Source organism: Rana temporaria, chromosome 10 (genome assembly GCF_905171775.1).
Source record: "Rana temporaria chromosome 10, aRanTem1.1, whole genome shotgun sequence".
Lineage (NCBI taxonomy): Eukaryota > Metazoa > Chordata > Amphibia > Anura > Ranidae > Rana > Rana temporaria.
In genome coordinates, this window is record NC_053498.1 from 138,104,812 (window position 1) to 138,393,169 (window position 288,358).

General features: G+C 44.6%; 4 protein-coding genes and 1 long non-coding RNA gene across 6 annotated transcripts; 4 read left to right on the forward strand and 1 right to left on the reverse strand.

Annotated features, from left to right (window-relative positions):
• The first annotated feature begins 2,176 nt into the window (after nt 1-2,176).
• Nucleotides 2,177-4,256, forward strand: LOC120915673. Its single transcript, XR_005743899.1, has 3 exons — nt 2,177-2,342; nt 3,612-3,789; nt 4,058-4,256. It is a non-coding gene; the product is annotated as an uncharacterized LOC120915673 (long non-coding RNA).
• A 12,035-nt stretch (nt 4,257-16,291) lies between these two features.
• LOC120915874 (signal peptide, CUB and EGF-like domain-containing protein 1) lies at nt 16,292-20,864 on the forward strand. Its single transcript, XM_040326685.1, has 3 exons — nt 16,292-16,540; nt 16,628-16,762; nt 20,659-20,864. The coding sequence occupies exons 1-3, from the start codon at nt 16,465-16,467 to the stop codon at nt 20,862-20,864; spliced, it is 417 nt and encodes a 138-aa protein (XP_040182619.1). The 5' UTR covers nt 16,292-16,464.
• A 24,301-nt stretch (nt 20,865-45,165) lies between these two features.
• On the forward strand, nt 45,166-143,072 carry LOC120915672. The gene is made up of 33 exons (XM_040326379.1): nt 45,166-45,498; nt 45,663-45,809; nt 52,220-52,384; nt 54,005-54,156; nt 59,232-59,400; nt 59,681-59,789; nt 59,863-60,008; nt 65,934-66,059; nt 66,137-66,316; nt 67,268-67,492; nt 72,297-72,423; nt 72,512-72,711; nt 77,421-77,633; nt 80,135-80,280; nt 93,111-93,238; nt 96,077-96,224; nt 103,816-103,945; nt 105,892-106,047; nt 108,993-109,119; nt 109,206-109,417; nt 112,255-112,417; nt 114,119-114,201; nt 114,280-114,440; nt 120,640-120,802; nt 123,482-123,645; nt 125,987-126,053; nt 126,131-126,262; nt 126,350-126,685; nt 129,627-129,739; nt 131,462-131,553; nt 132,667-132,784; nt 141,467-141,589; nt 142,629-143,072. Exons 1-33 carry the CDS (start codon nt 45,411-45,413, stop codon nt 142,809-142,811), a joined length of 4,992 nt encoding a protein of 1,663 aa, XP_040182313.1. The 5' UTR covers nt 45,166-45,410; the 3' UTR covers nt 142,812-143,072.
• Nucleotides 143,073-149,842: 6,770 nt separating this feature from the next.
• Nucleotides 149,843-169,932, forward strand: LOC120916121 (uncharacterized protein CXorf65-like). The gene is made up of 6 exons (XM_040326940.1): nt 149,843-150,022; nt 153,320-153,406; nt 155,694-155,810; nt 155,904-155,978; nt 169,448-169,549; nt 169,643-169,932. Exons 1-6 carry the CDS (start codon nt 149,998-150,000, stop codon nt 169,690-169,692), a joined length of 456 nt encoding a protein of 151 aa, XP_040182874.1. The 5' UTR covers nt 149,843-149,997; the 3' UTR covers nt 169,693-169,932.
• Nucleotides 169,933-210,110: 40,178 nt separating this feature from the next.
• ATP12A (ATPase H+/K+ transporting non-gastric alpha2 subunit) lies at nt 210,111-256,862 on the reverse strand. 2 transcript variants are annotated; one of them, XM_040326380.1, is made up of 23 exons: nt 256,812-256,862; nt 241,630-241,785; nt 236,962-237,021; nt 235,236-235,439; nt 234,981-235,094; nt 233,505-233,639; nt 231,823-231,940; nt 231,058-231,326; nt 229,786-229,984; nt 228,865-228,974; nt 227,507-227,641; nt 227,229-227,421; nt 226,525-226,700; nt 226,297-226,433; nt 225,626-225,776; nt 222,947-223,115; nt 221,075-221,229; nt 218,899-219,022; nt 218,453-218,598; nt 217,009-217,142; nt 216,125-216,226; nt 213,177-213,268; nt 210,111-210,387 (listed from the first exon to the last, which is right to left on the reverse strand). In XM_040326380.1, exons 1-23 carry the CDS (start codon nt 256,845-256,847, stop codon nt 210,359-210,361), a joined length of 3,144 nt encoding a protein of 1,047 aa, XP_040182314.1. In that variant the 5' UTR covers nt 256,848-256,862; the 3' UTR covers nt 210,111-210,358. The 2 variants fall into 2 exon arrangements, with proteins under 2 accessions (XP_040182314.1, XP_040182315.1); XM_040326381.1 differs by lacking the exon at nt 256,812-256,862 and adding an exon at nt 243,397-243,655.
• Nucleotides 256,863-288,358: the final 31,496 nt, after the last annotated feature.

Below are 288,358 nucleotides of genomic sequence, written 5' to 3' on the forward strand. Positions count from 1 at the left end.
TACAGTCCTATAGAAAGACAAGTTGTATGCAATCCTTGTATGGAAGGGTAAGGATCAGTTCCATGCCTCCCAACTGTCCCTGATTTTGAGGGACTGTCCCTAATTGGGAAGAAAGTCCCTCTGTCCCTCTGTCCTTCTTTCCTTCTCATTTGTCCCCCATTTTGGTCTGATCTATATAGTTGTATATAAAATGCACTTTTTATCTTTAAAAAAGTGTTTGCCAGTGCTAAACCTTTCATCCAAATTCTAAATTGCTGCATTTGTAAATCTCAAAAGCCAATATAAAGGAATAGTAGTGGTAAACAAAAGCACTTGTGGGTTTAACGAATATATTTTTTGGATAATTCTCCTTTAGGGGGGGGGGGCTAACAGGGGGTGTGTCCTATGCCTACATACTTTCGATAATAGGTGTCCCTCATTCCCATCTCAGAAAGTTGGGAGGTATGCAGTTCTACTACAGAGATCTGGCAAAGACCTAATGATGTTTCCTGAATGTCTGTTACCAGCCATGTGCATACATGTAATGACTGGTCAGCACTTTCTTTGGCTGCAGGTTCTTCTGTCCCGGAAACACCTCATCACTGGAAGGTAAAAGATGCCATCCTGGGTTCTACTGCCCTGCAGGGACACTCACTTCTGACCAGTTTCCCTGTCCCAGAGGCACATATAACCCACACGGGGGGAGTCATCGGTTGGAGGACTGCCTGCCATGCGATCCAGGTAACCTTTGGAGAGACATGAAGTAGTGTAACGATAGCGTTCTATTCTTTATGTAGGTGTGATTGACAGTGAGACAAATAACACGTTCCACACAAAGAAGATAAGTTAATTCTTACCTCTCCCACCAATTGCTCATGCTGTCAATCTGTTCAGTAGTGAAGAGAAAATTCAGTGGAGTGTCAGATCCTGTCCTTCACTACACTCAGTGATTTATTTATCTTGCCTCTTAGTCACAGCTGGGGTGAGGGTTACTAGGAAATAGATACTAATTTGGGTTGTATTCTGAAGATTATTAAACCAGTGGTTTCACTTTATTCCTCAATGTCACTGGAGAGGTGAGTAATACATGTCACAATTATTTTAGAAACAGAGTCACTTAAATATTTGTGGGTGGGTGCAGCACGGTGCGGCACCAGTAACTCGCATACAGTCCAGATGCAATAGAAATAACTTGTATTGTAGTCAAAATATAACAGTTCACAACAAGCCCCGACAGCAGGCAGCCCGACCGGGAACACTTACAGATGAACAGCAAATTGTAGCAGAGCAGGCCTCAGCCAAACTGACAGCGTTTGTCTTGAGGGGCGGAATGCAGCCTGGCCGGTCTGTGCCTAGGCAGGGAGGTTTCCAGGAGAAGTGGCGGTTCCCTAGACTTTCCCTACTGATCTTGAACCTTTTGACAAGCAGATGACCTGTCCCTACACTACCCACCCGCTAAATGCGCTCCAAGCTCAGGAGCCAGGGTCTTAAATAGACTTTGCCTCACCCAAGATGGCCAACAGAGTCACATGGACTGTCAGTGTCTAACCAGATCACTGCCCCAGGAAACCATAGAGGAACCATATTCCTCTTGGCTCCTTCTCCCTCTGCATTGCTGCTGTTAAGCGTCACCAGCAGTGCAGAAAATAGACTGCATCTTCCTACACTTTTATGATTGCTTTTTTGTTCCAGGACATTACTGTGACGCACCTGGACAGACACACGTGACGGGAACCTGCTCAGAAGCATATTACTGTACCCATTCTGCAAAGTCTCCGAACCCAATCCAAGAGATTCTGGGAGATGTGTGTCCCCTCGGATATTATTGCCCTTTTGGCTCTGCTGTTCCTCACGCTTGTCCTGCTGGTTCCTATAGCAACACTACAGGAAATGTTGGACCTGAAGCCTGCATTTTGTGTGAGCCAGGTAAAGTAATAAATAATTTTTATTTAATCCATTATTATTGACGGAGCCAGATCATCCACCAGGCAGTTTAGACAGGAGCCTAAGGCCTATTAAATTGTCAGGAGACTCATCTACAACCTTTATTGGTCCTGTTGAAACAACGGGGATGCACTATAGGTCAAAGATGTGCACCTGCCTAGCTCTGTGCCTGTTGCAGTACATATCAATGTCAATCAAAGGACTGTGGGGACCAAAGCTGCTATCTTGCCTAGAGCCCCAACCTATCTTGATATGTCTCTGTTAATGGCAATGCTTGCTTAAATCTTATTCTGTAATATCATGGGTTCTATTATTTTTTAGGACAATTTTGTGACAGACCTGGCCTGGCAACTCCAAATGGCCTCTGTGATGATGGATACTTCTGTACCCAAGGGTCCTTGTGGTCTCGCCCCTCTGAGGTAAATATTCAGGCTATGGATAGAAATGTATTACATGACTAATACACAAGAAAAAATGTGCCGATGTGAGATGGGAAAGGGAAGAAGCATGTGTCTCAGTCCCGATATAGTATATACACCACAACTACTTATAGCCCAAGGGACTTTGTGAGTCACATCACAAGAAATACATTTTCATAAAAACATATTTATTGTTTACAGAGATAATTCACACATATCAAAACATGAGTATCATAATATATCGAAAGTAAAAGTACACACGTCACATTACTATATACAAGTATGGAAAAACCTTGCATGAGCCAGATTTGTCCATGCTAATATCCATAGGTAAATATGAGGAATAGTGCTAAAATTCTCAACGCATTTCCTGAATGCGGGAGCTCCCTGCATTTCGTTGTGAGTAGGCTGGTGGTGAGCGGCTGCCATTTGGGGCTATAGGATCTTAGTGGGCATTCCACCTCCTGGCACAGCAGGGTTGTTTGATGGCTAGACTAATTTGTGTCTGGCCCCTCCCCCTATGCTCCCTCAACTTCCGGGGGGGGGGATGTTTGTGGACCTGTGAGGGCATCCATCCGAGGCCCTTTGCTGTACACATTATTGTTGGCAAAGCAGCATGATATGTCTGAGTGCTTCTCCTGAGAAAGATAATGTTTCTTTCTTGCGAAACGCGTCGAAAATTTCAGCACTATTCCTCATATTTGCCTATGGATATTAGCATGGACAAATCTGGCTCATGCAAGGTTTTTTCATATTTGTATACAGTAATGTGATGTGTGTACTTTTAGGCCCCTTTCACACATGCGGGACTGTATGTCCTCTTTTTCATCCATCTGTTTACGGATGAAAAAGGGACATCCATTGATCCTTATGAGATAGCGGGTGTCAGCAGATGAACATCCGCTGACACCTGATCTCATCAGTGTCCGCAATCCTCTGATTCTGCAGACGGAGGAAAATCCTATTTTTCCATCCATCTGCAGAGCGGATCGGGTGAACACGGACAGACGTGTATCCGCTGAGCAAGTGGATACACATGTACGGATCCTCACGGGATCTGTACATGTGAAAGGGGCCTTACTGTTGATATATTATGATACTCATGTTTTGATATGTGTGAATTATCTCTGTAAACAATAAATATGTTTTATTGAAAACACATTTCTTGTGATGTGACTCACAAAGTCCCTTGGGCTATAAGTAGTTGTGGTGTATATATTACATGACTAATGTGTTTCCTCTGTAATTCCTCTATAATCTTCTTTTTAGGTATCCAGCAATGGAGGGCCCTGCCCTGCAGGTCATTCCTGTCCCAAAGGGAGTCATGCTCCCCAGTCTTGTCCTCCAGGAACATTTTCACAGTCTGTAGCTCAACACCAATGTTCTGACTGTCCAGAGGGATTTTATTGTCCTGCACAGTCATCTAATATAACCATCTGCCCTGAAGGTACAAAATATGTATTCATCCTGTGCAATTATTATTCATTTCAGTCTGAGTAGTGTGTTGCATTTCACACATCTCTATGAAACGACATGTTATGGAGAAAACAGACATCTTTAAATGTACTAGGCAGATACAGAATACTTTATTAAAAGAAGTGAGAATTTGTGAAAGTAATGGGGGAGCTATAGTGTAGGACATCCCAAGAAAAAGGTTTGGGAAAATGAATAAGACATTTAAAGTCAAGGGCTAATTTGTGACTTTTCTTCTGTAGGACATTACTGCCCAAAGAAGACAGAATATGCAGCACAGTACCCATGTCCTCCAGGTACATTCAGCGGCATTCAGGGAGCCACTGACATTGGCACATGCCTGCCCTGCCCACCTGGAAAGTTTTGTTCCAGACCCGGACTAGAGAGACCAGAAGGTTATTGCGCCCCTGGCTGGTTCTGCTATGCAGGATCAGTTTCTGAGTCTCCAGGTAAAATGTACAAGTTTCATCTGATTAAACGACATAAAAAAATTTCTTTCATTTGTTTATTATTAATTATATTCTGTTGTCTTGCTTTTAGTTTCTGAAAGAGTGAATATAGATTAAAATGAACCTGTGCTCAAATTTAAAAATGGAAAGTCCTGTCATAAAGTGGAACTATGGACAAAATCATAAATGACAAATAAGATGCAGTTTGTAAATGGCATTACCACAGCAGTCTTTGTTTTTTTCGTGTGACACCCCCCTCCCCACCTACAGACAGTGGCAGAGGAAAGTTGTTTTGTTTTGCAATGATACCGACAGCTCCTCAGCAGTGGCGTAGTGTGGGTTGTCCGTGCCTGGGGCGAGGCAAGTAATTTGCGCCTCCCTGACCCATGGACTTACCTGTTTTCAGCTATCTGCAGTCTGGTCACATGATCCACTGTGTGAGACAGCGGTGGCTGTAGGGAAGAGGAGAGCGTGCTTGATAATGACTGGTAAAGCCTGGAGTGGTGACATTGTGCATATGTTCCTATGTTCCATCTGTTGTTGGTGCTCCCTCCTCTCCACACTTGTGACAGCGCCCCTCTAAATGTTGCGCCCGGGGCAGTTTCTCCCCTGGCACCCCCCACGCTATGCCAAGGCTCCTCAGCAAGGAGTGGGAATGCGGCCTGGCCGGTCCACACACTAATGGGAGGCTTCCTGAAAGGAGATTTCATAGTCTTTGCTCTTTCCCTACTCCTCTGGAACCTCTCACTGCTGCTTTGCACTGGCTATATCAGACATTAAATATGTCCCTACAGGGAAGAAATCAGAGAGCTAGTCTCTTAAAAAGGCTCTGCCCTCACCCAAGATGGCTGCATAATTTTCCTATTGAAGAATGTTTTTGAAGAGACTTCATATACAGTAAGGGCATTCTTTATTTGGCTGATATTTATTGCTTATTGTTTTAGTTTCTGTTTCTACAAATGGTGGCATGTGCCCAGCAGGAACATTTTGCCCGGCAGGCTCATCCAATCCCATTCCCTGCACTCCAGGTATGCCCTAGTGTTCATGGTTTCCCTTCTCATTCCTGATGTCTCCATCCCTTTCCTGTCCCCCAGTAAGGTACTTATCTCCACCACTGCATCCTTCTGCACCACAAATATGACTAATCTCCTTTCTTGTACTTCAGATGTCCCTTACTTTGAATGTCTTGATTCTGTTTGTGGCTTTTATGATTTCACAGGAAAACATGAAATGTTTGTGAGATTCTTCTGTATATCTTTATCCATGCAACTAATTCTGCTTTTGTATATGTTTTTTTTTTTTTTTTTTTGCAGGAAAATACTGTGCATTCCCTGAGATGTCTACTGAATCTGATCTATGTGATGCTGGGTTTTTCTGTTCAGGAGGTTCTTCTGTCCCTAACCCACAAAACGGGGAGATGGGAGGTTTGTGCCCTCCAGGTCACTTCTGTGCTGCTGGAACATCATCTCCTTCTCCGTGTCCACCAGGTCAAGAATTTGCATGTCTTAGTAATGTAAAAAAATCTATTGTGTATATTTTATAGACTAACCCACAACCTCTCTGATGATTCCTATCTACAGGCACGTATCTGCCTTCACCGGGTGCCCAGTCCCCTCACGATTGTCTACCATGTACAGCTGGATTCTTCTGCTCACAATGGGGGAATCAACTCCCTGATGCTAAATGCAGTGAGGGCTGGTACTGTCCTCTGGGGACTGTCTATCCACAGAGTCCAGGTAGCAATTTACCACTTTACCCTTAAATGTTATTTACAGCCCTCAGCTCATTAACATCCATGAGAAAGCAGAGTGAAATCTGGTCCCTTATCTGCCATTCATTAGGAAAAAGTTGTTAGTGGTGATTCTGCCATATATAGTATATTAAAAGACGCAACAGCAGAACCTTCTACATCATCTTTCTCAACACTGGTAATGTTAGACAAGGACTTATGCTTAATACACCCCTATGCTAAAAATGAACTAGCCAAGGGCTTTATATCAGAGCACCCCCCCCCCCCCCCCCCCATTATTGTCATGTGTAATGCTTCAGGACTCAGGAACAAGGATCTGGAAGCTCATTTGCTTGACCACAATGTTTTATCAAATCCCTAAACCATCTACAGCAGGGGTGTCAAACAAAATTTTATTGAGCAGTATGGTTGCACTCAAAGAGCCAGTTGTATTTAGGGTGCACTACATACATAGTGCAGGGTTCAGGATTATGCTATGTACAGAGTGCAGAGTTTAGGAGTGTGCTACATACAAACTGCAGGGTTCAGGATTACACTACGTACAGAGTGCAGGGTTTAGGAGTGCGTTGCCTACAGAGTGCACGGTTTAGGAGTGCGATACGTACAGAGTGTAGTAGCAGAGTTCAGGTGTGCGCTATGTACACAGTGCAAGTTTCAGGGGTGTGCTTTGTACAGAGTGCAGGGTTTAGGGGTGCGCTATGCACAGTCTGCAACTCCACCCCCCCTCCAAAGCTTTCTCGCATCTCTCTCTCTCCTACCTGGCCTGGCTCTAGTACCTCCCTGTGTAGGCGGCTTTGTCTCACCTTGCAGGGAATCTGCCTCAGATTCTCAAGCTCTGTCCCCGAGTGCATGCAGGGATCTGTTAGTTTTAGGAGCCGCTGAGAGCAAAGCTGTCCCCTGTAAGCACAGAAGGCTCTTCTGTGTACAAGTGACAGCGGGGAGAAGGGAGAAAAGGGTGAGAACCAGTGGTGGTGGAATGGAGTTGCTCCACGTTCTGGCTGCAAAACTGGATGCAATGGCCACATGACAGGGACCGGTGGGCCGGATTCGGCCGGTGGGCTTTGTTTTTGACATATGTGATCTACATAGGCGTGCGCAAAGGGTGTGCCTGGGCACATCCTAATCCTGGGATTGGCAACCTATCAATGGTGGGCAGGTGACAGGTAAACCGCAATCCTTCCTCAGAACCTGGACAGCAGAGGTGGCAGGGGGGGTGGGGGTGAAATTTAGTGGAACCGATCTGTATTTTCCAACTGCAGCAGCTGAAAGTAGGCTTCTCCTCCTCCCTTTTGTCAACATTCAGCTGCTACAGGAGGAAAATATAGGGGGTTGGTACTAATATATGCCACCCCCATCCCTGTTCATCTTCCTTCTGTTGCCCGAGTCCCCCATGTGCTCCCTTGTCCCCCCTTCATCCCATTGTTTCAGGATGGAGAGCGGTGAAGAGGCCGGTAAATATTTCTAATGCATATGTGTTTGCGCTTTGGGGTGCACACCCTAATGCAATAGGCTGCGCACACCTATGGTGATCTTACAGTATGTGACTGAACAGTCTGACATTGCCTTTAAAAAAAATCCTGTTTGTCTTCTATTCATGTTGCAGAATATCTTTGCCCCATTGGCCATTATTGTCCCCCTGGCAGCCCTGAACCCAAAATCTGCCCTGCAGGGCATTACCAAGATAAGATGGGGCAGAGCCAGTGCCAAATATGTCCTCCGGGGAAGTAAGTAACCATAACAAGCACAGTGTTTTTTAATTTTTTCAGGTTACCTGTTTGCTACTGCTCAGATCTCCTTTATTAAAGTTCCTACATCCACTCTGGGTTATATGATTATTACAAATGTCCATTGATAGCTGGTTCTCTTTAAACCAATGCAAGGGCAGGAGCTGGTGTGAATGGTTCCATGTACACTATATACTGTAATATATGTAATATGACAAATATAAATGGTGTTGGCCTTTGCTTATTTCTAAAAATATTTGTGCTCAATGTCACCCAGTGAGGTGTTATGTTAACCACTTAAGACCCGGACCATTTTGCAGGTAAAAGACCTGGCCCCTTTTTGCGATTCGGCACTGCGTCGCTTTAACTGACAATTGCGCGGTCGTGCGATGTGGCTCCCAAACTAAATTGGCCTTTTTTTTCCCCACAAATAGAGCTTTCTTTTGGTGGTATTTGATCACCTCTGCTGTTTTTATTTTTTGCGCTATAAACAAAAATAGAGCGACAATTTTTAAAAAAATTCTATATTTTTTTACTTTTTGCTATAATGAATATCCTCAAAAAAGATATAAAAAAAACTTTTTTTTCCCTCAGTTTAGGCCGATACGTATTCTTCTACCTATTTTTGGTAAAAAAAAATCGCAATAAGCGTTTATCGATTGGTTTACGCAAAATTTATAGCGTTTACAAAATAGGCGATAGTCCTATGTCATTTTTATTAATAATTTTTGTTTTACTACTAATGGCGACGATCATCGATTTTTTTCGAGACTGCGACATGGCGGACACATCTGACAATTTTGACACATTTTTGGGACCATTGTCATTTTCACAGCGAAAAGTGCTATAAAAATGCACTGATTACTGTGAAAATGACAATTGCAGTTTAGGCGTTAACCACTAGGGGGCGCTGAAGGGGTTAAGTGTGACCTCGTATGTGTTTCGTACAGGACATGACCGCGAGAGGAGCCGAGCCTGCCCGAGTATACCCGAGTGTACTGCGCTCGGTATATGTCGGCGCAGTTGTTCAAACACGGCGCGGGTATCGGCGTATATCGGGCACCCACGATTTTGCCCTGATTTTAAGGGCAAAAAAGTGCGCGGTATACGCCGATAAATACAGTAATTTTCCCCTTCAAATTATTTTGCTGCAATTGAAAATGTTTTGTACATTTTGACAAGCTGAACCCAATTGATAAAGATGTGGTTTATTTCACAGATTTTGTGGCTTGGTCTTGCTGGCAAGAGAAACTCTGGACAACATTTCAGCAAATGCCCACATGCCCAGGGAATGTCCACTTGGGTATTACTGTGTAGAAGGAACATTATATGGGCACCAAAATCCTTGCCCAACTGGCACATTCAGTAACAAAACTGGGCTAATAAGCATTGAAGGATGTTCACCATGCCCTGGAGGCTGGTTTTGTTCCCAGCCAGGTAGGTACAGTTACCACGTAATCTGCTTGTTTTACAGCAGCAGATTTTCTAAAGCCATCTCTTGTGCTAGGTAGTATAGTGAACTATCTTTTATTGAGAGAAGTAAATAATGCCTGATGGGGAGACTTGAGCAGTTTCAACAGCTTTTATTGATAAAAAGTATTATTTATCATCTAACAGTTTATACTGATGGTTACATCATAGTTAAAGAGACCCTGTCGCTTCGAAAAAGAACCCAAACAGTTGCCCCCTGAAATAGAAGCTGAATACCTATTGAAAAGGATTAAACCCCCGACTCAACTTCAGGGCAAAACCCATTCTGCCGTTGACCCAAATTATGAAAGTATGCAGAGAGCTGAGGAACAGATTGCTTCTTTCGGTGTTCCAGCGTCAGAGAGACCGAACCCATTTATTTCCATAGCTTTATAGACAAAATGACATCACACACATGAACACAATTGATTGGTCAGTCCATATAAGGGTGGTTTCTCCTTACAAGTCCATTTTTGGCACAAACAGTCCTCGTGTCACACAGGGCCCCCAACTGAAGTTCACAGGGGCTTTCTTCACTCAGAGCCATATTTGGTTCTTCGGTGGAAGAAGGGGAAGGATGACAGCTGTTTGTTATTAATAGTTCTCCTTGTCTTCACTTCAAGCTGAGACGTACTTGTAACCTTAAAACATAATCTGTCATAGCTTCTTTTAAGGATAATAACAGTATTGTAACATATACCCATACATACATATGTATTATATATAGATAGATAGAAAGATAGATAGATAGATAGACGGATAGATAGATAGATAGATAGATAGATAGATAGATAGATAGATAGATAGATAGATCAAGAAATAAAAGAATATAATGAAAGAAAGGCAACATTTGAGTAACTCAGGAGAAAAGTAATCATAACACAAAAATATTAATTTTAGTAACTTCCATCACACTATCACTTTAGTTCAATTACGTCTTTATTCAGATTTTCAGTTTTACAATTGTATTGATCAATATCTTAAAGAGTATTAAACAGTAACACGGTATAGGATGACAGGGAGGAGGAAGAGTGAGAGGAAAATGAAAAAAGTTTTCAAAACAAAACCAAAGCTTTACAATCACTTTGAGTAAATGACCCCCCTCTGAATACACTGAATTACAATGTAATTTCATCCCCCTAATGGTATCTGGATTCCTCCCATTGGTTGATATGGGTTTACTCATGTTTACATTTTCTTATATTTCCAATATATAATGTGAATAATAATCTAAGAAGAAATGAATGTCACTGTGATTTCTTTTCCCTCTCTTTCCACCATCCTTCTCCCTTTACCTTCTTTGTTCCTACAAAGAAGGTAAAGGGAGAAGGATGGTGGAAAGAGAGGGAAAAGAAATCACAGTGACATTCATTTCTTCTTAGATTATTATTCACATTATATATTGGAAATATAAGGAAATGTAAACATGAGTAAACCGAAATCAACCAATGGGAGGAATCCAGATACCATTAGGGGGATGAAATTACATTGTAATTCAGTGTATTCAGAGGGGGGTCATTTACTCAAAGTGATTGTAAAGCTTTGGTTTTGTTTTATAAATTATAATAATAAAAAGGTTTATACTTACCTGCTTGGTGCAATCGCATTGCACGGAGCGGCCTTAAACCTCCTCTTTGAGGGTTCCCCCGCTTTCTTCTGTGTCTGCCCCCAAAGAGTCCAAACGCAATATTCCGCATGCACACATTCATAAAAATGGCTGTAGTAATGTTAGGTGCTGTAATGACCACCGTCTAGGAACCGTAGACCAGGGGTGTCAAACTCTGTTTCATCGTAGGCTGCATCAGCATTATGATTGCCCTCAAAAGGGCCGGTAGTATCTGTAAGATTTGATGTCCAGCGCATCCCCTCCCCTTTACATTAAATGTCAAGAGCCACCCCACCATCAGAAGTTGAGTCCCCCACTCTCCAATACGTCACAGTGGACACCCCTTTCTTTATGCTGCTGCTGGGAAGAAGCTGGATGCATTGCTTGAAAGCAGAAAGTAGGGGTCTGGAGTTGGACCAGAGAAGGGCTGCAGGAAAAGTATGAGGGCCACATGAAATGTCCTGGAGGGCCAGATTCGGCCCGCGGGCCTTGTGTTTGACACCTGTGCCGTAGACCATCAGGGTGAAGAAATGTCATCAGTACACCAAGGATTCCCTCAAAGGGTCTGTGTGATCATGTGAATAAACCTTTGGAACCTTTGAGGAATCCTTGGTGTGCTGATGAAATTTCTCCACTCTGATTGCCCCCAAAACAAGCCAATAGCTATGGGGATGAACATGCTGACTCTTCCTGAACTGGGCTATGTGTGTTCATAGACACACACACAGTGTCTCAGTCCCACCCCACGCTCTCTGCTCTACCTTTAAAGGTAAAAAAAAGCCTTTGATGTTTACAATCACTTTAATGTAGAGCACAAAAATTATTGGAGTCCCTGTGAGCCTGCCAGCATGTCTATAGGAAACGTCTGTCATCACACAATTCCCGTTGGAAAATCTGTACGAGGCTCAACAGTGACAGAAAATGTCTATAGTACCTGCACAGCTAATAGACAGTGTCTCAAGATGCCTTTATTAATTTTGGAAATGGACCCAGAAATCATTGACAATAGAGCCACTTTGTGGGAAGCCAAAGCATGTGATATACACATGATATTGTATGTGGCATAGGTGTGCGCACAGGGTGTGCCAGGTGTGCCCAGGCACACCCTAGTCACCCTGTGTAGCACAGATTTCCCCTACTATCCTGGTTCCCTCCTCCCCCCCCACATCGCTACCAGCTTTCCTCCTCTCCCCTTCTGTCGTCTGTTGCTGCGGGGAGGCTTTAGGATGAGTGGGGGAAGGAGCCGGTAAATACCGTATTTATCGGCGTATAACACGCACCCCAATTTAAGAGGGAAGTTTCAGGATTTTTTTTTTTTTTTTTAATAAACAACTTTGAAGCAAAATGATGGTATCTGAGCATCAATGGAGCTTGATCTGTGCCCATCTGCAACCTCAATGCAGCCTGATCTGTGCCCATCTGCAGCCTCAATGCAGCCAGATCTGTGTCCATCTGCAGCTTTAGTGCAGCCTGATCTTGCCCATCTGCAACATTGCTCCTTACTGCAGCCTAATTAGTGCCCATCTGCAGCCTATACATTTACCAAAAGGCCCTGCCTGTTCAGTGCCCATCTGCAGTCTTACCTTTCATTGTCAGATCATCCCTGCTGTCTCCGAGGAAAGAGGGGGAGCGAGCGCCACTGAATTACATAGAGCCGTGATCTCCTTTCTGTGTACCCGGCGCTCCGTCACTCACAGCCACGCCTCCTGCCCCTGCTCATATGATAGACAGTACAGTGGTCCAATGCGGGGCCAGGAGGCGTGGCTGTGCACGACAGAGTGCCGGATACACAGGAAGGAGATCACGGCTCTATGTAATTCAGCGGCGCTCGCTCCTCTAAACTCAGACAGCATGGATCGGCGTATAACACGCACACACGATTTTCCCCTGATTTTAAGGGGGAAAAAGTGCGTGTTATACGGCGATAAATACGGTATGTCATTTACTGGCCCCTTCCCTTTCTGAATGAACATCGTAAGCGATCGGTAGTGTGTGTTTGAGCTTTGAAGTGCACACCCTAATGCAATAGGCTGCACACACCTGTGGTATGTGGTAAAGGTGGCCTTCCAAAAAGGGGTGATTGGCAGTCCCACCAAATTTGTAAGTAGGTACCTGTATCACATTCCTCTGTTCACCTCCAACATGAGCTCGGTGTTGGATTGATGTGGTTCAGATCAAGGGAGTCTGGTACCACAAGGAGATTAACTTGAAGTTCTTTTTCTGAAAAGTCCTAGGTATTTGGGTGAAACATTTTCTCCAGTCTCCTTCAGATAATGTTTTTCAGAGGTTGTAGCACACTGCTATCTGACATTTTTATATAAGGCAGTATGTCTCTCCCTCTGGGCACTGTGGTTCCTCCTGCTGGTTGCAGAGTTCTGTGGTGATGTATAGGCATGTGCAAAAGGGAAAAATTTGTTTTGTTTCGATTTAATTCGTTATTTAATTAATTTCATTAAGTTTGATTTGTTATATGTGTTAAATTTGTTTTCGGAATTCGTTGTTTTCGACCGAATTTCGAAAAATCCGGTCGAATTCGAAAATATTTAGATAGGATTCGAAAGCAAATTCTATTCGAATCGAATTCGAAAACAATTCGATTCGAAAACAAGTTCGAATGAAAATTGAAAGCAAATTTGAATCAAAATCTAAAAAATATATAATAAAATAGAATATAAAATAATAAAACAATAGAATGAAAATCAAAGAATAGTAAAGAACAGAATGGAATTTAATAGAATGTAATCAAATACAATAGAATATGACCTGGCTTCTTCTATCTATCTTCTATCTATCTTCCATTTTCTGAAATTCATATAGAATGAACTCAAATTCGAATAGAAAAATATTAGAAGAGTAGAATAATAAAATATATATATATAAATATATTTTATTCTACTCTATTCTAATATTTTCATTCTATTGTTTTATTATTTTATATTCTATTTTATTGTATTCTTTTTTAGAAATCGATTGAAATTTTTTAGATTTTGATTCAAATTTGCTTTTTAATTTTCATTCGAATTTGTTTTTTAAACGAATTGTTTTCGAATTCGATTCGAATAGAAGTTGTTTTCGATGTTCGATCGAATTTCGTCCGCGGGTTTTCGATTCGAAAACGTTCGTTATTCGTTAATATTACAATTCGGGAATTCATATGCATCCGAATGTCCGAATTAGGGTTGTCCCGATACCACTTTTTTAGGACCGAGTACAAGTACCGATACTTTTTTTCATGTAGTCGCCGATACCGAATACCGATACTTTTTTTAAATGTCATGTGACAGTTTTCAAACCACAATACAGACTAAGGATATTTTCTTTAGAATTATGAAGAACTCTAACTCAAGACATTATAAAAGAATAAAAATGAGTAAAAATGAATAAAAATGTTTTATTTGCTTGTCACGCAGTAGTAAAAAACTCAAAGAATTTTCATAGAACATGTTGATAAATACAAAAAAAGTATTCTATTTAGGTATCGGGAGCATTTGTGCGAGTACGAGTTCTCCCGCAAATACTCGGTATCGGTCCCGATACCGATACTAGTATCGGTATCTGGACAACCCTAGTCCGAATAATGAAAAATGTGTCCTAATTTCGATTCGGAACGAAACGAAATGCACATGCCTAGCGATGTAACAGTGAGAAGGAAGGAGCACGGCACCAACTGGGGGATATGCTATTATTATTCAAATGCTGGATGGCAGCAGTGCTCCCATCTACTAAAGAGAGCAAAGATTTTACTCACTGCCCACAGCTTCTATCACAGGGAGCAGCTGGCTGGATTCTTTTTATTAGGTGTCAGGGTAGCTTTCAGGATGATTGTTTTAAAAATGTTCATGGACTTCAAATAAACTGCGCACTTTATATATAGAGTGACGCATCGAACAAGGTACATTAGTGTGCGGGTCAGTAGTTCACACTGCAAGGGGAACTTTACGAGCCTATAAATGAAACAAGTATATCAAAAGAGGAAGTTTGTGGCATCCATGCTTACATTTGTGAACAATCGATCAGCACACAATGTAGCAGAATGACAGCCAAGTATTTAAGAAATACATTTCATTTACTGTATATAGCACACATGATTGCAGAGGTGCCATATATTCTAGATCAGTCACATTCCATCTGTAAGGTTTATTTGATTTTAGATACATTTATAAAATGATTATAGATTGTGGAGTAAACCCCAGGGTTTAATAAGAAATATAAATATAATTTTCATAAAGCTTAAAGAGGAACTGCAGTCTGCTCACATAATTTGTACTATCTTTGTACTTTCTTTTATTTGCACGAACATAGAATTTTCTAGTAAAAAACTTTCGGGATGAGGGTGTCCCCTTCAGTCCAAGCAGTACTGTTGCAAGTGCACTAATACAGCTACAATCACCTCCATCAAATAACGCACACTACTTTTTGGTACAGCAAAGATTACATAGTGAGGTCTGACCTCTGGTGGAAAAGATGGTACATTACACCCTGCCAAAAATTAAAGGGGTTGTAAAGGTACAATTTTTTTTCCCTAAATAGCTTCCTTTACCAGTGCAGTCTGCAATGTGCTGCGGGAGGGAACAGCCGAGCCGTGTCAGGCCAGGCCAGCACTGGGACAGGCACTGTAGAATGCCGGTGATCTGCCGAGCTGGTTCCGGCTAACGTGAAAGTTCCTGCGCAGGCGCAATCTGATCTGCCGATATGGTTCCGGCTAACGAGAAAGTTCCTTTAAGGACTACGCAGGCGCAAACTTGCCGACGGAAATCTCCGAACCTCGGCCGGCATCCAGGGCGACGTGGATTTCGAGGAAAGTGGCCAGTCGGCCTCACGTCCTCGCTTCGCTCGGATGGCTCGCTCTGCCTCCTGGCTCATTTTTTAACATCCTCCAATCCACGGGGATGTTAAATAATGAGCCTGGATGCCGGGCGAGGTTCGGAGATTTCCGTCTGCAAGTTTGCGCCTGCGCAGTCCTTGAAGGAACTTTCACGTTAGGGGAACCTTAAGGACAAGTCACTGGCGCTGAGACGAGGTCAGTGGAGGTGGAGGTGGAGGTCGGTGGAGGTCGGGCCCAGGGAATAGTTTGCTGCTCTCTCTCTGCTGCTGCTGCCGCGGCCGGAGGACGACTCAGAGGAGAGGAGGTGGGTGGAGTCGTGGACTCGGAGAGCGCAGTGCTGGGAGAGAGGGAGGCTGGCCGCCTCCCTCTGACATCACTGGTTGCTACACGCCAAGCGGGACGGCCCTAGCAACCAGTTGGCAATCTTTAATTACGGTGGCAGCCAGTCCGGCCGGCCCTGCTAGCACCCCTTTATGGAACTGTCTACAACTTCCCTTCCATCTTCCCTTCCATCTCCCGAAGGGCTCACCTACACATTCTGCCTTTGAAAAACAGCATACAATTATTTTTGTTCATACCAATTTATCAGATGTTTTGTATTAGAAATCTAAAGTACATCTTTTTGCCATATTGTGGTTTGCTTATACAGGTCTTTCAGCTCCTTCGGGAAAGTGTATCTCTGGATATTACTGCACCCAGAATGCCCGTGTTCCAAACCCTGTGGATGGTGAGAGTGGAGATTTGTGCCCGTCTGGGTATTTCTGCCCTGCTGGGAGCCGACATCCCTTTCCTTGCCCCACAGGCAGTTTCCAGCCATACCCAGGGATGTCCTCTCATGATTCATGCTTGGCCTGCCCTCCGGGGCAATTCTGCAAAGGAGAAGCTTTGTCCTTGATCTCAGGTCAGAGCCATAACTACACATTGTCCTGAATACTGTACACTTGTATGCCTGGACTCAGGATCAATAGACTGCTTTCTTTAATTACAGGAAATTGCTCTGCAGGGTTCTACTGTATACTTGGAGCTGCTGTGGAGTCACCTGCTAATGGCAGCACTGGGGCTCCATGCCCTAAAGGCCACTATTGTCCTACAGGGGCCGCTGCCCCCCTGCCCTGTGGGAATGGTATGTACTGTATATCTTCACAATTGCTAATTTTTGAATGCTGGAGCAAAGAAATACGAGGCTGATGTCTATAGCATCCAGATACATGCTAGTTGTCCTATGTCCAGTGATGTAAGATTGCATACTTGCCAGTGGCGGCCGGTGGGCGGCAAACAGTATCATTCCCCTCCCTGCAACCCCCCATCCCGTCAGTCGGCCGGTCCGGTCAGGAGCACTTACCCCAGGCCAGGACTGGTCATAGGGCATATGCCCGGTGGCCCTCGAACGTCCCTCGACGGGCCGCATGTCACACCTCCCCAGGGGTGTACCAAGGGGTTGCAGGCCGAGAGGGGACGCCCAGTTTACCTGATAGCAGAGATCCCCCGCCACCAACACAGCGCCAGATGGAGAGAGATGAGCAGGACGATTTCTCCCCTCCCCTTGCTGCCCACAGGACCAGTTAGAGGAGAGGAGCTGCTGCTTCTACTCCTCCCCCTTCTCTCGTCCTCTCCTCATGTGTCTGCCCTGCCCACTCTCCCCGACAGACACTGTTCTGCTGCCTAGGGGATGTGGGTGGGAATATTCAAGATAAAGCCAAACAGAAAGGAAAGATGGAGTCTGATATCCAGCCATCCAGTCAGACCCTCCTGCCTCTGTGTCAGTACTGTGAGTACTGTAAACTGATGTAAGAGTGCCCTTCATTCCCTTCTCTCTCCCACCTTTCTTTCTTTCTCTCTCCCTATTATCTATCTATCTTTATCTATCTTCCTTCCCTTCTTTCTTTCTATCTTTATCTATCTTCCTTACTTTCTATCTATTTATCTATCTTCCTTCCCTTCTTTCTTTCTATCTCTATCTATCTATCTTTATCTATCTATCTCCCTTCCCTTCTTTCTTTCTATCTATCTATCTATCTATCTCTATCTATCTATCTATCTTTATCTATCTATCTTCCGTCCCTTCTTTCTTTCTTTCTATCTGTATCTATCTATCTTTCTTTCTTTATCTATCTTCCTCTATCTATCTACCTTTATCTATCTTCCTTCCTTCCTATCTATCTTTCTATATCTATCTATCTATCTATCTATCTATCTATCTATCTATCTATCTATCTATCTCTTCCTTCCTCCTATCTCTTCATTCTTTCTTTCTATCTTTATCTATCTTTCTTTATATCTATCTATCTTTCTTCCCTTCTTTCTTTCTTTCTTTCTTTCTTTCTTTCTTTCTATCTGTATCTATCTTTCTTTATCTCTCTTCCTCTATCTATCTATCTATCTATCTATCTATCTATCTATCTATCTATCTATCTATCTATCTACCTTTATCTATCTATCTGTATCTTTCTTTCTTTATCTATCTATCTATCTATCTATCTATCTATCTATCTATCTATCTATCTATCTATCTATCTATCTTTCTCTATCTTCTTTCCTTCCCTTCTTTCTTTCTATCTTTATCTATCTATCTTTCTTTCTTTCTTTCTTTCTTGCTTTCTCTGTCTATCTATATTTCTTTATCTCACCCCACATCCCATCACTAACCCCTGCCACGCCCCCCCCCCCCCCCCCCCCCCCCCCCCCCCAGGCTGCTCAGTCTAAAATGCCTATTTTTTGTCCCAGTCCGGGCCTGACTTACCCTATCTATGGTGGGCAGCGCTTCTCCCGGGCTTCACCAGCAGCTTCCCTTGCTTGGCAGCGGTGGCTTCCCCTGCTCTCCACGGGCATCACGGTGGCTTTTGTTTCCTCCCTTGGTGGCTAATTGGGACTCTTCTCTTTTTGGCCAATCGGAAAACGGGTCTCAGAGCTGCTTCTGATTGTCCAGATTGAGGATCAGCGTTTCAATAGCAAATATTAATTCCCTGTTGTAAAACCTGACTGGGCTCATGGCGCAATGCTCTGCGCCATGAGCCCGCCTTATTTTGAAGCCTATTCGAGCCTATTGGCTCTAATCGGGTGCTTAAAAAAAAATACCCTGGCTGCTGTAATTCACGCGCCCGGCAACCTAAAAGGGGCCAGACGCATGAATAGGGGGTGGCAACAGCGGCTGTGGATAGATTCATTCATAGCATGAGCTCTATATATTCATATAGGGGGCGGCACATGGGCACCCCAAATGGACGGGCCGCCACTGATACTTACTGATGCTCATATGAAGATTTTAGTATGTACTTGGCATAGATTGCACAAAGTTTAAAATGTTTCTGTATGAGCCCCTTTTTACAACAATTTTTCAGTGGTCTTGCCTGACTACATTATATTACAAACCACATTCAATGTCCTGGTTATAAATGCTTTTAACCGTCGCCAATTACCTTTCCTGGGACTAATGCTGAGCATTTTATGCTTTAATATACATTTAATAAGCCACTTTAGCTTTCTTCCCAGCATTCCCCGGGAGCCATAACTTAGAAAAACATTTAAAATAAATAACTTTCTATTACTCTTAATCCTCCCACAAAAGGGGTACAAGGTGAAGGCACTCGTTTCATTTGTGTATTTATTGAGCCATTAGGGAACCGGAAAAGGTTTGTAAATACTCACAGAAAGTTAAAATGTTTTTTTAAAGACCAGGAAAATAACACAAGTGTCTGACAAGCATTGAATGGAACTTGAATGTGCCGATTGGGCAGGACCGTCTTTAAAGGAGATTGAATTAAGGTGAAAAAACATCCAATGCTGTCGCCCCCCCCCCGAGCCCCCGTTATACTTACCTGGCCCCTCGAAATCCTGCGCGGTCCCGAGATCCTCTTCGCCGCTCAGCCTGGCTGCTGATTGGCTAGAGCGGATGGGATTGAGAGCAGCGCAGCCATTGGCTGGCGCTGCTGTCAATCACATCCAGTGACGCGGCACGCCGAGGGGCGGGGCGGGGCCGAGTGATACAGTGAGCGGCTATGGCCGCTCGATGTATCACGGGAGCGCGCCCGCAATTACTGACCACCATGCGAGCTCTCGCATGACTGTGGTGAGTAATTGCGGGGAGGACCAGAGACAGCCGCCGAGGGACCCCAGAAGACGTGGATCGGGGGCACTCTGTGCAAAACTAACTGCACAGTGGAGGTAAGTATAGCACCTTTGTTATTTTAAATGTAAATATTTTTTCCCTTTACTAACCCTTTAATGTTGATTGGATCCTGGGGAAAAAAATTCCACCTGCTCTGAGACATACAATAAATATCAGCTAGACTTAAAGTCAGTTTACAGTATCAGATCAGACAGTGATTGTGATTGGTTGCCAGGGGTTACCACATATCATTACTGACTGGCTGCTAGAGGTTACAGCACACATTACGACTCGCTGATTAGTTGCTAGAGGTTACAGAACCTGATTTCTTGTTGATTGGTTGCTGTACAGCATCTCTTCACTGCAGAGTGGCATGATATTCTGCTCACTGATTGGTTGCTAGAGGGTACAGCACATCATCTCTTCACTGCAGAGGGGCATGATATACATACAAATGCTGCCTTTATTTACATATGAATGCCACTGACCTCCGCTATTTACATATGAATGCCGCCACTATTTCCAAATGAATGCTCCTGTTATTTACATATGAATTACGGTTATTTACATGGAAACACAGGGTCTGCAGGTGAGTCATCTGTACACAACAATAGGGCAGAGCTGGGCAGCATTAGTAGCAGCACTTCACACTAAGATATCAGGACACAGCACATGACTAAAACTTCAAGGGACAAGGGAATTTAAACTGGGATAGTTGGCAAGTATGAGGCAGCTGCTTAGGGCCCCAAAACAATGACAGGGCTCAGGGCAGCTGCCCCTTTTGCCCTGCCTTAACGATGCCCCTGTGATTGGGGAGTAATCAGTCTGGACCCTGATTATTTGCCACATCTAACACAAACCATGACCATTGTGACAATCTTTGTTTTATGTTTTTCCTATTTTAATGTGTTTAGGATTCTACCAAGACCTGGAGAGAGAATCCAGCTGTAAGATCTGCCCGGCTGGATTTTATTGTAACATCACAGAGTTGGGTGGAAGTGTCACCCCCCAGCCGTGTCCTGCTGGCCACTTCTGCCCCAAGGGTAGTGCCTCTGGAACGATGCGGAGATGTCCTTGTGGTACATACAGCCCAGACAGACAGCTGAGAGCAGAGGGTTAGTCATTCACAATGCTGCTACTTAAAGCTGTACATTATCACAGTATATTGTTTTTATTTTTTGCAAATATGCTAAGGAAAAATGCAAAATTATTAGTAATCACGGTAATTGGTATGCAACAGGATGTACTATGTACTGGTGTCTGCTTTCTGTTGTGGTGCGGCCCTATTGATCCCAGCATAGGGTGACCAGACATCCCCAGTTTCAGGGGACAGTCCCCTGATTGAGGACACTGTCCCCGGACCAAGTCTGTCCCTGGTTTTGTCCCCAGATTGGATTTAATAGGGGGCAGGGGCAATTTCAAAGACAATCGGTGCAGAATTAAAATAAAAAAAATAGAATTACACACCCCCGCTCCATCGTGCCTACTAGCATAGGGGGGTTGTATTTTTCCCATTATCTGTGCCCCTCTCTAATGATCATGTGCTGGTCGGAGCGGAGGGAATATTTCTAAAGTTCCGGGTGCATGCCCATTCATCGTCGCTCGCATGTTCTTCTGCCTTGGCTCAAATCCTGGCCAGCCACCTGCCGATCTCCTTGCCTTCCCTGGCGGAGTCATTTTCCTCCGCTCCCCATCCAGTAGTAGCCGGGGGCCCGAAGAGTAAGACTTGAGAGGTTGTGAGGCGGGCGGCGACGGGCAGAGAGTTAAAAATCTGGTCACCTTATCCCAGCAGGCAAGTTTGACTAGCAGTGTGGCCTGTCAGACTTTAAAGTCCAAGTTAAAATTGCAACAGCTGTGGCTTGTGTACTGCCCTGTCAGACAGTAATGTTAGAATTCCAGTGGGAGGTCGGAAGGCAGTAAAACTGCGGCTCAGCCACCTGCTTTAACCCCCCATGTACCCTACAACTTTGCAAGTTTTATATTTGGAAACTTTAAACACATAATAAAGAAAGTGAGACTGTCCAAATCTGCCTCTATCCTCTCTTATGAGAAATGTGGGTCCAATTTATGCCCCAATGTTTAGGCTCTTGCATTTACTTAAAATAAATACAAACAAGTACAGTGCCTTGAAAAAGTATTCATACCTCTTGAAATGTTCCACATTTTGTCACGTTACAATCAAAAATGTAAATGTATTTTATGTGATAGACCAACACAAAGTGAAAGGAAAATGATAAATGTTTTTTATTTGACAAAGTTAAAAGGGTTTTTAACCACTTCATATCCCGCCCATAGTAATATGACATCCGCAGGCGGGATCTCCCATCCTGGGTAGGGATCATATGACGTGCTCGGGAGCCCGTGCACGTGCCCGGCGGCCGCAATGTCCACCGGGCACCCGCGGTTTCCCGGTAACAGAGCAGGACCATGGATCTGTGTGTGTAAATCCACGTCCTCTCACCTGACAGGTGACCGATGGTGTGTTCCCAGTACAGGGTGTGACGGTATCGGTATGATATCCCCGTCAACGTTCCCTTCTTCCCATAACGACAATCACCCCAATATTCCACGAGGAGGGATATCCCTGGAGTCGCCCAGAAAGCCACACATGAGACAAGCTTACTGCTTGAACAAGACAGAGTTTTAATGGTAAGAAACCAGAGCTTATATGTGGTTACAACTGTTACAATGACAAATCTCCGCCCCCCCCTCACACAGTGGGGGGTCTTCAATACAGCTCCTTTGAAATAAAGATATTTCTTTGAACTACTCAGTAGCTAGCCGGGTCGGCACCGCATATAGAGAGATAATTATCACAATGAAGCAATCAGCATAATTTACACAAGCCACTTATCTAATCACAGTAACCAGTAAACACAGGGCTAAAACAATTAACATTTGAAACAGGGCTAGCTGCAGAAGAGTAACTACAATTAACAGCCTTAAACAAGCAGGGAGGATTAACCTGAAGCATATAGGTAAAAAGTCCATCACAATGGCCCCCCTTCTTCTCCCTGCTCCGGCAAACCCGGTTGGACCTTCCCTGGTCCAGTAGGGTTGACGGGTTCAGAGCTTTTAGTCCGAGGTTAACTCCGTTTGGCATGACTGACCTCCCTTGACAACTGCTCCCGACTCAGGTATGCCACCGGGTCGTCAGATCACACGCCGGTCAGTCCCCAAGTCTTTGTGCGATCTGCAGAGTCACCAGAAGTCAGTGTGAAGATGGCGAATGGGTCTGTGCGCCGCCATCTAGGTGTCCCGCTATGGGAGGGGCAGGTTATGGCTCTGAAGTGACAATCACAGGAGATTCATAAAAAGAAAAAGTTATATTTGTTGAAGTGCTGTAGCACTGGTGCTCAGAGTCCGGGGGGGGGGGAGAGAGGGCTCAGAGCCCCATAAGGTCAGCCACCCCCTGCTCCCTCCGCAGCCGCCGGTTCTCCTCTTTGAGCTTCTCCAGCTCCATCTCCAGTTCATGGAGCCTGGGGGGGTCAGCCCGCTGTGACCTCAGGTGGTTGTTCTCCTCCTCCATGCGGCTTATGCACTCCTCCAGCTCCATGTACTCACGGATCAGATCCTGCTTGCTCATGTCCTGCAGGCTCTCCACGTGGTCCTTCATCATCAGGAACTGGGTGGGGGTGTAAGGGGCCACCGGTGGGCCCTTGGCGAACATCTCGGCCCGCATCTGGGATGCCCGCTGTGACTCCCTCTCCTCCAGTCGCTTCTTCTCCTCCCAGGTCCGCTGGTTATATGACTTCCAGGACCTCTTCTTCTTGGAGGTTAGCTGGCGGTGCCTCTTTCTGCCCAGCTCCCTCCAAGGCCCCTCCGGCTCATGGCTGTCGCCCATGACCAGCTGACAATGGTGTTCCCTGTTGTCCGTAATAACAGATTGTACCATGAGGGCTTCGTAAGGGGTGCCCAATGGTTCTTCCTGACCCAGCTCCTGGGGATCCCAAGCCGAGTCTACACAATGGGCTGCTGCTGGTGGGCGGTACCCAGGTTGAGACCAATTTGACCTGGTGTTGTCATTCATGGGGCAATTCTGCTTGAAGTGACCCAACTGTTTGCACCGGAAGCAGCGTTGTTCGTTGTCCTCCTGGCGTGGGTAGCGAGGGCTATATGTCATCGGTCTGTTAGGCGGTTGGTATCTAGCGGCTGGTGGGTGTGAGGGCGCCGTTGGTTGTGGGGGTTGTACCCATGGTGTGACCTGGTTTGTCTTGCGAGTATCCGCATATTCATCCGCCAACTTCGCGGCCTCTGGTAGAGTCATGGGCCTGCGATCTCTCACCCAATCCTTGACGTCCGTCTGGATGTGATTGTAAAATTGCTCCAGGAGCATTAGTTGCAAAATGTCCTCTGCGGTGGTGGCCTGGCTGCTGTTAACCCAGTTAGAGGCCGACAGGGACAGCTGGCATGCCCATTCTGCGTAAGAGTCTTTCGTGGTTTTGCGTGAGTCCCTGAACTTCTGTCGGTGGGACTCTGGGGTTACTGCATAGCGAGCCAGGAGCACTTCTTTAACCCGGGCGTAGCTATGGATATCCTGATCTGGCACGGTCCGGAACGCATCAGAAGCTTTGCCTGACAGTTTGCCTGACAATATTGCAACCCAGTCTCCTCTAGCTATTCGGTGCAGGTTACATTGTCGCTCAAAATCCGCCAGGAAGTTATCAATCTCACAGTCCTTTTCATCAAAAGCTTTAAAAGCGCTAAACGGAATCTTCCTTGCGTCTGCTGTGCTGTACTCACTGTTCGTAGAAGGTGTGGCTGCTTGTTGGACTGCTGCCAGTTTTAACTGTAGCTCTGCGTCCCTTATTTGTTTATCCTTCTGTAGTTCTGCGTCTCTTATTTCTTTATCCTTCTGTAGTTCTGCGTCCCTTATTTGTTTAGCCTTCTGTAGCTCTGCGTCTCTTATTTGTTTATCCTCCTGTAGCTCTGCATCTCTTATTTCTTTAGCCTTCTGTAGCTCTGCGTTTACTAACATGTCCATCACTTTCAGTACCACATCTGGCGTTGGGTTCGGGCCGAACCACGCTAGCTTCTCTCTCATTAGCTTGTTGGCTGGCGATTCCTTCTCCTGAATCACTGGTGTCTCCATCTCTTGTACTGCTGGCGTTGCTGCAATCCCGTCCTCCTGGTCTAGCTCCATTGATTCTGCTATGATGACCCGCTTGGTTTTGTTGCTAGCAATCCTTCCACGAACTTCCAGTAGTTCTTCCAGTGTCTGCTTGGAATCCGGGTGTAAAGGGGAATAGAAGGGAAAAATCCCACTGCTACCAACCAATTGTGACGGTATCGGTATGATATCCCCGTCAACGTTCCCTTCTTCCCATAACGACAATCACCCCAATATTCCACGAGGAGGGATATCCCTGGAGTCGCCCAGAAAGCCACACATGAGACAAGCTTACTGCTTGAACAAGACAGAGTTTTAATGGTAAGAAACCAGAGCTTATATGTGGTTACAACTGTTACAATGACAAATCTCCGCCCCCCCTCACACAGTGGGGGGTCTTCAATACAGCTCCTTTGAAATAAAGATATTTCTTTGAACTACTCAGTAGCTAGCCGGGTCGGCACCGCATATAGAGAGATAATTATCACAATGAAGCAATCAGCATAATTAACACAAGCCACTTATCTAATCACAGTAACCAGTAAACACAGGGCTAAAACAATTAACATTTGAAACAGGGCTAGCTGCAGAAGAGTAACTACAATTAACAGCCTTAAACAAGCAGGGAGGATTAACCTGAAGCATATAGGTAAAAAGTCCATCACACAGGGGAACACCGATTGATCTCCTCCCCCTACAGTTAGATTCACTCACTAGGACACATTTAACCCTTTGATCGCTCCCCTAGTGTTAACCCCTTCCCTGCCAGTCACATTTATACAGTAATCAATACACTTTTATAGCACTGATTGCTGTATAAATATAAATGGTCCCAAAAATGTGTCAAAAGTGTCGGATATGTCTGCCGCAATGTCACAGTCACGATAAAAATCGTAAAACGCCACCATTAGTAGTAAAAAAATAAATAAAATGCTATAAATCTATCCCCTATTTTGTAGAAGCTATAACTTTTGCGCAAACCATTCAATATACGCTTATACCAAAAATATGTAGAAGAATACATTTCGGTCTAAACTGAGGAAGAAAATTGTTTTAAAAAAAAAAGGACAACAGACCGATGGGCCATACACACGGTCGGTTTGGACCGATGAAACTGGACTTCAGGCCGTTTTCATCAGGTTGGACTGACCGTGTGTACGCGGCCTTGAAGTAACGCAGTACCGTTTCGCAAAAAGTGCCCTGGTCATAAGGGTAAAGTTTTTGATGTTATCCCTTTATTGCAGCTGAATGTAGACCATGCCCTGATGGATATTACTGTGGCACTGAAGGTCTTCTGGAACCATCTGGATCCTGCCTGCCAGGATATTGGTGCATGGGGAGAGCGGAGATCTCCAACCCAACTGATGGTGTGACAGGAGTTGTGTGTCCAGCTGGGAAGTTTTGTGTCTCTGGCGACCTTTCAGGTAAAGCTCTCTGATTATTAGATCCATCAAAATTTGCATTTTGATGTAAGACGTCCTATGTCTGCCAGGGGTGCCTGCATCACAAGGCTGGCTGAACATGCTTAACAATCTTTTGGGAGGTCAAACAGGTCTCGTGGAGTAAATGCAGGGCTCAGGTCCTGCGGGAACGCGTGGGAACGGAGTCCCTGCACTTTTTTCACAGCAGGAACGCAGTTCCCTTTGCAGGACTAGAGCAGCCGAGCCGCCCGAGCCAATCCTTCACTAAGCGGCGATGCCCAGCTCGAGTCACTGTCAGGGGCAGGCGAACCTTATTAATCCTTTGTTACTGGCCGCTTCCTGTATATGGATTCATCGGGTAGTGTGCGGGTATTCCGTCACTTCCTCGATGCTGCAATGTCTCCTGGGAGTTTTTGTAATTGTTCCCAGGAGACATTGCAGAGGTCTGCCGCAAGTTATCGCGGGATTTAGAAAGAACTTGCTTAAAGCGGGGTTCCAACCACAATTAGCATTTTTTAAATGTATGTCCTTTCATCCTGCGTTTTTATAATATAAATCCGGTCACTTACTATTTTACAATCCGCCGCCGCTCCGCATAGTTATTCAAAAAAGATAGTTTATAAAACTATGTCCACACCGTTGTCATTTTGCTTGTGGGCATTGTGAAGCCCACAAGCACTTACTTCCTGGAAGTCTTGGATGGGGAGTGATAATTGGGTAGCGCACTGCATCCTGGGAAATGATGACACACATTTCCCAGGAGCATTAGAGGGAGATGATGTCAGGATCCAAGGTGATTCCAAAGGCAGATTTTGTGGGAGCGCATAGCAACAGGCATTTCCAGATGAGTAAAAAAAATGTTTTTCTTTTTTAGGTCTAGCACAATAATGAAAAAAAAAATTTGGGATGGAAACTCCACTTTAAGTGGATCTTGGGTGGGAGTTCCCACACTTTTTTCCCCAGGACTTGACACCTGAGTAAATGTATTTCAGTTTAGCTGTAAAGAAAACCAAATATTTGAAGGTATTCCGTAAAATGGTACAATGTAGATGTACAAAGTACAGTGCCCCATGGCAGCCAGTCCGATTTTAGTTGTTTGAGAGTAGATGGGTGGGAAGTAGATTGGCTACTGATAATTTCATTTCTTTTCTGGATTTTGTGTTTACAGGAGATTGCCTGGCTGGATACTTCTGTGATGTTCAGTCATACCGCCCCGACCAATCAGTTTGTCCTCCTGGATTTTACTGCCCGGAAGGAACTACGTCTCCTATTCCCTGTGACAGCGGGACCTTTGCCCCTCTCAGTGGCAACAAGGCTTCTGAAGATTGTCAGCCCTGTCCTTCCGGACATTTCTGCAATGGCAAGTCCTATTGTTGTAGCGCAATGTTTAGGGTAGTTAGGGCCTTTTTTAATTGCTTGTTTTCAAATAAAGTGCTAGATATATTTGCATATCTCTAAATTGTGTTGAATATTTTATCATGCAGGCAATGCATAATGTGTGGGGGAAAAAAATGGGATTTCTCTGTACAGACTGCTTTCCTCCTAATGCCGCGTACACACGATCGGAATTTCCGATGAATAAAGTCAGATAGACTTTTTTCATCAGAAATTCCGATCGTGTGTGGGCCCCATCGGACTTTTTATGTTAGTGTTTAGAAATAGAACATGTTTTATTTTTTTCCAATGAAAAAAAATACGATCGGAAATTCCTATCGTCTGTGTGCAACTCCGACGGAGAAAAAAAACCAGAATCAATTTGACGCATGCTCGGAAGCAGTGAACTTAATTTTTCTCGGCTCGTCGTAGTGTTTTACGTCACCGCGTTTTGGATGGTCAGAATTTGGTCTGACAGTGTGTATGCAAGACAGCTTGAATAGAATTCATAAGAAAAATTCCATCGGATTTTATCCCATTGGAAATTCCGATCGTGTGTACGGGGCATTAGGCTACTTTAAGCTGCTCTATGCATGATTTCAGGTATGACCAATTGTAGAAGTTACCTGCAGACATTTTTTTTGGTACACAACATTTGAATATAGCTCAAGTACAGACAAAAACAAAGTAAAAGGAATGAGAGTAGAGGTGTAACTAGAACCTCAAGGGCCCTGGTGCAAGAAATTATGAAGGGCTCCCCTGACCCATGCCCGGGACTCTTCCCTCTGGCCCCGGGGGCCCTTTACTTCCATTGCAGGGCCCTTTACTACAGTACTGCAGCAGGACCCTTTGACATGTTCTGCAGCAGGCAACACTTTCCTTCTTTCCCGGGGAATCCTACGGTGGTGGAACGCCAGGGCCCAGTTTCAAGTGTTAACGTTGTGACCCAGGTAGTTCCTCCACTGGTCTCAGTAGTTTTTTATATTTATATATATATATATATATATATATATATATATATATATATATATATATATATATATATTAAAACTTTATTAATTATTATTTTTTCAATTTTTTTTAGAAGCCCTGTTTGCGGGGCTTCAGTGAAATATTTTTTACTATTGAGAAAGAGAAAGCAGATTGAGCACTCGGTTCTAAATCCCCATCTCTACAGCCTCAGCTGCACAGAATGAATGGACAGGAATAGCTCTGTAAATAACACAGTTATTGATCACTCACTGCGGTAGATTTACTAAAGCCAAATATACTGTGCAGTTGCTTCAGAGCTTAGTAAATAAGGTAAAATGTCACTTTGCAAAGAATACTCAATCACATGCTAGGAAAATAAAAAACAGAAGAGCGTCCTCTCAGATCTAGAACAACTGCACTTGCAGTGCATAGTATATTTGCCTTTAGTAAGTCAACATTGCTGTGTCCATTCAGAAAAAGAAGGGGTCGGCAGCTGCAGTAGAAAGATGGAGGGCATTGGTTTCGATATATCCCGCCCGCGCTGACCCTCCTATCCAGGTTTACAGGGGAGCCGCACGGGCCCCCTGGAGCACGGGGGCCAGGTTGCAATTGCAACTGCTATACTCCCCTGAATGGGATTAGACCATACAATGTAAATGAGAACGTGAGCCCACCAGACAATTTGGTCTGCTATGCAGCAATACACATACCTGACAATAGACTGAAGATTGTGTTTTGACTATAATATGTTTCTTGTGAAGGAACTGGCAAGGTGACGTGGCAAGGACTATGTTCCCCTGGATTTTACTGTCCTTCTGGCCAAATATCTGCAAGGCCCTCTGCTCACCGCTGTCCAAGTGGATTCTTCTGTCCTGCAGGGTCTCCAGCACCAGTGCCATGTGAGAGTGGAACTTACCAATCTCTGGAGGGGAGAGAAATTTGTAACAATTGTCCTATAGGATTTTATTGTGGACCCACTAATGACAGTAAGTGGCACAGTTTTCCTAGTAGTCATAGTTATATTAACATATACATCTTCAATTATCTTGTTTATAATCAGTTCCTATTTAATTGTCCTATAAATTTTATTCGCAACCTGAAGGCCTCATGCACCCTGGGCGTTTAGCCCAGGCTCATGAGATCCCTTTGTTTAGGTGCAGGATGAAGGCACACCTTCCAGCCCCACTGCTGGCAGCCTGTAAAACTCTATGGTAGGCTGACAGCTGCTGTGGCTGGATGGTGCACCGAGTGGTACTAGCATTTAGGGCAGTATGCGCCCAGGGACAAATGGCAAGATCGCAAGCAGTCTGTGTTTCCTGCATGTGTGTCCTTGGGCATATATTGCCATAATTGTTAGTACCACTCGGTGCACGGTCCAGCTGCAACAGCTTTCAGAGTTTTACAAGCTGCAGCCAGCAGGACGGTGTTTGTGTGCCTTCTGCTTGTATAACATGCATGACCAGTGTGCATGAGGCCCAAAATTCTTTACTACTGGCTGGAGACTGAGTGGATTATTGTAACGCTGTAAGGATCTGTGTTATTGGGCTTTGGGCTTGTGTTGATAAACAAATGTGGCTTGCATTCAGGTAAAGGATTGAACCTGTTGTAACGGGACTTTAAATATACCACTGGTGACCACCAAATATAGTGAAAACTAACATACCATATTTATCGCGGTATAACGCGCTCCCGCGTATACCACGCACCCCTAAAGTGACCCCCAATCCTGTGGAAAAAAAGTTATTTTTGTACTTTTTTGGTGTCTTGCGCGGCGTCCATCGGCGGTCGGGTCCGGCGTCCTTCTGCGGCTTCGGGTGTCCTTCTGCGGCTTCAGGTGTCCTTCTGTGGCTTCGGGTGTCCTTCTGCGGCGGGTTCGGTGTCCTCTTTGGCGGGTCCGGTGTCCTTTTGCGGCGTCCTCGCATCCTCCCCGCTCGTTTCCCGCGCCGAGTTTTGAATACTGCGCCAGCATATACCGAGCGCAGTACATTCGGGCAGGCTCGGCAACTGTCGCGCTCACGTCCTGTACGTCCAGGACGTGACCGCGGAAGAAGCCGAGACTGGCCGACTATACCCGAGTGTACTGCGCTCGGTATATGTCGGCGCAGTATTCAAAACTCGGCGCGGGTATCGGCATATATCGCGCACCCACGATTTTGCCCTGATTTTCATATATACGCTGATAAATACGGTATGTAAAAAGTAACCTTTTTATTGTATATAGATTAAAATTCTAGTATAACATTGTAGAAAACATATACAAATACCGTTGCAGAAAAATGTATCACAATCTTGATGCATATCCTTAGAGGAGGTCTACGCGTTTCAAGGATTCACCGCTTGCTCAGGATTTATACATTCGAAGGAGTATATCCTAATCATAAAAAACACATCTTCTTCAAAAAAGGGGAGACAGATAACAAAAATTTGCCATATAAACAATGTATCTTTACAAATATAACCCCACCAGTGTGACATCAAATATATTATACAGTATACAATTCTGATAGATAATTATGAAAAGCTTACCCTCAGACAATCTGGGGCAAGGACCAACCAGGTAAAAGAGATGGCTGTTGTTGGTTAGATACGCCTACATCCAGCTTTCATTTGAGATCATTTTCATACACTTCTGAGATCAATTGGAGCTGATTGACAGGTGCTCTTGACCTCCCCCCGACCTGCATTTGGACTCCTTTTATGTGGCATCAACATGATTCCTGCTCCTTTTTGTCTTCCTAATGATTTGTATGTGGTAAGCAGCACCCTTGCGGTCACTTTTGGTAAGTTGTATAACCTTCTGTCCAAGCAATCTTAGGGGGAAAAATTGGGCCAAACCGAATATGTATAGTGTTCAGACGTTTCAATTTAATGTCTATGAAATCAGTATTTGTGGTGCGGTTGGTTGAGTGGTGTTTACTTTGCCCTAAGGCCCTGTTCACACTGGTATTAAAAGCAGGAGTTTGAGGCACGTTTTTAATGCTCACCAAATGCCTAGTAGACCAGTCTGCAATTGATAATAGTGCACAGAGCTGTTCACATTGCGTCGTATCACTGCGCATCAAAAATAAAACTGGACATGGAAATGAAGCATCTCAACTCCGTCCATCCAAGGCTATGGTACTGCACCATAAACAAGTCAGTACTCATTTGCAGCGCTTTAGGCCTCGTTCACAACAGAAACATGGGTGAAATATGTGTAGCACCCTCCTAAGTTGGGTGCTAGTGAGATAAGTAAGAGGTAAATTTAGTCATTGGGCTCTGCTGTAGCCAGTGGTGCTTGTGGATTGCTTTTTTTTTTTACTCTGGGTTCTGCCCGTCTCCCCTTGTCTTTCCATAAATCTCTGGGACATAGTGGGTGGAGAGGGTAGAGTCTGAGCTTGCCCTGGATACAGCCTCAGCCAATCCCTGGGTCGGAAGAGTGACCAGCAGGGGGCTGAGAGGCGTCTATAGGGTGTGGAGCAGAGAGTAGCAGGGTCCTTGGACTTCTGGAGAGGCACCCAGCCTGGAAGTGCTGTTAAACCTTCCAAGGCTCTAAGAAGATTTAAGAAGTCCTGGATGATTCTAGCCTACCAAGTAGCTGAAAGCTCACCCCAAAGTTGCAGGAACACCCGGGCATCATCCAAAGAGGATCTTTCCGGTGCCAGCTGAAGCTAAAAGAAGGCCTTCAGATTGCCTGAGACACAGTGAGTTTCCCTTGCACCCCATTTTGTTAGAGGGACTGTTCCAGACCTGCTGCCAGGTATACATAGTAAAAGCCCCCCTGTGCAAAATGATTGCTCCTTTCTGTACAAAAGACTGTGCTTTATTTCAGTTAGCCATTGCAAGAACCTAGGTTAACAGCGGGACCATCCAAAAGGATCTGTGCTACATATGCGTCTAGGGTGCATTTTTTAACACACCTTTAATGGGCATTAAACATGCATAGGGTGTTTGGGGGTTGTTTTTAATGTGCATTAAATGGTTGTCAAATGCGCCCAGCAATGTGCATGAACGCTATAGGCGTATTCAGCTTCAGTATTTTGAGCGAGTGTGAACAAGGCCTAACTGTAAGGCCTTGTACTCACGGCAGGACATGTCCGATGAAAACGGTCTGCAGACCGTTTCCATCGGACATGTCTGGCCGGGGACTGCCCGGGGACTTCTGTTCGATGGCTATACACACCATCGAACAGAAGCCCGCGCGTAAACATTACGCGGGGCGTGTCCGCGGTGTCGCCGCGTCGATGACGCGGTGTCGCCGCGACAATGACGCGGCGACGTGGGCGGGCCGCCTTAAATATGCTTCCACGCATGCGTCAAAGTCATTCGACGCATGCGAGGGATGCGGGCGGCAGGACATGTACGGTAGGTCTGTACAGACGACCGTACATGTCCGGGCGGACAGGTTTCCAGCGGACTGTTTTAAAACAAGTCCGGGAAACAGTTGTCCGCTGGAAACCTGTCCGATCCGTCCCAAAATGGTCCGCTCGGGCCAACACACGGCCAAACATGTCTGCTGAAACTGGTCTGCGGACCAGTTTCAGCAGACATGTTTGGTCGTGAGTACGGGGCCTAATGATTCTTCCAAGTTTTATCACAAAACCAATGCCCCTCGTTTGTGTGTTATCATTTAGCCTAGTCTCCATCTCTACTTCCTAACACAATTTTGTTGACATCCTCAAATATATTGATGACTCTCTTTCATATTTCATCCTATGTTTTATCTCCTAGGCTTGGGCATATCAATGCCATCTCTGTGCCCCACTGGACACTACTGCCCACCTGGGGCCAGCTTCACTACCGTGTACCCATGTCCAGCTGGAACGTATGGACCGAAGACAGGAGCCTCCAGTAAATCAGATTGTGAGGCCTGTCCAGCCGGTGAGAAAAGTGTGCTATGACAACCGACATTAAAATAAAAATAAATCCAAGATTTTTGTTTTGGTTTATATTAGAGAGACATCAATACCATTTTTTACAGCGAGTACCAATACTTTTTTCTTTTAGTACTTGCCAATACTAATTACCGATACTTGCCGGCAACAGTTTTTTTTTTTTACTTGACAGGTTCCTTTAATGGGTAAGTTCACCTTTATAGAAAATCAGTCCCATGATCCCTGCTTTGAGACACCGGGTCGCCGCTTCACTGGTCCAGAGATTTTAAGCCATGGGGATTTCAAATGATTGTAAAGGTCTTTTTAAATGACAAACCTGTCATACCCGCTTTGTGCAAGAGTTTTGCACAGAACGGCCCTGATCCTCCTTTTCTGGGGTCCCCCGTCAGCGCTCCTGGCTCCTCCTCATCAAATGCCCCCACGGAGAGCCACAATTCCATTCGGGGCACGCTCCTGAGTCCTGCTGCTGTGTTCATTGATACAGAAAGCAGGACTTGACTACACCCCCGGTTCCCTTGTCACTGGATTTGATTGACAGCAGCGGTAGCAAATGGTTTCTGCTGCTATCAATATATCCAATGAGGACCCAAGACAGCAGCTGGAGCTGCTGTGCTCATGCTCAACGCTGGAACAATCGGGTTCAGGTAAGAAAAGGGGGGGGGATCTGGAGGGCAGCCAGCTGCACCACAGAAGGTTTTTCACCTTAATGCATTAAGGTTAAAAACCTTGAGACTTTAATTTTTGTAAATGTGAACTTACCTTTAAACTGACTTCATCTGCAGATGGAAGTTCATCTCTTTGATCTGTAGATGAATAAATAGAAAGAAACAAAATGAAACAATGTTTCTTTTCATCGTTCTGTTTTCAACATTGTCGGGCTGCTTTTTTTTTCACAGCTCCAATTGCTGGGACTTTTACACTTCAGCTGTCAAAGGGGAACCCCATTGACAGCTGAATGAATTATAGGTTGTTAAAGCGGGATTCCACCCGCGATTTTTTTTTTTAAGTCAGCATGATGTCGGCCCCCCAATGGCGATCGCTCAGTCCTGGCGCCTCCATCCTCACTAAGGGAAACAGGCAGTGAAGCCTTCACTGCCATACTCGACTCGTGCGACGCTTTGTGAATGGGCGGCTGCCTCCTGGTATACACACAGTTCCCAGAAGGCAGCGCGTCCCATTCACCAGAAAACACAGCGACGGAGGACGAGGAAGAAGACCACCGCGGTGGAGGAAGAGGCAGAAGAGCTTTCTGGTGAGTATAAAAACCCCAAACATTTTCAAAATTTTCCTTTTTTTTTTATTTCTTTTTTTTGATTCTTGGGGGGAAAAATAAATCAGGGTGGGACTCCACTTTAAGGATGCGGAGGCCCCGCTCCTTAACAACCAGTAATTGCCGGATTTTTTTATTTGTTTACATTTTAGCTGTCCGTGGTGGAATCCTGCTGACAGCTGAAAGAACAGAGCCTGAAAGTATCAGTTTCAGGTATGGGAGCATTTGCCCGAGTACCAATACTCTTACAAATGCTTTGAATCGCCACTGATACGATACCAGTATTGGTGCAACCCTAGTTTATATTTATTGTGCATTTAAAAAGAATAACCACATTTTGCTAAATACATAATTTGTGTTTATCATCAAACAACATATTTATTTAGACGCAATTTATGTTTTGTTTCTGTGGCTGAACATTTCCCAGATGTCACTTGTTTAAAAAAAAAGGAGGAAAATCAAATCTATTCTGAAAATAACAACAACAAAGGAAAGAGCTTTACAATGACTGTGCAAGTTGTCCATACTTTACAGTGTGCGGTGCTCATCACCCGCCTGTGTATTTCAGTAAACCTGCCCCATTGCCATGTATCATTGTAAAATACTCTTTTTTTTGCTAGGCCAGTACTTTAGATTTCAGGCAGAAAATTAAAGTATTGGATTAGAACTGAAGTAAAACTATTTAAAGTTGAACTTCAGACAGATGTAAAAGACACAGAACAATGCAGCTGTGGATTCATTAATAAACTATTAAGAGCATTATTAACCTTCCTACGTGCACCCTGTGTTTTTACCTGGATAGGAGGTGCATTATATGATTATATAGTTTTATGGCGTCATTTGTTGCCCTATATACACAGCCTATAGTAGAGTAAAGCTTCACATTACTTCCAGTTTGTGTTCAAACATGAGGAATGTGGCATTGAACAGCACAGGTTAATACAGGAATTCTGTCTGTACTCTTAAGAACTGACACTTCCTGTGAAAAAACGATATATCCCACAATCCCTGGGTTTCTCAGTATAGTGTCCTGTCAGTGTTGCCAACCGTCCGTATTTTTTACGGACAGTCCGTAAAAAAGGAACACTTTTTTCCCCCGTTCGTAAATGTCCGTGGTTGCGGGAATGTGCCAGTAAAAAAAGCAGAGATCGGTTCGGCTTGGAACTACGCATAGATATTGGAGGCAGGGGGTGATGGTGGCTGCGGTGGCACCGCAGAGGGGGATGGAGGCAGGGGGTGTTGGTGGCACCACAGAGGGAGATGTTGGCACTGCAGAGGGTGGGGGGTGGAGACAGGGGTTGTTGGTGGCAACGCAGAGGGGGATGGAGGCAGGGGATGATGGAGGCAGGGGGTGATTGGAGGCAGGGGGACTGGGGGTGATTGGAGGTAGGGGTTGTTAATGGCAAGGGTTGTTGGTGGCAGGGGGTGATTGGAGGCAGGGGGTGTTGGTGGCACCAAAAAGGGGGATGGTGGCATCGCAGAGGGTGGGGATGGAGACGGGTTGTTGGTGGCACAGCAGAGGGGGATGGAGGCAGGGGAAGATTGTGGCACCGCAGGGAGGGGGGGTGAAGGCTGGGGGTGTTGGTGGCAGAGGGGGATGGAGGCAGGGGGTGATGTGACTAAATAATTTGCCATTATTATATCGAAAATAACAAAAATATGTTTTTTTTACCTTAATATATACCTTAAATCACATTGCTATTTGCCTAGCGTACTTGTTTGTAGTCTAAATACTGAAATTTGCACCTAAAAATGTAATTTAGTAACTTTTGTGAAATGCCAGTAAAAACGCAAATACATTTCGGGTGTCGTGCCAGTAAATTTCAATCTGGTAGGTTGGTAACACTGGGCCAGATCCTTAAAAAGGGATACGCCGGAATAACTGCCGTCACGCCGCCGTATCCCTGTTTCTAACTATGGAACTGATCCACAGAATCATTTTTCCATAGTTAGACAGAAGATCCGACATGTGTAAGGGACTTACACTGCCGGATCTTAGGATGCAGTACCGCATCCGCCGCTGGGGGCATTTCTCGTCGAAATGCCGCCTCGGGTATGCAAATTAGCACTTACGGAGATCCACGAAGCTTTTCAGCTTAGTTTTTTCTCCGTAAGTTTTAGTTTGCAAACGCAAAATTAGGGCTGCTTTTACAAAGTGTAAACTGTTTAAACCTTGTAAAAACAGACCCTTCTGTCCAGCGACGCGATTTTTTTTTTGTTTTGAATTTTTTTTTCGCGCCGTATCTTTTTTTTTTCCCGACGCAACTTTATTGATCCGTCGCAATCCACAAAGCTCGGCGTAACGTAATTTCGCGCTATGCACGTCGGGAAAATGACGTCACGAGCATGCGCAGTACGGCCGGCGCGGGAGCGCGCCTAATTTAAATGGGAATCGCCCCCATGAAAATAGGAACGCCTTGCGCCGGCGAAATTTAAGTTACACAGCCAAAAATTTCTAGGTAAGTGTTTTGTGGATCGGGCACTTAGGTAGAAATTTTAAGGCAGTGTAACTAAAATGGGAAAAATTAAGTTACGCCGGATCTTTGTGGATTACCCCCACTGTGTCCTGCAGGTGAGAGCAATTTAATCTCACTGGAACTGATATCCAGTGCTCTCATCCTGTGGACCAGACAAGTCCTGTCTGGAAATACTGAAAGGTTGGTAAAAGCCAACAAGCTGTATATGTAGAGGCTGACTACTGGTAGGCTTGCTCAGCCTGTTAGGTAGGGCCTGTATTTTTGTGTAGTTAGATATGGGATGCAGCTAGGCTTTTGTTTTGGTATTATATATCTGTTTATTTTCTGGAGCATCTTAATTTGACCCGATATCAGCCACTAGCAATCCCCTGTACAGCACAGCTGAGACTGAGTGAAGTAGTAGCACTAGTTGTGACGTGTTTTACCTCTCTAAGGATTTTAAATGCAGATTCACTCACCTCTGCTATAATGTATAGTCAGGTATAGTTATAGTCAGGAGAGCTCCTGTGTTGTCAGATTTAATGCTGAATTATTTGATATTTAAGAGATTATCTTTGCAACCATTCACCTGGTTAGTATACAAGACAAAGTATATTCTGTTTAACAATGTTAATGTTTTGTTTGTCTTTTGTCTCAGGAATGTATTGTTCTTCTGAAGGACTCCAAAGACCTACTGGATATTGTTATGCTGGCTATTACTGCTCCCAGGGGGCTGTAAATCCTACACCAATTACACCAAGGGTACGGAGACATTTTCTCATGGATATTGTAGAGGTTTCAGTTTACTGTTATTTGTTATGCCTCAGTCATGATCAGGGCTCTCATACCAATAAGGTTACACTAAGCTCTTGTATAAGTTAAACAAATGATGTTCAGTGTATATTCCTTACTCAAAAACATCTCTTCTATTTCTCTCAGCCTCCACCAAATCTTTTTTTTTTTCTGCTGTGATCTGACTTCCTGTTTTAGGGTGGCTACATTTGATCTCTATGGTAGGGTGACCAGATTTTTTAAATGAAATCCGGGGACATATTTTTTCTTTACTAGTAATGGCAACAATCAGCGACTCTCTGCCCGTCGCTGCCCGCCTCACAGCCACTCAAGTCTTACTCTTTGTGCCCCGGCTACTACTGGATAGGGAGCGGAGGAAGATCACTCCGCCAGGGAAGGCAAGGAGTTCGGCAGGTGGCTGGCCAGGATTTGAGCCAAGGCAGAAGAACATGCGAGCGAAGCTGAATGGGCATGCGCCTGAAACTGAAGAAATATTCCCTCCGCTCCGACTAGCACATGATCATCAGAAGGCGGCACAGATAATGGGAAAAATACAACCCCCCTATGCTAGTAGGCACGGCGGATCGGGGGGGTGTAATTCTAATTTTTTTATTTTAATTTTGCACTGACTGTCTTAGAAATTGCCCCCGCCCCCTATTAAATCCAATCTGGGGACAAAACCAGGGACAGACTTGGTCCGGGGACAGTGTCCTCAATCAGGGGACTGTCCCCTGAAACTGAGGATGTCTGGTCACCCTACTCTATGGTCCCAGTGTATGTAGGAGCGTAGCCACCCTCTCTTGCTGTCTCCTGAGATGGATTATGGGATGTGTAGTGTGCATACAGCAGTTCACATGCCTACAACTAACGTGTTCTGCTCATTTCAAACAAACAAAAGTGAGGGGTGAAAAGGAGAGGTTTGAGATAAAGGTCATCACCATTCCAAATAGATTTTTATATTCTTTGTGGTTACTGGCAAATGAAATGCCAAGCCATTTAAGTTCCCTACAGTTACTACAGCCATTACAAAGCCAACCAAGGCATTCTTTCCTGGTAGGTCCCTGCTGTTTAGAAGGATTTCTTCCATCTACATTCCTCGAATACCCCCAATGGGCGATGTTTTCAACATAGTTACATAGTCAGGTTGAAAAAAGACACAAGTCCATCCAGTTCAACAATAAAAAAATAAAAAAAATCATACAATCTCATATACCCAATTCCAGAGCTTTTTTTCTCAGAAAATAGGTGCAGGAACTCAACCACGACCCGTTCAGATTTCACAAACAGTAGAAGGGTCTTAAAGGGGCATTAAATACCAGAATTGCATTACATACAGAGTGCAGAGTTCAGGGGGATACACACAGAGTGCAGAGCTGTCACTTGTAAATACAAAAACCAGACTTCTGTGTTTACAAGTGATTGTGGTGAGCAGGGACCAAAGGGTCTGAGCCAGAGGTGGTGGAACTGAGTTCCACCAAGTTCCCCCTGAAAAAAAGCCCTGCCCAATTCTATACCCACAGTTGATCCAGAGGAAGGCAAAAAAAAAAGCAAAGCATGATCCAATTTGCTACAGCAGGGAAAAAAATTCCTTCCTGATCCCCCGAGAGGCAATCGGATTTTCCCCCGATCAACTTTACCTATAAATGTCAGTACCCAGTTATATTATGTACATTTAGGAAATAATCCAGGTCTTTCTTAAAGCACTTTCATTAGAGGGAAGAGCTGTGGCATGGAGTGCAAGAATCCAGAGAATATGGGAAATAAATGAGGATGTGATCCCTCCATTGTAGCCAGGCTGGAGTCGATGCTTGTCCTGTTTCAAGGAACTCTTGGCAATGAGGCCTTGGAGAGATGTTAGAAGTTTAGCAAAACAAACCACTAGTACCCACTCTAAATTGACATATCATGTTAGGTGAAATTGGCCTTTAATTAATTCCTATTTGTAGTACTTACCTTGTACAGGGAATACCTATACTGATCTCAGATGCCCTATCAAAACCCCCCAACCCTTGATTTCATCTGGTTGCATTGTCCAAGAGAAACCATGGCAGGTGAGGATCTTGGACCTGTATATGACCTTTCTAAAAATATAAATTTCCGGTATACAGTAGTTGCAATATTTATTAAATTCAGTAGGTCTTGGAATACAATACCATCAATAAAATGTTATACAAATCCCTTCTGCATCATAAGTATTAATGAAGTTAAAGTAGAATCACTAGGCACTTTGCGGAAAGGTAGAAATGCTCTGCTCAAGGATGAGAAAAAATCTACAATTGAAGTGGTTAATCTACCACAAGGTATTGTATAAAAGAAAGAGCGCTGTGCCGGGCCCCACAAGAAAATCTGTAAATGATTTCTCTGTTCTCTTGGTCATCAGATTCCCTTCGATATCAATTTTCCCCAGAACGACATCTGCCCAACTGGACACTATTGCCCTAATGGAACACGGGCACCAGTTCCCTGCCCTCCAGGCTCATTCTCTATGGCAGCAGGTCTGAGTACCCAGGACGAGTGCCACCCCTGCCCTGCAGGTCACTACTGTGCTCAAGCTGGAATGTCCGATCCATCCTTGGCACCTCCATGTTCTGCAGGGTAAGATAACCAGTTCATCTTGCAGTTGTCAGCGTGCGTCTAAAGATATGTGTGTTAGTATATAAATCTTATAAATGCATGTGATACTTTGGGTTCCATTTATTAAAGTTATCTCAGACAATCTAAATTCCAAAATTAAAACCGCAAGCTGTCACTCCTGCAGAAGAGATCCACTCCCAGATGGCAGCGGCTATCTTGACTGCATCAAAGCAGGAAAGCAGGTCCAGTACAAGCTGTAAAAGCTGAGCATATGTGAACGGTCACTTTTATTATATATACTAGATGCATAGGTGTGTGCAGCCTATTGCATTAGGGTGTGCACCCCAAAGCTCAAACATATTTGCATGTGTATATACAGTATACTGATGTGGTCAGCAGAGCGGTGGACGGTGTCAGTAGGGCAGAGATTGGTGTTAGTATTTTTTTTTTTTTTTTATATATTTATTTTATTTTAGGAGCCCCATTAGGGAGCTTTGGTGAAATATCAGGGGTCTATTTCTGTGTGTTACTGCACACTTAACGCAGTATATTTCTGTGCGTTACTGCAAGTTTAAAGCAGTATATTCCAGTGTGTTACTGCACACTTAATGCAGTATATTTCTGTGCATTACTGCATGTTTAAAGCAGTATATTCCAGTGTGTTACTGCACGTTTAATGCAGCATATTTCTGTGCATTAGTGCACGTTTAACGTTGTATATTTCGGTGTGTTATGTGCCATTTAATGCTGTATTTTTCTGTGCGTTACTGCATGTTTAACGCAGTATATTTTGATGCAATCTGCACCACACAGGGTGATTAGGGTGTGCCCAGGCACACCCTGTGCGCACGCCTATGACTAGATGTTAACATTTTTTGTTCACTTTTCTCAGATTTTTTTTATTTTTAGTAGATGAACATTCTCCATCTTAAGCAGCTGGATTGAGTATAATTTTATACCTGTGGATTTACCTGCTATCCTAATCTTTACCATTGCAGCTTGTTGAATAATTAATTGTCCCCCGGAGACACCGATTGCTAGGTACTGTGAGCTCTCTACTACATTTTTTTATATAAAAATCCCATTGGTTGCTATAGATCAAACCAGACAGTCTTAGAAAAGACTTCCTATAGATGCTTTTGCATATAAGGTCTGTAACACACCCAATTTTCTTATACCTGTCACACAAAACTGCCATCTTCCTATTCCAGACCCTCAGTTTGTTATTAATGCATTTACTGTATTACACGGGCACAATATTCTGGGATCATATGATAGTGTGATGGGGGCGCTGTACACCACGCAAACACTGGATGTCGCTGTAACACATGAAATGAGAGTTATGAGAATCGTTGCTTTAACACTAGGATTCACTGTAACACATATAATGACACTGGCAAATTACCATGAGGCTAGCAAGTGTTGACATTTTGGGCACAGCAGGGATCATGCTGATATTATCGATCTGGAACTTTTTTTAGGGAATAATAAGGACCTAAATCAATTAAAGCAATTTCTGGAAATAATTTGTGTGCATCATTTACAGTATAGCAGAAGGTAAAGCATGTCACTGAGATTTGAACTGTGCATGTCTAATGTCACATTGCAAAGGGTAATCTGTGTAGTTTAGTGGATCCAGCACAATTCTTCTCCTCATTGTCTTGCTTGTATTTATGAGGAACTGCATAATGTGGCTGCAGGGAATGCTTGGGACACAACATCTGAACTTTTCAGATGGTACCTTTGAATTACTTGCACAGAACCTTTGAAAGATTAACATGGAAACTTTGACCTCTTGGAATAGAACATTTGATCTCTTGGCAAAGAACCTTTGAAAGATTTTGATGGAACCTTTGATCTCTTGGGACAGTACCATTGAAATTTTGGGATGGAGTCTTAAATTAAGCTCCTGGAATAGAACCTTTGAACTCTTGGGATAGAGTTTTTGAACACCTGGATGGGAACCTTTGAACACTTGGGACCTTTGAAAGATTAAAGATGAAACTTTTGAACTCTTGGCATGGAACCTTTTGTCTTTTGGGATAAAGCCTTTGAACTCTTGTGGCAGAACCTTTTAAACAATTAAGATAAAGCTTTTGAGCTCTTCAGAGGGAACATTTGAACTCTTAGGCCCCGTACACACGGTCGGACAAAACCGATGAGAATGGACCGAGGTTCAGTTTCATCGGTCCAAACCCATCGTGTGTATAGCCCATCGGTCTGTTTTCCTTCGGTCCAAAATTTTAAGACATGCTTCAAAACCGAACCGATGGACCGATGCCCGATCGGTCCAAACCGATGGTTAGTACAGAAAAGCATCGGTTCAAAACCCGCCCATGCTCAGAATCAAGTCGACGCATGCTTTAAAGCATTGAACTTCGTTTTATTCAGCACGTCGTGTGTTTGACGTCACCGCGTTCTGACCCGATCAGTTTTTGGAACGATGGTGTGTACTCACATCAGACCATCAGGCCACTTCAGCGGTGAACCGATGAAAACGGCCGGTCGGACCATTCTCATCGGTTTGGAACGACCGTGTGTACAAGGCCTAAGGATGGCACCTTTGAACTCCTGGGACAGAACCCTTAAAAAGATTAAGATGAAGCTGCTGAGCTCTAAAAGGGATTTCTTACACTCTCTTGTGACAGAACTTTTGAACTCTTGGCATGGAACTCTTAAACGTTTGGGATAAAACCTTTGAACTCTTGAGACAGAACCTTTAAAAAGATTAAGATGCAGCTTTTGAACTCTTGGCATGGAACCTTTGAACTCTTGGGACAGAACCTTTGAAAGATCAAGATGGAGGTTTTGAGCTCTTCAGAGGAAACTTTTGAACACTTGGGATGGAGTTTTGAACTATTGGGGCCTTTGAACGATTAAGATAAACCTTGGATGGGACCTTTGACCTCTTGGGATGACATGTTTGCACTATGCCTGCCCACTACTGTATTGTAAATATCAAAGGTTCCATCACAGGTCTTCGCCTCCATCATATATAAGAGAACCATAAAGTTATGACATGGAGACTATAATCCTATATCAAAGTGTGGACAGAAGTGTTTTTCAGCTTAGGCCAACAGGAGAGCTGTGGCGCTGAATGTATTATTACACATTTTCATTTGATCCATAAGTGTTTTATATACAGGGGCTCTATGGAATGAGGAAAGGAAACAGACACTCTATTTCACAGGTGGCAAACACCAGGCCCGCGGGCCGAATCCAGCCTGCCAGGCCTTGTCATGTGGCCCGCACAGCAGCCTCCGGCCGCTACCTCTTTTTCTCTTTTCTCTTTTTCTCACCGCTTAGTTTTTCTCTGCCAGGTATCCCAGGCAACAAGGGAAAACATCCCCCTCCTCAGTCCCACCAGCGGAACGGCTTTGTATTAGCGCATGCGCGGCCGGTCTTCATGAGAACAAGAGTAAACATGTCCCTCTCCTCTCTGTTTACGTCTCCACCCCCGCATCCGCTCTGTCTCCACCTCCACTCTGTCTCCGCCTCCACCACCGCTCTGTCTCTGCTCTCTCGCCTCCTCAGTCCCTCTATGGGCACTATTTCGATAGCCGGGCACTTCTCGACAGAACACCAATCCTGACCCCTCCACTCTGTACGTAGCGCAATCCTGACCCCTCCACTCTGTACGTAGCGCAATCCTGACCCCTCCACTCTGTACGTAGCGCAGTCCTGACCCCTCCACTCTGTACGTAGCGCAGTCCTGACCCCTCCACTCTGTACGTAGCGCAGTCCTGACCCCTCCACTCTGTACGTAGTGCAGTCCTGACCCCTCCACTCTGTACGTAGTGCAGTGCTGACCCCTCCACTCTGTACGTAGTGCAGTCCTGACCCCTCCACTCTGTCCGTAGCGCAGTCCTGAACCCTCCACTCTGTACGTAGCGCAGTCCTGACCCCTCCACTCTGTAGGTAGCACAGTCCTGACCCCTCCACTCTGTACGTAGCGCAGTCCTGACCCCTCCACTCTGTACGTAGTGCAGTCCTGACACCTCCACTCTGTACGTAGTGCAGTGCTGACCCCTCCACTCTGTACGTAGTGCAGTCCTGACCCCTCCACTCTGTCCGTAGCGCAGTCCTGAACCCTCCACTCTGTACGTAGCGCAGTCCTGACCCCTCCACTCTGTAGGTAGCACAGTCCTGACCCCTCCACTCTGTACGTAGCGCAGTCCTGACCCCTCCACTCTGTACGTAGCGCAATCCTGACCCCTCCATGCTGTACGTAGCGCAATCTTGACCCTTCCACTCTGTACGTAGCGCAATGATCATAAAAAGCCATGGGTTTAATGATTGATTTATCCCAAAGTAGATTTTAAGACAAAAACTACAATTTCATGCAAGTTTTCATGTGCTTTCAAAATGTTTGCAAATTTTATTGAAACAATCTCTGCTGGTGATCCTGATATGAAGGTCCTTGTTCAGGCATAGGCTGATGACACTCTGTCCAGTGTCCATGTCCATAATATAAGCAGCTGGATGCAGATGGGTGCTAAAAAAAATGGAGTAACTGATTTAGCTTTTTGTAAATTAAAGCACAAGTACTATGCATACATACATATGCGTTCCAGCAAATACTAGGCCAAGCTCTGATGATACTCTGCAGTGTTTCTCCTTCTCTGCTATTTCTCATTTATTATTAGACATTAGTGATGATCTACTGATGAGGGGTTGTCTGTGTCTCCAGATATGTCTGTAAAGAGGGCAACTCCATTTCCTGTCCGTCAGATGACATTTATGGCTATCGTTGCCCAGCTGGATTTTATTGCCCCACTGGGAGCAGTTTGGAGATTCCATGTGACCCGGGGACATTCAGCCCTATGGCCGGAGCAAGTACATGCCTCCCCTGTCCTGCAGGGAGCAGCTGTATGCATGTGTCTACAGTGGAGCCCCTCAACTGCCCTCAAGGTAAGAGATATTTTTATCATTTTTTTCTGTTCTAAGTGAAAATTTGACATTGAGACAAAATCTTAACTAGGAAAAATGTATAAATACCCTGAGCATCAGAATATGACTGTATGTTTACTTTACATATGGATGTGAAACAATAATGCCACTATATTTGTGTTCAGGTAATTATTGTCCAGCCATGACTGCAGCACCAATCCCATGTCCGACTGGCACTTTCAACCCTATGGAGGGAGCCCTGTCATTGGCTTCATGTAAACGGTGCCCAGCTGGCAGATACTGCAGAGGAGAGGCCAACTGGGAGCCTGATGGTAAGAAGTTCAACCCAGTTACTTTTTTCCAACATGGTAAGCTGCTTTGTCACTTCTAGGAGGGGGGAGAAGAGATTTGCCACTGCCGGGAGGGGGAGAATGGGAGCATTGTCACTGCTGGTAGGGCAGAGCTTAGCCATTGCTGGGAGGGGAGGAGATAGGGCTCTTAATAACTGCTGGGAGGGAGGAGCGTGGGGGAGAATAGCCACTGCTGGGAAAGGAAGAGCTGAGCTGCTATATAGATTTGTGTCGGGGGGGGGGGGGGGGCTATGTTTCTGAGTCACTGTTTGGAGGAGAAGCAGGGGGCAGCTTAGCCGCTGCTCGGAAAGGTTAGCTGAGCTTCTAAATCCCTTTTAAAGGTGAGTGCTAAGCTTCTGTGTCCCTGCCAGGAAGGGAGAGTTGAGCTTTTGAATCATCGATGACTGGGGAGAGGTGAGCTTTGGAGTCACTGCTGGGAGGGGAGAACTGAGCTAATGAGCCATTACTTGTAGCCGGAGCTAAACTCCTGATTGACCCAACTTGATGGTCTTCAGAACTTTTTCTGTGCTCTTTGCAGATTATTGCTTCACAGTGCCTGCAGCTACAGAGGTCTTTAAAGCGGGAGTTCCCCCGAAAAAAAAATTTAACATTAGATTTAGGCTAATTAAGGGGAGCGGAAACGGGTATTTTTCTCTTTCGTTCATAGACGGACACAGCCTTCATTGACCTTAGGGTTATGCTTCTTCCTACCAGGAGATTTAGGCAGAATTCTACAGCACTTAAGGGGTAAAAACTTTCCTTCATGCCGCTCCTCCCAGGGGGCGTGGCTCCCCCAGGCATAACCCACACCCTGCTTTAGCAGCCTCAGTTTGTTTTCTGCCTAACGACAGGAGGTCAAGGCTCTCTCTGGAGTTCCTGGACTCTGGAGTTTTTTTCTTGCGATTTTTCTCGCTTTTATTATTTTGTTCCTGCATTTTTGAATCCTGCGATTCTTCTATCAACAGCCGACTGGGTGACAGGCTGGGTCCTCGACCCTTGTAGTCCCCCCATGTTCGGCCTTCGAACGTGTGCCGGCCCTCAGCTCAGCTTTGGGACGTCCACGACAGGCCCTGTTGCTCCAGGGGCGGCCGGGGAACTTCGGTTCTAGGGCACACATATGACCGGTCTCTATGGCTTTGTCACAGTGTGTCTGGCCGACAGCCATGCCGTTTACGGACGTTGGTTCTGTCTGGGATACCTCCAGCCGGGTAGTCGCAGGACAGGTAAGTAGTGGCCCCTTACTCAGGTAAGTGGTCTGGCTGATGTTTTCCCTGGGGAGGTCGACTGAGGGTCCGCCCTGCTTTCCTCTCTCCCCTTCCTCTCCCTCCTTCCCCTGACTGGGTAGTGGCTGTGAAGGGGGGCCTCCTGGGTTTTCTTTATTACCACCGGAGCCCGTGTGTTGTTGGGGGACTGTGTTGTTACTCTGGGGGGTGCTGCTGTGTTCTATGAGGTAATTTTTACCTCAGATGGTGGCCATCTTGGAAATCTCCTTGGTAACGCTGTGATTCTTTTCTGAGGTGACAGACAAAGCACTGCAAGTGCTGCTGTGTTCTATGAGGTAATTTTTACCTCAGATGGTGGCCATCTTGGAAATCTCCTTGGTAACGATGTGATTCTTCCCTGAGATGACTCATCACAGCCTCTGGTCTCTGCTACCAGTTTTAGTGCTGTTACAGTTTTAGGCTGTGAAACACTGTGAATCTTCCATGAGGTGAAGACACATCAAAGCCAGCACATCAAAGCACACCTCAGGTTTTTCAGCTCCCTCTGCAGCTGGGTGGGGTGGTGAATACCGGGGGCCCCCATGCTCTGCAATAGCAGCAAGGAGGTGACCAGTGGGTTTTTTGTCCTGCCTTGCAGGGTGGGTGACTCAGCGCTGACACTATGGAACTCAAGCTATGCCTGAGTTAACCCTTACCGCCCCTCCCCCTGCCACATCTGTTATGTTGGCTGTCCTGGGTTTCTTACCAGGTTTGAAGCAGCTAGTGCCCGGATGGGGGGTAAAAAAGCGCCCCCTCCCTGAAGCCTGCTTCTGGGGATGACACAGAATCGCTGTTTTTTTCTGGTTCTTTTATGTCAGAGGCTGCGGGTTTTAACCCTTATGGATAGTGAGGATGACTCTGCTGCAGTCAGTTGCTGGCAAGAATTTGTTGGAGCTCTTGTTTCTGCGTTGCGTGAGACTCTAAAAATTGTGGATGTGGCGGAGACACCTCCGTGTCAGTACCAGCAGACTACCACGCACCGCTGAAGGATTTCCTTGTGTTCCTTATTTGGAAAAGGGCGAAGTTCCTGCTGCAGGAGCTGGAAGAAGGACCTCTAAGGTGGCCTTGGGGATGGCCGTTAAGGGTGAATGGTCCTTTTGGGTCTTCCCTGACTGGCATCATTGAGGATGCCACGGGTGGTAAGCGCATGCTGTTCCCATAGTCTGGGAAGGGCTAGGGACCTCGCCCTGTGCAAGGACCCTCCTTGCCTAGCTCTGAGCGTTTTTTCGCTCGCCCTGTGCGGTGGGGGTAGGTCTACATGGTGCTTGAATCCCCGCTGCGGGGTAGCAGCGCACCGGATACCGCATGCCTAACAAGTCTGCGGACATACCTGCTTCCGCCTGAAGTTCTGCTCCCGCCCGTGTCTCGGGTGGGAGACTGGCTTCGCATTGCGAAGTGTTTTCCTTGGGGTACAAGATTGAGTTTCTCTCTTGTCTGCCAAACAGGTTTTTTCCCTCCGGCTTCTGGCCTCCTCCGGTTCGCCGGTTGACTCCGTCAGGGGCTGTCCAGGATCTTCTGGTCAGGGGAGTGATTGTGCCAGTTCCCTCGTTGGAACGGTCTCGGGGTTTTACTCCATTCTGTTTGTGTCCCCACGGAGGATGGGGCCCGGTCGATCCTGGGCCTCAAGTCCCTCGTTTGTTTTGTCAAGGTGCAAACTTTTAGGTGGTGTCGATTCGCTTGGTAATAGCGGCACTCCATCAGGGGGATTTTCTAGCATCCTTGGATGTCATGAACGTGTACCTGCATATCTTCAAACCACCGGAGATTCTGTGCTTTGCGGTCGGGGGGGACCATTTTCAATGGTGTCCTTCCCATTCGGCGGGTTTTCACCAAGGTGCTCGTACCGATACTGGCCCGGCTGTGACAGCGGGGGGTTTGTTATCATGGGATGTCTGGACGACATTCTCCTACGAGCTTCTTCGAGCTCTGCATTGGTGGAGCCGTGTCTATCACGTGTCAGGCTCTCCGAGTGTTCGGCTGGTTTCTGGATTGTCCTGAAATCAGGGTTGATTCCGTCTCAGGGATACCTGGGACTGGTCCTGGATTCCTCCGGGGCGGGAGTGTTTTTCTCCTAGCGAAAAAACTTCAGACTCTGCTATCTGCTGTGCAGCAGTTGCCGACCCAGAAGCGGTCATCTCTGCGATTCTGCAGGAAAGTTCTGGGTCAGTTGGTAGCCTCTTTCGAGGCGGTTCCGTATGCCCAATTCCACGCCAGGGTACTACGGAGGGAACTGCTGTCACGATGGGACTAGCTTCCGTCATCTCTGGATTACCAGATTCAGTTGAGTCATCTGATCATGTCTCCCCTGGGTGGTGGCTGGCGTTTCCGGTGCTTCGGGCCGGAAAGTCATTTTTCTGCAGGCCACTGGACAGTGGTCACGACGGCTGCCAGCCTCTCCGGTTGGGGAGGGGCGCTTGGGGCACCCAGTCAGCCCAGGGGCACTGGACTCAGGTGGAGTCCTGCCTACTGATCAACGTTCTGGAGCTCCGAGCAATCAAGCTTTGCCTTACCAGGTGGTTCCTGGATCTACAGGGCCGACCGGTCAGGATCCTGTCCGATAACACCACGTCCGTGGCGTAGGTTGATCATCAGGGAGGCACACGGAGTTCTGTTGCAGCGACGGGGGTCGCGCGCATCCTTTCGGTGGGCCGAAGGGTCCGTTCCGGCTCTATCGGCCAGGTACATTCCGGGAATACGGAATTGGCTAGCCGACTACCTAAGTCGCACTGCACTGGGCCAAGGAGAGTGGTCTCTCCACCCGCAGGTGTTTCGGGGTCTGTGCCGAAAGTGGGGCACTCCGGACGTGGACCTTCTAGCGTCCCGTCTCTATCGGTAGGTGCCACGGTTCGTGGCCAGGTTTAAGGACCCGTGGGCGGACGCGTCAGGCGCGTTGGTGGCTCCTTGGGGTCACTGTCGCCTACTTTACACCTTCCCTCCTCGGAAGCTTCTTCCTCGCCTGCTGCGCAGAGTAGAAGCTGTAGGGATTCCATCGGTCCTGATTGCCCCAGATTGGCCGCGTCGCTTCTGGTACGCGGACCAGGTGCGTCTGCTGGCAGACGCCCCCTAGCGTCTTCCCCTGGGAATTGATTTTCTGTTACAGGGTCCGATCTTCCACCCTGTTTCACAGCCACCGGCCTTAGCGGCGTGGCTGTTGAGAGCCAGGGGCTTAAGGACCGAGGCCTATTGGGCTCGGTGGTCTCTACCGTGCTGCCCGCACGGAAGTCTACCTCACGTTGGATTTACCATCATACATGGAAGGCCTACATCTCTGCGTGTTAGGAGATGAAATGGCACCCTCGTACATGCGTTGTGTACAGGATTCTGCTGTCTTTGCAGCAGGGAGTGGTTCAGGCTCTCGCCTTACGTACGGTTAGGAGCCAGATTTCTGCTCTGGCTGTTTTTACTGGCAGCGACCCTTGGCATCGCACTCCTGGGTGCGTGCGTTGGGTCAGGGGGTCTGGCAGGTGGCCCCTCCGGTGCGCCCTCCATTACCCCCATGGGACTTGAATTTAGTCCTTTCAGTGCTTCGGGATGCTCCCTTTGAGGACATTCGGGAGGTTTATTGTCACAAAAGGTGATTTTATTTCTGGTAGCAATTACCTCGATCAGACGGGTGTCTGTCTGTTCTGGCGGCCTTGTCTTGCAAGGCTCCCTGCTTGGTCATCCGTAAGGATGAGGTGGTGCTGCGGCCGCAGCCGTTTTTTCTCCCTAAGGTCGTTTCGGCTTTTCACTTGGATGTGGACATTGTTCTTCCATCCTTATGTCCTCAGCCGAAGAACCCGAAGGAGGCCACTTACATTCTTTGGATGTGGTTCGGGCCCTTCGAGTTTACTTGTCGGCGACAGCTCCGTTCCGGAAGTCGGACTCGCTGTTCGTGTCTGTGTCCGGTCCCAGTAAGGGCCTGGCAGTCTCGTCGGCCACCATTTCCAGGTGGATCCGACGGATTGTGCTTCAGGCCTATGCCCTGAAGGGCGGGCTCCCCCCTTTCGGGTCATGGCGCATTAGACCAGGGCGATCGGGGCCTCTTGGGCTTTCCGACACCAAGCCTCTGTGTTACAGGTGTGTAAGGCTGCGACCTGGTCGTCGGTCCACGTTTTTTCAAAGTTTTATATGGTGGATGTGAGTGCATCTTCTGATGCCTCCTTCGGCCGCAGGTGTTACAGGCGGCAGTTTAAGGTTGGAGTTCCTCCGTTGAGTAACTCCGGTTTTGTTTGGGGTGTAACCTGTTTTTGCTGTGTTATTTTTCCCACCCCTCGAATTTTTTTTACACTGCTTGGGGACGTCCCTAAGGTCAATGAAGGCTGTGTCCGTCTATGAACGAAAGAGAAAAGAGGATTTTTGTACTCACCGTAAAATCCATTTCTCTGAGTTCATAGACGGACACAGCACCCACCCCTCCTTTGTTTGTACTGCTTGTTACGAACTGAGGCTGCTAAAGCAGGGTGTGGGTTATGCCTGGGGGAGCCACGCCCCCTGGGAGGAGCGGCATGAAGGAAAGTTTTTACCCCTTAAGTGCTGTAGAATTCTGCCTAAATCTCCTGGTAGGAAGAAGCATAACCCTAAGGTCAATGAAGGCTGTGTCCGTCTATGAACTCAGAGAAATGGATTTTACGGTGAGTACAAAAATCCTCTTTTTTTATCCCGCAGCCCATACCCGGAAGTGGCGGGAGAACATCTATCTCTACAACGGTAAGTACGGCATTGATTTAAAAAAAAATACCCGTTTCTGCTCCCCTTAATTAGCCTCAATCTAATGTTAAAAATTTATATTTTGGGTGAACCTCCACTTTAAGAACTTGTTTTAAAGTTGATTTGCAGCCTGTTATGAATTTGTACCTAATTTACGGTCTATTGCCTTGTCACAGGTTCATGTTAATAGCCAAAATATCACCTAAGCTTTATGATGATTTTCACTTGCAGTTATGATGTATTTTTTAATTTAGTGTATAGACTCTTGATGACCCATATTAAGAAGGTTATTGGCCTGTATGAGCCTATGCCATGTAAAGCATGGTTCCCTTGTCCAACTTCAGAGTATAATTGTGTATTCAACAACTGGGCATTTAACGTTGTCTTCATGCAACAGCTCTGTATCATTCTGGTCACCATTACACCTCCATCTCTGTGCAGGCCTGTGCTCAGCTGGATATTACTGTGAAGGAGAGGCAACAGACATCATCCCTCAGAAAACTGTCCGCTTTCCGCTCAATGGCCCTTGTCCTCCTGGCCATTATTGTCCTGAAGGGACGCCGTCACCAAAACCTTGTCCTATTGGCACACTGAATAATAGCACAGGTACCTGGAGTCTTTTGCTTTAGTCGTGTTGCACATGTGTTTTCCTCTGTATCTCTTGTAGCAGAAAGTATTGTGTATATATTATTATATATTTACTAAGGTGTCTGTTTATGAAACTGTGAACAGCGGTGATCCCGAGGATCACCGCTGATCTTGGTTCATTAACGGTTTATGAAACAGAGATGATCGGGGGAGAACATGTTCTCCCCCGATCATCTCCACACACAGACAGTGTGTAGCCATGCCCCCGTAGGGGTTGCTGAATGTAGTGGGCCCCTTTAGTGTAGATATAGTTTAGGTGCTAACTGTCTTCTGCACAGCTACCAGTCCCAGATTGCTCTCTTTAGGCTTTGGAAGCCAGCCTGGCTGCAATAACCTCTCTCCACTCCTCTCTTCTGGTTCTGCACCCATCTCAAACTGCAATCTCACAGTTCTCAGGCATGCCTCCACAGTCCTCCTAACTGTGCTCCACTCAACGGCCCTCCTGGCTGGGATCAGTTGTCCTCCCTAGAGTCTCTTAGCAGTGTTCTCTCCTGATGTCCTCTTCTTTCTCTCTCATGTGCCTCTCCTTCCAGGATCTCTTCTCTCGTCCTGGATGCACCCGAGCCCCAGCCCAGGGTCACCCCCCCCCCCATAAGGCCCCGACAGCCTTCACACTCTCTCACTCCAGCTCTTCCTCCCCAACTCCTCCTTCCCAGCTGGGCTGACCCTGGGAATTTAAGGAGGCCTGCCCCCTGCCAATCCAAGTTGGGGATTGGTCAAGGCTCCCCAACACACCACACCACAAGTAGCTCCACCTCTTCTCCCCTCCTTTCTTTCTAGCACTTTCTAGAAAGAAGAGGGAGGTGACTGTGATGCTACATGTGAGTCACCCAGCCCTGCCCTGAGCCACTTCCAGCCCAGAATGAAAACAAACAGGCCTAGCCACCAGCTAGGCCTGTCCAAATTTTCCTACTCTGCTAGAAAAATCATCACTCTAGCACCTAGCTAACTAGAGGGTGCTACACATGTATATATGATGTGTGTGTGTATGTGTGTGTGTGTGTGTGTGTGTGTGTATATATATATATATATATATATATATATATATATATATATAATATTGTGTATATTTATTAACATGAGGAGAGCGGTCGCCTTTGAGAATGTCCATGTTCTGAGCAGTGATAATTTATCACTGCTTAATAATCTGACATCTCAGTGTTTCAGTGAATTTCTGGTACTGTAATCTATGTCTCATGAGATTCCAGTATCAGGGGGCGTTCTCCACCGTTTGTAGATCGCTTCATTTGACAAAAGGAGAAGCGATCTACACGGCTTCATAAGCTGACACTCACAGGAGAACAACCTCCTCTGTGAAGGCTGGAGAATTGAGCAGTGGATATTTTTCACTGCTTTTATAAACGGACACCTAAAGGAGGTAAAACCGCCTGCTAGCGGCCGAATAGCGCCGCAAAATTGGCAGTAAAGGTATTGCATTTTTATTGAGAATGTGTACAAAGGTGGAGTGGCTCTTTATACAGAGGAAAGACATACATGTGAGGCTCCTAGACAGCTATTCTGGTATTTCTATAACTGCCCTGTACATAAGCGTCTTTCTCTGTATATCCCTCTAAACAGGAGGCTCTTCCTTGGACAGCTGTGTTTCATGCTATGCAGGACATTTCTGTGCCAGTGCTGGGCTGAGTTCGCCGACGGGACTGTGCGCTGCCGGATTCTACTGCCCAGGAAACTTCACTTCCGCCAGTCCCACTCCGTTTCTGTGTCCTAAGGTAACAGAGACCACACTTTGTGGCTTTATTTTAGTAGCTTAGCTACAAGTCAATAAATAGGGTGACTAACACGCAATGGTTCTGACTCAGAGCTGCTAAATTACCTAGGGCATGCTAAAGTGGCCTATCAAGCAACAGCATCAAATGTGATCAATCATATTGGACTGACCACTTTGGCATGCATAAAGTTATTTTGTGACTTGGTGACTCAGGGCCAATCTACCAGTTTCTCTCCTAAATTAGATATACTTTGTGTAAACCTTTCAGTCATTCCTGGAACTGGAAAAGTCACCATAGCCTCCTGCTAGTGTGTTTCTGATGATTGCATGTCACTATTAAAATAATTAAACCGCTCCACTAGATTCCATTCACTATCGGCATGAAGTTTGCATGATTTGCTCCATTCTAAATTGATCCTAGTATGTGTATGGATACAAGTGAGATGGGGACCATAGATTTTATGCATCTTGAGGACAGGGACCAATGTGAATGTACAATGTAAAGTGCTGCATAAATTGCTGGCGCTATATAACTACCTGGAACAAATAATAATAATAATATTATTACAGTAAAACCTTGGTTTAAGAGTAACTTGGTTTGAGAGCGCTTTGCAAGACGAGTAAACATTTTTCATACATTTTGACTTGATATACAAGCAATGTCTTGATATACAAGTAAGCGTCATGTCACAACTGAGTATAAAAGAGAAGAGAGGAGCCTCTAAGGCCTCGTACACACCAGCGGACATGTCCGATGAAAACGGTCCGCGGACCGTTTTAATCGGACATGTCCGCTCGGAGATTTCGGTCTGATGGCTGTACACACCATCAAACCGAAATCCGCGCGGACAGAGAACGCGGTGACGTAGACGAAACCGACGTTCTCTCTCCGGGGAGTTCAATGCTTCCACGCATGCGTCGAATCAATTCGACGCATGCGCAGGATTTCGGTCCGCTGGTTAGACGTACTAAAAAGCTGGAAAGCTGTCCGGCGGACATGTTTCTTAGCATGCTAAGAAACATTTGTCCACTGGAAATCTGTCCCCTAGCCTGTACACACGATCAGATCTGTCCGCTGAAACTGGTCGGCGGACCAGTTTCAGCGGACATGTCCGGTCGTGTGTACGAGGCCTAAGTGTAGCAATATGGTTACATTTATTCAAAGTACGCCATTTGGCAACAAATTGCTACACTTAGAGGCGCCTCTCTTATCTTTTATACTCTGTAGCTCCTGCTGGATTTTGCGTCTAATCCCCTTGTGGTGGCTTCCATTTGTGGATGGACATTTTAACCTATCACATTGCTATAATTTTTTTATATGGACTATAAACTGAAGGACCTATATAAAAAAGGTTGTGGAACAAATCATTTGCGTTTCCATTATTTCTTATGGGGAAATTTGCTTTGATATACAAGTGCTTTGGATTACAAGCATGTTTCTGGAACGAATTATACTCGCAATCCAAGGTTTTACTGAATTATTATTCAGGTGTAGCACACTCCATGCAGGAGCCGCAGTTGAAATGGGATTGCAGAGCCAAGCACACCGAATTTCACAGGCACACCTGAGACAGAAAACAGTCCAGCAGCTTTGTTTTGTATTTTATTGGGGGTATTGAGCTTGAGCTTGGGTGGGGATGGGCTAATTATGGGATGCCCACTTGACTGAAACAACTCTTAAGGAACACTTTCCTATGTACAGTCTATTTACATACTCCTGCACAAGTCGCTTGCTTGCAGAAAACTCACAGTTCCAGCTGGCACACTGATAGTTATTCTGACAAAAGGCAACAGTCAGATGCAGCAAAAACCCCTTACAGGCAGGGACCGCGTGCCCATTTGGTTGTGTGGCAAGAGTCTGTGTCCAGCTTTCATCCCTGTGCATACTGATCCCAGCAGAAATTCGTATTCATTTACGTTCACTAACAGTCAAATTTAAAAGGAATTTCTAATACCTATAATTTAATAGTTGTTATTTTGAATTTTCGAAATGTCTTTCTTATTTTCAGATTTTAAAATTTACGAATGACCCCAAAAAAATTAAAAAAAAATTTCAGCAGTGCACATTTCTAGTAAAAAGATCCACCTACATCTGCCTCTTCATTGGAAAATCGCCCCCCCTAAAGCAGGAACTGATTCATAGTGTATCCAAAAATGCCAAACCTTGATTCCATTGGTCCAGCGCTGTTGCACACACATCAGATCCATTCACACTCAACAGCGTGGATAGAGGAATTTCCCACTGAGGCTATTGTATTCTGCCAGCTGGCACTCATGACTGTAAGAATACACTGGGCGCTGCCACACAGTGACTGCAGCTGTTTAGCTGAAGTCAGGGCCGTCTTAATAGCATTATGGGCCCCTGGGCAAAGTAATGCTCTGGGGCCCCTACAATGGAGGCAGTGTAGGTAAACAAAAATCACGTAGGTAGGAGGTAGGGGATATCTGGGGTGTAGAGGGGTCAGAGTTCTGGGGGGATATCTGGGATGTAGAGGGACAGCCCAATTTCCGGCAGCCCGGGCTCAAGGACCGACTGCTTAGAGCAAAGGGCTGGGGCCCCTGGGCAGTGCCCACGTGTGCCCTCTCATTAAGACAGCCCTGGCTGAAGTCTCTGACCAAGATTTATCCGCCTGGCTCCTTTTAATTTTTGTATTGAAGGATGTTGGTTAGTAGGGTGTCCACAGGGCCACTCACTGCTCAAATTTCAATGGGTTTCTAATAAATCAGACAAAATTCAAGCAGTCAGCACCCTACCTACCACCCAACATTCTTCAATCTGAAAATCAATGGAGGCAGGTGGATAATTCTCCACTGAGCAGAAACAGAGGGAAATGTGATCAGTGTATGGACAATTTTAATTACGTCTGGTTAAAATAGCTTGGTTCATATTTATCCAAGCACCGCCCTGAGATATAGAGAATGAAATCGGCAAGCTGCCCCAGGGAAGCCGAAATTGTGCATGCAAAGCACGTCCTCCCATAGAATAACATTGAATTACACAGCACAGCATTGCTCAATATTATTTACCATTCTGCACAATGTATCAATTGGACTGGGGCAGAATTATTTAATCTAATATCTAACCCTGTGTGGTGTGTATGCTCCCATATCTCAACAGCATTCTGTGGAGGTTATTATGCGCTTATAATTATAAATTCTAAATAATTGTTTTACCATTGAGTGTTCTTTAAACATTGATAATTCTAAGCTGAACAATTAAGTCTTTATTGCAATTGTTTCATAATCACTCAGTAATTCCTGTTCTGCATTGCCTGAACTGTGTGTACCTGTGACTGGAAGCTAGTGAGAATTAAAATATTAATAGGCGTAACATTTTCCATATACTAAAAGAACATGATGTCCCCTGAAAAAAACATACCTCTGATTTCCTGAGCATGGGGGCGGAGTAGTGGGCTGGGCTAATAAGGGGACGCATAGCGCGTCACAAAGAATGTGGGTGTGTCAACATTACACTGACAATGGGAGGGGCTTAACATTTGAGCCAACCTACAGATTATAGGATTCAGAAGTATGTAACGTACATCTTGTAAGGGTCTGGGTTGGGTATTGTATATAGTGTAGGGGTCAGGTGTGTAATGTATAGAGTATGGAGTTCAGTTCTGTGTAACAGACCTAGTTTAAGAGTCAGAATTTTATACAGCCCAGTTCACAGCACCCCATGATTCTTTTTACCCCCACCCTGGAATAGAAATTCCAGAGATGTGAGCAATCCGGTGATGACTTTGGCAACCAGAGCTCAATTCCGGTATTACCGGGTCGATTCCGGCAAACTTCCAGCTGTGTAGTAATTTAGTTGTTCAACAGGATAAATGTAAAATCATCACTCTGTAGCTGGCCATAGTTAGTTTTATTCAGCCTGAGGGCCTCCAGCCACGCTATAAAGAGCATATGGACAAATCCCCCTGCTGGGCTATTGTATTCTGACAGCCGGGGTTCTGCCAACAATTTTCTGCCCAGCTCCTGTAAATTTGTAATCAAAGGACATTGGATGGGAGGTGACTGAAAGGGCCATCTACTAAGTGAATTTCAGTTGGTTCATCTGGAGCATTTTGCAATTTGATCAGTGTATGGCCAGCTTTAAAGGGTTAGTTCACCCTCTGAAAAATGAAAAGATGAACGTACACCCTACTTCAGTGGTCTCCAAACTGCGGCTCGGGGGCCAGATGCGGCCCTTTGCTTGCTTTTATCCGGCTCTTGGGCCATTGTTCCCCTCACTGTCAGCAACAGTGGGGCACGATTCCTCCCACTGACACCACTGGTGGCGCACTATTCCCCCCACTGACACTAATGGTGGCGCAATAATCCTCCCACTGACACTAATGGAGGCACACTAATCCTCCCACTCACACCACTGGTGGCACAATATTCCTCCCACTGACACCACTGGTGGTGCACTATTCCTCCCACTGACACCACTGGTGGTGCACTATTCCTCCCACTGACACCACTGGTGGTGCACTATTCCTCCCACTGACACCAATGGTGGGGCACGATTCCTTCCACTGACACCAATGGTGGGGCACGATTCCTCCCACTGACACCAATGGTGGGGCACGATTCCTCCCACTGACACCAATGGTGGGGCACGATTCCTCCCACTGACACTAATGGTGGTGCACTATTCCTCCCATTGACACCAATGATAGGGAAATTTTCTCCCCCGTTGACACCAATGATGGGTCATTATTACTCTCCCTAATACCAATCACGGAGCATTGTTTATTCCCACGGACGCCAGGACATTTTTTACAGCCACAGTGCGCCCCCCCAAAGTTTGAAGGACAGTAAACTGGCCCTTTGTTTAGAAAGTTTGGAGACCCCTGCCATACACCTTTCCAACCCTTTGGACCCCGCTTACCTCCATGGGCAATGAGCTGCCAGTGCCTACGCAGCTAGTGCAGCAGTGTGGGGATTTGAAATCCCTGCTTTTCATCCTTTTCTTTTTGCAGGGCCTTCGGGACAGATGAGTGAGATTCTCTGTGTCGGCGCTGACCATCATTGAAATATCAGCCTTTGATTAGCTGTTAAACGTGGTGTATCTCTCTCTCTCTGCAGGGCCACTTCTGTCCTTCCGGGTCTTCCCATCCCAAACCCTGCCCAACTGGACAGTTTCAACCAAACACTGGATCTCATTCCTGCACCCTATGCCAACCAGGATTCTACTGCCAGGAAGCTGTGGCTGGCCACCCACAGCACTGCCCTCCACACTCCTATTGTCCTGCTGGTAAGTATGTCCATTCTCTAGAACAGGGGTCTCCAAACGATATGGCCGTCCAGTTGTTCAGGAAATGCAATTCCTATTATGTCTCGTCATTTTTGTGAATGTAAGAGTTTTACAATGTCTCGAGGGATGTTTAGTTCCGCAACAGCTTGAGGGCCGTAGTTTGGAGATCCCTGCTCTAAAAACTGGAGGTCTGCCGTTTCTAAAGGATAATTATAATACCACAGCAGCCAGAATGAATTGAAATGGAATAATTTATATTAACAAGCACTGTCTCCATCAGGGACACTCTATCCTTTACAATGCCCAAATGGGACCTACACACCTGTGGAAATGAGTGGCCTTAGAGATAAGGTGGAGTGTCTGCCCTGCCCACCTGGGCAATACTGCAGGTAAGAGCTCATTATAAGGCCAGAGCATATAATGGGTCTCAGTTTTTATAACATCTTTTATTCTAACACACAGGGGAGGAAAACTACAAGGGCCATGTGCAGCTGGACATTTCTGTCTGTCTGGCAGTTCAGAATACTCACCCTACCTGCAGAACTTCAGCCGCAGCACCCTGACTGAGTGCAACTGGGGACAGATGTGTGCTGGGATCTGCCCGCCAGGTAATATGCTTATGGTAATTTTCACATTTGTCATAAAAAGTTACAAAGGATGGATGGCAAAGTCTGTAAGTCAGAAGTGGTAAATATTATTATTATACAGGATTTATATAGCACCAACAGTTTGCTCAGTGCTTTACAAAATGAAGGCAGACATTACAGTTACAATACAATTTGGTACAAGAGGAGCATACAATCTAAGAGGGAGGGTCAAGTGGTACAAAAAGTAATATAACGGTGGGGGGGATAAGCTGGTAAAGTCAAAAACACAGTGTATTAGTTAGAAGCTGGATAGTCTTCTTTAAAGAGAAAGGTTTTTAGGGATTGTTTAAAAATAGATAGATTAGGAGATAGTCAGACCGATTGGGGTAGGGAGCTCCAAAGAATGGGAGAAGCTTGGGAGAAGTCCTAGAGGCGAGTATGGGAGGAAATAACAAGGGAGGTATAGGGCACGAGGTCTTGGGAGGACCATAGAGAGTGGTTTAGAATGATGATCATTTGAGACAGGGTTAGTGATGTAGCCAGGGTTGTGGATGGCTTTGTAAGTTGTTGTTAGTACTTTGTTATTTTACATGTTATTCTTTGGTTGAGCAGGAGCCCCCCTAATATTTATACTGCATTGTGCGACCTAAGACTGGACTGCTCCTTTAAAGCGGAGTTCCAACCACAATTAGCATTTTTTAAATGTATGTCCTTTCATCATGCGTTTTTATAATATAAATCCAGTCACTTACTATTTTACAATCCGCCGCCGCCGCTCCGCATAGTTATTAAAAAAAGATAGTTTATAAAACTATGTCTACACCGTTGTCATTTTGCTTGTGGGCATTGTGAAGCCCACAAGCACTTACTTCCTGGAAGTCTTGGATGGGGAGTGATAATTGGACAGCGCACTGCATCCTGGGAAATGATGACACACATTTCCCAGGAGCATTAGAGGGAGATGATGTCAGAATCCTAGGTGGTTTCAAAGGCAGATTTCGTGGGACCGCATAGCAACAGGCTTTCCAGATAAGTAAAAAAAAAAAAAATTTGTTTTTACTTTTTTAGGTCTAATGAGCACAATAATGAAAAAAAAATTTGGGATGGAAACTCCACTTTAAGTGTTTTATTTTGCTTAGCAATGAGGTTTAAATATGTTGTTGGTTGAAGCGGAGTTCCACCCTAAAGTAGAACTTCCGCTCACCTGATTCCTCCCCCCCTCCGGTGTCACAATTGGCACCTTTCTGTGGGGGGGGGGACAGGTATCCTTTCCCACTTTTTGACGTCACCGCGGGGCTCCCTTCTCCTCTCCCCTGGCCGCTGGGCCAGTAGGAGAGAGGAGCGGGGCCTTGTGCATGCGCAGTAGGGTTCCCAGGGTGAAGCCGAAAAAGGCTGCACTGCCGGGTTCCCTTACCTACAATGGCGGCGGCAGCACCCGACAGCTAATGGAAACATCAGCTGCGAGTGCCGACATCACTGGACTCCTGGACAGGTAAGTCTCCTATTATTAAAAGCCAGCAGCTGCAGTATGTGTACAGTATGTGTAGCTGCTGGCTTTTAATCTTTTTTTTTGGGGGGGGCGGAACACCACTCTAAGTACTTGCAGACCAGCCGCGGCAGGTCGGCTCCCCTGCGCGAGAGCACGTAGCTCTACGTCACCTCGCGAAGCGGGCACTTGGGGCGCCCTGCTTGTCCCTGATCCCGACGCGCGTGCCCGGCGGGTGCGATCACTGCCGGCCAGCCGCGATCGCTCGTTACAGAGCGGGGACTGGGAGCTGTGTGTAAACACACAGCTCCCGGTCCTGTCAGAAGGAGAAATGCCTGACCGTCTGTTCATACAATGTATGAACAGCGATCAGTCATTTCCCCTAGTGAGTCCACCCCCCCCCCCCTACAGTTAGAACACAGCCAGGCAACATCCTTAACCCCTTCCCCGCCCCCTGGTGTTAACCCCTTCACTGCCAGTGGCATTTTTATAGTAATCAATGCATTTTTTAGCACTGATCGCTATAAAAATGGCAATGGTCCCAAAAATGTGCCAAAAGTGTCCGAAGTGTCCGCCATAATGTCGCAGTACCGAAAAAAGATCGCTGCCATTACTAGTAAAAAAAAAATATTAATAAAAATGCCATAAAACTATCCCCTATTTTGTAAACGCTATAACTTTTGCGCAAACCAATCAATAAACGTTTATTGCAATTTTTTTACGAAAAATATGTAGAAGAATACGTATCGGCCTAAACTGAGGAAAAAATATGTTTTTTTTTATGTTTTTGGGGGATATTTATTATAGCAAAAAGTAAAAAATATTCATTTTTTTTCAAAATTGACGCTCTATTTTTGTTTATAGCGCAAAAACTAAAAACCGCAGAGGTGATCAAATACCACCAAAAGAAAGCTCTATTTGTGGGAAAAAAAGGACGCCAATTTTGTTTGGGAGCCACGTCCCACAACCACGCAATTGTCAGTTAAAGCGACGCAGTGCCGAATCGCAAAAAGTGCTCTGGTCTTTGACCAGCAATATGGTCCGGGGGTTAAGTGGTTAAGTAAGCTTGAGTTGAAATCGAATCTCGAATATGGGGAACTTGCATATGTCACCAGTGTGTCTGGAACTATTTTTTTATATATATAGTAAGTGACATAATAGTTCTGCTCAGATACAGAGATGTAAAGAATTCTAAATATATGTGTCATTATAATTGGTTAGTTGAATAAGTAAAGGAAACATGTCATTTGAACATGCGCCCCTTATTGGTGGAAAATAATTAATAACGCCCATCTTATTCTGTGCAAGCCAAAAATAAACGAACCGTGTATAATCAATCTGTGTTGTGTCACGTTTGTATACACTGTTACCTGCGCAGATTCTGGGTATGGCTAATTGAGTGATGCCGGCACAAAGGTAATTACACGATAATAAGGTGATAGTCAGGACTAGTTGTTAAAAGTTAACTACTTAAGTCCCTCTCAATGACTGGGCCATTTTTTGTGATTCGGCACTGCGTTACTTTAACTGACAATTGTGCGGTCGTGCGATGCTGTACCCAAACAAAATTTACGTCCTTTTTTCCCACAAATAGAGCTTTCTTTTGGTGGTATTTGATCACCTCTGCGATTTTTATTTTTTGCGCTCTAAACAAAAAAGAGCGAACATTTTGGGGAAATTTTTTTTTATACTTTTTTGCTATAATAACTATCCCATAAAAAATTTCTTCATCAGTTTAGGCCGATACGTATTCTTCTACATTTTTTTGGTAAAAAAAAATCACAATAAGCGTATATTGATTGGTTTGCGCAAAAGTTATAGCGTCTACAAAATAGAGAATAGATTTAGGGCATTTTTATTATTTGTTTTATTTTTACTAGCAATGGCAGCGATCTGCGATTTTTAGCGGGACTGCGACATTGTGGACGACACATCGGACACTTTTCACACTTTTTTGGGACCATTGGCATTTTATACAGCGATCAGTGCTAAAAATAGCCACTGATTACTGTATAAATATCACTGGCAGGGAAGGAGCTAACACTAGCGGGTTATTAAAGGGGTTAAATGTGTTACCTAGGGAGTAAATCTAAGGGGGGAGGAGACCGATTGTTGTTCCCAAGCAACTAATCGGTCTCCTCACCCTTGACAGAACAGAGATCTGTCTGTTTACATTGACAGACCTCCTTTCTGTCTCTCTCTGGAGCTATCGCGGGTGACCGGGGGAAATCGCGACCGCCGGGCACGTTCATTGGTTCCATCATCACTACGTGGGCTCTTGCTCCTCTGCTCTGGCCCATAGGCTTAGGCCTCTTCTCTGTGTCTTCTGCAGACAATTCTCAAGCACACTCTTGGTTACTAATAGGGTCAGAAAAAGAAATGCGTGCCAGACCTTCTTGTTCACATCAGTGCCTGACCTCACAATCACTTCTGGAAGAATGGTCAAACATTCCCATAGACCATGCATGTCCAAAGTCCGGCCTGCGGGCCGATCGCGGCCACCGTTCCATGTCCTCCCTCGAAGCCTTCTCCTGCCTTGGTGACGCTTCAGCCAATCAGGTTCCTGATAACCAGAATCCAGGAACCTGATTGGCTGAAACAGCCGTCCATCTTATCCAAGGAACGCAGCCCCCTTACGTTCCGAGGATAGACCTTCTGGGAGACTAGGGCTGTACTCGGAAAGCCTATCAGGGCCCATTTTTTTTTTTGTGACTACAGGAGGGGCGGCGCCCGGGCGTCCCTATGGACGGGCCACCTCTGTGCTGTAGATTAACACACAGTGGACACTATTCCATTCCTAATTTGAATACAGATTTTAATTTCACAACGTCATCCAAACCCTTTAATCTGACTGTAATGCTGGAAAATACAATATTAAGATTTGAATGCCTTCATTGTAAGCTTCAAAGTGTTACTAATATTTGAGTCTTGTCAAGTGAAATCGATGATAATTTGCTCTTCTATTATTTATGGTGTTAATTACCAGTGTATCATTTTATTGCAGATAGAGCTTGTGCTTCCATTAATGGAGTATGCCTTCAAGATAATGTTTTTATGTCATATAAAGCCTTTACATGGCAGTACGCTAGGAAGCCTGAGTTTAATTGACCCCCCAGCCCCACATGAGCAGCACTGTGCTTTCTGAATAAGTAATGACAGAAGACCGATACCGTCATAAAAATTTCAGTGCCCAATCTCCTAGAGTTCTCAGAGATAACGCAAAGCTCAGATCAATGCTATAAAACCAGCAGTTTACCAGTGGTCTGCAGTATCTGCAGCATGTCTGCTTCCCCTTGTATTGCAGATCATATATTCTATCTGTTGTCTGTAAAATCCATCCCATCCTCCCTGGTTTTATGTCCTAGCTGTTTTTGCCATAGTATTCTTCCCCCATTGTACACTTCCCGATAGTACACGTCCCCCATAGTACACGTCCCCCATAGTACACGTCCCCCATAGTACACGTCCCCCATAGTACACGTCCCCCATAGTACACTTCCCCCATAGTACACTTCCCCCATAGTACACGTCCCCCATAGTACACTTCCCGATAGTACACTTCCCTCATAGTACACTTCCCCCCATAGTACACTTCCCTCATAGTACACTTCCCTCATAGTACACTTCCCTCATAGTACACTTCCCTCATAGTACACTTCCCTCATAGTACACTTCCCTCATAGTACACTTCCCTCATAGTACACTTCCCGATAGTACACTTCCCCCATAGCGCACTTCCCCCATAGCGCACTTCCCCCATAGCGCACTTCCCTCATAGCGCACTTCCCCCATAGCGCACTTCCCTCATAGCGCACTTCCCCCATTGTACACTTCCCTCATTGTACACTTCCCCCATTGTACACTTCCCTCATTGTACACTTCCCTCATAGTACACTTCCCTCATAGTACACTTCCCTCATAGTACACTTCCCCCATAGTACACTTCCCCCCTAGTACACTTCCCCCATAGTACATTTCCCCCATAGTACATTTCCCCCATAGTACATTTCCCCCATAGTACATTTCCCCCATAGTACATTTCCCCCATAGTACATTTCCCCCATAGTAGACTTCCCCCATAGTAGACTTCCCCCATAGTAGACTTCCCCCATAGTAGACTTCCCCCATAGTAGACTTCCCCCATAGTAGACTTCCCCCATAGTAGACTTCCCCCATAGTAGACTTCCCCCATAGTAGACTTCCCCCATAGTAGACTTCCCCCATAGTACACGTCCCCCATAGTACACGTCCCCCATGATCCCAATAACTCCCATATACAATATACATTACCTGTGATTTCTCATGGTTCCAGCAAATAAGGGTTGAATCTCACCCTGTAGCTTAGAAAAGTGCATGCAGTCCCCCAACAGTTTTTTTTTTATCTCAGCATCCATTTCCAATGTCAGACAAATCCCTGAACTTGTTCTATATCTCTTGTAATGTATGATTTCCTCTGTTAGGTTTTTATTGCCAAGAGGGCACTGTGCTGCCTACCCCATGCCCTGGAAACACATTGAGGAGTTCCCCTGGAGCCAGGCACAGGAATGAGTGCGTGCCGTGCCCTCTTGGATACTGGTGCAAAGAAGGTAACATTCAGTTCAATAAATCAGAAGAAAATTAGTTGTTCTTCAGTGATCATTGCTTCATGTATCTCTTTGTTAAGGGAGCCCAGTACCAGTGCCATGTCCGGCTGGCCATTACTGCAGTGTCCAAAGCTGGACAAATGCCGGCAATCCAGCTGGGCCTCAGGAGTGTCCTGTCCATACTTATCGAGGTCTTCCTGGGGCAGAAAGAGTTGGAGACTGCCAGCCCTGTCCTCCTGGGTATTACTGCAGAATTCCAGGTCAGTATCAAAATACAAACATGAAAGCCTCTGAACTGTATATTGCTAGTCATTTTTATACAAGCTACAGATCTAAGCACTTCCTGCCCGCTTTCTTCGACCCATCGGATTCTACTTGCTCATCATCTATAGCAACCATCTAGGGTTCCTCCAAAGGTTGCTGGAGGTTACTTGAGCTGTAGCTGATTGACCTTCTATTTGATAATGCTGGCATAGTTACATAACCAACGCCACTTGGCAAAGCCGGCAGCATGATACCAATCAGGGCTCGAGTCCTCCGAGGACTAGAGCAGCCTCGAGCCGCCCGAGCCGATCCTTCACTAAGCGGCGATGCCCAGTATCGCCGCATAGTGAAGGACTCGACTTGAGTCACTGTCAGGGGCAGGCGCAGGCGAACTGAGCCGAGCAGACTCGGAGCTCCTCCACCAGGCTCCGACCTCGCCTGCCACCTGTCCTTCAGTACGCGGCCGGTTGCGTGTGACATCACGCGGAGGCGGAGTAACACAGCAACGCTAGGATGAGCCCGTGTCTCCTCTCCTCACACCGCCACACGCCCTTTTTGTACCCTGCTATAATATATATATAGATTGACCAGCCAGGCCAGCACCCTGAGACCAGCCAGGCCAGCACTAGTATTTTCTGTGAAATATATATGCATATGAGCGTATCATTTTTTTTTTTTTTGGTGGGGGAGTGGATCTTGGGTGGGAGTTCCCACACTTTTTTCCCCAGGACTTGACCCCTAATACCAATGATCTTTGTGGCTGTCTTTAAGGGTGGTATTCTGATCACCACTGTAAGGAGTGCATTCTTCCTACTCACTACCAATGTAAGGGGCATTTTTGCCATTGATCCCGGGAGAACTGGTTTTATAAGGGGTTTCTCTGGGGTACAAAGGTTGATCCTGGGGACATTGACCTTCCTTTTTGGTGTTCCTTTTTTTTTTCTTAGGTATTATTTTCTATGAAGACTTTACATGCCCTCCAGGGCACTGGTGCCCAGGTCTGAGTGATCCGCTGACCTGCCCTGCTGGTACGTTTAGGACTGAACCGGGTGCTGCATCTATTGAAGACTGCCAAGATTGCTCGGTAGGATATCACTGCCCTGACCCAGCTGTGACAATGGCAGCCAACATCCATGGAATCCCCTGCAGACTTGGCTATGAGTGCCCACCTGGTGAGTTTAAGAAAAAAATCACTATAACGTGCCTTTCGTAAAGGTCAAGTATTGTGAAACACCATTGTCAACAGGTTTTTGTGTTAGATAAATCTGTTAATACTAAAGTTAATGTTAGCTTTTACCATGTTATTTTTAAAGAGTAAAACATGACGAAACTACAACTATGCAGCATACATGTAGTTTTTTTTTTCTTCTGAGCTTAAAGCACAAAATATATACTTGTAAAAAAACAGTGACCACCCGACCCCCTTCATCGGTCACAGAGACTTCCAATTAGCCTCTTAATCCTCAAATTTATACAATGAGACCAAAAGGAAAGGAGGATTGAAAGTTGTTATTTAAGAAAGCAAACCACAATAGGAAAAAAAGAACAAAAGATAGAATGTATGTAGTTCATAATAAATTTGATAAACAATAATGTAAATGGCCAAGGGGAGAACAAGATAGGACAACGGAATATGACAAGTGGTGGAAGACGAAAGGAACAAAATTATATATTAATACATTATAACTAGCGTAACTGTAAATCCAGGTCCCACCTGAGGTTCAACCCCAGGGGGACTCTTGTTTGAATCCTATAAATCCACCACGCTTCTCTATTCAAGAGTCGCCTAACCCTATCTCCACCCCTGGCCATTGGAGTCAATCTCTCGATGCCAGTGAACTTAAAGGAAGAAGACAAATCCCCAGCATGGCATTCCCTGAAATGTTGCAACTTGCAAGGCATTTGAAATGTGTTTAGCATTGGGATTCGAAGTGTCACAATAATGCAAATGACATTCGACACAAAATACAATCGACACTACAAACCGTGTCCCACAGTGAATGTACTCTTTCATTTCAAAGCTTTCTCCTAAGCTAAAAGAGCTAAATATGCCAATAGGGGCATTCAGATGACAGTATCTACATGCTTTTAAATTGCATGGGAAACTACCAGGATAGGACAACCAGGTAGGTTGACGTTTCTGCGATGTGAAGAGGCTCGGGGACAGAAGGGAGCCCAATGTGGGGGCCCTCCAATAATTTCCCCTATTGATGCATTAAATCTAGACAAAGGAGGGGGAGGTTCAGTTACAGAGTGCATCGGCTTGAAAAACCCACGTGTTGGTTGATGTAGAATTTTGTAATGATCAAGCAGTCCAACAAAGGATTGGATAAATCTAGAGCTGTATCAGAAAGCATCTTTTTTTAAAGGTTGTGAACTTGTATGTAACTCTTTAATATAATAATTTATGAGTCAAAGGAACCCAATTTATTGGATAATACCACACTCCACTATTTATACATTAACCTTCATAGTATCTGAAATGTTTTCAGACAGCCAGCCTACCACCTCCATGCATAAATAACATACATCTGTTCTTTTTATAACATGTTTTGGGGCTAAAGTTGTTGAAAAGTGTAGCAATGGAGAAGTATTCATTCCTGAAGATTTCAAGCTTACAGTTTTTCCTAGGCCGGGACATTCCCATTCTATAAACGTGTGCGCAAGTCCTGCTTTATATTGCACAATCTTTGCCTGTATCTGGAATCTCTACATTTGTGCAAATATTGGCTTAACAGCTAGCAATGCTAAGAATGTTAGATTGCCGATAACATGGAACATAATAGGATTATTTATAATGATGAAGTCCATTCTATTTGGTGGCATTTAATAAGCATGGCAAATACAGAGAGCGCCTCATCCACTTCCATTTTTATCTTCTCTATGGCTTTTCCCACTCCCTGAAATGAGGAATACTCTTCTAAGTTTGGGGATATGTGATGGAATGAGGCTGTGATTTCCTTCTGTTTTAGGAAGACTACACACTAATGCCGTGTACACACGATCGGAATTTCCGATGGAATAAAATACGATGAAGCTGACTTTCATCAGTCTTGCATACACACCGTCAGACTAAATTCCGACCGTTCAAAACGCGGTGACGGAAAACACTACGACGAGCTGAGAAAAATTAATTTCAATGCTTCCGAGCATGCGTCGACTTGAGTCTGAGCATGCGTGGGTTTTTTCTCTGTTGGAGTTGTACACAGACGATAGGAATTTCCTATTGTTTTTTTTTTCCATTTGGAAAAAAATAAAACATGTTCTATTTCTAAACACCAACGGAAAAATGTCCGATGGGGCCCACACACAATCAGAATTTCCAATGAAAAAAGTCCATCTGACTTTTTTCATCGGAAATTCCAATCGTGTGTATGCGGCATTAGTAGAGTGAGGTCTTTTTGATTGCTTTTATATCTTTTCATTATAACATGTTGATTATATTGTCCCATTGGGTACCAAACCCTACACCATAGAAGACATGGTTTCCATATGATGTGATGCGCTGATGATGGCTAAACTACTATTAATTATACAGGATTTATATAGTGCCAACAGTTTGCGCAGCACTAAATAGCCTGAAATAGTTGTATGTGGTTTGAAATACATGGCTCTATATTGAGCGATATTTGCACTATGCACCAGCAGTTTATGAAAAGCAATGAGTGGATGGCTAAGGGTGGATTCACACTGGTGTGATCCCCGACATGCAATGTCTTTGTGATGCAAATTGAGCCATACAAACTGTATGACTGAAATCACATTGCATTCGCACCAAAATTGTGTAGGATCTTTTGGTCCGCACTCGAATCAGATCACATGGTGATCTTGGCTCCTTCTCAGTGTGCCCCCATAGCAAGCCACTATGGAGAAGCACTAGATCACTTCTCTCCTTTCTTCCCCTTCACACAGAGAAGAGAGCTATAAAACCTTTTTTACTTTAATGCAGGGAATTTTGGCTGATCACTTTAATCCCTTCTCACCATAGGCTGTATGATTATACGGTGAAAAAGAAATATTGCGCTGATTTAAAAGTCCAATGGTAAGGTAATACACAGTCCAACACAGACGTATGATATTAAAACACCCAGTGAATGGATTGTAAGCAGGTGTACCACCACCAAATAAAAAACCTGCTTACAAGATAGTAAGCTAGGTAAGCAGATGGCTTAAACCCAGACCGGGCCTTTATCCTAGTGGGTATTCACAGAGATCCTATATGAGTGGCGATGACTTCCACATGCTGGTATGTACAGACTCCTGAGCCCCACAGACTTTGTATTTTTATACCATAATCAATCCAAAAAACAAAAAAGGAGGATCATAGCGTGACACTGTCTCACTTTGTGGCACAAATATACCAATGTATATACAAAAAACATCCAGTGAATATCTTGGGACAAGTGCACCACCATCACATGGAAATCCTGCTTACCAGATAACACTGAAAGGATTGCAGGTGGCTAAACCCAGCCAGGGACTTTAACTTTGCAGGAGTGTCACGGCTGATGTGTGTAGGCCAATAAGACTCTCAGGAGAGTAACCAACAATCCGTATTCCCGTGGGGGGAGTGAACAAAATTCAGTCCAGAAAAAAAAAAATTGGACCATAGCGTGAAAAAACGTTGACTACTTTGTTTATTAGAACAGTAAAAAATACACTTACACTTCCGCAGATGTGTATACACGATAAAATCTGAAGCCTGCCGGCTACAAACTATCCCCGTCCTCTACACGAGACAGCGCGGTGACGTCAGCACGCACCTGGTCCATCCATTCATTTTTTCCTTCAGTGCAGTTCTTTTCCTTTTATAATGATTATACGGTACTTTCTTGTGGAGTCCAACCTAAAGCACTTTCAAGAAACAAGTAAAGACTGTGCAAGAGATAGAAAGACAATTCAGTTATTTACTAAAGGAAAATAGACTGTCCAATACTAATGGTCAGGTTTATTAGTATGTAGATAGGACTGCAGGGTCTTTTTTGTGCCTTAAAGCGGAGGTTCACCCTCAATATAAACTTTATCTTAATAACATCTACAGACTTAATACATTTATAATCCACTGTTGTATTTTTTCGTTGGTCTCTTATTACTGTGATTCTGAGTGATTACATGTTGCTTCCAGGTACTCTTCTCCACGGGAGTGGGCGTATCTCTGCCTTTCCCCGACGCCCCAGTGTGTGCTGGGAGCTGCCCGCAATGTCTCCTGGGAGTTCTGTGTCATGATTCCCTGGAGACGATCTGTACCAATAGTAGTAGTAATCTCGCGCTCGTCACATGACTCGACAAGCATAGCATCACTGCTTCCCTAAAGTTTTTGCTTTTGGGCTTCACAATGCCCACAAGCAAGATGGAAAACGCCTGGCAGAATTTTTATAAGTTTATCTTTCAGACGGAAAACTTTTTACAAGCGGCTAGCAAGTGAGTCTTAAGGTGCTATTGGTAACACTATTAATTGAATAGAAAGAAAAAAACGTGGAACCTCCGCTTTAACAGTCAGAATGAAAAGACTTTTTCAGAAAACTTAAACTTTACATCCAACTGACTGGGTAAACAGCCTGGGGACTAAGGGGGGCTCTTTCACCCTATCATTTTTCAGATGAACCTTTAGCTGCCCTGCTTGCTCATACCCCTCAGCAACTGGCATCCCCATCTATTGCGTAGCCCTGAGTCCGAATTTTTCCTGGGTCTTGGCACCTAAATAATTTAACTATTTTTTTCCCCCCTACCCGTGTTGGGGCTAATCTTGTGAGTTTTATATCTAATAATGGGGTTGATTTACTAAAACTGGAGAGTGCAAAATCTGGTGCAGCTCTGCATAGAAACCCATCAGTTTCCAGTTTGTCATCAGTTAGAAGCTGATTGGCTACCATGCATAGCTGCGCCTGGATTTGCACTCTCTAGTTTTAGTAAATCAATCTCAATGTCTTATAATAAGTTGATTTAAAGAGACTAGAATCTTGACTTTTCCATCAGGATCAGTGAGTGAAACTATATGCAGAGCGGGAGCATACTGTCCGCCTCGCACAGGAAGTCCTCCTCGGTGTCCTGGTGGCTACTTCTGTCCTGAGGGCTCTTCTACCTATAACACCAGTGCACAGATGTGAGTAGAACATAGAGTTTGTTCTGTTTATGCCTTCTGTATTGTTATGTTGTTCTCACCCGTTGTGGTTGTAAATTTTTGTATGCAGCTGCCTGTTCCCATATTACTGCACCCCTGGCAGTTCCCGTAGGACTCCTTGTGCTGGGGGCTATCGAGCTGTTCAAACGTCATCCCTCCGGGATTCTGCAGAGGCATCATGTAGAAAATGTGAAGCTGGAACCTATCGCAACAGCAGTGCCACCGATGCCTCCTGCCAGCCCTGTCCAGCCGGATACAGCTGCCCACCAGGTGAGCAGACTGACCAGAAATTATTATATTTTGCAAATACCTTCTTGATTCAATTATTACTATTATAGGTACTTACATTGCGCCAATAATTTTACACAGCGCTTTACATATATATTGTATGTTCACATCAGTCCCTGGAGCTTGCAATCTAGGGTCCCTAAGGGCTCATTTACACTCAATTCAGCTTCAACACACAATAAGGTGCCTACCACTTCAACATGTTTTATCATGTGTTTGTGATGCTTCAGTGGTGCTTCGATTAAGCTTCAGTGATGCTCTTTTGAAGCTTGGCAGATGCCCTGTGTGTGTCGATATCTCATGCCTGTAATTTCTCCAAAGCAAAGCTAAAGCTGAATTAAAGCCTCTCAAAAGCTGCAGGTGCTTGAAACGAGCTTTGCCATAGAGTTTATGGAGCCTTTGAAGATGCTTTGAAGCACCTCTTAAGCGACATGGGGTATAATTTTTGAATCAAAGTCAAAACAAAAGCAAGATGTAAACAGGACTGTAAGCTAACCATTTTATTTAGTGGCAGGGGCTTTGACTGGCGTTCAGAGAGCTTTAACCACTTAAGCCCCGGACCATTATGCAGCTTAACTACTTGCCGACCGCCCACCGTCATTCTACGTCAGCACTTTAAAGATGAATATCTCGGTAACGGCAGCAGCTGCTGCCACAACCGAGATATTCATCTCTTCAGTGGGCGGTCCTGTCAGCGATAACGGCGGTCTCCGCGGCGTATTCACCGTGAGATCGCCGTTTTCGGTGGCGGGAAAGGGCCCCCCCCTCCCGCCGCTCTCCCGCGCCCTCCGCCGCTTACCGTCGCTAGCGGTGGAGGAGATCGGGACCGTTCGGCAGCTGTGTGGGGTTGCGAGTGAAGGAAAAATCTCCTTCGCCCGTCCCCCATAGCTCTGCTGGGCGGAAGTGATGTCAAAACGTCAGTCCCGCCCAGCGTCTTAAAGCAACATTTTTTTTTTTTTGTCATTTGAAAAAAATGACAGTTTCAAATATTTTTTTTTTTTTTTTGCATTTAAGCCTAAATATGAGATGTGAGGTCTTTTTGACACCAGATCTCATATTTAAGAGGACCTGTCATGCTTTTTTCTATTACAAGGGATGTTTACATTCCTTGTAATAGGAATAAAAGTGATAATTTTTTATTTTTTTTATTTCAGTGTTAAAAATTGTAAAATAAATAAAAATAAATACGAAAACCCCCCAAAAAAAATTTTAAAGCGCCCCGTCCCGACGAGCACGCGCGTAGAAGCGAACGTATACGCGAGTAGCGCCTGCATATGAAAACGGTGTTCAAACCACACAAGTGAGGTATCGCCGCGATCGTTAGAGCGAGAGCAATAATTTTAGCCTTAGGCCTACTCTGTAACTCAAAAAATGCAACCTGTAGAATTTTTTTAAACGTCGCCTATCGAGATTTTTAAGGGTAAAAGTTTGACGCCATGCCACGAGCGGGCGCAATTTTTAAGCGTGACATGTTGGGTATCATTTTACTCGGCGTAACATTATCTTTCACAATATATAAAAAAATTGGGCCAAATTTATTGTTGTCTTATTTTTTTATTTAAAAAAGTGATTTTTTTCCAAAAAAAGTGCGCTTGTAAGACCGCTGCGCAAATACGGTGTGACAAAAAGTATTGCAATGACTGCCATTTTATTCTCTAGGGTGTTAGAAAAAATATATATATATATAATGTTTGGGGGTTTTAAGTAATTTCCTAGCAAAAAAAAAATGTTTTAGTCTCGTAAACACCGACTCTGAAAAACAGGCCCGGGGCTAAAGTGGTTAAGGACCAGGCCCCTTTTTGCGATTCGGCACTGTGTCGATTTAACAGACAATTATGCGGTCGTGCGGCGTGGCACCCAAACAAAATTGACGTCCCTTTTCCCCCACAAATAGAGCTTTCTTTTGGTGGTATTTGATCACCTCTGCCGTTTTTATTTTTTGCACTATAAACAAAAATAGAGCGACAATTTAAAAAAAAATTCAATATTTTTTATATTTTTGCTATAATAAATATCCCCCAAAAATATATAAAAAAACATAATTTTTTCCTCAGTTTAGACCGATGCCTATTCTTCTACATATTTTTGGTAAAAAAAAATCGCAATAAGCGTTTATTGATTGGTTTGCGCGAAAGTTATAGTGTCTACAAAAAAGGGGATAGTTTTTTGGCATTTTTATTAATCATTTATTTTTTACTAATAATGGCGGCGATCATCGATTTTTATCATGACTGCGACATTATGGCGGACAGATCGGACACTTTTGACATCATTTTGGGACCATTGTCATTTTTACAGCAAACAGTGCTATAAAAATGCATTGATTACGGTGAAAATAGCACTGACAGTAGAGGGGTTAACCTGTAGGGGGCACTAAAGGGGTTAAGTGTTCCCTAATGTGTGTTTCTTACTGTAGGGGGCGTGGCTGGGCGTGTGACATCACTGATTGTCGTTACCTATGACAGGGAACAGACGATCAGTGACAGGCTCACTAGGAAGCACATGGAGAGGTTTGTTTACACTTACAGTACAGACCAAAAGTTTGGACACACCTTCTCATTCAAAGAGTTTTCTTTATTTTTATGACTATGAAAATTGTAGATTCACACTGAAGGCATCAAAACTATGAATGAACACATGTGGAATTATAGATAACAAAAAAGTGTGAAACAACTGAAAATATATTTCATATTCTAGGTTCTTCCACCTTTTGCAGCAGACACATCTCTAGGACTGATAAGAGGAGACTGTGTGAATCAGGCCTTTATGGTAGAATATCTGCTAGGAAACCACTGCTAAAGAAAGAAACAAGCAGAAGAGACTTGTTTGGGATAAAGAACACAAGGGATGGACATTAGACCAGTGGAAATCTGTGCTTTGGTCTGATGAGTCCAAACATGAGATCTTTGGTTCCAACCCCCGTGTCTTTGTGCGACGCAGAAAAGGTGAACGGATGGACTCTACATGCCTGGTTCCCACCGTGAAGCATGGAGGAGGAGGTGTGATGGTGTGGGGGTGCTTTGCTGGTGACACTGTTGGGGATTTATTCAAAATTGAAGGCATACTGAACCAGCATGGCTACCACAGCATCTTGCAGCGGCATGCTATTCCATCCGGTTTGCGTTTACTTGGACCATCATTTATTTTTCAACAGGACAGTGACCCCAAACACACCTCCAGGCGGGGGAAGGGCTATTTGACCAAGAAGGAGAGTGATGGGGTGCTGCGCCAGGTGACTACCTCTTGAAGCTCATCAAGAGAATGCCAAGAGTGTGCTAAGCACTTATCAAAGCAAAAGGTGGCTACTTTGAAGAACCTAGAATATTAAATATATTTTCAGTTGTGTCACACTTTTTTGTTATGTATAATTCCACATGTGTTACTTCATAGTTTTGATGCCTTCAGTGTGAATCTACAATTTTCATAGTCATGAAAATAAAGAAAACTCTTTGAATGAGAAGGTGTGTCCAAACTTTTGGTCTGTACTGTACCTCTCCCTGTTCTTCAGCTCTGTGAACTGATCGCGGGATACCGGCGGCGATCGGGTCCGTAGGTCCCACGGGCGCGGTCACTGAGCACAGAATCTGGGCTTCTTAAAGGGGACATACCTGTATGTCCGTATGCCCAGACGTGCCATTCTGCCGACGTATTTAGTCATGCGGCGGTCCTTAACTAATTAACAAAGCTTGTCCGAAGCCTTGTTTTGAAGCAAGTGTAAACTAGCCCTTACCCACATTCATACACACATACTAGGGCCAATTTGTTCAGGAGCCAATTAACCTACCAGCATGTCTTTGGAGTGTTGAAGGAAACTGGAGTACCCGGAGGAAACCCGCACAGGGAGAACATGAAAACTTCAGGCAGGTAGTGTTGTGGCTGGGATTCGAACCAACAACCCTAGTGCTGCTAGGGCGAAGTGCTAACCACTCATCCACTGTTTTCAGGACAGAACTAGCATATCCCTGATTTACATGAATTATAGCCTAGATTTGTCTGATGATGGAGAGTAGAGTCCTCACAAGTTATAGCAAAAAAGGGGTTACGGGTTCTGGGCCCCAAGTGCTAAAAACAGGTGTCAGGCTGGATCTGTGATAACCACAGCCCTTCACAAACATGGGATACTGACAGGTCCACTGTAGAATGTAAACCTATGTGTTCTTCTGTAGGAGGAAGTTGTCCTGATGTTACATAGTGTACTTACATAATGTCCTTGTCTGGTTCTTAATGCAGAATTTTCCATCATCCTTCCAGACTTACAACCAGTGCTTGGCGGTCTAAAGTGACAGCTTTTTACTAGAGTATCTATAAGCATTGTTGTTATATTTGTACATTGAAATACATTTTACAGGCCTGTGGAAAAATTCTTCTCAAATATCATAAAGATAGAGGATGTTTTGTGAGGATGTTTACATGTGTAACAGAACCGTTCATCCTGTTCCTTTATGAAAAAAACATGTTTTTAGCAATAAGTCAATAATTGTTAACGTTTGCTCTATCTATAAATATATGAATGGAAGTTTATGTAATGGTAGAATGTGAAGGACACCATAGGGATAGAATTTCAGTCCTTGATCTTAGCAGGGGGGTTATGTATCGTACTTTCGCTCTTCAATAAAAACATTTACAACCCATCTATGGTAAGTAATTAACTGTAAAATATTGTCACATAACTCCTGTTTACATTATTACAGGCGTTGAGAGCTACCTGTCATACCCCTGTCTGGCTGGCCACTACTGCCCTTCCAGTACCATACTGCCCATTCCCTGCCCACCTGGCACTTTTGGCAACAGCACACAGGCAATAGAGCCAACTGACTGTCACCCATGCCCAGCTGGCACCTACAACCACTTACCTGCTCAGGTGTCATGCTTTGTGTGCGGAAGTGCCTCCTATTCTGAATCAGGTATGTAATGTTCTAATGTACAGTTCGATCAGCAAAGATGATGTTGCATATTTTGATGATGCATTTTTATTTTTTAAGGAAATCACTTTTCTACATTGCAATCCCCTATAGAAGATACTGTTGGCCTAATATGGCCAATGATATCACGAAAATCCTCTCCCTATTTATGTACATGCAGCTGCGGGGCAGGGTGGGGTATCCCCCGCTAGCAGCTGATTGGTCCAACAATGACCGCTGGCTTTTTGGGTTCAGGTCAAACCCAAGATCCTTAAAGTGGTTGTAAACCCTCTAAAAAAAATTGCATACTAGCTCATTATGAAATACTCACCTTAGATTGTCACCGCGCACTGGTCCGGCCAGCGACATCTGCGCTGTGATTGGCCGGAGCGACAATGATGTCACTCCCGCACATGCCCACGGGAGTCCACTGTTGGCTGACATCACACAGCCAGTCCAGGCTCTGGAAATATTGCATCCATATGGTCCAGGCTTGGGAAATATTGCATTCATATAGTCGGTATCCACCTACATATGTCGGTATCCACCCACACCCACCCACACTCAACCTCTCAGCGAATCGCTGAGAGCCTAAGTAAGAGCCCAGTGCCCCAGTGAGCACAGGGGTGGGTCAGAAAAGAGAGCTGGTGACTGACAGTCACCAGCTCTCTACTCAGGAAGCTCAGAGAACTGAGCAATCTGCAGTGCTTGATTGCTCGGTTCTCCGTCTTAGAGCTGGTGGGGGACAGATGCATCCGACCGATGCTGAATCCACCTAGGTAAGTATGATTCGAAATAAAAAAAAAGTGAATCCCAAACGTCTCTTTTAAATTATATCTTTATTGTTTGTATTGGAACTAGGGGAACAGAGAAGGAGGGAGGTTGAAGGGAAAAGGGAAATTTGTTGTGATTTGTCTTGTTTGAAAAATGTTCACTAAAAAAGACCTAATTAAAAAAAAAAAGGGTGAATTCCAGGCAAACGGCTAAACACGCAGATGAAAAACATATACAAGAGGTGCCAAATATTTGTATTTCTGTCTATCGACTCCTGAGGTGTACACAACTCTACCACACAGCACCTTCCTATCTGGCAGGGTAAAGCTGACCCATACCCTGCTATTTTTTTCATTCAGCCAGTGGGCAATTCCTCCATTCACACAAACAAAGTCCCCCACCCCTGCTGGGACATTGTATTCTGACAGTGGAACCCACCATTGTCAGATTTTTTATATTTTTTTTTAATCAAGTCATTTTTATTGCGCTTTTCAGAGGTTTTTACAAACTATAAACAAGTCGTTCAAACATATGGACCAAAAGGCCCCATTATAGTGAACTATGATCCACTAACAGTCATCTACAAAATCTAAGAAGTGTCAAATGGTTACTGTGAACAAACTCGGTAACCAATTACAAAATTACAAAAATAACAAAATTACCAATTCAAGCAGTGGCAGCCCGTCCATTAGGGGTGCCGGAGAGATGTCCCCTTTATCCACGGCCGCCACCCCCATGCTCTATTCATGCCCGCTATTTTGCAGGACACAGCCACTTCATCTTCATGCATCCAGACCCTTTCAGGATGCCAGGCGCGTGAATTACAGTGGCAGGGGTGTTTTTTTAAGCACCCGATTAGAGCCAGAGGCTCTAATAGGCTTTAAAATAGGGTAGGCTCGTGGTGCAGAGCTTTGCGCCAGGAGCTCACCCAGGTGTTACAACAGCGAATGAATATCTTTTCAAAATTGTTATATGATCAAAAATGATCAGAAATGTTTTCCCCTTAGCTTATAAACGCAAACGCGCATAAACGCAGTTTACCACGGTTACAGTCATTTGGCGTTTGAAAATGCTGGTAAACTACAGCCCTAAACGTGACTTATCTGCTTTTAAAAAAAATGGCTGTAACCTTAACTGCCCCTAAACTACTATAATTGACTGAAATTACACGCACAACTGCTCCTAAACTTCAGTTTAGCATCTGTAGTGTACATGAGGCCTTAGGCCTGATTCACACCTATGCAGGTTGCAGTTTGCCTATTCTGGGTGCATTTTGCGTTTTTCAGTACACCCTTTTGATCCATTGAAGTCTATGGAAACAATAACCAGAAAACAGTCCCTGGTCCTTTCCATAAAATGCACAGATGTGAACTACATCCATAGGAAACCATGTTAAATGGGCTGTAGTGTGTTTCTGCAAAACTAAAAATGCATAGGTGTGAACCAGGCCTTACTTTCCATGGCTTTAACCAGGCTGCAAAGCCTCCGAATATATATCATTGGTTCCAGCCTCTAGTACGATGGGAAGTGAGTGTCAGGGCCAAGGCCCAGAGCATACTCTGCATTTACATGCCATTATCTAAAGCTGGGATTTATGTTTTAATGACAGATTTAAATGAAGTCTCTTTATTTGGATTATGATTTTGATTGCTATCGCATGCTTGTTGTTAATGGATATTTAATTGTAACCTCAAATGCACCTGTTATTTCCTCTTTGGAACCTTCTGCAGGCGCCCAGAGCTGTGTGTGCCAGGGGCGGAATCGTGCGTTCCAAGAATCAGACGGATCTTGTATCTGCCAGGCCGGGTTCGTGTTTTATGATAACCGCCAACAACAGAGATCAGACAGTAGCAGTGATCAGGATTGCCAACCACAGGTACTGGAACAAATAATAATTCACCGTGGGAGAAGTCATATTTGTGTGGATATAAATATACCGGTAGTTACACACAAACATATGTGTGTTCTATTTGTGGAAACAATTACCAGACTGAAACACAATTACTCAATTGCTAATTTATTAGGTCATAAAAATCCAGACAAGAAGAAAAGGAGCTTTGTTTAATAACCGCAGTGGTGAACAGCCACCTATCATCTTGAAGGTGCTTTACTTACCCAATCCTCTTTAGCACCAGGAGGATAAAAGTGCTAGAATACAGGTTTTAATGCCATCACCATCAGTATTTACATGTTGTTCTGTATTCTTGTTGGCTGCTTAAACAAATATTTTAAAGTTTAACCCTAACCAAACCTTTTTTTTCATGGGCAGGGTTAGTACCCCGGTTTTTAGCATTTTCGGTATCCCTGTTGGATAGATCTTGTGTCACTGTTATCTGAAAAAAAAAATTAAGGGAGGGATATAAAATGTTACAGTTGTCACTAGAATAGAAATAGAATGCTATCAGGGGGATATTGTTCCCCCTCATTTGGGGGAGATTTTCATGTACTTTCACTTCTCTGATTTGTATCAACTTTTTTTAATGGGCTTGACCTCTCTAGTCTACTGAACTTAGCCCTGTCCAACTGCCATGGTTCTGTTGAAAAGGGCATTCCAGTGGCCATTAAGGAGAATTTGTTCAGCCTCCTATGGTAGTGAGCCCTTGTAGAAGGCCAACTCATGGTTCCCTGTTGAAAAGGGCATTCCAGTGGCCATTAAGGAGAATTTGTTCAGCCTCCTATGGTAGTGAGCCCTTGTAGAAGGCCAACTCATGGTTCCCTGGGGTGCGGAGGCTAAGCCCCAGCCTACTTTTTCACCAGGGCTCTTGATGGTGGCGTTGGACTTGCATTAGACTGGAACCAGGTCATGGCCCCCAGGTACGCCCAGGTTGATGTGTAGACCACTCGTGTGTGCAGAATACAGATGGCAGGAGACAGAAGAGAATCCATAAAAGGAGCCAAGGTCAGGGCATAGGGCGGGCAGGAAAACACAGCCGAAGCCAGGGTCGGTATATGGGAAGTCAGACACAGAATACAAGTTATACGCAGAAAAACAGGAGCATGGAAAAACTAGGAAGTTGCTCAGAGAGTGTGCTGCCCCAATAGGGGCATAGAATATGAGATGCATAGCCTCAGTTAATATTAGCATTGTTATATAGATTGGAGTCTATATAGTGTGGTTTGCCTACTATTTTCTCATAGCTAAATCTATGTGTTATCCTATGCTGCCATCTAGTGGCCTTTGTTGCAATGCACATGTTTTTATGTGATTCTTTGAGTTACCACATATTTTCACTGTATGTATGCCCCTCCCTGCTTCCTGTGTGGAGTACTTCCTGTGTCATCTCTCCAGCCAGCAAGCCACATGTAGAAGGACACTCATGTACTCTGCCCAGGGTAGGAAAGGCATCATCTTTTGACCGTACAATACTATCACCATTCATCTGCTGTTCCTGTTATCTGCTGTAACCCCTGAAGTTAAAGAATAAACACCTCTTTTGAATGAATCGGTATTGACGAGTTCAGCTGTCTGACAAGGATTGTCCACAGTGAGTATATCTGCTTATACAGGCCAGGCATAGAGGTCTCAGCAAGGGATATATCGCTATCACAACAATCGGAGTCAGAATAGTCAAAAGATGCATAGAATTCTTACAGCCTGCTGGGTATATGTGTGTGCCTAATCTGCAATCAAGCTCAGTGCCAGCCGCCATCTTGTGTAAGCACATGGTCGCACAAGCTTACTGCGCTTCATGTGAATGTTGAAAGCTGTTTCTCTAATTGAACTGTGTTACCCCACCTGTCTAAGCTGCTGTTCGTCTTCTTAAAGAGACAGTACCATTTTTTACAAAACCGTGAGAAATGTCTAGACAAGGCTCTGAACACTCTTTTACGGCTGAACCAACGCAGATTCATCATGCCTCTGAACCCGCAGACGTACAGGGAGCAGACTCTGCAGATATTGCTGAACAGAGTGTAAGACCCAAGCGTACAATAAAACCAATACAGAAACTCAGAGAAAACTATGAATACACTAGAGATAAGTTCTCCAGCAAGCTATCGGACTTCTGGGACAGAACTTCACACTGCATGTCAGTTTTGCCACACTTTAATGATCAACCGGCTGAACTAGGAGATTCTATAGTTCGCCTATCTGCTGCGTATGAACACTACCAACGGCTGTCTGCAAAATACACTGCTTTCTTGCAAGACTGTAATATAGAGGACTCTTCAGCAGAACTGACCAAGACTGATGCATTGAACCAACAAAGGGATCTCTTAGTGAAAAATGCTCAGTGTAAGGCAGAACTCCGCATTGCTCAACTGCAAGAGACCAGATCTCACAGATCAACATCAACCAAGCACACTGCACGTTCTTCTAGATCCTCTCGCTCCAGAAGTTCAACATTAAGCGACAAGCTAATAGAGGCCCGCGCTGATGCTGAATCCAAAAAAGCGCAAAGCTCCCTTGCTAAGAAAGAAGCAGAGATGAAGGCCCAAAGCAAAGCTCTTGAAGCCCAGAGCAAAACTCGCCAAGCAGAGATGGAAGCCCAAATAAAGATTCTGCAAATAGAGAAAGAGGAAGCAGGTGCGCTAGCAAGGCTGAAAGTCCTTGAACAAGCAATGGGTCAAAGTACTAATTCAGACTGTCTTATCCCAGCAGAACTGGAAGATCCAATTGATCGCACCAGTGATTATGTGCTAAAGCATAATGTTTACAAAGATACAGAGTCATCTCCTGTACCTCCTACTAACAACACTGTTCTGACTCTCAACTCAGGGACCTCCCAGCTCAAAATGCCTGAGTCTCCTCAAGTCCACAACGCCAGAGCATCTACGCAGCAAACCACATCAACTCCTGCCATCAACAAGGTGACTTCCAGCGACAAGCCGCAGCTCCAGCCACAGCCAGCAGAAGCCTTAAAGACTACACCAAAGTTAAGCGCTCATGCAACATCATTTCATCCTGGTAAACCTCACCTTTCTTCACCAGAGAACTTTCACACCCAAGGGGTTCCACAGATTACTTTGGCACCAAAGAGTGAGAGATCAGACTTGAATGACTTAGCCAGCTATATGGCACGCCGTGAGCTCATTATCACCAGCCTCTCAAGGTTTGATGACTGTCCAGAGAGCTACAGGGCCTGGAGATCAACCTTCAAGGCTGCTATTGCTAATTTCAACCTTAATAGCAAGGACGAACTTGATTTGCTCATAAGGTGGCTGGGGCCAGAATCTGCAAATCGTGTTAAAAGACTGAGGACAGTACATGTTGACCACCCAGATGCAGGTCTTGTTGCCACATGGGCAAGACTTGAGCAAGCCTATGGTAGCTCAGAAGCCATAGAAAGCGCTCTATTCAAGAGACTGCAAAACTTCCCAAAAATAGGGAACAAAGACTATCGCAAGCTCCAAGATCTAAGTGACCTCCTCATGGAGTTAGAGTTGGCAAAGAAAGACCCACGTCTACCTGGTCTAAGCTTCCTGGACACTGCTCATGGTGTCAATCCAGTGGTGTCTAAACTGCCATATGGCCTGCAGGAGAGATGGGCGCAGCAGGGCTCAAGGTACAAAAGAGACTATAACGTATCCTTTCCTCCATTCTCATATTTTTGCAGGTTCATCAGTGAACAAGCCTGGATGAGAAATGATCCCAGCTTCAGCTTCAGTGAACCCAACTTGCCTGCTTCATCACCATCTCCAAGGTATGACAACACAGCAGCTAAACACAGAGACTTTCATAGAGCAATATCTGTTAAAAGGACAGACATCTCACCACCCGTATCCTCTCATGCATACCAGAGTAATTCGGGTGACAAAGATCCTAATCGTCAGTGCCCTATTCACAAGAAGCCTCACCCTCTTAAGAAATGCCGAGAGCTGAGAGCAAAGACTTTACAAGAGCGCAGGGAGATTCTCCAGAAACTTGGAGTATGTTACAGGTGCTGTGCTTCTTATAGTCATTTTGCCAAGGACTGTAAAGTTGTCATCAAGTGCACAGAATGCAGCAGCGAAAGACATGTGACAGCTATGCATCCTACTCCACTTACAGACAGCCCACAGCAGCTACCTACCTCCACCCCTCTCTCAAATCATGGCGGGGAGCAACGAAGCCACGCTCTAGCCCAGGAGAATGTTTCTTCTTCATGCACAGAAGTCTGTGGAGAAGGTTTAGATCACAAGTGCTGTGCCAAGATATGCCTTGTTAAGGTATACCCAGAGGGTCAACCTGAAAAAGCTGCCAGGATGTATGCCATAATAGATGAACAGAGCAACAGATCCCTGGTCAAGCCTAAATTCTTTGAGATCTTTGGCATTGAGGGTCATGCCACACCGTATACTCTCAGAACCTGTTCTGGTCGCGTAGAGACTTTCGGCAGAAGGGTCGATGGGTTCATGGTGTCTCATATCGAAGGGAAAGAGGGCATACTCCTACCAACATTAGTCGAGTGTGACCAGATACCAGACGAAAGAGAAGAGATTCCTACTCCAGAGGTTGCATATCACCATCCTCACTTAAGGCACCTTGCTGATGAGATTCCCGCAATGGACATGAATGCTGAAATCTTAGTCTTGCTAGGAAGAGACATTCTTAGAGTACATAAGGTACGTGAGCAGTGTGATGGACCTGAGGATGCCCCTTATGCACAAAGACTTGATCTAGGCTGGGTAATAGTGGGCGATGTATGCTTGGATAGAATGTGTACATCATCTGAGATCCACTCCTTCAAAACTTACATGTTAGGAAATGGACGCGCATCCCACTTCAAAGAGTGCCCTCACCATTATGAAATAAAGGAGAAGCCTCTTGACATCATCCAAGTACCTGATGCCACTCCTATCCTGTGTGATGACAACCTAGGTACCACAGTGTTTTGTACCACAAGTGACGACAACAAAATAGCCTTGTCAGTTGAAGACAGAGAGTTCATCAAAATAATGGACAAAGAATTCTTCAAGGATGAGTCTAACAGCTGGGTTGCACCATTGCCTCTTCGTGCTGCAAGGGTCAAACTGCCAAACAATCGGGAACAGGCTTTATCCAGATTCAACTCACTTCAACGAACATTAAAGAACAGGCCTGAAATGAAGGACCATTTCATTACCTTTATGAAGAGGATCTTTGACAATGAGCATGCTGAGCCAGCTCCACCTCTTCAAATACACGATGAGTGCTGGTACCTACCCTTCTTCGGAGTGTACCATCCACGTAAGCCAAAACAAATTAGGGTAGTGTTCGACTCCAGTGCCAAGCATCAGGGCGTATCCCTGAACGATATTCTTCTCACTGGTCCTAACCTTACCAACAACCTTGTAGGTGTACTCATGAGGTTCAGAAGAGAGCCAGTTGCCATAACTGCGGACATTGAACAAATGTTTCATTGCTTTATTGTACGAGAAGACCATAGGAACTTCCTAAGGTTTCTGTGGCACCGTGACAACAACATGAACAATGAGATGATTGAATACCGCATGAAGGTTCATGTTTTCGGAAATAGCCCCTCACCTGCCGTCGCAACATACGGTTTACGAAGGACTGCTCTTGATGGAGAACAGGAGTATGGCGCAGATGCTCGACATTTCGTCGAGAGAGATTTCTATGTGGACGATGGACTTAAATCTTTACCTACAGCGGAAGAAGCCATAGACCTGCTCCAAAGGACACAAGTTATGCTTTCTGAGGCTAACCTCAGACTACACAAGATTGCCTCAAACAGTGTTGCTGTTATGAAAGCCTTTCAACCTGGCGATCATGCCACAGGGTTTAAAGACTTAAATCTGGGGATGGACATGCCACCTGTGCAGAGAAGTCTGGGCCTACGGTGGGACTTATTAAAAGACAGCTTCGGCTTTCAAGTCAGCTCTGCAGACAAGCCATTTACCAGGCGTGGAGTTCTGTCAGTGGTGAACAGCCTATACGATCCAGTGGGATTTGTGGCTCCCATCACCATACAAGGTAAATCCATACTTAGACAGCTCTCAGAGACTATCAAAGATTGGGATGCCCCACTACCAATAGACAAACTTTCAAGGTGGGAGTCCTGGAAACAGTCGTTACATGCCTTAGATGGAATCCGTATACCACGCTGCTACACTCCGACTTCCCTTGCTACCAGTCGGAGGAAAGAGCTGCACATCTTCTCAGATGCATCTACTGAGGCCATAGCAGCTGTTGCCTACCTCAAGGTAAGAGATTCAGCTAATCTGACCCATGTAGGGTTTCTGTTTGGGAAAGCTAAGTTAGCGCCCAAGCCTGAACACACAATTCCTAGGCTTGAACTTTGTGGGACTGTGCTAGCTGTAGAGATTGCAGATTTCATACTGCGTGAGCTAGACATTCAGATAGATGACATCAAATTCTACACAGACAGCAAGGTTGTTCTGGGCTACATATACAACCAGACTAAACGTTTCTATGTCTATGTCAGCAACCGTGTAGAAAGAATAAGAAAATCATCTAAACCTGAACAATGGCATTATGTTCCATCTGAAATGAATCCTGCAGATCATGGCACCAGGCCAGTGTCTGCGAGTGCCTTCGTAAATTCTTCTTGGTTAACAGGTCCTGAATTCTTGTTGGCTGATCCAGAAGAAACCACGGCTGACGTCTTCAGTCTTCTAGAACCCGACAAAGATCCAGAGGTTCGTCCTGAAGTTAAAACCCTTGTCACCAGAACTGAACAAAGACGTGCCTTGGGCTGTCAACGCTTTGAACGTTTCTCCAAGTGGACAAGGCTGGTACGCACCACCGCAAGGTTAGTTCATATTGCACACTGCTTTCACACGAAGCTCACAGATGCTCACTGTCAAGGTTGGCACATGTGCCAAAAGCTTCTTTCTGCAAAAGACATTGCTGAAGCTGAACTGATCATAATACGCAGTGTACAACAGGATGTCTTTGGCTCAGAAATCAGACGTATCCGTGACAAGGGGGACATTCCAAAAAACAGTCCAATCGCTAACCTGAACCCATTCATTGACAATGATGGCACGTTAAGGGTTGGTGGACGCCTAAACAAGGCTAAGTTCAGTGAGCAAGAACAGAATCCTCTCATTATACCTGCTCGCCATCACATCACCACTTTGCTCATACGGCACTACCATGAAAGGGTGAAACACCAAGGTAGACACTTCACAGAGGGAGGCATAAGAGTTGCAGGCCTTTGGATTATAGGGACTGTAAAGACTTTCATCAGACCTATCACGGAACTCATTTTGCTCTTGCCGTTTGGAGACTGAACTTACTTGGGTATGCTGTTGGATCCTACCTGCGACTTCGAGAAGGAAGTATCTGGAACTTTAGTTGTCACAACTTGAAGCCTTATATTATAGTTGTTGTATTATATGCATGTTCTCCATTATGTCTTTCAGGTTTTCAAGACATCAAGCAAATTGCGCTGTTGTTTATTTGCATAACTACCATTGTATTATGTAAATAGTGGCATTATCATGCCAGACGGGGAGTGTGCTGCCCCAATAGGGGCATAGAATATGAGATGCATAGCCTCAGTTAATATTAGCATTGTTATATAGATTGGAGTCTATATAGTGTGGTTTGCCTACTATTTTCTCATAGCTAAATCTATGTGTTATCCTATGCTGCCATCTAGTGGCCTTTGTTGCAATGCACATGTTTTTATGTGATTCTTTGAGTTACCACATATTTTCACTGTATGTATGCCCCTCCCTGCTTCCTGTGTGGAGTACTTCCTGTGTCATCTCTCCAGCCAGCAAGCCACATGTAGAAGGACACTCATGTACTCTGCCCAGGGTAGGAAAGGCATCATATTTTGACCGTACAATACTATCACCATTCATCTGCTGTTCCTGTTATCTGCTGTAACCCCTGAAGTTAAAGAATAAACACCTCTTTTGAATGAATCGGTATTGACGAGTTCAGCTGTCTGACAAGGATTGTCCACAGTGAGTATATCTGCTTATACAGGCCAGGCATAGAGGTCTCAGCAAGGGATATATCGCTATCACAACAATCGGAGTCAGAATAGAGAGAGAGATAAGCAAGACTGCGAGGCGGACCAGGAAGTGATAGAAGAGAAGAGGATATAAATGCACAGTGGAGCAGGCAACACCTATAGTGGACACAGACCAGCAGCACATTTGAGTGAAACCACAGGTCCAGAATGAATGAATGAATAAGTGACTGACTTGTATTGCGCTACACATGCGAACTGAATTGCCTCTAGGCGCTTTTGCAGCCGGAAGAAAGGAAGAATTTTAAAAGCAGGAAACTTTCTTTTTTTTTTAAATAAAGAGCATATGCACAATAAATAACACTACAACATATACCATTCCCACCAAAAAGCCCTCTTAGACTTGACCTGTTGTCCTATTTATACTGTATATAAATCAATGAATCCTAACTGTAGGGACTGCAGTTAGTCTACACGTTTCATGACACTTGTTCACTCCTTCAGGATGTGGAAAGAGCTTCTGCCCAAAAAAGATTGTATAATGGCTTATGTCAACAAATGGCAGCTAAACAGGTAATAAAAACCTGCTTATGCTTACATTAAAGCATTTTTGCTCATCATTCACTTCCGCTTGTGTTATATAGCGCTGGGCCAACAATTAAATTCTAAAAACATTGTGAATAGCAATGCAAAATTGCCTCACCAGCTAAGGCCCCAGAGAATAAACCTAGAGGAACCACCAGAGGTAATGTCAGGGTAAATGTCCATCACATGAAGCTTTAATAGAAGTTGGGTAATGCAAAAAGTCATAACATGGGAGTTAATTAACAAGAGAATGTCTTCTCTGAGCTTTGATAAAGAAGCCGGAAGCTTTGAAATGCGTTATCTGATTGGAGAGATAGCCCCCCATGCCAGGGCCGTCTTGATAGCATCATGGGCCCCTAGACAAAGTAATGCACTGGGGCACCTACCAGCCTGCCCCGATATACACACCTACTTGTAAAAATTAAAGCATAAATAGCTGATGGAATTAAACATATATTTATTGGTACTTTCAACAAAATCATTTTTAAATACTAAGAAAATATGAGGGGTGGGGATCAAGAGGGCACAATACTGGGATAAGGAGGGTGCAGTACAGGTTCCGGAACACTATCTGGGACACAGCCATGCCTGGACAGGTTAGTAAAAACCGTTACTGTCCAAGCAAAGCCAGGTCAGTTGGCAAATATGATGTAATGCAAGATCATCATGGGGCATCTATGCACTTGAGGCCCCTGGGCAGTGCCCATGCATTAAAATGGCCCAGGTCATTCCCCTTCCTCTGACAAGGCTCCGGGATTGGCCACGTCATCTCCCTTGCCTTGCCACATTATTGACGCCGATGTGTGCCTTTCCGGCAAGACACTAACAGCTGATCCCAGCGAGCCTTCTGGCTGTTATGTAAACCTTGAGCCTGTTTCCATCACAAGTGCTGGACCCTCCATTTAGTGTTTGAGGTTGGATGAGACTTGAGCTTTTCCTTTTTAAAATCGGAATGCGTCATTCACACATGACAGTGTTTGTTTTTATCTGGACTGTGTGCTTTATCTATTGCCACACAATAAATGTTACTTCATGGTTTATATGGGAGCAAGTTTTGTTTGTTCATCATCCTCCGATTTATCTACTTTTTTCTCATGGATACCTTGACTTTACCAGTGCGCAGCATATAGCTTTTGCGTATCTTTTCTTTTACAAAGGTTTTTATTGAGTAGCATGGATATACAGAAAATCAGCTGACGGGCTGTGGAAAAAAACAGTACATGAGACATAACTCAAGGTTTAAATCCAAGGTTGGGTAAAAGGCAGTTACAGTGAGTAAAATAGAACAGTAGGTAAACTGAAGCACCATAATAAGGTAATGTACAGGTGTTCCTTGAAAAAGGGCATAACAATTTGCAAAGCAATAACCAGAAAACAATAAAAAGTTGGAGGCCTCTAAACTATAAAGCGAGCCATTAAATTATGATCAAATTTCACTTTTTGAGCCGTAAGGCTGTCAGTCTGTTGTGCTGTAGAGAAGATACTGTATTGTGCCTCGTACACATGTACTGGTTTCCCGGCTGACTTTTTACCTCCGGGAAGCCCGAGGGGAAAGCAGAGAATCGGCTCGGCAGCTTTTTTCCCCTACACACGGACGGTTTTCCTGGCACGAAAACTGCCATGAGAGCTTTTGGCCGGGAAACCCGGCCGTGTGTACGCTCCACCGCAGTGTTTCCCATAGGAAAACTTCCGGGAAAAAGACTGCTGGGAATTGGCAGGAAAAAAAGAACATGTTCTCACGGCGGTTTTTCTGTCAGGAAAACTGCCATGGAGCATACAAACGGCCGTTTTTCCCGGCCAAAAGCTGTCATGGCAGTTTTCTAAAAGTATCATAATGTCAGTAGTGTTTGGTCAAAGTGTGATGGGTGAGCGTAGGATATCCAGGGTTGCCAGACTCGCAGAAACTGGTCATGGGAGTCAGAAAGTATAGCTGTTAATTTTTCATTGACCATAATATTGTTCCTGCAGTGTTTTACCGATTCAAAACCAAGTGCAGGGGTTTTCCATGCTTTTGCTATAGTTAATTTGGTTGCGACAAAGAGATGCGTTGTCAGCTTGCATTTCACTCGTAATAAGGATTCTATGGGCCTTGCAAGGGTTTCTCTTCACATCTGAGTGAGGTAATGTTCATAAAAGTGCGTAAACTTGGATGCACAGTCTAGTTGCCCTGGGGCAGTACCACCAGATATGAGACATTGTCCCCGTCTGGGAACATCTGCGAAAGCAGGCTGGCGAATATTGGGGAATTTTCCGTGCCAGGCGTGCAGGTGTATAATACCATCAGTATTTGACCTTATAGGCATTCTCTAGGGCAGGGGTGCCCAACCAGTGGCCCGAGGAGCTCTCTGATGTGGCCCACAAACTTCTGCTCTGCGATGGTGGGTTGGCAAGCCCAGAACTTGTTTTTCTGACCTGCCATCCCAGAGCATCAGTGTTGTGAATGAATCCTGGGGTAGAGGGAGCAAGCAGCTGCAGAACAGAGCCTTATAAGCCGATGCTTTCTATATAGTGCCAGCTCCTGTTACCAAATGCACTCTGCCTGGGACAGCAACAGCTGGCGATACCTGAATTGAAGACTGTTATTAAAGTTACGTTAATTACTAAAATCACAGTGTATGTATGGGCATATCTGTTCAGCAGTGGTTACTGGGCTGCTTTCAAACTGATTCACAGGCACAGCGCAGAACACCTGTGGGTTACCTGCACTGAGCCATAGACTTCTGTTATTACCTGCGGGTCTGGTGCACCACACCTGCAGGATATGATAGAAGTCTATGGCAAAGTGCAGCTAACCCGCATGAAAGCCATAGGTGCACTGCGCTCTACCCTCGGTGTGGGTAAAGCACAGTGCATCAGGCCTCTTTTAATATGATCAGTCCAACCCAATCGTATCCTCCGTTCACCTCTATGGAGCATGACATGTAAAAAGGCTTGTGGCCGTTTACACCCACCTACCTCTAATCCAATCTGCTAAAAAGAAAAAACAGGAGGGGGGGATCCATCCCCTTCTATCTGGGCAGATCAGATCGGAGGGCCCATGGAGTAGAGTGGGCTGTGTCGGTGTCTGCTCTGCATATGCAGAGTGGACATGTACCTGTCATCTGCCTGCTCTGCTCATTGTGGCCCGTGGCCGATTACCAATTTGCTTAAGTGGCCCTCGCTCTTCAAAAGGTTGGACACCTCTGCTCTAGGGTGACTACATTTCTGGAACTCTTAGGCCCTGTACACACGGTCGGTCCATCCGATGAGAACGAACGAATAAAAACCGATCGAGTCCAACGCGGTGACGTAAAACACAACGACGTGCTGAGAAAAATTAAGTTCAATGCTTCCAAGCATGCGTCGACTTAATTCTGAGCATGCGCGGGTTTTGAACCGATGCTTTTGCGTACTAACAGTCGGTTTTGACCAATCGGTTAGGCGTCCATCGGTTCAATTTTAAAGCAAGTTCTAAATTTTTCGACCAAAGGATAACGGACCGATGGGGCCCACACGCGATCGGTTTGGACCGATGAAACTGAACTTCAGTCAGTTTTCATCGGTTTTGTCCGATCGTGTGTTACAGGGCCTTCGAAGCAGCTTGGAGGATAATCTGCCAGTCTGCCGTTTTCAGTTCCACCGTTGGTGTACTTTCCCAATGTTGTTGGAAAGACGCACCAGAGGTTTCCTAGAGGATATAATTGAAGAATATATCAATGATGTAAAACCTTTGGAGTGTGGGCAAGATCTGCATGTGCTCTCTAAGGCTAAAATAAGGTAGGGTGTCGAATGGGGCTGAGGAGTCTCTGAACAAAATGATGGAGTTGAAGGTAGCGGAAATGTTCCCGTAGCGGTAGTAGTTCATGGAAGGAACGAAGGGTGTAGAATATTATGATTCTCATAGGGGTAAGTTAAGAGTGGCCATCAGCAAAGATGTTGCCTGTCCACCAACCAGACTGGTCGGTGGCGTCCATACCGGGGGGAAATAATGGTATTTTTATAAAGCGTAGGAGAGGTAAATGTGGTGAGATCAAGCCTGCCGAGTATTTCATTGAATCCCAAAGTCGGAGTGTATGTGATAGAGAAGGGTTTATATCTTTTGGCTGGGAGGAAGGAGGAAGCCTTTACTCCCAAAATCTCCCCGTTGACGCAACACATTAGGCAGACACTTGTCAGATACAGTCCTAGGTTAATATTGTGAAACCAATCAAAAAAGTTGTTTGCGATCGTCACATTGTTAATGGTAAAGTTCATATATTTCTTTTGTCTGCAGGTGGAGGAACGCTGTTCTGCGGTTGAAGTGCGCCTGGCAGCCACGCGGAAGTGTGTTTCTGCAGAGCAATATGACTGCACCCCGTTCTGCGGCCCGCTGGAGGGAGAACTCATCGCTGAACTTGGAATGTCAGAACTGCTTTTTTTTTGCTTAAAGGGGAGGTTCACCCTAAAAACGACTTTCTATTATTACATTGGCCCCCCACATTACAATACAATTATGCCTATTATGTTTTTTTTGATGCTGTACATACCTCGGTACAGCTAATTCACCCGTGGCTTCCGGGTCGCGAGTCCCGCGGGAGTGAGCGTTCTTAACATGCTGGTGATGACCAAAAAAGAGCTCCCCCCGTCGCGTAAGCTGCGTCACGATTGCTGAAAGGAGCCGAACGGCGGTGCGCAGTATATCGCCGACTCGCCGTTCGGCTCCTTTCGCCAATCGTGATGCAGCTTACGCGACGGGGGGAGCTCGTTTTTTGTCATCACGTCAATCACCAGCATGTTAGGAACGCCCACTCCCGCGGGACTCGCAACCCGGAAGCCACGGGTGAATTAGCTGTACCAAGGTATGTACAGCATACAAAAAAACATAATAATAGGCATAATTGTATTGTAATGTGGGGGCCAGTGTAATACTAGAAAGTCGTTTTTAGGGTGAACCTCCCCTTTAATAACATGGTCACATACAATCAAATGGATACCTCAGTTTTATTTAGATCCACATCAAGCTTAAAGTGGTTGTAAACCCTTACATATATATACCCAGTGAAGTGACTTGCCTAAGCTGATACGCAACAAATCCTCCTACATAAGTTGTACCTGTTTATCTGCGGTCTTCTCTTCTCTACATCCATCCAAAATGTATATAGATTGCCTGGGCATTCAGAAAAAGGGGGTGGAAAGCTTAAAGTGGACCTTCGGTAATTTTTTCATCTTTTAAATCTTCTGCTCTTGTTGATTTACCTTTTGGATAGTAAAACATTTTGGGCTAGATTCAGATAGCCCGCCGTAACTTTGTGCGGGAGTAGCGTATCTCAGATACACTACGCCGCCGTAACTTAGGGAGGCAGGTTCTGGATTCACAAAGAACCTGCGCCCTAAGTTACGGCGGCGTAGCGTAAATGTGCCGGCGTAAGCGTGCCGAATTCAAATTGTGAAGAGGTGGGCATGTTTTATGCAAATAAAACGTGACCCCACGTAAATGACGTTTCTAACGAACGGCGCATGCGCCGTCCGTGAACGTATCCCAGTGCGCATGCTCCTAATCACGTCGCAAATAGTCAATGCTTTCGACGTGAACGTAATTTACGCAAAGCCCTATTCGCGAACGACGTAAACGACGTAAAATTCGACGCTGTCCTGACGTCCATACTTAACATTGGCTATGCCTCATATAGCAGGAGTAACTTGACGCCGGAAAAAGCCTTACGTAAACGACGTAAAAAAATCCGCCGGGCGCACGTACGTTTCTGAATCTAGCTCATTTGCATATTCTACGCGGAAATCAACGGAAGCGCCACCTAGCGGCCAGCGTAATTATGCACCCTAAGATACAACGGCGTAGGAGACTTACTTACTTTTTTTCATGTACTCGCCGATACCGAAACTTTTTTTTTAAATGTGTCCCCAAATGCAGCCATGTCCCCCACATATGCAGCCATGTCACCCCACATATGCAGCCATGTCACCCCACATATGCAGCCATGTCCCCCCACATATGCAGCCATGTCCCCCCACATATGCAGCCATGTCCCCCCACATATTGCAGCCATGTCCCCCCACATATTGCAGCCATGTCCCCCACATATTGCAGCCATGTCCCCCACATATTGCAGCCATGTCCCCCACATATTGCAGCCATGTCCCCCCACATATTGTAGCCATGTCCCCCACATATTGTAGCCATGTCCCCCACATATTGCAGCCATGTCCCCCCACATATTGCAGCCATGTCCCCCCACATATTGCAGCCATGTCCCCCCACATATTGCAGCCATGTCCCCCCACATATTGCAGCCATGTCCCCCCACATATTGCAGCCATGTCCCCCCACATATTGCAGCCATGTCCCCCCACATATTGCAGCCATGTCCCCCCACATATTGCAGCCATGTCCCCCCATATATTGCAGCCATGTCCCCCCATATATCCAGCCATGTCCCCCCACATATTTCAGAAATGTCCCCCCATATATCCAGCCATGTCCCCCACATATATCCAGCCATGTCCCCCACATATATCCAGCCATGTCCCCCACATATATATCCAGCCATGTCCCCCCACATATATATCCAGCCATGTCCCCCCACATATATCCAGCCATGTCCCCCACATATATCCAGCCATGTCCCCCACATATATCCAGCCATGTCCCCCACATATATCCAGCCATGTCCCCCACATATATCCAGCCATGTCCCCCATACCTAGATGATGCCGCCGCCGCTGCCGCGTTAATCAGCGTGCAGGGAACATTACAGCTTTCGCTTGAATAGCTGTGTTCCCCGCCGCGCCGTGTACAGACACTCCCCCTTGCTCGGGATTGGACAGATCACCCGTCCAATCCCGAGCAAGGGGGAGTGTCTATAAGCGGCGGGGAACACAGCTTTTCAAACGAAAGCTGTAATGTTCCCCGCACACAGATTAACGCGGCATCGGCGGCTTTGCGGTATGCAGCGGCGGCGCGTTGCAGCGGCGGGGGGGGGGGACAAGTATTCGGCCAGGCATCGGGGCATTTGCAGGAGTACAAGTACTCCCGCAAATACTCGGTATCGGTCCCGATACTGGTATCGGTATCGGGACAACCCTAGTATTAATGCTACAACACATCACTCCTCTGTGTGTACGGTCCCAACAATGGGTTGTAGCACAGTATACACCACAACACTCCACCCAACACTGACCTGTACAGGAAGAAGAAGCCCGTGCTCTATGCCAATTTCAAGCTATCTATTTTTTTGTGTGCAGGTGTCGCTGTGCACAGTACATCTCTGCAGAGGAACTCTGTGACCAGTTCTGTCTGATAAAGGCGCCCAAGATATCCATGAGTATTGGCTCCAATGGGCAGTTTCTCCTGCAGATTGAGGATTCGGAGAGGAGGAGGAGTAGAAAACTGGTGGGTTCCAAACAGCTATTAATGAACAAAGTCAACAATGAGCAATGTCACTAAATGAAACCAGGTTCTGGTTGGTATGCTTGTGAATACACAACACAGGCGCAGTGTTGCCAACCGTCTGTATTTTTACTGGCAGCCAGTAAAAAAAATTGCACTTTTCTCATGCCAGTAACAGGAAAAGTTTGCCAGTAAAAAATATGGCTGTGGCGCTTGGCTTGGAACTGGGCATGCGCAGCTCGGCTCCAGAGCCAGTCAGGACCATCCTAAGTACCGTATTTATCGGCGTATACCGCGCACTTTTTTGCCCTGAAAATCAGGGCAAAATCGTGGGTGCGCGGTATACGCCGATACCCGCTTTCCCGCGTCGAGTTTGAATACTACGCCGGCATATACCGAGCGCAGTACACTCGTGTATAGTCGGGCAGGCTCGGCTCCTCTTACACTCACGTCCTGGACGTACAGGACGTGAGCGCGAGAGTAGCCGAGCCTGCCCGACTATACACGAGTGTACTGCGCTCGGTATATGCTGGCGCAGTATTCAAACTCGGCGCGGGGAGGACGCCGCAGAAGGACGCCGGACCCGACGAAGAGGACACCCGAAGCCGCAGACGGACACCGGACCCGACGAGGCCGCCGATGGACGCCGCGCAAGACACCAAAACAGTAAGTACAAAAATCTTTTTTCCACAGGAATGCGGGTTCACTTTAGGGGTGCGCGCTATACGCCGGAGCGTGCAATACCCCGATAAATACGGTACCTGTTCAGTTGGTACCGACGGGGGGCGGGTCTGGCAGAGATGGCCCGTGAGCATGTTGTGTGATCTCATGGTGCAAGGGAGCCGCCAGAGCCTACTGTCCCTGAGCTACTTACTATATTGAGAATAAAATAAGAAATATGCTTTTAGCCTTAATATCGACCTTAAATCCCATTGTCAATTGCATATTGTACTTATTTGTAGCCTCAATGCGGAAATCTGCACTGACAACGGTAATTTAGTAACTTTTGGAAATGCCAGTAAAAACTTGGCTGTGCCAGCAAAATTTTTGGTGTCAAATCAGTAAATTTCAATCTGGTAGGTTGGCAATACTGCACAGGCGCCCCCTGAAATTCTCACAGCACAGGTTACCTACATCCTGCCGATATTTCTACTGGAAACGGAGGCTCCATGGGTGAGATTTCACCGTAGGAATTTGTCTCCAACAAACTCCCTCTCCCTCTTGGGTGCAGCAAGGGATTCTGGATTCTGCATTTGTTTTTTCTGTAGTATAGAGAATTCATTGGGGGGGCACTAACATTGTTTGGGTGCAGCAAGGGATTCTGGTGGAGGCATCTTACCCATGTAGCTTCCAAGAGATGCAATTAGCTGGGATTATAATTATTTTCTGTAGCATGAAATCACAACAGAATTATTTAGGCCCCTTTCAGACGAGTGTTTGCCTGAAAAACTGACAGGCGGACTTGATCGGAAGGTCCATTCATCCTTATAGACAGACAGATGTAAACTAATTTCTGTCCATTTACACCCGCCTAGCTTTGAATCCGACCAGGCCCACAAAAAAACCCCGGAAGAGGTGGATCGGAGGTAACGAGGTGTAAATGGACAGGAGTGTCCATTTACTCCCAGCCGCCCATAGAGAAGAGCAGGCTCTGTCCATGCTCGCTCTCCAGATACGTGCAGCGCACCTCCATAGGTAGAGGAGCCACCCTATTACAGGAGGTGTGTTACTGTCCGGATTACCAAGTGAAAATAAAGGGAAAACGGCCTAAAAAAATTAAATGGATGCAACCACCACATTTACAGCAATATATTACATGTTGGTTTTTGGTTTAATGCCACTTAAAGGGGTTGTAAAGGTACAATTTTTTTTCCTAAATAGCTTCCTTTACCTTAGTGCAGTCCTCCTTCACTTACCTCATCCTTCCATTTTGCTTTTAAATGTCCTTATTTCTTCTGAGAAATCCTCACTTCCTGTTCTTCTGTCTGTAACTCCACACAGTAATGCAAGGCTTTCTCCCTGGTGTGGAGTGTCGTGCTCGCCCCCTCCCTTGGACTACAGGAGAGTCAGGACGCTCTCTACGTTGCAGATAGAGAAAGGAGCTGTGTGTTAGTGGGTGTCCTGACTCTCAAGTAGTCCATGGGGGGGGGGGGCGAGCACGACACTCCACACCAGGGAGAAAGCCTTGCATTATTGTGTGGAGTTACAGACAGAAGAACAGGAAGTGAGGATTTCTCAGAAGAAATAAGGACATTTAAAAGCAAAATGGAAGGATGAGGTAAGTGAAGGAGGACTGCACTAAGGTAAAGGAAGTTATTTAGGGGGAAAACATTGTACCTTTACAACCCCTTCAATCTATAGCCCCAGCAATAGTATAATTAATGTAACTGCAGTGCATGCAGTTGATGCAGTACTCTTGCAGCTCTCTAGGTGGCATACTTGGTTTGCATAATCTGTTTTAGTGCAAGAGAATAAAAAAAAATATTTACTCTTTCACTTGTTCTGAAATATCTCTTATGTTCAGTGCCTTTGTAATAAAAACATTAAAATATAACTAAAGTTTTTAGTTTTGGATAGTATGAAGATGGATTGGAACACCTGTCAATTTTTATTGCTGTCTGTGCCCAAATTAAGGAGACTGACCCTCTCTATTTGTCCTGCTTACCATTATCATTGACTATAAAGAAAACCTAAAATTTTGGGTTGTCCCGGAAAAGTAATAGGGGGGAAATCTTCAAATGGGGACACTAGTTATAGTAATCTGGGGGTGCCCAAGGAATTCCCTTAATTTACAGGCATTTCCTCTTGCGCTATAGGACAAGAAGTGAAGGGAAATCTCTGAAATGGGACACAGATGGGGGGAAAAAATATGACAGGGGTTATAACCCTCCCTTACTCTATCCAAAATAAAAAAAAAATTTTTTGCCGATAGTTCTACTTTAAAGAGTAAGTTCACCTTTACAGGAAAATTGGTAAGGTGAGCTTACACAGGACCCCCTCCTCGCCCCCCCCCCCCCCCTCGTTCCCACTGACCTGCAGCATGGTGATCTCCCGTTCTGAGCCCTGCTATTGCCGGCCTACTGGACTGTAAAGGTGAACCCCCCCCCCCCCCTGTAATGCAAAAAAGGTCATACTATCGGGGTTGGGGTTGATTTACTAAAAAGTGCAGAATCTGGTGCAGCTGTGCATGGTAGCCAATCAGCTTCTAACTTGATCTTTTTAAATTAGGCATGGAAATGGAAGATTGGTTTCTATGCAGAGCTACACCAGATATCGCACTCTCCAGTTTAAGCAAAGTTAAAGCAGAGCTCCACCCAAAAGTGGAAGCTCCTGTTATTTGCCTCCTCCCCCCTCTGGTGCCACATTTGGCACCTTGTGAGTGGGAGGGGGTACCTGGTATTGACAGGTACCCACTCCCACTTCCTGCCAAGTTTGCCAGCAGTGCGGCCCTCGCAGTATCCGGTCCATTAAGAAAGCGCAGCGTGATTCGCGCGTGCGCAATAGGAACCCAAGATGGTGGCGCCAGCACTCAGGAGCTGAATCAAGAATCGGCTTGGGTGAGGACACTGCAGGATCCCTGGACAGGTAAGTGTCCTAATAGTAAAAGTCAGCAGCAACTCGTCTCTGCTTTTTCTTCTTTGTAATATTTATTACTTTAGTTAAATTTCAAAGTTATTGCGCAGATAAACCCAAATTGGGAAAAAAACAATACAGATAAGATAGAAAGCAGCGTATACAAAACAGAAAATTGCAGCTAAAATGACAAAGTTCTATAAATATTACAGTCCAATCATAGAAGTGATCTAGTCCAATCTTAACCTAGTAGATCACTCCAACGAAATGGGATTAGGTGTTCAACATATATGAAAAACAAAAAACACCTTGATAGTGAATATTGTATAAAAAGGTGAAACACCCTGGTGCGCCTCCAACATATATGAGATGGCCGCTCCCCAGAGGAAATGTACTCTAGATTAGAAGAGTCACCAGCGCAGTATGATAGAATGTCCTTGAGGCTGGGTTCACTCCTAATAGGGATGCGGCTCCCAGCAGGGGGTCCGGTGCGTCCCTGTTCTCCATTTCAAGTCCGAATTCGGTCCAAATTTTTGTCTGAATTCAGACCTGAAATAAATCCAAAGATGCACAGGACCCTATGATATGCGCCCCAGAGCTGTGTGAACCCGGATCCATTGAGAGCTGGTCGCAATCTCCTGTCATGTGAATTGTAAGTGGGGAAACCCACATCCAATTCACATAAGTGTGAACCCAGCCTAAGACGGGTGTCCTCAACCCTCTCTCCTTTGCATCGAAACGGGAGACCTCTGTGGCTTTTCTTTGGTGTCCAATGGGAACACTCACTTGGGGAATAATCAATGGTTTATCGGCAAATCATGCATGTAATGAATGATGAATCAAAGAAGCTCCCATAGTGTGACACCGTATTGAATTTGTTAAAGTGGAGGTTCACCCTAAAACAATTATATACCATTACATTCAGCATACTAACAACATGTACAGTATGCTGGTATTTTTTTTTTTTCGCTGTACATACCGGTTTATAGTTCTTTTTCTTTTCTCACTCCTGCGGGGAATAGGCGTTCCTATGAAGAGGCGTAGATGATTGACATGCGGATAAGGCACGTCACGCGTTCCGAAAATAGCCGGACTGGGACTCGGCTCTATACGGCGCCTGCGCACAGACTAGGCGTCGTGTAGAGCTGACTGCACAGGCGCCGTATATAGCCGAGTCCCAGTTCGGCTATTTTCGGAACGCGTGACGCACCTTATCTGCACGTCAATCATCTACGCCTCTTCATAGGAACGCCTATTCCCCGCGGGAGTGAGAAAAGAAAAAGAAAGAAAAATACTGTATGCTGGATGTAATGGCAGCCCTCAAAATTTCCACTCGCCTACTAGCATTTGGCGAGTGGGTTTAAGCTGGGGGCGAGTGATGACAGGGCTGCATGACCAATTTCCCTCCAATCTGTGCCTACACTTAGAGTCCCGATGAGATTGGCGGCCGAAGAGGAAAGGTGCATGCTCGGGAAAAGTAGTCTGTTGAGCCAGAGCAGTACACAGGTGCTCTCCTTACAATTCTCATTAAGCCATGGGACCTAACAGTATGACCTCTCTGAGCCTGCCCCCCTCCCCTGGGCCCCGACCAATGTAGCTGGAGAGCAGAAAGTAATGAGTGAGGTGGAGGATTGCAAAAATTGCCACTCCGGTGCAGCGCTCACTGAAAGTTGCCCTGACATGAGAGCGGCAGCCTTCTAGTTTGTGCAGTTTTCTTCTCCTTGTGCTCTATGTAAGTGTCCAACAGTTTAGCCTGAGCACTGTGAACAGACTGGTCTCAATGTGTGCTGTGCGCTGTCAGTGTGCGCTGTGCTATGGTGTCAATGGCTGTGCATTTGTGTGGATCTCAGCGCTGGATTGTACTCCCTCCCGCTGTGCTGTAGCTCCTCTCCTCTCTGCCAGCCTGAATAAAAGGGGGAAGTGGGGACATGCAAGCATGGAGCCGCACACACAGGCTCCTGATGATGAGATGAATGGGAGAGAGAGAGAGGATGGATGGGAGTTGCAGAGGAGACAGCAAGAGAATGGGGAAGAGACCCAGTTCTAGTGCCCTGTCCCTCTGGTCTGCCCCCAGTGCCCTGTCCCTCTGGTCTGCCCCCAGTGCCCTGTCCCTCTGGTCTGCCCCCAGTGCCCTGTCCCTCTGGTCTGCCCCCAGTGCCCTGTCCCATTTTGTTAAAGTTGTTGTTGGTAATATTTAATTTTGTAACTTGATTCTGCATAAAACATTGTCATTCCATGAGATAATCTACGAGGGCGTGTTTACGGGTGCAATTAGGCGCAGGGCAGTGTATGAATTAGGTGGGGCAACTGGTGGCGAGTAACTCTTGAGGCCTGGCTAGTAGCTCAGGACTTGAAATTTTGAGCCCTGGTAATGGTATATAATTGTTTTAGGGTGAACCTTCGCTTTAAGGATAACAGATACCAACCACTTACATAGAAGCAGTTATTATAAATATTTATGGGACTTTATTTCTTAGTGAGGCAATTTTCTGTTTTGTATATCATTTTTATTACTGACTTTTTTTATTTTTATTCTTTTGTTCTTATTGTTGTTTTGTACTCTCAAAAGGTCTAATGAAAAACAGACGATACAAAAAAAAAAAAAGAATTGAGCCTACTTTTGACCGTGAATATCTCTGTATTAGGTTCATTGAGTTTGTATATGACATGTGACATACAGACAGCAGAATGATCCAGAAAACAACATACATTAGCTCTCACTTTTAAAACTGGACTAAAAAAGTTGTGAACCGGTCTCTCTGCCTTTCCTCTAGTTGTCATTCATATGGTCTTGTGTTAGGCAATCCCAACAGACTTCTCAGAATGATCACTGAACATTTCAGAACTGGGACAATAGGACAAGCACAGTGTGTTTGTACAAATACCAGTTTTTAAAGGAAAAGCCAATAACTGTAACACTAGCTATGGCAGATAATGGCCGGGGATCTCGACTAACAGCTTGGGCAGATGTTTCTCAGGTTGTAGGAACTTTTAGGTAGATTCAGTAAGAGTTAGGCCGGCTTATCAGTAGATAAGCCGACCTAACTCCGAATCTACGCCGACTTATGTTTAAGCGTATGCTCAAACAGAGATACGCTTAAACATATCTAAGATAAGACGGCTTGCGCCGTCCTATCTTAGGTTGCAATTTTTCGGATGGCCGCTAGGTGGCGCTTCCATTGCGGTCGGCGTAGAATATGTAAATGAGTTGATAAGCCGATTCACGAACGTACGCCCGGCCGCCGCAGTAGATTTACGCCGTTTCCGTAAGGCATTAGCAGGCCTAAAGTTATTCCATCTATTAGGTGGAATAACAATGTTAAAGTATGGCCACAAATTTTTTACGTCGTTTGCGTAAGTCGTCCGCGAATTGGGATTTACGTTGTTTACGTCCACGTCGAAATCAATAGGCCCGTGCGGCGTACTTAGCCGCAATGCACACTGGGAAATGTAGTCGCCCGACGCATGCGCAGTAAAAAAAAACCCGTCAAAAACGTAAGGTCAAGCACAATTAGCATACAACACGCCCCCCTAACACACATTTGAATTAGGCGCCCTTACGCCCTCCGATTCAGGCTACGCCGACGTAACTTAGCAGGCAAGTACATTGTGAATCATGTACCTGCCTCGCTAACTTACGGCGGCGTAGCTTAAATTCCTTAAGCTACGCCGCCGCAAAGTTGTGGCGATCTTACTGAATCTACCCATTTACCTCTAATATCCTAGAACAACTTTTTCTAGTATTTTATGGCCTCTCCCTCCAAATCCTATAACACCATGATCTGTTCTGATGCTATATGAGGTGTGTATTATCTCATACAGAATCACACTGACTGAGCTGCATTACTAGATAACGTAATACAGTTTACAAATACAAAGAGAGAGCAAAACGCATCAATGGTGGTATAGTTTAAAAACTTGCAGCAGCTAATCAGAAATCATCTCTTCAGACATCTGGGGTTACCTATTTTTATTGAATATGCTAGAGTTACACACACATCTTTTTTTCTCTATCTTCCAGGAGGTGCTGAATGTTCTGGGTCCAGATCACATCAGGAACAGTGAGCGAGTGCAGCTTGTAGTCTTTGCCTCCACTGGAATATTTGGTGTAATAGTTTCCAGTTCCCAGGTCATTGAGGCATTTCTTACAGGTCAGTTAAAGTGAGAAGTGTGGGAAGTGCAGGATTTAGAAAAAACAAACATATATAGTCGCCTGTGTGTGCCACTCTGATTGTGAGGTCTACAAAGAAAGATAATGCTTATGCCCCTGAAGAGCTTCGGACAACAGAACCTGTGGCTTTGCTGGTACCATACCTCCCAATTGTCCCTGATTTCAAAGGACTGTCTCTGATTTCAAGGGACTGTCTCTGATTTCGAGGGACTGTCTCTGATTTCGAGGGACTGTCTCTGATTTCAAAGGGACGGTCTCTGATTTCGAGGGACTGCCTCTGATTTCGAGGGACTGTCTCTGATTTCGAGGGACTGTCTCTGATTTCGAGGGACTGTCTCTGATTTCGAGGGACTGTCTCTGATTTCGGGGGACTGTCTGTGATTTCGAGGGAATGTCTGTGATTTGGAACAATGTTCCTCTTTCCTCATTTGTCCCTCATTTTGGTCTCATCTGAATAGTTATATATAAACTGCACTTTTTATCTTTCAAAAAGTGTTTCTCGGAAACAAAATCTTTCATCCAATTTCTTAATTGCTGCATCTGTAAATATCAAAAGCCAGTATAAAGGAATAGTAGTGGTAAAAAAAAAAGCACTTGTGCGTTTAACTTATCATTTATTTGTGTAATTCTCCTTTAAGAGGGCGTGGCAGGAGGTGTGACCTATGTCTACATACTTTTGCTAATAAGTGTCCCTCGTTCCCATCTCAAAAAGTTGGAAGGTATGTGGTACTCCCATATAGTGTAAATGAAAAACCACTTGGGTGGGTTTCGCTGACTCTGGGCACCAAGCAGGAAACCCTGGCACATACTCCTGGTGCTTGGGCAAGAGGATGCCCCTGCTTCTGCTTTTGCGTGGGCAATCTCATCTGTAGCGAATTGGCCATCCACAGTAATGACCAAGTCTATCATATATGATTGGTCTAGGCGTGTGCTGACCACAAATTGTTTACAGGGCAACAGGTCTGATTTTATTCACACACTTTTGTAACACCTGTACAATCACTTCTTCCATAACAATGTGATAACTTAGGCCCAGATTCAGGTAGGGAGCACGTATTTGTTAGCGGGCGTAACGTATACTATTTACGCTACGCCTCCGCAACTTTGACAGGCGAGTGCAGTATTCACAAAGCAAAGTTGCGGCGGCGTAGCGTAAATAGGCCGGCGTAAGCCCGCCTAATTCAAATATGGAACATGTGGGCGTGTTTTATGTTAATCTACTGTGACCCCACGTAAATGACGCTTTTTACGAACGGCGCATGCGCCGTCCGTGAAAGTATCCCAGTGCGCATGCTCCAAATTAACCCGCAAAAAGCCAATGCTTTTGACGTGAACTTAAATGATGCACAGCCCTATTCGCGAACGACTTACACAAACAACGTAATCGACAGAAAATGTGACGCTGGCCCGACGTCCATACTTAACATTGGCTGCGCCTCATATAGCAGGGGTAACTTTACGCCGGAAAAAGCCTAACGTAAACGGCGTATCTGTACTGCGTCGACCGGGCGTACGTTTGTGAATAGGCGTATCTAGCTGATTTACATATTCTAGGCGTAAATCAGCGTACACGCCCCTAGCGGCCAGCGTAAATATGCAGTTAAGATACGACGGCGTAGGAAACTAACGCTGGTCGTATCTTAGAGAAATTCTGGCGTATCTGATTCTTTGAATCAGGCGCCAAGATACGACGCCTCAGACTCAGAGATACAACGGCGTATCTGGAAATACGCCGGCGTATCTCCTACGTGAATCTGGGCCTTAGAGTGTATCTCTTGGCCCCGCAAACTGCAGTGACCCCTACACAAGCCTGATAGTCATAATTTTTCTAAATGTGTGAATGCTTGCAGCTTGTGGTTTGTCGCCAATTTAAAATTCTTAATTTTATTATGTGTACTTGTTACAATGAAGCCATCTACATTTTAGGGGACTCTTGGTCAGTGCCAACACCAAGAAAATCTAAAGAGCGGGAACAGATTGTGACATCAGTGCACTCGGGATCTCTTCCCAGAATACCCAACCCCATTTTGTGTTTCAATGAGGGGGACCTGGTTCTATTCCAACTAAGCATTTTACCCAACGGTGAGTTAGCCAGGGTCTGCATCCCAGGGCAATAAATACTGATACAAAACTGTTTATTAGGTACCATTTTAGATTCTCAGTGTACAGATCTGAAAATGAGATGTAAAACATGATGGGTTTCTGTAGGCAGCAATCCTATATTGCTCCTTGTTACAAAATCCGGCATTTAAAAAAAAAACCAACAGGCTTGCGTAGGTTAACTAAGTTTTAGGTAAACTAGTCTGTCACTTCTGCCATTTTACTTTTGGCACTTGGGTTGTTCCTTAGCACACTGAACTAGTCTAAATAGTGTTTGTTCTCAGAATTTATTTTTACTGGAAGCGTGACATGATATAATCTTTGTTGTGATGTCAATGACTCTTGTTCCTTGTTACGCAATTCTGTTGAACAGCAGGGCATGGACCATTAAAGGGGTTGTGTAAAAATCGCTATTGCTTGGTAGTTCTATGTACAGAGTGGACTTTCTTTTGACTTTACTAAGGATAATGAGTGTTACTAATACAGACTGAGATTTATAATTTACAAGTTCTGCTTATGAAAAACTTCAGCCATAGTACACTATGTATTCGTTTTTTTTAATCGGCCTCCTTACCTTGAAACGAGGCCCTTTTGTGAGCTGTCACTCACTATTCCCCGCGGGAGTGGGCGTGGTTTTCCAAAATCCCCCATCAGCGCTTTGTCTCCTGGGAGCGTCTCCCAGGAGACGCGCTGTGTCGAAAACCCGCGATATCTCGCGGGTCACGTGACGTCAGGCGGGTCATGTGACTTCGCCAGCGTGTCAGCATTCGCCGCATCCCGGAAGAAGAACGAGCTGGGCTTCACAGTGCCCACAGTAAAGATGGTAACGTCCATCTTAGAATTATATAAAATATCCTTTTCTCGCGATTACCACTGCAGCGGGCTACAAGACTGGGACAGATGAGCGATTACCTACACAAGGTAAGAGCGCCAGAACCCTTTAAAAAAAAAAAAAAACTTAAACCCGCGGAACCCCTGCTTTAACCATGAATGATCCCATCTTTTACTGCATTCAAGAGTAACTTTCAATAACCCGCATCGTGTATGAAGGAACAGTAATTAGTAAAGAATGCCTTTTACCACCAAAATCTTCCAGCAAAAAAAAAACGAAATCAGATGGAATCAGCAGCAGAAGAGGCTCTAGGCGTTGAGGCTTTAAGCTGGATACACACTATACAATTTTTTCTTTCGATTTTTTTTTTTCCTTTAGATTTACCAAAACCGTATAATATTAGGTCAAACCCTAACAGTTTCTATATATGCAATCAGGCAAGCCCCTGCACTACATGGTTTTGATAAATCTAAAGGAAATCAAACAGCAAAAGTTGTATCCAACTTTAGGCAAAATTTACATATGAGGCCCCATTCATGCCCTTTGCAGGGGTTAAGGAAGAACCCAGAGGCAGAGCATCTTATTACTGCTGCTGCTTGTGTGGGTGGGATGTACTGTGCCAATCACATGGGATAAATAGGAGAGAAGGGCTTGGCGTACTACACATCCCACCCACACAAGCAGCAGCAATAGTAAGACGCTCCGCCTTGGGGTTCTTTTTTAGCCCCTGAGAAAATGGAGGTGGTGATGAGACTGGGAACCATGCGATATGGGAGAAGGAGGAGGGGGTAAAAAGGGGGGAGTGGTTAGGAGATGAGTGATGGGCAGAGGAGTACTGGAGTGAAAATGGGGGATCCTGGTCTCTGGAGGGATTGAAGAGAGAGATGAAGGGAGAAAGAAATAAAGATAGAAATAAGGAAGGATGGAGAAAGAAGGATGGAGGGAAAAAGAAAAAAAGAGGGAGGAAGAAAGAAAGAAAAAGAGAAAAAGAAATGGAGAGAGAGAAAAAGAAATGGCGAGAGAGAGAAAGAAATAGAGAGAGAGAGAGTGAGAGAAATTGAGAGAGAACGAAAGAAAAAGGGAGAGAGAGAGAGAGAGAAAGAAATGGAGAGACGGAAAGAAAAATGGAGAGGGATAGAGAAATAGAGAGAGAAATGGAGAGGGAGAAAGCGAAAAATGGAAAGCAAAAGAAAGAAAATGGAGAGAAAGAAAGTTAGTTGAGAGAGAGAAGGAAAATGGGGTGGAGAGAGAAAAAAAGAAATGGAGAGGGAGAGAAAGAGAAATGGAGAGAGAAAGAAGGAAAAGAAAGAAAAATGGAGAGAGAAAGAAAGAAAAATGGAGTGAGAGAGAGAAAGAAAGAAACATGGAGAGAGAGAGAGAAAGAAAGAAAAATGGAGAGAGAAAGAAAGAAAAATGGAGAGAGAAAGAAAGAAAAATGGAGAGAGAAAGAAAGAAAAATGGAGAGAGAAAGAAAGAAACATGAAGAGAGAGAAAGAAAGAAACATGAAGAGAGAGAAAGAAAGAAACATGGGGAGAGAGAGAGAGAGAAAGAAAAATGGAGAGAGAGAAAAAGTAAGAAAAATGGAGAGAGAGAGAGAAAGAAAAATGGAGAGAGAGAGAGAGAAAAATGGAGTGAGAGAAAGAAAGAAAAAGGAGAGAGAAAGAAAAATGGAGAGAGAGAGAAAGAAAGGGATCTTCCATGTACTCAATATTGTCATCATTACATTATTTTCCACCCTGCTTTTCAGTGGAAGTTCATTGAGCCGGTTGGTATGGCACGGCCACCCATAGCTTGAATTTCAGCAGATTTAGGAGACTTTGGACAAAATTCAAAGCATATATTTTCAGCTTTATGGCTGAACTCATAAATCTAAAACACCGGGATAAAGATCCTTTTTCCAGAAAAGTTAAATTTTTTGCTGATTCCAAAAAGATTTGTAAATTACAGCTGAAAATGGAGATCCTTATCCTCATGTAAAGCTTTGTGAATTGAGCCTTTGGTATGTGGCAGAGACGAGCAGTACACAGTTACGGGAGGAATGACAGGTTATCCTACCAGTAGAATAATTATTAGAATGATTATTTTATCTTTTAGAACGGGCATCCAGCCATTATCCCATATATCAGAAAGATCATTTGTTTAATTCCAACCCGCACTGGGACTTCGGAGCCTTTCGGAGACTGGACTATCTTATCAGAGAGACCAACGTGAACATTTCTAGGTGGGTGTCGTGTGGCTGAGGTTGACAGTATTCAGAAAAGCCAATCACTGAAGTAAGAGTGTTGTGATTTTTTTTTCCCCCTACAGGTTTGCTCATGTGTTTACAACCCCTGGTGCATACGTATTCCAAGATAACGGGATTAGGGAACGCTCTCTGTTTATTACTGTGAAGGGCAGAAATGTTCATTGTGACCCCGCGGCTTCCCACATCCAGCCTTCTTCCCCCTATCAACTTACCAAAAACGGCTTTGTTCCCCAACAGAAACTGAATCTGGCCCCCAACTGGGGGGCTATTGTAGGTAAATCTGAAACATGTTAAATAAGATCTGCATTCTGTGTCACCTCTCCACCTCACAGGCACATGGGTGTAGCATGGAAAGGGAGGTGCAATTAGCTTTCAATCATAAAGCCTCGTACATATTATGAGAATATCGGACGAATGATCGGCCATTTTTTATTTTTTTTGCATGCTGTTCTCATATGGAAAACCAAATAGGTTACTAAAGTTACAAAAATTCTCGTACGACAGAATACAACTTTGCAAGTGATTTAATGTATTGTGTTGTAATGTTCTCTCTCCTTTCCGAGCATGCGTGGTCTTGGTTTTTTTCACACAAATACTATACTAATTACATGAAAATTGTTTGTTCTGTGATCGAACGAGAATTTTTTTCGTGCTTATCCCTTGTGATATTTTCACATGAATTGTCGAGATCAGCTCTCGAATACTGTATACTAACAATCAGATTATCGGACAACCGCTCCGAAAAGCGTTATTTTTCATCTGAATTTCTCATTGTGAGTACTAGTAATAAGTTGGGTTAAAAAAAATTTGGACTGTCTCCTGGTTTAGGCCGGGTTCACATACAGTATATTGCAAAAAGTATTGGGACACCTGCCTTTACACACACCTGAACTTTAATGGCGTCCCAGTCTTAGTCCGTAGGGTTCAATATTGAGTTGGCCCCACCCTTTGCAGCTATAATAGCTTCAACTCTTCTGGGAAGGATGTCCACAAGGTTTAGGAGTGTGTCTATGGGAATGTTTGACCATTCTACCAGAAGAGCATTTGTGAGGTCAGGCACTGATGTGGGACAAGAAGGCCTTGCTTGCAGTCTCCGCTCTAATTAATCTCAAAGGTGTTCTATTGGGTTGAGGTCAGGACTCTGTGCAGGCCAGTCGGGTTCCTCCACCCCAAACTCGCTCATCAATGTCTTTATGGACCTTGCTACCGCATAGTTTTCACTGCATTCCAATTTGCATGACATGTGAGTGCGACCGGCTTTCAATGGAGGCGATTCACACATGCCCAGGATGGCCGTGTTGTGGTTTCTAAAAAGGTCCTGTGCGGTTTTGGGTTCGATTCAGGTGCGAATTAAGGCAAAAATTTGCCCCTGAACCGGTGAACAGATACGCACTGGACCCCGGACTGCAAACTGTAGCTGCACATATGTGGACCCATCTGGAGTAGAAGTCTCTGTCCACTGATGCACCCCTATCTTCTGGTGTGTTAAGGTTAAAGGATAGGTTCACCTTTAGGAGCATGTTACACCTATGTTTAGAGTGTAACATGCTCAATCAGTCCGCTGCCTCCCTGATCCCCCTGCACCCGCTGTTACAATTTAGAAATTGTGGGGCTTTGCCCACACAGCCACATCATTCCTTCACAGCCATCTGTGAATAAGTAGACTAATGCCTCGTACACACGGCCGGACTTTCCGAGAAAAAAAGTCAGATGGCTCTTTTTCTCGGAAAGTCTGGCCGTGTGTAGCCTCCATCTAACTAATTTTGTCGGAAGTCCGACGGACCTTAGATAGAGAACCTGTTCTCTTTCTTTCCGTTGGACTTCTGAAGGACTCACGGCGGACTTTTGCATGGTCAAAAGTCTGACCGTGTGTACAAGGCATAAAAGTACCTTCTGCTATTGCGCTGATGAGCACTCTGGTAGTTCATTGATCTTCCTGCTTTTCAATAACTTTCTGCCAGTATTGGAGGTATGGGAGGAGAGCTGAACTGAGATTATGCAGGAGCCTGGCATTGCACCCGTGATTAGCTGATCAATGCTTTCCAAGTCTCTGCAGGAAAAAGTAATAAATGCAAGTTTTCTTTATTGTGCCTTTATTATTTTTTTCCCAAAAGGTTAACTTTGCCTTTAATATAGCTGAGGGAGCTTTGACAGAGGCCATATTATAGCTTCCATGAATAAAAATCTAGCTATGAATGAAGCACAGGTGGATGATTTAAAGGTCCGCCTTCTCCATTCATAGATAGTTTCATTCATAGAAGGCAAAAGTACAGGCTGTATGAATGGGGGATAGGGCAAGCATAGTTGCGCAATCCGTTCTATTAACTCCCGATGCACCGGAAGGTAATATCGACTGGGGATCAGAGGAGGAAGATTTCTAAAGAAGAAAACCGCATAAGGGACACATCACACTGATAGTAAGTAATGTCCCTTGTGCTGTTTTTTTTAATACACTTAAAAGTGAAATAAATAACAGACTTACTGCCTGGATCACCAGGTGTAAATAAAGACAAAAAAAAACAAATGCAGTTACCCCATTTAACGATTGGTACTCGTCATTATATTACATGTTTGCCTTTTGATTTAGGTACACTTTAATATATTTACTAAAAATAGAATGTAAACATAAAAAATAGGATTGTCTTTCACATGATTTACCTCTTCTAAGAGAAGATTTGGTACTTCAGAACAGTTGCAGCCAATTTTAGAACCTAGAGGCAGAATTCTATAAACCAGCCACCTACAGACATAACTGAAGTCTAGAGCGTTTTGTGGCATGAATTAGGTTGAGCTCCTGGTAAAATGTCTGTTACTATTTTTTTCGTTTTTTTTTTTTTTTTTTATTCTGAGCAATGCCAGAGGGGTTTATGCACACCCATAAATTTTGTCGGCTTGAAGAAAATTCAAGTTAAACAGCCACCCTAATAAACAGAATATGAGACGTTATAGACCTAAAAAACAAGAAGTACACTGTAATAAACAAAACAGCTAAATTTGACTATTTTAGTTAAGATAATAATTATAAATGCTAGAAAGAATAGATTTGTGTGATGTAAACATCTTCATGATACGGAGTCATCTCTTGTGTATTCTGTTTTTGCATTTGATTAGGGGTTTTGTTGCTGCTCTTCATAGTAATGATTGTTCTGCTCATCATAACTTTGCTGCTGAGACCCTCATTGCACAAGGTCAGCCCCATGAAAAACTGGAAGCCCAGATGGAGGAGTCTGGGAGAACCGTACATCCCTCCAGAATATGTACTGACACAAGACAGGTCCTCTTCTCTTCTTATGTGTGCTGTGTGATGGGTATAATGTTCATGACTTTCTTTCCATTCAACCTTCTGGGGCTCATCAATTAATCCAGGAAAGGAGAAACCTGCATCTAGACAGGTTTTTTTTATTTACCGTATATACTTGAGTATAAGCCGACCCGAATATAAGCCGAGGCACCTAATTTTACCACAAAAAAATGGGAAAAACGTATTGACTCGAGTATAAGCCTAGGGTGTCCATCTGCATGCCTCACTTTGCCTCACTGTGTCCATGCCTCACTGTGTCCATGACTAGACTGACGTTTAACATGGGAGGGCTTTGAAAAATCGGTGCTTCCCAGCCAACAAACTTTGCACACTTGTAGAGGAGAAATGGGGCTACATGTGTGCCAAGTTGTGGGTCCAGAAGACTTACGGCCGGCAGGTACCGGTTCCCCAAAGTCACTGGAGAAATTACCATTTGACATGGGAGTCTATGGAAGGGGTGTCCGGCTTTGAAAAATCGGTGCTCCCCGGCCGTAGGTCCTCCGGACAAAAAACTTTGCACACTTGTAGAGGAAAAATGGCGCTATATGTGTGGGCTATGGCTGGCCGGTACCAGGTCCCCAAAGTCTGGGAAATCAGGTGCAAAAAGGTGACTCGAGTATAAGCCGGGGGGGGGGGGGGGGGGGCATTTACAGCACAAAAAAAATTGCTGAAAAACTTTGCTTATACTCGAGTATATACGGTACATACTGGACATTAACTGTTGAGAAACATCTCCCAGTTCTCCATCTTTAAATATCAGCGCCTCATTTTCTTTTTGGTACCTTCATTATTATTTTTTAGAAACCTTTTTAACCCTTAGTCAATAGTTGGTGGTCTAAAGCTACAGCCAAAGGTTCATTAGTCTTGAAAGATTATAGGAAGTGAAGGGTTGAAGGCTCTTTTTTATACCACCATTCATTAGACCAGTGGTCTCCAAACTGCAGTCTGAAGGCCTGGATGTGGCCCTTTGCCTGCCTTTATCTTGCCCCTGGGCACTATTCCATCAATTGTCACCAATGATGGGACACCATTTCTCCCACTGACACCATCAGTGGCGCTATTCGTCCCATTGGTTCCAACAATGGGGCATCCCATTCTAACCAACAATGGGGCATTGTTTATGCCCACTGATGCCAGGGCATTTTCCACTCCCACTGGCCACAATCTGCCCCCCCTAAAGCTTGAAGGACCGTAAACTGGCACTTTTCTTAGAAAGTTTGGAGACCCGTACATTAGACCAGTGGTCATCAACCCTGTCCTCAGGGCCCACTAACAGGCCAGGTTTGCAAGATAACTAGAAAACATCACAGGTGATATAATTTGCTCCTCAGTGATTGCAGTATTCTAGTCTGCATCTCCCCAAGGTAATACATAAAACCTGGCCTGTTAGTGGGCCCTGAGGACAGGATTGATGACCACTGCATTAGACCACCATTTATTAGACCAGCATGGAAAGTTGCAGGCTTTTTTGTTGTCTCACAATCTTTTTCCATGTCCGTTTTTCTATATTAGGATACTGAAATAATGGTTTGAATTTTTATTCTTTAGCAATGTATAATTGTTTTGTAGACTGATCTTTTCACGTGGAGAACATTGATCTCTCTCAAGTCTGGTTAGCCTTGTGTAAAGTCTTTGGCTCATTTACCTAAATGTCTTTTTTTGTTTCACACTTAGTCTGCAGTTTTATGAAACGGTGGGCTGTCATGGTTCTGGAGAGGTGTTTGATATTGGAAAGAAGGAAATCACCTACGGATTAGGTACAGTAAGTTATTACCTGGATGGTTCTATCAACAGATTTATATATAGTGGTAACACATTTTCATAACATGCTGCAGATGAGAGGAACACAAAACGAGTCCTAGAGGATTTCAGTGTAAGAACGTTATTTGACAAACTGGAGGACCAAACTCTTCACTTAACATCTCAACTTGGGAGACATCGGAATGAGACCCTCTCCTTCTACAAGGCTTTCATTCAAAGGATTCAGCTACTTAAGGTGAGGGCCAAGACATGAGTTGGGAAACTAGAAATGTAGACATAGGGGTCAGTGTTTTAGTATGATCCGCTGCATACAAAGGGTCTTAATTCATCAGCATGCCTTAAAAGAAATACGATAGGAAGAGTAAGATTCAAACATTCATAATACAGTTATATTCCAGACAGGGGTGGACTGACCACTCATGGGGCCCCCGAGCAATAGGAGATTATGGGGTAGCACAACATACAGTATACACACACATACAGTAAGCATACACAGTATACAGTATACCTCCCAACTGTCCCTGATTTCGAGGGACTGTCCCTGATTTGGAGCAATGTCCCTCTGTCCCTCATTCTCCTCATTTGTCCCTCATTTTGGTCTGATCTATATAGTTGTATATACAATACACTGTTTATCTATCAAAAAGTGCTTCCCAGCACTAAACTTTCATCCTGATTTCTAAATTTCTGCATTTGTAAATTCCAAAAGCCAATATAAAGAAATAGTAGTGGTAAAAAAAGCACTTGTGGGTTTAACCAATCTTATTTTTTTGTACAATTCTCCTTTAAGGGGGCGTGGCAAGGGGTGTGTCCTATGCCTGCATACTTTTGCTGATAGGTGTCCCTCATTCCCATCTCAGAAAGTTGGGAGGTATGACACAGTATACATACACACAGAATACACATACACAAACTGAAAGGGTACTGCAGAGGCGGGGCAGCTATAATCTTTTTTTAGACCAAAAGGCTGCCGGTAAGGGACATTTCAGGGACAGATGTAAAAAAACACAGATTTTTACATTCTGTCCCTGGTTTTACTGAGGCTGGTAAGCCTGATGGGGCCTCCTAGTGGCATTTGGCCCCCGGGCAGTGCCCGAATGGTCAGTCCGCCCTGATTCCAGACGATATCAATAAACCATGCCTGACGTTCAAGGTCAGTCAATGAATGCCTTCTATAGTCAGGTCCTCGCACAGCTTTTACTGGCAATTACTGCTAGGGAAAAATGGATAGCAGCACACTGACCTATTCCAAAGCAGCTTCTCATTTCCTGTGCAGTTGATTTTTTGGATCAATAAAGAAGCTACTGAAGCCCTTACCCCAGGAGGATCCGCTGAATAGGACCTAGGTCTCCCTTGCTTGTTCAGAGGCTGACAGGCCTAGATACCAGTTCTGACAAACACAGGCTCAGGCTAGGGGATGCCATTTTGTAGATTTATTGCAGTGCTCAAACAGGAGAGAGTGATGAGGGTGCAGGATACTTCAAAACATCAAACAGATACAGGAGGACGGATTATAAACCCTTTAGCAGCCTTTGATGGAGGTAGAGGGGACGGCCAGCTAGTCTGTGACTCTGTATGAGCCGTCCCAGTCCTTACAGCAACCTCTGGCATTAACTCCCAAGAACATGCACAGTTTCCAACTATCTCTGATTTCGAGGAGCTGTCCCTGATTTGGAACAAAGTCCCTCTTTCCTCCTCATCTGTCCCTCTGATCTATATAATTGTCTATAAAATGCAATTTTTTATATTTCAAAATGTGTTTCCCAGTGCTAAACCTTTCACCCAATTTCTAAATTGCTGCATTTGTAAATTTCAAAAGCCTGTATAAAGAAATTGTAGTGGTAAATAAAAAAACACTTGTTGGTTTAAATGTTTTTTTTCCGTATAATTATTTAAGGGGGTGTGACAGGGGGTGTGTCCTATGTCTACATACTTTTGCTAATAGGTGTCTCTTGTTCCCGGGCGCAAGATACGCCGTCGTATCTTCTATGTGAATCTACCCCTAAGTCTTCTGTATCAGATATACCGTAGTCCGCTCCTGGCTACATCTATATATATAAAACTCAACGTGTGTGTGTGTGTATGTATGTATGTTCCAACATCACGTCCAAACGGCTAAAGATATTAACATGAAACTTGGCACACATGTTACTTATATGTCAGCAACAAACATAGGATAGGTGGTTTAACCCTTACCCACCCCCATTTGCCATGGTCGGGGTTTTCCTTTAAAGTCCTATTCAACTCTATGGGAAATACATGTTACTTCATAACTTCCAAACGGCTGTACATATTTCGATAACACTTGGTCACATGTTACTTATATGTCCACTTAAACTATAGGATAGTTAATTTATCCCTTAACTACCCCCATTTGTGAGGGTCGGGGTTTTTGTTTAACCACTTAACCACCAGCCGCCGTCATATAATGGCGGCAAGGTGGTTGCTTAACTGGGGGTCGCCGTTATTTAACGGCGCCCACCAGAAGCAGTAATGCGCGCCGCCTCGGGCGCGCACACTGAAAATTCTGTGCGCGCCGGGTCTATGAGACCCGGCGCTACACAGATCTCGGTAATTGACCGACAACCGCGGTCTTTTACCATGTGATCGCGCCGTCCAATGACGGCGCGATCACAGGTAAACAAACCGGCGTCATTTGATGACGCCGGTTCCTCCCTCCTCTCGCTGTACCGATCGGTACAGTGTGAGAGGAGAGCGCGGATGGCAGCAGCAGTGTGGGATGGATCTGTGACTATTGCAGTCACAGATCCATCCATCCCTGCTCAGCCATCCCTGCATTAACCCCTGCAATACTCTGCCTTCCCTGTGCAATACTCTGCAATGCTCTGCCTTCCCTGCGCAATTACTCTGCAATACCCCCTGCGCAATAATCTGCAAAAACCCCGCGCAATACTCTGCAAAAACCCCGCGCAATACTCTGCAAAAACCCCGCGCAATACTCTGCAAAAACCCCGCGCAATACTCTGCAAAAACCCCGCGCAATACTCTGCAAAAACCCCGCGCAATACTCTGCAAAAACCCCGCGCAATACTCTGCAAAAACCCCGCGCAATACTCTGCAAAAACCCCGCGCAATACTCTGCAAAAACCCCGCGCAATACTCTGCAAAAACCCCGCGCAATACTCTGCAAAAACCCTACGCAATACTCTGCAATACCCCCGCGCAATACTCTGCAATACCCCCGCGCAATACTCTGCAATACCCCCGCGCAATACTCTGCAGTACCCCCTGCCAGTACTCTGCAGTACCCCTTGCGCAATACTCTGCAGTACCCCCGCACAATACTCTGAAATACCCCCCGCGCAATACTCTGCAGTACCCCCGCGCAATACTCTGCAATACCCCCCGCGCAATACTCTGCAATACCCCCCGCGCAATACTCTGCAATACCCCCCGCGCAATACTCTGCAATACCCCCCGCGCAATACTCTGCAATACCCTCCACACAATACTCTGCAATACCCCCGCACCATACTCTGCAATACCCCCGCACCAATACTTTGCAATACCCCCCGCACAATACTCTGCAATACCTCCCGCACAATACTCTGCAATACCCCCGCACCAATACTCTGCAATACCCCCGCACCAATACTCTGCAATACCCCCGCACCAATACTCTGCAATACCCTCCGCACCATACTCTGCATTACCCTCCGCACCATACTCTGCAATACCCCCCACACAATACTCTGCAATACCCCCCACACAATACTCTGCAATACCCCCCCACCAATACTCTGCAATACCCTCCGCACCATACTCTGCAATACCCCCCACACAATACTCTGCAATACCCCCCACACAATACTCTGCAATACCCCCGCACCAATACTTTGCAATACCCCGGCCAATACTTTGCAATACCCCGGCCAATACTTTGCAATACCCCGGCCAATACTTTGCAATACCCCCGCACCAATACTTTGTAATACCCCCGCACCAATACTCTGCAATACCCCGGCCAATACTCTGCAATACCCCAACACCAATACTTTGCAATACCCCGGCCAATACTCTGCAATACCCAGAAAATACTCTGGGGGAAAAAAATGTGTTTTAACCACTTCCCGCCCACGTCATATGAGGTCCTTGACTTTGTGCAGGGATATCTAAATGATGCCTGCAGCTACAGGCATCATTCAGATATCATTTTTTTCAGCCAGCGATTCTCTACACCATAAGAACGATCATGGCGGCTGTTCCGCCTCTTGATCGTTCTTACGGGAGGCAAAAGTGGACGTCCCCACTCCCTTCGCCCTCCGGTGCTTCTTCTGACTCACCGCTGCGATCGAAGCCAGGATCGTTTTTTTTTTTTTTGTTTTTTTTCAGGCTTCCCAGCCTAGAGGTGAGATGTGGGGTCTTATTGACCCCACATCTCACTGTAAAGAGGACCTGTCATGCTATATTCCTATTACAAGGGATGTTTCCATTCCTTGTAATTGGAATAAAAGTGATCAAAACATTTATTTTTGGGGAAAAACGTGTCAAACTAAAATAAATAAAGTAAAATGAACAATAAAAATAAAAAATAAATATTTAAAGCGCCCCTGTTCCCGCGTGCGTATACAGAAGCGAATGTGCACGTAAGTCCCGCCCACATATGAAAACGGTGTTCAAACCACACATGTGGGGTATCGCTGCGAACGTTAGAGCGAGAGCAATCATTTTGGCCCCAGACCTCCTCTGTAACTAAAAACATGTAACCAGTAAAAACATTTAAAACGTCACCTATGGGGATTTTTAAGTAGCGAAGTTTGGCGCCATTCCACAAGCGTGTGCAATATTGAAGGGTGACATGTTGGGTATCTATTTACTCGGCGTAACTTCATCTTTCATATTGTGCAAAAACATTGGGCTAACTTTAATGTTTTTTTTTTTAAAAAGCACAAAACTGTTTTATTTCCCAAAAAAATGCGTTCGAAAAATTGCTGTGCAAATACCATGCGCGATAAAAAGTTGCAACGACCGCCATTGTATTCTCTAGGGTCTTTGCTAAAAAAGCATATATAATGTTTTGGGGTTCTATGTAATTTTCTAGCAAATAAATGATGATTTTTACATGTAGGAGAGAAATGTCAGAACTGGTCTGGGTGCTCCAGAACGCCTGATGGTGCTCCCTGCATGTCGGGCCTCTGTATGTGGCCACGCTGTGTAAAAGTCTCACACATGTGGTATCGCCATACTCGGGATTAATAGCAGAATGTGTTTTGGGGTGTATTTTGTGGTATGAATATGCTGTGTGCGAGAAATAACCTGCTAATATGAAACTTTTGTGGAAAAAAAATAAAAATAAAAAAAACCTTGATTTTGCAAAGAATTGTGGGAAAAAATTACAACTTCAAAAAACTCACCATGCCTCTTTCTAAATACCTTGGAATGTCTTCTTTCCAAAAAGGGGTCATTTGGGGGGTATTTGTACTTTTCTGGCATGTTAGGGTCTCAAGAAATGAGAAAGGCCGTCAGTACTTCAGATGTGATCAAATTGATCAATTTTCAGTAATTGGTACCATAGCTTGTAGACCCTATAACTTTCACCCAGACTAAATAATAACCCAATTTTTTTTTTTTTTAACCAAAGATATGTAGCAGTATACATTTTAGGCCAAATTTATGAAGAAAAAATCATTTTTTGCAAAATTTTATAATAGAAATGAAAAAAAAATCATTTTTTTACAAAATTTTCGTTCTTTTTTCATTATTAGCGGAAAAAATAAAAACCGCAGAGGTGATCAAATACCACCAAAAGAAAGCTCTATTTGTGGGAAAAAAAGGACAAAAATTTCATTTGGTTACAGTGTTGTATGACTGAGTTATTGTCATTCAAAATGTGAGAGCACCGAAAGCTGAAAATTGGTCTGGTTATTAAGGGTGTTTAAGTGCCCAGTTGTCAAGTGGTTAAAGTCCCATGCAAATCAATGGGAAATGTATGTTCCCACATAACTTCTGTACGCCTGGAGATATTTCAATAATACCTGGTACACATATTACTTATATGCCAAATAAAAATATATGACAGTTACATTAACCCTTACCTACACCCTTATATAAAAGATGGGTATATTTATATTACTATGATTTTCCTCCCCAAAAGGTTAAGATAGGAAGACCGGGCAACGCCGGGGATTCAGCTAGTCTATAATAATAATGTTACACCCTAAATATGTAGTGTAATGGAGTGTAATGTTCTCCAAAAGGTAAACTTATCCTTTAAGAGCAGCCTCCATGTTTCTCTTGTGACTGTTTTCTCTGAAGAAACATTGGTGGACATTTCAAATGAGTTTATCGTATCTGCAGTAGCTGCTGTCATAAATAAATTTAGGGATACTGACATGTGTAAAATGCTAGTCAAAACAGCTGGCACTTGTATCTGCCTTTTTAAGTATGATATAACAAGGTCTGTTTATATGAAGGACATGATACAGAACCTGGAGCTTGGTAGCAGCAAAAACTTTGAATGGAGAAAAGTCCCCTTAGATGGAGAATTGGAGAGTGTGAGGACAAACATCACGTCACAGCAGAGTGAAGGCTCAGCGAGAACTATGACCCGTGATTCCCACACAGATCACATACAAGGTGAGGAGATTGTCCCTTCACTGACACATGGGGTAGGAAAATAGGTCCATAATGTCCAGTATATCTCAGTGACCACATCACAGGCAGGCACCAATATTTTAGTCTTATGCCGCGTACACACAATAGTTTTTCATGACGTGAAAAATGCAATTTTTTAAATTGGTCATTAAAAAAAAACGTGTGTGTGTGTAGGCTCCAGAGCATTTTTCACAAAGTGAAAAATGGGCATTAAAAATTTAGAACATGCTCTAATTTTCGTCGTTTTTCACGTTGTCGTCTTTCACGTCGTGAAAAACGGTCATGTGTACGCTTTAACGACGGGAAAAAAAACGCGCATTCTCAGAAGCAAGTTATGAGACGGGAGCACTCGTTCTGGTAAAGCTAGCATTTGTAATGGAGATAGCACATTCGTCACGCTGTAACAGACTGAAAAGCACGAAGACTGAAATGCGCGAATCGTCTCTCACCAAACTTTTACTAACACGAAATCAGCAAAAGCAGCCCAAAGGGTGGTACCATCCAAATGGAACTTCCCCTTTATAGTGCCGTTGTACGTCACCGCGCTTTGCTCGAGCATTTTTTTTTTCACGATTGTGTGTATGCAAGGCAGGCTTGAGAGGAATCACGTCGAGAAAAACTTTGCTTTTCTCCATGACATGAAAAATGGTCGTGTGTACGCGGCTTTAGAGGATACAGGTGTTACATTTCAGTACTAATATTCCTTCCGATTGTAAGTGTGCAGAAGGTAATATGTCAGACTTAGGCCCGGGTTAACACTGATGCAAATGTGATGCATCAAAAACATTCTAAATTCGCGTGTCATCCATAAAGTCATTGTTCACATACATGCATTGCGAGTGTCTTGTGCGAGTTTACAGCGTTGTGTGGCAAATTTAGTCTCCATAGACATCAGTGTAAATAGTTTTGGAATCGCATTGATGGTTCACATATGTGCGAATTCCACCACACTACTACACTAAAACAAGGAAATACACAGGAAGTGAACACCTTCTTTTTTTTTTTTTTTTACATTATGATTCCATTGGCTAGAACAGTGGTCTCCAAACTGCGGCCCGAGGGCCGAATGCGGCCCTTTGCTTGCTTTTATCCGGCCCTTGGGGCACTATCCCTTCCACTGATACAAGACACTATTCTGCCATCTGACACTGACAATGGAGCACAATTTCTCCCACTGACACAACTAATGGACCACTATTCCTCCCTATGACACCAGCAATGGGGCACTATTCCTCCCCCTAATACCAGATGTTTACTAACAATGATGCCAGGAAAATTTCCACTCCCACTGGCCAAAGTCCGGCCCTCCAAGAGTCTGAAGCACAATAAACCGGCCCTTTGTTTAGAAAGTTTGGAGACCCCTGGGCTAGAACATCAATTGCAGAATGTCCAACTCCTGAAATTTGGGGTAATATCGCACCTCACAGAGGACAAAAAACAGAACAAATTTGCAGAGCAGCAGTGTGAACCGAGCCATAAAATTTTAACTTGCTTGTTTGGATTCATAATGATCACATAAACACATGCTCACGATTCAAGGAACATCTCCGGAACTCCAGTCACAGTTTAGGTATTACAGTACAGTTAATGGCTTCTTGCGGTCGTTTCAGATAACTAAGGGCCAGATCCACAAAAGGGATACGCAGGCGTATCTACTGATACGCCGTCGTATCCCTGTTTCTATCTATGCGGCTGATTCATAGAATCAGTTACGCATAGATATTCCTAAGATCCGGCAGGTGTAATAGTTTTACACTGTCGGATCTTAGGATGCAGTACCTCGGCCGCCGCTGGGGGCGTTTCTCGTCGAAATTCCGCGTCGGGTATGCAAATTAGCACTTACGGAGATCCACAAAGCTTTTTCCCTTTGTTTTTTTTCCGTAAGTGTTAGTTTGCCGTTGCAAAATTAGGGCTGCTTTTACAAAGTGTAAACTTAGTACACCATGTAAAAGTAGACCCTTCTTTCCCGCGTCGCTGTCAAATTTTTTTTGAATTTTTTTTTTTCCCCGCCGCAACTCTTTTTTTTTTCTTTTACACCCGTCGCGATTCTCGAAACTCGGCGCAACGTAAATCCGCGCAAAGCACGTCGGGAAAATAGCGTCGGGAGCATGCGCAGTACGTCCAGCGCGGGAGCACGCCTAATTTAAATGGGAATCGCCCCATTAGATTGGGCACGCCTTGCGCCGGACGGATTTAAGTTACACAGCTGCAAATTTCTAGGTAAGTGCTTTGTGGATCGGGCACTTAGGTAGAAATTTTGCGGCAGTGTAACTTAAATAGGAACATTTAAGGTAAGCCCGCTGGCTGTGGATCTGGCCCTAAGTGACCGCATTTGCATTCACGGTTATGAAAACTAAGGCTGGCCATGCCTAGCTCAAGAAATACAAGCAGTGCAAACATTCTCTGCATTGGCTGCATCAGTCATCTTGTGTAAAACGGCAGCGACCAGCAATTCCAATTTTTTGGTTAAACCACCTTCAGCACAGAAACAATCTGATCGCTACCAATATCTTATTGTTTCCTGTTCTATGAAGAAAACGTAAAGCTTTAAACGTGTGTGTGCAAATTATATTGGTTCACATTTTACTAGACAATAATAGAACTCAATATTGGAATGTTTTTATGTTTTTTGATTGCCATGGTGGATATTTCTTATTCTAGGAGAATTTCTGCAAGAAGCCACTGCCCTTATGAAAGCCCTAAAACTCGCACTAATGAAAACTAGCACAGAGCTCACAGTAAAGAAAATGGGGACAGAAAAGAAGCAGCAACACAAGGGTGTGATAGACACAAGCGAACGCAGTGCGGACAGGCTCCAAGATCAGGTAGGAACGTTTGGATCATATCTTCATTTTCTATGTACATTTAACACTTGGTGGCACCAATCGTGCTTTCCTTCTCACAAATATTATTTCAGTCCACTTAATACGAATGCCCGAATTAGCAAATGTTAGCATGGAGCCAGGAATACTACTGTAACGCCCCCTTACTTTCAGTATGGGCACTACGCTAAAGTTAGTGGGGAATGGGAGAGTTATTTTGCTTGGGGGTGGGTAGGCGGTCGAGATAAAGAGTGACCCAGAAGGGAGAAGGGTAGAGTTCCTGCACCTACTTTCTAAAAAAAAGCCCTGTTTTTACCCTATGGTGGAGGCACACTGTGGTGATACAGCTTTTGGATTGACACTTTTATTTATACATTGGACATATTCGTTGGGTTTGAATGAATTTGGAACTTTTATACTCAGAATCTCTATATTGTAATATCATAGACTGTCTTATCACATGGGACTCACATTCTGAATTATATGCACTGGACTTTTTCTGGAAGTTGTTATATTGAATTGAATATTAGTGCAGCAATACAATTTTACCCATACACTCCAATTCGATTGTTTCTTTGCAAGCTGCTTTTTTGTTTGATCTACCAGTGAAAAATGTATTTGTTTTTAGATATACTCATAGACAAAGCGTTGCTCCCTTGCTGTCTTGAGTGACATTCTGCAACGTTTCCATCATGAGGGAGTGACAGGAATCCGGCTAGCTAGGAAACAATACCATGGAAGTTTTTTTTTCTTTGCACTTCTTTAACAACTTGTCACCATGGCAAGTGTGACCTTGACCTGGCTGTTCAACACTGTAACGGTCAGGGGTTAACACTGTTTACGATATTCCATTCCACCAACCCAAGTCAGCTTATCCGACACTCCACAATCCAGCAGACACGATCCATAAGAATTCCCCAGAATAACGAGACACAAGCTCTGCTCTCTGGTTCCAAACGAATGAATATTTTAATGGTAAACTCAGCTTGTTATATACAGTTAAAAAAACAAATATGGACAATGACTCAACTCCACTCACAACATGACACAAGGAACTTCAATACACATTCCTTTAGATAATGACATTCAGATGAGATAATTACTAATCATTACCCAGACGTTCTGACTCTGCGACCAGTTGTTCTCACCTGATACACAATACACAGACATCTGACCTTTAGAGGGTGCCAAGTCACATTTCACATCTTATCATCAATAGACTTTCACACAATACAGTGTCATTAGCATACATTCTATTGACCGGTTGTAATTAGTTCTTCTAGACATTAAGGAATATATTGTGGATTACTGTTCCATGCTAAAACAATCCAACATATGTCCCTTATTTCCTGCAATACATTGTGAATTATCATTACTGTCCCATCTCATGTAATCCGAGATATAATTTTCAGTCATTCTATGCCCCTATTGGACATAGAATGACTCTAGACCCAAGAGTCATTGGTGAAGCTGGCACAGGAGTACCCCGCATCCTTCAAAAGTCTCTGGGTATCACGGGCCATACCGTTACAAACACCTTGGGGCAGATCCACAAGATGGGCGTAGCATATGTGAGATACGCTACTCCGCTGTAACTTACATTTGGCAGCTTTGAATCCACAAAGAATTTGCGCCGTAAGTTACGGCGGCGTAGTCTATCTCTCACGGCGTAAGGGCGTGGATTTCAGATTGGGTGGGTAGGGGGCGTGTTTCCCCACGCCGAACGAACTGCGCATGCGCCGTCCCTAAATTTCCCGCCGTGCATTGCGCGAAATGACTTCGCAAGGACGTCATTGTTTTGACTTGGACGTAAATTACGTCCATCCCGCGATTCACGGACGACTTACGCAAACGAAAAAAAAAATGTAATTAAACGCGGGAACGACGGCCATACTTAACATAGCAAGTCTATACGCCACGAAAAAGCAGCTTTAACTATACGCCGGAAAAAGCCAACTAGAGACGACGTAAGAGAATGCGACGGCTGCGCGTACATTCGTGGATCGTCGGAAATAGCTAATTTGCATTCTCAACGCGGAAAACGACGAGAACTCCACCCAGCGGACGCCGAAGTATTCCATCTAAGATCCGAAGGCGTACGAAGCCGTACGCCTGTCGGATCTAACCCAGATGCCGTTGTATCTTGGTTTGAGGATTCAAACCAAAGATACAACGCAGGAAATTTGAAAGTATGCCGGCGTATCAGTAGATACGCCGGCGTACTCTCTTTGTGGATCTGCCCCCTTGTGTGAATCTGCTCAACATGCTAGTACTAATTTTCTGCCTAAAAATAATATGATGGTCAAGCTGCTTATTTTTATTCTTTATGGATGTGATCTTTTAGAACCAGACCAAGAAGAACCCATATGAAGGCATCATAAATGGGAACTTATCAATGCTCTCAATGGAAGGTATGTTAACAGCACCAAACACTAGAACAGCATTCAGCTGATGGTTACAAATCTGAGAAGGGAATTTTGTTTTTTAGGATTACATTTGCAGCCATTGCAGTTTATGACAGCGCTGTACAGGGAAGATAATCTAAGGAGGCTAATATCAGCCAGTCCCCTAACCAAGACCCTGGAGGAGATCAAGGAAGCCCTTAAAGCACAGGCTCAAGGTATGATCCGCCATACGACCCTCATGTTTGGTTTCTTTGTGTAGCAGGCTTCAGATGTCACCAATCGGTTTTCTTTCTATTCTACAGAGAAAGAAATGAAGAAAACTGCTAACTTAGCCACCACTGGTGACCTTGTTCCCATGAACATAGGCCAGCTCTCTCCACGTCAGATGGTTATTTACCAGTTTGGCTCAGCGATCCTCCATTTTGCATGTGACAGTTGCTCCCAGAATTCTCTTCTGCTTCTTATAGCTCAGGATATCCCCAGAGTCCAGAGCTCTGTGTGGGGGAAGGAGGCTCTGCGACTAGGAGAATCCTATTATGACACAGAAAACAACATATTGTTTGTACCGAAAACATCCCTGGAACATGCAGGAGAGCTTGCAGTGTGCATCATACATGCAGTTGCACAAATCAAAGCAGGTACTTTGCTGTATGTTGTAACCACATGCACAGGTTGTAAGGGTGGGCAATGGGCATGGGCCTATCAGATGTGCCAAACAGATGCACTTCTCTGGGGTTCTGGAAGAATGGTCAAACATTCCCATAGACACACTCCTAAACCTTGTGGACGGCCTTCCCAGAAGAGTTGAAGCTGTTATAGCTGCAAAGGGTGGGCCAACTCAATATTGAACCCTACGGACTAAGACTGGGATGCCACTAAAGTTCATGTGCGTGTAAAGGCAGGCGTCCCAATACATTGGACATATTGGCCCGAATTCAGAAAGATTGCCGTAAGTTTAGGCGGGCGTAGCGTATCTCATATACGCTACGCCGCCGTAACTTTGAGAGGCAAGTCCTGTATTCAGAAAGAACTTGCGCCCAAAATTACGGCGGCGTAGCGTATATGGGCCGGCGTAAGCCCGCGTAATTCAAAATAGGCTGGTAGGGGGTGTGTTGTATGCTATACAGTCGTGACCCCACGTAATTGACGTTACTAATGAATGGTGCATGCGCCGTCCGTGAAAGTATCCCAGTGCGCATGCTCCAAATTACCCTGCAAATAGTCATTGCTTTAGACGTGAATGTAACTTACGCACAGCCCTATTCGCAAACGACGCAAAATTCGATGCTGGCCCGACGTCCATACCTAACATTGGCTACGCCTCAAAGAGCAGGGGTAACTATACGCCGAAAAAAGCCTTACGTAAAAAAAATGCGCCGGGCGCACGTACGTTTCTGAAACGGTGTATCTAGCTCATTACCATATTCAATGCGTAAATCTACGGAAGCGCCACCTAGCGGCCAGCGTAAATATGCAACTAAGATACGACGGCGTAAGAGACTTACGCCGCTCGTATCTAGGCAACTGTGAGGCGTATCTGATTCTATGAATCAGGCACGGAGTTGCGACATCCCGCATTCGGAGTTACGACGGCGTATCTGGAGATACGCCGTTGTAACTTCTTTCTGAATCCGGGCCATTGTGTATATTGTCTAAATACAAGAGCCATGGGTATTCTTGTTTGAATCTTGGTGTCCTTTGCATATTTCTCCCAGATCTGTGCAGTAATCCAGAAACAACTCCTGTACATCCCGTCTGTGTGAGAGCTCCTTTTCCAAAGAAGTTGAGGCAAAAAAATAGATCAACTTGCAGTGTCTACATTTCAAAATGGGGTTAATTTAGGGTGCTGATACGGTCCTGCCATTTTTATTTCATAACAGAAAGTAAGGCCTCGTACACACGATAGGTCTGAAGGACTGTTTTCATCGGTCAAAAACCGATTGTGTGTGGGCCCCATGTCTTTTTAACCGAAGGTTAAATAACCTAACTTGCTTTAAAATTTAACCGATGGATTGGTAACCGATAGGTCAAAACCGATCGTTAGTACGCACAACCATTGGTTAAAAATCCACGCATTCTCAGAATCAAGTGGACGCATGCTTGGAAGCATTGAACTTCATTTTTTTCAGCACGTCGTTGTGTTTTACGTCACTGCGTTCTGACACAATCGTTTTTTTAACTGATGGTGTGTACGCACGACGGACTATCAGTCAGCTTCATGGGTTACCCTAGGACAACGGTCCTTCAGACCATTATCCTCTGGTTAACCTATCGTGTGTACGAGGCTTAAGAGGTGTTTTTTTTTTTTTTTAAATGTTTGGCCTTTTTATAGTAAAAAAAAATAAACCCAGTGACTTTTAAATACCACCAAAAGCTCTATATGTTGTTTTTTTATTTTTTAAATGATATACAATTCATGTGGGTACAGTGTTGACTGAATAGTTGTTAAACTCTCACAGCACTAACAACTGAGAAATGGCCTGGTAATGAAGGGCTACGCGCAGGCTAGCACTCAAGTGGTTAATGGTAAAGGTGATCTGTAGGCAGTGCCGATCCTGACCTCCCTGGGGCCCTAAGCAACATGACATGGCACATTAAAAATGAGAATCGGGACGACGACAGTGACATGTCACATTAAAGAAAGTTGAGAAGCGGGGGGGGGGGTGTTCTGCTGTCGGAAATGACATCTTACATTAAAGTGAGAAGCAGGGGGTGCTGACTTCTTACCTCGTCTCCCATGCAGCCAGCGAGTTGAGAAGCGCGGTGAGGGGGACGAAAATGACTTCTCACCAGACGGGGCCTCTAGTAATTTGGGGGGCCTTTCGCAGCTTTGCAGGGCCCTAAGCGGCTTGCATAGTGAGCCTATAGGGCGGATCGGCCCTGTCTGTAGGCACTGTGATGATCAACTGTAGAAAATAAATAACCCAAGTTTTGCAAACCATTCACTACAAGTAAAAACAAAGGCAGAAGGATCAGAGAAAACACCACATCCCAATAATGTCTATGATAAGAGGTGGGGAAGGGGGTAACAAACCTCGGGACTTTAACGTTGTTTAGGGTAGAAACAGGGTAAAGACACAATTGCAGCATCAATAAAATTCAAATATTTTATTACAAAAGTAAAAAACATGAGGAAATTGGACCATCCATATCAAGGTTATAAGTTCCGCTAAAAGGCATATAAACAAACGTTAGCACTCAACATGTTTCGCTTTTTAAGCTTCTTCAGGAGATTCTGGTAAGATGTATATTATGCTAGGGATAACAAAAAGACATGGATGAAATCTCATGTTTGATTGTTTGAGATAAACAAACAAGAAATATATATTTAAATCACTGTTAGTATATTGGAAATTACCAGTGCATAGATAATCAATTCATATATACAATATCACATAAATGAAAATACACAAATGTATAGGTGTGGGATTTTCCTTCGGTGTTGGTCTAGTGCAGTGGTATGGAGCTATTGGCCCCAATAGTTACTGTGTAAACCCTTATCTTCTGTATATATATGTTAGACCTGTATAACACATGTAATGTATGCACAGTGAATCATACAAGTCTACCTTGTCCTAGGCCAGCAGCAATTGCCAGTTAATTGTGACTATCTACATTGTATGAACAGAGCTGTTATGGAGATATGCCAAACATTCTTCCGCTGTTGGGGTACACAGAGCACAACATTAATGGTGAGAATCCCAAGTGTGAGTTGACCTCCATAACACCAGGCTACATCACAGATCTCTTTGACCCTACAGAATGTGTATGTTTTCTATGTCTGTGTTTATTTAATGATCACTATGCGTAATTTTAAACTAGGTACACGCTATACAATTTTCTTTGGGTTTTTCCTTTAGATTTACCAAAACCATATTGTCAGAGGAATTACCAAGTCAGCCGCGCCAGCCGGTGTCCTATGCGCATGCGCGGTGGAATGGCGCATCGGCGTGTGCGTGGGCCGGTTAGGGTGACCACATTTCCAAACTACCATTCAGGGACACCCTCCCTTCCCAAAAATCAGCTTGTGCTGTAAAGAATCACAGCACAGTGATTGGGCACAAGAGGCGGAATTTATGATTTCTCCAATCACAAGCAGGGGGCGGAGATTGTGCTCCTCCAGGCATTCCCGGCCTGGACAAGTACTGTCGGTGAGTAAAGCGGTGATGTGGCGGCCTTTTTTGGGGGCATCAGATTGGCCCAGGGGGTGGCTGTGTCAGTTTCATTCCGGGACACTGTATTGTCCTGGAATTAATGTGCCCGGGACAGACCTGCAAAATGCGGGACTGTTCCGGGCAATCCGGGACATGTGGTCACCCTAGGGCCGGTGGAACTGCGCATACGCACTAGTGCGCCAATCGGAGCTCTGGCGGGCCTATATAAGGCGGCCCAGGTACCCTGACAGGTTGCTGGCTTGTTGTCAGCTTCCTGTTCATACCTGGCTTCCTGTTTACCTGTATCTGAACTTCTGTTGTGACCCGGATCGCCTTGACTACTCTGCTCTTCTCTCCTGAACCTGACCCGTGGCTTGTTTTACGGATCTGCTTCTCTACCCACTACTCTGCTCTTCTCTCCTGGACCTGACCTGTGGCTTGTTTTACGGATCTGCTTCTCTACCTGTGTTTGACCCCCGGCCTGTGACTCAGATCTGCTACCTGTCTCCAGCCCCTGACCTTCTGCCTGCACCTCGAATCTGCTACTTGTCTCCAGCCTCTGACCTGTGGCTTGGACTGATTACTTGTCCCTTGTACTAGACCCTCAGCCTTCACCTTCAGCAACGAACCCTCAGCCTGCGCCCGGACATAGTTTGCTGCCTAATGGCTCTAACCCCTGCTGTGCTCTGGACTTGTGTCTTCAGCTGGGATCCCGCAAAGAGCTGCACCTGCCAGGTGTTTGACCCTCAGCCTGCTCTTGGTGACTTCCCTTTTGCCTCTGCTCTAACGGTTTAGCTCTACCAGATCCTCTAGCAAGATCTACCCTACCTGCTGGTAGCCAGCTCCTCTTCGCGCCATTCTCTCCCTGTCTCACCTCCAGGGGGCGGAGTGCGTCAAGTCGCAAGGTTGAACCGCTCTCGGCCTCGGTTAGTACACACCTGACACATATAATATGAGGTCAAACCTCAACACTTTCAATTTGTTTGCAATCAGGTAGGCCCTTGTGCTACATAGTTGAAGGTACATTTAAAGGAAATTGAACAACAAAAATTGTATAATGTTTCCACCTTTAAGCTTGGGCTCACCTGATAATGTCAACAAATGAGATGAGAAAGGAGGGGTGTGTTTAGTATCACTTTAAGGATACATAATAAAATGGGCATGAATGAGGCCCAAACTCATCAGAATGTGTTTGTAATGAATGAAGGGCCTTCAGTTTCCAGCTTCTTCATTAAAGAATAGTTCACCTTTATGTTACAGGATAAACATGAAAGGGACCCTGAAGTGAGATCGCTGGTCCAAGACCTCCTGTTCATACACAAACCACCAGACCAGTATCACCTGTTGAAAAGGTATCGGAGCACTCCTCGTCCTATCAGTGCAGAGCACACTGATACATAGAATACACAGGCAAAAGTTATATTTGTAGCATTACCCCCGGAGGAGCTGCTGGATATTTGGGCGGCGTGTTACCTCGTGGCTCCTCCAAAATTCCTAGGGGAAATTCCTAGGGGTGAATGATGCGTATTGCATGTAGTTGAAGTAAAAGAAATGTCCAGACAGGGGCTCTTTGCTGTGCTCTTTATTACCCAGCCGGGTAAAAACAGTGAACTTGTGGTGAGGAAAATAAAGCTGAAGAAGATAGGAGAATAGCAGATTCAGGCGTAATGATAGGAAACAGTCCTACTCTCAAACGTAACACTTCTCTGCGTCACTCCCCCCGGAGTGGGTTTAGTGTACCCGGACAGGCCTCTCTCACTGACCTGGCAGCCGGAGTATCACTCGGACAATCATAGGAATAAGTCTCTGCCACAGACCCTCCTTGGTGAACTTGAACTTGGGAGAAAGTCTCTGCCACAGACCCTTCTCAATGAGCCTCAGAAGATACCTCTGCCACAGGTCCCCTCTGGGTTGGATTATTGGAGATATGCCTCCTTACCATCGGTGTCCGGCTACCTCGATCCCCAGTGATTTGTCCAGGCCCTTTTGGACTGCCAGCCTGGTCCCGGAACCAAGAAACACCGCGTGGCACCCCCCCCCCCCTGGCATGGTAGGCCATAACGCCGGGGAGCCAAGATGTGGCCACCCTAAAGGTGGGTGTCACACTGGATGAAGAAGACCCAGAACCAATGGCGTCTGTCCCATAAATACCCCTCCCCAGCATGCACAGCGATGACAAACCCTTGTGATTGGCTGCTGGGAAGAGCACCCAAACCTCTACTCCACTGCTGCCACCTGAAGTACTGGGGTTGGAAGAAAACCCCAGCACAGCAGAATGGGCTCACAGCACAGCCAAGCTGAGACAGAGACAGCAATTTGCTACTAACAATCTGGATCAGATTTACAGGCATTATTTTTTCAAAAACTCCCCAGTGTGAAAGTGGCTTTATTTATTTAGTAAATCAACCCCAAAGTGTTACATATTGAGACGTATGTGTGGTCATTTACTGTTCCCATTTCCCCAGATGCGATCCGAATAACAGAATGAAACTGTGGAAAGAATTTGGGAGCACGCTTGGCAAGAACACAGATCGTGAGAGAGGGAAGCACAGAGAAGATGATTCGGACAGAACTGTTCTTCAGGTGGGTTCTCTGCAGTCCTCCTAATGCACAGCGACGTCTATCCTGGCCCAACATTCCAAAAGATGTGCATTGGGAAAAATTGTATTGTAACCTATAGATCAGTGGTCATCACCCCTTGTCCTCAGGGCCCACTAACAGGCCAGGTTTTACGTATTACCTTGGGGAGATGCAGACTAGAATCCTGCAATCACTGAGCAGCAAATTATATCACCTGTGATGTATTTCAGTTATCTTGCAAACCTGGCCTGTTAGTGGGCCCTGAGGACACGGTTGATGACCACTGCTATAGAAGACACTCAATGAGACCCTAGGCTATGTGCAATTAGGAGAGGTGCAGCAGCTGACATTTATGTCCATAACCAACATACCATATGCTGGTCTATAATGGTCTAGAAAAAACAATGTTTTTTTTAACCCGATCGTTAAAACGGCCTTGTCTACACACGATCGTGAAAAAAAAAAACGCTCTAGCAAAACACGTATGACGACACTATAAAGGGGAAGTTCCATTCGGATGACGCCACCCTTGGGGCTACTTTTGCTGATTTCTTGTTAGTAAAAGACGATTTGCGCTTTTCAGTCTACGCTAGTTTTACCAGAACAAGCGCTCCCGTCTCATAACTTGCTTCTGAGCATGCGCGGTTTTTAAACCCCACACACGACCATTTTTTACGACGTTAAAAATGACAACGTTAAAAACGTTGTGAAAAATTAGAGCACGTTTGAAATTTTTAATGCCCATTTTTTTACATCGTGAAAAATGCTTTGGAGCCCACACACAATCGTTTTTAATGACATTAAAAAAAAATGTAATTTCTTTATCGTTACATCACGGGACACAGAGCGGCATTCATTACTATATGGGTTATATGGAGTACCTTCAGGTGATAGACACTGGCAATCTCAAACAGGAAATGCCCCTCCCTATATAACCCCCTCCCATAGGAGGAGTACCTCAGTTTTTACGCCAGTGTCTTAGGTGTTAGTCATGGTTTAGCTTGCCTCCGCATCCTTGGGATTAGGTGAGCTAACCGGTTCTGTCCAAAAAAGCCTCAGCGCTAAAGTGGTCAGTAACCGGACCCCAAACCCTTGGGGTATAGCCCATAATGCTTTTCTTTTTAGAGAGCTGGACCCTGGGCCCAGAACTTAGAAAACCTTTGGGTGCATAATGTTTCTGTTGCCAGGGTGCTATATGGGCCCAGGACAGTGGATCCTTCATAGGAACCCAGGGCCTGAAGGTCTAGACATCCCCACCGAGATGGGGGAAGATTGGGCCTCTTGCTTGGCAAAGTCCTGCGGCATGGAGCAGGTAAGTGAGGGGAAAACTTGCGGAACTTGGTTCTTAGCAGGTTTTTTCTGGGGGGTCACAGGGGACATGCCTAAAGTTATGCACTGCATCTGGCAAACTAGTCACATATCATAAAGATAGGATGGCTCTATATGTATTATTCCCCATAAGATGTGACCTCCCTTGTAGTGTTGGAAAAGCATTGAGTGGGGCCTGTGTGATATAAAAGTATATGTGTGTGTCAGAGAGCTGTGCTTACCTGCAAGCCTCCAGGCGATGCTCCATTCAGTCTTCCTCCTCAGAGCCTGCAAAGCAGGCAAAACGCTGACCTCCTCGTGGTTCCAGGCTGCAGGCTGCAGTTTGCTGGAGCAGAGAGGTCCCTTCCTCCCAACCCCCCCCCCCCCCCCCCGTCGGGAGGGGCATTTCCTGTTTGAGATTGCTGGGGGGGAAGGGCGGGTCAGTGGCTTAAGGAAGGGGCGGCCCTTCCTTGTTTGTTCCAGGGGAGGAAAGACCAGAGCGGCAGCACGGGGCGCCGAGGACACACAGTGGCCAGAAAGAATATTGCAGTCTTCAGAAGACTGTTTTCAAGCCTAGGAATAGGCTGTTTCTTTTCCATCTCATAGTTTTTCTTGCAATACTACTCAGGGGGACAGAATGTTTTTTCTTTCCTAGATTTGAAAAAAAAAAAAAAAAAAAAAGGTGTCATCTAGGGGAGAGGAAGCATTTTTTATCCCCCAAACAGGTGTTTGGGCATTTAACTATTTATAGTCCCAGGTACCAATAAGCTAACAGGTGTACCTCGGTATTGTACCATGGCATCCGGGTCAGAGGGTACAAGAGGTGGGGATTCCCCCAGAGAGTCTGAGGTCTCGGACAAAGCTATGCCGCTGCTTTCCCCACAGGGAGCCTTGGGGCCATCGGGATCTGGGGCTGGAGCTGACGCGGGTCAGTCCAACCCTAAGATGGTCACGGAGGAGGTATTACTCACCTCTTTAAAAGAGATGCAGAAAAGCATGGGAAAAATGATAGCCGCAGCTATGCGGGGCAGTAAGCGGAATAGATCTCCGTCGCCCGAGCGCGGACCCTCAGAAGAGGAGGTCCTTTCCTCAGGGGAATTGGACGACCTCTTGGACAAGGACCAAGTAGGTTCAGGGATCGAAGATCCGGATACAGAGGAGTCTGGGGCAGTCTCCCTGAGGGAGAGCTGGTGGATTCAAGGATTGTCGGACTTGGTCCATAAGGCATTCAACTTGCCAGTACCAGATCTCCAGGTATCGACGGTTTCAACTTTGGGCTCACTGAGGGCGCCTCAAAGCAATGCTGTGTTTCCGATCCATCCTCTATTAGAGGGAGTTTTGTTCCAAGATTGGAACAAGCCAGATAAGATCTTCTTACCACCTAAAAGATTCTCTGTCCTATATCCTATGGAAGATAAATTTTCCAAAAGATGGGCTACTCCTGCAGTGGACGCAGCCATCTCATGTGTTAACAAATCGTTAACATGCCCTGTAGAAAACATACAGGTGTTCAAGGATCCAGTTGATAAGCGCTTGGAAGCACTACTTAAGAACTCCTTCACTACTGCAGGGGCAGTAGTACAGCCAGCTGTGGCTGCGATTGGGGTTGCTCAAGCATTATCGGATCAAGTTAAGCAGATGCTTAAACTTATTCCTGCCCAGCAGGCAGAAGAATTTTCGGATGTCCCTAAGGCCATATGTTTTACGGTAGACGCAATCAAGGATTCTATCCAGCAAGCGTCACGTTTATCGTTATCCCTTATCCATATGAGAAGACTCTTATGGTTAAAAAGCTGGGAGGCTGAGCCCCCATGCAAGAAGCTCCTGGTAGGGTTCCCCTTCCATGGAGGACGACTCTTCGGAGAAGACCTAGACAAATACATTCAGACCATTTCAAACGGCAAGAGTACTCTCTTGCCAACTAAGAAGAAGTTTCAGGGGCCTGCGTTTAAATGACAGTATTCCCCTGGGCAGGGGCCCTCTAATGCCAAGCAGTATCGACGGCCTCCTGCAAAAGCAAACTTCGGCTTCAACAGCAAATCACAAGGACAGGCTGTTAGAGGCAAAAGGCAGTGGTTTCGCAAACCAGCAAAACCAGCCCCCAAGCCAACCTTATGAAGGGGCGCCCCCACCCACGAAGGTGGGGGGAAGGCTGCGACTCTTTTCAGAGATTTGGGAAGCCAGCATTCCCGACGAGTGGGTACGGTCTTCCGTGGCCACAGGCTACAAATTAGATTTCCTAAGGTTTCCTCCTCCTCATTTCCAGGAGTCGAGGATTCCAAACGATCCGGAGAAGGGAGCCGCATTAAGATCGGCATTAGATCATCTACTTTCCCAGGAGGTAATAGTAGAGGTACCAGTCCTGGAACAGGGGCTGGGTTTCTACTCCAACCTATTCATCATCCCAAAGTCCAATGGAGATGTCAGGCCAATTTTGGACCTAAAGATGGTAAATGCATACCTAAAGGTCCGCTCATTTCGGATGGAATCCGTGCGGTCAGCAGCTGCCACACTCCAAAAGGACGACTTCATGGCGTCCATAGACATAAAGGATGCCTACCTTCATGTTCCAATTTATCAGCCACATCAAAGATACCTACGCTTTATGGTGGCTTTGCGTCATTTCCAATTCGTGGCGCTTCCCTTCGGGTTGGCTACGGCCCCCCGGGTGTTCACGAAGGTCCTAGCTCCAATCCTAGCCAAGCTAAGGATCCAAGGGGTCACGATCCTAGCATACCTGGACGACCTCCTAGTCATAGACCACTCGTCTCCCGGCTTGGAGCGAGCAGTGGCCCTCACGGTCCAATACCTCGAGAGGTTCGGCTGGGTCCTAAATCGAGAAAGGTCAGCTTTCCTGCCCACAAGGCAGTTGGAATATCTCGGCATGAGATTAGACACAGAACAACAAAGAGTGTTCCTACCTCTGAGGAAGGTCAAAGCCATCAAGGAATTAATCCTACTGGTTCTAAGCAAGAAAGAACCGACTATTCGCCTATGTATGAGGTTACTAGGCAAGATGGTGGCCACATTCGAGGCGGTACCATACGCCCAGAGCCACACTCGCATCCTACAGGCAGCCATCCTGTCAGCATGGAGCAGAAGGCCACAGGCCTTGGATATCCCGTTGCCGCTCTCATCAAGAGTCCGACAAAGTCTGTGCTGGTGGTTAGACCCTCAGAATCTACTGAAGGGGAAGTCTTTCAGCCCAGTGGCTTGGAAGATAGTGACCACAGACGCCAGCCTGACGGGCTGGGGAGCAATTTTGGATGGTTGCACTCGCCAAGGTACTTGGGCAAAGCCAGAGAAGCAGTTGCCCATCAACATCTTGGAGCTCAGAGCTGCTCGACTAGCCCTCAGGGCTTGGACGTCAAAATTGCAGGGGTTCCCGGTGAGAATTCAATCAGACAATGCCACGGCCGTGGCATACATAAATCACCAAGGGGGAAACATGAGTCAAGCCGCTCAGAGAGAGGTGAGCTTGATTCTCCTATGGGCAGAGGCTCATGTGCCCTGCATATCGGCAATATTCATTCCAGGAGTGGACAACTTTCAGGCGGACTTCTTAAGCCGCCAGACTCTATGGCCGGGGGAATGGTCTCTGCATCCACAAGTCTTTCAAGCACTCTGCCAAAGATGGGGAGTGCCGGACGTGGATATCATGGCATCGAGACTCAACAAGAAGCTAGACAGGTTCATGTCCCGCTCAAGGGATCCGATGGCCTGCGGAACCGATGCGCTGGTTTGCCCTTGGCATCAGTTCAAACTTCTTTATGCATTTTCCCCGCTTCAGTTACTACCCCGCCTGCTGCGCAGGATCAGGGTGGAGCACATACCAGTCATCCTGGTAGCTCCAGCATGGCCCAGACGGGCATGGTACTCACTAATCCTAAGGATGGTAGTGGGGGACCCTTGGACTCTTCCTCTACGGCCAGACCTGCTATCGCAAGGTCCGATCCTCCACCCTGCCTTACGGCATCTAAATTTGACGGCCTGGAAGCTGAATCCCTGATTCTCAGGGGTAGAGGTCTGTCTCAGAAAGTAATCTCTACCCTAATCAGAGCCAGGGAACCGGTCTCTAGGGTGATTTATCACAGGGTCTGGAAGGCCTATGTAGGCTGGTGTGAGTCCAAGCTATGGCTTCCTCGCAAGTTCACCATCGATAGGGTTTTAAGTTTTCTCCAGCTAGGAGTGGATAAAGGATTGGCATTAAGCACAATCAAAGGACAGATTTCTGCCCTGTCAGTGTGGTTTCAGCGGCCGCTGGCCACCCACTCGCTGGTTAAGACCTTCCTTCAAGGGGTCTTACGTATTAAACCTCCAGTTAAATCCCCGCTTTGTCCGTGGGATTTAAATCTTGTTCTGTCAAGTTTACAGAAACAACCGTTGGAGCCGTTGGCTGAAATTCCTTTGGTTCTACTGACAAGGAAGTTAGTATTTTTGGTTGCCATAGTTTCCGCAAGAAGAGTTTCGGAGCTAGCGGCCTTATCCTGTAAGGAACCATATCTTATTTTTCATAAGGACAGGGTCGTTCTCCGCCCTCATCCTTCCTTCCTACCGAAGGTCATATCCAGTTTTCATTTGAACCAGGATTTGGTATTACCATCCTTCTTCCCTAAACCTACTTCCAGAAAGGAAGGGTTGCTGCATACCTTGGATATTGTCAGGGCCATGAAGGCCTATCTTAAAGCTACAAAGAAGATCCGGAAAACAGATGTGCTGTTCATTCTACCGGATGGGCCCAAGAAGGGGCAGGCAGCTGCAAAGTCCACCATTTCTAGGTGGATTAAGCAATTAATCACTCAGGCCTACGGCTTGAAAGGGTTGCCTCCTCCAGTATCATTAAAGGCTCATTCTACTAGGGCCATGGGCGCCTCCTGGGCAGCACACCACCAGATCTCTATGGCTCAAGTTTGCAAGGCGGCAACCTGGTCTTCTGTCCACACATTTACAAAATTCTACAAGTTGGACGTAAGAAGGAATACTGATACTGCCTTCGGGCAGGCAGTGCTGCAGGCTGCAGTTTGAGACCCTCGGATTCCGGGGGCTCCTCTTTTTTTGAGTTAAATTTAAAATTTAAGATTATTTTTCTCAACTAAGTTGGATTTATTATGATTTGAGTATATCTCTAAATTAAATCCTTTTGTCTTGGAGATGTTCTCCCTCCCCTCATTGTAAGCATTGCTTTGGGACATCCCATATAGTAATGAATGCCGCTCTGTGTCCCGTGATGTAACGATAAAGAAAAAGAGATTTTTAATACAGCTTACCTGTAAAATCTTTTTCTTGGAGTACATCACGGAACACAGAGCTCCCACCCCTCTTTTGAGGACCATTTTGGGAGGCATACTGCTTGCTACAAAACTGAGGTACTCCTCCTATGGGAGGGGGTTATATAGGGAGGGGCATTTCCTGTTTGAGATTGCCAGTGTCCATCACCTGAAGGTACTCCATATAACCCATATAGTAATGAATGCCGCTCTGTGTCCCGTGATGTACTCCAAGAAAAAGATTTTACAGGTAAGCTGTATTAAAAATCTCTTTTTTTTACAACCCGAAAAACGGTCGTGTGTACATTACACATTACATTACACATTACACATGACCACTGCATAGCTCTTTGAAATTTAAAAAAAGTATGTTCTTCCCGTACATGCACCGGTTTCCATTGTCAAAGCCAGTCCTAGTCCTTCAATGTTATGTCTGAAGTATGAATACTGAACAATTACATCACCACATATAAGCCTCTGATCCAGTAAGTGACAACACTGCATGCTCAATGGAGATCAGAGCCATCCTCTACAAGGGAAGCCTGGCTAAGTGAAGTTTGCATCACGGTATCTGTAGCGCTCACCCCCCAAGGCTCCATTCACATCTATGCATGTTTCTTTCTGCAGTGCTTTTTGCGGTGCTTGTCGTATTTTTGGAAATGCGTTTTTACCGCTATTTGCGTTTTGCTGTTAGGTAAATCTAGTGTTGGCTTCACAAGCAAGCCATCGCTTGTGAAATGCATTAACTGCTGTAACTGCTGTTCCTGTGTTCGTCTGACATTTGTGACAATAAAGACTCATCAAGGGATTTTGGAGTTCCAGAGTGCGGCCACTTTTTGTAGCTGCTGACTTTTAATAAACATTAAAAATGACTGGAACACCCCTTTAAAGTGACATTCAGCACTCCCATTAAGATCTGTGTTCAACATTTACAAACTGGAACTGAATAGTAATTTAAAAGATTCAACAAAGCTTGCTGAAAGCTCTGCAAATGCTTTATAAGAGCTTGCTGTCCTCACGATTCTTGTACCAGCCTATGTGAAGCAGGCCTAAAGCCTCGTACACACGACCAAGGAACTCGAAAAGCTTGCTTTGCGTACACACTGTCAAGACAAAATCTCCTTGTTCTCAAACGCGGTGACATACAACACATAGGACGGCAGGGGAAGTTCGATTCCACTGGCTAAACTCTTGGGGCTGCTTTTGCTAATCTAATGCCGCGTACACACCATCACTTTATGTGATGAAAGAAAACAACGTTTTTAAAAACGTCAATTAAAATGACCGTGTGTGGGGGAAAACGTTTTATGTCTTGTGAAAAACGAAAAAAAAAATTGAAGCATTCTTAAATTTTTTGTGTCGTTTTTCAAAACGTCGTTTTTTGTGTCACAAAAATTGACCGTGTGTAGCTAAAACGACGTTTAAAACAACGTTTTTATACCCGCGCATGCTCAGAAGCTAGTTATGAAGCGAGCTTCAATGGAAAAGAGTGGTGAACGTAACCTCGCTTTGCTAGAGCATTTTGAAAAAACGATGGTGTGTAGGCAACATCGTTTTTGAAAACGTTGTTTTTTTACTTCACAAAAAAAATCTTTTTTTTTTCATCACATAAAGTGATGGTGTGTACGCGGCATTATGTGTTTGCGTGTTAAGTAAAAGTTTGTTAAGAGACGATTTGCACTTTTCAGTCTGTTACAGCTTGAAAAATGTGTTATCTCCATTACAAATGCTACTTTTACTCCCGTCTCATACTTTATTCTGAGCAAGCGCGGGTTTCTTAGCATACACACGCTCGAGCCAATTTGAGACTCCCGTCGAGGAAATAGAGAACTTGCTCTCTTTTTGGCTCGTCGAGTTTCTCGACAGTTTCCTCGACGAAAATGTACACACGACCGGTTTCCTCGGCAAAAAAATATCTCCCAGCAAGTTTCTTGCTGGTTTTTGCCGAAAAAATCGGTCGAGGCCTCAGAGGGCTTCTGTAATGGCTTCAAATGAATCTTCCTTTGTTAGAAAGGTTTGTGTGTTTGTTGTTTTATTCCTTAAAAGTTTCAGTTATGAAAATGTACCCAAAAAAACAAATCATTGAGTAAAAACTGATCCCGATGAATAGCAGGAGGAAACTCTGGATGGTCTCAATGAAGAATTCCTCCAGTTGGTATCTCAGGCTTTACAAAACAAGAAAGAGAAGAAGGAGCTGACCAATGAACTGCAGTCTGCTAAAGACCCATCTGTGGTAAGCTGCCACTCATATAGTATAAGGATGAGTTTATTGCATTTTAATGTAAATGTAAGGTCTTTTTGACCCCAGATCTCGTATTTAAGAGGACCTGTCATGCTTGTTTCTATTACAAGGGATGTTTACATTCTTTGTAATAGGAATAAAAGTGACACCATTTTTTTTTTTTAAAGACCAGTGTAAAAATAAAAGGTAAAATAAGAAAAAAAAAAAATTTAAACGTGCCCCGTCCCGCCGAGCTCATGTGCAGAAGCGAACGCATACATGAGCAGCGCCCGCATTTCAAAATAGTGTTAAAACCACACATGTGAGGTATCACCACAATTGGTAGAGCGAGAGCAATAATTATATCCCTAGACCGCCTCTGTAACGCAAAACATGCAACCTGGTGAATTTTTTAAACGTCACCTAAGGCGAGAAGAGAAGTTGCTGAGGCGGTCTCTGGGCAAAAGGAGGAAGTGGTACAGGAAGTCCCACTCCTACTGAAGCCCCCACTCCCTTCCCAAAAAAATGACATGCCAAATGTGGCATGTAAGGGGGTGAGGAGTGATTAAAGCGGACGTTCCACTTTTTACCTTTAAGAAGTAAAAAACAAAGGCTGCGTTAGGGGTGATTGGCCAGCCAACGCATGCTGTCCCTGATATGTCCGAAACTGACATGCTTTTGATGTGAAAATCCTGAGATTTTAGCTGCCCCGCCTCTGCACTGCCTCCTGGCATGGTGACCATCTGTAAGCCCGGGGGCCCCATAATCTTCTATTGCCCGGGGGGCCCCATGAGTTGTCAGCCCGCCCCTGGTCTGGTCACTGGGTTATAAGCACAGGGCCACACTAGGAAGCAGCTAAAGGCTGCAATAAGAAATTATTATTAGACCAAAGTTACTCCAGGATGATGGAGATGAGGCCAATGCTTGTGTTTGGTACCGGGTCTGATGCGCTCACTATGCCCTTTGCTATATAACCATTGCTTTGTGTTTTATGTTGCCCAGTTTTCTCCCAGGCTCAGTAGAAATTAATGAACGCTGATTTGTCTAATAGTTACACAGACTGTCAGAGAAGACACATATGGGAGTCATGCTTGAGATAAAGAGACGCTGCACTGAGGAGAAGATCCGCTCTGCAGAATCTGGCCTCCTTTATCTCCAGGAACCAAACACCACGTCCTCCTCACCTTCACCTGTATCATGTGAAGCCCCCGAGCCTGCACCCCCCGAGATCTGATACAGAGGACGTGCTTTGCTGTGATGTATGTGAGCCGACATGAAGAGGCTCGTGTTTTCTGGCACATCAGTCTTTTCATGGATCTACGTGTACAATACAACTTCTAGAAAAACACCAATATATATAGCAGGGTGTGGTGTAGATTATGGCCAGGTGGGCCAAATAGAACCAGAACTGTTCACACTGTGAAGTATGAAGGTTTACTCGGAGCTGGAAGGTCTTCTTTTCCATCATAAACCCAAAGGGGGCTATTTTTGATTTAAAGGAAACAAAATGTTTTTGCTGAAATTGCTGTTTACAGGGTATAGAGACATAATAGTTAACTGATTCCTTTTAAAAATGACTACAACTAGATAAAAATCAATCATATAATGTACCTGTAGTTTCTAGTTTCGTTTTTGCATGTTTCCTGCTTCTGTGCTGTACAGAGCCAGAGAGCCAATACAGGGCAGTGATGGTTTGTTTAAAACGAAACTGATTGGTGCTGAGGGGTTTTAAACACACAGTAATCACACCTCCTTGATTAGTGACCACAGAGAGAAAGCTCCCAGTACTGTGGTTATCAGGAAACAGACAACCAGGAAGTGTGGAGATCAGAGAAGAATTACAGCAACTCGAGAGCAAAAACGAACAATGAGGACATGAAAACAGCACTGCATTAAGGTAAAGGAAGCTATTAAGATAAAAAAAAAATTCCATTACAAACCCTTTAAGACTGTGCAGACATACAGTATACAGACAACTTTACAGAAGGTATAAAGAAATAAAAAAACAAATCCTGCTGTTCTTTTGTTTCTTCTTTTGTGCCATCTGCTTGCTTGATGGACAGGAAATCTGTAGCATAATTCACTATCCAATGTGTAGTCCTGAGGGGGAGACGTGACACAGGAAGCTGCAACGTTGAACTAGAAATATGGGTAGGGTTGGACTGGCCATTGGGACTACAGGGAGTTTCCCGGTGGGCTGATGGCTCAGTGAGCCGGCTTAAGTGACAGTGGACCGCCGCCCCCTCTGCTCCTCTGTTTCTCCCTTCCCGCAGTGCTCACCTCCTCTCCCTCCCCGCAGCGCTCACCTTGGGGGAACAAAGAAGCAGGGGGAGGACCAGAGGAGCAGGGGGGGACGATAGAGGAGCTTGGGGGAGGGGACAGACAGCTGACTCAACAGCTATGGCCTGGGAGTTTCTCACTTCTGCCTAATCTTGTCCCATAAGGGGGGGCACCGAACGGATTCTTTGCCCCGGGTGAAATAATGTCTAGCTTCCCCACTGGTACTGCCAATAAGAGTACCAGTACCAGTCATTCTACTCTAATAAAGTAGAACGGCTAGTGGCTAGTGAAGGGGGAGAGGGGGCTTGGGTGGCTGGGGGGGGGGGGTGCGGGAGTTGTCCGGCCGCCATGGGAGAGACCTGTCAAAGTGGGCCAGTCTGGATGAAGTCCAGGGCCAAATTTTTGTCCCAGTCCAGCCCTGGTCCTGAGCATGGTTTGGAACACTCGCACTACACAAACAACCCAGCCCAAGTGGCTGAACTGAGCCCAGGACCAGATCAGAGTGCTGCTAGTGATAGCACTTTGAACCAGTCCTGGCACGGTTCACATGTGATCCGGTATTGTTTTCTTCAGTGTGTGTACTAAGTGTGCCTGATCACCTTCTCATTATAGGGGACTGTGCAGGGGAAACTGTGATCACCGGTATAGTTAGCAGGGGTGTGTGCAGGGCTGCTGATAGGGGGGGACCACCAGTCCTCTTGTAGGGGGCCCAAGCACACAGGGGAGCCCACACAAGGAGGAGGATTAGTGATGGACAACAATTTCAGAACTCTTTCTCTCTAAAAGCTGGTCTCTCCCAGTCTCCCTGCTGCCAGCTTTTATCTGATGAGAAAGAGACACTCGACCTTGTCTAATCCCCCTCCCTGTTCTGGGCTCCCTCCCTCTCAGCACTGGCTTTAAGGTTAGCTCTGCTCTTGAGTTTGTTACCTCTGTAACTTTGTTTCTCTACCTCCCTCTCCATTGTCTCTTTGGTGCCGGAACTCCAACAGCCCAGCCTGTATATTTTTTTCATCTCATCTTCATTTTTATTTATTAACTTGGTTTTATCTTTTAGATTTAGCAGGGATTCTGTGAGTTATGTTGTATTTGTGTCTGCTCATAAGGATTTGTATGTATTTTTAGCGAAATATAGCTTTAATATTTTCTGGGGGGGGGGGGGGGGCCTTGTCAGGTAGTGTGTATGGGGCCCCGCAATTTCTATCCGCAGCCCTGGGTGTGTGCCCAGTAACACTTACTTCCTTAAAGCGGAAGTAAACCCATCCATAAAACCAGGGTCAGTGCTACCACTAGGCAAACTAGGAAGCCGCCTAGGGTGCACTGCTGCCTAGGGCGCCCGTACACTAGTGTTCCTGCTCTCTGCAGCAAGCAACTAAGTCTCAGCATCAGCAGGCAGCCGCCGCTCCATTCACAGAAAGTGTCAGAGGCGCAGCGGCGGTGGAGGACTGTGTCTGTTTCCTGACTCCCGAATGAATGGAAGCAAGCAAACATTCATTGATGGGCACTGGTGAGGCTGCATTTGATGGGCGCTTCATTAAAAAGGTGGGGTATACATGGGCAGAGAAAAGGGGGTGGAGCCAGGATGTCGGTGGTAAAGCACCGCTAGTTTTAGCGGCGCTTTACCGCCTGTTTTGCACTCAGGCTTTCACACTGGGATTGCAGACGAGGCTTTTTTCAGGTGCTATTTTTAGTGCTAAAGCGCCTGAAAAACGCCTCCAGTGTAAAAGTGGTCTTAAAGAGAAAAATTGGGATTATTTTTTTTTTTAGGAACATGCTTGCCTAAGTGGAAGCTGCAATAATTTTTCCAGTTGCTGGACGTGTCTGGTGAACCTGGTCAGCTCTCAACTCAGCCGCCAGCCAGGCCCCAGTGGGTTTATTTCTTCCACAACATAACAAACACTGCAGGACAATGAATGTTTCCTGGAACTGGATGTGTGTAAAGTCATCAGATAAGAGAGGCATGCACAAGCCCAGTTCACCTCCCAGTTAAAGTGGCTTATAACCCAAACGCAATCATTTATTATAATGCATTTTACAGTGGCAGCTGGCCCTCAATTTTCTTATGGGGGGGGGGGGGCAACCAACCAACCAACCAGGCTCTAATCATGTGCTTCTAAAAAAAAACTAAAACAACTTTGGAATACATGCATCAAGCACCCCTAAATTAGGGGAGCAGCGACCCTGTGCCATGCATGAGTGGCCGCCACTGGCAGCTTACCACTTCCCAGGTGTGATAGCTACATTAGTTTTCCATTTTAGACATACTTTGTTCTATTTTCATTGGGTAATCCTGCCAATAAATCTGTTGTTTTAAAAAAATACAAGCTCTCTTGAAGATCTATCTGTTACAGGGATGAAACAGACAGGGATGCTTACAATGATCAGCCATTATTATGTAAAACCTTTATCCCAAAAGGAAAAAAAATGTTTTCTGTAACTGATTATAAAGTGTTAGCTGGAGCTTGACTTCAGTTTGTTAATGTATTTAAATCTGCTAGTACAGCTAACATCCCCCTCCCCCAGATTGACAATGCTGCTGTCTGCTGTGCCTCCTGTCCTCCTTCATCCAGAGTTGTGTCTCACTAATACAGGAGGTGTGTTACTGGTCAGATCACCAGGTGAAAACGAATGCAGGCATCGCATTTAATGATTGGATAAGCCGCAGTATATTACATTTTGGGTTTTCCAATTAATACCGCTTTAAACTCAGAGACCTGCCGATGTGTGCAACCAAACCTCATATACAGGCGACACGCAGAAAACTTGCTCAGACAGGTTTAATAATGTCTGGTTTTATCGTTTTATATTGTTTTCACAAATACACATTGGGATCTGTAAATAAAACTTGATTCATGTATTGTTTGTGAAACTTTGTAACGTTTCACTGTTAAATGATTCATTGTTAACTTTGTGTAGGAAATGTTTGTTCAAGAAAAGAACAAATAGAAATTCCCAGCTCTGCTCTCGCTTGTCTGATAAAAGGTCCAAAAGATGGTGAATGAGATGTCCGGAATTGTGGAAATGAAAAGAGTTATACGCAGGGCTTTTTTTCAGGGGGAACCTCAGTTCCACCACCTCTGGCTCAGACCCTTTGGTGCCTGCTCATCACAATCATCTTGTAAACACAGAAGTCTGGTTTCTGTGTTTACAAGTGACAGCTCTGCACTCTGGGCCATATTCTGAGTAAATCTCCGCTAGCTTCGCTTAGGGCACTTACACTCCGCTGTCCCAACTTACTGGAGCAGGTGTTGTATTCCCCAACCACTTGCTCCATAAGTTGGGACAGCGGAGTGTAAGTGTCCCGGCGTAGCCTGGCGGATCTCCAAGGGGGCGGCTTCTATTCAAATGAAGCGCGCCCCCGATACAAAAGAACTGGGCATGCGCCGGGCTGCAAAAAGCCCAGTGCGCATGCTCCAGTTCTCGGCGGAAAACGTCAATGACGCCGACGTGTGCGTCATTGACGTAAAGTCGTATTCAAGAACGACTTACGTAAACGACGTATCCGACGAAAAAACACGACGGGGACCCGACGCCATCCGTAACATGGCCTACGCGAGACTTTTTGGAAACTTACCCCTCATATAGCAGGGGTAAGTTTCCGCTTACGCAAACGACGTTAGCGACGGTTACGCGACGCGAACTCGTTCTTGAATCGGCGTAGAAGGATCATTTGCATACGCAAATGACTCCTTCACTTAAATGCCATCTAGCGGCGGCCGGCGTCATTGCATTTAAGATCCGCCAGTGTAAGTGACTTACAGATGGCGGATCTTAAGTGTATCTATGCAAAACTGATTCTGAGAATCAGGAGCATAGATACACGGGTCAAAAAAGGGAGTTACGATGGAGTATCCTGAGTTACTCCATCGTAACTTTACTCAGAATATGGCCCTCTGTGTGTAATGCAATCCTGGTATTTAATGCCCCTTTTGGCTACTGTTTGTGGAATCTGACCACACCCACTATTTTATGTGATTTGGAGGGTGTATGTGTGGGTGGAGGGGTGTTGGGGGGTTGTGGTTGAGTTCCAGCACCTATTGTTTGAGAAACAAAAGCCCTGGTTATACACCAACACACATCCATTAATGTATTGGTAGTTTTGCCTATAATTCTACTTTAAGTTCTGGCTTCGTGCATTTGAGATACTGTTATTGATTTTAAAATATTTTTTAATAAGTAAAAGGGTGCAAACAAAATAAATTACCCCCCCCCAAAAAAGTGCCAAAATGGGGGGGGGGGGGGTGTTAACAGCATTGAACAAGCAAAGCTTCCCCTTTTGGGTGGAGCTCTGCTTTAAGTTTTGACTTTACTGGTAAAGTCTCTGACTATTGCTGTCTGTCATGACAGTGTGTATTAGACATTTATAAAAAGTCACAATGATTATTGTGAAGGGTTCATAGTCCTATCTGGTGGCCATATAATGGGTTACCGGATAGATAACCAAACCCGGTGTCGATCGTTCTCAGTCTGCTATCACCTAGATTGTGGTCCTACATGCTGAAAAATCTTTGTGCTGGATGAGGTTGAGAGTGTCACATAATGGTGACAGCGCTGTGTGAGGAGCGGGTGTCTGGGGTCTGACACCACGTTCGTCACAAAAACCTTGGGGGTTATTTACGGAAGGCAAATCCACATTGCACTACAAGTGCAAACTACACTTGAAATTGTACTGAAAGTGCACTTGGAAGTGCAATCGCTGTAAATCTGAGGGGTAGATCTGAAATGAGGGGAAGCTCTTCTGATTTTATTATCTAATCATGTGCAATCTAAAATGCTGTTTTTTTTTTTCTTGCATGTCCCCCTCAGATCTACGGCGACTGCACTTCCAAGTGCACTTTCAGTGCAATTTCAAGTGTAGTTTGCACTTGTAGTGCAATGTGGATTTGCCTTTTGTAAATAACCCCCAAGGTTTTTGTGACGTACGTGGTGTCCGACCCCAGACGACGTCATTGTATGACGAAACGTAGGTCGGGAGGAGACGTGCTGACGTGTGCGTTACGGTCCTGTGTGGACGGGCGTTCGTGAGAGCCGGCCGGCTTTATCTTTATATCCCATGCTTTTATGAAGATCCTTTCTTGTAAGTGCAATTTATTTTATTTAATCTATGTTATCCTACGGTACATCACTATGTGAGCCTTGTTTTCTTTGGGTCTATACTGCCACTCACACATACCTGGAGGATTCCACATACTGGTGTTTGTTGCAGTTCCATCACAAGGCCCGGGCTGGGGTTTACAGTCGCAAGCTATTAATGCTTGCCATCTGGTAAGCTTGCATTTCTTACAGTGATCCATATCGGTGGTGGTTTATCAGCACATGAGTCACTTTGGAAATATTTTATACACCCTCAATAGGATTAATTTGAACTTTTTATTGCATCTATCGATATTTTCTTGATATTTATTATAGCAAAAAGTAAAAAATATTGAATTTTTTTCAAAATTGTTGCTCTATTTTTGTTTATAGCGCAAAAAATTAAAACCGCAGAGGTGATCAAATACCACCAAAAGTAAGCTCTTTTCTTTGTGGGAAAAAAAGGACGCCAATTTTGTTTGGGAGCCACGTCGCACGACTGCGCAATTGTCAGTTAAAGCGACACAGTTCCGAATCGCAAAAACTGACCAGGTCCTTTAGCTGCCTAAAGGTCCGGGTCTTAAGTGGTTAATGAGTGTCTGATATGTAAGTGTAGTATGATGACAGTGTTGTCGGTATTTTGCATTGTTGCACCCTGCATGTATTTATGGAAGCAGCATGATGTCATACGGGTGAAGGAAGGAGACGTGTCACTTTGAGGTGCTACAGTCTGATCTCAGGGGTATAAATCCGAGCAGATACAAGAATTCTGTACGGATCTAATGCTTTCCTGGCACCAATCCCTAGCAACACCTTGGAGACAAAACTCAGTAAAGCCAAAGCTGAGCCGGCTGTATGCTGGCCCTTTCATTAAATAATCTATTTACTCAGCAATCAGAGGATGCTTGGTAAATAAGTACTAACCCAGGGGCTGCTAATAGGTGGCTGTTCCATTCTCTCCCTGGTGATTGCTTGTGTTTGCCTCATAAACCAACTCTGTTATCAGCTCTTCTGTCCGGGAGGGAAGCCTGTGATTTCAAGTGCTCCACAGCTTCAAGAACAAGGCAGAGATGTTTATAAGGGTCCTCTATGGAGGTAGGTGGAAATGTATCATCTTTCAACACTTGTGTGGCCATACTGTGATGATAGATATGGTTATATACCAAGATTTACTGGGCCTCTTTAAAAGTATGAAAACTACATAGGTGTGCACAGTCTATTACATTAGGGTGTTCACCCCAAAGCCCAAACACACACTACCGATCGCCCATGGTGTTCATTCAGAAAGGGAAGGGGGCGGTTAATTACATATTTACTGGCCCCTTCCCCACTCCTAATACATCCCAGCAGCAACAGCCGATAGGAGAGGAGGGAAGCTGGCAGCGCTGTGGGGGGGGAAGATGGGAGCCAGGGCAGTAGAGGGAATCTGTGCTGCACAGGGTGATTAGGGTGTGCCTGGGCACACCCTGTGCGCATGCCTCTGGAAGACTAACGTTGGTGCCAAACTGAAAAACCTGAGCTGTCGGGTCCATACTCTGACTATTTCTTTTTTGGTACAAGTATGCAGATGAGGAGATCTTTTATCTATTGTCCCAGAATTATTTGGACCCCTTCCTGACAGTGCTTGTGAGCGGCTCTTTCTGACTATGCCAAGCTGTGGGCCAGAACCAGCATGCACCCCTTTGAATTACTTCAGACCAGGCTTAACATAACCTTACTGTTGTAATTCAGCATGATAATACAGCAAACAAACAAACAAACATGATGTAGTGGCCCAGGCATACTTCTGTGAGGTGAGTCCATGTAGGCATTGTCCATGACTTGTATGCTGTCCATGACTCCCATTATCTTCAGTGCTGTGGTAGCACTCACAGGTGAGTCTCCATCCCGTCAGCACTACCGAGTCCGCTCCGACACCTGGCTCCCCTCTCCTCTGGTCTCGGCAGTCCCTTCCTTTATATCATAGGTAAACCCACCAAAAGCCTGGGAACTGAGCCAAACGTGCCTTTCTCCAGCCTGGGCCAGCTGCTGGACTTACTACACACATTTCAACCTGCCTACACACTGATTGCCTGGCTGCAGAGGCGGCTCTAGGCTTTGTGAGGCCTTAGGCAAAACTTGACATGGGGCCCCACTCACACCCATGATGGGAAAAATAATTAAAGGACAAGAGCCTCTTCCCCACAACCCTGGCCGGTGGTCTTGGGGGGTCTGCGGGCAGGGGGCTTATCGGAATCTGGAAGTCTCCTTTAACAAGGCGGCCACCAGATGTTGCTCTTTAATAACTATGGGGCGGGGGCCACCTGGTGATGTCACCTGGTGAACCTGCCCCCTTGTGACATCATTGACTGAGGTCATGCTGGGCCATTGATGCCACAAGGGGTGGTGTCACCGATATTCACTGGTTATGATTTAACCTTTATAGTTAAGGAAATACAATCAAATAGGGGGTGTACCATCGTCCTAGTATTCTAATATGAATTGAGGGGTCTCAGGGATTCCCGAGGGTCCCGATATTCACTGGTTGTTAGGGACGCTGGGCTCTAATGCTGCCTGAGCACAGCAGCGTTAAGGTCCCCTGTCCCTCAAAACTGTAGTAATGCATTGGGTAAGTTAGGTGAGTGCGAGGCCTTAGGCAACCGCCTAATTTGCCTAATTAAAGAGCCGCCTCTGCCTGGCTGTCTCTGGATTTAGTCACTGATTATATACAAGTCCCATAGGTGTGTGCAGCCCATTGTATTAGGCTGGGTTCACACTGATAGGACACGACAGTCATCCGACTTTCATGAACAGGATACTACTTTGATGCAACTTTGTGATAGTCTGACTTGTCCTTTGACCAATCAAAACAATCCCAGTGTGAGATAAATTCCTTTTACTGCTGCTGTAATCACGTGTCAGATGTCAAAAGTCGGATGGTAAGGACAAGGATCCTACTTTGATCCAAATTCAATGATATTCAATGGGCTGAAGTAGGATCAAAGTCGGACCACAGTAGTACAGGGAGCATTTTCAAAGTCGGACCAGTTAAGACAGCTCCCATAAGGAAACATTGATTTTCACACGTCATGCGACATGAGCTCCCAATGTAGGACCGTTTGTCAGACAAGTGTGAACCCGGCCTTAGGGTGTGCACCTCAAAGCTCAAACACACATGCCTTTCTCTGCAGCCTCTTCTGCACTGGGAAGTGAATGAATAGGAATTGCTTTGTGCTGAATGGCTTTCTGTTCATTCACAAATTAAAGCATAGTAAACAGGTTGCTATGCTTCAGTTATGATTGCACACAGTGTGTTTTGCGTGTCCATTTAGAAAGGGAAGTGGCTGCTAAATGACATATTGATTAGCCCCTTCCCCCATCCTTCATCCTGAAACATCCACCCCTGCAGCCGAGGGGAGAGGAAAATAGGGAAACCAACAGCAACATGGGGGAATCGGCACCGCACAGTGTGATTAGGGTGTGCCCAGGCACACCCCCTGCGCATGCATATGACAAGTCCCCTCAACTCCAAAAATATGGACCCCACAGATGTAATTAAAGGGGATGTGCCACGGGAAAATAATATTAAAAGCCAGCAGCTACAAATACTGCAGGTGCTGACTTTTAATATTAGGACACTTACCTGTCCTGGAGTCCAGCGCCGATCGCAGCAGAGGACGAGCGATCGCTCGTGTCTCTGCTGCTCCCCCCGCCATCCACGCTGAGGGAACCAGGAAGTGAAGCACTGCGGCTTCACTGCCCGGTTCCCGCCGCGCCCGCCGATTGGCTCTCGCTGTGTGCTGGGAGCCGAGTGTTCCCAGCACACAACTGGGGGGGCGACGGGATGTGACGGAATGCCCGTCTTTTGCCCGTGAATGCCGGGCCGGAAGTGGGTGCAAATACCTGTCTTTAGACAGGTATCTGCACCCCCCTGAAAGGTGTCAAATGTGACACCGGAGGGGGGGAGGGTTCCGATCAGCGGGACTCCACTTTAGGGTGGAGAACTGCTTTAAGATTTTTGACACCCACTGCTGAAACAAGCCTGTGCTACAGGCAACAGAAGTTAACAAGATGCATTAATTATTTCAAAATTATTTCAGAGGGCAATATCTTAAGCATATAAGGTGTTATGGTATGAATGTGGAAGACTAGATCCTGTGTAGGGTATCAAAGAGACTTCAAACTTTTGCTTACTTGGGGGCCTCTGGAGAGACAGCAGTTATCACAGGGTGACCAATGTTCACGAGGTGGTTCCGCAGCTTTTCAGTTCCGGCAAAAAGAGCCCTTCCCATATTCGGCCCTATTTGCCTGAACATGCTTTGATATAAACACATTTCATTGGTGAAGGTTGGTTGTATAAAACACTTCTGCCATTTTGTCATTTCAAGTTTTAAAACGGATTTCTCTCTACAGATAGTGAAGAAATGCTGTTTAATATTAACTGCAAGGTGCAACTTCTGCTGGAAGGTATCAAGAGCGGCTGCCGCTGTGACAATGAAGGTAAAACAGGGGCAGATTGTAACTACAAACAACAGGGTTCATGTTACTATCCTCTCAGCTGCCAAGAGCCATGCCAATCCAGAGTCATATCTAGACATGTGCCATTCCGTTCGTAACCAATGGATTTTCGTACAAATTTGTTAGTATTCGTACTTTCGGATCAATTCGAACATCCAAATAGCTGAAAGTACAAAAATATGAAAATTACGTAATTACGAATAAGCAAAATAAGGAACAAGCGAAAATACGAACTTATGATTGGACAAACTTACTAAAATACGAAACACCGAAACGGCAAAAGAACGAAAATTACATCTATAACGAATGATTTGTATTCTGTAATTTTGTATATTCGTGTTTTCATCTCTGTGTTTTGTACATCCGTTTCTTTGTTCGTAAATTTTTGTACTCAAATTGTTCCTTCAAATGGGCACTGGGCAGTGTAGCTAGTGATGTATCTTACTTAAAGCGGGAGTTCACCCATTTATAAAAAAAAAAATTTTCTCCCCTTAGCTTCCTGCTCGTTGTGTCTAGGGGAATCGGCTATTTGTATTAAAATATGAGCAGTACTTACCCGTTTTCGAGCTGCATCTTCTTCCGTCGCTTCCGGGTATGGGTCTTCGGGAGCGGGCGTTCCTTCTTGATTGACAGCCTTCCGAGAGGCTTCCGACGGTCGCATCCATCGCGTCACTCGTAGCCGAAAGAAGCCGAACGTCGGTGCGGCTCTATACTGCGCCTGCGCACCGACGTTCGGCTTCTTTCGGAAAATCGTGACGCGATGGATGCGACCGTCGGAAGCCTCTCGGAAGACTGTCAATCAAGAAGGAACGCCCATTCCCGCAGCCCATACCCGGAAGCGACGGAGAAGATGCATCTCGTAAACGGGTAAGTACTGCACATATTTTAAAATAAATAGCCGATTCCCCTAGTAAAAACGAGCAGGAATCTAAGGGGGAAAAGTGCCCTCTAAGGGTGAACCCCCGCTTTAACCACTTAAGACCTGGACCAAAATGCAGGTAAAGGACCCGGCCAGTTTTTGCGATTCGGCACTGCGTTGCTTTAACTGACAATTGCGCGGTCGTGCAACGTGGTAACCAAACAAAATTGGCGTTCTTTTTTTCCCACAAATAGAGCTTTCCTTTGGTGGTATTTGATCACCTCTGCGGTTTTTATTTTTTGCGCTATAAACAAAAATAAAGCGACAATTTTGAAAAAAGTGCAATATTTTTTCCTTTTTTCTATAATAAATATCCCCCCAAAAAAAAATAAAAAAAATTTCCCTCAGTTTAAGCCGATACGTATTCTTCTACCTATAAAAAAATCGCAATAAGCGTTTATCGATAGGTTTGCGCAAAATTTATAGTGTTTACAAAATAGGGGATAGTTTTATTACATTTTTATTAATACATTTTTTTTACTACTAATGGCGGCGATCAGCAATTTTTTTCGTGACCGCGACATTATGGCGGACACATCGGACAATTTTGACACATTTTTGGGACAATTGTCATTTTCACAGCAAAAAATGCTATAAAAATGCATTGTTTACTGTGAAAATGACAATTGCAGTTTGGGAGTTAACCACTAGGGGGCGCTGAAGAGGTTAAGTGTGACCTCATATGTTTTTCTAACTGTAGGGGGGCGGGGCTGGACGTGTGACATCATTGATCGTGTTTCCCTATATAACACACGATCAATGACGGCGCCACAGTGAATAACAGGGAAGCCGTGTTTACACACAGCTCTCCTCGTTCTTCAGCTCCGGGGACCGATCGTGGGACTCCGGTGGCGATCGGGGCCGCAGTTTTCTACTTGATCTACCATTTAGTACGAGGGTGAGCCACCCACACACTTGAGTTGTAATTGTTCTACCGTGCTTTTTGTTTGGCGGTGCCGGTGGTCTAGCAAGTTTTGCTGCATGGGTTTTCTTTCTCTAAAAAAAAATCAATAAAAAGATCTAAAAAAAAAGGAATAAAGTCCTGGTTGTAGCAGATTGTACCTATTTCTCTGCTGAAGTTAGTTTGATGAATTTACACATTTTTCAAAAGCAACGAAGGTGAAATTTGTCTTGCTGTTATGTTTTTTGGGTGGCTGGTCTCAGGTTGGTGAATACAAAGGGCTGTGAAAGAAACCAATTCTGTATTCTTTGTCCTGACATACAGGTTACATTGATAATCTGATAACCCAGAGGTAATACTTTTATTTAGGAGAGACCTTGGGGCACACCTGTTAAGTGCATAGGACTCTATAACAAGCCACCTTTGTGTCTCAAATGTGAATTTTGCAGGTGATGTGGAGTTAGCGGATGAAAGTGGACAAGTGAAAAATCTGCTGGAAAATCAGCAGCGCTACGCCAACGAGGTGCTCAGCGAGAGAGAGACCTGTGTGCTGCTTGCTGTAACAAGTAAGTGAAGTATAATGTATGTGAGAGGTCCGTCTGAGTCACTTGCCGTCTACTCAAGCCTCATCAATTTTATCTTATTTTCCCCATGCCCAGGACTTCAGGATTCCTCGGATGTCATATTTACACCCTTACTCAACGATGACAACATTGTGAACTCTAAATTTCTTGGTAAGACTTTGAACATTTCAGTGAGTGAATACAAACTGCGTTCCTTTATACTAAATGTCATGATTAGACTGTAGCAGGACCTGTTTTATGGCATGCATTATTGAGATTTTTTCAATGACCATGCAGTATTACATCTATTATATTATATGGCTTAAAGCAGGGGTCTTGAATTAAAATTCAAGGAGGTCCGGTCACTAAAATTTTCTTTGGGTCGAGGTCCGAATCTCAAGTCCCCATTTTTCCCCATCACAGCGCCCCTTTACATCAGGTGTCTCCATCACAGCGCCCTTTTACATCAGGTGTCCCCATCACAGCACCCCTTTACATCAGGTGTCCCCATCACAGCACCCCTTTACATCAGGTGTCCCCATCACAGCACCCCTTTACATCAGGTGTCCCCATCACAGCACCCCTTCACATCAGGTGTCCCCATCACAGCGCCCCTTTACATCAGGTGTCCCCATTACAGCACCCCTTTACATCAGGTGTCCCCATCACAGCGCCCCTTTACATCAGGTGTCCCCATCACAGCACCCCTTCACATCAGGTGTCCCCATCACAGCGCCCCTTTACATCAGGTGTCTCCATCACAGCACCACTTTACATCAGGTGTCCCCATCACAGCACCCCTTTACATCAGGGGTCCCATCACAGTGCCCCTTTTTTCATCAGGGGTCCCTATCACAGCACTCCTTTAAATCAGGGGTCCCATCACAGTGCCCCTTTACATCAGGGGTCCCCATCACAGCACTCCTTTACATCAGGTGTCCCTATCACAGCACTCCTTTAAATCAGGGGTCCCCATCACAGCGCCCCTTTACATCAAGTGTCCCTATCACAGCACTCCTTTAAATCAGGGGTCCCCATCACAGCATCCCTTTACATCAGGTGTCCCCATCACAGCACCCCTGTGATGGGGTACAAGGGCTCTGTCCAGACAACTTTACCATTTATTCATTGAGATCTACTGTAATTGGGCAACTAAGTGGCAAATTATGTTTAATGTTGATAAATGTAAAGTTTATGCATTTGGGGGCTGAGAATATGCATGCATCATACATACTGGGGTGGGGGGGGGGGTAAAACTGGGGGAATCAATGGTGGAAAAGGATCTGGGAGTTTTGGTAGATCACAAATTCAATAATAGCATGCAAAGCCAGGCTGCAGTTTCCAAAGTCAGCAAAGTCCTTTCTTGTATTAGTAGAGGTATGGACTCCAGAGAGAGTGAGATCATTTTGCCCCCCCCCCTGTACAAATCATTAGTAAGACCTCATCTGGAATATGCAGTTCAGTTTTGGGCCCCAGTTCTCAAAAAGGATATTGGGGAACTGGAGAAGGGCAAGAGAAGGGCAACCAAACTGATAAGAGGAATGGAGGAGCTAAGCCAGGCCACCATGCTCTCAGGTGCCCCCCCCCCCCCGTGCTCTCAGGCTCCCCCACTGCTATCCAGCCCTTTCCAGTGCTCATCGCCCCCCTGTACACTCTAGCCCCTCTGTTCTCATCAGCCCCCCCCCCCAGTGCTCTCCAGCCCCTCTGTGTTCTCAGCCCCCCAGTGCTCTCCGTCCCTCCCAGTGCTCCTCAGACCCCCCCTGTACTCTCCGCCCCCCCTGTACTCTCCAGCCCTTCCCAGTGCTCTCCAGCCCCCCGTACTTTCCGCCCCCCTAGTGCTCTCCAGTATCCCATGCTCTCCGGCCCCCCAGTGCTCTCCAGCCCCCCCCCCCCCCCGTGCTCTCCAGTATCCCATGCTTTCCGGCCCCCCAGTGCTCTCCAGCCTCCCCCCCCACATTCTCAGCCCCCCCCATGCTCTCCGTGCCTCCCAGTAAATATGTCATGGGCTGCTCAGTATAAAATGCCTGGGCCTGTTTTTTGTCCCAGTCCAGGCCGGAGCTCAGCTATGAGGAAAGATTATTTATTTTCTCTTGAGAAGAGGAGATTAAGGAGGGATATGAGCAAACATGTACATATATATAAGGGTTCATAAAGTGAACTTGGTGTTCAGTTATTCACGTTACTGTCATCACAGAGGACAAGGGGACAATCTTTACATCTAGAGGAAAAGAGATTTAGTCTCCAAATACTGAAAGGTTTCTTCAGAGTAAGAGCTGTGAAAATGTAAAATGGACTTCCTCCAGAGGTGGTTCTGTCCAGCTCAGTAGATTGCTTTATCTCCCTAGCGGTAATCCCGAGAGTGTCTCCGGGCTAAATTTCAGTACCATTAGCGGTAACCCCGAGGCACTCTTGAGATTGCATCGCAGTATCCTGGTAGAGGTTACTTACCTTGCCACCAGGATCCTGCTATGTCTCCCCGCTGTGTCCAGCCGCCGGATCCCCCGCCCGATGTACTGTTTTCCAGGCTCCTTTCTCTGCGAGCGTCGCAACGCATGACAACGGAGCCAACGGGAATTTCAACAACGTGAAAAAAACAGAACACATACAGTATTGTAAACTTACAGATTACATTACTGTATCAAATCATTTCACCTCCCTATGTCCCTAATGCTTTGTCCATTGCCCTGCATGTAGTTTTTCATTATAAATACTATTCTTTCTGTCTGTAAACTTCAGATTGCCCATGGCAACCAAAAAGTGTCCCATTACGTCAAAAGCGGTTTCAGCGATAATAAATTAGAATCACTTGCAGAATTGAGTGATAGTGATTCGTGGCGAAGTTAGTCATCAAACACTGAAAGTAACGACAGCGACAATTCTGCAACTGAGCAAATTTCAGTGTGTTTGAGTTGATTACATTATTGAATAAAATTCATTAATATAGCCGTATTTATCGGCGTATACCACGCACTATTTTGCCCTGGGGCAAAATCAGGGCAAAATCGTGGGTGCGCGGTATACGCCGATACCCGCTTTCCCGCGCCGAGTTTGAATACTGCGCCGGCATATACCGAGCGCAGTACACTCGTGTATCTTCGGGCAGTCTCGGCTCCTCTCATACTGACGTACAGGACGTCAGCGCGAGAGTAGCCGAGCCTGCCCGACAATACACGAGTGTACTGAGCTCGGTATATGTCGGCGCAGTATTCAAACTCGGCGCGGGGGAACGAGCGGGGAGGACGCGAGGACGCCGCAGAAGGACGCCGGACCCGACGAAGAGGACACCCGAAGCCGCAGACGGACGCCGGACCAGACGAGGCCGCCGATGGACGCCGCGCAAGACACCAAAACTGTAAGTACAAAAAATCTTTTTTTCCACAGGAATTCGGGGCAAATTTAGGGGTGCGCGATATACGCGGGAGCGCACTATACCCCGATAAATACGGTATATTATTTTTGATAATTATTTATAGGTATTTATTATATTATAATTTATGATTTTGTGTTTCAAACTTTATCAGTCTACTAGACTCTTGTTTGGACAGATTTAAGTGAGTTATTCCTAAGAATAAAAGGCCTACAATATAAAAATCTAAATTTCCATGCAAAACAATGTCGGCATCAAAAATCGGACATAATCATACCGCCAGGGAGGATAAAAAAGGCCTGAATTCTTCCCTAAATGTACATAATATAACTGCGTACTGACATTTATAGGTAAAGTTGATCCGGGGAAAATCCGATTACCTCTCGGGGGATCAGGATGGAATTTTTTCCCCTGCTGTAGCAAATTGGATCATGCTCTGCTGGGGTTTTTAGTCTTCCTCTGGATCAACTGTGGGTGAAGGATTGTATATATGGGATTATTTAATACATATGCTGTTGAGCATATATCCCCGCGCCACACCTATGTAATTATATATTCTGTATTAAGCCAGCTGCTTTTATAACTAAAAAGTAATGCTTGATGAACACACTGAATAAATTCTGTGACTAAACAGCGCTTCCTATGTTGGATGCAATCCTATTATACCGTGATCATTTAATAAACCATATATTATTGAAAAGGTGTCAATTTGTGAATTTAAATAAATAAATATAATCCTGTGGCTAATAAAATAATACAACAAGAAGTGTTCTAGCCCATGTATCAAACAAACTCTGTGTAGGGATATTGTAACCAACACTGATGAGATCTAGTATGATAAGGTGACAATGAAAAACAATAAATTATCACGGTATAATAAAATTATAAGTGCAACTTATAACATCCAAGTGAAAGATATAACAACAACCAGAAAAAAAAATTCAAAAGCAGAATCACCGAGTTGGAAAAAGGATCACCCCTCCACTCTTTGCAGAACTGCTCAAGTTCCATTAAATTTGATAGCGACCGTTTGTGGACTGAAGTCTTCAAGTCATTCCACAAATTTTCAATGGGGTTTTAGTCTGGGCTCTGACTAGGCCATGCAAGGACTTTCACCTTTTTCTCCTTCAACCACTATGTGGTCATTGTTGCTGTGTGATTTGGGTCATTGTCATGTTGGAAGGTAAACCTTCTTCCCATTGACAACTTTCTGGTAGCAGAATTTCCTCAAGAATTTGATGGTATCTCCACCCAGGTTTCTTTCTATCCTGACAAGTGCTCTAGTCCCTGCTGCAGAGAAACACCCCCCATAACAGGATATTACCCCCCCCCCCCATAACAGGATATTACCCCCCCCCCCATAACAGGATATTACCCCCTCCATGCTTTACTGTAGGAATGGTGTTATTTGGTCAGTTTCCTCCTGGCCCGTTTCTCCAGTTTGGAGCGATGGTCTGTGTTCTACTAAATACCTTCCACTTCTTAATAATGGACTTCACTTTTCTTCTAGGGATGGGGGCTATAGTGTTTGTAACATTGAAAAGTTTAAAACTGGTGCACATACTGTAAATAGAGCTAACAGTGGCAAAGAAATAAGATGTCCCTGGGTTGGTGGTGTTCCTGAAAGAAACACCTCTACAAATCTCTTCCCTCACATAAACTCTTAGATGGCATCTTGGCAAATGCAATATACAGGGATATGGGAAATTGGATTGACATAAACACCCACACAGGTTGAACTAGATGGACTGGTGTCGTGTTTAACCTTATAAACAATGTAACTACTTAACTAATGCCAAAAAGGATTCACAAAGAGTTTGAGTGCCACATCTCTAAAATAGTGCATTATCTGAAGGGGTTATAAATAGTTAAATGGGACTTTTGAGGCTCAACCCTTTTTATCTAAAATTCCAATTTTATTAGTTCAAATTTATGAAATCCTATAGCGACATCATCACTTCACATAAAAAGTGTTATAACATCACAGTGCAAAACTTTTAAAAACATTGTAACAATACAGTGTATCATATCCAAAAGTGATGATCTTAAGGCTTGACATGTTTCCTGGACTTAATCCACTTCTTCAGGAGCCATTGGTATAATAATACACAATATAATGTTCCAATGTCACATTTTATCATGGTGTATGATGGGACCAAAAACATTATGGGGTTGATTTACTAAAGGGAAATTCACTCTGAGCCCCCTGCTGTCCATTTTACTCGACCAGGGATTGGCTGAGGCTGTATCCAGTACCAGCTCAGAGTCTCTGCCCTCTCCTGCTCACTATGTTTCCAGAAAGTTCTGGAAAGACAGAGGGAGACAGGCAAGCCAGCAGCTGCCGAACTCAAATTAGGCAAAAAACTAAATTTGCCTCACTTCCAGCACCTGACCTCGCTACGTAAACTGTACAGAAAATGTACAGTAGGAAATAAAGTCTTCCATGTGGAGAGTTCACATTATATGCACTCAGGGCAGTTTGAAGGAATTTGGGGGCCCCAAGAAAAATGGGGCCCCCCAAGCACCCCCCCCCCCGCATGCAAAGCCTACGTTTACGCTACACAATTTTTTTTTCTATTCCTGCCTCCCCTTCTTCCCTGTAGGCTGCCGCTGTTGCGTGGCCGAGCTCCTCTTCCCCCTGCCTCTTCCCCAGTCCCCTATCAGATAGTGCCCGGGCCGGGTACTGTGCGGTACAGGAGATTCAGTTTCCTGTCTTCCTGGCAGGACTGAAAGGAAGTGAGCACTCAGTGTGCACTTCCTGTCAGTCCGGCCGGGAACAGGAAACTGAATCTCCTGTACCACGTGCGGTACCTGGCCGGACTGGCAGGACTCCAGGTGGAAGGAAGAGGAGATCGGCCACGCTATATACTGGGTAGTGGAAGTTGGGGGCCCCAGGCCAGCTCGGGGGCCCCAAGCAATTTTTTGTTTTGCCTGTCCTGTAGCGACAGGCCTGTATGCACTTGATCTGAGGCATTCTGGTTGGCTAACAATTTTGAAGTGGAATTAAAAAATCTTTACGCAAGGCTTCTCAATAGTTGGCTATAGATTATCAATATGAAAAAAGGAATCCAAGAGATTTGTTGTTGAACCAGGATGGCTGTCACTCTAATTGTTAAAAAAAAACTTGTTTGATCACTGCGTATGACAATCGCGCTAATAAGATTACACAAATTACGCAGAAATATTGGCATTTTCTTACTAATGATATAGGCTAATTAAGTATTTTATTGACAATTATCCTGGCATAACCTCTAATAGAATGACATTTATACGTAACAACTACTAACATACGTTGGTTCCTTAGTAGAGGTGATCCGTGTAAATTAATACCTCGGGGTGTTTTCACATGCAAGACATGTTTATACTGCATATGTATTAATACACAGAAAATTGTGACTCGATTAATAACTGTAAAGATGAGATGACACTGCTTAGAAATTATCAGATCTTTGGGGTGAGGCTCCTTAATTGTGAATGCCATGCATTCTATATTTTATTAAAATAGAAAACATTTATAATCTTGTTTATGCTACTACTAATGGCAATATCCAGACCCCAGCTGGGAGACATTTTGCACAGCTACACAGATATCAATCAGATGGTCTACAAGTCTTAGCCCTAGTAACAGGGCCGATCCTAGGGTCACAAGCGCCTGGGTGCAGAAATATTTCTGGCGCCCCCCACATGAGCGTCATCATTTTACTATCTCCTCCCCTTTACAAATATTTCTATGGCAATGACTCAACCACAGAGATGCTCCCCCACAAAGTCTTTATTACCCTGGGATCCTTACATGATCTCTTAACAATAAACAAAATACAGGAAGAGAAGCAGAGTACTTTATTGGGACCTGGAGGGGGGCCTCTGTGATGGACACAGAGAGGGCTTCTGTTAGAGAGTCTGTTAGACGTTCGGCGCCCCCACCTCTGCAGGCACCTGGGTGCAATGCACCCTGTCTAGGATCGGCCCTGCCTAGTAAATGTTCATAGTAACCTCCAAGGTGGGGATTTTCAAAGTGTTTCAAGTAAAAACAAATTGGATTGATCAACTCAGGGCAGTTCAGTTTTACATCTTTTCACCTAAAAAGGGAAGTTCTGCCTTTTCTCCTCTTTCCCCCCTCCACTCCTACTTTCAGATGTTTTTAATTTCATTTTTGGGACCAGGTACCAATTTCTGACTCCCACTTCCCCTGGTCGCATCCTCCTGGATAGGTCTCGGGGTACCAGGAGGTTGCCGGACCACTGAGAAAGCGTAGTGGCTTGTGGGCATGCACAATCCCGGGGGGCCAGCTGTGAAGCACCTGGGAGTCAAAGTCGGCTTTCCACATCAAGGATGGCTACACTGGGGACCCAAAGAGTGACGAAGAACCAGTCCAGGTGCTTGATCCCTGGTCAGGTAAGTGCATGGTTATTAAAAGTTAGCAGTTACAGTATTTGTAGCTGCTGACTTAAAAAAAAAAATTCCAGACCAAAATTCCTCTTTAACCACTTCTCCACCGGGCCTATTCTGGCACGAGAGAAGTGCCAGAATAGGCCAGGTGGAGAAGTGGTTAAAGAGGAATTTTGGTCTGGAATTTTTTTGGCTAGAAAATTTATCAGAACACCCAATATTATATATATATTTTTTAGCAGACACCCTGGGGAATAAAATGGCGGTCATTGCAATTTTTTTTCTCGCACTGTATTTGCGCAATAAATTTTAAAATGCCCTTTTCTAGAAAAAAACGGTTTTATGAATTAAAAAATAACAAAACAGTAAAGTTAGCCCAATCTTTTTGTATAATATGAAAGATGATGTTACGCCAAGTAAATAGATACCTAACATGTCACGCTTTAAAATGTATTTTATTTTTTATATTTTACTTAATTTTTTTTATTTTTACACTTTTTTTTTACATTTTTATTTTTTTTGATCACTTTTATTCCTATTACAAGGAATGTAACCATCCCTTGTAATAGGAATCACTGTGACAGGTCCTCTTTATGGAGAGATGCAGGGTGAATAAGACACCACATCTCTCCTCCAGGCTTTGAAAGCATGAGATCGTGAACAAAAAAAATCACCGATCTCATGCCGACAGCCGAGATTGCGGCTTTGCTTTCTTCTGGGTATCCGGGCCTCCGACGGTCATAGAGATGATTGGTGACCATGTGGTCACCGGAAATCTCTATCGTCGTGAGCCGGCGCCGGCCGATTTGTTCTCCGGGCCTCCGACGGTCATAGAGATGATTGGTGACCATATGGTCACCGGAAATCTCTATCGTCGTGAGCCGGCGCCAGCCGATTTGTTCTCCGGGCCTCCGATGGCACTTTTTCAGATTGAATTTTAGCTACCCCAGCTTTTGCAATCAACCAAAAATCTAAATGACTGTATAATAGCAGCAATAGTATACCTGCTACAAACTTCAATACTATTTATAGCCTGAGTCAACCACTTACAATCGCAATAAAAAAAAACGTAAACTTGTAAATATATTGTATAATCACAAATTTAACTAATCCCTCTTTAGGTGTGTCACTACCAACCTTTGAGTACGTCATGTCTTAGAATTTAGAACAAGAGGGCACGCCTTAAACTGGCATATATATAGTGTATCTCATAAAGTCATTATACAACTTTACAAAAGATATATATGTTTTTCTTTATCACTATAAAAATAAAAAAGCTTTCCAACACCCACAAAGCACTTACAATTATGAAATTCTCATGAAGACTAACACATGACCTTCTAATAATGCATATAAGGTATAATCTTATTTATCCATATACATAATATTTTTTAGCATATTCTGAAGGATGCACATTGTATACTTCCCTGTTGCTGGATAATAGACATTAGACAATGAGTGCTCCAGCATCCCACTGCTGAATCTATAAGCTGGCTTTTTATAAAAATGCGATAACACAATTGGCATTGCAAATAGCTGGCCAAAAAAATGATTTTATTTTTTATTTTACTTATTTTTTTTTATTTTTACACTTTTTTTTTCATTTTAATTTTTTTGATCACTTTTATTCCTATTACAAGGAATGTAAACATCCCTTGCAATAGGAATCACTGTGACAGGTCCTCTTTATGGAGAGAGGAGGGGTCAATAAGACACCACATCTCCTCCAGGCTTTGAAAGCATGAAATTGTGAAAAAAAAATCACCAATCTCATGCCGACAGCCGCGATTGCGGCTTTGTTTACTTTCGGGTATCCGGGCCTCCGATGGTCATAGAGATGATTGGTGACCATGTGGTTTAACTGGAAATCTCTATCGTCGTGAGCCGGCGCTGGCCGATTCGTTCTCCAGGCCCCCGATGGCACGGGAGAGCCTGGAGAAGCACATTAGACAATGAGTGCTCCAGCATCCCACTGCTGAATCTATAAGCTGGCTTTTTATAAAAATGCGATAACACAATTGGCATTGCAAATAGCTGGCCAAAGGATCCAGCTGCTTGACTTGTACAATTCTGCTGGATAAATGACGGTCTCACCCAATTTGAATCGCTGAATTTTTTAGGCGAGGGAGGCTGTAAGCATCAAAAGTAGGAACTGGTTAAATCCCATACCAAAGACTGAGGCCTCGTACACACGACCGAGTTTCTCGCCAAAAAACAGCAAGAAACTTGCTGGGAGATATATTTTTTTGCCGAGGAAACCGGTCGTGTGTACATTTTCGTCGAGGAAACTGTCGAAAAACTCGACGAGCCAAAAAGAGAGCAAGCTCTCTATTTCGTCGACGGGAGTCTCAAATTGGCTCATCAAGTTCCTTGACGGGCTGGTTTTCGACGAGTGTGTGTATGCAAAGAAACCCGTGCTTGCTCAGAATAAAGTATGAGACGGGAGTAAAAGTAGCATTTGTAATGGAGATAACACATTTTTCAAGCTGTAACAGACTGAAAAGTGCAAATCGTCTCTTAACAAACTTTTACTTAAAGCGGAGCTCTCCCCTGAATTTAACTAAATCTCAATATTACTAATGCTCCAAAACAATGCTAAATCGGATAGTTTTATATAAAAAAAGTTTTACTATACCATCTGACCTAGATAGGCTTCCGGTCTGCAGCCACTCGGGTTTCCGTCGGGTTTTCTGTTGTTTCCTGTCCCGCGCTGTGTCTTCTGGGAGCTTGTGTCATAGCTCCCTAATTATCATATTTGGCCCTGTGACAACAAACATCGCGCGACTTCGTTTACGACGCGGATGTAAACAAAGGAGGAGGGCGGGCGTTTGTCAATCTCCATTATACAGATACTGATCCTGTAACGCCGCTGCTCACCAGAGCGCATGAGCGAGATCGAGCGGTGGATGCTGGGACAGCATCCACCGCAATTAGGAAGTCCCTGCTTGTGGGCTTGTAACGCCCAAACCTAAGATGGCAACGGAAGGATACAATGAATATAAGTCTATATTCCACACAGCATGGCAGCGGAGCGGCCGTGGGACACCAGAACCGTGAGTTCAGCAAAGCAGTGCTATTGACCATTTGAATAGCGCATAAAGAAAAAATTGATTTTGTGTGGGAGATCCGCTTTAACACGCAAACACATGAGATTAGCAAAATCAGCCCCAAGAGTTTAGCCAGTGGAATCGAACTTCCCCTGCCGCTGTATGTGTTGTATGTCACCGTGTTTGAGAACGAGGAGATTTTGTCTTGACAGTGTGTACGCAAAGCAAGCTTGTCGAGTTCCTCGGTCGTGTGTACGAGGCCTTACACATTGCATTCATACCTGTGGACTACCACTGTAGTATCAATAGGCAATGTCTGTTGGAAGCTGAAGCCTAGAGAAGATGTATCATTGGCCATTGTTTAGTCTTTTAATAAAGACAAATCAACCATATGGGTCGGACAACTGGGGCTCATGTGTAAACAGGTGGTTTGTGTGTACCACAGTAGCTTCTCATTTTGAGTTGACAGATGGGGAGTTGCTCAAATATCAGACAGCTTAGGTCATTTAGGTACAGATGAGAAAGCAAAATGTGTCTCTTGGAGAATTTCTTTTGTCTGGGGTTAATGGCTTGGGTTCTGGCCAGAGTTTGTTCCTTTTACTTAGTGAACATAAAGTTCTTATGTTATCTTAGGTCTAGATTAAGACTATAGTGAGAATGGTTTAAGCAAATAGGTTCAATATATAAAGCATTCCAGTAAATCATTTTCAACCCCACTGATGAACAACTCTAGTTTGGTTTAAGTCTGTTAGGCCCCATGCACACGAGACGCAGATGCAAACTCATCTAAACACACGTTTTCAAACACAAAAAACGGCGTTTAAAACGCGTTTGCGTTTATAAGCGTTGGGTTAAGAAACATCACAAGACCCTCCCTAAGCTCAAAAAACAGTATTGTTTAACTATTGCAGCCATTTTGTGAGACCAGAGTGAGTAGTAGCTGAGAGAGCAGCAGTGTATGTGTATTTAGCCTGTCACTTGCCACGTCACCTGCCTCAAGTTGTGAATTGTCCACTTGCCACGTCACCTGCCACATCAACTGGCCACGTCACCTGCCACAAGTTGTGAATTGTCCACTTGCCATGTCACCTGACCACGACACCTGCCACAAGTTGTGGATTGTCCACTTGCCACGTCTCCTGGCCATGTCACCTGGCCACGTCACCTGCCACAAGTTGTGGATTATTCACTTGCCACATCACCTGGCACGTCACGTGCCTCGTCACCTGCCATAAGTTGTGGATTGTCCACTTGCCACATCACCAGGCCATGTCACCTGGCCACATCACCTGCCACGTCACCTGGCCATGTCACCTGCCACAAGTTGTGGATTGTTCACTTGCCACATCACCTGGCACGTCACGTGCCTCGTCACCTGCCACAAGTTGTGGATTGTCCACTTGCCACGTCACCAGGCCATGTCACCTGGCCACATCACCTGCCACAAGTTGTGGATTGTCCACTTGCCACATGACCTGGCCACGTGACCTGCCACGTGACCTGACCATGTCACCTGCCACAAGTTGTGGATTGTCCAATGGCCACGTAACCTGGCCATGTCATCTGCCACATCACATGGTCAAGTCACCTACCACAAGTTGTGGATTGTACACTTGCCACGTCACCTGGCCATGTCACCTGCCACAAGTTGTGGATTGTCCACTGGCCACGTGACCTGGCCACGTCACCTGCCACATCACCTGGCCACGTCACCTACCACAAGTTGTGGATTGTCCACTTTCCACGTCACCTGGCCATGTCACCTGCCACAAGTTGTGGATTGTCCACTGGCCAGGTCACCTGGTAACATTAGTAAATAGATAGGAAAGTATATTATATTTACTTGCTTTAAACTTTTTTTTTTTACATTTCTTCAGTTACTTCATTGTTTCCAGACCTAGGCCAAATGATGTCATCAGGGTCGATCCTAGGGTCACAGATGCCTGGGTGCAGAAATATTTCTGGTGCCCCCACATCGGCGTAGTCATCTTACTAACTCCTCCCCTTCTATGGCTACGACTCAAACACAGAGATGCTCCCCTAAGAAGTCTTCATTAGTGTCCTGACTTATAATAAATGGACACTTACCTGTCCAGGGTGCCCGCGATGTTTGCAGCCGAAGCTGATCAGTCGCTCGGCTCTTGGCTGCCCCCACCGCCATCCTCGTGAGGGAATCAGGAAGTGAAGCGCTGCGACTTCACTTCCCGGTTCCCTACTGCGCATGCGCGTCCTCACTGGTTCCTGCTGTCTTCTGGGACATGTGTGTTTCCCAGAAGACAGCGGGGGGGAGTGACGTAGACCCCCACAGATTCTGCGGGGGTCTATGCCCGGAAGTGGGTGCAAATACCTGTATTATGCACCCCCCTCCCCCTTGAAAGATGCCAAATGTGACACCAGAGGGGGAGGGTTCCGAAAAACAGAGGTTCTATTTTGTGTGGACCTCTGCTTTAAGGGTTTCTTCAGGAGGGGAGGAGAGCAGGAGGAGGGGGGTTCTTATCATCTGCCTTTACTCAAGATGGACATGGCTAGAAATGCTAGGAGGGTGTTTTTCAATGAGATTTCTCTGCAAAATAAACCACGGAGACATGGGTGGATGGGGGAGTTTGCTTTGAATCTTAAAATGTAATTAAATAGCTTTTTCTTAAATGCGGGGGAAAGTCCTGCTTTATGATAAAAGCCAATTCACTCTATATAATGTAATTTGGGGTATTTTAGTGAGATATGTATGACAAAAACCCTGATTGTGCTGCACTTTTGATGCAGTTTAGAGCAAGTTCAGACAAATGGAGCTTCCCCGCTGATTGTAATGAGTAAATCATTTATTTCAATTTCTTCAGCAAAATTAGGAAACTGGGGAGAATCCAAGGATTCAAGTCGCAAGCCGAAATCTAAAAAGTCCAATCGAAAAAGCACAGTGGTGATTTCCACCCCTCCGGATTGTAAGTAGCTCAATTTTCTTAAGTGATTTTATGGATGTCTAGGTTATAAATTATATTACTATGATTTATTACTATAATTTTACTTTTCAACAGTGACTGCAAAACAGAACACACCTATACGAAAACGGTCAATAAAGCCATGAGAAAGCGTGTCACACTAGAGAACCCGATAAACCTCTGTCAGACCATGAAGTGACATTGAGCTCTCGACATCAACCTATACCACCATCCCAATCCTGAGAGCTTCCCCCATTGCTTTTTATCTATTCCATATCATCATATAAATGTGTTATTTCTACAGCTGGATCCAGGATAACCAATGGGCTTCTGCTCTGAAACCACTGCTACAATTTCAGTAATATGAATTTGAATTGTGAAAGCTTCTAGATCAGAGGTGGGCAAACTACGGCCCGCGGGCCGTATACGGCCCGGCGGACCTTTTAATCCGGCCCCCAGGCGGATCGCTGAAAATCTGAATTTGAAGTCTGAATTTGCAGCCGAAAGAATTGCGGGTGTTAGCCGCACCTCTTTCCCGCCCCCCGCTGGTGCAGCTGAAGAAACCTGTGGGTGTTAGCCGCGCCTCCTTTCCCGCCCCCCGCTGATTCAGCCGAAGAAGCCATTGGAGCTGGCCACACTTCCTTTCCCGCCTCCCGCTGACGGCATTCTCAGCCGCCCGTCACCACGTGGAGTGAGTGTCCCCGAATTCAAAAAAGTCCCCCAATTCCCGCCAAGTAATGACCCGGTCCCGACTCCTCACCTCACACTGTGCACACTGCACAGGCTGCTGTAGGAGACCCGAGACGGCCGAGGACTGCAAGCAGCAAAACACTGACAGGACAGAGATTTCATCATCATCATCATCAGGTACTTGCTTGTGGGGATGCTGGCAGCAATTGATGGCACACTGGCAGCAATTGATGGCACACTGACAGCAATTGATGGCACACTGGTGGCACACTGGCAGCAATTGATGGCACACTGGCACCAATTGATGGCACACTGGCAGCAATTGATGGCACACTGGTGGCACACTGGCAGCAATTGATGGCACACTGGCAGCAATTGATGGCACACTGGCAGCAATTGATGGCACACTGGTGGCACACTGGCAGCAATTGATGGCACACTGGTTTATGTATGTCTTAGTGATTGATTAACATCACAACTTCATTGATTTGAAATTGATACCCTTATTTTTTGTATGATTTTTGCTTTTGCTCATCACTGCCACACACATGCAGCCATGCATTGCACGTATGTGGCAGTAATGAGCAAAACTAAAAATCATACAAAAAAAAAAGCAATCAATGAAGTTGTGATGTGAATCAATCACTAAGACAATAAGACATACATAAACCATAATTTATGACACGGCATACATTGTCGTTTGGCAGGACTTTATGGGGACAATGTCTGCAGTCTCTGATCCTCTCTAGTATCATGTCTGCAGTCTCTGATCCTCTCTGGTATCATGTGCGCAGTCTCTGATCCTCTCTGGTATCATGTCCGCAGTCTCTGATCCTCTCTGGTATCATGTCCGCAGTCTCTGATCCTCTCTGGAAATTTTCACTACTATGAGTCACAAATAGTGAAAAATGTTCATTGGTTTGGGAAATTTTGTTTAATAAATTAAATTTTTTTTCTTGTAAGGCAACCTCACTTTTTCATTGTTTAACTATAACAAGTACTCGTACCAGTTGTCCAACAATGATATTTACTGCTTTTTATAAAGAAATACAATTGATTTTATGCAGTATTAAGTTTAGCCTTTTGGCCCGGCCCTCCAAAATATTTTTAGTTTCTCATGTGGCCCCATCGAAAAAATAATTGCCCACCCCTGTTCTAGATGTACACATTTATTGGCAGAATTGCTTTGGGAGCTCAGTGGGATTAATATACAATTAAATGGAAGGTATACAGTGCCCTGAAAAAGTATTCATACCCCTTGAGATTTTCCAAATGTTGTCATGTTACAAACAAAAACATAAATGTATTTTATTGGGATTTTATGTGATAGACCAACACAAAGTGGAAGGAAAATTATAAATGTTTTTAATTTTTTTTACAAATAAATAAATGTGGGGTACATTTGTAAGTCAATACTTTGTAGAACCGCCTTTCTCTGCAATTACAGCTGCAAGTCTTTTTGGGGATGTCTCTACCAGCTTTGCCCATCTAGAGAGGGACATTTCTGCCCATTCTTCTTTACAAAATATCTCAGGCTCTGTCAGATTGGATGGAGAGCGTCTGTGATCAGCAATTTTCAAGTCTTGCCACAGATTCTCAGTGTGATTTAGGTCTGGACTTTGCCTGGGCCATTCTAATACATGAATATGCTTTGATCTAAACCATTCCATTGTAGCTCTGGCTGTATGTTTAAGGTCGTTTTCCTGCTGGAAGGTGAACCTCCGCCCCCCGGTCTCAAGTCTTTTGCAGACTCTAAGGCCCTGTACACACGTCCGAGGAACTCGACGGGCAAAACACATCGTTTTGCTCGTCGAGTTCCTTGTGAAGCCGCCGAGGATCTCGGCGAGCCGAAATTTCCCATTGCCCAACGAGGAAATAGAGAACATGTTCTCTATTTCCTCGCCGAGATCCTCGTCGGCTTCCTCGGCCGAAAGTGTAGACACGGCCCGGGTTTCTCGGCAGAATACAGCTCCGACCGAGTTTCTGGCTGAATTCTGCCGAGAAACTCGGTCGTGTGTACGGGGCCTAAGAGGTTTTCTTCTAAGATTGTCCTGTATTTGGCTCAACTCTGACCAGCTTCCCTGTCCCTGCTGAAGAAAAGCATCCCCACAACATGATGCTGCCACCACCATGTTTCATGGTGGGGATGGTGTGTTCAGGGTGATGTGCAGTGTTAGTTTTCCACCACACATGGGCCCGGATTCACATACAACGGCGCATATTTATGCCGTAGCGTATCTCCTTTACGCTACGCCGACGCAGCGCAGAGAGGCAAGCACTGGATTCACAAAGCCAGTGCTGCCAAAACTGCGCTGGGTTTCCTAGGCGTAAGCCGGCGTATGTGGAAGTGGGCGTGAGCCATGCAAATGAGGCGTGACCCCATGCAAATGATGAGCCGAGTGCCAGACAGATACGAATCGCCAACTGCGCATGCACCGTCCCGTGGACGCATCCCAGTGCGCATGCTCACAATCACGTTGGAACTACTCCCTAAGATACGCCGGATCACTGCCTACGGCGTGAACGTAACCTACGCCTAGTCATATTCACATCCTACGTAAACAACGTAAAATACGTCGGCTTGTGTTCCCTTTGCATGGATGCTGCTGAGTTACACCTCCTTTATGGGGCATAACTTTGCGCGCGGACGTATGACTTTACGCGCACTGCGTCAGACGGACGTACGTTCGCGAATCGGCGTATCCCTCATTTGCATATGTGAATAGAAAATCAATGGGAGCGCCAAATAGTATTCGACCAGCGTAAATATGCGCCCACTCTACGCCGGCGTAGGCAAGTTACGTCAGTCGGATGAAGCCTATTTTCAGGCGTATCTTAGTTTCTGAGTCAGGCGCACAGATACGACGGCGCATATTTGCACTTACAATACGTCGGCGCAAGTGCTTTGTAAATCCGGGCCATTGTGTTTTGCTTTTAGGCCAAAACTTTCAATTTTGGTCTCATCTGACCAGAGCACCTTCTTCCACATGTTTGCTGTGTCCCCCACATGGCTTCTCGCAAACTGCAAACGGTACTTCTTATGTCTTTCTTTCACCAATGTCTTTCTTCTTGCCACTCTTCCATAAAAAGTCAGATTTATGGAGAGCACGACTAATAGTTGTCCTATGGACAGATTCTCCCACCTGAGCTGTGGATCTCTGCATCTCCTCCAGAGTTACCATGGGCCTCTTGGCTGCTTCTCTGATGAATGCTCTCCTTGCCCGGCCGGTCAGTTTAGGTGGGGCGGCCATGTCTCGGAAGGTTTGCAGTTGTGCCATACTCTTTGTCATATTTTTTTTGTAATCTAACCCTGCTTTAAACGTCTCCACAACTTTATCCCTGACCTGTCTGGTGTGTTTCTTGGCCTTTGTGATGCTGTTTTTTTTTTATCACTAAGGTTCTCTAACAAACCTATGAGGGCTTCAGAGAACAGCTGTATTTTTACTGAGATTAAATTACACACAGGTGGACTCTATTTACTAATTAGCTGACTTCTGAAGGCAATTGGTTCCACTAGTATTTAGTTGGGGGTATCAGAGTAAAGGGGGCTGAATACAAATGCACGCCACACTTTTCACATATTTATTTGTTAAAACATTTCAAAACCATTTATCATTTTCCTTCCACTTCACAAATATGTGACACTTTGTTTTGTTTTATCACAAAAAATCCCCAAAAAAATACATTTACGTTTTTGGCTGTAACATGACAAAATGTGGAAAATTTCAAGGGGTGTGAATACTTTTTCAAGGCACTTATGAGAGTTTACATTTTTCCATAGCTTGATAGTGACAGTTCTGTGATCTGTGGAATTAACTGTAGTCATACTGTATATGTCATTTTATTATAAATGAAGAAGCACACTTTATCTTATATTTACCGTATTTATCGTGCTATAACGCGCCCCGGCGTATAACGCGCACCCCCGAACTTGAAGCAAAATCCTGTAAAAAAAAAAACTTAGTTTGGATGCCCCTCATCGGTGTCTTGCCCGTCGTCCATCGCGTCCTGCCCTTCGTCCATCGGCGGCCTCGTCCGGTCCGGCGTCCTTCTGCGGCCATCGTGGTGTCCTCCCAGCTTGATCCCCGCTTCCCGCGCTGTGTTTGAACCACTGCGCCAGCATATACCAAGCGCAGTACACTCGGGTATAGTCGGGCAGGCTCGGCTCCTCTCGCGTAAAGGACGTACAGGACGTGACCGCGAGAGGAGCCGAGCCTGCCCGACTATACCCGAGTGTACTGCGCTCGGTATATGCCAGCGCAGTGGTTCAAACACAGCGCGGGAAGCGGGTATCGGCGTATAACGCGCACCCAAGATTTTGCCCTGATTTTCAGGGCGAAAAAGTGCGCGGTATACGCCGATAAATACGGTACTATGAAAATAAGTAAGTTTGACTGCATGTTTTATGTGTCTGTAGCGTTCACTCCTGAAGGGGGAGCTAGAAATATCTCTGGTCTCCCATTCCTTTTCAGAGGCCGTCATCCCAGGTATCGGCTCCAGAGCACACCGACACGTTTCAGGCTCAGCCTAGGGGTGTCTGTCTGAAGATTTATTGCTGTACTTTGCAAAGAATACCCAATCACATGCAAGGAAAAAAAAAAAAAAAAAACGCTTCTGCTCATTAATTAAACTCTGGAGCCAACCGCTCTTGCAGAGTGCACACAGTCTATTTGCCTTCACATAATTGTGTCTTGCTTTCGAATATGTGGAGCAACCAAAGATAATAGCTTTTGAAAACAGGCCTCAGACATCCTCAAGTAGTTCTTGTAGTCATCTGGATTGTTCTCTTTCAACTCTCGTATTAGTTGCATATGTGAATATTGATCCCTGTTCTGCAGCCACTGTTTGGTCCACATTCTTTTAGCTAGATTCAGAGAGGCTTACGCCGGCGTATCAGTAGATACGCCTGTCGTAACTCTGAATCTGCGCCGTCGTACATTTAAGTGTATTCTCAAATTGGGATACACTTAAATGTAGCTAAGATACGACCGCCTGCGCCGTCGTATCTTAGCTGTCTAGTTCCACCGGCCGCTAGGGGCGTGAACGCTGATTTACGCCTAGAATGCGTAAATCAGCGAGATACGCCTATTCACGAACATACGCTTGCCCGTCGCAGTAAAGATACGCCGTTTACATAAGGCGTTTTCAGGCGTAAAGTTATTCCACCAAAAAGCTGGCCTAGCCAATGGTCAATGGTGAAGGCTGTATTCTTGGCAATGGCGAGGCTGCAGATGGCCACTGATTAGGCATTGATGGACACTGACCCTTATTTTGCTTCACAGTTCTTTATTTAAATAAAAAGAAAATCCTGAAACTTCCCTCTTAAAGTGAACGTGTGTGTTATACGCCGATAAATACGATATATCCAAATAACACGCCCGAGCTCATCCTTAGACCCTTCACCACACACAGCCACTAAGGCAAGAGAATTCTTGGGCAGTGTATTAGTTCATTTGCATTTAATTTTAATGGTTCAAAGAATGTCGGGCATAATGGTCCGCCCTCACGTATGTTCACTTCATCAAATCTGGCCCTCTTTGAAAAAAGTATGGACACCCCTGCTTTATGCCAAAAAATAACTCCTAGTTCATTAACCCCTTCCCGACCGCCGCATGTACATATACGTCGGCAGAATGGCACGTACAGGCACATTGGCGTACCTGTACGTCCCTGCCTTCTAGCGGGTGGGGGGTCCGATCGGGACCCCCCTGCTACACGCGGCGGTCGGGTTCCCTCGGGGAGCGATCCGGGACGACGGCGCGGCTATTTGTTTATAGCCGCTCCGTCGCGATCGCTCCCCGGAGCTGAAGAACGGGGAGAGCCGTATGCAAACACGGCTTCCCCGTGCTTCACTATGGCGCTGCATCGATCGAGTGATCCCCTTTATAGGGGAGACTTGATCGATGACGTCATTCCTACAGCCACACCCCCCTACAGTTGTAAACACACACTAAGTGTACACTAGATCCTACAGCGCCACCTGTGGTTAACTCCCAAACTGCAACTGTCATTTTCACAATAAACAATGCAATTTAAATGCATTTTTTGCTGTGAAAATGACAATGGTCCCAAAAATGTGTCAAAATTGTCCGAAGTGTCCGCCATAATGTCTCAGTCACGGAAAAAAACACTGATCGCCGCCATTAGTAGTAAAAAAAAAAAATTCATAAAAATGCAATAAAACTATCCCCTATTTTGTAAACGCTATAAATTTAGCGCAAACCAATCGATAAACGCTTATTGCGATTTTTTTTACCAAAAATAGGTAGAAGAATACGTATCGGCCTAAACTGAGGAAATTTTTTTTTTATATATGTTTTTGGGGGATATTTATACAAAAAGTAAAAAATATTGCATTTTTTTCAAAATTGTCGCTCTATTTTTGTTTATAGCGCAAAAAATAAAAGCCGCAGAGGTGATCAAATACCACCAAAAGAAAGCTCTATTTGTGGGGAAAAAAGGACGCCAATTTTGTTTGGGAGCCACGTCGCACGACCGCGCAATTGTCTGTTAAAGCGACGCAGTCCCGAACTGTAAAAACACCTTGGGTCTTTAGGCAGCATATTGGTCCGGTCCTTAAGTGGTTAAAGGTAAATTTCATGTTTCTCCAGATACCTACATTAAATAGGTATTCTGAAACGCGACTTGTGTTCAGTTTGAAGGGGTCTATCACTATCAACAAAATAACTGAAAAAAATAGTTGTCCATTATTATGACTATTCCATCGTCATCAGGCAAACAATCAGCTACACTGTCGGGAAGTGGGAACAAACTTCCCTTCCACACTCCGACATATGACAGAGGAATTTGGGTCTCCTTGAACTGACCGCAGTGCAGCAAGTAGCTTAGTTGTCAAAGGAGGTTTGAGCCATTATTGTGTTTCTTCCTATAAAAAGATCTGTTGTTGCCAAGGAGGTATTTTGTCATGGGGGGGATCTATTGTTGCTCTATTTTAGTGCTTTATTTTGCTATCATTAACAAATTCTAAACAAATTACTTAGCACCACAAAATTTCCCCCCTCAAGATTCATACCAGACTCAAAAGGCCTGGTATGGTCGGATCTTGTTCATTGAAGTCGCATGGAAGTCGGACATGAAGTTGTAGGGCAAAGTCAGATCGGAAGTTGTCTGACTTCCATGTCGGAGCAGTGTGAGCCCGGCCTTAGAGTCCTCCAGCACTACACAACAATGACACCAGCACAGGAAGACACTAATGCAATAGGAATATAGAGCAAAGGTCATGTGTCAAGTTCTGCAAGTGTAGCAAACACCACATAAACCTTAACTTGGCCCTGTCACATTGTTACAACAGATTTGAATGTAGTTTAGGACACTTGTACTGCACTTATTAACAGTATTACCCAAGAAGCTTGCCATGTAAACTCTGCTTCAGTGTCTTATGTGTTTATTGGCACCAATTAAATATTGTATTTTCTGCTGCTGATCTGATTATACCTGGTGCTGAATTTATTCTCCTTAATAAAATCTCAAGGAGACTATTCATATAAGTTATCACACTTTGGTTTTGCATTTAGAATTGTTTCATCTCTTTCTTAGATCATTTGGACTGTGGCCATTGGCTGGACGGGGCATTTGAGGATAACCCTTTCTGTACAGGGAGGACTAAAAATGTAACATGTCTTCTGGAAATGGCAGAAACAGAATTGTCAGGGGATCTTTGGGAGAGCTTTGCTCTATTGTGCGAACAAAAAAAAGTCACTAATAATGTGTTATACAGTACAGACCAAAAGTTTGGACACATCTTCTCATTTAAAGAGTTTTCTTTATTTTCATGACTATGAAAATTGTAGATTCACACTGAAGGCATCAAAACTATGAAGTAACACATGTGGAATTAAACATAACAAAAGAGTGTGAAACAACTGAAGATATATTTCATATTCTAGGTTCTTCAAAGTAGCCACCTTTTGCTTTGATTACGGCTTGGCACACTCTTGGCATTCTCTTGATGAGCTTCAAGAGGTAGTCACCTGGCGCAGCACCCCATCACTCTCCTTCTTGGTCAAATAGCCCTTACACAGCCTGGAGGTGTGTTTGGGGTCATTGTCCTGTTGAAAAATAAATGATGGTCCAACTAAACGCAAACCGGATGGAATAGCATGCCGCTGCAAGATGCTGTGGTAGCCATGCTGGTTCAGTATGCCTTCAAATTTGAATAAATCCCCAACAGTGTCACCAGCAAAGCACCCCCACACCATCACACCACCTCCTCCATGCTTCACAGTGGGAACCAGGCATGTAGAGTCCATCCGTTCACCTTTTCTGCGTCGCACAAAGACACGGGGGGTTGGAACCAAAGATCTCAAGTTTGGACTCATCAGACCAAAGCACAGATTTCCACTGGTCTAATGTCCATTCCTTGTGTTCTTTAGCCCAAACAAGTCTCTTCTGCTTGTTGCCATTCTTTAGCAGTGGTTTCCTAGCAGATATTCTACCATGAAGGCCTGATTCACACAGTCTCCTCTTACCAGTTCTAGAGATGTGTCTGCTGCAAAAGGTGGCTACTTTGAAGAACCTAGAATATGAAATATATTTTCAGTTGTTTCACACTTTTTTGTTATGTATAATTCCACATGTGTTACTTCATAGTTTTGATGCCTTCAGTGTGAATCTACAATTTCCATAGTCATGAAAATAAAGAAAACTCTTTGAATGAGAAGGTGTGTCCAAACTTTTGGTCTGCACTGTATATATATATATACCGTATTTATCGGGGTATTGCGCGCTTCGGCGTATAGCGCGCACCCCTAATGTAGATCCGAAATCCTGTAAAAAAAACATTTTACTACTTACAGTTTTGGTGTCTTGCCCAGCGTCCATCGGCGGCCTCGTCCGGTCCGGAGTCCGTCTGCGGCCTCGGTGGTGTCCTCCCGGCTTCTCCCGCGCTGTCTCCGTGTCGAATCCCCACTTCCCGCGCTCAGTTTGAACGCCTCCGCCGACATATACCGAGCACAGTACACTCGGGTATATTCGGCCACGCTCGGCTTCTCACGCATAAACGTCAGAGCGTGACTACAAGCGAAGCCAAGCCTGGCCGTATGTACCCGAGTGTACTGCGCTCTGTATATGTCGGTGCAGGCATTCAAACTGAGTGCGGGAAGCGGGTATCGGCATATATCGCACACCCACGATTTTCCTCTTATTTTAAGGGGAAAAAAGTGTGCAGTATACGCCGATAAATACGGTATATATATATAAAGAAGAGAGGTAATTTAACATTTGCACGGTCATGCTGTATATATGCATAGCTCCCAACTGTCCCTGATTTGGAACAAAGTCCCTCTGGTCCTCTTTCATGCTCATCTCCCGCTTAATTTTGGTCTGATCCATATAGTGGTATATACAATGCATTGTTTATCTTTCAAAAAATGTTTCCCAGTTCTAAACCTTTCATCCAATTTCTAAATTGCTGCATCTGCAAATTTCAAAAGCCAATATAAAGGAGAAGTTCAGCCTAACCTTGTTTGGCTGGGCTTCTCCTCTGGGTCACAGGAGTGCAATTCGTTTTGCACCCCTGTGACACGTTTTCACCAGAGAGCGGACTGAAGTCTGCTCTCTGTTGACATCACAGAAATCAGTCCAGGCACTGCGTCATCCTGACCATAAAGTCTGGATCCACCAGGTTCCTGGACTGATGCCCATCTCAGCTTCTCAGTGACCCCGAGATTGCTGCTTCCCGCCCCCCTTCCCAGCCCAGAGCCTCAGTGAGCATGGGGGGGTGGGGGGAGAGCAGAGAGCTGGTGACTGACAATCAGCAGCTCTCTGGTCGGTGAGTTGAGAGAACCGAACAATCACTGGTGTTCGATCGCTCAGTTCTCAGTGCAGAGGTGCTGGGGGACAGATGCAGCATCCACCTAGGCAAGTATGATTGTGGAAAAAAAAACATACTTCTCTAGTAGTGGTAAAACAAAAAACACGTGTGGGTTTAACTAATCATTTTGTATAATTCTTCTTTAGTGGGGTGTGTCCTATACTGTTGCTAATAGTTGTCCCTCGTTCCCATCTCAAAAAGTTGGGAGGTATGTATATGCACAAAGATATTGCAATTAATATTATTATTACCGGCTGAGATCTTCCCAAATTTTGAATAAGCAATTGAGATCTAGTAAACACGGTCACCACAGTAATTCTTTTTATTTTACAAAGGATTTTATTAACAGATTGTAAACGACATACAGAGCCAACATTTGAAAGGTTTAAAAAAGAAGGGGTTCCTCGTTACATCCGAGTGAAATAATGTTCGCAATGGTGCCCGGATCCAAAGTCTGGTCGCCAAAGAGCAGTACCAACAGATATGGGCCATTGTCCTGCCGGATACACCCGCTGAAGCAAGTCAACGAATATTGGGGAATTATATGCGCCAGCTAAGCTTGAGTATAGTACCAGCGATATATGACCTTATAAGCATTTTCTATATCTGTGACATTTCTGGAACACTTTGAAGCAGCCTGCAGCATAATCTGCCAGTCGTCTGGTGCCAATTCCGCTAATTCGCGCTCCCAATGTTGCTGGAAGGAGCACAGTGGTGTTTTTCTAGAAGAGACAATTGATTGTATCAAAGAGATTCTGGCCATGGAATGTGGACGCGACCTGCATATGCTTTCAAAAGCTGAAAGTGGGTAGGGTGTCGAATGAGGCCTAAGAAACTTCTGGATAAAATGATGGAGCTGGGCAGGAACAAAAAATATCTCTGGACAGCCGCACTCTGTAGCCTTTATTAAAAGAAGACCAGCACAAGTCACAGCAAAAAATGAAAATGATGATGGAGCTGTCGGCAGCAGAAGTGTTCTCGCAGTGGTATTTCGTGTGATGAGCGGAGCGTTGAATGTCAAGATCCTAGTTGGGGTCAGTACATCCAAGAACTAAATACTGTAAAAAAAAAATACACTTCTCCATTAAAGCGGTTGTATAGTTAAAAAAAAATCCCACCTGTAAAGGAAAAAGCATAATGAGCTAGTATGCAGCGCATACTAGCTCATTATGAAATACTTACCTTAGAACGAGGCATCGGCAACTTACCTGGTCCACGCTGAGCGAGATGACATCTTGCCTCTGCGTTTCTTCCGGGTATCGCGGCTCCAGCGCTGTGAGTGGCTGGAGCCGCGATGTCACTCTCCCGCATGTGCGCGGGAGACTTCTCTCCAGCAAGGTCCGGCGTCTGCCCGGGCCTTAATTCGAGAATCCCCTGTGAGCATGCGCTGCTGCATTTAGCGGCTCATTGCAAGGGGAATATCTCCTAAACCGTAAAGGTTTAGGAGATTTTTTTTTACCTACAGGTAAGCCTTATTATAGGCTTACCTGTAGGTAAAAGTAAAAAAAAGACTATATAACCGCTTTAAAGGACTTCTCCTACCAGCACCATCTGGTGGTTGAAAGGAGAAGCACCACCCACTCATGTTGGAAGGGTAAAAAAAGGATGCAAGGTTTCCTATATTTATGTATTTCTCGCATCTGCTAGAAATGGTTTACACAAGGCAGGACCCCCAATGGTATGCTGGATGGAAAGAAATGTGTGCTAAAATATGCAGCAGATTCTCTTCTTCTCGAAAATACAAACTTCCTAATTGTCATGTTTTTCTGTATTTATTTCCTTGTTCAGTGACCTGGAACAAGTTTGCAGATCAGTAAAGACTTCACTTGCTACATACTACATGCTATATACCGGGAGTTCTGAAATCAGACGGTCTACAATTTTCCAAAATAAAGTGAGGTATGGCATCAATGTGTTTTTCCCAGTTTTCCCATAACAGTTTAGGTAAATTGTGTGTGTGATATATATGTATATACACAAATATACACACCGTATCTCACAAAAGTCAGTACACCCCTCACATTTTTGTAAATGTTTTATTCTATCTTTTCATGTGACAACACTGAAGAAATGACACTTTGCTACAATGTTGTGTAGTGAGTGTACAGCCTGTATAACAGTGTAAATTTGCTGTCCCCTCAAAATGACTCAACACACAGCCATTAATGTCTAAACCGCTGGCAACAAAAGTGAGTACACCCCAAGGTGAAAATGTCAAAAAAAGGGGCCCAATTAGCCATTACTGGAACCATGTCCTGTGGTCTGATGAGACCAAGATAAACTTATTTGGTTCAGATGGTGTCAGGCGTGTGTCGCAGCAACCAGGTGAGGAGGACAAAGACAAGTGCGTCTTGTCTACAGTCAAGCATGGTGGTTGGAGTGGCATGGTCTGGGGCTGCATAAGTGCTGCCAGCTCCCTCCCTTTGGAGACTGGGCTGCAGGGAAGTATTCCAACATGATAACGACCCCAAACACACCTCCAAGACGACCACTGCCTTACTAAAGAAGCGGAGGGTAAAGGTGATGGACTGGCCAAGCATGTCTCCAGACCTAAACCCTATTGATCATCTGTGGGACATCCTCAAATGGAAGGTGGAGGAGCGCAAGGTCTCTGACATCTTCCAGCTCTGTGATGTCATCATGGAGGAGGGGAAGAGGACTCCAGTGGCAACCTGTGAAGCTCTGGTGAACTCCATGCCCAAGAGGGTTAAGGCAGTGCTGGAAAATAATGGCGGCCACACAAAATATTGACACTTTGGGCCCAATTTGGACATTTTCACTTAGGGGTGTACTCACTTTTGTTGCCAGCGGTTTAGACATTAATGGGTGTGTGTTGAGTTATTTTGAGGGGACAGCAAATTTACACTCTTATACAAGCTGTACACTCACTACACAACATTGTAGCAAAGTGTCATTTCTTCAGTGTTGTCACATGAAAAGATACAAGAAAAGATTTACAAAAATGTGAGGGGTGTACTCAGTTTTGTGAGATACTGTATAATATTTTTATTATTATATATTTGTTTTTGTATGTGTATAATATGCCTTCGCTATTTGTAGTGTACTTTATACTGCAGCAGTAACTTGATGCTCAGTAAATCTTCATTTCTCATGCCTCCAGGTCACAAAGTTGCTCGTTCAGTTAGTCAATGAGTGCGTCCGTTTACCTTTCTTCTTTTTTTTTTACTGTTTCTAAATAAAATAAACATTGCAGTGTTATTATGGGCCATCAACTGAGGCCAGGTCTATTTTCACGCTCTGTAGCCAGTTTGTGCCGGATTACCTGGAATGGCTGCAGAGTAGGCGGGGAGCTCGTTATAATGGAGGGAATGTGCTGGTACCAGTACATCGGAGAGAACCTTCCACCTATCAATCAAGTGTCATGTTTGTGTGCATGTTGCTGGTACCAGCGCATTCTCTGCTCTCTATACACACACCCTACATGACCTTTCCTCGTGTCGGGGTGCAGTGAGCTCTATAGAGAGCGCAGACCCCCCCCCCCCCCCCCCATCCCCGACATTGAACACCTCCTAGGTATCACTCTTGTAATATGACTTTTTTTTATTAAAAATATTTTTATTGTTACTTATGGTACATATAAGCAAAGAAAGTATCATACACGTCATGCAATACATATTTTAATTGTAACATATTATATAACAAAAAAAAAAAAATCCCACACTAAGACCCGGTTCACACTGGGGCGACACGACAGGCGGCTCAGCCGCCTGACGTGTTGCGTCCCATTCAATGCAATGGAACCGTTCTAATAGGAGCGACGCAAGTCGCTCCGACTTAGAAAAAGGTTCCTGTACGACTTCGGGGGCGGCTCGGGGCGACCTGCATTGACTTTCTATACAGAAGTCATTTTGCAAATCGCCTTTGAAGTCGTCCTCAGGACGCCTTGCAGAGTCGCCCCCGAAGTCGTGCCGCTGCTGTGTGAACCGACTCTAATAATAGTAGCCAGAGACGGACATTGGTGGTCAGTAGATTAGCTGGTAATGTAGGAAGGATTGCATGTTTAGGATTACGGATTAGCTCAGCAAAATTGCCAAGACGTCCTATCCTGTGCACTAACATGACATAGCAATATAAACATCCCAACACACAGAGGAAATCCATCTATCTGAACTATGTAGACTTGTGTCTTTTATAACCGTGTAACTATGTATGGGACATGTTTACCCTCCAAGGGATTTGTATTTCTGTCTACCCAGTCCTGAGATTTTCACAGCTCTGCCAAACCTGTCTAAGAGACCTTATTATTCTGTGCTGCAGTCCCGTAACTCTAATGCCGCGTACACACGATCATTTTTCGGGTTCTAAAAAATTACGTTTTTCAGGCTCTAGAGAAAAAACAATTTTTTTTTCAACTTGATCATTAAAACGGATTTGCCTACACACCATCGTGAAAAAAAAAATGCTCTAGCAAAGCCTGGTGAAGTACAACACGTACGAAGGCACTATAAAGGGGAAGTTCCATGCGGATGGCGCCACCCTTGGGGCTGCTTTAGCTGATTCCGTGTTAGTAAAAGATGATTTGCGCTTTTCTGTCTGTTACAGCGTGATGAATGTGCTTACGCCATTACGAACGCTAGTTTTACCAGAACGAGCGCTCCCGTCTCATAACTTGCTTCTGAGCATGCGCGGATTTTTCACGTCGTTAAAGCCTACACACGACCATTTTTTACAACCCGAAAAACGACAACGTTAAAAACATTGTTAGAATTTTTTTTTTTTTTGCCCATTTTTTAGAACCCGAAAAATGCTCTGAAGCCCACACACCATCGTTTTTAATGACATTAAAAAAAAACGGCATTTTTTAGAACCCGAAAAATGATCGTGTGTACGCGGCATTACAGGTCGTGTCCTTCCCCCAGCCTGGGACTGGACAGTGAAAAGAGAAGCAAGCAGATAAGCTGATCTTTCCATCACCCTTTTCTCTCCTCCTGTCAGCATGTTCCTTTATGGCACATGAGCGCTGCAGCACAACAGATTGGCCCACTGTGCTGCTTCTCCCTCTCTCAAACTGAGCTCTACTGTTGAGGGTCTATTAAAGTGATATTAGAGGCATTTTTTTTTTTTTTTTAAATAACAAACTTACCTGCTCTCTGCAGTGGTTTTGCACAGAGCAGCCCCGTTGCTTCTCTTCTTGGGTCCCTCGTCCACATCCCTGGCCCCTCCCTCCCGTTGAGTGTCTCCAGAGCAAGCAGCTTGCAATGGGGGCACCCAAGAAGGCACGTTCCCGAGCTCATTGCTCCCATTCACCTCTAAACTTCTAGAATGCTTAGTCTACAACCGTCTTGGCTCCTACATCAGTGAAAAGAACCTTCTTGACCGCTTGCAGTCTGGCTTTCGCTTGCAGCACTCCTAGGAAACTGCTTTACTAACTGCTAAAACCAACAGCCTGTACTCCATACTCCTTCTACTTGACCCCTCTGCGGCCTTTGATACCGTTGACCACTTGCTTCTTCTCAATAAACTCCATTCCCTTGGCCTCCAAGATTCTGCTCTATCCTGGTTCTCTGCCTATCTATCACGGCGCTCCTTCAGTGTTACCTACAACTCTGTCTCCTCCTCTCCACCATTGCCCCTTCCTGTGGGGGTCCCCCAAGGCTCTGTTCTTGGACCCCTTCTCTTCTCTATCTACACCTCCTCCCTTGATCACTTGATAACCACTAATACGCCAATGACACCCAAATCTATCTGTCTACTCCTCACCTCACCCCTTCAGTCTCCTCTCGCATTACTAACTGACATCTCAGCATGGATGTCGCACCACTTCCTTAAACGAAATCTCTCTAAAACTGAGTTACTAATCTCCCCCCCTCCATGACTTTTCCATCAAAATCAACAATGCCACCATCAGTCCCTCCCCTCGCACCATGGTACTAGGTGTAATCCTAGACTCTGACTTGTCATTTCAGCCTCAAGTCCAATCGTTGTCAAACGTTTGAAGAATTCCCCTCTGTAACATCTCTAAAATTCACCCCCTTTTAACAAATGAAGCCACCAAGCTCCTCATTCACTCCTTTGTTATCTCTCACCTTGACTATTTCAACTCCCTTCTCATTGGCCTGCCTCTCCATAGGCTCCTCGCCTCTTCAGTCTATCATGAATGCTGCTGCCAGACGTATCCACCTTACCAACCGATCAGTGTCTGCCAACCCCCTCCTCCAATCCCTACACTGGCTCCCGATCGCCCAGCGAATTAAATTGAAAATACTATCCACAACCTACAAAGCCATCCACAACTCTGCCCCCCGAGCTACATCACCAATCTTGTCTCCAAGCATATCCCAATCCGTCCTCTCCGCTCTTCTCAAGACCTCCTACTCTCAAGCACCATCGTCTCCTCCTCCCATGCTCGTCTCCAGGATTTCTCCAGAGCCTCTTCCATCCTATGGAACTCGCTACCTCAACCTGCCCGGCTATCCCCTACTCTTGCTACTGTAGCGCTTCCTTACTTTCAGTAAAGGCACTACGCTAAAGTTAGTGGGGAATGAGAGAGCTAATTTGCTCTCATTCCGAATTATGTTAGATTTGGCTGTCGCCAAATCTGAATTGTTCTGTGGGTCAGACTGTGTTCTAGGGATGCGGTACCATCCCTGGGCGGTAGGTGGCACCAGAGAGGTCCAGGCGGAGCCGCTTCTTCCCAGCAGCCAATGAGAGGAGTTGAGCCTCGCTGTGCATGCTGGGAGGGAGTATTTTTGTGGCGGAGGCTGTTGTTCTTGGTTCTTCGCGGGTTCCTGGTTCCAGGTGCGGCACCCACCTTTAGGGTGTGTGCACATCGCGGGCCCCACCACTATGGCCTACCTGGCCTGGGGTCGCGCGCAACGCGGAGTTTCATACTCTGGGCCCTCCTGGCTTAGAGTGACTGATGCCACAAAGGGGCCCCAGTGACTGACTGGGTCCCCCTTCTACTGAGGAGATCCCAGGCTGTGTGCCGTTCAATGGGGGATTGGCTCAAGGAGAACCCGGAGGCAGGTTGTCTGAGGGACTTGAACGAACCATCGTGGATCTGGTGACCGGTTACTGACAGGTACGCTGAAACTGTCAGACGGTGACCCTAACGTGACTAATTGGGAAGATTCGCTCTGCGTTCACATTGTCAGCATTGAGCCTGTGGCAGAGGCCTCATCTGGCATCTTAATTCAATCAGAGCCAGGCCTGTGGCAGAGGCCTGTTCCTCCCAACAACCTTAAAGTAACACTTCGGCTGCCAGGCTCGTGGCAGGAGTCTGTCCGGAGGCACTTCACCCACTCTGGCTGGAGTGGCGACGAACTGTAACTACTACTACTGAGAGCAGGATTGCTTTCCTCTTATCCAGGCCTGATACTGCAAGGTTCTCTTACTTCATCAACCTTTTCTGTCTACCTCATGTTGATGTTGGCCATGTGTTGGGCCCGAGAAGCATTCAGAAAAACCTCATGCGCTGACTGGACATTCGTTTGCTGCTCTACTCACTACCATCACCCCTAGACAACGATTAAAGGTAACTTAATACGCCGATCCCAAATCAACCAGCGGCTCCTGAGGGGGTAGCGCTACACTACCTTCAGGCGATTCCTGAAAACTCATCTCTTCAACTAATCTTTTACCACTTCCATCAGCTCATTCTCCACAGTTACAACCTTTTGTACCACCTGCCCCACCCTATTAGATTGTAAGCTCTTCTGAGCAGGGCCCTTTAATCCTCTTGTAATTTATTGTATTATAACTGTATTGTCTCCCCTTTATATTGTAAAGCGCTGCGTAAACTGTATAATAATAATTGCTGCTGTGTCTTAGCCAATCAGCAGGGAATGTGCTGGTACCAGTACATCGGAGGGAACCTTCCACCTATGAATCAAGTGTCATGCCTGTGTGCATGTTGCTGGTACCAGCGCATTTTCTGCTCTCTATACACACCCATGTTTAGGATTACGGATTAGCTCAGCAAAAAGGAAATCCATCTATCTGAACTATGTAGACTTGTGTCTTTTATAACCGTGTAAGTATGTATGGGACATGTTTACCCTCCAAAGCATTTGTATTTCTGTCTATCCAGTCCAACCCAATAGTAAACATTTATTATATTGCGTTCTACCAATACCAAACCAGATGGACCCCCCATTCAGCACAAACCCCCCTTCAGCACAGACGGACCCCCCTCCCCCCATCCCATTCAGTACCTCAGATCAGCCATCACCGCGGCACAGGCACAGCATGTTCCCTCCCCCTGTGTACACATAAACACTGGAGGGGGAGGCGGCTTCACTCTGCTCGCTGTGCCTGTGTGACAGCCAGCCCGGGACTGCTCAGACAGCCCGCAGCCGCAAAACTCTTCAACACTTTCTCGATTTTCCAGGGGGGGAGGTCAATTGCCCACCCTTGCCCTATGGAGCGGACGCCCATGGTAGAGGGGTTGAGACAAACCATTTACCACGGACAGTGGTGCTTACAATGATCCATTTTGTATCTATTAACCACTTTAAGACCAGCCTCCGCAGTTGTACTGCGGCAGGTTGGCTCTCCTGGGCGAATCGCTGTCATTGTACGTCGGCCGATTCAAGAGCCCTAGGAGGTGCGTGCGCGCCTGGCGGCCGCGATGTCCGCCGGCCACCCGCGATCGCTCCTGAGAGAAACAGAAGGGGGATCTGTCAATGTAAACAGTCAGATCCCCTTTCTGTCGGGAGGGGAGAGAGAGAGATCTGTTGATCCTCTTCTCCTCCAGTCAGTCTCCTCCCCCCACAGTTAGAACAGTTAGAACACACCTAGGGAACACTAAACCCCTTGATCACCCCTAGTGTTAACCCCTTTCCTGCCAGTGACATTTATACAGTAATCAGTGCATTTTTATCTCTGATTGCTGTATAAATATCAGTGGTCCCAAAAAAGTGACAAGTGTCTGATCTGTCTGCCGCAATGTCGCAGTCTCGCTAAAAATCGCAGATCCCCGCCATTACTAGTATAAAAAAAATGGCATAATAAAAATGCCATAAATTGATGCCCTATGTTGTAGACGCTATAACTTTTGCACAAACCAATCGTTATACGCTTATTGCGATTTTTTTACTTTTTTGGGAGATTTTTGTTATAGCGAATAGTAAAAAATATATTTTTTATTTCAAAATTGTCAGTCTTTTTTTTGTTTATAGCGCAAAAAAAAACGCAGAGGTGATCCCAATACCACCAAAGCTCTATTTGTGGGGGGAAAAATGACGTAAATTTTGTTTGGGTACAGCGTCGCACGACCACGCAATTGTTAGAGCGATGCAGTGCCGTATAGCAAAAAAATAGCCTGATCATTAAGGGGGCAAATCCTTCCGGTCCTTAACTAGTTAAAGCGGTATAAAACTGCTTCTGAGCGCTACAAACTAAAAAAACACTTTTTTTTTTTTTATTTATTGAGATTTATCATAACAAATAGGGAAAAAGACAATTATACACTCATATCCATTATTAATCTTATGAGCAGTGTCTCAACTTGCATGTACCACTCAATATATTTTAATTCCAAATAAAATAAACCAAATAATAAATATAACAAAAAACAACAAAACAGAGATGGGAGCACGTTCTCTCCTTCACCTACTACTCCATAAAAACATACTGTATTTATCGGGGTATTGCGCGCTCCGGCGTATAGCGCTCCTGTAAAAAAAACATTTTAGTACTTACAGTTTTGGTGTCTTGCGCGGCATCCATCGGCGGCCTCGTCGGGTCCGTCTGCGGCTTCGGTGGTGTCCTCCTCGTTGGGTCCGGCGTCCTTCTGCGGTGTCCTCCCCGCTCGATTCCCGCGCCGAGTTTGAACCACTGCGCCGGCATATACCGAGCGCAGTACACTCGGGTATAGTCGGGCAGGCTCGGCTCCTCTCGCGGTCAAGTCCTGTGCGTCTTGTACGTCCAGGACGTGACCGCGAGAGGAGCCGAGCCTGCCGACTATACCCGAGTGTACTGCGCTCGGTATATGCCGGCGCAGTGGTTCAAACTCAGCGCGGGTATCGGCGTATATTGCACACCCATGATTTTGCCCTGAATTTCAGGGCAAAAAAGTGCGCGATATACGCCGATAAATACGGTAAATCATCTGTGTAGTATAAGGGTTAAAAGGGTGAGATGGAGAGAGAAAAAAAAAGGGGGGGATTTTTACACGTAGCCAAAAACCTACACCCAGATGATCAACCGTGAGATGGGCGTTTGGGAGATTTTCAAGTACCAGAGTTTGGCGCCATTCCACAAGTGTGTTCAATTTTAAAGAGCTGCGCTGTTGTAAGCTAAAATGTGACACTAGTGATAATGAAGTGCTAGATAAATATCAATTAAAATTATGAAACACCGACTGAGTGCAAAAAATGATATCTGTAAATAGGTCTGTGAGACCTCAATAGGATAACAAGAAGTGGTCACGTCCCTCTAGTGACGAAACATTGGGAGGAACGACGTTCTGACGTCACTGCGTTGTGTGCCAGACCCGGAAGATACGGGCTGCTGAATCGAAGAGCCGGCCGGCTCGATTGTATTTTATATGCCTTATCTCACTTCTTCGATGTAAGTGTGCGTTTTAATGTTACTTATTACATTTTTAAGGGTTTTACGCTATGCTAGTCCCTTCCTTTTTTTTTATGTGGTGCATCCTGGATTGCTACGTTGTTTGAGAAATCTTCTATGCAATATCGAACCACACTGAGGGATTTTTGCTACCAATAGAGACCCCAGGCTGGGATATCAACCATGTGTGCATTTTGATCTCCTATAATTAAAGATCACATCTATCTGGTAAGCGGCAGTGGTATTGTTTGGTGGAGGCACTATCCTGTCAGCACTTTTTCCTGGACTATGGGATTCGTTGAACACTGGGGATATTTAAGTTTATATGGACACTCTGCATTAGTAATTTTTATTATATTCACATTTTTTACCTTTGACGCTTTGTTAATGATATTCCTAAGGGTTTTTTGGGGGATTTGTTCACATGGACTGCTATTTATTCACTTGATCATTTTCAGGTTTCCACCTAATTCAGGAATTAACCCCTTCTTGTTATCCTATTGAGGTCTCACAGACCTATTTACAGATATAATTTTTTTTCACTCAGTCAGTGTTTCATAATTTTAATTGATATTTATCTAGCACTTCATTATCACTCGTGTCACATTTTAGCTTACAACAGCGCAGCTCTTCCTTTGACCATTATTATTAGTGTTGTATAACATTTTTAGTTGCCGCTTTACCGTTTATCGAATTAGCGCAGTATACCCCTCTTTTTCATATTGTCTGTTTAATTTTAAAGCATGACGTGTTGGGTATCTATCTACTCGGCGTAACATCATCAAATTGGGCAAACTTTACTCTATTTTGTTTTGTAATTCATGAAACAGTTTTTTTAACCACTTAAGGACCGCCTCCTGCAGCTATACGTTGGCAGAATGGCACGGCTGGGCACGTCCTCTTTAAGTGCCCAGCCGTGGGCGCGCGCCCGCGACCCAGTCCGAAGCTCCGTGACCGCGTGACCCGCAGTCCCGATCTCCACTGGAGTCCCGCGATCGGTCCCCGGAGCTGAAGAACTGGGAGAGCTGTGTGTAAACAGAGCTTCCCCGTTCTTCACTGTGGCGCTGTCATCGATCGTGTGTTCCCTGATATAGGGAAACATGATCACTGACGTCACACCTACAGCCACACCCCCCTACAGTTAGACACACAGATGAGGTCACACTTAACCCATTCAGCGCCCCCTGTGGTTAACTCCCAGACTGCAATTGTAATTTTCACAGTAAACCATGCATTTTTAATGCATTTTTTTCTGTGAAAATGACAATGGTCCCAAAAATGTGTCAAAATTGTCCGATGTGTCCGCCATAATGTCGCAGTCACGGAAAAAAAAACGCTGATCGCCACAATTAGTAGTAAGAAAAAAATTATTAAAAATGCAATAAAACTATCCCCTATTTTGTAAACACTATAAATTTTGCGCAAACCAATCGATAAACGCTTATTGTGATTTTTTTTTTGCAAAAATAGGTAGAAGAATACGTATCAGCCTAAACTGAGGAAATTTTTTTTTTTATATATATATTTTTGGGGTATATTCATTATAGCAAAAAGTAAAAAATATAGCATTTTTTTTAAAATTGTCGCTCTATTTTTATTTATAGCGCAAAAAAAAAAAAAAACGCAGAGGTGATCAAATACCACCAAAATAAAGCTCTATTTTTGGGGAAAAAAGGATGACAATTTTGTTTGGGAGCCACTTCGCACGACCGCGCAATTGTCAGTTAAAGCGACGCAGTGCCGAATCGCAAAAACTACCCAGGTCCTTTACCTGCCTAAAGGTCCGGGTCTTAAATGGTTAATTAAACGCATTTAAAAAATTGTAGCGCAAATGCAGTGTGACATAAAAAGTGGCAACAGTCGCCATTTTATTCCCTAGGGTGTCTTCTAAAAAAAAAAAAAAACATTTATAATGTTTGGGGGTTCTGAGAAATTTTCTAGCAAAAAATGACGATTTTTACATGTAGGAGAGGAGTCCCAGAATAGGCCCGGTGTGGTTAATGATGGTTGTTCCTTCCTATAATAAAAGGCAGCGTGTAAGAAATGAGGGCTGGTATAGTGTATAGTTATCTGGTATAACTAAGATGCAGCCAGATCTCGGAGGTACAGTGCAGAAGAATTCATCCCGGGCTAAATAGATGGGAAATTATGGCCCGGGGGATGTAGAACATGACAGACCAGCTTGGAGGCCTCCAGCTATAGAACTCTTATCACACATAGGCTGTGGTCAGTGTGTCAGTGATGGATATATTCACCCTTCCAGCCATTGCTTGCACTGGGGTCAGAATTATCATGTGAATGTGAGCTTCTGTCCTGAGCGAGATCCTAGTTCAGGAACCACTTCAGCCCGGAAAGGATTTACCCTCTTAATGACCGGGCCATTTTTTTTTGCGATACGGCACTGCGTCACTTTAATTGACAATTGCCCGGTCGCACAACGCTGTGTCCAAACAATTATTTTTTTCCACAAATAGAGATTTCTTTTGGTGGTATTTGATCACCTATGCGGTTTTTATTTTTTGCGATATAAACAAAAAAAAGTGACAATTTTGAAAAAAATAAATACCCCCAAAAAATGTAAAAAAAAAAATGTCATGCAATTGAATTATGTTTGTATGTCTGTGTATGTATATATATATATATATTGTTTAACGGCTTGTCCGCCATCAAATGACGGTGGGAGGCAGACCCTCTTGTTCTGAGCGGACGTCATAAGCCGGGGCTCGACAAAATCCGGGCGCCAGGTCGCAATTGCGACAAGAAATTGTGACCTGGCGCCCGCCGGTAATTGAGGCCGCGGCTTAAATTACCGGCCGTCGCGGGGCACGCCACGATCACGCGGCGGGGAGGTGGGGGTGCACGGAGGCACAGGATCCTGTAATTGAGGCCGCGGCTTTGCGGCCTTGTGAAGTCCCAAGCTTCCTTTTGTGACCTGGCGCCATCTGGTTGATCGCCCCCCTAGTGTAAACCCCTTCCCTGCCAGTCATATTTATACAGCAATCAATGCATTTTTATAGCAGGGATCGCTGTATGAATGTGAATGGTCCCAAAAATGTGTCAAGTGTCCGATGTGTCCGCCGCAATATGAAAGTCACGATAAAAATCGCTGATCGCCGCCATTACTAGTAAAAAAAAAAATTTTAAATGCTATAAATTTCCACCCTATTTTGTAGCTGCTATAACTTTTGCGCAAACCAATCAATATAAGCTTATTGCGATTTTTTTTTTTTTACCAAAAATATGTAGAAGAATACGTATCGGCCTAAACTGAGGAAAAATTTTGTTTAAAAAAAAATGGATCTTTATTATAGCAAAAAGTGAAAAATATTGTGGGTTTTTTTTTTCAAACTTGTCCCTCTTCTTTTGTTTATAGCGCAATAAATAAAAACTGCAGAGGTGATCACCAATAGAAAGCTCTATTTGTGGGGGAACAATAATAACAATGTAATTTGGGTACAGTGTTGCATGACCGCGCAATTGTCATTCAAAGTGTGACGGCGCTGAAAAACGGCTTGCCTGTAGGCAAGTGGTTAAAATCAAGAATTTTAATAATAGAAAAAAAATTCTTTATCAGTTTAGACCGACATGTATTCTTCTACAATTTTTGGTAAAAAAAATCCAAATAAGCGTATATTGATTGGTTTGCGCAAAATTTATCGCGTCTACAAAATAGGGAACAGTTTTATGGCATTTTTATTATTATTTTTTCAATATTTTTGTTGAGGTTTTGCAAAGAAAGACATGACATTCATGAGATAACTGTATGGGTGTCTGTTATACAAGTAACACATCGAAACAAGAAGGGCATTTTTATTAATATTATTTTTACTAGTAATGGTGGTAATCAGCGATTTTTAGCAGGATTGCGGCAGGCAGATGGGACACTTTGGACACCATTTTGGGACCAGTGACATTCATAAGGCGATCAGTGCTATAAAAATGCACAGATTACTAACACTGACAGGGAAGGGGTTAACCCCAGTGGGCGATCAAGGGGTTAAGTGTGTTCCCTAGGGAGGTGTTTCTAACTGTGGGGGGAGGGGACCGACTAGGAGTATAGAGAGATCACTGTTCCTAATCACTAGGAACAAACGATCACTCGGTACTCCCCTAACAGAACGAGGATCTGTTTGTTTAAATTGACAGAACCCCGTTCTGGGTCCATGTGGCTCTCCTGAGTGTATGGGGACACTGGGCCGGATTCAGAAAGAAGATACGACGGTGTATCTCCTGATACGCCGTCGTATCTCTGAGTCCGGCCGTCGTATCTATGTGCCTGATTCATAGAATCAGTTACGCATAGATATGCCTAAGATCCAACAGGTGTAAGTGACTTACACCGTCGGATCTTAGGCTGCAATTCCAGGCCGGCCGCTAGGTGGCGCTTCCCTATCTTTTTTACGCGTCGAATATGCAAATGAGCATTTACGCCGATTCAGAAACGAACGACCGCCCGGCGCTTTTTTTTTACGTCGTTTGCGTTCGGCTTTTTCCGGCGGAAAGTTACCCCTGCTATAGGAGGGGTAAGTGCGGCGTATCCTATGTTAAGTATGGCCGTCGTTCCCGCGCCGAGTTTTGAATTTTTTACGTCGTTTGCGTAAGTCGTTCGCGAATACGGCCGGACGTAATTTACGTTAACGTCAAAACCAATGACGTCCTTGCGACGTCATTTGGAGCAATGCACGCTGGGAAAATTTGCGGATGGCGCATGCGCTGTTCGATTGGCGCGGGGACGCGCCTGATTTAAATTTTAGACGCCCCCTAGCCGCGGAATTTGAATTCCGCCGGGGGATTTGCGATACGCCGCCGCAACTTTTGAGGCAAGTGCTTTCTGAATAAAGCACTTGCCTCAAAAACTTGCGGCGGCGTAACGTAAATCAGATCTAAAGATCCGCTGACCTATCTGAATCTGGTCCACTGCGTTTTAGCTTGTAAACTCTAACAAGAAGGACCCTCTGACCTTCTTATCTTGAATTGTATTGTAATGCTGTCTCCCTTTATTTTGTAAAGTGCTGCATAAACCGTTGGGACTATATAAATCCTATATATAAAAATATAAAAAATTGCCCTGTAGAGAATTTCTGCACTCCTAGGGATATGATCAACATGTACAAATATATAAGGGGTCCATATAGTGAACTTGGTGTTGAGTTATTCACTTTACGGTCAACACAGAAGACAAGGGGGCACTCTTTACGTCTAGAGGAAAAGAGAGTTCATCTCCAAATATGGAAAGGTTTCTTCACAGTAAGAGCTGTGAAAATGTGGAACAGACTCCCTCCAGAGGTGGTTCTGGCCAGATCAGTAGATTGCTTTAAGAAAGGCCTGGATACTTTCCTAAATGTACAGAATATAACTGAGTACTAAGATTTGTAGGTATAGTTGATCCAGGGAATATCCGATTGCCTCTCGGGGGATCAGGAAGGAATTTGTTCCCCTGCTGTAGCAAATTGGATCATGCTTTGTTGTTTTTTTTTTGCCTTCCTCTGGATCAACTGAGGGTATAGAATTGGGCATATAAGATTGTACGATTTTTTTTTTTTTTGGTTTAACTAGATGGACTTGTGTCTTTTTTTTTTCAACCTGACTAACTATGTAACTATATCTGAGCACTGTACTCCTATAGATGGTTAGTGCATGCGATGTGAGATGTCCACTAGGGGGCAGCAATACATCACGGAGACAGAAGTTGTCGGGTTGCTGGTACCAGCGCATTCTCCACATCTATTGTGCAAGGTGGACTTCCCCCTAGAAAACCAGAATGATGGGAAGAAAGTGATAAAATCTAATATTTATATCACCGCTGTGCTTAGCAACACTGTTTATAGTCTATAATAAATCTCCTTTTTCTGAGATATTGGATTTTGGGTCTTCACTAAGGATGAGCCGAAACCCTACCCCCCCCCCCCCCCCCCCTCGTTCGGTTCGCAACAGAACCTGCGAACAGACCAAAAGTTTGTGTGAACTTTAGAACCCCATTAAAGTCTATGGGACACGAACGTTTGAAATCTAAAGTGCTCATTTTAACCACTTAAGCCCCGGACCATTTTGCAGCTAAATGCCCAGGACAGGTTTTGCGATTCGGCACTGCGTTGCTTTAACAGACAATTGCGCGATCGTGCGACGTGGCTCCCAAACAAAATTGGCGTCCTTTTTTTCCCACAAATAGTGCTTTATTTTGGTGGTATTTGATCACCTCTGCGGTTTTTATTTTTTGCGCTATAAACAAAAATAGAGCAACAATTTTGAATTTTTTTACTTTTTGTTATAATAAATTTCCCCCAAAAACATATCTAAAAATTTATTTTTCCTCAGTTTAGGCCGATACGTATTCTTCTACATATTTTTGGTAAAAAAAATCGCAATAAGCGTTTATCGATTGGTTTGCACAAAATGTATAGCGTTTACAAAATAGGGGATAGTTTTATTGCATTTTTGTTAATTTTTTTTTTTTTACTACTATTGGCGGCGATCAGCGATTTTTTTTGTGACTGCGACATTATGGCGGACACTTCGGACAATTTTGACACATTTTTGGGACCATTGTCATTTTCACAGCAAAAAATGCATTTAAATTGCATTCTTTATAGTGAAAATTACAGTTGCAGTTTGGGAGTTAACCACAGGGGGCGCTGTAGGGGTTAGTGTTCACCTAGTGTGTGTTTACAACTGTAGGGGGGTGTGGCTGTAGGACTGACGTCATCGATCGAGTCTCCCTTATAAAAGGGATCACTCAATCGATACGCCGCCACAGTGAAGCACGGGGAAGCCGTGTTTACATACGGCTCTCCCCGTGCTTCAGCTCCGGGGAGCGATCGCAACGGAGCGGCTATAAACGAATAGCCGCGCCGTCGTCCTGGATCGCTCCCCGAGGAAACCCGACCGCCGCATGTAGCGGAGGGGGTCCCGATTGGACCCCCCACCCGTTAGAAGGCAAGGACGTGTATATATACGTCCTTCCGCCTGTCCGTGCCATTCTGCGGACGTAAATAGTCGTGCGGCGGGCGTTAAGGGGTTAAAGGTCAATATGCAAGTTATTGTCTTAAAAAGTGTTTGGGGACCCGGGTCCTGCCCCAGGAAACATGTATCAATGCAAAAACAGTTTTAAAAATGGCAGTTTTTTTCGGGAGCAGTGATTTTAAATGACTTTTTATCCTTCAGAAATTACACTTTGTGCAGGGACAGTTCTAAGCACGGGAAACAAGCGCTGCTTTACAGACACACTATACACCCCCCCTAGGTACGGAATATTTCACTTTTATTGTTTCACTTTAAGCATTATTAAAATCACTGCTCCCGAAAAAAACAGCCGTTTTTTTTTACTTTTTTTGCATCCTGTATTCGTCTGCAGGGTAGCCTGTAGTGGGTGGGGCCTGCTGGGTTCCTCCCACAGCTCTGCATTTTAAAGAGCCCAGTGATGAGGCTACTGCCACATTTACAAGGTAATTTCTGGGTTTGTAAAGGTATTTGGCGCAGAACAAAGTGGGTTTTTATGGTTTGTGGCTGATGAGAAATATATTTTAATGAAGGCTTTTGTACCTGGAATTCTGCTTTAAATTAAACAAGCTACAGAGTTTTTCAGCATGATATAAATAATGCCGCTCAGCTATGTTGCTGGTACCAGCACATTCTCACTCGCTGAACAGCCAGAGGTGAACATCCTGGGTGCGGACCGACAATAACATCACCTCTGTCTTACAAACCTTACTAGCCTGTCAGAGAAATTAACAGCAAACAGGTAAAGGCCAAGAATTTCTTCCTCACATCTCCTGTCAAGGAAAGGATTGAATTGTCCTTTCACAAGAGTAATATAAGTAATGGAAAATGTACACAGGCTGTATATCATTTGTGCTCTTAGCCTGAATTGTGTTACACAGAGGAGTATTGGAACTACAACAGGAAATGCAGGAAAGTCAAAGCCTCCATAGCATCATTGGTGTCAGGGGGAGGAATAGTGCCCCATCATTGGTATCAGTGGGAGGCAGTGGCGGCTGGTGCTCAACATTTTTGGGGGGGCGCAAACATAAAAAAAAAAAAATTGCCGCCTCACTGTGCCCATTAAATGCAGCCACTGTGCCATGCCATCAAATGCAGTCACTGTGCCATGCCATCAAATGCAGCCACTGTGGCATCAATTGTCACCACTGTGCCATGCCATCAAACGCAGCCACTGTGCCATCAATTATCACCACTTTTGAATGCCATCAAATGCAGTCACTATGCCATCAATTCGCACCACTGTGCCATGCCATCAAACACAGTCACTGTGCCATGCCATCAAATGCAGTCGCTGTGCCATGCCATCAAATGCAGTCGCTGTGCCATGCCATCAAATGCAGTCGCTGTGCCATGCCATCAAACGCAGTCACTGTGCCATCAATTCGCACCACTGTGCCCCTCAATTGTCGCCACTGTGCCAATTGTCACCACTGTGCCCTTTAATTGTTGCCACTGTGCCCTTTGTCGCCACTGTGCCCTTTGTTGCCTCTGTGCCCATTGTCGCCTCTGTGCCCTGTAAAATGCACTTACCTTAATCCTTCCACGTCCCTCCATGTCTTCTCCTGCCTTGGTGACGCCTCAGCCAATCAGGTTACCGTTATCGGCAAACCTGATTGGCTGAGACGGCCGTCAGTCTTATCCGAGGAACGCACCCCGTACGTCCCCTGGATAAAGCATCCGAGAGACGAGGGCTGTACTCTGATAGGCACTTCCGTACAGCCAACCAGCTGCCGTTATTCAGGTGGTCGGCGCTCAATGTCCGGCCACCTGAATAGACCAGCGGCAGCTGGCAACAATAACATAGATTCATGCAATGCATGAATGTATGTTATTTTCAGTGGCGGTGCGGAGCCAGAGGGGGTGGCGCTCCAGCGCCCTCTATGGACGGACCGCCGCTGGTGGGAGGAATAGTGCCCTGTCAATTGTATCAGTGGGAGGAATAGTGCCCCATCATTGGTGTCAGTGGAAGGAATAGTACCCCATCATCGGTATTGGTGGGAAAAATAGTGCCCTGTCACTGATACGAGTGGAGGGAATAGTGTCCCACCATTAATATTAGTGAGAGTAAATAATTCCCCATCATTGGTATTCAAGGGTATTCATGGAAGGAATATTGCCCCATCATTATTGTCAGTGGCAGGTATTATGCCCCATTGTTGGTATCGGTGAGAAGAATAGTGTCCATTGCCCAAGGGCCGGATACAGGCTGCAGTTTGAAGACCACTGTTCTAGTCTAGCGTACCTGTTGCTCCTTCATTAGTATTTATATTAAATAACACTTTTCGCGATTTACTGTAAAGTTCCTCCCTACTGCAGCCTGCGTGTTACTTCTGTGGTGCCCAATGTGCTCAATGCTACATAGAGACCTTTATGATTGGATGCCTCCGGTCACTTTGGTGGATCACATGTTCTGACTTTTCCGCCACTTCCTTTTTTTTACATATTTAATTTTTTTAAATTGTGCCCCACTTGTAGTAATGTGCCTTATGAATGTGCAGTGCTTTTTTTTTTTTAAAGCAGCGGTGTGGCCAAAATAGGGCCCCATTCACACTTTGCGATTTGGAACCGTTTGTGGAATCGCTGAAATTCTGCCAACAATTCCAAATGGTGCCACAGTCCCGATTGTGACACACAACGCGTGTTTGGGTGGCATCCATTGATAAACGGCACCCCCAAACGCAACGTGATTTTGCACAATTGTCGCAAGGCAGAATCATGTGGGAAAAAATGCACAAAACCGCACAAAGCTTGTCACACGAAAAGGGAGGAGAAGCTTCCTTTGAGCGACAAACGCACATAGAGCAGCCCATTTAAGTGAACGGACTGCCCTATGGGCGACACGCAGAATCGGGTGAGAATCGTAGTTTGAAAATCACGAGCTACGCATAGTGTGAACGAGGCCTGAGGCCGTACCGCGGTTTTACAAATAGAGCCGAACGGCCAGGTGAACACAGTGACAATGAAGATGCCGGCCGGGGAGGGGGGGGGGGAGGAGCGGACCCCCGGCTGGCGCGTCGCTGGAACAGGTAAGTGTCTGTTTATTAAAAGCCAGCAGCTACACTTTTTGTAGCTGCTGACTTTTAATAAACTTAAATAATCTTTTCTTGGAAATGTTATTTATGAATGAGGTACCCCTTATATAGCCTATTTCCTCCTTTACATAAGCATTGTGCTACTCAGATGCCAGCCCAACCCAAAGATGGGATTTGTAACTTTATTGAATAGCAGTGCAGAATCTTCTGTATAGGCCAGACCCAAGCCCGTCGCGACAAGGCAAGCAAACCAAGCAATTGCTTGGGGCCCCTGAACTGGCCTGGGGCCCCAAGCAGCGCCCTTGCTGCGCTTCCTTTATGCTGCAACTGCCTGAGCGCACTGAGTGCTGCTCACTTCCTTTCAGTCCGACCGGGAACAGGAAACTGAATCTCCTGCCGCACGGGGTGGACCCGGCAGGAAGGGGGGGCCCTGGGGGGGTAGGAGTAAAAAGAACATAGGTAGGGAGGGGGGGTCGGGGGGAGTAAAAAGAACATGGGGGGAGTAAAAAAACATAGGGGGGGGAGTAAAAAAAAATGGTGGGGGGGAGTTAAAAGATCATAGGGAGGGGGAAGGGGAGTAAGAAAGACACAGGGAGGGGGGGAGTAAAAAGTTTTAAGTATGTTGGATTTAGTTATTGTGCACTTTTTTAATGTATTTTAATTTATTTTATGGTACAGTGGCGTTTTCTGTAAACGTTCAATTGTTGAAAATTTACAAATTGTATGCACATTATATATGCAACAGCAGTATTTGCATTAAAAACATTTTTTATTTATGTGGGGGGGGGGCCTCCATGTCCATTTTGCTTGGGGCCCCCAAATTCCTTCAAAACGGCCCTGGCCAGACCCCCCACCATTCTGTTCTTAGAATGTGCCACACATAGCAATTCCTCACTGCCCTCAATGAACCTGGTGTTATGTACTGTAACAGTGCTGTCCTATCAGTCCATGAAATGTCTTTATCTCTCTTATTTTTGTAGAATGAGAATTTCTCAACCAAAGTTCTTCCAGAGGATGCTGGAGGTTCTTGATCAGTCAGCATTGGTGGATTGACTTCCTGATCAACTGTTTGCATATTTCCAGGATTGATGCCTCTCAGCAGAACTAGTGACCAATGAGAGCGGTGGAGCTTCTCCTCTCTTCTTTCAGGTAAAAAAACACTGACACCAATGATATTTTCAGTTACCTGTAAGGGGCCCTTCTGTGACTGTGCACCAATGTAAGGGGCCCTTTCTTCTCTGACCACCAAAGACCAATGGCAGAGGTGCCTACGGTGATCAGTTTTTAATGATTTATCCCAAACCTTTATCCCAAAAGGAAATAAAAAAAACAACTGCTGTAACTGCTTATAAATTGCTGTAGTTCAACTTCAATTTGATAGTGGTATTAAATATGCTAGTATATTTAACACTCAACTTGTGGCAGGTGATATGAACAGGTGATGTGGCAGGTGACATGGCCAGGTGACGTGGCAAGTGGACAATCCACAACTTGTGGCAGGTGACGTGGCAAGTGGACAATCCACAACTCGTGGCAGGTGTCGTGGCCAGGTGACGTGGCAGGTGACGTGGCCAGTGGACAATCCACAACTTGTGGCAGGTGGCATAGCCAGGTGACGTGGCAAGTGGACAATCGGCAGCTTGTGGCAGGTGATGTGGCAAGTGACACGCTAAATACACGTACACTGCTGCTCTCTCAGCTGCTACTCACTCTGGTCTCACAAAATGGCTGAAATAATACTGTTTTTTGAGCTTAGGGAGGGTCTTATGATGTTTCTTAACTAAACGCTTATAAACGCGGTTAAGCGCCGCGAAATTCGCGGCAAAAACGTGCGTTTTAAACACCGTTTTTTGCATTTGAAAACTTGTGTTTAGATGAGTTTGCATCTGCGTCTCGTGTGCATGGGGCCTTATACGCTGGGTCAGCTACCCAGATGCCCGCTGGATGTGCGGTAACACTGTATGTAGCTTCGGCTACATACAGTATATACTGCTTAGCCAATCCTGGTGAACGATGCATTCAAATGAATACAGAGCCTGCTCAGATTGGAGTAAAAACCTCTGACAATCCGAGCAGCCTACATACAGTAGCCGGCTCGGATTGGCTTTGAGAGTCAGAGAGGCGTGGGCTGATGATGTTACAGCCTCTGCCAATCCAAGCAGGCTTTGTATTCATTAATAGAATACATTGCTCGCCGTGATTGGCTTCAGCAAGGATGAAGAAGAATATGGCTCCAGAAGGAAGAAATATAAAGCGTCGGAAGCCTCGAAAGGGGGGTCGTCTTATACGCTGAGTACAGGCAAAAAAAATCATAAAAAACTGTACAATTAGGGGGTCGTCTTATACACCGGCAAATACGGTACTTATATAATGATGATTTTAGAGAATACGACTCCTAGGTGTGGCTGGAAGCATTATGCCCACCATGAAGCGGTGTAGGACGATGAAGGTTTAGTGGTTGTAAAGCCAGATATTATATGGCATATGATGGAATGAGGGAGGAGAGTAATAGATCTGGGGGAAGAGTAGAAAAGGAAGGAACGGAGAGAGAGAGAAAGGAGGGGGAAGAAAAAAAAAGGAGAGAAGTGTTACCACACATAATGTAACCCACAGGGTGTGGCGGTGATGTGATATTATTAGGAAGGCTCATTTCAGTGCCCAATGGCCTCATGTAGAATAACAAAGGTCATCAGATCTGAGGAATTTGTTGGTTGTTATACATAAGTGTGTGCACAGGGTGTGCCTGGGCACTCCTTAATCACCCTGCACAGCACAGATTTCTCCTGCTGAATGTTAATTTTTTTTAAGTGGCAATTGTGCCCATGAACAAGAACATGCCATAGTCATAATATTGGCACTCATGGGTGTACTAATAATGGCAAGGTACACTTATACATTCATATTTTATTAACTGGTGAACCTTCAGACCTCAGACCAGTCCCAATTCCTGCACCTTTGGACCTCAGATCATGACTGAGGGTCCTGCAGAAGCTCCCATTGCCTATAAAACATTAAACACTTGACCAATCCCCCTCTTCCAAAATGACCAGGTGACACAAATAGACTGGGCATAACAAATAGCTTATGCCCAGTCTAAGGTCTTTGAAGGCCTATATACTCACAATTAACTGGTTGTATCTGCCACCCAATCAAAGGCCCTCCCCAGCCGCAGGGACAATTAACCACTTACATACTACCAGATACAACCTAATTAACCTAATTATACCTCAATGTTACCGCCGTATTGTTAGGAAGGGACACCCATATCTCAGATGGGCCCAACCCACAATTATTGAACCAGCACTGCCTTCAAAGACCCAATAGACCCCCTGCCTGCTACTATGACATCTCCATAGTGTAAAACAAAATTGTTGGAAGGTGAAATTGCAAATCTACTGTAGGAAACCCTGTCACTGGAACTTATAGAAGACGAACAATAAATCGTCAGATTATCTATGCCACAGGCTCTTACACAAAGCTGAAATGACAGTTTTGGTGGAATTTGCTGCTGTATCTTACATACATTTCACTAACCACACTGTAAAATTGTGCAAGGCTCATGCCCTGGGCTGGGGGTGGAGGTACTAGCAGGACCAAATTATGTAGTCGGGTTATATTTATCCATTGCTTATCCTTGGAAACTGACTAGCACACTGGGCAATTATTGCAAGAACACAACGCATAATGCATGTTTGAGAGAAGAGCTCTGTACTGGGGGTGGTGGAGCTTTGTGGTGGAGTTTCTTCCACCACTGAGTCGGGGACATCACCAACTCAGGGCCATTTTTTTTTCACGTGACAACACTGACGCAGAGACATTTTTCCTTCCAGTGACACCGACTAAGTTATTTTTTCTTTCCACTAAGACACCACTAACTCTGGGACATTCCAGACACCACCGATGATGCAGGAACCACTGTCGAAGGGACATGTTTTAGTTCCAGTGACACCACCAACTATTATTTATAGTGACACCACTGCCTCAGGAACATTTTTGTTCCTTCTGGTCACACCACCCGCCCAAGGTATTTTTTTTTTTATCCTTTTCCACTGTTAGCCCAATATTTGTGCACCATGTTTAAACTTCACTTTTTTTTTTTTTTTCTTGTGAAAAAAAAAAAAAACTTCACCTTGTTGCTGCAATATTTAATTGCATGCCACAAACATTTTGGCATGTGCCGACATTAGCCTCATCTCCTCCTCCACCCAATGGGGGTGGCTGGTGGTGGGACGACGGGTGTGCCATTTTTGCCACAAACTTTGTGTTGATAACAGAACAGGAATGAAGGGGAAATCTTCTGATGGAGATACTATTTTTTTTTTTTATATATCTGTTTATTGAAGAAGAAAGAAACGGGCAGAACAGGGGTATTCAAAACAGTAATTTGTACAATGAACAGGAGCTCACATGCTCATGGGATCCAACATATAAACGGATCATATCCAAAGGCCTCTAAAAGCATGAAGATTTCATAGAAAAGATCTACCGCTAGTGACCTGAGTAGGGGTCTGGATCTAGGTGGGCATTAGAGCCAGCAGAGATATTGTTTAATTGAAATGACTTATTATTAGTTTTAATTGAATAAAGTAATAGACAGCGAGCAAAAGTAAAGAAGAGGGAGGGAAAGGTAGGAGGGTAAGGGGAGGGGGTGTGCTGGTAAATGCATTAACGTTCAGGAGATGAGCACATATATTGTTTATATCAACAACATTGTTTGGGATGTTCTTTATATAAATTTGTGTTGGTTAATAGGTTCAATTAGTCGTACTACTAGGTTGTACGTCTTGTGGGGTTGTGGACATGGTCTCCTTGTAGCAAGAGGTGGAAGTAAATTCAATCCATGGGGTCCAAGTTAAGGTATGGCGTCTAGTGTCTCCTCTGGCAATATGGGTAAGGTCTTCCATGAGACGGACCTCATTGACATTGTGTAGCCAGATCTTTATGGATGAAATTAAGGGTTGGCCCCAAAAGGTCGGTTTAAGAGCCTTAGCTGCGTTCAGCAAGTGTTGGATGCGTTTATACTTGCCGGTTGGCTCACGAGTGGCATGGAAGAGTATGGTCCATGGGTCATTAGGAATGTCAGCCCAAAAAGGGCAGATCCACCAAATGTGAGTATCATTGTTCCCACAGTTCCTCCAACATAGTGGGGGGATCTGGAGGGGAACATTCATTGTAACGCCATCTAGTGAGTAGTTTGTAGTTGGTTTCCACCATTCTCGAGGCTAAGGAAGAAACATATGCAGGTTGTAGGAATTTAGCTTATTGGTAATAGGGGAGTAAAAGTCTGTTTCCCATTTAGCGAGAAATTCTGGGTATGAAGGGCATTGCAGTTCAATAGGGGCTTTGTAGAACTGCAAAACAGTGTAGCGGAGGGTCCTTGTGGTAGAACAGGAGTTCAATTCCATTTAGAGCCGATATACCTCGTAGTGGCTTGGGAAGGTTAGAAGGAAGCGTTGTATCTCCATTTGTCCATAAATGTGATGGGTTTTGGGCCCAAAATATCAGATAGTGGCTTAAGGGTGTTTGAACGGAGGATATGGTGAAGCAGGAGGGGTTCCTCTGGTGCCCAAGTTTTGAACCCTGGGAAACACTAATTTTAGTGACACCCTCAGATATCTGATTCCTGATTTGGTTGCAGAATAGCTCCACAATGGTAAAAAAAAAACCTGACGGGGCTGTAACCCTGCCTTATTCTATCAAAAAAAAAAGTTTTTTGCCTTTAGTGACACTGAGGCTAAACCTAATTTCCTCCAGTCTATAATTGTGGCCATGTGTCTTCTTCACAGACCTCAGAGTAAAACAGATTTTACCTTCATGCGTTCTATACAGTACATGAAGGTAAAAAACCTTCTCTATGTAGCAGGCTCGCTGGGGAGACTCCCCTCCTCATTGGCTGAGACAGGAGCAGGAATCATTGGTTCCCACTGATGTCAGTGAGCCAATGAGGAGAGAGAGAGGGTGGGGCCAAGCCATGGCTGTGTGTATGAATGGACAAAGAGCAGCGTCTTGGGTGCCTCCACAGCAAGCTGTTTGCTCTGGAGGCAGGAGGGAGGGGCCAGGAGAACCAGTAGAAGATCCGAGAAGAGGAGGATCCCCATGGGCTGCTCCGTGCAAAACCTTTACACGGAGCAGGTAAGTATGTTTGTTATTTTTTCAAAAGAAAAAAAAACTTGCCTTTAACCCTTTTAAGCACCTTTTCTCCAGAGTCTAAAAAAATTCAATCTTTGTAATTATTCCTCATAATCAAGGTCATCCAACCCACTGAGAAGCCACCCAGAGGTGTATAATTTTACTGTTTTGTAATCATATCTTGTGTGTGAATAGTTGGGCAGCAATAATATCACTGCTTGGTGCAATCTGTGTTGTAGCTTGACTTTTTACACATGTAGGCCTTGTACACACGATTGGATTTCCATCGAACAAATCCGTGGAATTTTGTGCGAAGGGCGTTGACCGTGAACTTGGTATGCATACAGATGGCAGAACTTTTTCGGCCAACATACACAAAACTACATGGTTTTTCAACTCTTTAGAGCCACCCTTTGGGCAACTTCTGCTATGGTTAGCATTGGTTCAGAGCATGCGTGTTTGTACTTTGGATTTTTTCCCGATAGACTTTTGTACACATGATTGGATAATCCGACGGCACACATTTGTTGTCGGAAAATTTGAAAGCATGCTATAAAACATTTGTTGTCAGAAATTCTGTCAACAATTGTCCGATGGAGCGTACAAACAATTGTCGGAAAATCCGATCGCGTGTACGAGGCTTTACAATTCACATGTTCTGTCTTTTTAACTTTTTTTTTTTTCCCCTTCAAAGCCCTGCTCACTGCCAAAGCGGATTTTTTTTTTTTTCAAAATTCTTTATTAATACACAACAAAGAGCGTTTCCGCACGGATCACAGTAACATTGTAAAACATAGTGTTATCCATAGGTATGCAACCGAACAAAACTCAGTCATATATACACTGTCATCACATTCGTGCAATCAAGGATCCGCGGACCCGCTCACTTTTTCCTAATTTCTAAGAGGTAGCAAGAGTGAAGAAAAGAGAATTTAGTAAACAGTAGCAACTCCCAAGACATAGCCTGGGGAGCCAGGAAAGGTAGCCGCCCGTGGGGAAAATTCCCGATTGGGGGGTGCAGGGAGAGAGAGGGGGGGGAGAACCCGCGAGCATGGGTCCACGTGTCTAGCAGCCTCATCCGCATTTTGCTTGGCCTGGCATGCCTGTATCTACACTATCGAGGGCACAAATCTATCCCCCCGGTTCTAGGTCTGGTCTCTAAGACTTTGTCTTTCATCCGAATAGATGTAGATGTCCCACAACTGCCATGTTTTTTGTAAGCTTCCTGTCTGTCTTGGCTTGAAAGTATCAAATCTTCCATCCTACTAATGTCGTCCACTTTCCGCAGCCACATTGCAATAGTCGGTGGGTCTGGGGATTTCCAGCAGATGGGAATGCATGCCTTAGCGGCGTCAAAAAGATGTCGAAGGATTGCCAAAGCGGATTTTACCTAAATCATGTAGAGGGATGCCTTGTACTCGAAGAATAATCACTGAGGTTCCTTCCAGCAAACAGCGTGTGTGGCACAGGTATGCCATTTTGCATACTTTCAGCTTCATAGTCAGAGAGAAACAGGTGATTTGTCAGGAAGGTGCACATCTAGAAAGTGTCATATGAGTTTAGTGCAATATTACTTTACGGGGTGTCAGTAGGGATCATTGGATAACAGCGATGATTATTCCTTTAGACAAATTCTGATCGTACACAACCAGACCAATCTCCCTTCCTGTTGAACTATGACTAAGCATTAGTAGTGCGAAACGCGTCAGCTGCCTATCCCTGTATTTTTTTGCTGTGATTTGTAGTGCATTTATCCTTTTAAAATAAAGACAACCATCAAAGTTTTTTGGAGTGTGGCTGTCCATACCTTCTCTTCTACTAATTCCCTTCCTGTTGAAGTCGGAAAACAGGGGAATGTAAGCACCCTGCTCTAGTTCTGCTCCAAAAATTTTTTTTTTTGGGGGGGCTCTGCTATTCTCAGTGAAATGGTGATCTGTTTCAAAGTTCTTCCCAGGTTTCCCTTTGTGCTTTGTGCTTGATTACTCCTTGCCTGCCTCAAAGAAGCGCCAAGAGAATAGAGTAGGCGTGTCAGCCACTTAAGTTTTGAATATTTGTCTGACCTCAGCCAATCCCTGAGAGGGGCAGCCACAAGTAGGCTAAGGGAGAAGATAAATGTTTGGGAGGCTTGTTTAGAGTGTTCTTGTCTTGGGACTGCTGCCACTGGGATGTAGCCTGTGTACTGGAGAGATTATATGTTGTTAGGTCACCATGTGCTCCGCTGAGGGCCTGAAAGAATCTGGCTTGAAAGATATTTGCTGGAAGGCATCACCTATGAAAGCTGACCCAAAGAGGGTTCCTTTCATCTCTGCTGCTGGGTGACAGCTGTCCTTGGACATTGAGACTTGTTTAAGATTCCAGGTGTGCATGTGCTTTAAGGGGGTTAGATGTCAGAAATTTCTGCAAGGACTGGGACTGCTCATGGCTGTCCCCTCTACCCCCAACAAGGGCTGCTTGCTTGAGGATCTGTCCTCCTGTATCTATTTTGGAGTATCCTGCACCCTCAATGCTTCTCTCCTGTTGCTTGCTGCAATAAATCTACAAAAAGACAACCCTAGACTGATCCTGTGTTGTTGGTGTGCCTATCATAGGACTGGTAACCTCTGAACTACCAAGGGAGACCTGGGTCAAATTCAGCAGCCCCTCTGGGGATAAGTGCTACAGGAATATGATTGGTTGCTAAACAGTCCGTTCTTTTTCAAGCATAATGCAGGCTATACATGGGTCAAAATTTGGAACAAATTTTCTTTCGAAAAATCTAGTTTTGTACACTTTGTGCCTTGATGGTGCCACCATTGATTTAAAAATTCGACCAACCAAGCCTTCAATTTCACCTGATGCTGCTACAGAAAATAATTTTGGTGGCCAGGAATCTTCTTTTCTTACCTGGTCACACAGTGCATGCACATTTCTTACACGATTCTCCCATTATCATAGGAAATTGTTTGTTTTTCAAAAAAAATTCCAAGCCCTCAAATTCGATGGCCACATGAAAATTAGGTGCTGGGGCTCACTAATGGAGCAAAATTTGAATGGAAATTCTTAGTTACGAAATGCTTTCATCTTTCGACCCAGTATAACCGGCTTAGGAGCAGCTATTCTGCCCTGGGGAGAACCTGAGGTACAGGTGCATCAATAGGGCAAGGCAGTTGTGGAGGGGGGCTGTAATAATTGTTAATGACCCCCTTCCTTGGTGACGGCAGCAGCTCTGTTCCTTCGATCCCAAATTCCTTCCAGTACACCAAGTTTACATATGAAAATATTGCCCTGGGGTTAAATGTGACATTTACAATACACTGAAGTCTCACTCTGCTTTTCTTCCATGTAGTAATATATGAAAAAAATATAACGCTTTATTAATTAAAAACACTTTATTTTGCATTGTATTTAGAAAGGTAGCTGTATACAAAATATATACATTTTCAGTATTTTGAGACGAACTAAAAAATATTCGTCCTAGTTTCTTTTTACATTAGTTTTTTTTTTCTATACAGTGCATTTACAGTTTTTATTCACCCAATTTGTTCAACAAACAGGATAATATATATATATAATAGCATTGAAAATATTGCTTAGGTACAACACGGTCCAACGAACCTTTTAATAATACATATTTACGTCCCACCAGCCTGGAGAAGAGAAGAGAAAGGTGCAATTAATACATAGTGAAAGCAAAGAAACTCAGCTAATGAAAGAAGCTGGATAATCATTTTCTACTACAGTCTCACAACAGGTCAGAAAATTGTAATTTTATGTTCTGAACATTGCAAATCACCTAATACGGATCTGACAATTTCTTAAAGCGATAGTAAACTCCAGTCTTTCACTTGTAAGGTCATAATATGGTTTACATTTAAATACAGTGAACATCTTTTAAATGTGCACCATTTCCGAGATAGTTGCAGCAGCCTGTGACGGCGCATGTGCAATATGGACAGAGCTCTGTGACGTCATCGCAGCTTTAAAATGGAAGGAAAACTGGAGTAAGGGCCAGTTCACACCAGACGCAGCTCAGTACAGTTTTGTGTGCATTTTTTCTGCACTAAAAATGCATGCACCACTAGTGTTCCAGGGGCTTTAGTTGGCACCATACAGTCAGTTTCCGGTGCAGAAACTGATTGCATGGTGTGAACTAGAGCCATTGGAAAACACTGTGCATGCATTTTCCGCAGAAAAAAAGCACACGGAACTGCATCTGGTGCGTGAACTGGCCTTAAAGGGGGAAGCACCTGCACCAGAGACCGCATACTGCTGGAGGGCTTTGTGTGCCCGCTTACCGACCACATCACAAGGATGTATGGTGGCAGAGCTCTCCTGTGCCAGATCAGGTACCTAGTATGTGATCTGGCACTTCTGGGTAGGGGGGGGCACGCCACGTCTGCTGTGCTTTGTCACAGCAGACGCCGGCCAATGGATGACCCGACAATCGTTGGGAAAAACACACAGAACAGAGCTCTGCCTGTAAACAAGGCAGAGCTCTGTTCTGATTTTGGAAAAGTAGCACACTGTTAACACACAAACACTGGCTAGGCACACATTTAACCCTTTGATCGCCCTAGATCAGTGATGGGGGAACCTTGACCCCCCCAGATGTTTTGGAAGTGCATTTCCCAGGATCATCATGCACTCTGCAGTGGAGTTGAGCATCATGGGAAATATAGATCCAAAACATCTCTGGGGGTGCCAAGGGTCGCCATCCCTGCCCCTAGATGTATAACCCCTTCCCAGCTAGTGTCATTACAGTGCATAGCACTAACCACTGTATCAGTGTCACTGGTTTCCAAAAAGTGTCAGATTTTCTGAAACATATAATATCCCAGTCCCCATTTATAAGTCGCTAATCGCCGCCATTACTAGTATATAAAAAAAAAAAAATAATAATTCCAGTATATATCCCATAGTTTGTAGACGCTATATAACTTTTTCACAAACCAATCAATATATGCTTATTTTGTTTGTTAACCAAAAACATGTAGCAGAATACATATTGACAGAATTTTTTTTTTATTGGATGCGTTTTATAGCAGGGAGTACAATATATATATATATATATATAATATATATAAAAAAAAAAAAGAGGTGATCCAATACCACCAAAAAGAAAGCTCTATTTGTGGGGAAAAAGGGCATCAATTTTATTTGGGAACAGTGTCGAAAGGCGGGGCTATTGCCAGTTAAAGTAGCGCAGTGCCGTATCGCAAAAAAAATGGCCTGGTCATGAAGTGGGGTGAAATAAGTTAAAAGGTAAATCTGCCATAATAAGCTAGCATGCCGTGCATACTAGCACATTATGACATTTAAACCCAAACTCAAGTGCACTTAAAGTGGATATAAACCCTCTCCTATTACCAGTGAATACCCTCAGATGATACAAATCTCCCTACATAAGTTTTACTTGTATATCTGCTGTCTTCATCTTTTATATACTGTTTAGAAAGTGCACATCATGATAGAATTTTCACTTCCTCATTTCAGCATTGTAAGAGAAGTCTTGGACACTGGGAGACTGACTGTACTGTGGTTCACATTGATGTGATTTGACATGCGGGAATGAAATTGTGTGCGTTCAGCTGAACTCGTACGATTTCATTCCCACATGTCAGTGTGAACCTGGGCTAAAGAAGCTCTCTCTGCTAGTCTCTTTATTGCGCCCTTCCCTTAGGGCTGGTTTTATCTCGGTTGTCTGAGAACTTGTCAGAAGAAAGCCAGGGGATTTAATGCTTTGAAGAGAGATAAGAAAACACTGCAGATCGATGTGCCCAGCTCAAATTTCATGAATTGCGTTTACAGCCACTGTAAGTTTTGGGTTCATTTCATTATCCCATTTTGTATCCAATGGTGTCCTAGGATTTTTTCCCTTTAGCACAATTGTTTTATTTTTAAATTGACATTTATCTGTGTGTGTGAGGGGGAGAGAGAGAGAGAGAGAAACACCTACTATATTTATTGGCGTATAACACTCACTTTTTTACCCTGAATATAGAGGGTAAACTGTGCCTGTGTGTTATACGCAGGGGGCTGTGGAACGTTTTTTTCCTGAAACTTCCCTCTTAAAGTTAGGGGTGCATGTTATACGCCGATAAATACAGTATATTTTCTTCATCAGACTTTACTACTGCATTTCAATGCACTTCAGTAATAAATTGTAATTTTATATATTTTTCAATTACATTTCACAATAAGATCTGTCTAGGAAAAATATATATATTTTTTTCTAAAGGCATTGCTGTATGTTGCAATGCATTCCCTAGTTAGAAATATGAAACCTTCATCTGACAACAAGAACTTTTCTTGTTGGGTGACCTACGAGATAAACAGCTAAGCACACAGGTTTAACTGTCCATTTCAAAACATGCTGGTAGTATAAAGTGTAGATCTGCCCACAGGGTACAGTTTTAACTGTTCAAAGCATACTTACTGCCGGGATGGCGTCTGATCAGCAATTTGCGGATTTCATCATAGAAAAAGATCAGGAAGAAGAATGGCGTGGCCACAAACCAGTACTGCACTCTGGACACAAGAAAGAGAGGAGATCGTAAGACATTATATACACCGTATACAATTCATGAGCTGTCTTCTTCTATACTCAGATCATTCAAGACAACTGTTCCATGATTTGGAGTCTTTAACGGCTCTCTTTAATAATCATCAATGGGCTTGTCATTCATCTCTTTATAAAATGAAGACTAAAAATAAAAGAGAGAACTTGTTGAAGAAAAGTACTCTACATGCCAAGCGGGAGGTAAAATACTTTTCAGTAACAAACACTGATTTTTGTTATAAACGGGTGACAGTTGCAGCATTCCTTTCAGACTTTTTATTGCTTTAGTTCACCGTTTATATTGCAGCAATATTATTTAGATATTTTTGTTGTTTTTTCCTTTATATTTTATATATAGTAGCGCTGTAGTATACCTTATACGATTCCTTTCAGACTATCTCTTGTTTTTCTGGTGTGAATTGCTCTTATGAATGTGTTGCGCCTAATTCAAAAAACATCTGTGACAGTTTTAGTTCCGACAGTGACCCGTGTGCCGAATTCAGGCAAATTAACTTTATTTCTACATTGTGAAGCATCGCCAACAAATTCTAAATAAAATACCAACAGCTTGTATCCTATGAAAGTTATTATTATTAAGACTTAAGGCTGCATTCACACCTGAGCGTAGGTCGTTCGGTCGTTTTTTCTGGCGTTTTGTCGCGCGGATTCATGCTTATTTGCGCGTTTGCATACAGCGTCGGCCGACGTTTTTGTACTTCAACGTTTTTTATTTAAGCCATTAAAAACAATTATCTTTTCATCACTTGTTGCTATGTTGATAGATTTTTTTTTATCTTCTGCCTGGTGAAATGTTCTATTGATTAAAGCGACGAAACGCCCGTAGCCGCTTGAATCGAGCGTTTCCATTACTTTCTATGGGAAATGGAAACGCCCAAACCACCCGATACGCGCAACAAAAAAGGGTCCGGAACTTGTTTGAGCTTCAGGCGTTCGGCGTTTTGGAGTGGAGATGTGAACCATCTCCATAGGGAATAATGTATTTTTTCCCCTCTAGCGTTTTTGAGCATCGCGCTTCAGGCGACAAAACGCTCAGGTGTGAATGCAGCCTTAAAGCGGTCCTCCACCCTAAAGTGGAGTCCCGCTGATCGGAACCCTCCCCCCCTCCGGTGTCACATTTGACACCTTTCAGGGGGGAGGGGGGTGCAGACACCTGTCTAAAGACAGGTATTTGCACCCACTTCCGGCCACACGCTACGGGCGAAAGACGGGCATTCCGTCACATCCCGTCTGTCGCCCGTTGTGTGCTGGGAACACTCGGCTCCCAGCACACAGCGTGTGAGCCAATCGGCGGGCGCAGCGCGACTCGCGCATGCGCCGTAGGGAACCGGGCAGTGAAGCCGCAGCGCTTCACTTCCTGGTTCCCTCACCGTGGATGGAGGGGGGAGCAGCAGGGTGACGAGCGATCGGCTCATCCTCTGCTGCGATCACCGCTGGACTCCAGGACAGGTAAGTGTCCTTATATTAAAAGTCAGCAGCTGCAGTATTTGTAGCTGCTAGCTTTTAATATATTGTTTTAGTGGCACATCCGCTTTAAGGTAGATAAAAGTTGATGGGGACTCTCTCAGATGTGAGGGTGTTAAGTGTGATAAAATAGGTCTGCTTGGCAATGTGGAGGCAATCATATTTTTGGAGGGCAGATTTATATTGGTTGAAGTTTCAAGAGTGTGGCTACATTGTTTTGGTTGTAGCAGTCGTGGCCTGATTCTGTGTCTAGTGAGGGATACCAGTAAGGATAAGAGGTGAACTGTTGTAGACAGAAGTTGCCAGGACAGGAGTGATATTTTGTCATAGAGGTGTTCAATAGCAGAGAAGAGAAGTGGCAAATGTTTCTACAGGTTACTATTAGGGAGGTGGAAAACAGGGAGAGAGTGAAACTAATAAGGTAGATCAGAGAGAAAAAAGGATTGTTGGAGAGGTTGCACTAGTCTAGTGATGGTGAACCTTGGCACCCCAGATGTTTTGGAACTACATTTTCCATGATGCTCATGCACTCTGCAGTGTAGTTAAGCATCACGGGAAATGTAGTTCCAAAACCTCAAAGGAAGGTTGACACTGGTGAAGGAGGCCAGTAGGTAACAGCAATACTTAAAGAAACTGGAGAAAATAGACAATTACAGTATTCCTAAAGTAAAGAGAGGGGAGGTTGAGTGAAGAACCTAAAAGGTGCTTTGTGGGAATAGAAGGGTTCCAACTTCACCTCCCTTCCATCCACTGGGTCTGGAAGAGTAAGTCCAGAAAAGACCACCATGGAAGAGGGAAGCCGAGTTGGATTCTTGAAGCCAAGTTTCAGTAACAGCAAGTAGATTAATGGAGTTGGTGATACAAAGTTAATAGACAGAGGTGAGTTCCTAAGGGTGTATGAGAAGGGGAGGAATAGAACCATTAGCCTGGTACACAACAACAGGTTTTTCTTTCACGCAACTCCACGGGTTGCAGGGAAAAAAATGAAAGCTTCAGTCAGAGATACTATACTAACAAAGCAAGGTTAGTCCAGCGATCTCCCCCGCTGAGCTGTTGTGTTCTGACCGGGGGATGCTGCCCCCACCAGAACACTCCGATCAGCACTCTCTGCCATTTTTTTTTGAACCGGCAAATGTCTCCCAACATTCTTAAACTTTGTGAATTATGGCTACAGCCAGACGACTAATTAAGACCATATTTATATTGGTGTACAGAGAAAGATTTAGCAAGTGTCTCAAATCCATTCTTAAAGTGGTGTATCAGGCACCATATTAAAACACAAGTTCTAGACAAGTACATGAATTTGGTGAATGCTGCACTACTTGCGCAGAGATCGGACTCACCTTAGAGGGACAAATTTTAGGCCATATGCCATCCCAGGACAGTAGGACAGGAACAATGCTATGGCGAGTTGTGAAAGCAGGCCCAACAGAAGAAATTTGTTGCTGTAGTAGAAAAACAAAAGAACTGATCAATAAATGTTGAGCTGCATTACAGATGTTGCACTCGAATGAATACACAGACAAAACAAAGAAAAGTAAAACGTGACTGCAGAAAAAAAATAGACCAAAGGGTCTACCAAGTCTGCCTCCATTTTTTTTTTAGTTGGTTTTTCTGTCTGAGTATAAGATCTATGTGTGCTCCAATCATGTCTGAATCCACTTATTGTTGGCTGACTCACTACCTCTGCTGAAAGTCTATTCCAGGCATCAACTACTCTTACCAAAATAATACATTAAGTTTTAACGTTCTTACTGCTAGTTTGAGGTTATGTCCCTGTGTTCTTGATATTGGATTCATATTGAAAATACTGCACCCCCTGAACATTATTTACAACCCTCAATGTATTTAAAGGTTTCAACCATGTCTCCCCTTTCCTCTGTACAGATTAAGTTCCTACAGTCTCTCCTGATATGGTTTATATTCACAATTTTTGTTGCCTGTCTATGAATGTGTTCTATTTTATCATCAATATCTTTTTGTAAGTGAGGCTCCAGAACTGAACATGGTATCTAAGTTGGGGGGGGGAGGATCTATATAGGATAATCAGGACATCCTTCCTCCTGTGGAGAACCCTCTAGTGATACACCCTAGAATTCTATTCACGTTCCCCACTGCCAATTATCTGTAAGTGATATACAAAGGTCCATACATCCCATAGCACACTCTTCACAGTCATGTGACAACAATGCTCACTCGTTATAATTTTCATTGACCTCGGACTTACCCAAAGAAGCCCTGCTGGAAGAGCGAGTTTCTTCGGGTCTTTCTGATGATAAGATCCGACATCTGCACTACAACAACGGTCACAAAGAAAGCTGTATATCCTGTCCACTCCATGTATTGGCGCTGGAAGAAGGTCTGCAATAATACAAGATACACTCGATAAGAGGAAAGCGAGCAAAAGGTTTGCAATGATACAGGAAACGCACAATGGATACTTTGTGGATGCTGTCCTCTGCAGTATATACATGGGAAGTATATGGCTGGTTTCTGCTGCAAAAAGTTATCTGGTAATGGAAGCCTTGGTTTCAGAGGCTTAACTTGAACTTTCAGGGCTTGGTGCAAAATACTATGAAAGGCCAGGGGCCCTTCCCTCCGAGCCTGGTGGCAGAACACCAGCCCCCAAGGTGCGAGTGCAACCCTGATAGTTCCATCACTAATGTCATTTAGCTACAAAAAAAATAATTGTACAATTATTTTTTTTATATATTTAGTAGCTGTTTGGGGACATATCAGGGGTCTAAACAGACCTCTGATGTTTCCCCTTTGAGACAAAGAAAGGAGATTGGGTACACAGCCTTCAATCTATATCTCAGCTAAACAGAATGAATGGACAGGAATAGCTTTGTACAGAGGCTTTCCATTCATTCATAAACTGAAGCATAGTAAACACCAACCCTGACTGGTAAATTACATATTTACCAGCCCCTTCCCCACTCTACATCCTACTAACACATTCCCCCGCAGATGCTGATGAGAGGGGCAAAGCTGACAGTGCTGCAGATTGATGAGAGGGAGCCAGGAGAGCACACGGGGGGGGGGGGGGGGGGGGCAGGACCTATATAGGAGGAGCTGTATATAGTAGGAATCAATCCCCTTAATTTTCTTCCTGCAGCTGCTGAATGCCTGCGGGAGGGAGAGGTGAAGCGGCTTTCAGCTGCTGCAGGAGGTGAATGGAGGACATTGGTTCCTCTATATGCTACCACCCTTCTTATCCAGGTGTACAGGAGGGCCACACTGGCCCCTTTGAGCATGGTGCGAGGTTGCAATCGTGACCCCTGTTTGGCTTCATACAGTTGCTGCTATTCAACAGGTCACTATTTTTCTCTGAAATATATATATATGAGCTTCACAGAACAAAGCGTGAACAATGTTCCTCTTTTGTATTCACAATGCATTAGCTATTCTGTCTGGTGAAGAAGACATTCAGAACTCACTAATCCCCAAACTCTTGATTATTGTAGGACTGTTGTTACAGGTCACCACACTGCCCATGAGTTCACAATCCATCTATGATCGTAGGATCTGCTAAGTGTTGGATGGGAAGAAGCTGAACTCATCCACAAGTTACGGGATCGGTATGTTAGCCTTGCCATTGCAACTTTTTTTTCTGAAAATGTTTTACACATCATGCAAAAAAAAAACAAAGCTCCATTGTGATAACGTACCCATTCTTGTCCATAGCTGTCAAGTACTTCCTGATTAGTTGGATCTTCCCACCTAACACGTATACCAATAAGTGTGTAGGGCAGAAAGCCCTGCTCAGCGAAGACGGTGAAGTAAGTCAGAAATCCTGCAACAGACTGGATGATCCCTGTAAATACAAATCAAGGTGTAAGAGCTTAGTACAAAGAAGAGGAAACTGCACTTTCATTTCTTCTACTTGGGGGGTTATAGGGCTTATTTCTACTAAGCTTCCAAAAGCAATACAAATGCATTAGCCAGAAGCAACCAAAGTTCCAGTTGTAATTTCAATGGCACAAAATAGAACACACCAGGAAATATCTGATTGCTTGCTCTGGACTATGGCAATGCTTCTTGTATTGGCTAGCTGAGCTCAGGTGACACTGCCAGCTCTATTCTGTATTGCAGGTAGGCATAAAGATATACATACCAATCTGTATATAGGCGTATAGAGCCAGCTCCTTATTCACCAGTCTGTCAATATTCTTCCTACGCGGCATTCTGTTCATAATGTCCCTCTCTGCTTTCTCATAGGCAAATGAAATGGATGGAATCTGTGGAAGTATGACAGGATTAGATGCCAATATACATGTTACATGCTTTAAGGTTATCGATGGACACAAAGAATATAAATCCACTTTGTGTGTAAGAAAAATGCCTCTGCAAACCCAAATCTATATATATATAAAACTCAACGTGTGTGTGTATGTATGTTCCAGCATCACGTCCAAACGGCTAAAGATATTAACATGAAACTTGGCACACATGTTACTTATATGTCAGCAACAAACATAGGATAGGTGGTTTAACCCTTACCCACCCCCATTTGCCATGGTCGGGGTTTTCCTTTAAAGTCTTATTCAACTCTATGGGAAATACATGTTACTTCATAACTTCCAAACGGCTGTAGAGGTCACATGTTACTTATATGTCCACTTAAACTATAGGATAGTTAATTTATCCCTTAACTACCCCCATTTGTGAGGGTCGGGGTTTTTGTTTAAAGTCCCATGCAAATCAATGGGAAATTTATGTTCCCACATAACTTCTGTACGCCTGGAGATATTTCAATAATACCTGGTACACATATTACTTATATGCCAAATAAAAATATATGACAGTTAAATTAACCCTTACCTACACCCTTATATAAAAGATGGGTATATTTATATTACTATGATTTTCCTCCCCAAAAGGTTAAGATAGGAAGACCGGGCAACGCCGGGTATTCAGCTAGTATTACAATATAAATATCATCACTGTGCTGTAGATAACCGGTGCAGGGAGCAGAACTGGCGGATGGGCCCTGCAGGCTCCACCTACTATATAGGCTGCCTGCAGAAAAACTACAGAAGGTGTTGGAGATAAGAACGGTCACCCTACCCAAGGAGAGAGCGCAGCAGTGACCGGTCATTAACCACTTGTCCACCGGGCCTATTTTGGCACTTCTCTCCTTCATGTAAAAATCACAATTTTTTTTGCTAAAAAAAAAGCAGAACCCCCAAACATTATATATTTTTCTAAGCAGACACGACACCCTAGGGAATAAAATGGTGGTCATTGAAAAATTATTGCGCAAATACCGTGCAAGAAAAAAAGTTATACGCCTTTTTTGGGGAGAAAAAAAAAACGGTTTCATGAATTAAAAAATAACAAAACAGTAAAGTTAGCCCAATTGTTTTGTATAATGTGAACGGTGATGTTACACCGAGTAAATAGATATCTAACATGTCACGCTTTAAAATTGCGCACACTCATGGAATGGCGCCAAACTTCGATACTTCAAAATCTCCATAGGCGACGCTTTAAAATGTTTTACATTTTCGAGTTACAGAGGAGGTCTAGTGCTAGAATTGTTGCACACGCTCTTAACGCACGCGACGATACCTCACATGTGGGGTTTGAACGGCATTTACGACTTACATGCGTGTTCGCCTCTGAGCACGAGCTACCGGGGACAGGGGCGTTAAAAAAAAAAAAAAAAAAAGAAGTAAAATAAAATTTAAAACATTTTTTTTTTTTTTTTTTTTATCTCTTTTATTCCTATTACAAGAAATGTAAACATCCCTTGTAATAGGAATAGTGTGTGACAGGTCCTCTTTATGGAGAGATGTGGGGTCAATAAGACCCCCACATCTCTCCTCCAGGCTGGAAAGCATGAGATCGTGAAAAAAAAAAATCACCAATCTCATGCCGACAGCCGCGACTGCTGCTTTGTTTACTTCCGGGTACCAGGGCGTGACATCACAACGTTGCGCTCGGCCTCCGACGGTCATAGAGATGACTGGTGACCATCTTGGGCTGCCTCAGAGGGGAAGGTGGGAACGAGCGCTTCCGAAAATAGACAGAACCGCAATCTCCCGTGTATTTGGCTCGCAGTGACTTCCCGCCATTGGACCAGTGTTATGTCCATCATAGGAGTCAGGCCGGGTACACAGAAAACCCGACTCTGTCTATTTCGACAATAACAAGGCTGCAGATTGGCAATGGCGAGGCTGCAGATGGACGCTGATAAGGCTGCATTTATGGGCACCGATTGGCTGTACTGTTACAAGTGAATCAAATATAAAGCTATAGTTCATTTCTAATACAATGTTTTTACTTACAATGTCTGTCCCCAGGTCAATGAACAGGATGGTGATGGTGCCGATCGGCAGCGGAACATTGGCAACAATGTATATCAGGAATGGGCACAGCTCAGCGATATTCTTGGTCAAGGTGTAACCAATAGACTTTTTAATGTTGTCAAAGATTATACGGCCTGTAAAATGGAAAAGACTTGTTGAGACACTTGCATTTCTGCAGACATGATAAAGAAGGAAAGGAAGCTTTTCATTAGTGATAGACTAACATCTAATCTATTGTTCCCTGGCATGCAGCTGTTTACTGTTCAGAGAATGGTGAAGTACCAAACCAGTTACCCCAGTGATCAGAGCAAGACGTGTAGAACCTGTATATTTGACTGTAAAGCTAGACATCCATGCATAAATTATCCAGCCTGTGCACTGATATGAGAGAAATCTAATATATTCCTTCACAGTGTGGTTAACCAGTTTGGCTCCAGAGCAATTTTTATTTTTTTTCCCACACACTGTACATTTAGAAAATCATAATTTTTGGCAATTAAACTCCCAGAAAATGATATATTTTCTGAAAGTAGAGGCCCTGTAGAATAAAATGGTGATAGTTGCAAATTTGTATGAAATTTTGTATTAAAAGTTAATTAAACGCAAATTTTCATTAAAAAGAAATACCCATTCTTGGTTAAAATATAAAAAGATGAGGTTGAATCGAGTAAATAGATAATTAAACTTTCCATGTCTTAAAATTGCATGCGCCCGCAATATCACCAAAATTAATGAGGCCCAAAACTCCCCCCCATAAGGTGACACTTTAAAAGCTATTACAGCTCAGTTTAGAGTTAGCTATGAGCCTCTTACATGCGCATGCACACCCTGTGTAGAGATGTGTGGGGGTTTCCGGATTTGTATTAATTTATTTTACTTGCTATCACAAAACTCCTATGTGATAGCATTAGGCAGATGACAGGTACTCTTTATGGCATAATAATAATAGACCACACTGTCTTCCCTGCTCTTCACATCATCTAACCAAACACAAATCAGCTTGGTTAGAAGTGTCCACTGGCTGTACTGTGAAACCAGAAGTGACATCACTTCCGGGTTCACTGTTTGCAAGTAAGATCGAGGCAGGGATTTGCCTCGGTCTCACTGCACTTTCTCTCCTTCAGCCGGAGGATGTGTTCCCAGGCTCCGGTGAGTGCATGACAGCCTGGGAACCATGGAAGGAGAGTGGGAAGGCACCGCACGGCCGGCTGTGTAAATCTGGTCGGGAGCTGCCACTTCACTTCCACTTTGAAGCCAGTCGCCGGATGAACAAAACCCACACAAGCCGATGACTGCGGGACTTACATAGTACGTTCAAAGAGCTCAATTGGTTAAGGTGATTCTCCCCTGCCAGCTACTGTATTCAAACAGCCGGTGACTTGTCGTTAAGGTTCCCCTAACGAGATGGTTCCTGTAAAGGACTGCGCAGGCGCAATCCTAGCCGACGGAAATCTCAGAACCTCGGCCGGCATCCAGGCTCATTCTTTAACATCCCTGTGGATTGGAGGATGTTAAAAAAAAAAGGCCGAGCGAGCCGTCCGAGCGAAGTGAGGCCGACTGGCCACTTTCCTCGAATTCCACGTCGCTCGAGGTTTGGGGATTTCCGTCGGCAAGAATTGCTTCTGCGCAGTCCTTACAGGAACCATCTCATTAGATCACCGGCAACCTGGTTGCAGTCCCTTTTGGCCAACAACTTCCACCTAGCTCCCTCAATTTTCCAATCAAAGTTTGGTGAGACGGGTGGTGCAGTGAGAGTCACCCACAGCTCAAATATCAACTGATATTCAAGCCATGTATGGCCAATTTAACATTTTAATCCATTGAAAATTTCTCACTTATACGTCTGCTCACCTTCTTCCACACCAGTAACAATGGAGGCAAAATTATCATCCAATAAGATCATGTCTGCAGCATTTTTGGCAGCATCCGAGCCAGCAATTCCCATAGCAATGCCAATATCTGCCTTCTTCAGAGCTGGAGAATCATTCACACCATCACCAGTCACAGCAACCACACAGTTCTGGAAGACAAAATATTCCATTAGATGGCAGGGTCCTCGCTTTTCTCTAGTAGTACTGCAAAGTGTGTGTGCACATCATTACACTACAGCTATCATAGTGTGTCTAAGCAGAATATAGCACATATGGTGAATGGAGGCTATAGCATGAAGGATAAGGGTGGGATTAACTACATAGAGCACCCCCTAGTGACGGAGAGAGGTAGAGACAAAATTATTAAAGGCAGACAATGCATGTGTAACATAATACTCTCTGTTGAAATCTATTATGTAAAATATTACTCAATTAGAAGTCAAGTTTAGACATTGCAAGAGAAAACTCTATTCCAGGAACGCCTGAAAGAGAAGCAGGTGGGAAACGAACAAGAAGAACAATGCAACCAATAATATACTGTAAAACTTGTAAAGTCATTACTGGTGTCTGTAAGATGGCACACAAGTCCATGAGTCTGTTTTTAGAGGGGAAGACGGCTACATGCACCCGTCCTACTTACCTCCCTTTAGCAAAAGAAGTACCAGTACAAAGAAAGCTGTCCTTAGCAGTAGCATACACTGAACAATAAAGAGTGCTATGAACCTAGAGGATCAGGAGCAGACAAAACTCCTCATTTTATGAAGAGCTTGTCCCAAGTTCATACTTGAAATGTGAATGTGTCTTTTTTTTATGACATCCCAGTAATCTGAGGCTACATTGCATAAGGGGAAGATCTGTTCTTAGCTTGAATCTCATTACACTAACATATTCATCACAGGGAAAGTCTTTCATAACCTTGTCACTGTTACAGACAATGTTGTGAAGCCTAAGGCTGGCAATGGCAAGCATGAGTTCCTCTGAAAAGATCAATTGCTTCTTATTCTTCTTCTTCTGTGGGCAGAGATGTGGACCCACCAGCTAAGTAGAAATAATTTTCCACAAATTCACATGCATCAGATCTGAGTGCTTTTTCACCATCTTGAGCAGTCCACAAATTGCTACAGCAAGAGAAGGTCTGCTATCAAAAACATGTACTTTCATTCTGTAGTCTATGATTTAATTGCTGACATCATTGTTGCGATAACAAAAACTTCCTCAAGTCCAGATGCTATCTTCTCAAACAATAAACCAGTGGAACGTTTGCTCAATGCTGACCATAACAGCAACTGGTTCTTGATTGAAGCAGAGGAAGGGTTGTTGTTCAGATTAGACCCGATGAGGGAAACACTTTCATAATGAGCTCTTGAGTCAAAGATCACTCTGCTCTGACCTTGCTTGTGAGGATGGTACACATCAAAGTATGGGAAGCACCAACATTCCTCTCCTTCCTTGAGAGGTGGTTCAGGTTTTTTCATCACCATATTAGATATTTTTGGGAAGCTTTGCAACCTTTTACTGCTAGGTCTGTACGATACCAGCAGTTTGACCGTCGGGATGTCACTGGGAGTGTGTGTCTATCTGCAGGCTGTCAGACAGACGCAATCCAACGGCTAAGCAGCCACCCAATTGCTTCCAAACACCCCCAGTAACAGTCATCCCCCTACCATGATTTCCCAGGCTCTGCGCACCTGAGACCAGTGTGGCAGGTGCCCGACAGTGATGTGTAAAACATGTAGGGGGCTTTTAAAGGCATTGCCTATGGAAAATATAGGGTACTGAAATCTGTCGTCATTTCACAGACACACACAATTTTAAGGTTTATCTACTTGCAATCCAGTCTTTTATATTCTACCAAAAATTGGGCAATTTACTGCATTTGTTGTCCATAAAATTAACTTTAGTGCATTATTTACTGACATTTTGCTTTTCCTAAAACTGCTGCACTAATATTGTGTAACATAAAAAATTGGAAATGCCATAATTTTATTCTCTAGGGTGTCTGCTTTCAGCATATATATTTTGGGGGTTTTATGAGACAGGTAGTCCTTTGTCCCTTAATGATGTCTGTGGCGATGAAACGCCATTGGGCGGAGTTTAGCAGTGACATCATCATGCCCGCTTCTCAGGACAGTCTGGCTTTTGTATACTTGCCCCTTACTGATGTTCTGTGAATACAAACAGTGTTACATTATACTACTGTATGGAGTTCACCTCCTTTTTGGTGGATATCACTTGGTTTAATGTGATTGGAGTCCCTGTGCAGGAGAAGATCCATCCAAGTTGGCAGTGTTATGGTCTTATGTGCTTAAGTGGTATTAATCCTCCTATGCTTTGAGGTCTTATCCTCAGGTGAGCAATAAATGTGTGGAAAGGTGGTGGAGCACAGAACGATGCTATTACTACTTGTAGACTTATTTTGTATTCCAGTATTGGCGAGTGCTACTGTTTGATTGCTTAGGTTTATGGGTACTAAGGGCAGTTTTTATATTTTAGTAAACAGTGAATTGTTACCCATGTTTAGCCATCCCTAAAAAATATTTAGGGGGCAGTCAGGGCAAAGATTTCTATTCCAAAAAGTTTCCCCAGCCAGACATCTGATTACATGGGAAGCGTGGAAGTGGTGCTTCTGTGCGACACCTGAGAAATGAGCCACACTGACCTGCCTCTGACATCCTTCCACTATAATGAGCTTCTGCTGAGGCGATGTCCGAGCAAACACGATCTCCGAGTGATGAATCAGGATTTCATCCAGGTCTTCGTCATCCATGTCTTTCAGATCTGCGCCATTCACCACGGCTGCTTTTGCATCACTGCAAAAAGGTAAATGAGAAATTCTAACCATTGTTTTCGGCAAATATATTACCAAAATGTATATCTATGCCAAGATATTGTATACACAGGGTCTCCTTCTACAGCAACAGACACTATATATTATTAGCAGGATTTTGTAGACACAATATAATGCCTCGTTTCCACTGAACGGAACGGTTCGGGTCAGTAACCATTTGGAACGGTTAGAATGGACCGGTCTATTCTCGTGAGCATTTCCACTGCAAATCGGACCGTCAGGGACCATACAGGATTTAGAAAAAATGCCTAGCGCATCCACCAATCAGTGGAATGTATTGCATCTCCGCCCTAATGGAATCGTTCCATTTTCTATGGCCCCACATCTGAAGCAGGACCCAGAATGGTCCGGTACGATTCAGTTTTATGGCACACTTTCATAATGGAAACACCCAAAATAGCGTACCGTACCAATCCACTCAGTGGAAACGAGGCAAAAGATCTTCACAGACAGACAGCTGTAACAGCAGATTGTCCTCTTACCGTGGGTTAACCTCGTCAATAGCAATGTTAAGTCGAGTGGCAATATCATCCACAGTTTCATTTCCAGCTGAGATGATACCAACACTTTTAGCTATAGCTTTTGCTGTGATCGGGTGGTCACCTGTTACCATTATAACCTAAATTGAATGAAAAAGAAGTGCAATGAGTCATCCAAAAGTTCTTCATCAAGGCACAATTTACTTTACAGAAAACTAAGACAGTGCAGACCTTGATCCCAGCACTCCGGCACTTGGAAACGGCATCCGGCACTGTGGAACGAGGTGGATCAATCATAGAGAGAAGTCCAACAAAGCAGAGATCCGTGGTCTGAAAGTTCATGGACTCGGTGTCAAATTCATAGGATGGGGTATATTTATCTTCTGGGAGATAAAAATGGCAGAAACCTGAAGGCATAAAAAACAGCGTAGAGATGAGCTTCAGCAGAATGACTATGTACAAGAAAAAGAAGAGCTATACAAATCAGATAAACAAGGGACCTACAAATCACAGTAAACCCAGGATCCAATTAGTTTTCATCTTTTACTGATCTGATTAGGAAATTAAAATGGTCGCCCTTTTTTTTTTGCATGCTAGTCTCAAATAGAGGATACTAAAGTTACGAAAATTCTCATACGACAGAATAAAAAAATCTGAAGTAATGTATTGTATTTTTGGACGACAACTGTACGAATACGGATAATTTTGCATTAATGGTGGTGAGCGGCTCTCGAAAGCTGTGTACTAAAGATCAGATTATTATAGGATTGCTTTGAAAGCGGCATTTTTCATACAATTTTCTGATCAAGCCTGAGCAGATCATTAATACAGTATTGCTTTGTTGTTTTTTAATAAGACCATTATTTCCTGTATACAGCAACATAAATCTATACTCATTTCAGTCATTTCTAGTAGAAGCTGCAAATTGTTCTCACCCAGGACTCTCTCTCCAAGGCCTCCGAGCTCCATGTAAGCTGTCTGGAAGGAATCTTTCATGGTTTCATCCAATGGGACCTCCTTACCACCCATCATAATTGTGGAACATCGATCTAAGATTCTTTCTGGAGCACCTTTCATGACCAGCAGCAACCTCTTATCATTGGGATCGTCCGTCTCGTGTACAGAAAGCTGGAAACACAATCACGTGTCTTTTAGTTCATGTGATCATAGGCCTATGTGTGGAGACAGCAGGATTACTTCCAACTCCTCGTACCTGAAACTTGTTGGTGGAATTGAAAGGAATCTCGGTCACCTTCCTGTTATCATTTCGAATCTTCATCACATTCCCTGTTATGATCTCAGAGAATTTCAGCAGGGCTGTTTCTGAAGCATCTCCCACCACAATTTTCTGCAGAAAAGGGATCAGATTATTTATTTTGAAGTTTACTATGTGGAGCTTACACCAAAGCTTCTAGACTAGCTTCTCAATGAGGGCTTTACTCCGGCATCCACATATTCCACCCTATGACAGCAGAGGGATATCGTGCAGCTACCACCCCCAACTCACAAAAATAGTGAATTATGGCTACAATGGCAGGTGCAAAATGTACTTTGAGGCCGGGTTCACACTTGTCCGGCAAACGCTCCGACATTGGGAGCTCATGTCGCATGACGTGTGAAAATCAATGTTTCCCTATGAGAGCCGTCTTAACTGGTCCGACACAAGTCGGTCCGACTTTGAAACTGCTCCCTGTACTACTTTGATCCTACTTCAGCCCATTGAATATCATTGAAGTCGGACCAAAGTAGGAGCCTTGTCCTTACCATCCGACTTTTGACATCCGACATTGTGATTACAGCAGCAGTAAAAGGAATTTATCTCACTCTGGGATTGTTTTGATTGGTCAAAGAACAAGTCAGACTATCACAAAGTCGGATCAAAGTAGTATCCTGTTCATGAAAGTTGGATGGATGTAGGATCAATGAAGGACCAATGTCGCAGAGCAAAGTAGGATGAAAGTCGTACTGCTGTTGTGTAGTATAGTGTGAACCCAGCCTAAAGCAGACCTTCAGTCATTGTTTCAACTTGGCATCTATTAAATCTTCTGCCCTTGTTGTTGTAACGTTGGATAGTAAAAAATATTCTGCCAGTAAATCCCTTATACAGCCCACTTCCTGTTTCCTTATACAGCCCACTTCCTGTTTCTTGTCTGGTCATTAGCCTAGGCTTATCATGCACAGCTCTCTCTCTCACTCTTGTGAGAGTTTGCCAGGAAGGGAGGATGAGTCATAAGAGGGCCAATGAGAGCTGGAGGTGTGTGTCTGTAAATCCAGGACGTGAACAGGCAGCAGCTTCAGCTGCCCACAGTTAAAATGGCTGCAGCCAGACTCAGTGGACGGAGATTTCTGCAGCATATTTGGCAAGTACAGAATCACAGTATATATAAAATAATATGCAGGTTGGAGGGAAGCTTCAGAATGGAAAATATGTTTTTATTACAAAACTATGTGGGGAGACTGCAGTTCCTCTTTAAATGTGACTCCAGGCAGTACTGAAAACCGTCCAGGCAAGTTCCATCATTTCTAATTGCCTTCTATAGGATTAAACACAACTGTGAGTTCTATATATACCTTCATAACGGGCACATCTTCTTGTCCACCCCTGAACTCAGCCCGGTTACATAGACTGACGATCGTACACAGTGCTTTCCAGGTTTCGGATGTCTGTTCAAATGAATGATCTATACATACAAAAAAAAACATATTATTTGAATAAAACAAGTTTTTATAGGCAAAGTCATATTAATATAATGATATATAAAAGTGGGAATTATTTGGATTCACTAGTTGTGGGGATCATTTAGTGTTGTGCCACATTGTTCCTATAGGTCAGTGATGGAGAACCTTGGCACCCCAGATGTTTTGGAACTACATGTCCCATGATGCTCATGCACTCATGCGGTGTAGTTGAGCATCATGGGAAATGTAGTTCCAAAACATCTGGGGTGCCAAGGTTCTCCATCACTGCTATAGGTGTATATGTGTTTTTTTTTTTCTTCTAAAGCCTTGTACACACAATTGGACTTCCAACCAACTTTTCAGTGGATTTTGGTCTGAAGGGCATTGGCCGTGAACTTGTTCTGCATACACACGGCACAACATTTTCAGCCAACATTCACCAAACCACGTGGTTTTTCAGCTCTTTACCGCCACCCTTTGGGCAACTAGTTATGGTTGGCTGATGTTTAATATTGGTTCTGAGCATGCGTTTAGTTGGACCAAATTGTGTACACACGATTGGATAAACCAACGTCACATATTTATTGCCCAATTGGCGAGCATGAAGAGCCAACGTTTGTTGTCGTTAATTCAGCCAATAATTGTCTGATGGAGCACACACACGGTCGGATTATATGACCCAACACATCCGTCAGACAATTATGGCCATAAAGTTGGATCGTGTGTACGAATGAGCCTTTAAACAGGCTACAAAATAGAAGCAAATATAATAAAAGGAAAATGTGTTATTGGAAATAGAATATTCACACATACGTGATTGGGTTTCACTCGTGTCAGCTGAATGGATGTGGTTATCAAACCAGAGGTGAGCTACAGTCATTCTGTTCTGGGTCAGGGTTCCAGTTTTATCTGAGCAGATGATGGAAGTGGAGCCCAGAGTCTCCACAGCTTCCAGATTCTTCACCAGACAATTCTTCTTGGCCATGCGCTTTGCAGTCAGAGAGAGCGTTACCTGAGAGACAAAGAGAGTGCTTCCTAAATCTCTGCACAGAATGGAGCTCTGAAATCCAATATGTAAGTCATCATTTAGAAAATTCACACAACTTTAGAGTGAAGACATTATGTAGACCAGGGGTTACCAAATCTTTCCCACTACAAGATTTTATCTGGCCCACAGCTGGAGTCACCCAATGTGGGTCCACAAAGGCCTTCCCTGTTCCTAGTGCTGTCATCTCTGTCGGTGGTTGCTAGTACCATTCGCACCCTAGCAACCAATCACATGCTTGCCTCTGCACTCACAGGAGGACAGAAATTTCCATGCAAGCTACATCTCTTTCTGGCTCTCACCCTGCTGCTACAACTACACTGTAGTGTAAGGTAAGAGAGGAATTCTGATGGGGGGCTCAGATGTAAGAGGGGTGCAGATGTAAGGGGGACTCTCATGAGTTTTTATTGAGTCATATGCAGGGATTACAAAATCAAAAAGCTCCAGGTAAAGCGTATTTATTTATTTAAATTGTTTTCATACTTTAATAAAACTGATATTTTTTCAGTTGCGAATATTTGAAAATACACGATGTGGCTCCTGTACCTGAAAAGTATGGAGACACCTGATCTAGAGAAAACTATGACTTGCAAGGGGCATCACTGTGCCCAGCTTTGCTCAGCCCACTGATCTAAATTCTAGCCTTTTATAAATATATATATATATATATATATATATATATATATTTTTTTTTTGTAGTCAGAGTCTTCACTTGGAAATGCGATAACCTAACTACCAAGGCCTGAGGTGTGCCTTGGCCTAGCTGGTCAGTATGCCTAAAAGTGGGCATACCCTGAATGTATGAATATGAAGAAATGTACGACATGTAACAAGTATATGTGAAAATTGGGGGAAATGTTTGGGTGGGAACCCAGAATACGAGCCGACGCAGGATCAGCCAGAGGAGGAGGGATAAATACCCCTCAGACTCCTCCTACAAATACAGGCTAGCCTCTGGCCAGCCTTCTTACACACACATTATATATACAGTATATACACACACACACAAATCACTCCTAGACAAAAGTACGGCTACTTACGGTCACAGTGGCCAGGAGACCTTCAGGCACATTGGCAACAATGATCCCAGTAAGAAAGATGATGGAGTTCAGAATAGAGTATCCCATAGACATTGCAATGATAAAGAATATAACACCAATAGACACGGCAAATCCTGCCACAATGTGAACAAAGTGTTCAATCTCCACAGCAATGGGGGTTTTCTCATTTCCCACTCCTGATGCCAATGAAGCAATCCGGCCAATAATTGTACGATCTCCAGTATTTATTACCATCCCTTTTGCTGTACCTGAGAAAAAAAAAAAAACATACTTTGTGATGGTGTCTACAAACACTACATGGTGGCCATCTATACACACAAACCCAGCCACTCAACACAAAGAGGGGTAATGAGCACTGGTTTATGGGGAAACGACCATCAGGCTCAATCCCAACTGTTTTCTCCATCTTCAGAAGCATTTGGCCTAGAGATGCCAGGAAGGGTCTACATATGCAAGATTGGTGCCCAATCCACCAGAAACCGGCCAAGGAGGGTCTACATATATAAGACTAGTGTCCAATTCAAAGATTCAGGGAAGGTCTAGATTTGGTTGGTGTCCAATCCACCTAAAACACCCTTGTTTGGGTACACATTCTTTTTAGGTACAGTAGGGATCTTCAGAATATAGGTGAAATGTCAGCAAGATGCTTGAGATTATAATCATTCCTCAATCACTTTCTCCAGGCTGATGGCTCTGATGTCAGGTCTTTAAACACTGTTTTACAGCCTCAGAGTTAGTCATTACCTTCCAGGCAGGTGGTGGAGTAGAAGGCGATGTTCTTAGTCTCTAAAGGATTTTCATGTGTGTATTCAGCAGATCGACCCTGGGCTTCTGACTCTCCTGTCAAAGAGGAATTGTCCACCTGAGACCAAAGATGAAGGAGAAATTTACTGACCCATCCGGTTTAATTTTACATTGGCAAATTAGGTCAGCTAGAACACTTCTGCTGTTAAAGTGAATGTACATATATTCTAAACAAGCATTGAATCCCTTTTGAAGCTCTCATTCACTTCTGAAGCTATAGACGTGACAATGACATTTTCTTTTAAGTTCATAGTAGAGACACTAAAAATCACAACTCAATGGTGGGCAGATATTGTCAGCCTTCCAAGGTAAACATCCGGCAGGAGTTCCTAGTCCATCAAAAATGAACTGAGACCCAATTTTAAGGCCTCTTCACAAAAGTGCTAAGACCCCTACAGCATGGATGGGACATTTGTTTATGTGGCTAAAGCCACTGCCTCATTCATGCTGTACATGTCTCGGCATCCTTTTAAATAAAGCTTTGTACACACAATACATTTTTTTTTTGTTCAACCCAGCATGCTGAACGGAAAATAAAATCTGAAAGATCTATGTACTAATACGAGCATGTTAGTACAGCGATATCCCCCACTGTGCTGCTATTGTGTTCTGACAGGGGAACCACCCCTCCACCAGGACACACAGGTCAGCGCTCGCAGCCATTGGTTGTCAAGCACTCATTGGATGCCAGTCGGGTGTTTTTTTTTCAGCATGCCCATTCAACCAGGAGCGGCCACTCCATAAGGGGCACCGCCCCCCTAATTTGCATGCGAGGCGTTGGGCTTCTGTGAGTTTTTTTTTTTCAGGCCACATGATTAGAGCCTAAGGCTCTACTTGTGTGAAAAAGGTTGGGCCACCCACCCACTTGTGACACTAGCGAATCAATATTTGCTACGGTCTTCCAGCTTTTCCTCCCGGACAACCAGGCCGGTGACTTGTCGTTAAGGTTCCCCTATCGATATGGTTCCTGTAAGGACTGCGCAGGCGCAATCCTTGCCGATGGAAATCTCCGAACCTCGGCCGTCATCCAGGCTCATTCCTTAACATCCCCGTGGATTGGAGGATGTTAAAAAAAAAGCCAGGAAGCCGAGCGAGCGGAGCGAGCCGTCCGAGCGAAGCGAGAACATGAGGCCGACTGGCCACTTTCCTCAAATTCCACGTCGCCCTGGATGCCGGCCGAGGTTCGGAGATTTCCGTCGGCAAGGATTGCACCTGCGCAGTCCTTACAGGAACCATCTCGATAGCCAAAACCATATCGTCAGATCACCGGAAGGCGAAGCCGAGGAAGCTGCAGCGCTGAGACAGTGGAGGGGTGAGTGTGGACCTGGGGGGTTGCTTGCCACCCCGCTCCCCCCCCCCCAAAGACAGGGTGCTGTACACACAGGCTGCATGTCTGCTGGTTTCTAATGTACAGGCTGATTATGGCCGATATTTGGCCCATGTGTACCTGACTTTAGAGTCTCTGTTGTGATATTTGATGATAAATTACTGCACAGTACATACAGTTAGTGAGGTCAGGAGTGGTTCTTTTTTTTTTTAAAGCTCATTTTGTTAAGAATATGTAAATAATGTAATACACATAGTCACAAGTGCATTTGCATCTCTCACTGGTAGAAAATTACCTTGCAGCCCTGGGCAAAGGTAATCCTAAGGTCCGCTGGTATTCGATCTCCTCCTTTGATCTCCACTATATCTCCCACTACAAGATCGGTGGCTGCGACCTCAATTTTTTCTCCTTCTCGGGTGACTAAAGCTTGCTGCAAATATAAGAATTCACAAAAACACCTTATCGAGGACAGAAAAATTAGAGGCCTAATGATAAACACAATTCTACACGATAAAAAGATTAACAGAGACTAAAGATGAATACAATGTTTGTGTTCCATAGGTAGTAATAGGACATAGACAAACTCATGCAAAGTGCCCTAAGAAGGCCGCAGCAAGTGGAACGTTTTATCAGGTTTACAAAGTTACACTGAATGATGGTTGCCAGGGGCGGACTGACCATTGAGTCACTCGGGCACTGCCCGAGGGCCCCATGCTACGAGGGGGCCCCATCAGGGTTGTCAGGCTCAGTAAAACCAGGGACAGTATGTAAAAATCTATGTCTTTTTTACATCTGTCCCTGATATGTCCGAAACCGACATGCTTTTGATGTGAAAATCCCGAGATTTTAGCTGCCCAGCCTCTGCACTGCCTCCTGGCTTGGTGGCCATATGTAAGCCCGGGGGCCCCATAATCTATTGCCCGGGGGCCCCATATGTTGTCAGTCCACCCCTGATGGTTGCTGAAGTGATCATTCAAGCTGGTGCGCCCTCATACCTCCCAACATTTTGACATATGAATGAGGGACACCTACTAACAAATGTATGTAGGCATAGGACACGCCCCCTGCCACTCCCCCTTAAAGGAGAATTAACCAAAAAAAGATTAATTAAATCCACAAGTGCTTTTTTTTACCATCATTATTCCTTTATATTGGCTTTTAAAATGTACAAATGCAGCAATTTAGAAATCAGATGAAAGGTTTAGCACTGGGAAACACTTTTTGAAAGATAAAAAGTGCATTGTATTTACAACTATATGGATCAGACCAAATGAGGGGGGGAGAGGGACAGAGGAGGGACAATAGGGAGCTATGCATCCTGTCTCAGTGGACTACGTACAGCACCAGGGGAAGGTTATATTTTGTTGCAGGTCTATTAGGCAATTCAACTTTTTTTTTTTTACCCAGGTGTATACTTCACACAGTACAGCAATGCTTTTATTTTTTTAATTAAATTTATAAGAGTACACATGATCCTTACAACTACGAAATTCAGACATCATGACAGCAGCCATATTGTGCATGCGCTATATAGCAGGGGTAGGCAACCTGGGGCCCTCCAACTGTTGAAGAACTTCAGGTCCCATCATGCCTCTGGGAGTAACTGTAACTGCCAGCCTTGCAATGCCTTGTGGGAGATGTAGTTCCACAACAGCTGGAGGGCCCCAGGTTGCCTACACCTGCTCTATAGTACTGCAGAGCAACATGAGCAAACTTTACCGCCCAAATAAAAAATAGCTTGTGATTCTAAGGCGGCTGCCATTTCACTCACCTGTGGGATCATCTTATTGAAACTGGCCATGATGTTGGTACTTTTAGATTCTTGGTAGTAAGCAAAACAGCCGGTGAGGATAACGACCACGGCCAACACAATGCCCAGGTACAGCTGTGACAAAAGAGAACATTGGTCATACATTGCAAATGTCAAATCTCTAAAATTCTATAGGCCCAGCAGAAATAAAATGAACAGTTATTTATATGTAAACTGGCAACTCTCCTCACAACTGCTATACAGCATGATTCTTACATTGTCTTTGAGTGCCGTAGGATCTTGAGCGACCTGAACGGCATAAGCGATCCAGCAGAGAATTGCCCCCGCCCATAGTAGAAGAGAGAAACCTCCGACCATCTGTCTCATAAACTTGACGATTTCGGGAGTTCCCTTGGGAGGAGTGAGTGCGTTGGGACCATCGCGAGCCAGAACCTCTGCAGCTTTTGCATTAGCGAGACCCTATGAGGATAAACACAGGATTGAGCAACAGTCATTTCCACCATGTATCATTTAACAATAGCCCTTCTAGGAGCTCCATTATTTATCTGGGTTCATGTAAAAGAACACAGGGGCAGTAGAGAAAAGCATAAACTGACAAAATGTATACTTCTTAAAGGTCAACTGTAGACAAACATTCAAAGTAAAAACGTATCATTTTTGCACCTAGATGGTATTTTGTAAACTAATTCACACACTTGGCCAGGGCCGCCATCAGGGGGGTACAGGCAGTACACCTGTAAGGGGTCCGGAGGGCAACCACCTTAAAAAAAAACAAAAAAACTTTCATATTTTTTTATAAAAAAAAATCTTTTATTTGTATATATATATATATATATATATATATATATATATATATATATATATATATATATATATATATATATATATATATATATATATATATATATAAAAAATATATATTTAAAAAAGATATATATATATATATATATATATATATATATATATATAATATTATTTATTATTAAAGGGCCCAGAGGTCCCCAGGATGGCAACCCCCCTTTTTTTTATAAAAAATAATTTTATATATATATATATATATATATATATATATATATATATATTTTGTTTATATATATATATATTTTTTTAAGGGCCCAGAGGTCTCCAGGGCCCTGGATGGCAACCCCCCCCCCTTTTTTTTATATTTTTCTTTATTTCTTCTCAATTACAGGTGGCAGAACCCCCCCCCCCCCCCGGTTCTCTGCTCCAAGGGGGCCATGCCTGAAGCTGTGTAAGGGGCCCCATAATTCCTGATGGCTGCCCTGCACTTGGCTATACTGTGAGATAGGAGTTCTGCAAGCCCCAGTCACCTGCCCCATCTGCTATTGTTTGGGCTACAAATATACAAATACAAATATATTGTCCCATGGACAGAAAAGGCATTTCCACCACAAGTCTCAATACAGCCTTTAGCTGTAGGAAAAGTAATTTGATTACACTACCTTAATTGAGAAATGGTTAATTGGCTTTCCCTGTGCATATTATGTCAAAGAACAACTAGGCGCTAACCCTGATCTATTAAGATAGAGGTGAGAGCAGGCAAGGGCGGCCGAGAACTCTACATAACCAGTTCTTTTAATGGTGACCAGCTAAGTGTCTGCACCTCCCACTCTGAACAGTGTGTACTTGGTGATAACCATCTGTAGAGCCCGGATTACTCCATCCCTCTCTACATAATCCTGTGTCTGATAGAAGTGACCCGACTGCAGAATTCCCAGCACAGTGCCAAGTCCTGATTAACCATTACCATAACCGGTATGGAGAGAACATTCCAGGTAATGGCGATTTCATGCTCTTGATTTTATCTGGGAGGGGGGCGGGGGTAGAGCATTGGTGTGGCACGTAGCAGGCGCATGTCTCCACAGGGCACAATGTGGAGGAACTTGGCACACGCTGGTATCTGGCCAACTTGTTAACTTTTTATGGCAAGCTGGATTATAAAAGTTATTCTGTTACTCACTTTGAGAAGACTTGTTTCATATTTTGTTTCCAGATCTTCAATAGAAAGTTTATGATCATCCTGAAAAACAATAACGCAATAAAATGAATACTAAACTAAAGTTACAATAACAGCCATCCATTTTCACAGAAAAACCTGAAATAATGTTATTTGATATTTTGTAGAGTATCAGCATATTCTAATCTTGGGTTAAAACTAGGATGGGAAGTGTACCCAGCACTTCATCTCAACAATGGTGTACAAATGAATTTTGGTCAAGGGCAATGTTACTGGAAATCGGTTACCAGCAGAAAAGAATGTAAGCATGCGATAGTTCACCAACGAGAGAAAATATCATGTCTATAATGACTAAACAACTTCCTACTACCATAGACGTGCGCACAGGGTGTGCCAGGTGTGCCTGGGCACACCCTAATCACCTTGTGCAGTGAAGATTGCCCCTACTGCCCTGGGGCCCCTTCCCTTCATGAATGAACACAGTAAGGGCTCTTTCACACGGGCGGCCCATTCAGGTCCGCCTGCCAGTTTTTTAGGCGGACCTGAACGGGCGCTCTGTGCTCCTCTATGGAGCCGCGGATGTCAGCGGTGACATGCCCACTGACATCCGACCCTCTCCGATCCGTCAAAGTGTGACGGAGGAAAAACCTACTTTTCCATCTGTCTGGCAGATCGGATGAACACGGATAGACGGTCCGTGTTTATCCGATACCCCCCATAGGGGAGAGCGGAGAAAAGACAGGGCGGTCCCAGCACAGTGTGCGGGGACCGCCCTGTCATCCGCCAGCTCAGCGGGGATCAACGGAGCGATTCCCGCTGAGCAAGCGGAGGTTCACGGGGCGGATCATTACTGATCCGCCCCATGTGAAAGGGGCCTAAGTGATCAGTACCATGTGTTTTAGCTTTGGAGTGCACACCCTAATGCAATAGGTTGCACACACCCATGCCTCCTACGCAATACAAAATTCCTTTCTGGAGCTCCCAACACCACTCTGCTGATCAGTTGGCAAAGCATTGGAAACATAAAAGATGTGAATTCTTTGTCCGCCTAAGCGGGTGACTGGAGTCTCTTATTTAACAATCTCCTAGTGTAGCCCCTATTGAATGAACCCCTATTGAAAGTTCCCCAAGTTACACTGTTGATATTTTTCTTCCTCTTAGCGGCCAAACTAATCATCACCAGATGCTGGAGGAAGAAGACTTCTGTCCCTGCCTCTGATGGATGGCAGGTGGTCTCGTGGATTATGACCCAAAAGAAGTTTGCCAGCATTATACGGGACTCTCAAAAGCAACTTGAAAAAGGTCTGGAGACTACTTGTATGCACATTAAACTATAATTTTTGTTGTACTTTGGGTAATCTAGCTTTTGATTGGATCTCTCTCCCCCTTCCAGCTTTCTCATTTCCTGTCCTTTTACCTTTCCCCCTCCCTTTAAAAAAACAAACAAAAAAACACTATATTGATGGTTATATGACCTAGCAACGTGGGCATTGAATCTCCTTGGGGAATTGTCTGTTGCTTTTTTGGGACATGAGAACCCCCGGGCAGAGGCAGCTCTCTAATTGGACAAATGAGGCGGTCGCCTAAGGCCTCACACTCACCTAATTTGCCTGTGAAGTATACCAATGTCGGCGTCATCAGATATCTCTATTAGCCCTCTCTTACCTCCCCCTCTTGCATTGGCTGAATATGTCTGATGGGTGAGGAGGGTGCCCTGAAAGTGGTGCTGATCACCTGTGTGCTAGATCCGTGCATTTTCTGCAGCCATTTTTCTTGCTTGAATTATTTTTCCCATTATGGGCGTGAGTGGGGCCACATGTCTAAGTTTTGCCTAAGGCCTCACAAAGTCTAGAGCTGCCTCTGCACCCGGGGGAATGGAGGGGTGGAATACCCCGAGCTTCTGTTGTTAATGTATTGATGAACTTTGTTTCAGACCTTCAAAGCTGGATCTTTGATGTCTATATAACTTTTTCTACATTATTAAAACATATTGAAAGGAAAAAAGATGTGAATTCAACATGGTTTCCGTCATAATTTCCCTTTGAAATTCAGTATTCTGAATCAGATCTTCAGTACTGGAATCTTGTGTGACGTATGTGACAGATTCACTATACTGCGTAGCGAAATGGTAAGAAATAAAATCCTCTGATAGGTATCCGGGCAATGCATGAAAAAGGGAAACTTTTCTTTAATATCCAATGTAAAGAAAACACTATAGCAGCCACTTTATCGGAGAGACAATGGAGTCTTTTCATCATGGGGCCACTTAACACCCAATAATGTAAACAGGCTGGGCTTGATTGAGAGCCACTCAGGCATACCTCGTCATTACTGAAAATCTCAGCTGAATGTACTGTGCCGAGGTGTACAGTATATAGAAAAAAAAGGCTGCAACACAAACTTTTCCCACAACGCAAAGCTGGAGACGCTGGTTGGGATAAGATCACGGGGAAAGGATCTGCTATTATTAGATGTCAATCATAGCATTGGGAATTATAAAAGGGAAATCTTCATATGACTGACATATACTTACAACACGTAGAAGGCTTTACCCCTCCTTGTGCCTTGATATGTAACTGATATGCAGATGAGAGATAAAGTTATTCTATATGTAAACTCGCATGTTTACTTCCACAATGCAAATCTTTAATCCCAGTGGGAAGCACGGGTACTATTCTATATCCGGTCTATTGTGCCAAGGATTATATAAGAATATATAATCACATCAGAAATAGAATTGGTTGATGGCATGTTCTCCTAATAAGGGGTGGTACTTATTAGGGATGCTGGGAGTTGTAGTTCGCCTGTACTAGATGACCAGGGGTGGACTGACAACTCATGGGGCCCCCGGGCAATAGAAGATTATGGGGCCCCCGGGCTTACAGATGGCCACCACGCCAGGAGGCAGTGCAGAGGCGGGGCAGCTAAAATCTCAGAATTTTAACATCAAAAGCCTGTCGGTTTCGGACATATCAGGGACACAGATTTTTACATACTGTCCCTGGTTTTATTGAGCCTGGCAACCCTGATGGGGCCCCCTAGAGGCATGGGGCCCACGGGCAGTGCCCGGGAGTCCCAATGGTCAGTCCGCCCCTTCAGATGACTATACCAAGTCCTCTTCTTAGACTATGTATGTAAGTGAGAGAACACACACAGCTAGAAGGTGAGGGAAGAACTCCACAGGGTTATAAAATACAAAAACCGAAACTTGGGGAGAGATTTACTAAAACTGGAGCACTCAGAATCTGGTGCCGCTGTACATGGTAGCCAATCAGCTTATAACTTCAGCTTGTTCATTAAGCTTTGACAATAAAACCTGGAAGACGATTGGTTTATACGCAGAGCTGCACCAATCTAGATATCGAAATAAACCTTTAAAGGTGAGCGTGGCACACCATAAAAGATTTATTTACGCATGCACACATTAATATGGGCATGTGTCGGGGCAAGCGGCTTCTATAGTATTTTTTTTTTACCCTGTTTCTTTTCTATATTTACTCTGGTTGCCATTTTAATCCCTTTAGATATCTACTGCACATACTAAGACTTCATGTACACTTGAAATACTTTGACCGTTGGTGGTGAGAAAACTCAATTTTGAGTGTTTTGTGAGCGGTGGTCAAAACTTTCCTATGCTGAACGTGATTCTTCTGCGTTCAGGAGAGGGAGGTTGAACCTCCCCTAATCGTAGCAGATCCTAAAAGCCTATGGGGCAGATTCACATAGAATCCGCGGCGGCGTAGTGTAAGCCATTTACACTACGCCGCCACAACTTACTGGAGCAAGTGCCGTATTCTCCAAGCACTTGCTCCGTAATTTGCAGCGGCGTAGTGTAAATGGCCTGGCGTATGGCCGCGTAATTCAAAGGGGGCGGCTTGTATTTAAATTAAGCATGCCCCCGCGCCGATCGAACTGCACATGCGCCGGCCGTAAAAATAGCCCAGTGCGCATATAGCAGGGGTAACCTTACGCTTACGGAAACTACGTAAACGACGACGAGGCGGCGCAAAATCGTTCGGGAATCGGCGTATCAGGCTCATTTGCATAGTCAAATGAGAAATCAACGTAAACGCCACCTAGCGGCCAGCGTAGAATTACATCTAAGATCCGACGGTGTAAGTGACTTACACCTGTCGGATCTACGCCGTATCTATGCATAAATGATTCTAGGAATCAGATGCATAGATACCCGGGGCCAAAAACAGAGATACGACGGTGTATCTTGAGATACACCGTCGTATCTCTTTTGAGAATCTGGCCCTAAGTGTACATGGACCGGGGGCTTTTATGGAGGTGAGATTAGGGGCTTTGGCAAAAAAACGCCAAAAGCTTCTAAACTCACGTTTAGAGGCTGCTAGTGTACATGGAGCCTTGTGTTGGCCATACACTATACTCGGCTGAAATTTGGTCATTTAGACAGTTTGTTCATTTTTTGGCCAGTTAAAGGGCACAAAATAATAAATAGATAATCTGCTGAACAATAAATTGAAAGGTTAACGTGCATTACACGGCCTGCTTGGTAACAGCGATTGCATGGTCCCACCGCAGATTTTAATAATTTTTTTAGAAAAGTGTTTTCTACTAGAATTAAAATAAAACAAACACAGTACAAGGGCTTTGAGAATGTAAAATGGAAAGTAGCAAAGTCAAGAAGCTCAGAGAATTCCTCACCAGATCCAATTCTTGTTTAAGATCATCAACTTTTTTTCCCTTCTTCTTCTTCTTTTTGTTCTTTAAGGTCTTGTGATTGTCTTCTCCAATCACCTTTTCTGGTAGGTCTGCATCCTTTGTATCATTAATCTCCACAGTGTACACATCAGGCGTTTGCTGCAGAATAAAAAGGAGGTAGAAAATGATTGCACTGACAGCGATGTTAGTTCATGCCGGTCGCATGGTGGGGACGGCTGCTCTGTATTTCAGGCAGGTCCTCGGATCACAACCTAGCAATAGTTCCAGATTGCTATTCTGGCTTCCTTAGGCTGGCCATACATTATACAATTTTCATGTGCAACTTTCCTTTAGATTTACCAAAACCATATAATAGGAGGTCAAACCTAAACACTTTCAATGTGTATGCAATCAGGCAGGTCCTTGTACTACATAGTTGAAGGCAAATCTAAATAAAATTGAACATTTTGTAGGGTGTGTGGCCAGACTAAAGCCCTGTACACACGATCAGTCCATCTGATGAAAACGGTCCGTAGGACCGTTTTCATCGGTTAACCGATGAAGCTGACTGATGGTCCGTCGCGCCTACACACCATCGGTTAAAAAAACGATCGTGTCAGAACGCGGTGACGTAAAACACAACAACGTGCTGAAAAAAACTAAGTTCAATGCTTCCAAGCATGCGTCGACTTGATTCTGAGCATGCGTGGATTTTTAACCGATGGACGTGCCTACAAACGATCGTTTTTTTTTCTATCGGTTAGGTATCCATCGGTTAAATTTAAAACAAGATTGCTTTTTTTTTAACCTATGGATAAATAACCGATGGCGCCCACACACGATCGGTTTGGTCCGATGAAAACGGTCCATTTAGACCATTCTCATCGCTTTGACCGATCGTGTGTACGTGGCATTACACATGCAATTACTATACATTTCAATAACAATCTGCAACGAAAACTAAAGTGTCATTATATATAATAGCAATAATTTGTTTCTGAATATAAACTAAAAAACACCAAACTGTACTGCATGGGCACATTTCTTCAGTATTACTGTATCACAGCTGGGACAAAATTATTATTTTTTTACTTTACTCAGGGACACTGCTTGGTATTGCAGAAGATTTCTGTGGGATAACTGGGCATTGTATAGCAAGGCTACATAGATTTTGTTATATATTTATATATAACAAAATCTATGTAGCCTTGCTATACAATGCCCAGTTATCCCACGGAAATCTTCTGCAATACCAAGCAGTGTGGCCGTGTCCCTGAGTACGTTACAAACAAAACCTTCATTGATGATGGGGATATCAACTCTACCAATGTAAATACCAACTAGATGTGCCACGCTAAAACAAAAGCAACATTCTGTGCCCGGGTCACCCATCATCAAAGCTGGCAAAGCATCTGATATGAAAGTTTGTTATGTATGTATACACAATAAAATAAAAACGTGCATTCCTTTCAAATGAAATCATAGCAGCAGCAATAAATAAACAATAAATGACAGATGTGCTGCGGTGCCTGATACTTATATATACTTATATTCTGCAAGCTACATCAGCCATAATAATAAGAAGATGCATGCTGTGCTTATTTACACGGTTTGGAAACGGATGGTGGTCACCAATGACAGAATTATGAGCGCATGTTAACAATCCTTATTTTTACATTTTAGAGGAGATGTTTCTGAATTTCTTGCATTGACAATAACAGAAGACACACATCAGGTGCCTCTGATCTTGTGAGTTGGCTTATAACGTACCTGGCTACCCATTTCTTTACAGTTACAGGTGCAGAAATCTGTTGGAAAAAAAAGAAAAATACAAAGACTGCAGAGGAGCAAAAATAAAAATGCTGAACCAGTAAAGGGACGTCCTCACGGAATCTTCTAGATGCAAGAGCTTTAGAGGTTGTGGCAGTCCCAACAAGAGCCAATGTTAGCTGCAGTCTTCCCCACACATTGACATCCTGACGCAGGACAGGAAAGCTTTCAAAGTGCTGTGCCCAAGCATCAGTCTGCTGGTCCTATTTCTACCTCCGAGATACCTGCAGCTCCTCCCCAGAGATGGGACTCGTCCTGCCTCCCCGCCCACAATCCTCACCTGGCCAGGTGGAAAAATACTGCACAAACAGCTTTGTGGAATCTGTGCTCAGTCACATCAGTGTCATCACCTCCCATCATATGTAATGTCAGAACAAGGAACCACAACTGCTCTATAGGAATAAAAGCTCATATACCTCCACACTTCTCTGCCAGAAAATTCCATGTTCTCCAGACATTCTCACCATGAAAACAACTAAAAATCCCAACTACTACTCCCCCCCCCAAACGGTTATCTGACACTACCAAGAGATACAAGCATCATCACCCAACTACTACTCCCCCCCAAACAAGGTTATCTGACACTACCAAGAGATACAAGCATCATCACCCAACTACTACTCCCCCCCAAACAAGGTTATCTGACACTACCAAGAGATACAAGCATCATCACCCAACTACTACTCCCCCCCAAACAAGGTTATCTGACACTACCAAGAGATACAAGCATCATCACCCAACTACTACTCCCCCCCAAACAAGGTTATCTGACACTACCAAGAGATACAAGCATCATCACCCAACTACTACTCCCCCCCAAACAAGGTTATCTGACACTACCAAGAGATACAAGCATCATCACCCAACTACTACTCCCCCCCAAACAAGGTTATCTGACACTACCAAGAGATACAAGCATCATCACCCAACTACTACTCCCCCCCAAACAAGGTTATCTGACACTACCAAGAGATACAAGCATCATCACCCAACTACTACTCCCCCCCAAACAAGGTTATCTGACACTACCAAGAGATACAAGCATCATCACCCAACTACTACTCCCCCCCAAACAAGGTTATCTGACACTACCAAGAGATACAAGCATCATCACCCAACTACTACTCCCCCCCAAACAAGGTTATCTGACACTACCAAGAGATACAAGCATCATCACCCAACTACTACTCCCCCCCAAACAAGGTTATCTGACACTACCAAGAGATACAAGCATCATCACCCAACTACTACTCCCCCCCAAACAAGGTTATCTGACACTACCAAGAGATACAAGCATCATCACCCAACTACTACTCCCCCCCAAACAAGGTTATCTGACACTACCAAGAGATACAAGCATCATCACCCAACTACTACTCCCCCCCAAACAAGGTTATCTGACACTACCAAGAGATACAAGCATCATCACCCAACTACTACTCCCCCCCAAACAAGGTTATCTGACACTACCAAGAGATACAAGCATCATCACCCATTCCATGTCTATTTGTATATATTTGTAATATATATTTGATGTTGTAAAGCGCTGAGCAAACTGTTGGCGCTATATAAATCCTGTATAATAATAATAATATATATATCAGTAGTAGAAATATCGTACCCTGGTAGCCTTTAACTAATGCAAAAAGTCTGGAGTTTAAGTGATAAGGCTAAAGCCCTGTACACACGATCGGATTTCTGATGGAATCTAATCCGATGGATTTTTTCGTTGGATATCCGATGAAGCTGACTTTCATCAGTCATGCCTACACACCATCAGACTAAATTCCGACCGTGCCAAAAGTTCAATGCTTCCGAGCATGCGTCGACTTGATTCTGAGCATGCATGGATTCTTCTCCGATGGAGTTCCACACAGATGATCAGAATTTCCTATCAGTTTTTTATCCATAGGAAAAATTTTAAAAACATGTTCTATTTTTTTACACCAAACGAACCGATCGTGTGTACACAACTTTAATGTACACATTTTACAACCTCTCCTGAAAGATTTAACTTGACACATAATTAAATAATAATAATTATTAATATAATAATAATAATAATAATTATTATTATTATAATAATAATAATTTAATTAAGTAATTAAAAACATCCGTTCATCCGTTACATTAAAAACATCCGCTTTGCCACGTTTACATGCAGTGTTTACATGCCGCGTTTACATGCAGCGTTTACATGCAGCGTTTACATGCAGCGTTTACATGCAGTGTTTACATGCCGCGTTTACATGCAGCGTTTACATGCAGCGTTTACATGCAGCGTTTACATGCAGCGTTTACATGCAGCGTTTGCATGCAGCGTTTACATGCAGCGTTTAGATAATTTTTTGTTTTTGCAAATTGTGAAAAATGAAAAACGCCTGTAAACGAAGCGTGGCTAAACACGTGTTACTGGGTTTACAAGCTGTTACAGGCGTTTGGCGTTTCAATTGCCTCTGAACATTCGTCCTGAACGCATTTTTTTTGCTTTCCAAAAAATGCTTCTAAACTCAACTGCCTAGAAATGACTATAAACGACCCAGTGTACTGATAAGATAAAAGAGGAGAGTTCAGGGGCAGCTAAGAAAAAAACGCCCAACTGCTCCTAAATGCCAGTTTACATTACATATAAGCCTAAGGCCTCGTACACACGGATGGACTGTCCGCTGAAAACGGTCCGCCGGACCGTTTTCAGCGGACATGTCCGCCTGGAGATTTATGTCTGATGGTTGTACACACCATCAGACAGAAATCCGCGCGTAAAAAATACGCGGGTACGTGGCCGCGCCGTCGCCGTGACGATGACGCGGCGACATGGGCGTCCCTGGAAGTTCAAAGCTTCCACGTAAGCGTCGAATCACTTTGACGCATGCGAGGGATGGCGGCCGATCGGACATGTCCGGTGAGTCTGTACAGACGACCGAACATGTCCGACGGACATGGTTCCAGCGGACATGTTTCTTAGCATGCTAAGAAACATTTGTCCGCTGGAAACTGTCCGATCCGCCGGACAATTGTCCGGTCGGCCCTACACACGACCGAACCAGTTTCAGCAGACATGTTCGGTCATGTGTATGGGGCCTGACTGTTATTGGCTAACATGTTTTTCAGCATAACTTGGATCCCTTCAAAGAATAAACATATATAAATCCTGAAGAAGTTATCCCAAAAGCTTGCAACTTTATTAGCCTTTAAAAGGTATGACTTAAACTCCAATCAATGACTACCATGGTGCAATACTCTTACTATGGAGATGATTATCTTACTGCTGATTTCATATTTGTAATATTAGATTATTTAGGAATAAAAAAATATATATATATATATATATATATATATATATATATATATATATATATATATATATATATATATATATATATATATATATATATATTACAAGTTGATCACACATCTGACGTACCTATAAGCAGCACAAAAATAGATGGTGCTGCTGTTACCTCCAGGTGACAGGCAGGGGGAGCTACAGGACAGCACTCACAGATATAAAAGCTTTAGAAAGTTGTTCTCATTTAGCCCTAAACTTTGTGCAGATTGGCCAGTGGCACAACAGTTTGATGATAGTTTGTGAGCTAGTCCACAAATCCATGTATCCCCAATTCTTCCTAAAATATTCAAAATGTAGGCTTCGGGTATGTGTCACTTTTTTCCAATAACAGTAAAAGCATTGCCTGTCTGAACACATTCTTCATGGTGGCCCAATTATTAAAGTGGGGCATGAATACAGAGCAGGTGATGGGTTCTTATCCAAGTTTTTTCCCGAAAAAAAAATACCATGGGAGGGGGCGCCTACACATGTTCATTCAGGTGACAAATTATAGAACATGCTGACACAGGCGCTGGAGGCATAACTCCCAGCTTTTTGAGATGGGAATGGGGGGGCACACCTGTCAGCAAAAGTATGCAGGCATAGGGCACACCCCTTTCCATGCCCCCTTAACCACTTAACCCCCGGACCATATTGCTGGTCAAAGACCAGAGCACTTTTTGCGATTCGGCACTGCGTCGCTTTAACTGACAATTGCGCGGTCGTGCGACGTGGTTCCCAAACAAAATTGGTGTCCTTTTTTTTCCCCACAAATAGAGCTTTCTTTTGGTGGTATTTGATCACCTCTGCGGTTTTTAGTTGTTGCGCTATGAACAAAAAAAAAAAGAGACAATTTTGAAAAAAATGAATATTTTTAAACTTTTTGCTATAATAAATATCCCCCAAAAATATATAAAAAAACGATTTTTTTCCCTCAGTTTAGGCCGATACGCATTCTTCTACATATTTTTCGTAAAAAAAAAATCGCAATAAATGAGACTTTGGGAGGCAACTTGAACACGACTTGAGTATGAATCACAAAGCAACTTACAACACGACTTGAAGTCGCCTCCAGGAGGGAAAACTCAATGCCAAATTTTAAATAAAAAACCGGCATGGGTTCCCCCTCTGGGAGCATACCAGGCCCTTAGGTCGACGCTGAAAAAATGGGGTGGGGGTCCCCCCCAAATCCATACCAGACCCTTATCCGAGCATGCAGACCTGCCGGTCAGGAAAGGGGGTGGGGACGGGTGAGCGCCCCCCTCCTGAGCCGTACCAGGCGGCATGCCCTCAACATGGGGGTGCTTTGGGGCAGGGGGGTGCCCCAAAGCACCTTGTCCCCATATTGATGGGGACAAGGGCCTCTTCCTGGCAACCCTGGCCGTTGGTTGTCTGGATCTGCGGGCGGGGGGCTTATCGGAATCTGGGAGCCTCCTTTAATAAGGGAGCCCCCATATCCCGGCCCTCACCCTATGTGAATGAGTATGGGGTATTGTACCCCTACCCATTCACCTGGTGGAAGAAAAATGTCAATAAAAAAAAAACATGTTTTTAAAGTAGTTTATTACGCGGGGGTCTTCTTCCGACTTCTCTCTTCTGCCAGGCACCACCGCTGTCTTCTTTCAGCTCTTTTACCAGCAGGGGCCCGGTCTTCTCCCTTTTTCCGACTTTGGGGGGTCTTCCGACTTCTCCGCTCTCTTCTCCCGCTCTCCGGTTCTTTTTCTCTTCTGCCGGGCACCACCGCTGTCTTCTTCCAGCTCTTTCACCAGCGGGGGCCCGGTCCACCGCACACCCAGAATTACAGCGGGAGGGAGCGTCGAGTCAACATCGAAGAGGAGAAGAGGAGAAGAAGAAGAGAAGAAGGCGACGCAGAAGACCGGGCCCCCACTGGTGAAAGAGCTGAAAGACGACAGCGGTGGTGCCCAGCAGAAGAGGAAAAAAACGGAGAGCGGGAGAAGAGAGCGAAGTCGGAAGACCCCCCAAAGTCGAAAGAAGGGAGAAGACTGGGCCCCCGCTGGTAAAGGAGCTGAAAGATGACAGCGGTGGTGCCCGGGAGAAGTCGGAAGAAGACCCCTGGAGCTGCCTAATAAACTACTTAAAAAAACACTACACCGGTTTTTAATTGACATTTTTCTTCCACCAGGTGAAAGGGTAGGGGTACGATGTACCCCATACTTATTCACATAGGGTGGAGGGCTGGGATCTGGGGGCCCCCTTATTAAAGGTAGCTCCCAGATTCCGATAAGCAGATCCCAACAACCAATGGCCAGGGTTGTCGGCAAGAGGCCCTTGTCCCCATCAACATGGGTACAAGGTGCTTTGGGGTGGGGGGCCACAGGTCGCCCCCCCTGCCCCAAAGCACCCCCCATGTTGAGGGCATGCCGCCTGGTACGACTCAGGAGGGGGGCGCTCGCTCATCCCCACCACCTTTCCTGACCGGCCGGTCTGCGTGCTCGGATAAGAGTCTGGTATGGATTTGGGGGTGAACCCCCACGCCATTTTTTCGGCGTAGGGGGTTCCCCTTGAAATCCATACCAGGTATGCTCCTGGAGGGGAACCCATGCCGTTTTTTTATTTAAAATTTGGTGTGGAGTTCCCCTGTGAGAGGGAGGGGCTTGCCTTAGAACAGGTTCACACTGGGGCGACTTCCTGTAAAGTTGCCTTACTGTGAACGACTTGGAGGCGACTTCCATTGAAATCAATGTGTACAAGTCGCCTACAAGTCGGATTGAAGTAGTACAGGAACCTTTTTTCAAGCCGGAGCGACTGCAGTAGTGTACATTAAGACGGCTCCGTTCACTTCTTCATGCTGCGCGACTTGAGGAGACTAGTCGGATCCCAGGTCGCCCCCGGTGTGAACCGGCTCTGAGAGATATATTTACCTAGAAAAATTGTAACATGTTCAATACTTATTTTACCCGCTGTATATACTATAGTTTGTAGACTTCATCTCTCTCACAGACTAAATAATATACACTGATTTGGGTTATTTTCACCAACGAAATTTAGCAGAACACATTTTGACCTAAATTTACGAAGACAGATTTTTTGCAAGATTTTATAACAGAAATTAAGAACAACACTTTTTTTTTGGCTAATTTTCTGTCTTTTAAATAAAAACCCCATCGGTGATTAAACATCAAAAGAAAGCACTATTTGTCTGAAAAAAAAGTAATGTATCTCTTTTTTTAGCAACCAAATTATGTAGCTATTTTGAAGGACATACAAGGCTGACAGTTTGAAAGCTGCAGGACTTGTATATGACTGACGTGACAGAGCCGCACCATTTTTGAATTGGGTCAGCAGGTGCGCTCACTGTCATATTGAGGGGGGGGGGGGGGGCGGTAGGAGCTGGAACATGCTACATGTCAACTTCACGCAAAATCAGGTACCTGTACGTCATTTGATTGAAGTGGTTATACTGGGGTGATGCACACATCACCCCGATACCGTTTTTTTTTAGAGCTAGTGGTCGGCTATCTCATGATAACAACCGATGCGGTCAACAAAACGATTGGTTGTTATCACGAGCAGTGGGAGGGACACTTCCCTCTCCTGCTGCCTTCCGCTGCTCTGCCATCCCACCGGGAGACCAAAGCGACCATCTGCCACGTTCGTCGGCTGTTTGGAGTCTCGAAAAAAAACGGAAACAGCTTCGATCTCCTATGTAAAAACACAGAAGCAGCATCACTGCCAATGGCGCCAATTAAAAAAAAATTACAGTATTCCAAAAAATCCGAGGGACACAGTGCACCACTGATCAGCGTGCATGAGCGGCCTGTTCTGAAGGATGTTATCTGACGTCCAGTCTAGAGGCCGGGCGGGAATGTGTTAAATGTAAATTAGATTAGAATTTATATCTAAACCTAGGGGAGAATTCCTTTGCCTTGGATGTAGGCTTCCCTCACCAGGAAGGGAGGTGCACCACTCTCTGCCTTAGCGAAGGGAAACCTGTTTGCTTCCCTACCCAACAAGACCAACAACAACACATGAAATGTGTGAAGATTGGGTGAAATGCACACCCAAAAGTACTGCAGTGGGTCCTGTTATACTGGCTGAAGCTCAAGAGAGTATAAAGAAAGATCAGAGTAAGAAAAGAAAAAAAAGGGAGGGGGATGAGAAGGGAACATGGACCAACCCGTCTCTCTGTCTCCCAATGCTCATTCCACATATCTACTAATCAGTCAATACACCCACTCAGCCAGCATCCACCACCCAGAGTATTTTGATTTTATTTTTATTATTTTATTTGTTGGCCAATCAGAAGTCAGTGGAGGGATTGGCAGAAAGTGGTGGTGGACACTAAGCGGTTGGTAAGGTGGACTGGCCTGGCGGCAGCAGCAGCAGCATTCATGATAGACTGGAGAGGTAGGCCTGTGAGAAAGGAGTTGCAATAGTCAAGGTGATAGATAACGAGGGAGTGAATGAGTTGCCTAGTGGTTGAAAAGGGACGACTTTTGTAGATGCTACAGAGGTGAAGTCTACAAGATTTGGATTTGGGGCTGAAAGGACAGGTCAGAGTTCAGGAATAGACCTAGCTGCCTGGTAGGGGGGGGGGGGGGACTGATGGTTGGATGAACTTCCTTTGGGAATGCATTGGAAAGGGTGACAATGCAGCAACTGAACTGAGAAATGTTGTCACCTAGGAAAGGAAGTTCAGAATTGAAAGCAGGACACTTTTTGGCATTACAGGAAGATGTGCAAAGTTAGTTCATTACTTCAAGGGTTTGGGTTTAGGTAGCCTTCAACAGGGAAGAACAAATCTCCCACTATTCCAAAAGGAGCTTTCAGGACAAGAATAAATTGATATCTGTAGAAGGAGTTAGTGAATTGTTGGTACATTTCCTATCCTTTTATATTGTGGAATGCCGAGGGCAGTGGCACTATCATTGTAAAGCGCCGGTTCTAGCAGGAATGCAGGGAGTTACATTATATTGTTCCTGATGGTTAACACTGAATTCCAGATTGTTCTGCAAAGCTGCATAGACCAGATGGGCAGGATGAGCCGGTCTCTCGACATAGCTCTCCTCTACCAGCAGCCTTAAGAGGAACCAATTCTCCAATTCCTCAAAAAACTGTTCAAATGATCAGAGAAACAAAGACAGAAAGATTTCCACCAATCCCAGACTACACCAAGACAAAGGCTGAAATATTAGATTTGTGGCTCCAGTGAGGACTCGTAGTTCAGGGTATGATTAAACTGTCTATAATGGTGCTTTTGGTATACATTTCTAAAGTGTTCCCAGAAATGTCATGAAATCTATTCATTTACACATTATATGTCCATTAAAACGCTAGTATAGTGAATAAAGAGGTATACTAGTTTCAGCACTGATGGTGTTCAATGTGGGGCTTTTGGTTCTAAAAAGCTGTAAAACCGATGAAAAAAAAACACTAGATAAAAACACCAATATTTCGAATTTCTTTACACCATTTTGTCTGGGTTTAGGAGCCGTAGCATTTTTGTGGGTCAGGCAGCCGCCAGCATCCTTAACAACCAGTGAATAGTTAGTTGCTATGGAGTGGGCTGGGAAGCTGAGGCATGTGTACAGATAGGAGACCCATTCTGAATACTAGACAAAGAATATCTACTAAGTCCATCAATGCGGAAGTGTAAGGACACAGATATATGCCCTGGCAAATGGGCATGGGGCAATGACAGGTTGCAGAACAAGGATGTGCTCCACAGGAACAGTCAGAGTTTTTTTAAGCCAGAAAATGGGCAGATTCGCTATAGGAACAGCACAACATTTCACAATCTCCTCCTAAATAGGAGTATTGCTGAGCAAAGCTCTCCTTGGAAAGAAGAAAATAATTTCTTTGGATCAGGCCAATCACTACACAAAACATGTTTCAGTAGTGAGTGCACTGGAAGAGTTAACAAGGACTTTTAAGAGAACCCAGGCTGGTAACTTTAGAGATAGTGGCCCGGATTCAGGTAGATTTGCCCCTTTCTTGCGGAGGCGCAGGGCAACGTTTTTGCCCTGCGCCCCCGCAAATTTACTGCGCTACCCGCGATTCACGAAGCAGTAGCTCCGTAAATTGCGTGTGCGCGGTGTAAACTTGCCCTGCGTAAGGGCGCCTAATGTAAATGATCCCGTAGGGGGAGGGAACCATTTAAATTAGGCGCGCTCCCGCGCCGAGCGTAGAGCGCATGCTCCGTCTGGAAACTTTCCCGACGTGCATTGCGGCAAATGACGTCGCAAGGACGTCATTTGCTTCCAAGTGAACGTGAATGGCGTCCAGCGAATCACTTACGCAAACTACGTGAAATTCAAATTTTCGCGACGCGGGAACGACGGGTATACTTTAGCATTGGCTGCCCCTACTATTAGAAGGGGCAGCCTTACGCTAAACACGCCGTACGGAAACAACCTATGGTTACACAGGCGCAATTGCTTCTTGAATCTGGGCCAGTAAGTGCAGGTTGCTCCAGGTTAGACATGAGTGTAGTGTAGTGGATCAGCAGACTGAACCGCTCCATGTAGTGCAGGTCAAATTTCAGGTAGGTAGGCCATGTGTTCTTCTCACAGCAGGGTCCGGGTATGACCTCTGCGGCTATGCTGAGGATCAGACAATCCAGAAAGCTACAAAGGGAGCTCTCCTAGCTCTACTGAATCTTGACCAAAAAAAGGAATCTTAAAGGGGTTGTAAAGGTAAATGTTTTTTCACCTTAATGCATTCTAAGGCACTGTATAGCATAATAAGTAAAAACCCTTCTGATCATAACCTTCACAGTTATACTTTCTTATTTGTTTTGCAATTCAAACACTAAATCCATTCACTAGTAGCCTGTACTCCTATAGCTAAATTCACGTACCTGTGACTAACGTTAGGCAGGCGTAGCGTATCGCATATACGCTACGCCGCCGTAAGTTAGAGAGGCAAGTGCTGTATTCACAAAGCACTTGCATCCTAAGTTACGGCGGCGTAGCGTAAATGTGCCGGCGTAAGCGTGCCTAATTCAAATTGTGAAGAGGTGGGCGTGTTTTATGCTAATGAATTGTGACCCGACGTGATTGACGTCATGCGCCGTCCGTGGAAATATCCCAGTGCGCATGCTCCAAAGACTTATTGGTTTCGACGTGAGCGTAAATTACGTCCAGCTCCATTCCCGGACGACTTACGCAAACGACGTAGAAATTAAAAAATTCGACGCGGAACCGACATCCATACTTAACATTGTCTGGGCCAGCTTTTTGGTGGACTTTACGCCTGAAAACGCCTTACGTAAACGGTGTATCTTTACTGTGACGGGCAAGCGTACGTTCGTGAATAGGCGTATCTCGCTGATTTACGCATTCTAGGCGTAAATCAGCGTTCACGCCCCTAGCGGCCGGCCTAAATAGACAGCTAAGATACGACGGCGCAGGCCGTCGTATCTTAGCTAGATTTAAGTGCATCTCAATTTAAGAATACACTTAAATGTACGACTGCGCAGATTCTGAGTTACGACGACGTATCTACTGATACGCCGGCTTAACTCTTTCTGAATCTGGCTAATAGGATACATGTTACTGTGAAAGTAATCATATAAAAAATAATTCTGCCATTATACCATGTTACATAGTCAGGTTGAAAAAAGACACAAGTCAATCTAGTTCAACCAAAGAAAAAAAAATTTATATCATCATCATACAATCCCATATACACAATTCTATACCCACAGTTTATCCAGAGGATGGCAAAGAAAACCAGCAGAGCATGAGATCCAATTTGCAACAGCAGGGGAAAAATTCCTTCCTGATCCAGTACCCAATTATATTTATTTATGTTTATGTAATGTATGATTTGGTACTATAGTAACAGAACACAAAGTACATACAGTACTTCCCCACTTATAACACTTTAATAATTAGGCTAGTCTATAATCCAGGATCGGTTTGATGCTTTACCTATATGCTGATGATGAAAATTTTCAAACAGGGAAAAATCACTGAATGTTTATTTGGGAAAATGCATGGAACGCGGCAATGCTTGGATTTTCCTCCCAAACTGCTGCCAAATTCCAGCTCACTTCAATCTTCAACCTGAAGCCAAATGTTTTGCATACATGATATCAACCAGCTGTAATTACAGTTGCCTGAAATTTACATACAATCGACTCATTTATTTATAGTTTTTATCATGAATGTGTTGCATCAAAGTGTAAAACATATTTATAATATGGTCCATGTTAATCTCGATAGAAAACATGCGTCATCTCTGCCCCATTACATAAAGATTATAGGCATCAGTATTTCAATAAACACAAGTTCAAGAATGTTAAAAAAAAAAATTCTTCTATTGTAATGAATGCAAAAAAAAAAAAAAATCCCATTCATTTGGTCAAATAAATCGGACATATCTCATTTTAATGCTGTGTAACCTTTTTTTTATTAAACCAGAAAGTAGAGTTCTCAGCTACTTCTCAAACGCTTTGCAAGCTCATCTGCTAAAAAAAAGCCTGTTGTTTACAGAGATCAATATCTCAAGCTTTTGACTCATTCTTTTTTTGAATGGCATTCTCTGAGGTTGTAGCTCCTTCTGCTACACTTTAAAGGAGAAGTGTGGGATTGTAAAAAAAATAAACATACATACTCGCCTCCCTGCTGCCGCATCAGTCTGTTGCTGCAGCTTTCCCCTCCACCACCTCTAAACCTAAGAACTGAGCAATCACATGAGCGCTAATCGCTCAGTTCTCAGTCTTCACTGAGCAGAGGGTGGTGACTGTCAGCAACTCTCCGCTCTGTCTCGCCAGCGCTCATTGGAACGCCTGGGCTGTGGAGGGGGCGGAAGTCGCTGGCTCAGGCTCTCAGACATCTGGGTCGATCACAATGTTATTGTCAAGCCCTTCCCAGAACTTGGAGCAGGTCTGTGGTTCCCCTGATGAAGTCACGAGGTACGTGACGTAACGGCGTAGGGATTCGGGATTACGTGACACTAGCCGGAGGCCACCAGAGAAACAGTAAGACGACGTTGATACGCCGCGTCCCACGATCACTTTTTGCATTTGTTACTTTGATTATATGTACGAGTCCACCTTTATACTTAAATAAATTACCCCGCATTGTTTAACTGTACTTCACTATCAGAGCATCCGTTCTTCTCTCTCTCCCTCCCTTATGCTCTTATCGAGCATTGAGCATTCTTATAGATCTGCCACATATTTTGGGATTAGAAATCAGCCATAGCGGCAAGAGATCATTGCAGAGGATATCATTGGGAAACATCTTGATGCTCATCCCTGGATACGCTCACACTCATGCTACATGCACATGTTTTACTACATCAAGGTGAGAGTTTCGGGAGACTAGTTATGGATACCCCTTTATCTGTACTGTGATCCATTTACAGCCATCTTTTGAAGATTATCCATTGATGCCCATCATCGGTTTCCTTGGCTAAAGGACATTTTCTCCCCATTTAGGACTTTGCTTATTTCCATTCTATTCATTGGTTCACCTGTGTTTTTCAAAAGTTTGCATATATCCATTCATTGTTTCACTAGTGATTCACTTATTGTTTTACTAGCCATTCATTTGTTTATATGTTATGAGCCACTCCATCAATTGTGTTTTTTTATTAGTTGTTGTTAGCTTGTTAGGCTGTTGTGGTTTTCATCACATCAATTTCACTACAGTGTGTAGCGCTTATCATTTCTTTTTTCATTTTCTTTTTTGTGTACAGTGACCACTACTAGATATAGCTGCTTCCACATTATACATTCTTTTTAGCTTCACTCACTTTAACATTGATCTACTCCTAGTAGCGCAATAGCTTTCACCTTTTTAGCTCTGTGACATCAGCAGTCAGCAGATTTTATCACAAGAGAGCACATGCAAGTACACTCCTGTGACCCAGAAGAAAAGTATGGCCAAAAAAGCTTTGACCATACTTCTCTTCTAGAAACCTCCCGCCCGCCGTATAGATAAATGACGGCGGGCAGGGTGCTCTGTTGTTCTGGAACAACGTCATATGATGCCGCCCGTTTTTAAATCATGACGACAACAGATACCCAAATGACCCTGATCAAAAGTTTACATACCCCAGTTCTTAATACCGTCTTGGGCTGTTCTTGCATGAACGGCTCGTTTGAGATCTCCCCAGAGTGGCTCAATGATATCGAGGTCAGGAGGCTGAAAGAAAGGTTTCTGTGTTATTCATATTCTCTGAAAAATGAACAAGAAATCATAAATTCTGCCAGGGTAAATATAAAAGTCCCAGAAAATACAATGGTGCTGCCATTGTTTTCCCTTCCAGATTCCTTTTTAGAAAGCAGCATTCTCAGAACAAGGCAGCATTGCACCAGAAGAGTGGGAGGATGATTTGTAACAATGGCTGAATTATGAATAGAAATCTTGGACTATCATTCCCAGATACATTTATAGGCCCAAATACCAGTATGACTAATTCTACCTGGAGTATAATTGTCAGGGAACAGCTAATACTAGAGGAGAAGGCAGACACATTTAACGAGCCCAGGAACACAGAGAAGAGCGGGAGACTCAGAAATGTTGGGTGCCAGCTATTATCAGTGGACTGGTTTCTTGACCATGAGGACTTGTTAAAACTGCTTTAGAAAATCATGACAACACAGACCCCTTTATTCTTGCGCCAATGTTCTTAGGTCTGTCCCAACAGAGGTGGTGTTAGAAAAAATTAGCTGCAGACCCACTACTGACGCCAAGAAAAAGTGTCTTTAAAAACGCGCTTTTAGTAGCCTTTTGCATTGGCGTTAATGCGTGTTTAGACGCGTTAGCTTTTAGCAGCGTTTCTCTACCTCTATTCAAAATCAGTGGTTCCCTATGAGAGCCATCCGAACTTATCCACCTTTCAGCCCGTCGATTTGAATAGAAGTCGCATCCAAATCAGATTACTGAGGATCTTTAACGGGAACTCCACGCCAAAAAAAAAAAAAATTAAAAGCAGCGTGAGGCCCCCCCCCTCCGAAGATCCATAACAGGCCATTTGAATGTGGTATGAATCTTGAAAGGGAACCCCAAGCCAAAATGAACATGAAGTCACAAGGGGGGGGTTCTCATGGTGATGTCACCGGATGGCCACGCCCCATGGCTATACAAGAACCGGCAGAGAGTGAAGCTTGTACAACGGGAGACAGCGTCGGAGGAGGAACGGTTTGGAAAAGGAGAAGACAGCAGCGGCGGAGAAGACCAGAGGAAGAACACTGTATGGAAAAGACTGAGGAAGATTTTTAATAAAATACTTGTCGAAACCATCTTGTTTTTGTTTACACTACGCTGCCTTTTTGTTGGGGTGAATGGGTAGGGGGTACAATGTACCCCCTACTCATTAACGTAGGGGGGCAGGATCTGGGGCCCCTCTTGTTAAAAGGGGCCTCCAAATTCCAATAAGCCCCCCTGCCTGAAAACCCCCACAACCACTGCCCAGGGTTGTCGGGAAGAGGCCCTTATCCCCATCAACTCTGTAGCTTAACGTTTTATGTTTACAAGCATTAGGCGTTTGAAATGCCGGCAAACTACAGTCCCGAATATGATTTATTTGCTTTAAAAAAAAGGGTACATGTACACATAAGATAAGAGGAAAGATCAGGGGCTACTAAAAACGCCCAACTGCTCCTAAACTTCAGTTTAGCATCTGCAGTGTACATGACACCTTATGCTCTATGGGGAAGGAAGTGTAGTATAAAATGACTGAACATATACTGTATACAGTAGCTGCACAAATAAAGGCATTAAAATATTATATTGTATGGCCCAGATTCTCAAAGGAGATACGACGGCGTATCTCCAGATACGCCGTTGTATCTCTGAGTCTGAGCGGTCGTATCTATGCGCCTGATTCTTAGAATCAGTAATGCATAGATTTGTATTAGATCCGATCCGCGTAAGTCTCTTGCATATTTACGCTGACCGATGGGGGCATGTACGCTGATTTACGCCTAGAAATATGTAAATCAGCTAGATACGCGAATTTACGAACGTACGCCCGGCCGACGCAGTACAGATACGCCGTTTACGTTAGGCTTTTCCCGGCGTAAAGTTACCCCTGCTATATGAGGCGTACATGCGGCGTACCAATGTTAAGTATGGACGTCGTTCCCACGTCGAATTTTGAAAATTTTACGTTGTTTGCGTAAGTCGTCCGTGAATGGGGCTGGACGTAATTTACGTTCACGTCAAAACCAATACGTCCTTGCGGCGTACTCTGGAGCAATGCACACTAAGATATTCCACGGACGGCGCATGCGCCGTTCGTGAAAAACGTCAATCAAGTCGGGTCACAAGTTATTTACATAAAACACGCCCCCCTGTTCCACATTTGAATTAGGCAGGCTTACGCCGGCCTATTTACGCTACGCCGCCGCAACTTACGGAGCAAGTGCTTTGAGAATACTGCACTTGCCCGTCTACGTTGCGGAGGCGTAACGTAAATAGGATACGTTACGCCTGCACAAAGATACGCCGATCTACGTGAATCTGGGCCAATGTGTCACATTTTTGCCATTATATTACTTACACACATATTCTATAAACATGAATGAGTTAATAATCTAGTTTGATATGGAAGCACATTCTCCAAATGTAATTACTGCATTGGTTACATTGTGTCTGTTGACACTTTCATTCTTCTGTGTCTCTTTGAAATTCCAACATTACATTCTCCACTTTTGACGCTGATTGGCCAAACTGCTCATGTACATGTCATGTCGCCTGAATGCGATATACTTCAATAAGAAAACAAGAATATTTTGCCTTTCCCATCATGTAATCAACAAAATAATAGGACTTTATTGTCAATGTATCAACATGCAAAGACGTTTCCATCTGCACATCACATAGGGAAGGGGGGGCTACAGAGAAACCGACAACGTTTACGGTAAAAAAACTTTTTTTTAGATTTAGTAACACTTTAAGGCTCCAAGTGCATCCAAATTGTGTGGGTTATCTGATTTAGACGTTCCCTCATCAAGATGGCTGTCTGAGATCTTGAGGGATTTCAGCATCCAATCAGACAACTGTCTTCCCTGAGAAAACTGAAGGGAGTCCATAATGGAACAATTCCCCTCTCCCCCTGTAACAGCATTGCATGGCGACTCCTTTCGCACACTCATCTGTGTTACAATGGCACACAGATGTCAGGCTTGATAGCATTTTAATGTGGTTCTAAAGGCTTCTCTGTGCAGCAGCCCCCCAGCCCCCCTAATACTTACCTGAGCTCCATCGCGATCCTGCAATGTGCATGAGAGCCTCGGTTCTCCAGGGACTCTCCTTCCTCATTGGCTGGGACAGCAGCAGAAGCCTTTGTTAATCACCGCCAGTGAGCCAATGCAGAGAGAGTGGTGGCGGGTCTGAGCCACGGCTTTGTGCATCAATGCTGTGAGCCTGCTTAGGTGCCCCCACTGCAAGCTGCTAGCTCTGGGGGCACTCAGCAGGAGAGGGGTCAGGCACCAGCGGGGGGGGACCCGAGAAGTGGTGGATCAGGGCTGCTCTGTGCAAATCCATTACACAGAGCAGACAAATATGACATGTTCGTTATTTAAAAAAAATTGCATTTAATATAACTTTAAGTGTATCAAATGTTGGGTACCACTTGACACACATCAGGGACAAGAAACCATTGTTCCCTTCCTACAGCACAGTAATGAAGCGCCTTCTTGCTCCCTCCCTTAGCTTTGCCCGATTTTGCTGAATGACCTGTGATGTTGCCCTCACCTAGGCACTGCAGTCAGAAGTTGGGGTGTACCATAAGTACAATTTGTTTTTTCAATTTGTTACTGTTTGGAAAATTTGCAGGGGGCTAAAAAAGAAGCAAACTTTGCATTTTGATGCTAGGTTCAGTCATAGACAGTGCCACTCCTATGCGATATAACATGCTTGTTCAGTCCCTCAAAAAAATAAAATCCATGTGCATTTTTTAGCATGGTAAAACACATAACTACTTGCCGACCAGCCTCCGTAGTTATACGGCGGCAGGTCGGCTCCCCTGCGCGAGAGCCCGTACCTATACGTCTGCTCTCGAAGCGGCATCCCCCCGCTCGTTCCTGACTCCCGTGTGCGTACCCGGCGGGCGCGATCACCGCTGGGCACCCCTGCAGTTAGAACACACCGAGGGAACATACTTAACCCCTTCCCCGCCCCAAAAAGTAAAAAATATTCATTTTTTTCAAAATTGTCGCTCTATTTTTGTTTATAGCGCAAAAACTAAAAACCGCAGAGGTGATCAAATACCACCAAAAGAAAGCTCTATTTGTGGGAAAAAAAGGACAGCAATTTTGTTTGGGAGCGCAATTGTCAGTTAAAGCGATGCAGTGCCGAATCGCAAAAAGTGCTCTGGTCTTTGACCAGTAATATGGTCTGGGGGTTAAGTGGTTAAAGGCCCACTTTATTTAAATAATATAGACAGAATATCAACCAAAAATCCAGAAAAAACACACAATACAAATGTTATAAATTGAGTTGCAGTCCAGTGAGTGAAATAAGTATTTGATCCCCTATCAACCAACTATAATTCTGGCCCCCACAGACTGGCTACAGTAGGTGTTACACAGATTAGTCCTGTCAGTTTAATTGGATGCTCCGAACATCAACTTGTTATGTGTATTAAAGACACCTGTCCACAGAATCTTTCTTCCATTCAAACCTCACCATCATGGGCAACACCAATGAGCTGTCAAAGGATGTCAGGGGCAGGATCGTAGACCTGTTTGTCCACGTGTCTCTACCTCAGCTCCCATGCCAGACAATTTCTACGGCTCCTGTGCTCACATCTATAGAGTTGACGTGGGTATTCATAGGGTTATCTATCTTGTTCTTTATACATTATTTATAATATTCTACTACAAAATTATACCTTATGGTTATGTGTCTTTATAGATCACCATTCGCCCCTGAAGAGTTGGTATACCCCAACGAAACGCGTCAGGAATACATAAAAGCATGATGTTCATACAGATGATTTTATGTTTTTTATACTGTTTTACTCCTAGATTCTCATTATACCATCAAGCCCCTCCAGTGGTTCATGTTGTGCAGGACTTGTCCTTACTCCACGATATGCCAAATACCATGGTGTTATTATGCATATGTAATTTGTAGCATGTTTATGCGATTTTGTGGATGCAATTTTTGTCATTCAGTATGCTTTACATTATATCACAAGGCATAATAAAATGCTCTTGCTAAGACTGCTTTTTGTTATACATCTCTCATTCCAAGTCCCGAACTTACTCCCCCCCTTTTGTGTTGGAACCCAATTAAGCAATTCTTTATACCTTAAATGCTTACTCTGCATGGTGATTGGCCTCATTTAAAGTCCCGCTGACCAAACTCTCTCTTTTTTTCTGTTGGAACGATTATTCGCAAATGGAAGAAACACAAAATAACCATCAATCACCCTCGGTTTGGAGCTCCATGCAAGATTTCACCTCATGGAGTAAGAATGAACATGAGAAAAGTGAGCGATCCGCCCAGAACTACACGGAAGGAGCTTGTGAAGGATCTCAAGGCAGTTGGGACCACAGTCACCAAACAAACCATTGGTAACACAATACGTCGCCATGGATTGAAATCCTGCAGCACCCGCAAGGTCCCCTTCCTCAAGCAGACACATGTACGGGACCATCTTAAGTTTGCCAGTGAACATCCATATGATTCAGAGAATGATTGGGAGTGCTGTGGTCACATGAGACCAAAATTGAGCTCTTTGGTATTAACTCGACTCAAAGAAAAATGTTGACTAAGGCCCTAAGAACACCATCCCTACAGTGAAGCACGGAGGTGTAAACATGATTCTTTGGGGCTGTTTCTCTGCTAAAGATACAGGCTGACTTTTCCGCATTGATGGGCCAATGGACAGGGCCATGTATTGTAAAATCTTGGATGAGAACCTTCTTCCCCAGAATACTAAAGATGGGTCATAGATGGGTCTTCCAGCATGACAATGACCCACAAAATACTGGAGGAGTGGCTCAAGAAGAAGCACATTAAGATCATGGAGTGGCCTAGCCAGTCTCAAGACCTTAATCCTATAGAAAATGTATAGAAGGAGCTGAAACTTCAAGTTGCCAAGCGACAGCCAAGAAACTTTAAGGATTTAGAGAAGATCTGTAAAGAAGAGTGGAGACCAAAATCCCTCCTGATGTGTGCAAACCTGATCACCAACTACAAGAAATGTCCTAGCTGTGTGCTTTCCAACAAGAGTTTCTCCACCAAGTACTAAGTCATGTTTCCCTTGGGGATCAAAGACTTATTTTACTCAATGAATTGCAGCTCAATTCATAACATTTGCATTGTGTGTTTTTTCTGGATTTTTGGTTGATATTCTGTCTCTATCATTTAAAATACACCTATGATATAAATCATAGACCCTTCATTGCTGTGTAAGTGGGCAAACCTACAAAATCTGCAGGAGAATCAAATAATTCTGCCACTATAAATCATAACAAGTATGTCGTTTCAAGTATCCTCTTAAAGCGGGGGGGTTCACCCTAAAAAAAATTCTAACATTGCATGGAGCCGACCTATGAGACCAACAGTATGCTGTTGTTTTTTTTTTTTTTGCGTACATACCATTTTAGGGCTATTTTCACCCCCGGCTTCCCCGCGGGAGTGGGCGTTCCCAATCACAGGCTGTGATTGACGTGCTTCCGACCGACGCATACTGCGCGTCACGAGTTGCCGAAAGAAGCCGAACGTCGGTGCGGCTCTATACGGCGCCTGCGCACCGACGTTCTGCTTCTTTCGGTGACGCGCAGTATGCACCGGTCGGAAGCATGTCAATCACAGCCTGTGATTAGGAACGCCCACTCCCGCGGGGAAGCCGGGGTTGAAAATAGCCCTAAAATGGTATGTACGCAAGAAAAAAAAAACCAACAGCATACTGTCGGTCTCATAGGTCGGCTCTATGCAATGTTAGAATTTTTTTTTTGGGTGAACCCCAGCTTTAAATAAATGAATTACATCACATTACAGAGATACTTGGCGTTTTCCTCTTCCCCAACTTGTCCCTGCTCCTCTATTCACTCATTTGTTTATGAGACAATATTTTTGCAACACACACGGAGCATAAAAATGGTAGGCTGATTGTGGGTGAAAGGGCAACTTTAAATGTAGAAACTAGGGCAGAGGATGAGTCAATGGCTGCAGTCAATGCCAGGCTTGGCACAGGCTACGATTCATTTACATGCCACTTGGCAAAGCTACGTCTTCCTTATCCAATCCCAGCTTCCATTTAAATGATCTAGTGTATAATGACTTCCGTGTATTTCATTCTGGGTTGTAATCAATGACGCCCTCTGCTCATCCAGTTCTGCCAGCAGCCTCTAATAATAGTGGCAGGGTGACGGTGGCAGTTTGTCATGAAGCTTGTACATGATTTGCACTTATATAAAATACTATCATCCAATTACAAATCATAGAAATTTTCCACAATATATACAGAAAGGGAAAAAAATTATTTGATCCACTGCCGATTTTGTTTGCCCGCTGACAAAGAAATGACCAGTCTATAATTTTAATGTTAAAATAAACCTAACAGTTAGAGAAAAAATCCAGAAAAACGCATTTCAAAAAGTTATCAATTTATTTGCATTTTAATGAGTGAAATAAGTATTTGACCCCTTTGTAAAAAATTGACCAGTAAAAGACAGAATAACATTTAAAGCACTATGCCTAACACACAAATGTGTACAAGGAAGTGCCCCCCAATATCTATGTGAAAAATTTAAATGTCACAACCCCAATCACGTTCTCCGTTTAACCAACCAAAATCTACTCCGGATACCCAAGGCCGGATACAAGTCCAAAGGAGAACGAAGATTTGCAGTCCAAGGACCTAGACTATGGAACGCTTTACCAACCAGCATCCGAACGGAAGTGAATGACCAGGCCTTCAGAAAAAAACTCAAAACCCATCTATTCTGAAGACAACGTATAGGAGGAAATGGATACCAAGCGCCCCAAGGCCCAGTTCGCATGTGTTGTGCTATATACGTTTTTCACTCACTCACTCATGACTTGGTACTTTTTTTTTCTTTCCACTTCAGACTTAGCCAATAAAGGACTTCCCCGTTAGAGGACAGGGAGACTTACTCACGTAGGTACGGCACCCATATCGTCTCATTTATGGCTTTGCATCATGTGTGGTTATTTCTTCGTAGCGATTTTTATTTTTTTATGTTATTATATTTTTCCTCTTTCTGATATATTTTTCTAGTACAAATACAACGTTTACTTTTACTTTCCTTTCCCCCCCTTCTCTTCCCCCTCCCTCCCTCCCACCCAGATCTGTGTGCCTTATTGTTGTTTTCGTATTTATTCTCTCACCTATCAATATCTGTCATACCTTGTGCAAATTTTTCAGATGATTTAAAGACTTTCCATTTCTCCCACACCTCTCTGGATCTGTCCTCTCCTCCTATCTCCCCTCGGGCAAGGTACTCCATTTCTGCTGTATAATCTACCCTCTCTATGCACTCTTTTATTGATGGCCTTTTTGGGTGAAGCCAATTTTTTGGGATCAGACCCTTAGCTGCATTTACTAATACCGGGACTAAAGTTATTCCATATTGTTTTTTAGCTTTATTTGTTCCATGAAATAAACAAGTCATAGGATTACATAAGATCTTCTCCCCTGTGATTTCTTCAATATATTCAAAAATGTCTTCCCAATATTCTTTTATTCTCTGGCAGTCCCACCAGATATACATTGTTGTTCCCTTTTGCTTACAATTCCTCCAGCAGAGATCAGAGTTTATTTGGATGTTTTTTACACATTCTTGCTGGGGTCAAGTGCCATGACTTAGTACTTGGTGGCAAAACCCTTGTTGGCAATCACAGAGGTCAGACGTTTCTTGTAGTTGGCCAACAGGTTTGCACATCTCAGGATGGATTTTGCCCTCTTTGCAGATCCTTTCCAAGTCATTAAGGTTTCGAGGCTGATGTTTGGTAACTCGAACCTTCAGCTCCCTCCACATATTTTCTATGGGATTATGGTCTGGAAACTGGCTAGGCTACTCCAGGACCTCAACATGCTTCTTCTTAAACCTCTTCCTTTTTTGCCTTTGCTGTGTGTTTTAGGTAATTGTCATGCTGGAATACCCATCCACGACCCATTTTCAATGCCATGGCTGAGGGAAGGAGGTTCTCACCCAAGATTTGATGGTACATGGCCCCGTCCCTCGTCCCTTTGTTGCAGTGGAGTTATCCTGTCCCCTTAGAAGAAAAACACAGCCAAAGCATGATGTTTCCACCTCCATGTTTGACGGCTGGGTGTTCTTAGGGTCATAGTCCGCATTCCTCCTCCTCCAGACACGGGGAGTTGAGTTGATGTCAAAGAGCTCGATTTTTGGTCCCGTGTACATGTGATTTCTTGAGCAGGATTACCTTGTGGTGCTGCAGGATTTCAGTCCTTCACGGTGTAGTGTGTTACCAATTGTTTTCTTGGTGACTATGGTCCCAGTTGAGATCATAGACAAGATTCTCCCGTGTAGTTCTGGGCAGATTCCTCACCGTTCTCATGATCATTGAAACTCCACCAGGTGAGATCTTGCAAAAATAAACCTACCATTAAAATTATAGACTGATCATTTCTTTGTCAGTGGGCAAACATACAAAATCAGCAGGGGGGTGAAATACTTTTTCCCTAACTGTACATATATGAAATGGTTCCACACTTTGATACAATGATGTAGGATAGTTAAGTCCAGCCTAACAGTGCCTATAAAATGCTCCCTCCCCCTCCTCTGTATAAAAAGATCTGTATCCTTACCTATTTTTAGTCTGCTCCGATGCAGTTACGTGATCTCCTGTGTCCGTGAGAGGCGGCTGCAGGGGAGAGGAGAGAGCACTCGACAGAGGCTGGTAATTCCTGGAGCAGTGACTTTACTCACAGGCTCCCATGTTCCAGCCATTGTAGGCGCTCCCTCCTCTCCAATGCAGTCGGTCCATTTACATCCAACTGCCCACGAGCAGAGTCGCTGTGTCCGTGTCCACTCTGCATAGGCGGAGCGGTCATGGACCTGTCATCTAGCTGCTCCACTCAGCTCAGCAAGGGAACAGATTTTGCAGCTTTTGGGAAAAATATTTATCTCTAAAATGTTGCAGAAATTTTACTACAATAACGAGGACTCTTGTGACCCACATCCCACCATTATCTCTCATTTCATACTGTAAAGATGGCCTAAAAAAAAGTAGGGGCTGTCACTGCAGATACCGGATGTCTCTGTTGTCATTATTCGACCCACAAAAAATAAGAAGCGAATGGAAATCAGGAAATTCTAGCTGGCTGGCTTTTAGTCGAATCCACTGGTACAAGCATGCAGATTGGAAATGTCTGTTCTGGCTCAGTATGTCTCCAAGTCAGGGGTGACAAACTCAATTTCATTGAGGGACGCATCAGCATTATGGTTGCCTTTAAAGGGCGAGTTGTATCTGTGAGACTAGATGGTCAGAGCACCCCGCCTGCCCCCCTAACATCAGCTGTCAAGAACCTTCCCACCCTCCCTTACATCACAGTGCATCCCCCTTGCCATGTGCTGCTGTGGAGAAGAAGCTGAGAGCGGAGCTGGGAAGCAGACAGTGCAGGGTCTGGAGGAAGACCAGAGGAGGGATGGAGTCAGCTGCCGGAGTCTGAGACCAGCGGAGGGGCTGCTGCCACTGCACAGAGAGGATCTGGAGGAGTTCTGACATCCTTTTCACTGCTGACTGCTGAGACAATGTGGGGGTGAAGACCAGGAGGAGTGCTGCAGCTGCAGGAGAGGTGCAAGGGCTTCAGGAAATGTCCTGACGGGTCAGATTCGGCCCAAAGACCTTGTGTTTGACAAATGTACTCTAAGTAACTGAGGAAGATGCACAAAGATCTGCATCCAACGAACGCAAGTATTCAGTATTATCCCCAGAGATGCTCAAATCATTCACCTTAGTAAAAATCAGAAGCACTGTGACCTCGTTTAAGGTAATGACATGCCACACCTTCTACATCTAGGGTGTTGGCTCTCAAGCGGTCATTCTAAGTAGCCGGGAATAAGGAAAATAGTAGCATTGTAAATGTCAGTGTTACATAAATATTTCCTGATACAACTTTAGCATGTGCAAACTTCTCTCGTCCAAAAACTGTATGGATAGATTACAGGCAGAGCTTTTTCTCTCAAAGAATAGGTGCCGGTAATCCCCTCTTCCAATTCACCCCACTAGATGGCCGCGTATCTGGTGGCACTAGATAAGACAAGGGCATTGCAAGGACAGATTGGAAATAGATGGGGTATCTCAGCCAATGGGCAGGGATCTTCTTGGGTCGCTTGGCCTGCTGGGAGAGTATTCATTTGGGTGAGGTCAGGTGATCGGGGTTCTGTGCCACCTGGACGGCTGTCTGGGTGGATAGACGTGTGTTGTGCTGTCCCAGGCTGCTAGGCTAGATCCTGCGGCCTAACCTGGGTACATTTGGCTGCTAGGCTGTGTGAGGGCCTATTCAGAAGCAGAAGAGCAGCGTAGGATTGGGACTGCAGCTTGCAGTCCAACCAGAAGTGACAGTTCTGCCGGCTGGAGAACCCTCAAAAGTAAATCTCTCCCAGCAACAATAGATCCTCCAGCAGTCAGCATCAATGGATCCTCCAGCAGTCAGCATCAATGGACCCTCCAGCACACCTTGCCATTGCATACATTCAGAGCTAGAGGTGCCGAAACTGCATTCCCTCATGTTCCTGCTGAAAAAAAGCCCTGATTACAGGTAAGACAGGCAAACACAGATGGCAGCAAAAAAATTAGCACCGATCCTGCCATGGAATTCCCCCAGAGAAGTAAAAAGCCGCCGGGTGATTTCACCTACTTACCGTTCCACAAAAAAGTATATAAGTTTTAGATAAAGCTTTGAGGAACCTAAAGTGATTGTAAAATCTCTTTGTTTTCCAATAAAAATAACAAACGTGTTATACTTGCCTGCTCTGTTGCAGTGGATTTGCACAGAGCAGCCCTGATCCTCCTCTTCTCCCTTTTCGGTGCTCCTGGACCCTCCCTCCTGTCCAGTGCCCCCACAGCAAGCAGATTGCTATGGGGGACCCGAGCCGAGCTGCAGTGCCGTGTGCCCATTCAGACATGGAGCTGCAGTTCGACCCTGCCCCCTCTCTCCCACATTGGTTCCCGCTGCTGTGTCTCAGCCAATCAGACGGCCAAGACACCGCTGGACAGAGATGGGGCTCCGGTAAGTATTAGGGGGCTGCTGCACACAGAAGGCTTTTTATCGTAATGCCATCTGAAAATCTCAGTAAACAACAAACTCAAATTGTTCTGGCAGAGAATAAACTCACGTTAAAATTGCACAATATCATTTTCAGACATGGCAAGGCACCCGGAAACCCTACTGTTCTTTAAGAAACACGTGAAGACAATTTCAGAGCAAGAAAACAAGTTAATACTGGTGGGAGTCATACTTTACTGCTCAGCAATACAGCCAGCGAGGCATACAAGAGAAAGGGGTTTAATGACACACTCACCTGCCCCCCCAATCCAGCGTTGGGTCGCCACTCCGGTCTTCAGTTCTTTGTTTTGCCCAAAATACTGGCACCAATGGCTAATCAGGCGGTACCGCTCCTGACTGGCATCTGTTGGGTCTCTTCCTTCCTGCCAATGTGAATATACACTGAGCTGCGCCCTCCCCTCTATCCAAATTCCTTTAGTTCTACTTTACTAAAGACTTCAGCTGTAATGGCTCCAATATCTCCAAGTTCAAGTCAATAATTAGGGATTCAGCATATTGACTGAACTTTAGGTAGTGAAATATTTCACATGGTGATTTATGAAAGTCTTTTAAATGCTGGAAATGGGTTACCCTATCTCAGGGGTCTCCAAACTTTTTAAACAAAAGGGCCAGTTTACTGTACTTCAGGCTTTAGGGGGCCGGACTGTGGGCACAGGGGTAAATTTTTTTTACAAAACACCTATGGTCAGTAGAAGGAGTTGTGCCCCATAATAGGCATTAGTGATAGGAATAATGCTGTATCATTGTTGTCAGTGGGAGGAATAGTGCCCCATCATTGGTGTCAGTGGGAGGAATAATGCCCTATCATTGGTGTCAGTGGGAGGAATAATGCCCTATCATTGGTGTCAGTGGGAGGAATAATGCCCTATCATTGGTGTCAGTGGGAGGAATAATGCCCTATCATTGGTGTCAGTTGGAGGAATAATGCCCTATCATTGGTGTCAGTTGGAGGAATAATGCCCTACTGTTGGTGTCAGTGGGAGGAATAGTGCCCTATCATTGGTGTCAGTGGGAGGAATAATGCCCTATCATTGGTGTCAGTGAGAGGAATAGTGCCCCATCATTGTTGTCAGTGGGAGGAATAATGCCCTATCATTGGTGTCAGTGGGAGGAATAGTGCCCTATCATTGGTGTCAGTGGGAGGAATAGTGCCCTATCATTGGTGTCAGTGGGAGGAATAGTGCCCTATCATTGGTGTCAGTGGGAGGAATAGTGCCCCATCATTGGTGTCAGTGGGAAGAATAATGCCCCATCATTGGTGTCATTGGAAGAAAAAGTACCCCATCACTGGTGTCAGTGGGAGGAATAATGCCCCATTTTCCATATCAGTGGAAGAAATAGCACTGCATATTTGTGGGAGAAATTCCCAAGGGCCAGATAAAGGCATGCAAAGGGCCGCAGTTTGGAGATCTCTGCCCTATCTAATCATAAAAAAGGTTGATTTGCTTTTGGAAACCATTTGCTGCCCACCAATAGTATTGGTCTGTCATGCCAAGTCCTGAGAGGGAACAGGGGGTAATCCACTAGTTTCACATTCAAAGAATGGCTGTGATCATGATTGGAAGGCTCAGATCACAGAAACATGTACAGAGCCAATCAGAGCGGCTCTGTAAGTTGTGATTGCTGTAATGACCAATCACAGAGACACACAGAAAGTTAGGAAGGGGAGGAAGACATGATTTGTAAAGAAGATTAGTGAACGAAGGAATCAGCAGCAGATTTAAGATGATGGGTATAGTTGATTGTGGGATTCCTGTCCCCTCCAGTACATATGGAGATGTATACTAGCACATTATGACACTATCCTGTAGGAGCCAATTTTTTTTGTGTGCTTTACTACTGCTTTAAGTTATCAACCCCCCCCCCCCCCCCCAACTCAAGACTCAAAGGCAGTGTGTTTGCCTACACGGGATTGCACAGTACAGTAGTATTTCTAGCATTCAACAACAGCCTTAGCCTGTGTGGCTCCAACTGCACACCATGTCCCTTTCTAATGAAGAAATGTACCGTGTGTCCAGATACACAAAATAACAATTAGCTGCAAAAATAGCTGCTGGCCCAAAAAAGTCCTCCCATAGAGATAAGAATATACAGGTTTCTCCAAGGTGAGTCCGAGAGATCCCTGAAAAGGCACCACAATGTTCTCAGCCTACACCCTTCCCTTGCCAAACTGGTGTTCCCAGTGCTCCTCTTTTACAGATAAAACTCATTTACTTGGTTAACTGATAATGGTGATAAGCCCTCAGACCCCAAGAAATAGAAGAAACAATTAAAGCCTAACTGGCTTCTATAGAAAAAATGTTTTTTGTTAATCTCCTAACACCTGTTAGAGAAAAATACATCTTTTGCTGCAATACTCACCTCTCCCTTAGTGCTGCCCCCCACATAAACTCATTTAAGTCCAGTAGCTATTGCTGCACTTAAAAGTGAAATGATGCCCAGCATATTGCGGATGCGCACAAACATTTATGCATTTATTGGCGGAACCGGAAGTGCGGGGTGGAACGCAAGGGGTCCCCGCACTTCCTGGTTTTCGATGGTGTGCGTTCCAGTGCACACACGCACTGATCAAGGACACCAAAGGGGAATGAGATGCTGGCAGCAAATGGCAGCAGCATGGCTCCTGTCCTGCAACATAAGGGGGAGCAGGTAAGGACTTCTTTTATCTGACCATTTGGGCACTGCCCCGTATTTTGGATCACGTTTACCCCCTTTCATTTCTTGGCGACCCCTGTCATCAAATTTAAAAAAACTTAAAAACAAGGAGGCTTTTGAGTCTGCAGCGGTGCAAAGATCACCTTGACACAACGTGCCTCTCTATACCACACTTGTACTCGCCCTCCTGGGGTGACAGCCTGGATGGGTGGGGTTCCGAGAAAGGGGTGGGGCCTGCTAATTCGAGGCCACTAGCGTTGGGGGCCGCCCTTGCACATGTGCATACATACACACATATACTTATATTAAGGAGGACATGTAGCAGGAGAGAGGTATCACGGACGATCTAGGCTTTGAAGAAAGGGGGGTACGCCCCAGAAACGCGTCAGCCGCTCAGATGTCTAAAGTTCTACTGGCAGGCGCCGTGAGGTCCAGTCCAGCTGTCTGAAAAGCGCTTACTTATAATTCCTTTGTGAGTAGGATCATTGCTTTCTATTCTATTTTTAAGAAAAACATTTAAGTGGTAATGCACAAGGTCGGTGCGCCCTCCTTTCTTTTCTTTTTGTTTTAGCCTTATGTTTATGTTTTAGGCTGCAAGACTTGAGACTGTACCGTTAGACTATACTGCTACACCCGGTTTGGCGAAACACCAGAGTGCAGGAGGTTTTTTTGTGTTTTTACTCCGGTTTCCTCCCACACTCCAAAGACATGCTGGTAGGTTAATTGGATCCGGTCTAAATTGGCTAGGCCTAGTATATGTATGAATGTAGGTTAGAAACCATAGATTGTAAACTCCTTGAGGGCGGGGACTGATGTGAATGTACAATATATATGTAAAGCATTGTTAAATTGACGGCGCAACCTGAAATGAATAGAAAATAAATAATATATGAAACAGTGCTGCTTACTATGTTAGCAGACAATCGTATGTGTTCATACGTAACACAGAAGAAACATGTCAAACTAACAATAAATGCCAGAAAACAATAAACCCCTCGAAGCTGAAGTTAGAAGCTGATTGGCCCCCACGCAGAGCTGCACCAGATTTTGTACTCTCCAGTTTTAGTAAATCTCCCCCACTGTGTTCTTCATGTAGTAAAAATTCCAAAGCGCTTGATCTGAAGAACTGAAAATTTATGTGTTTACACTGAAATCTGAGCTTAGGCTTTAAAAGCAACGAATGCTTTTCCATTAGTGTTGGGTGCGCACCTTTTACCTACAACTTTGACTTCCTCTTGGCAACTCCATGGGTTTAACCCCTTCACATCTGCAATCTGTTAACGGACAGTCAGACCCAATTGGATCTCTCATGAAAGGGGCCTTAAGCTTTGTAGACACCACTAGTTTTTTTTTCGTTCAACCCAGCAGGGCTGAAGAAAAAAAAAAAAAAACAATAGCTCTGGAGAAGCCAATGTACTAACTATGCGATGTTAGTACAGCAATCTCCCCTGCTGTGCTATTGTTTTCTGACAGTGGGACTTCCCCCCGCCAGAAGAAGTCAGCACTCTCAGAAATCGGCGCTGATCGGGAGTTGATCAGCAGACCTTTTTCAGTCATGCCCTTCGACAGAAGCCAGCCAAACTGCCAGCTTCTGTTGGACCGGCTGCAGTACACATGTGCCAAATGTCATTGAACCAGAGGCATTGGCCACCGTGCTGCAGCTCAGTTTCAGGGTCTTGGCAATCTTCTTATAGCCTAGGCCACAGGTGTCAAACACAAGGCCCGCAGGCGGAATCCGGCCCTCCAGGCCATTTCATGTGGCCCTTGCACCTCTCCTGCAGCTCCAGCCCTCCTCTGGTTCTCCTCCAGACCCCTACTTTCTGATTTCAAGCAATGAATCCAGATTCTTCCCAGCAGCAGCATAAGGAAATGGGGGGTGCACTGTGATGTAAGGGAGTGTGGGGGACTCAACTTCTAATGGTGGGGTGGCTCTTGTCGTCTAATATATGGGGAGGGGATGCGCTGGACATCTAATCTTACAGATACAGCCGGCCCTTTTGAGGGCAATCATAATGCGGATGCGGCCCACGATGAAATTGAGTTGGACACCCCTGGCCTAGGCCATCTTTATGTAGAGCAACAAAAAATATTTTTAGATCCTCAGAGAGTTCTTTGCCATGAGGTGCCATTTTGAACTTCCAGTGACCAATAAGAGAGTGAGAGCGATAACACTAGGGAACAAAATAAAAACAACCCAACAAAAACAAACAGCCACAGAAACACTTGACGCCATCAACAAGGCGCTACTACAGTCAGCTGACTTAGTAGCACCAAAACGCAAAACTTGCATCCGGAAAAACAACTCCAGCTGGTTTAATGACCAGCTGGCGTTGCTAAAGCAAGAGCGTAGAAGAGCAGAAGCTGCGTGGAAAAGGTGCTCTTCAGATAAAAACCACACCATTTACAAGATAATAACAAAGAAATATCACAAAGAAATCTTCACGGCCAAAAAAAATAATTTCTCCAACATCGTCGCAAATGCCCTTAACCGCCCCCGATAACTCTTCAAGCTGGTCACTCAGACTATGAATCCTGCTTGTTTAGAGGCCCCCAATTCTGATTCACAAGAATTTTGCAACGAACTATCGGATTATTTCATTAATAAAATTGAAAAAATCTGTGAAAGTATTCAGCAAAATGGAACCGTCACCAACTCCCCCCCAAATCACAAACCTAATACCCACATAAATCCGCCGCAATCACCAAAATTCACTCTAAAACCCATTTCCATCGATGCCACTAAAAATATCATCGGGACTCTGCGTAATAGCACAGCACCCAATGATATCATCCCCACTAAACTGCTGAAAGAAAGTGCCGATATACTAGCACCAGCTATCACGCAGCTCATAAACCAATCATTCAAGGAGGGCATGGTGCCCACCTTGCTGAAACAAGGTACAATAAAACCAATTAAAAAAAAAACTACCCTCGACCCCAAAGACCCAAACAAACAACCGGAGGCCCATAACAGGTCTAAATGTTTTCTCCAAGGTAATGGAGAAAGAAGTTGTACAACAGCTGCAAATGCATTTAGACACCCATAAATTACTCGACCCGTTTCAATCAGGCTTCCGTCCGGGTCACGGAACAGAAACGGCGCTGCTCAAAATATGGGATGACGCTGTAGAGGCCGCAGACGAAGGAGAATCTTGTCTTCTGATACTGCTGGACCTAAGCGCGGCTTTTGACACTGTAGACCAGGGATCCTCAAACTACGGCCCTCCAGATGTTGTGGAACTACACATCCCATGAGGCATTGTAAAACTCTGACATTCACAGACATGACTAGGCATGATGGGAATTGTAGTTCCTGAACAACTGGAGGCCCGTAGTTTGAAGACCCATGCTGTAGACCATGTACCGTATTTATCGCGGTATAACGCGCACCCCTAAAGTGGCCCCCAATCCTGTGGAAAAAATGTTTTTTTGTTTTTTTTGTACTTAGTTTTGGTGTCTTGCGCGGCGTCCATCAGTGGCCTCGTCTGGTCCGGCGTCCTTCTGCGGCTTCGGGTGTCCTCTTCGGCGGGTCCGGGCTCCGTCTTCGGCGGGTCCGGTGTCCTCTTCGGCGGGTCCGGTGTCCTCTTCGGCGGGTCCGGTGTCCTCTTCGGCGGGTCCGGTGTCCTCTTCGGCGGGTCCGGTGTCCTCTTCGGCGGGTCCGGTGTCCTCTTCGGCGGGTCCGGTGTCCTCTTCGGCGGGTCCGGTGTCCTCTTCGGCGGGGTCCGGTGTCCTCTTCGGCGGGGTCCGGTGTCCTCTTCGGCGGGGTCCGGTGTCCTCTTCGGCGGGGTCCGGCGTCCTCTTCGGCGGGGTCCGGCGTCCTCTTCGGCGGGGTCCGGCGTCCTCTTCGGCGGGTCCGGCGTCCTCTTCGGCGGGTCCGGCGTCCTTCTGTGGCGTCCTCGCGTCCTCCCCGCTCGTTTCCCGCGCCGAGTTTGAATACTGCGCCGACATATACAGAGCGCAGTACGCTTGTGTATTGTCAGCAATGCTCGGCTACCCGCGCTGACGTCCTGTACGTCCAGGACGTGAGCGCGGAAGGAGCCGAGACTGCCCGAGTGTACTGCGCTCGGTATATGTCGGCGCAGTATTCAAAACTCGGCGCGGGAAAGCGGGTATCGGTGTATACCGCGCACCCACGATTTTGCCCTGATTTTCAGGGCAAAAAAGTGCGCGGTATACGCCGATAAATACGGTACTACTACTGGCTAGGCTAGCTGAAGTAGCCGGAGTCGCTGAAGGTGTTTTACCCTGGTTCTCCTCCTTCTTGGAAAACCGATCACAAATAGTGAAACTGGGGTCTTTCACTTCTGAAAAACGTACGGTATCATGCGGAGTCCCTCAGGGATCTCCCTTGTCGCCCGTATTGTTTAATATCTATCTTCGCCCTCTCTTTGAAATCATCAGTAACCAGAAGTTACTTTACCACTCCTATGCAGATGACATACAACTGTATTTCCGCATCTGCAACAAAAAGGATCATTCTCTTGGACTAGAGAAATGCCTTACTCCAATAGATAACTGGATGACAAACAGTTATCTTAAACTCAACTGTTCGAAAACAGAACTTCTCCTGTTTCACGCTAACCGGAAAAATCACCCCGCGTCAACATGGACTTCCCCGCCCATTCTGGGTAAAACTATCACCCCTAGCACCAAAGTCAAAAGTCTCGGAGTCATTTTCGATACCTACATGACAATGGATGCACAAATAGGGTCAGTAGTCAGCGGATCCCACCATCTGCTGCGCCTACTTCGCAGACTCACGCCCTTTATCCCGAAAGAGGACATTGCAGTTGTGGTGGGAACAATCATCAATTCCAGACTTGACTATGCAAATGCCCTCTATCTAGGACTCCCCAAATATCAAATCACTCATCTGCAAGTCGTTCAAAATACGGCCGCTCGACTAGTGACTGGAAAAAAACCATGGGAATCAATCTCACCTTCACTGAGATCCCTTGATTAGTTGCCAGTAAAAGACGGAATCACTTTCAAGGCACTCTGCCTAATACATAAGTGTATTCAAGGCAACGCCCCCCAATATCTATGTGAAAAAATAAAAGCCCATAACCCCAATCGCATTCTGCGATCCACCAATCAAAACCTACTCCAGATACCCAAAGCCAGATACAAGTCCAAAGGAGATCGAAGATTTTCAGTCCAGGGACCTCGCCTGTGGAATGCACTACCAACCACCATCCGACTGGAGTCGGACCACTTGGCCTTCAGGAGAAAGATTAAAACCCATCTCTTCTGAGGTCAAGGGGTTCCTTACCCATGAAATGGATACAGCGCCCAGAGGCGATTCAGTTCGCATGTGTTGCGCTTTACAAGTCTCTCACTCACTCACTCAACACCAAACAAACTCTCCAGCTGGTTTCAGTTAAACCGGCCTGTGCCTCCCGATATTTGGCCCGTGTGTACTAGGATTTAGAGGTAACTTATTTGATTTGTGTTCTGGAGACAGCTGTCGAGAGAGGAATTCCACTCAATTTGAGAAAGTTCCTCTAACTTCCTGTTGTGTCTCTGGGATAGGAAATGGAGATCATTTCCCTCAGTGGTATAAAAAAAATAACCTGGTGGGGGGTCTCAACCCTTCCCTAATAAAAAAAAAAAAGAAATTGTTAAACACTACATTATTATAAATCACCAGTTGGTGTTGCTTTTATTAGCTGAAAAGGTGACTTCAGCGTGATTTTCTGTCCACTAAGAATAAAGGCAGAAGCTGTTAGCCATTTGCCCCGGAGCCACAAGGAGCCCAACTAAAACCTTTCAAGTATTGGAAGAGACATCCCCAGGCAGTGAAAGAACACTTTGCTTTCTCACTTGTATAGCATAATCCTAGCTTCAAGGAGGACAATCAATCAACAAACAATCTACAAACTCTCCACCCCTCAAAAGATTGCAATTGAATTTTCCCACCATGGTTATACAAGGTTGGTCAGATGTCAGCTATCCTGGCAGAATGTTTTTTGTTGCTGGAGGAAACCAGAGCAATACGAGAAAACACAAACACTTATGCCGCATACACACGATCGGTCAAACCGATGAGAATGGTCTGATGGACCGTTTTCATCAGACCAAACCGATCGTGTGTTGCCCCCATCGGTAAATTATCCATAGGTTAAAAAAAAGCAATCTTGTTTTAAATTTAACCGATAGAAAAAAAACGGGCACGTCCATCGGTTAAAAATCCACGCATGCTCACAATCAAGTCGACGCATGCTTGGAAGCATTGAAATTCGTTTTTTTTTCAGCACGTCGTTGTGTTTTATGTCACCGCGTTCTGACATGATCGTTTTTTTAACCGATGGTGTGTAGGCACGACTGACCATCAGTCAGCTTCATCAGTTAACCAATGAAAACAGTCCATCAGACCGTTTTTTATCGGATGGACCGATCGTGTGTACAGGGCTTCAGGGCCGCAAGCCAGGGACTTCCAATCACTTGACCATTGTAGAAGACCCTCAGTGGTGGCAGAGGCCAACCTGATCAATTGCTGTCCTAGGCCTTCTTACGTCTTAATGAAGCCCTATTGGTGAACCTCAAATTGAGTCTAAAATCACAGCTATCGCAGAAAAAAAAAACATCCGCCAAATGTATAATTTTCTGTTGGAAAATTGGGAAATTTTACTACTAAATTTGTGGATCTTTTTGAGATCTAACTTTTTCAAATAAAGTTGTTTCGTTTTAAGATTACTGGTACTTGTAGAGCCGGTTCACACAGGGGCAACCCGACTTACAGCACGACTTTGCAAGGCAACTTCAGCGCGACTTGGAGCAACTTACAACGCGACTTAAAGTTGCCTCCAGGACAGGGCGGCTTTGGCTGTGGCCAATCACAGAATAATCAGCTCTGTGTGAGGGAGGGGTTTGTCTGAGTAAACAATTTTCTCTTCCTGTAAAGTTGCTTCAGTTAAGACGGTGATCAGACTTTGTAGGCAACTTCCATTGAAATCAATGGGTACAAGTTTTCTACAAGTTGCCTAGAAGTCGGATTGAAGTAGTACAGGTACCTTTTCTGAAGTCGGAGCGACAACAGTAGTGTACATTAAGACAGCTCCCATTCACTTCAATTGAATTTCTCCTGTCGGGCGACACAAGTCGGAGGCTGACATATATACAGATGAGGGGGGCAGCTGAGTGCATACAGGTATGATCAGTGAAGGGGGGGTGCCAGATATAGGAAAGATCATATCATCTGTCCTGTATACAGCTATATACACCCATCTTCCTTCCTGTATTCCTCCATCATCACTGACTGCAGATATACATCATCTGTCCTCAATATAGAGCTGTATATACCCACCTTCCTTCCTCTATATACCAATACCATCCACCCCTTCTATATAAATATACTGTACACCCTCTGTACTGTACATTTGATCAGCACAGTGAGGCTGCATATCATGGGCACATGACTGAGCTTTATGGGATAATGACTAAGCCCCTCCCCTTCATGACATTGTCAAAGAAGCGGAGCATAGGTGACCGTAAAATTATGCCCCGCCCTGGAAAAAGTTCTGCAGACGCCCATGCCCATAATGACAAAGTGAACATATTAAAAACTAAAAACTGAAATTTCACATTTGCATAAGTATTCAGACCCTTTGCAACAACACTTGGAATTGAGCTCAAGTGCCCCTATTACCACTGATCATTGCTGAGATGTTTCTACACTTTAATTTTAGACCAAAATAAATTGATTGGACACGATTTGGAAAGACACACAGCTCTCTATAAAATACCTCACTGCTGAAAACGCATACTGTATCAGAAAAAAAGCCGCGAGGGCAAAGAAACTGCCTGCAGAGCTCGGAGACAGGATAATTACAAGGCACAGGTCTAGGGGAAGGCTACAAAAAATTGTGCTGCACTGAAGGTTCCCAAGAGCACAAGTGGCCTCCATAATTCTCAAATTGAAGAAGTTTGGCACAACCAGGACTCTAATGCCGCGTACACACGACCAAATCTCAACGGAATTCCATCAGAGAAAAATGGAACATGTTCTATATCTATACTCCGATGGAATTCATCGGAATTTCCGATGAAAAAACATTTTCCATCGGAAATTCCGATCGTGTGTACGCGGCATAAGAGCTGGCTGCCCGACCAAACTGAACAATCAGGGGAGAAGGGCTTTTGTAAGAGAGGTGACACTTATGGTCACTCTAACTGAGCTCCAGAGATCCTGTGTAGAGATGGAAAACCATCACTGCAGTCCTCCATCGATCTGGGCTTTATGGCAGAGTAATTAGATGGAAGCCTCTGTACAAAACACACAAAGCCCCTCTGTGCAGGAGTTTTCAAAAAAGCACCTGAAGGCCCCAGACTGTGATTCTCTGGTCTGATGAAACCAACATTGAGCTGTTTGGCCTTAATTTTCAAACGTTATGTGTGGAAGAAACTAGGTACTGCTCATCACCTGCCCCAATACTATCCCAACAGTGAAGCACGGTGGTGGAAGCATCATGCTGTTGGGGGTGTTTTTCAGCAGCAAAGACTTGGAGACTGGTTAGGGTTGAAGCAAAGTGGAACGGTGCAAAGTACAGAAATATCCCCAATAAAAACCTGTTCCACAGATCTCACGACTTCAGACTGGACTGAAGGTTTACCTTCCAACATAACAATGATCCTAAGCACACAGCCAAGACCACACAGGTGTGGCTTAGGGACAACTCTGTGAATGTCCCAAGAGTGCCCAGCCAGAACCCTATTGAACATCTCTGGAGACATGAAAATTGCTGTCCACTGGTCCCCATCCAACCTGACTAAGCTTGAGAGGATTTGCAATGGCAGAAAACCCCCCCAATTCATGTGTGAAAAGCTTGCCCTTTCATATCGAAAAAGATTGGAGGCTGCAATTGCTGTCAAAGATGCTTCAACAAAGTACAGAGTAAAGGGTCTGAATACTTAGGTATGGGTGAAATTTCATTTTTTTATTTTTAATAAATTCACAGACATTTCTAAAATTCAGTTTTTACTTATGGGGTACTGAGTGTTGATTAATGAAAAAAATAAAATGTATAAAAATAACTGTAGTATCAGGCTGCAACATAACAAAATTGAAAAAAATAAGGGGGCCCAAAACGTTATGAATGCACTACAAATCTCTTTTACAGGGGATCTTTTCTTCTCCATTTTCATATATGGCAATGTTGATTATTGCATATGTAATATTGTTGATTTATTGGACCTTTATTATTGCCAGCATTTTCTTATGCCTTGGACTTTCCGAGAAAAAAAGTCAGACAGGCTAGGCCGTGTGGAGCCTCCATCTGACTTTTTTTTTATATAGTTTTGGATAGAGTGAGGAGGGACTACACCTATATTAGGTTTATATTGCTGTCTGTGCCCTTGTTAGGGATATTCACCCCCTCTATTGTCCTGTTTACTATTATAATTGAAAGTAGAGGTAAAGGAAAATCCCACATTTTGGGAAGTCCCCAGAAAAGTAATAGAGGGGAAATCTTTCAATGAGGACATTAGTTCTAGTGACCTTGGGGCCCCAGACAAAGTCACGTGTTCAGTGACGACACACGTGGGGCGAAGCTTGGTAACGCTACAGAAAGGAGGACTAGATGTGGGGCAAGTTTGCTGGACACTTTATGCCTTTTTAACCTGTATAAATGTGAGTGCAATTTTAAATAAAGGTTGTGCTGTTTTTAAAATGGAACACAGTGGTGGCATCTATGTGGCTCCGAGTTTATTTTATAGAAACACAGAGTGGCATTACCAAGCTCTTAAAGGAGAGCCATCCAAAATCTGCCAGTGGGAGAATGGAGTACCTGTCAAAACTGAGGGGCATCTGATATAATTCCCCAGAGTGGGGGCAGCGCATTTAGACCTATAATACACATATAGATCGCAGTATTAAAGTGTTACTAAACCCACAACAGTAAAATCAGTCTGTATATACAATAAATAATGCTTGTTATACTCACTGGTAAACCCCAAGGGGTTAATACTCTGCATTGCGTAAAAAAAGGCTGTTTGATCCTTCCACAGTCCCCAATCCATCTCCCTATAGTACAGAGCCTTGGGGGCACTCTACATTTTTTTTCTTGGGAGGGTGCATGTGTTTAGAACAGGGCTAATCAGCATTGTCCAGAGCGAGGGTCAGAGGTCTTGCAGCCTCATAGGACAGTCAGAGTAGAATGAAAACTCCTCCTACATGCTTTAACCAGACACTGATAGAAGTCACAAGGCTGCTAAATACCGCTGATGAGAAAAGGTATTTAGTAGTTTAAATAAACTAAAATAATTGCATATCCATGTTCTGTGTACTGTGGGAGATCAGATATAGTGAATGCAGGGTCCTGGGTTTAGTAACACTTGCAAACCATCACCTCGTAAAACAACCCATTCCATTTCAAATAGAAATGAAAAGGCAAAAATACCCTTTTTTTTTAATAAGTGGGCTGGGAGAGGATAAGCACCAGCACATTGATCTTCCCAGTGAATGGCTGTGCAGTGGGGGTGTCAGGACAATTAGAGGAGAGCAGGTTTGGTTCCCAGCACAGCTAGAGAACTGACCATCGTGTGTTCTCCTACTCTGTCTAATACATAAGTGTATTCAAGGCAACGCCCCCCAATATCTATGCGAAAAAATAAAAACCCATAACCCCAATCGCATTCTGCGATCCACCAATCAAAACCTACTCCAAATACCCAAGGCCAGATACAAGTCCAAAGGAGATCGAAGATTTGCAGTCCAGGGACCTCGCCTGTGGAATGCTCTACCAACCACCATCCGACTGGAGTCGGACCACTTGGCCTTCAGGAGAAAGATTAAAACCCATCTCTTCTGAGGTCAAGGGGTTCCTTACCCATGAAATGGATACAGCGCCCAGAGGCGATTCAGTTCGCATGTGTTGCGCTTTACAAGTCTCTCACTCACTTAGTGTGGTCAGTTTTTAATAGGAAAGCAGAGGGACTGGCAGGAACACCAGGGATTTCACACAAATTAAGGAATACAAAGAGAACAGGAGACTTTCTCATACAAGTACATGGTACAGCAGGCATTGCAGTGCCAATTAGTGCCCAGCAGTAACACGTCAGTAACTAATCAGTACCTCATCATCAGTGCTGCCCATCAGTGCCGCCTGTCAGTGCCCATCAGTGCCGCCCATCAGTGCCGCCTGTCAGTGCCCATCAGTGCCGCCTTTCAGTGCCGCCTATCAGTGCCCATCAATTCTATATATCAGTGCCTCATCAGTGCCACCTTATCAGTGCCGTCAGTAAAGGGGAAAACAACATTTTATGACAGAAACTAAGACATTTTTAGTTTGTTTAGCAAAAAACAAAAACCCCAGAGGTGATCAAATACCACCAAAAGAAAGCTCTATTTGTGGGAAGAAAATGATAAAAATTTAGTTTGTGTACAGTGTAGTATGACTGCGTAATTGTCATTCAAAGTGCGACAGCGCTGAAAGCTGAAAATCGCCTTGGGCAGGAAGGGGCGTAAGGTATTCAAGTGGTTAAAGAAGCCTAAATTAGTGTCATTTTCAGAGCTGAATAAACAATAAATATGGGAGGGAGAGACAGCCGGGTTATAATTTAGATTTACAAATCTATCATTCATGAATTCATTTACCAAACGCAGACAGACGATGACAGCGGGGATGACGGAGAGCGGACGGCACTGCAGCCCCAGCATTACTGTACTGTTACATAAGATCTTTTGCTTTGGTAGGGCCTGCAATGCGTTCAGATGGCGCCCCCTTGTGGTGGGAGACAAGCTTATGTTCTTTCCAATACCGGACTTACAAGGTTCAGCAACTCCAATATGCTACACTAGAATAGAACATTTTATAATAACTAGACATAAAGCAACCCTTGCTGAACATGTTGATTGCTGGTCAGCCTGTAAAAGCAGAAGCTGAATACTTAGCTGTAAGGTGGGAACATCATAAAATTGGAAATGGGCCAAATTTCCTTCTGGGTGTGACGGATAGCACTCCCCCCACTGCGGCTGCGATTCCTCCAGCTGTTACCTGTAGGGACAAGTGGAAAAGAACCACAGCGGCTCGCTGGCACACCCTAAAGTGTTGAATAGCAGCAGTGCCAAGATCTCTGGAGGGAATGGAAGGTTTGACAGGAATGTTTTTAAGCTCTTTTGGCCACACTTCTCCTTTGGCTCATAGGAATGCACTCTGTTCTGCACTCCTGTCACCTGTTTTCAGCAGACAGCGGGCTAAAGTCCTGGTTCAGGCTTTGGAAAGATCCCAACTTTAATGTCAGGATCTACTAAGATGCCTGGACCGACAGCTGGCTCGGCCCCTCAGCAAGCCGCTGGAAGACTGAGCTAGCCACGCCTGTCTCCTCCACAGCCTGGCGCTCCAGTGAGCAATGGAGGGGCAGAGCAGAGAGTCGGAGACTGACGGCCAACGTGTCTCTCCTCACTGAAGACCGAGGACTGAGAGATCAGCGGTGTCAGTCAGTTCGTGGTTTTAGCGGCTTCGGGGGGACAGATGTACCATACAACTAGGTGGGTAGGTTTGTGTAGCGCCTGTGTACTTTATAGTACCGGTGCTAGTTACATTTAAGGGTAGATCAGAGTGTAGTTAGACTCTCATCCAAATTGTTATGTGCAAAACAGGGCCTCTGTCTCAGCTTGGCTGTGCTGTAGGCTATTCTGTTCTTCCAGCCCCGGTGCTGCAGGTGCCAGCAGTGGAGTCGAGGTTTGGATGCTCTGTCCCAGCAGCCAATCAGGAGGGTTTGTCCTCGCTGTGTATGCTGGGGAGGGGTATTTATGAGACAAACGCCATTGGTTCTGGATCTTCTTCGTCCAGTGTGGCACCCACCTTTAGGGTGGCCACATCACGGCGCCCCGGCGTTATGGCCTACCTGCCCGGGCGTGCTTGCCACGCGGTGTTCTTGGTTTCCGGGGCCATGCTAGCTCGGAGGATATGAACAGTGACTAGGAACAGTGAGTGACTGGGTTCCCACTTTTGAGGATCCCAAGCTGTATTGCCGTTCGGTGGGGAGTCGGTCTGAGGAGCGCCATTGAGAGGCTGGTGATCCAAAAGGGCCTGGACAAACCACCGGGGATCGAGGTAGCCGGACACTGAGGGATTGATCACCTGTCAGTCGGTACCTGGGTGACAAGTTGAAGGAGATCCAGGCGTAATTCATCCAAGGAGGATTATCTCCAAGAATTCAATCCAGAGAGGACCTGTGGCAGAGGCGTCTTTCTGAGGCTCACCGAGGAGGGTCTGTGGCAGAGACATTTCCTCAAGTTCACCAAGGAGGGTCTGTGGCAGAGACTTTTTCCTACAATTGTCCGAGTGATACTCCGGCTGCCAGGTCAGTGAGAGAGGCCTGTCCGGGTACACTGAGCCCACTCCAGCGGGAGTGGCGCAGAGAAGTGTTACGCTTAGGAGCAGGACTGTTTCCTATCATTACGCCTGAATCCGATATTCTTCCTCCTTTCAACTTTACTTTCCTCACCACAAGTTTATTGTTTTTACCCGGCTGGGTAATAAAGAGCACAGCAAAGAGCACCTGTCTGGACATTCCTTTACTTCTACTATATGCACTACGCATCATTCACCCCTAGGGATTCGGAGGAGCCATGAGGTAACACGCCGCCCAAACATCCAGCAGCTCCTCCGGGGGTAATGCTACATTCGTTTTTTCTAATTCCCATACTTCTCTTTTAAAGCCCAACACTGTATGCAAGAAAAATGAAATACTGTGCAATCAGCCCCCCTACACTGAAAAGGTAAAGTCCTGGCTAGGCTGATAAGATATAATACTAACCTTATTCCTCACTCCGACATGCTCTCTTCATCTACGCCAGTGCTCTCCAAACTGCAGCCCTTTGCTAGCCTTTATCTGGCTCTCATCGTTCTATTCTCCCCACTGACACCAACAATGAGGCACCATTCTCACTGACACCAACAATGAGGCACCATTCCTTCCACTGACACCAACAATGGGGCATTTTTCCTTTCATTTACACCAATGATGGGGCACTATTCTTCCCACCGACGCCAGCAATGGGGCATTATTCCTCCCACTGATAAACAATTAGGCACTATTCCTCCAACCAATAATAGGGCACTATTCATTACAACCAATACCAATGATGGGGCACTATTCCTCCAACCAATACCAATGATGGGGCACTATTCCTCCAACTAATACCAATAATGGGTCACAATTTCTTCAACCAATACCAATGATGGGCTATTATTCCTCCAACCCAAACCAATGATTGGCCACAATTCCTTCCACCGATACCAATGATAGGGGCACTATTCCTTCAACCAATACCAATGATGGGGCACTATTCCTCCTCCCACTAATACGAATGATGGGGCACTATTCATCCAACTAATAACAATGAGGCTCTATTCTTCCTCCCACTAATACTAATGATGGGGCACTATTCCTCCAACTAATACCAATGAGGCATTATTCTTCCTCCCACTAATACCAATCATGGGGCACTATTCCTCCAACTAATAAAAATGATGAGGCACTATTCTTCCTCCCACTAATACCAATGATGGGACAATATTCCTCCAACTAATAACAATGAGGCATTATTCTTCCTCCCACTAATACGTATGATGGGGCACTATTCCTCCAACCAATACCAATGACGGGGCACTATTCCTCCAACCAATACCAATGATGGGGCACTATTCCTCCAACTAATAATGATGAGGCACTATTCCTCCTCCCACTAATACCAATGATGGGGCACTATTCCTTCAACCAATACCAATGATGGGGCACTATTCTTCCTCCAACTAATACCAATGATGGGGCACTATTCCTCCTTCTAGTGACTACAGAGGCTGTAATATTCTTACCCCCGAGATTTCATGAGCATTTAGTCCCTGTGGTGCAGGAGGTGGGGGCACTGCCAGGGATTTTTTTCAATGCTGTATTTGGGCTTTAAGCGTATGGATATCAGGCTGGCCAGCTTGCTTTTAGCTTGTGTAGAAAGGTCTTTTTTTTCTTGTATTTTGGGATAGGCTTAGAACAGGGGTCTTCAAACTACGGCCCTCCATGGGATGTGTAGTTCCGCAACAGCTGGAGGGCCGTAGTTTGAGGATCCCTGGCTTAGAATAAGAATCTCAGGATCAGACACCCTAACAAACATTTGGGTGTTGCCGCCCCCTCAGCTCCTTTTATCATAGTCAATAGTAAAATATCTTGATTTTTCTAATTTTTTAGATCTTCAGCTTGCTAAAAAAAAATCTAAAAAAGTCTGGACGCACACGGAAACAAAAACACGAAGGATTACATGAGTGGCTGTCAACATAGAGATGGGTTTCAAAATGAATATTTACTTTTACAAAATGGGTTGCAGTTTTTCTGCTATTAGAATGCAGTAGGGCTATCTATCATATAAACAATGGTTCAAGGAGTATAGCTATGAGGCAAGTTAGAAATAGTTGTGTCAAACAGAAAATAAGTACCTGTTGCCACCATAAAAATGCAATGCAGGGATCACAGGTAACAGCATATAACCAGCTGTATTTGCAGTATGGTGATGCTGCCACCTAGTGGCGAGTTAACAAATTCACAGTAGTGAATATTTTATCAGTGTTATATGACAGCATGATGTATTTGTGGATTGCACAGTATATTTATTCATAGTTTATATTTATTTATAGTTTATATTTATTTACAGTTTATATTTATTCATGGACAGACAACCATTTTATTATGTTCTGATATTTTAATGGAACCTATCATGATGGAAATCCAGGTGTTGCCATTGCTAAGGTTCGGGGTGACCTCACTGTCACCTCACTGTGTTCTACATGTGCTGTGTGAGAGCTCAGGCAGTTGGCAGGCCAAAATTGTTAACTTCAAATGACCTCTGACCCCTGACACTACCGCTAAAGTGTCAGACCCAGAGAAGGTTGAAAAAGTAAATAAGGGTATGGTGACTGGATCCTCGGGTCATAATGGTACTTCATAAATATAATACATGTTTATGTATCCCCTTTTGTTCTCTAGATCAGTCTTTGATACAGTAATAGACTGGCGTCTCCTGAAGAAGTAGATTCGTTCCATGAAATGTGTCGGGCCATAAAGACCGGCACATATCCATATCACTATTACAAAATATCACGGTGAAACCGATGAATAAGATTGCATCATGGATCTATTTTATGAAATATTGTACGGAATATTAGCTTGCTTTTATATTTAACCACTTGCTTACTGGGCACATATACCCCCCTCCTGCCCAGGTGAAATTTCAGCTCCCGGCACTGCGTCGTTTTAACTGACAATTGCGCAGTCGTGCGACGTGGCTCCCAAATAAAATTGACGTCCTTTTTTCCCCACAAATAGAGCTTTCTTTTGGTGGTATTTGATCACCTCTGTGGTTGTTATTTTTTGCGCTATAAACAAAAAAAAACGTAAATTTTGAAAAAAAAATCAATATTTTTTACTTTTTGCTATAATAAATAGCCCAATTTTTTTCTCAGTCTAGGCCAATACGTATTCTTCTACATATTTTTGATAAAAAAAATTATTGGCACTGCGACATTATGGCAGACACATTGGACACTTTTGACACCATTCACATTTAAACTGCGATCAGTGCTATAAATATGCACTGATTACTGTATAAATGTGGCTGGCATTGAAGGGGTTAACACTAGGGGGTGAGGAAGGGGTTAAATGTGTGCCCTGCATAGTGTTTCTAACTGTGGGGGAAGGGGACTGACTGGG

Excerpts from the sequence above, each read along its gene's own strand:
- LOC120915874 (XM_040326685.1), top strand. The coding sequence starts at position 16,465 with ATGTCCTCTCATGATTCATGCTTGGCCTGCCCTCCGGGGCAATTCTGC. Across the intron at positions 16,541-16,627 it reads AGCTTTGTCCTTGATCTCAG|GAAATTGCTCTGCAGGGTTC; the intron begins GTCAGAGCCATA and ends CTTTAATTACAG. Across the intron at positions 16,763-20,658 it reads CCCCCTGCCCTGTGGGAATG|GATTCTACCAAGACCTGGAG; the intron begins GTATGTACTGTA and ends TAATGTGTTTAG.
- LOC120915672 (XM_040326379.1), top strand. The coding sequence starts at position 45,411 with ATGGCCGGAGCAAGTACATGCCTCCCCTGTCCTGCAGGGAGCAGCTGT. Across the intron at positions 45,499-45,662 it reads GCCCCTCAACTGCCCTCAAG|GTAATTATTGTCCAGCCATG; the intron begins GTAAGAGATATT and ends ATTTGTGTTCAG. Across the intron at positions 52,385-54,004 it reads CACACTGAATAATAGCACAG|GAGGCTCTTCCTTGGACAGC; the intron begins GTACCTGGAGTC and ends CCCTCTAAACAG.
- LOC120916121 (XM_040326940.1), top strand. The coding sequence starts at position 149,998 with ATGTTTATAAGGGTCCTCTATGGAG. Across the intron at positions 150,023-153,319 it reads TATAAGGGTCCTCTATGGAG|ATAGTGAAGAAATGCTGTTT; the intron begins GTAGGTGGAAAT and ends TTCTCTCTACAG. Across the intron at positions 153,407-155,693 it reads CTGCCGCTGTGACAATGAAG|GTGATGTGGAGTTAGCGGAT; the intron begins GTAAAACAGGGG and ends TGAATTTTGCAG.
- ATP12A (XM_040326380.1), bottom strand. The coding sequence starts at position 256,847 with ATGCAAGAACAGCCCAAGACGGTATTAAGAACTGGG. Across the intron at positions 235,440-236,961 it reads ATGAAACAAGTCTTCTCAAA|GGTCTCGCTAATGCAAAAGC; the intron begins GTGAGTAACAGA and ends TTATCCTCATAG. Across the intron at positions 219,023-221,074 it reads TTGACCTGGGGACAGACATT|ATTCCATCCATTTCATTTGC; the intron begins GTAAGTAAAAAC and ends ATACTTCCACAG.